Below are 288,358 nucleotides of genomic sequence, written 5' to 3' on the forward strand. Positions count from 1 at the left end.
ATTTTTTTTGCAGAGTTGACTCCTCAGCTGAAAACTGTTCATTCCACTTGCCTGGACGAGTGCAACTCTAACAACCTCAACATCTCTCCAGTGACTCCTGCTCATTTAAACAGATGCACTGTAGAGAGCATCCTATCTGAATGCATCATTGCTTCCTTTGGCAACTTCTCTGGCCGAGACCACAAGAAGTAGCAGAGAAGTGTGAACACAGCCCAGTCTATCACGCAGACCAGCTTTCGCTCCATTGACTCTGTCATTAGTTCGTGTGGCCACAGGGAAGCAGGCAACATAAAAAAAACCCTCCCACCCTTGATATCCTCTCTACGACCATAAGATATCGGAGCAGAATTAGGTCATTTGGCCCATTGAGTCTGCTCCACCATTTCATTATGGCTGATCCATTTTCTCCTCTCTGTCTCAAATACACCCAATTACTTGGCCTCCACAGCTGCTTGTGGTAATGAATTCCACAGGTTCACGAGTCTCTGGCTAAAGAAAGTTCTCCTCATCTCCATTCTAAAAGAATGCCACTCTATTCTGAGGCTGAGTCCTCTGGTCTCAGACTCCTCCACCATAGGAAACATCCTCTCCACACCCACTCTATCCCGACCTTTCAACATTCAATAGGTTTCTATTCTCTTCTGATACCTCCCATTGGACAATTTGAGAACATGTAGCACCAGGTTCAAGGACAGCTTCTATCCTTCAGTTATAACTGGGGCTCTGGTACAAAAAAGACTCAAGATTCAAGAGTCAAGTTTATTTATCATGTGCATATCAAAGCATAATGTGCAATGCACCATTTGCGCTAACAACCCACATACCCAAGGATGTGCTGGGAGCAGCCCACAAGTGTTGCCTCATGTTCCAGCACCAACATAGGATGCCTACAATGCTCGGCAGACAACACAGAACACAATAAGCAACAAAACAACACCCACACGTGTACACAATTCTCCTACCCCAGGACTGGGTCCGAATCTCCAGTTCCAGTGGACTCAGACTCGGGCCCAGGCCTGCAGACACCAGGCTTTGACCGCCTCGTGGACTTGTAAAGATTCGCAGGCTCAGCTCCGGCCAATGGGCCTCGATGTCCGGATTTCTGATTCAATCCTCAGGCCTTAATCCTCGGTATTGATCCCAGGACACGCCGATCACTAGGCCTCAAACTCTGCCAATTCAATCTTAAAAGATAAACTCTTAATCTCTCAGTCTACCTCATCATAACCCTGTAGGAATTTGCTGTGGTGTGTTGCATGACATTCAACAATTATAAAGAACCAAGAATTAAATAAGAGATGGTTAGAATTTAAAGTATAGATATTGAATAAAATGTGCATAAATACATAAATACCAGCATGTATTTAGAATGTAAAGAGCATTATGAAGTGTTTACAGTGCAGTGACTGGGGTATTAAATAGAGGGGATGTGATGGCTAACTAGAATGGTTGATCAGATTAACTGCCTTTTAAAATGGCATGAAGATTTGTTTTAATAGTCCTGTAGTGCTTTCCAAAAGGGAGTAGGGTGGATAATGACCATAATGATCCTTCCTGCCCACTTTGTCCTGGAAACATACAAGTCCTGCAGTGATGGTAGATTGTAGCCAATGACCTGACAGTTCACTGAAATTTTTGTATATTGTAAGAGGATGCTGCACCAAACCAGACAGTGATGGCTGATGTGAGGATGCTCTCTATGATGGCATTGTAGAATTGTACCAGGACGTTCTAGGGAAGATGGAAATTTTGCTGTTGTGTGCTGGGCAGCAGGCTGAGGGTAGCAGACACCAACAGAATCAACAAACTCATTCGTAAGGCCAGTGATGTTGTGGGGATGGAACTGGACTCTCTGACGGTGGTGTCTGAAAAGAGGATGCTGTCTAAGTTGCATGCCATCTTGGACAATGTCTCCCATCCACTACATAATGTATTGGTTGGACACAGGAGTACATTCAGCCAGAGACTCATTCCACCGAGATGCAACACAGAGCGTCATAGGAAGTCATTCCTGCCTGTGACCATCAAACTTTACAACTCCTCCCTTGGAGGGTCAGACACCCTGAGCCAATAGGCTGGTCCTGGACTTATTTTCTGGCATAATTTACATATGACTATTTAATTATTTATGGTTTTACTACTATTTAATTACTTATGGTGCAACTGTAACGAAAACCAATTTCCCCCGGGATCAATAAAGTATGACTATGACTATGACTATGACTATCTTGTACACCTTGATCAAGTCACTTGCCATCCTCCCTCACTCCTAAGAGAAAAGTCTGGGCTCACACAACCTATCCTCATAATCCTTTATGCTCTCTAAGCCCTTTTGTTATTCTTCCAATATTCACATTCGCTCCCGCTGGATTCTATCGCTCACCTACACATTAGTGGCAATTTACTGTAGTCTATTAACCTATTGGCAGTTCAGACCATTCTATCACTATTTATGGTGCAACTGTAACGAAAACCAGTTTCCCCCAGGATCAATAAAGCATGACCATGAAATTTACCGATAACCGCAAAAAGTACACTCATTGTTGAGCAAAAGGACATGCCAGGAGCAACAGCAAACTGATCAATAGTCTCCAAGTCCCTGTCTTCAACACCACCCTATGCAACTGGATCCTCGATTTCCTCACTTGCAGACTTGTTAGAATGGACTGGCAAAAACTCCTCCACAATCACCATCAGCACACGTGCACCACAGGACTGTGTGCGTGGCCACCTGCTCCACAACCTTTATACTTATGACTGTGTGGCTAAGTACAGCTCAGTCATCCAGTCCATGGTCTCATCCCACTACTGCCATCGGAAAGAAGCCTTTAGGTCCCACACCACCAGGCTTAGGAACAGTTATTACCCTTCAACCATCAGGCTCCTGAACCAGTGTGGATAACTTCACTCACCTCAACTCCGAACTGATTCCACAACCTACAGACTCACTTTCAAGAACTCTAGAACTTATGCTCTCAGTATTACAGTATTTATTTATTTATTTATTTGCACAGATTCTTTTCTTTTCAACATTGGTTGTTTGTTAGTCTTTGTGTGTAACTTTTCAGTGGTTCTATCATGTTTCTCTGTTCCACTCTGAATACCTGCAAGAAAATACAATAAATCTCAAGGTAGTACCATCATTATGTGCTGAGTCGTATGATGTAGGTGATCATTGGCAACGTTTTCTAAAGAAGTGGTTTCCTATTGCCTTCTTCTGCGTAGTGTCTTTTCAAGCAACACACACAAATGCTGGAAGAACTCATCAAGCCAGGCAGCATCTATGGAAAAGAGTAAACAGTTGACTTTTTGGGCTGAGACCCTTCATCAGACTCTTTTCATTGTCTTTACAAGAAGGGGTGACCCCAGCTATTATCAATCCTCTTCAGTGGTCGCATAACCGGAACTTGTGATGTGCACTGGCTGCTCAAACGACCATCCACCACCAGCTCTCATGGCTTCACGTGATCCTGATTAAGGGGCTAAGCAGGTGCTACACCTTGCCCAAGGGTGACCTGCAGGCTAGTGGAGGGAAGGAGAGCCTTACATCTCCTTTGGTCGCGATGTATTACTCCACCCTGCCACCCTCAGGGTAGTATATGGCGACATATACGTACTTTGATAATAAATAAGCTCTGAACTTTGAACTTCGGAGATGTGTGTCTTTTTTTCTGAGGGAAATGCCTGTTTAACGTTCAGTAGTGCCTGGCTGCCTTGAGATGTCAGTTGTCCCCGAGTGGCCATTGCTACTTGCTCTCAGTATAAATATTCCCATTGTTATCGTGTCAGAGTTATAAAACAGTTGAGCTTTTCCAATTCAGAACATCATTAGCAAGAGACCCTGTGTTACGAGTGTGTTGTATAATTTAACACCAGCAGGTCTCCACAAAAGCATGAAAGCTGATTATGAGCAGATTACGATGAGTTTGATCAAAGCTGCTTGGAAAGGAGAATTGATTTCCTTTAGTCCTTATGCAACGTGCCACCTCTGACAGTCACTTTTGTTCTTTAACACCACCTGAATTAAACTTTTTGAGCTGTGCTGTATTTTTCTGCATGGCTTCACCATGTTAATTAGTGTGCCTGGTTTACAAAAGTGAATTTTTGCTGGGTTGGGCATGCAGGTCTTGTTATGAGAATTTTTTCCTTGCTTGCAATCTAATATCAGGGGTTTTCAAATGGAAAACAGAATCATTGATTGCCTGAACATTTAATGAGTTGTAACAGAACATGGTTAGAAACCCAATTCCAATCACTCGATGTACTGTCATAAACCATCCATTTTAAAGTTGTCTTTCTAATAAAAAATCCTTCCATCTATAACACAAAGCATTACCGCCTGGTACGGGAACACTAATGCCTTTGAATGGAAAATCTTACAAAAGGTAGTGGATTTGGCCCAGTACATCACAGTTAAAGCCATCCCAGCCATTGAGCACATCTGCGTGAAACGCTGTCATAGGAAAGCAGCCTCCATCAACAAAGATCCTCACCACCCAGACCATGTTCTTTTCTCGCTGCTGCCATCAGGTAGGAGGTACAAGAGCCTTAGGATTTGTGTCACCAGGTTCAAGAGCAATTACTACCCCTCAACCATCAGGCTCTTGGGGGAAAAAAAGAGGATAATTTCACTCATCTATTCAGATGTACCCACAACCAATTATCTCATTTTAAGGACTCTTTATCTTCTTATCCCAAGTTCATGTTATTTAATGCCATTTATTTATATTTCCATTTCCACAGTTTGTTACCTTCTATGCTCTTGCTCTTTCATTGTTTCTTTTTACAGTTACTGTTCCGTAGATTTGCTGAGTATTCCCACAGGAAAAAGAATCTCAGGGTTGCATGTTGTGACATGTATGCACTCTGACAATAAATCTGACTTTGAGTTGCTTTGAATAAAGTGTAGGCAGCTGATGACTTTCTTCGTGTTCATCAGTTGATGATGTTGTGGTTCAGTAGGTATCTGAGCCTTGTATCTGAGCCAGAAGCCTGTCGATCAGACTTCCTGCTTCCCCAACACCACCTGCCCCTCCATATATCTTTGTATCATCTGCAAACCTTGCCACAAAGCCATCAATTCCATCATCCAAGACATTGACATGAGTGTGAAAAGAAACGGTCCCGTCATCGACACCTGCGGAACACCACTAGACATTGACAGCCAACCCGAAAAGGCCCCCTTTATTCACACTCTTTGCCTCCTGTCAGTCAATCCCCTCCATTCTAGTATCCTTTATTTGTAGTAACCATGGGCTCTTATCTTGTATAGCGGCTTCCTGGAGCAGCGCAGTGGCGTGGTGGTTAGCACAACACCTTATAGCACCAGTGACCTGGGTTCAGTTCCCACTACTGCCTGTAAGGAGTTTGTACGTTCTCCCCATGGCCACGTGGATTTCCTTTGGGTGCTCTGGTTTCCTCCCACAGTCCAAAGACATACCGGTTGATAGGTTAATTGGACATTGTAAATTGTCTCATGATTAGGCTGGGGTTAAATCGGGAGACTTCTTGACAGTGAGGTTTGAAGGGCCGGAAGGGCCTATTCCACATTGTATCTCAATAAATAAATAAACATATGACATCTTGTCAAATACCTTCTGAAAAGTAAACAACATTCACTGAGTCTCCTTTGTCTACTCTGCTTGTTATTACTTCAAAGAATTCCAACAAATTTATCAGATTTCTCTTAAGGAAATCATGCCAACTTCCACCTATTTATCATGTACCCTCAAGTACCTCGAAAACACATTCTTAATAATGGGATTTAACGCCATACCAATCACTGAAGTTAGGCTAACCGACCTATAATTTTCACTGCCTCCCTCACTTCTTAAACGGTGGAGAGATACTTGCAATTCTCCAATCTTCTGGAACCATTCCAGAATTGAGTGATTCTTAAAAGATCACTTCTAATGCCTCCACGATCTCTTCAGCTACGTCTTTCAGAACCCTGGGGTGTAGTCCATCTGGTCCAGGTGACTTACCTACCTTCAGACCTTTCAGCTTCCCAGGCACCAGGTCTCTCCAGTGGTCAAAATCCCACTGGAGAGACCTGGTAGAGGCGAAGAGACAATGTCTCTGGATATTGGATTAGATGTGAAACCAAGGTAAAAATTGGTAAATGTGTTTATTATTGGCCCATGTACCATGAAAACCCTGCTTTCCATGCTGTCCATTCAGATTATTTCATCACGTCAGTGCACTGAGATAGGACAAGGGAAAACAATAATAAAATCAGAATGAAGTGTTACAGTTGCAGAGGAAATGCAGTGAAGATAGGCCATAGTTGGATGCATCAGCAAGGGAGATGAGGCTGAGTACAGGGCTACGGTTGGAAACTTTGTCACATGGTGTGAGCAGAATTATCTGCAGCTTAATGTGAAAAAACTAAGGAGCTGGTGGTAGACCTGAGGAGAGCTAAGGTACTGGTGACCCCTGTTTCCATCCAGGGGGTCAGTGTGGACATGATGGAGGATTACAAATACCTGGGGATATGAATTGACAATAAACTGGACTGCTCAAAGAACACTGAGGCTGTCTACAAGAAGGGTCAGAGCCGTCTCTATTTCCTGAGGAGACTGAGGTCCTTTAACATCTGTCGGACGATGCTGAGGATGTTCTACGAGTCTGTGGTGGCCAGTGCTATCATGGTTGCTGTTGTGTGCTGGGGCAGCAGGCTGAGGGTAGCAGACACCAACAGAATCAACAAACTCATTTGTAAGTCCAGTGATGTTGTGGGGATGGAACTGGACTCTCTCACGGTGGTGTCTGAAAAGAGGATGCTGTCTAAGTTTCATGCCATCTTGGAAAATGTCTCCTATCCACTACATAATGTACTGGGTGGGCACAGGAGTATATTCAGCCAGAGACTCATTCCACCCAGATGCAACACAGAGCGTCATAGGAAGTCATTCCTGCCTGTGGCCATCAAACTTTACAACCCCTCCCTTGGAGGGTCAGACATCCTGAGCCAATAGGCTGGTCCTGGACTTATTTCATAATTTACTGGCATAATTAACATATTACTATTTAACTATTTATGGTTCTATTACTATTTATTATTTATGGTGCCACTGTAACGAAAACCAGTTTCCCCCGGGATCAATAAAGTATGACTATGACTATGACTAATAAGGAGGAAGAATGAGAAATCAGGAGTTCTTTATTATATAAGAAGTCTATTCAAGAGTTTTATAACCTGTGGGATAGAAGCTGTCCTCGAGCCCAGCATCATTTAATGATTTGGGTTGTTGATATTCTTGTTGTCATTTGCATAACTAATTTTTTTGCGCAGGAGGAGTTAAGGGTTTGATGTTCTTGTTGCTTTGTGGTTTTTTCTTGCGCTGGTGGGGGGAGTGTTGATTTTTTTTGGAACAGCTTCCATGGTTTTCTTTGTTTCGTGGCTGTCTGGAGAAGACAGATCTCAGAGTTGTATACAGCGTACATATTTCAATAATAAATGCACCTTCATCCTGTTCTGTATGAACAGGATGCAAGGCAAATTTTTCACTGTGTCTTGTTACATGTAACAATAATAAACCAATATCAGTGGAGCTGATTACAAAATTCTTCCATGGGACAACGTGAAGTTCTGAAATGCAATACATTTCATCTCTTCATTGCTATTTGGATGTTAGGGATGGTGGTGCAATAGTTACATTAGTGGACAAGATCAGATTTCTAGACACTTGTTATATAAACATGAGTTCAAATCCCACCATGGCTATTGACAATATAATTCAGCAAACCAAAGAAATGTGGAGCTAAAGCTGGCCCCAGGAGCAGTAACTATGAGCAAATGCATTATAGTCGAATGGGCCTCTTGTACGATAACATAGACTGTAGGCCTCATTATCTATCTTGTAATGGTCTTGCATCTTATTGTAACCGTATTTCTATTCTGCATATGATTATTGTTTTCCGTTCTACTGCCTCGATGCACCAAAGTGATAAAATGGTTTGCATGGATGGCATGCAAAAGAAAGTTTTCCACTGTACTTTGTTGCTGTTGTTTCTTTTGGTGCCTTGTGGCGCATCAGGTGGGGTTTTCCCATGTCCATAGCATTTGACTGTTTTTTTTTACGAGGCTGAGTTGCTAGCTCGACATTCAACCCAGTACAGATGGAAAGTGTGAAAGGAGCTGGCCAGATTCGAACTCAGGGACCATTTGCCTTGAGGTCCAGTGCTGATATCACTACACCACTGGCCTGCTACCTCAGTACATGTCATAACAATAACGAGTTCCCAGATTACTGAACTCAATGCACAGGAATACTGTGAGGGCACTGTGAACACACAAACTCACCACCATTTTTGAATGGGCATTACTTCGAGCCTTACGAGAATTGCCAATGATGTTCACTGAATATTGGATTGTTCCATTATATATAAATAAATTATTAGTATACACAAGGTACAGTTGACGTTTCCGGCCGAGACCCTTCGTCAGGACTAACTGAAGGAAGAGTGAGTAAGGGATTTGAAAGTTGGAGGGGGAGGGGGAGATCCAAAATGATAGGAGAAGACAGGAGGGGGAGGGATGGAGCCAAGAGCTGGACAGGTGATTGGCAAAAGGGATATGAGAGGATCATGGGACAGGAGGCCCAGGGAGAAGGAAAAGGGAGAGGGGGAGAAAAAACCCAGAGGATGGGCAAGGGGTACAGTCAGAGGGACAGAGGGAGAAAAAGGAGAGAGAGAGAGAAAGAATGTGTGTATATAAATAAATAACGGATGGGGTACGGGGGTGGGGGCATTAGCAGAAGTTAGAGAAGTTAATGTTTATGCCATCAGGTTGGAGGCTACCCAGACGGAATATAAGGTGTTGTTCCTCCAACCTGAGTGTGGCTTCATCTTTACAGTAGAGGAGGCCGTGGATAGACATGTCAGAATGGGAATGGGATGTGGAATTAAAATGTGTGGTCACTGGGAGATCCTGCTTTCTCTGGCGGACAGAGCATAGGTGTTCAGCAAAACGATCTCCTTCTGTGTCGTGTCTCGCCAATATACGGAAGGCCACATCGGGAGCACCAGACGCAGTATATCACCCCAGCCGACTCACAGGTGAAGTGTCGCCTCACCTGGAAGGACTGTCTGGGGCCCTGAATGGTGGTAAGGGAGGAAGTGTAAGGGCATGTGTAGCACTTGTTCCGCTTACACGGATAAGTGCCAGGAGGGAGATCAGTGGGGAGGGATGAGGGGGACGAATGGACAAGGGAGTTCGCATAGGGAGCGATCCCTGTGGAAAGCGGGGGGGGGGGGGAAGGGAAAGATGTGCTTAGTGGTGGGATCCCATTGGAGGTGGCGGAAGTTACAGAGAATAATATGTTGGACCCGGAGGCTGGTGGGGTGGTAGGTGAGGACCAGGGGAACCCTATTCCTAGTGGGGTGGCGGGAGGATGGAGTGAGAGCAGATGTGCGTGAAATGGAGGAGATACGTTTGAGAGCAGAGTTGATGGTGGAGGAAGGGAAGCCCCTTTCTTTTAAAAAGGAGGACATCTCCCTCGTCCTGGAATGAAAAGCCTCATCCTGATTATTAGTATAAATAACTTCTTTCTCATTGAATCTCTTTGTTGGGCAATTAATATTCGACATATGAAATTTTGGTTACTTGACCAAGATACACCATCCATTCCTAAATGGGTAGTATTGGAATTACAATCTGCTCAGGGCTCTGCACTTGGCTCTATTTTAGGTTCCTCTCTTCCTTTTGATTTGAAACGCTTCAAACTGGTCTCTAACCCGATAATTAAATATACCTTGCGTATTTGGTTTCAATTCAGAAAATTTTTTGGCTAGCAATTTGGGCTAGCAATCCCTATTTTAGGTAACATATTTTTTCCTCCCTCTTTCACGGATTGTGCATTTCAAATTTGGAAGACTAAGGGTATTTCATGGTTTTTGGATTTATTCTTAGATGGTTCCCTTATGTCTTTTGAACAATTATCTAATAAATATAATTTACCAAGAATACATTTTCTTAGATATCTTCAAGTTAGAAATTTCCTAAGTACTATACTTTCTTCCTTTCCAATGCTCCCTCCTACAAATATTTTAGATACTATAATTAACCTTAATCCATGTCAGAAAGGTGCAACGGCTATTATTTATAATATTATTATGAAACTTAGGAAAGCTCCATTTGATAAGATTAGGTCAGATTGGGAACAAAAATTGGGTTCTATTATTTCCGTGGATGACTGGGGGCAGATTTTACAATTAGTTAATATTTCCTCTATCTATGCTAAACATTCCCTATTTCAATTTAAAGTTGTTCATAGAGCACATATGTCCAAAGATAAATTAGCTCGCTTTTATTCTCATATTAATCCTTTTTGTGATAGATGTCCGGGGCAGATACCCTCTTTAACTCATATGTTTTGGTCTTGTCCTACTCTGGAAATTTTTTGGAGAGACATTTTTAATATTATCTCAAAGGTATTGAATATAGATATCTCTCCTCATCCTATTACTGCTATCTTTGGATTACCTAAAATTTCCAGTAATCTTTCCCCTTCAGCCCGTAGAATGATTGCATTTCTTACTTTAATGGCGAAAAGATGTATTTTACAACATTGGAAAGAGCCTAATGCTCCAACTATTTTTTTTTTTGGTTTTCCCAGACGATATTATGCTTAAATTTGGAGAAAATTAGAAGTAATCTTTATGATTTCTCACTTAAATTTGAACAGACCTGGAGATCTTTTATTCAATATTTTCATTTAATGTAATTTTTTTCTCTTTTGTTCCATATTTATATTCCCTTCTTGCCTTTTTTTAACTTTTTAATGGAGGTCAGGTTTGAGGACGTGATTTTAAGTTCTTTAACTCTACCTGTTTCCAAATTAGCCCATTGCTTTGCTTTGCTTTTAGTTTAGTTGCACGGTGGGTTTTTTTTTGGGGTCTTTTTTTGGGGGTTTTTTCCTTTTCTCTATTGATATATATATATATATAGAAATTAGTATACTATTATTTTACCATATTATTTTATGTTTAAATTGCACTGTTTGTATCAATTTTTTCTTCTGTATTAATATCTCCTGTAATTTCTAACAGTGTATTAGTGCCTTTATGGTTTACCCTTTGTATACTTATTCAATAAAAAGATTTAAAAAGAATTTCTTTGTAAAGACTTCCATTTGGTCACTATTCAATCATCTGTGTTTTGGGAAACAAGCCCAGCTGTGTGGGTGGGTACGATTTCCCCATTGTACAGAAAGAACAATCTAATATTTGACGAGCATCAGAAGACAAGAATGAGCACTTAAACTCTGCAGGGATATGTGTTTAAGTCTCAAAGTTTAAAAAAAAGCCTCTTACTAACGTCTCCACTAATACGTCTATTTTCATTTAGTAGTGGAACCCTTATTTATTTATTTAGAGATATACCACAGTTGGAACAGACCCTTCCAGCCCTTCAAGCTGCACCACCCAGAAACCCACCGATTTAACCCCAGCCTAGTCGCAGGACGGTCTACAAAGATCGATTAACCTACTGACCGGTACAATTTTGGACCGTGGGAAGGAACCAGAGCAGATGAAGGAAACCCAGGTGTTCACTGGGAGGACGTACAGTCTCCTTACAGACATAATTCAAGATTGAACTCCGTACTCCAAAGACCCGAGCTGTTTTTGCATCGCGTGAACTGCTACGCTACTCTGGCGCCTTCATGATAAACAGACAATTTCCTGGGGGAATTATTGTATGTTTCTCTAAGCATTTTACTCATAAGTACTCAGTGGGTGTCGTGACGCATGCAAGCCACATACAATTGGGATATCTGAAGATGCTTAATGTCAGTTGCCGCAGATCTCTACTTCAACACAAAAGCCGCTTTAAAATCTGAACGATTTGGTTCTTTTCTTTCCTTGAAAAGTATCAGATTGAATTAATGAAATACACTGAGACCAGACAAAACGTCAGGATAGTTTACATCATGTTTCAGGGATTACAATTGGGGCATTCTTGTTTGCCATGAATAACGTAGTCTCTGTTGTAAACCCATCAGAGCCAGAATCAGGTTTAATATCACTGGCATATGTCGTGAAATTTGTTGTTATGCAGCAGCAACACATTGCAATACATAATAAGTAAAACTATAAATTACAATAAGTATATAAAAAGAAATTCAATTAATTAAGTGGTGCACCATCCTCTCCAAAAGAAAGTGAAGTCTATATTATGCATCTATCACAAATGCTTATGAGCTTCCCTCTTCAACCAATGGAAGTGAGCAATCATTTCACCTGTAGAGGCTTCACCAATTTTGGATGGTCACAGGGCCACAGCAACTCATTACCTTTGTGTTACTAATTCATACTGATGTCTGATGCTACCCTGCTTTGATCATCCCTAACCATCACTTAAACAATGGAGCCTATTTTGCAGATCTATGATTTCCTCCCTAAACCTTTCTCCCTCTTTCCCCCTTTCTCTCTCTCCCTCTTCTCTTCACATCTCTCCCTCCTCCTCTCTTTCTCTCTCTATCCTTGCTTCTCTCACTCCCTTTTTCTCACCCACCATCCCTCTCTCTCTTTCTTTATCCTTTCTTTTCTCTCCCTATTCTTTCCCCACCCGCTCTCCCCTCTTTCTCACTGCCTCCCTCCCTCTCTCTTTCTTCCTCTCTCCCTTTGTGCTTCCTCTTTAACCACTGACCATGCAATAAAGGCAGGAAATGCTAGAAAAACTCAGCAGGCCGGGCAGCAGCTGTGAAAAGAGGAACAGTTAATGTTATGGGTCGATGAACCTTTATCAGAACTTTCTGACCATGCTTTGTGTCACCTACCTTACACCAGTTAATTTTTGATCTCGGTGTAACAAAGGTGAACTTTGTTTGATAGTTGAGGCAGTTTTGGACACTGTTCGAACTAAATGTGCTTGGTTCATCAGTTTTTTAACTTTGGGAGGAAGGTATTCATGAAAGGGGCATCCTGAGGGTATGTGTTTGTGTTCCACACGTGTGTGGCTGGTTAGAGAGTGTCTGCATGCAGGGACACCTACATAACTCCTCCGATATCTTCCTTTCATGGTTTTTGATAGCCAATGGACAACTGGAACTCACGATCTTTGTATTGATTATTCGGATACATGACCTTGGTATACTGATAACTGCTGTTACCCTGTCACACAACAACCCCACCTTCCCCGTCATGCACATCCTCCATTATACACAATCCCCATTACACACACCCTTCATCATGAACACCCTGATCACTATCACCCCGTTACATATTCTCCCTCGTCATGCACACCCCTCTCTTGTCACAACACAGCAGCATCTCACAGTATTGAACCTTAAGCAGTTCAAATATTGAAAGCAGCTACATTTTGAAATAATTGATCACATGATGGTAAAGCTGTTGGATTACATGGACATTAGGGGAGGGGGTATGTCAGTGGGATGGACTGTGTGGCCTCCACTGCATTAGTAAAGTTCAAAGTTCAAAGGAAATTTATTATCAAAGTACGTACATGTCACCACGTACTACCCAGAGATTCATTTTCTTGCAGACATTCACAGTAGATACAAAGAAATACAACAAAATCAATGAAAAACTACACACAAACTCTGACAAACAACTAATGTGCACAAGAAGACAAACTGTGCAAATGAAAAATATAATTAATGATACTAATAATGAATAAATAATTTATAATTCTGAGAACAAGCTCGAGAGCGAGTTCACTTTCTTGTCAAAGTACGTGTATGTCCAAATAATACGGGCATGATTGGCTGAAGATAGGGAGCTTGTTGCTTCAAGGATGGCAATGAGTGGGTCTGGTTCCCACCGCTTCCCAAAAGCCTCAGAGAAACAGTGAAAAATACTTTTCCAGTCTGCATAAAGCTTACAATATGACCAGAATGAATGTGACAAATTACTGTTCACAGATTTACATCTATTACAAACTGGTGAAACATCAGGGTAGAAACTGTGCAACTTTTTTTGGAATAATGGAGTCTATGTGTTGTTTTAAAGTGTGTAAATTTGCGTCTGACGTTTTTTTGGAATGGTGATTGCCAAGAAGTTAATCCTGAAAATATGGAAAATGGACTCTGCCTACGTACGATCTGTGGATGAGAGAACTGGCAAATACTCTACATTTGGAGAGACTGATGTAATGAGGATGGAGGGGACATCTTTGAAAGGATATGGGACCCTGTATTGGACTTTCTTACAGGCTGAGGACTGAGGTTTTTTGGTGCGGTGCACCTCTGCTGTGTATGTTTACTTTTGCCTTTATACTTTTCTCCCTTTTGCTGATCAATATTTAATTTGATTTTGTTATGGTTGTGGTTTTTGTGGATGTGCTGTATTTTTTTGTGTTTTTTTGTTTGTAAAAATAAAATTTAAAAATTTTTTAAAGTATGTATATTTCACCATATATACAACCTTGAGGTACATTTTCTTGCAGGCATTTACAGGAAAATAAAGAAATACAATAGAATTTATGAGGAACACACACAAACTGCTGGAGGAACTCAGCAGGTCAGGCAGTATCTATGGAGGGGAATAAATCGTCGGCGTTTCAGGCTGAGGCCTTCGTGTGTCGTGATGAAGAGCCTGAGCCCAAAATGTCACGTGTTTATTTCCCACCATAAATGCTGCCTGGCCTGCTGAGTTCCTCCAGCATTTTGTGTGTGTTACTCTGGATTTCTAGCATCTGAAGAGTATCTTGTGTTTATAGAATTTGTGAACAACACACCCAAAATGCTGGAGGAACTCAGCAGGTCAGGCAGCATCTTTGGAAATGAATAAACAGTCAGCATTTCAGGCCGAAACCCTTCTCCAGGACTGAAAAGGAAGGGGGAAGATGCCAGAATAAAAAGGTGGTGGGGGGAAGGAGGGTAGCCAGAAGGTGATAGGTGAAGCCAAGTGGGTGGGAAAGGTAAAGGGCTGGAGATGAAGGAATTTGATAGGAGAGGAGACTGGACCATAGCAGGAAGGAAAGGAAGGGACCCAGAGGTAAATGATAGGCCATTGAGAAGAGGTAAGGGGCTCAAGTGGGGAACAGAAGGGTGGGGTGGGGTGGGGGATTTTTTTTAACTGGAAGAAGAAATCGATATTCATTCCATCAGGTCGGGGGCTGACAGAATTTATGAATTGTTTATTCTTTTCCATAGATGTTAAGTTCCTCCAGCACTTTATGTGTATTTTTACATCAAAATAAATGTTACGGATAATAAAAAATACAAGAGTAAACCTTTCAATGCCTTTTCATTCACAGCCAATGCTTTCAGTTCAGTCCGTTACATCCTCCACACCAATGGGACTGTTGCCACTCAAGTGGCCCTCTGCCCTTTGTGTATTCCCTGACAGACATAGCCACTTTAAGAGAAAGTTATAGTTTACACTAACTTTGTTTTCAATTAACTCAACTCTCATCACAAGTCACCTTTAACTTGTAACTAATTAATCCTCAATGAAGGATACTGAGTTTAAATCGTTTTTAAATCGCACATTTTTAAGTGAAGATGTCTGTGAAACACAGGGGTATATTCTTAAATGTTTCAGTCAGATGTAGCAATCTTTTTTGCTCTGCAGCTTTGGGTCACTAATGCATGGCTAATGCGACGGGAGACAGGGGTGTAGAAGGCAGCGTATTACTGAGATTACTGGGGTGCACTGGTGCCGTAAACCGTGTTAATCATTACGAGCTGAAAGTAAATGTAGCGAGGTACTTCGTTTGCAGCCTTACTGAATGGGAAAGTGAGCAAAGTGCTCACTGTAGCACATTCTTCATGGTCCAGCTGATAGAATCAGAATCATACAGAAGAGAAACAGGCCATTCAGCCCATCTGCTCACTGCCAACCATGATTCCCACCAAAGCTGATCCTGTTTGAACATGTTCACAGATTCAAAGTACATTTCTTGTCAAAGTATGTATGCAATATACAACCCTCAGATTTGTCTTCCCACAGACAGCCACGAAACAAAGGCACGTCATGGAACCCGTTCAAAGAAAACATCAAACTCCCAACACACAAAAAAAGAACAAATCGAGCAAACATCAAAAAAACGAGTGAAAAGCACAGAATATTAATGATCAAACTGCAGGGTCCTAGAAACAGTCTAGGAGCGTTCAGTTTAGTTCAGTTCAGATCAACTTAGCACTGCGTCTTTTGTTGAATGCAGGCCGCAGAGCAAAATCACCCAACGTAGCAATTAAAAAAAGAGTCAATACACCTTTGGAGGAACACAGATTTTCTCGTGTTCGTGATTAAAAAAACAAGTAGTGACCAGAAACTAGACACACATCATAACATGAACTACAGAGTCCAGATCACAAACCGTATCGATCAAACCTTGCCCCAAGGACCCAAGACTTGGGCACCTTCCTCTGTCAGCAGCGAGCGAGGGGGAGGGGGAGGAGAGAGGGAGAGAGAGAGAGAGAGAGAGAGAGAGATATCAAATGCAGGCCGATGGCACTGAACACCCATTCACTTTCCACTCTCATCCTCATTGACTTCAATCTTGCTCAACACTTCAATCAGTGTGATCGGCCAGAAATGGAGTTGGTCATGGGCTCGTGCCCCGTCTCCAGGCTGCACACTCTACTCCAAACCTCCCTTGGAGACAGCAAAGCGCCAGATCGCTCAATTTGCCTGAAACACACCATCAAAATGTAAATCACAGGTTCTAATCGTAGCAGAATCATGTTCAATAGGTTTCAATGGCAACTCTTTTGCTTGCGTCTTCGGAAACAGCTCTATTTCTATCTTTGATATCTCTATTTTTTTCCTTTTGAAGGTTCTTTTGAAGACCCTGACTTGGAGTTACACCCTGACTTCGGTTCTTTGTGGGAATGGGACCTGTGTTCAGGGCCTCATGACCAGCCACTTTTTGATATCCCAAGGACGCGGCCTGGAAGGCGAGTGTGCCTTCAGGGTCCCAGATTTTCGTGGTTCTGGAGACGGGCTGCTTCTAAGCCGGTGCCTCTGACTGAGGCGTCGCAGGAGAACATGGAACATTGGGAGCAGTGGGTTAGCTGCCGTGGGTCGTGTATCCAGAGAGCTGCGCCTTTCTGAGGTCAACTCTCTGGGCGTAGAGCTCGGAAAAAGAGACAACAGATTTTTAACATCGTAAATCAGTGAGTTGTTTCGGTATGTCTCCCCTCGCGCTGTGAAACGGGGACACCTCTTTTTCCCTTATTAGGGAGGGAGGGAGAGAGAACCTGTGGTATGTCGAATTATCAGGTGAACGAGTAGTCTTTGGGGTACTGCAAGTCTGTGTCTTTATTGCTGCATTGCTGCACGCTTGAGTGCTCAGTGGAGGGCGCTGATGCTTTTTTGCTGGTGGGGAAGAGGGGTTCGAGGCCTTGCTGTTGCTTGTGCGTGGGAAGGGGGATTTGGGGTTCTAATGTTTAACTGTCGTTCTTTCTTTGGGGCACTCCTCAGTTTTCATGGATGTTTGTGAAGAAAAAGAATTTCAGGATGCATATATTGTATACATTTCTCTGAGATTAAATGTATCTGTTGAAACCTATTGAATGAACAGTCAAGTTTTGGGCCGAGATGCTTCATCAGGACTAAACAGCTAAATGACTTCCCTTTCCTAGTCACCCACTCCCCCACAAACATAGAGACAGAACTCTAACCCCAGGACAGGCCACCTCTGGGCATCCAGTCCTTGGCCCCGGACTCTCTGAATTGCACACCTCGGGCCTCCAGCCTCCAGTCCCTAGCCCAGGCTCGCAGACTTGATCCTCTGACCTCTATCCCTTGATTTGCTGACTTCGGTCTTTGACCTTCTGGGTTTTCGCCCTCCAGATTCACCGAGATCTGGCTTTGCCCTCCAGACTTCACTGATCTCCAGGAATTGACCGCAGGTCTCGTCGGACACATGGTTGATATTTGGGCAGCAACCTACTTGACTTCTAGGATTGCTGACCTTCCACCCACATCCCTGTAAACCTTTCCCATCCATGCATGTGCCTAAGTGTATTTTAAATGTTGTTAATATACCTGCCTCAGCCACTTCCTCTGACAGCTGGTTTTATAGACAGACCACACTCTGGGTGAAAATGTTTTAAGTCATAGAGCACCACGGAAACAGGCCCTTTGGTCCATCTAGTCCATGCTGAAATATTATTTTGTCTAGTTCCATTGACCCACACCTGGGCCATAGCCCTCTATACCCTTCATGTTCAAGTACTTACCCAAACCTCCCTTAAATAATGCAATCGAACCCACATCCACCACTTCCACCGGCAGCTTGTTCCACACTCTCACCACCCTCTGAGTGAAGAACTTAGCCCTCAGATACCCCTTAAATAGTTCACCTTTCACCCTTAACCCATGACCTCGAGTTGTAGTCTCCCCCAACCTCAGTGGAAAAAGTCCTGCTTGCATTTATCCTATCTATACCCCTCATAATTTTGTATACCTCTATCAAATCTCCCCTCATTCTCCTGTGGTCCGGCGAAATATATGTACGTTTGAAAATAAATAAGTAGTGCAAAAAAAAAGCAAGGCTGTGAAAGGTGCCAGAAAAATGCAGGCTTTTCATTTACTTTGCCTGTGCTATTGCTGCCTACCAGATTGGTGTTGCAAGCAGATTGAAGATGGATGAGTGTCGGAAAGATGCTGTGGTGTTCATGGATACCTCCAGGCCCAGTCCAGTTGTTCTGTTGCAGTGGACATCATAGCCAACAACTACTGGGGAGTTAATTCTGACAGTACTGCACTGATTTCATTTTCCTATGTCAGCTGTGGATTGGTATGTAATGCTCTCATTTCTGAGTCATAGGTCGCAGGTTTGAAACTCCTTATAACACACAAAGACATAAGACAGAAGAGCAAAATTAGGCCATTTGCCCCATCGAGTCTGTTCTGCCATTCCATCACAGCTGATTTATTGTCCCTCTCAATCCCATTCTCCTGCTGTCTCCCATAACCTTTGATGCCCTCACTAATCAAGAACCTATTAACCTCCACTTTAAATATACTGAATGACTTGACCTCCACAGACACCTTGGCAATGGATTCCACAAATTAATGGCTAAAGGAATTTCTCCTCATCTCTATTCTAAAGGAACGTTCTTGTATTCTGGGACTGTGCCCTCTGCTCCTCGACTCCCTCACTCTTGGAAACACCCTCTCTACATCCACTCTGTCTAACCCTTTCAATATTCGGTAGGTTTCAATGATATTCTCCCTTCATTCTGCTGTGAATAAAGGTCCAGAGCCATCAAATGCTCCTTATACGTTAACCCTTTCATTCCCAGAGACCTTCGCCGGAACCTCCTCTGGATCCTCTTCAATGCCAGCACACAGTTTCTTAGATAACTAGCCCTAAACTGCTCACAACACTCCAAGCGCGTGTTCTCCAGTGCCTTATAAAGCCTCAGATCTACATCCTTGCTTTTATATTCAAGTCATTTCACAATGACTGCTCAAGTTCCACAGTGACTCCTGCTCACATCTCCTGCCAACTATAGCTTGGCAGAGGGTGGTCTGTTTCGTCGAACCCTGGCCTGGCAAAAGTTGGTACACCTTTTGGAGAGGAGGCAGAGAGAAGACCAGTGCTACAAAACAAACATACTCTGTTACCAAGATTTTTTCCAATTTGGATATATTTATCTGTAGTTTATGGAAAACAGGCTTAGATGAAGCCCAAGCACACTCCCTGGCAAAGCAGCTGAGTGTTTAGTAGCATCCAGCCATACCTACAGAGTGCCGAGAGTTTCTGATGGCAATATCAGAAAGCTGGCAGAGGCTAACATGGGAACACTAACTATGTTTATTGATGGACGCATTGAAGCAAAGAAACAGATTGATTAAAAATGCTAGCTCCATTGATTTTTATATATTTTAAGTAGGAATGCATTTTGAAAGCTTTCAAGCATGGCCTGTTTTACTAAGCTTTTTGGAGATCCCGTTTTATTTCTAATTTATTATCAGAATCTAGCTGATTATCCTTGTGTTAAATAGCCACTGCGTTTCTTTCAGTGTGAAAGTTCTTCACAGATTGTAAGGGCTTTAGGATCTGAAAGGTGATGAGATGCAACTCTTTTATTTTATTTATTTATTGTATTTAGAGATACAGTGTGGAAAAGAATCTTCCAGCCTGACAAACTGCTCCGGCCTGCAACACAGCTCTGCGCTGAACTGTGCTGAACTATGGTACGGGACTCTCTTTGCAGACTTCAGTTCAGAACACTGTTTGTTTGCGGTTATTGTTATTCTTCAACTGTTTTTTTTCTCCCTTTGCACATTGGGCGTTCGGCGGTCTTTTTTTAATGGATTCTTTTGGGTTTCTTTGTTTCGTGGCTGCCCGTTAAAAGACAAATCTCAAGGCTGTTAAAATGGCGCTAAACAGCAACTCCTTTGTTTGCATCTTCGGAAACAGCTCTATTTCCATCTTTAATATCTCTTTTTTTTCCCTTTCAGGGTTCTTTTGAAGACCCTGACCTGGAGTTACACGCTGACTTCAGTTCATTGCGGGAATGGGATCGGTTCTCGGGGTTTCAGGACTGGCTGTTGTTTGGCACGGCAAGGATTCGGCCTGAGAGTCCGGCTTGAATTCGGAAGCCGAATATCTCGGGGCTCGGGAGACGGGCGGATTGAGGGTCGGTGTCACGGCAGGAGACCTGTGTGTTGTCGGGGGAGTTGGGATATCTGCTGTGGGCCCAAAGACCCGGGATCTTTGCGACCTTCGGGCACAGAGCTCGAAAAAAGCGACGTAACGGACTTTTAACATCGTAAACCAGCGAGTTGTTTGTTCTGTCTCCCCGCTTGCTGGGGAAAGAAACGGAGACACCTCCCTATCTCTTACTAGGGAGAAAGAAAACCTGTAGTATGTCAAATGCTTGATGAAACGCGAAGACTTTGGGGTAACTGCAAGTCTGTATTTTTGCTATTGCTTTGCTTACGTTTGAGAGCTTGGTGATGGTACCAATGTTTGCTTTTTTTTCCAGTGGGGGAGAGGGGATTGCTGCTCGCTACTGTTTACATGTGGGAGGGAGGGGAGCTGGGGAGGACTTTGGGGTTCTTATGTTTATCTGTTGCTCATTCTTTGGTGCATTCATTCAGTTTTCGTGGTTGTTTGCGAGGAAAAAGCATTTCAGGGTGTATATTTTATACATTTCTCTGACATTAAATTGGACCTTTGAACCTTTGTATAATGCATGCATATTTTGATAATAAATGCACTTTGAACCTTGAACTTTGAACTCACCTGTTTTACCCTAGCCTAATCACAGGACAATTTGCAATGACCAATTAACCCACTAACTGGAACATCTTTGGAATGTTGAAGGAAACCGGAGCGCCCGGAGAAAATCCATGCATTCCACAGGGAGGACATACAAACGTCTTCCAGATGGCATTGGGATTGGACTCCCAACTCCGTTGCGCTGAGCTATAATAGCATAGTGTTATCTGTTATGCTACCGTGGGACCACAAAAAGGTTTCAATTTCTCTTTCTCTCTCAGTTTATGATTAATTCTATTTTTCCTTTCAATCTCCCTCATATATCTTTATGTTTCTTTTTCCAGATTTTCTCTGTCTTCTCTTTTCCTAACTGCCTATTTCTCTGTAATCTTTTCTCTTCCTTTCTTTCTCTTTTTATATTTAAGCCATAAGATTCCACAGATTCACCATCCACTGGCAGAAGAAATTCCTCCACATCTTTGTTCTAAAGGGACATTCCTGTATTCTGAGGCTGTGCCCTCTGGTCCTAGACTCCCCCACTGTAGGAAATGTCCTATCTACATCCACTCTGTCTAAGCCTGTCAATATTCAGAAGGTTTCAATGAGATTCCTCCCTCATTCTCCTAAACTCCAGTGAGTACAGGCCCAAAGCCATCAAACGCCCCTCCTACTTTAACCCTTGCATTCCCAGGACCATTTTTGTGAACCTTTTCTGGACCCTCTCTAATTCTAGCACATCCTTTCTTAGTGGTTAGCACAGTACTTTACAGCATCAGCGACCCGGGTTCAATTCCCCCGTTGCCTGTAAGGAGTTTGTACGTTCTCTCCATGACCATGTGGGTTTCCGCCGGGTGCTCCAGTTTCCTCCCACAGTCCAAAGACATATCAATAGGTAGGTTAATTGGTCAGTGTAAATTGTCCCTTATGTAAATTAGGGGGTTGCTGGACGGTGTGGCTCGAAGGGCTGATAGGGCCTGTATCAAGTTGTATCTCAATAAATTAAATAAACATACAAAGAGCACAAAACTAATCACAATACTCCAATATAGTCTCACCAGTGCCTTATAAAGCTTCAGGAATACAACCTTGCTTTTCTATTCTAGTCTTTTTGAAATTAATGCTAATGTTGCATTTGTTTCCCTTATTACAGTTCCACTGTTTCAATTTTTCTCTTTCTTTTCATATTTTTTTCTCATACTTCCTCTTCATATATAAAGCAGCTATTCATCCCTCTCATCCTGGGCAGGCCCTCAGAGCAATCCCATCAGTCCCATTCCACCAATCATTTCCCGGAAGTCTCTCTCACCTGACCAGGGATTCCTCCCCATTCGCCTGCCTTCTTCCCTGGGGGCAATTAACAAATAACTGATCAGCCTGCCAGTCCGTCTTCGGGATGTTGGAGGAAATCAGAGTGTCTGGAGGAAATGTGTGGTCACAAGAAGAACGTGCAAACTCCACACAGACAGCACCCAAGGTCAGGGTCAAATCAAGCCACTGCAGCTATCAGCAGCACCAACTTTTCCCTCCCATTTCTTTAACTTTATTTCCTCTATTTTTCTCATTTTCTCAGAGCGCGCGCGGCCACTCCGGTGAATGATATTTGTTATGTGTCAAGTGGAGTACCGTGCACAATTCTGATTTGATGGAGACAGACGTGACAGTACGGAGGAACAGCTGGAGAAACTTCTGAAATGCCCGCTTCGCTGCCGCTGCTACTGTGTGGTCCGGAATCTCCAGAGGAGAAGGCCCCGAATCCTTAGCTTTGCTTGTTTCGGCGGCTGGGGCGAGGTCAAAGGCGCTCGGGAGGCTGTATCGGAGGGGCTGGTCGGAGGCTCGAACTTTTCGGACGGATGGACTCAGTGTCGGCTGTGGTCGGGTGCTTCCAATGCATCGGCAATTGTCAGTGCCTGGAGGTTTATGGCAGGGAGTTTCTCCATTTTGCCGCCTGTTATCGGGGACTTGGGAATCGATCGGGACTTTGAGACTTTTTTTTACCGTGCCCATGGTCTGCTCTTTATCAAATTATGGTATTGCTTTGCACTGCTGTAACTATATGTAATAATTATGTGGTTCTGTCAGTGTTAGTCTTTGGTTTGTCCTGTTTTTCTGTGATATTACTCTGGAGGAACATTATATCATTTCTTAATGTATGCATGCATTTCTAAATGACAATAAACGAGGACTGAGTGTTCTCATAATCTAATTTGTTTTCCAGTTTATTCCATCGGAGCTGGTCTCATGAGCCGCCTTGTTAATGGCGCCAGCGCAAGCGGACTGGTAGACGTACAGGAGCGAGATGGATCAGCTGGTTGAGTGGAGTCTCAGCAGCAACCTCACTCTTAATGTCATTAAGACCAAAGAATTGACTGTGGACTTAGGAGGGGTAAGACGAGGGAACACGCATCATAGGGGGATCAGAAGTGGAAAGGGAGAGCAAGTTCTAACACCCAGGTGCCAGCATCTCTGAGGCCCAACACATTGATGCAATTACAAAGAAGGCACAACAGCAGATATTTTTCATTGAACTCTTGAGGAAAATTGGTATGTCACCGAAGATATTTGGAAATTTCTGCGGATGGAGGGCATTCTAAATGGCTGCACCACCATGTGGTGTGGAGGGACCACTGCACAGGATTAAGATAAACTGAAGAAAGTGGTAATCTCAGTCAGCTCCATCATGGGCACTCGCCTCCCCAGCATCCAGGACATCTTCAGGGAGCGATGCCACAAAAAGGCAGCGTCCATCCTTATGGACCCCATCACCAGGACATGCCCTCTTCTCATTGCTACATCAGGTAGGAGGTACAGGAGCCTGAAGGCACACACTCAGCAATTCAGGAACAGTTTCTTCCCTTCCGCCATCAGAGTTCTGAATGAACATTGAACCCATGAACACTGTCTCACTACTTTATTTTTCTGTTTTTGCACTATTTATTTAACTTAAAAATATATATATATCTTACTGTAACTTACAGTTTTTATAATTATGTATTGTATTGTACTGCTGCCACAAAACAACAAATTTCATGACACATGCCGGTGATATTAAACCTGATTCTGATTCTGATTATTGGCATTTTCATTCTACTTTTCTTACTCACGCTTTCTCTGTCAGTCTTCCTCTATTTATTTCTTTCTCTTTATCTGTTTGTTTCTCTTCACTTGTTTCTTTTTTCCTTCTTTTCTCGCTCTCTCACTCCATCTCGCTCCACCCTCACCATTCCCACCATCCTTTGGTCCCGCGTTTACAAACTCACTGTCTGCTCCACATTCACAAATACAGTACTGTTTAAAAACTCTTAGGCACCCTAGCTATTTATATGTACGTATATATGCCTAAAACCTTTGTACAGTGCTGGTAATGTAGCAGTTAATGTAACACCATTACAGAGCCAGCGACTCGGGTTCAATACCGGCCACTTCCTGTACCTTTTCTCCGTGACCATGTGGGTTCCCTCTACGTGCTCCAGTTTCCTCCCACATTCCAAGGACATACTGGTTGGTAGGTTAATTTGTTACATGCGTGTAAATGGGTGGCACAGGCTTGTTGGACCAGAAGGGCCTGTTACCATGCTGTATCTGTAAATAAATAAAAATAATATATGCAAATTGGATTGACGTAGATGTCAAAAAGGTTGGTTTGGGCAGAGTGAGCTGAAGGGCTTGTTTCTGTGCTCTACAGTCTAAACTCAGTTACCATTTTATTAGGTACACCTGTCTGCTCGTTAATGCAAATATATAATCAACCAATTATGTGGCAGCAACTCAATGCAGGAAAGCACACAGACATGGTCAAGAGGTTCAGTTATTGTTCAAAACAAACATCAGCATGGGGAAGAAATGTGATCTAAGTGACTTTGACTAGTTGTTGGTGCCAGATGGGGTGGTTCGAGTATCTCAGAAATTGCCGATCTTCCTGGAATTTTCACACACAACAGTCTCTAGAGTTTACAGAGAATAGTGTGAAAAGCAAAAAACATACAGTAAGCGGCAGTTCTGCGGGCGAAGACTCCTTGTTAATGAGAGAGGTCAAAGGAGAATGGCCAAACTGGTTCAAGATGACAGGAAGGTGACAGTAACTCAAATAATCACACGTGACAACAGTAGTGTGCAGAAGAGCATCTCTGAATGCACAACACATCAAATCTTGAAGTGTATGGACTACCGTAGCAGAAGACCATGAACACATACAGGAGGTGCCTAATAAAGTGGCCACTGAGTGCATATGGATGGAAGTATGGAAATCGTAAACCCAAACCCCAGGCAGGTTTGTATGTCCTGATGAAGGGTCCTGGCCCAAAACATCGGCTGTTTACATAGGTGCTGCCTGGCCAGCTGTCTATGTTGCTTTTGTTTCCAGCATCTGCGAACTTTCTTGTGATTTTGAGACTTATATATTACTTCAGGGACACAGTAAAGATTCTAGATTGTGTTCTGAATTGGCCTAGCCAGCCACTGACTTAAATGCTATTTAGAGACAGGTGATAAATGCAGGCCTTACCATTGACGGCCACATCTGAGCACGAGCAGAGTGAATCAGTTGCAAATTACAACCCATGTATTATGGTGCAGAAGCCTCTCACGTCACCATCAAGAATGCTGAGGAGGTTATTCAAAATCAAACAGTATCATCATCATCATCATCATCATCATCATCGTCATGGATGGAAGTAAGGAAGGAAGAGGATGCTGTCTAAGTTGCATGCCATCTTGGACAATGTCTCCCATCCACTACATAATGTACTGGGTGGGCACAGGAGTACATTCAGCCAGAGACTCATTCCACCGAGATGCAACACAGAGCGTCATAGGAAGTCATTCCTGCCTGTGGCCATCAATCTTTACAACTCCTCCCTTGGAGGGTCAGACACCCTGAGCCGATAGGCTGGTCCTGGACTTATTTCATAATTTACATTACTATTTAACTATTTATGGTGCTATTACTATTTATTATTTATGGTGCAACTGTAACGAAAACCAATTTCCCCCGGGATCAATAAAGTATGACTATGACTATCATCATTATGTGCCATGTTGTTTGACGTGGGTGATCATGATCTTTCATTAACCATGATTGTTCTTGGCAAATTTTTCTACAGAAGTGGTTTTCCTCCTTCTGGGCAGTGTCTTTACAAGACGGGTGACCCCAGCCATTATCAATTCTCTTCAGAGATTGTCTGCCTGGCATCAGTGGTGGCAAAACCAGGACTTGTGATGTGCACCGCCTGCTCCCGTGGCTTCACAGGATCCTGATCAGGAGGCTAAGCAGGTGCTACACCTTGCCCGATGGCGACTTGCAGGCTAGCAGAGGGAAGGAGCGCATTACGCCTCCTCTGGTAGAGATGTATCTCTACCCCTTCACCCAATCAAACAACACAACATTTAAACGAACCCCTTTTAAGTCTTGATACAGTCGATGTGTGTGATTGCAGCTCTCAAGGTCAAACCATTGCTGTAGCTGCTTAAAAATTTAAGAGATAATCCCACCATCTACACCCACTGAGCTCTCAGAAGAGAAAAAACAGCCAAAAGTACAAATGAAATGTATCCCTTGGTTTGAGGTTTATTTGCAAGCTGCCTTAAAACCTGAGGCAAATGTGTTTTTTTTAAAATTGTTAATTGCTGTGTAACTAAAACCCACAAGAACCACTCTATTTCTCTGTAAAGGAAAATAGCCCATTTCCTTTCTTGATCCTTTGCCAAGGTTACTTACACAAGAAGTGGTTTATTCTGGGTTTTGACTTGGTTCCAGATGAGGGTTGACTGGGCGGTTTGTTTGGAACTTGCGCTGTTAACGTTACATAAGTCACTGATTCATCATCTTGTGAAAATAAGGAATCATCATTTTTATTTCTCTCTTTCCTCCTTTTAAGTCTCAAGTGGTTCTGCACCTAATCCGATCAGGAATGTGTGAGGCGTGGTGATTTATGACCGGGTTTATGCGATTATAACTCGGTCGATTGTTAAATAGCAGGTGTTGGTGCAACAACTGGTAATTCATTTAAATTGCTGAATTTAATTATCTCCTTGTTGTTTGCTGCCATTGAAAATGGAGGGTAAATATCACAGGATGGAACGTGGGGAGAGAGGGGAGCCTTGCTTCAAGGGGTCGGGGGCATATTCTGTTTGCTCTGCGAATCCTCTTCATGGTCAGACGATACTTTAAAATCTTATCCTCACTTTCAAACCTCTCTGTGGGCTCACTCCTCACTATCATTCTAATCCCTAAAAGCTCTAAAAGTCTCTGCACTCTGCTCATTTATACCTCTTATCCTCTTCTTAAGAATGATCCTGGGACTGAGAGGGTTAACAGTGTTTGGTGACTCTGGGCCTGTACTCATTGGAGTTTAGAAGGATGAGGGGGGCTCTCATTGAAACTTATCAAATATTGAAAGACCTAGACAGAGTTGGCAGAGAGAGGATGTTTCCTATAGTGGGGGAGCCTGGGACCAGAGGACGCAGCCTCAGATTAGAAGATAAGGAGGAATTTCTTTAGCCAGAGAGTGGTGACTCTGTGGAATTAATTGCCACAGATAGCTGCAGAGGTCAAAACATTGGGTATATTTAAAGTGGAGGTTCATGTGTTCTTAATTAGTAAGGTTATGGGGAAAATTAGGGTTTAGAAGGATAATAAATCAGCCATGATGGAAAGGCAGTACAAACTTGATGGGCCGAATGGCCTAATTCTGTCCCTATGTCCTATGCTTTTCTGTGTTTTTATTAGGGCAGTATGGCAGCGGTTAGCGCAACACTATTCCTGCACCAGCCACTGGAAGAGTGCTGGACCGCGGAAAGCTGACAGTGGCTGCAGCGTAGCAAATCGTGCGATGCTTAAAAGTGTCAGCAGTCAACAATCGGAGTTCAGTTCCTACTTCACCTGTAAAGAGTTTGTACGTACGTCCTCCCATGTCCGCACGGGTTTGCATCAGGTGCTCCGGTTTCCTTCCACAGTCCAGAGACGCACAGGTTAGTGGGTGTAACTGGGTGGCATGGGCTCGCTGGGTTAAAAAGGACCTGTTACCGTGAAATCCCCTCCCTAAATCTCCTTAATTCCCATCCCCATTTCCATTCCGACATCAGGCCATTGCCTCTTCTGTGTCATGATGAGGCCACTCTCAGGGTGGAGGAGTAACACCTTATATTCCACCTCAGTAGTCCCCAACCTGATGGTATTAAATATCGATTTCTCATTCCACTAATTTTTTCCCCTCCCTCTTCTCTCTTCTCTCATTCCCCACTCTGGCCCCTGCTCCTTCCCTTTCTCCTATGGCCCACTCTCTTCTCCTATCAGAATTCTTCTCTCCAGCCTTTTACCTTTCCCACCCACCTGCCTTCACCTATCAACTTCTAGCTACCCTCCTTTCCCCCCCCCCACCTTTTTTATTCCGATGCCTTCCCCCTTCCTTTCCAATCCTGATGAAGGGTCTCGGCCCAAAACGTTGACTGCTTGTCCACTTCCATGGGTGCTGAATGACCAGCTGAGTTCCTCCAGCACTCTGTGCTGGATCTCAATCCTTCTGGTTTCTGGCTACAGCTCACTGGTAGTTCAAAATCAAAATCACTTTTTTTGAAGTGAATTGTGGTAAACTACCAACGCAAACAATGAAAAAGCGAGTGGAGGCAAAGCAAGTTCGTAGGGTGTCCCCTGGTGGTGTGCTGCAACATTGAGATGCACTTGGTGTTGGAGCCACGCTGGTTGGAGGAAACGATTCGGAGGGGAGAAGACGGGATGGAGGAGTTCCGATGCCCATCCAAATAACTCGGGTACGAGGGTGGATCGCTCCAAGCAATGAGCCAATTTGGAGAGGACGAGAATGACTTCTTCAGCAGTGAAATCCAGGTCTGAAGCAAATCAATGGGCAGCATGTTCAAGGCCCGGAGCAATTCACCGCAGCAAGGCCAGGTCCTAATGCGAGGTACAATCCACTGGTTGAACAATCTAAATGCCGGCCCATATAGACTGGAAAGGTAGGGTGCCGGAAAGTTTGGACCACCCTGGGTGCCAAGCCTATTTGGAGAGGTCGAGAACAGCTCCTTCGGCAGAGAAATCTAGGCCCAGAGCAAACTGCCGGCCGCAGGGATGGGTCCTTGCGTGAAGTTCAGATAATTTAAACGCTAGACCAGGTAGTCTGGGGGCTTCTCTCTCCACTGCACTAAGGCTGTGAGATTGCCCATGGCTGCTGTGCTTTGTGTCTGTGAACTTTACGGCGATTTGCCCCAGTAATACAATGAGCTGAATACTGAGGCTTCGGGCCTACTCCGGACTGCTCTGGGGATTTGGATCTGAGGGCTCCGTTTGGTTTGGAATGCTTTGTTGTTGTTCGTTTCCGTTGTTTATATGATTTGTTTTGTGTTTGTTTTTTCTTTCTCTTTCTCTGAAACTTTGAATTTTGTGTGTATTGCCTTAAATCTCTGCATCTTTCTACTCTCCTTCAGAGCTATCCCTTAACTACATCGGTGAGAAAGTATGATTATCAATTGGTTAATGAATTTAAGAAGACTCTGTAAATAATGAAGATTCAAGTTCCTGCAGATGCTGGAATCTCCCCTTTATTCTTCAGTCCCCCATACACTCCATCTGCCCATCACCCACACGCACTTTACCAACTGGTCCCTGCCTAAGTCACTCCCGTCTGTCCTCCCCATCCTCCCTCCCTTTATTCCATCTTCCAAAGTTCAAAAATTTCTAAGTTCAAAGTAAATTTACTGTCAAAGTGCATATATGCCACTATTTACAACCCTGAGAATCATTTTCTTTCAGGCATTCTCAGTAAATAGAAAGAAACACAATAGAATCAATGAATAATCACACACAGCAGAGACAGACAAACAACCAATGTGCAAAAGACAACAAACTGTAAAAATACAAAAACTAATAAAAACAATAAATAAAAGAGCAATAAATATCAAAAACACGAATGGTAGAGTCCTTAAAAGTGAATGATTCCATAGGTGGAAAGAGTCCACTTTCCTCTCCTATCAGATTCCATCACTGCAGCCCTTTTTCATTTCTACCTGTCACCTCCCAGCTTCTGATGGTAGTTCCACCCTTCCCTCCTCCATCTGCTATTCACTGCCCCTCCACCTGGATCCACCTATCACCTCTAAACTCTCGCTCCACCCCTTCCCTCTAGCTCTTTACACTTGCCATCTCCATTCCAGCTTTCAATCCAGATGAAAGGTCTTGACCTGAAATGTCGACTGGAGATGCAGCCTGACCTGCTGATTTCCTCCGGTGTTTTGTGTGTGAAGTCAAGTTTTCATAAGATCATAAGAAACTGGAGCAGAATAAGGGCGTTTGGGTCATCAAGTCTGCTCTGCCATTCCAATTTGGCTGATTTATTTTCCTTCTCAACCCCATTCTCCTGCCTTCTGCCTGTAGCCTTTGATACCCTTAGTATCCTTGCTGTGGTTTTGTTGCCGTTGCTGTCGTTACATTCTGAGTTACTCTGCCGAGCATCGTGGGCATGCTATATTGGCACTGGAATGTGTGGCGACACTCGCAGGCTGCCCCCAGCACATCCTTAGGTTGTGTCGGTTGTTAATAGCAACAATGCATTTCACTGCATGTTTTGATGTACATGTGATAAATAAAAGTAATTTGAATCTGAATCCTTGTGTTTGCTTCTAGTGCCACCCAAGCTGTTGGTCAGCTTCCAATAACTTGGTGATGGTATCCAAGCCACCTCCTCCCCTGGGTTCTTGTGGCTATGGTACCAAGCTAATCAGAGCATGGCTGTGTGGCATTGCCCACACGGTGCTGGTGAGCAAACAGTCCAGTGGCAGGCTTCAGATTCAACCCACCAAGGTACGCAAGGATGGACAGAGTTTACTGTGCATTGGGAAGCTGTTTACAGACCTGATAGAAACCTAGGGGCAGCTATGAAAGACTGCTGTGTTCATCCAGGCCAGCCTGACACATAAATAATGTTTTGTTGCTCATGATTGTTAACGACCTGGCCAACCTTGATGGTGGACAAGTTCACACACCGATATAGAACACAGTACTTCACAGCACCATATAGGCCCCTTGGCTCACAATGTTGTGCCAGTCTTGTAACTTACTCTAAGATCAACCTAAACCCTCCCTCCTACACAGCCCTCCATTTTACTTTCAACCATGTGCTTATCTAAGAGTTTCTTAAATGCCCCTAATGTATTTGCCTCTACCACTGCCCCAGCAGCAGGTTCCACGAAGATTTCGGAAAACAATTATAGAACTCATCTAATGTTGCTTTCACAACCATTTTTAACAGACCATTTAATCCATTCTAAAATAAATAAGGTTAGTGTATTCTAACTCAGACTCAGACATACTGTATCCAAACTCCTCACTGCCTCAGTAACGCAGCCTGCGTAACCAACCCGGACATTCTCTCTTCTCTCTCCTGAAAGCACGTACTGCCAGGCTTAAGGACAGATTCTACCCCACGTTCAACAGACTCTTGAATTTGGAGTATTGCATGCATTTCTGGTCACCTACCTACAGGAAAGGTGTCAATAAGTTTGAAAGAGTGCAGAGAGAATCTACAAGTATGTTGCCAGGGCTTGAGGACCTGGGTTACAGGGAAAGGTTGAACAGGTTAGGTCTTCATTCCCCAGAGTACAGGACAATGAGTGGAGATTTGACAGAGGTATACAAATTATGAGGGGTAAAGACAGGGTAAAAGCAGGCAGACTTTTTCCACTGGGGTTGAGTGAGACAGAACTAGGATTAAGGGTGAAAGATGAAAAGCTTTATGGGGAATATGAGGGGAAGCTTCTTCACTCTGAAGGTGGTGAGACTGTGGAAGGAACTGTCAGTGCAAGTTCAATTTCAACATTTAAGAGTATTTTGGATAGGTACATGGACAGTAGGGTTATGGGTGCTATCGTCTGGGTGCAGATCGATGGGTCTAGGCAGATTGATAGCTTGGCATGGACTAGATGGGCTGAAGGGCCAGTTTCTGTGCTGTCTGATGCTCTGATCTCCTGTACGATAAGTTGGACTCTTAGTGTTACAATATACCTGTTTATGATCTTGCACTTTATCGTTTACCCACAGTGCACTTTTTCAGCAGCTTTTACACTTCATTCTGCATTGTTATTGTTTTACATTATTCCATCTCAATGCTCTGTGTAATGATTTGATCTGTACGAACTGTATACAAGATAAACTTTTCACTGCATGTGACAATAATAAACCAATGTTGTGATTGACTAAAACTGAGCCCGTGGAATCTGTAACTGGGAAATATGTCTTTATTCACACAGTGAACTTCCAGGAGAGAGAGAGAGAGCCCAGGAGAATCCGAGAGAATCTCACTCTCTAAACAGGATATTTTATATTTCTTCAACACAAAATTTGCAATAAACAATTAAAATACAAATTAAAAATTGCTGAGGAATTGCTCGGGTTTTCCAGCATCTGTGGAATCTGGAAATCCAAGCAATACACACACAAAATGTTGGAGGAACTCAGCAGGTCAGGCAGCATCTATGGAAAAAAAGTGCAGTTGACGTTTCGGCCCGAGACCCTTCGGCAGGGTTGGTCTGTTGAAGGGTCTCAGCCTAAAATGTCGACTATACATTTTTTCATAGATGCCTGGCCTGCAGAGTTCCTCCAGCATTTTGTGTGTGTTATCTGCAGAACCTCTTCTGTTTATAATAAACAATTAACTATTTTTTCATCTGTTATAATCATTTACTTAGCATCAACACTTGTAACAGTCAGATAAACTTACAGATTTACATATTTACAAAGGCAGCACATCCCATTTAGTGAAGCCCCTGAATTACTGGTGTCTGTTCCAAAAACCAAACACCCAAAATATATCCCCTTTGTTAGAGTGTTGAGAGATGGCTTCATGAATATACAATTAACCAGAATGTTTCAGTGAAAAAACAGGTCTGTCCTGAACTGTGGATTAACTGACAGAGAAGCATCTTTAACAATAGCCGGAACATTCTATGTTTTCCCCTGTGCAGTTTCAATGGGACAGAATTTAAATGTCCCACACCCAGTGACTGGTTTCACTAGCCACAAAGTTAAATGGTGTATAGATTTTATTTCCTGAAGACTGGTTCTCATTTTAGTAAGTTCACATTGATGCTGTCCATAATTCCATCACTCCAGAATAGCGCCAGCGTACAACAGTCCCTTGGTCGACACCTTCCAGATAGCCCACGAAAATATCTATTTTACTTCTTTTATGTTTTTCACCTTAAATGGGTTTCTGGAATTGTTAGAGCTTACAATTAACAATCTGGAGATCGACTGAGTGATCCAGCGCTTCGCTGTCTTCTAGAAGATTCCAGGAAGCGAATGCGTACTCAAGACGGCCTCGAGGCAAAGAAACTTTGAAACAGGGTGCGAACAGATGTTCCACTCCATTTCACTGGTTAAAGCGTCCATTAATCGCCGATTAAAGCATCGAGGAAGATTGAGACATCAAGGTGAATGCAGAAGGTGAGCGTCTGCCTTCCTTTCGATCGCTGCCGGAGAAGGAATCTGTGAGCGGCTATCGCTGTGGCAGGCGGGTAGGCCTCTCTGCATTCACGTGGTGTCTCTCTCTTTCACTAATGAAGGAGGACGTTACCATGGATCTGCATTATAGATTGGACTATTGCATTTTCCGACTGTAGACTTTCACAGACTTGTAGTTTTTATTATCTGTGTTTTTCGCTCACTCCTTTCCGCTTTGTCATGCGGGGGTGGGGGGTGCAGTTTGAAGGTTGATGTTTTTGTTATGTTCTGTTAGGTTTTTGATGTTTCTCTCTGAACAGCTTTCATGTTCATTCTTTGTTTCATGGCTATCTGGAGAAGACGAATCTCAGAGTTAGATATGGAAACATACTTTGATAATAATAAATGAACCTTTTTTATTCTTAATAACCATTACAGAATGGCCTAATTCTGCTCCAATGTCTTATGGTCTAATACCAATATTAACTGACCTTTAGCATTCATTTTAAGAGTATTAGAACATAAAAGCAAGGACGCAATGCTGAGGATTTATAAAGCATTGGCCGAAATGCATTTGGAGTATTGTGAGCAGTTCTGGGCCCCTCATCTAAGAAAGGGACGTCACCAACCAAGAAAATCGGCAGATGCTGGAAATCCAAAGCAATATTGGAGGAACTCAGCAGGTCAAGCAACAACTATGGAAAAGAGTAAGCAGGCGATGATTCAGGCCAAGACCCTTCATCAGGATGTGCTGGCCTCCGGAGAGGGTTCAGAGGAGGTTCAGGAGAATGATCCCGGGAGTGCAAGGGGTAATATGTGAGGAGCATTTGACGACCCTAGGCCTGTGCTCAGTGGAGTTTAGAAGAATGAAGTGGGGGGGGGGGGAATCTCATAGAAACCTTCTGAATATTGAAAGGCCTGGATAGAGTGGATGGTGGAGAGGATGTTTCCAGTAGTGGGAGAGTCCAGGACCAGACCGCAAATCAGGATGCTCTTCACTGACTACAGCAAAGGATGGTGCAAGAGTGAAACAGGCCTTCCACCAGAAGTGGTAGATGTGGGTTCAACGGTAACACTTGAGAGGTTTGGGTAAGTACATGAATGAGAGAGGTATGAACAGCAGATAGATGGGACTAAGCAGCAGGACAGGCTGGTGTGGACTAGGTGGGCCCAAAGGCCTCTTTCAGTGCTCTAGTGCACAATCACTTTATGTATTCAATTCAAAGGGTTTCCTTCAGACACATTTTTTTTTAATGGATTTGGAGTATTATGTGCAGTTTTGGTCACCTACCTACACAAAAGATGTAAATAATGTTGAAAGAGAACAGAGAAAATCTACAAGGATGTTGCCGGGTCTGGGGGGATATGAGTCATAAGGAAAGATTAAATAGGTTTGAACTTTATTCCTTGGAATGTAGAAGATTGAGAGGAGATTTGATAGAGGTATACAAAATAATGAGGGCTACAGACAGGGTAATTGCAGGCAGGCTTCTCCGCTGAGGTTGGCTGGGACTACAATCAGAGGTCATGGGTTAAGGGTGAAAGGTGAAAAGTTTAAGGGGAGCAAGAGAGGAAACTCCTTCACTCAGAGGGTCATGAGTGTGTGGAATGAGCTGCCAGTGCAAGTGGTCCATGCAAGCTCGATTTCTACTGTTAAGAGAAGTTTGGATAGGTACATATATGGAAGGGGTATGGAGGGCTACGGTCCCTCTGCAGGTCGATGGGACGAGGCAGTTTAAATAGCTCAGTATGGACTCGATGGGTCAAAAGGCCTATTTCTGTGCCGTCTTTTTCTATGACTCTGATCATACCACAAAGTGAAAGAAGGAAATATTAGAGCTAGCTGGGGTGACCAGAATCTTGGTCAGAAAACTGCTCATTTAGAAAGATGATTAATTTTTGACTACAGCTCAGCAGGCAATACTATCATCCCCTCAAAACTAATCAATAAGCCTCAAGACCTTGACCTCAATACCTCCTTGTGCAAAATGATCCTCGATTTCCCCCCTTGCAGACCCGAGTCAGTTTGGATTGGCAACAACATCTCTTCCACAATCTCCATCAGCACAGGTACACGACGAGGCTGTGCTAAGCCCTGTGTTCTGTTCGCTTTACACTAATGACCTATGTGGCTAAGCACAGCTCCAATGCCATACTCAGGTTTGCTGATGATACCACCATCATAGGCCAAATCAAAGGTGGTGATGAACCGGTATATAGGAAGGAGATTGAAAGTTTGGCTGAGTGGTGTCATAACAACAACCTCTCACTCAATGTCAACAAAACCAAAGAGCTGATTATTGGTTTCAGAAGGAGGAAACCAGAGGTCCATGAGCCAGAACTCATTAGAAAAACAGACGTGGAGAGGATCAGAGGCTTTAATTTCCTTGGTATTATTATTTCGGAGGATCTGTCCTGGGCCCAGCAGGTAAGTACAATTGCAAGGAAAGACCATAAGACATCGGAGCAGAATTAGGCCATCTAACCCATCGAGTCTGCTCCGCCATTCAATCATGGCTGATCCTTTTTTTTCCTTCTCCTCAACCCCGGTTACCGGCCTTCTTGCCGTAACCTTTGATGCCATGTCCAATCAAGAACCTACCAATCTTTGCCTTAAATACACCCAATGACCTGGCCTCCACAGCTGTATGTGGCAACAAATTCCACAAATTCACCACCCTTTGGATAAAGAAATTTCTCCACATCTCTGTTTTGAAAGGGCGCCCCTCTATCGTAAGGTTGTGCCCTCTTGTCCTGGACTCCCCCACCATGAGAAACATTTACTCTGTCTAGGCCTTTCAACATTTGAAAGGTTTCAATGAGATCTCCCCCCATCGTTCTGAATTCCAGCGAGTACAGACCCAGAGGCATTAAATGTTCCTCGTATGATAACCCTTTCCTTCCTGGAATCATCCTTGTGAAACTCTTCTGGACCCTCTCCAATGCCAGCACACCTTTTCTAAGGCGAGGGCCCAAAAACTGTTCACAATATAAGGTGAGGCCTCACCAGTGCTTTATAAAGCCTCAGCATCACATCCTTGCTCTTGTATTCTAGACCTCTTGAAATGATTGCTAACATTGCAACTGCCTTCCTCACCACCGACTCAACCTGCATGTTAACCTTCAGGGTGTTCTGCACAAGGACACCCAAGTCCCTCTGCATCTCAGATTCCTGGATTTTCTCCCCATTAAGAAAATAGTCTGCACATTTATTTCTACTACCAAAGTGCATTTTCCAGCATTGTATTTCATTTGCCACTTTCTTGCCCATTCTCCTAATCTGTCTAAGTCCTTCTGCATCCTACCTGATTCCTCAACACTACCTGCTCCTCCACCAATCTTCGTATCGTCTTCAAACTTGGCAACAAATCCATCAATTCCATCATCTAAATCATCTATGTACAGCATAGAAAGAAGTGGTCCCAACACCGACCCCTGCGGAACACCGCTAGTCACTGGCAGCCAACCAGAAAAGGATCCGTTTATTCCCACTCACTGCCTTCTACCAATCACTGCATCCATTTCTCTTCCCTCACACACTGCAACATCAGACATGGCAACGCCTCTACTTCCTCAGGGGTTTGCAAAGATTTGACATGACAACTAAAATATGATCAATTTCTGTAGATGTGCAGTGGAGACTGGCTGCATCACAGCTTGGTTTGCTAATTCCCTTCAATGGAAAAGCCTGCAAAAAGTGGTGGATACAGCCCAGTCGATAACAAGTAAAGCCCTCCCCACCAATGAGCACATCTAGAAGAAGCACTTCAGCAGGAAAGCAGCATCCATCGTCAGGGACCCCCATTGAAACAGGCCACGCTCTCTTCTCACTGCTGCCACCAGGAAGGAGATACAGGAGCCTCAGGTCCCACACCAACAGTTACCATCCCTCAAACATTAGCTTCTTGAACCAAAGGTGATAACCACACAACTTCACTCACCCCATCACAGAAATGCTCCCACAGCCTATGGACTCACTTTCAAGGACTCTTTAACTTATGGTCTCAATATACTTTTTTTCCCTCAGTTTTTGTTTTTGCACAACTTGTCTCTTGCACGCTGGTGTACGTCCATTTTCCTGGGTACAATCTTTCAGTGTTTCAATTCTATTTATTTGAATTTACAGTCATTGCCCACCAGAAAATGAATCTCAGGGTTGTAGATGGTGACGTATATGTACTTTGACAATTACTTTGAACTTTGAACACAGGTGGAATGGAAGGACATCCCTTTAGTACAGAGAAGAGGAGGAATTTCTTTGGCCCGAGGGTGGTGAATCTGTGGAATTCGTTGCCACTGACAGCTGTGGAGCCCAGGTCCTTGGGTCTATTTAAAGCAGACGCTGGTAGGTTCTTATTTAGTACGGTGTCAAAGGTTATGGGGAGAAGACATAAGAATGGTGTTGAGAGGGATAATAAACCAACCATGATCAGGTAGACTCGCTGGGCCAAATGGCCAAATTCTGCTCTAGGTTCGTCTATGGTGCCCGGTGCTCCTGAGGTGGCCTCCCCTGCATCAGTGAGACCCGTCGTAAATTGGAGAACTGCTTCATCCAGCACCTCTGCCCCATCTGCCAAAAGCAGAACCTCCCGGTGGCCAAATGTTTTAATTCCAATTCCCATCCTGTCGGTCCATGGTCCCTCTTGTGCCATGATGAGGCCACCCTCAGTGTGGAGGAGCAACATCTTATATTCCATTTGGATAGTTTCCAACATGATGGCATGAATATCGATTTCTCTTTCCTGTTAAAAAAAATTCCTTCCTGCTTCCCTCTTCTATTCCCCACTCTGGTTTCTTATCTCTTCTCAACTGCCTCTCACTTTCCCCTGGGTCCCCTCCTCCTTCCCTTTCCCCTAAGATTCTCTCTGCTCTCCTATCAGATTCCTTCCTCTCCAGCCCTTTACCTTTTGCACTCACCTAGCTTCACCTATCATCTTCTAGCTATACTCCTTCCCCCTTGCCCCACCTTTTTATTCTGGCATCTTCCCCCATCCTTTACAGTCCTGGAGAAGGGTCTCTTCCCGAAACATCGACTGTTCATTAATTTCCATAGGTGCTGCCTGACCTGCTGGGTTCCTCCGGCATTTTGCGTGTGTTACTAATTCTGCTCCTATGTCTTATGGTCTTAAAATTACTGTTTGCAAACCTGCTTCACGGCAGCAGCACACACCTACACTTTGTTTTAGCAAAACGCTTCATCCTTTGGACAGCAGAGGAGTAGCTGGCAATCGTGTTGTCACAGCTGTCCCTGCCAATCCAGGTGCCTTAACCTGTTTGCATATCCTGCAGCAAAATCCATACCCTACAGAGTTGAGGGATTGGCTTCAACCACCATCAAAGGTTATGTAAATCTGGCCACATTCTTTAGAAGCTGTTTGTTCGTAGGCCGTTGACTTAGCTAACAGCAGTTAGTATTTTTTCCCCAAAGGCCTTGTTTGCGCAGAATTAGATCTGTTTGCTGAACCACCGGAAGAATCCAATAGTGCAGTAGACTTTCCAAACAGTGGGGAACATCCTCCAATCAATAGTCCCTATCACAGTACTGATAAGTACAGAAAATTGTGCCAAGTCTAATATTTACCCAGCCTGCTATTGGGCACTTGTGGGCTGAAACAGTAAAACATTTGGCTTGTGGACTCAAGGGTATAAAGGTTGTTCCAATTTAATACCTTACTTAGAACAAACAAGGCAAGTAAACATTCTAACTGATGAAATGTGTAATAGCAAACAGTTGACTTGTTTCTGTAACTTTATTGAAGGTCATTTAGCACAGAGAGCCTGGGCCGCTTCTGTTAATGTGTGTGGGTCGGCTGTAATGCCTATAAACACTTGACAAAGATACCGCACAATGGCAGTGAGGAGGCAGATCCTGCTCTTCGAACTTCGGCCCCGAGTGCCTGGAACTTACTGACGTTGGCAACTCTCGCAGACGGTTGCAACGGGGTAAGGAAATGGTGGGTGGGGAGGGGAAGGGGGTGGTGGGCAGAATGCTTTCTAGGCACAAGAGATTCCGCATACGATGGAAACTCAGAGCGACAGGGGGCCAGGCAGCATCCACGGGAACGAATACAGTCGACGTTTCCAGTCGAGGCCCTTCATCAGGACTGGAAAGGAAGGGGGAAGAAGCCAGGAGGTGGGGGAGGGGAAGGTGCACAAGGTCGAAGGTGATGGCTGAAGTCAGGTGGGTGGGGAGGTGATGGTCACATTGGGTAGGCGATAGGTGAGACCAGTTGAGGGGGAAGGTGGATGGCTGGGGGAGGTGGGGGGATGAAGTGAAAAGGCAGGCGATGATAGGTGGTAGATGTAAAGGGCTGCAGAAGAAGGAATCTGATCGGAGAGGTGAGTGGACTGTGGGAGAAAGGGAAGGAGGAGGGGGACCAGTGGGAGGTGACGGGCAGGTGAAGAGAAGTCATGAAGGTGTGGGAGGTAACCAGAATGGGAATGGTTGCAAAGAAAAATAATTTCAGGATGTATATTTTATACATTTCTCTGACATTAAAAGTACCTTTGAGTGGAAAAGGAGAGAGTGAGAAAGAAAGAGAGAGAGAGAGAGAGAGACATGGATCATTAGAGGTGCAGAGGGAGAGAGGGTCAGTAAATTTAAATTTACTGGTGTTAACAGATCAGAGAATATGTCCTGGGACCAGCACGTCAGAGCCGTTACAGAGAAGGCATGACAGAGCCTCAGTGTTCTTAGATGTTTGCATAGGTTTGGACAGAAGTTTGTCACCAAAAGATTTGACAAACTTCTATAGATGCGTGGTGGAAAATATCCTGACTGGTTGCATCATGGCCTGATATGGAAACACCAATGCCCAGGAACCGGTTAAGGGAAATGGTAGATGCAGCTGAGTCCATCACAGGCAAATCCCTCCCTACCATTGATCACATTTACATAAGTGTTACCACAAGAAAGCAGCATCTGTCATCAAAGACTCCCCCCCCCCACCCACCCAGGCCATGCTCTCTTCTCACTACTACCATCGGGCAAGAGGTACAGGAGCCTTAGGTCCCACACCACCAGGTTCAGAAACAGTTATTACCCTACAGCCATCAGCCTTCTGAACTGGTGTGGTTAAATTATAGTCATAGAGACGTAGAAAAATATGGCACAGAAAGAGTCCATTCGGCCCATCTAGTCTGTGCCAAAACATTTAAACCACCTGGTCCCTTTGACCTGCACCCAGACCTTCACCAGGTGAATTCTACTCACCACAACTCTGAACTGATTCCACAACCTACAGACTCACTTTGAAGGATTCTTTACAACTCGTGTTCTGGTTGATTACTTACCAGTCTTTGTTTATACATAGTTTTTCATATATTTTATTTTTTTTACCTTTTCTGTTAATTCCTGCAAGAAAATTAATCTCAATGTAGCATATGGTGATATATACATACTTGGATAATAATTCTAGAATATAGAAAGATAGAACATAGCACAGTACAGGCCCTTCGGCCCACAATGTTCTGCTGATCTTTTTACCTATTCTATCATCAATTTAATCTTTCCCACTGGCATAGCCTCCATTTTCCATTCATCCACATGCCTATCTAAGAGTTTCATAAACATTCCTAATTTATCTGCCTCTACCATCACCCTTGGCAGTGCATTCCAGGCACCCACCACTCTCTGTGTAAAAGACGTACCTCTGGGATCTCCCCCCATTACTTTCCACCAATCACCCCAAACTTATCCCCCGCCCCCTTGCATTAGCTATTTCTACCTTGGGAAAATAAAATCTCTGACTATGTCTCTACCTATGCCTCTTATCATCTTATACACCTCTCTCAGGTCACCTCTCATCCTCCTTCACTCCAAAGAGAAAAGTTGAGTGAACTCGGCCATCAAACTTTACAACTCCTCCCTTGGAGGGTCAGACACCCTGAGCCAATAGGCTGGTCCTGGACTTATTTCCGGGCATAACTTACATATTCCTATTTAACTATTTATGGTTTTATTACTATTTAATTATTTATGGTGCAACTGTAACAAAAACCAAATTCCCCCGGGATCAATAAAGTATGACTATGACTATGACTATTAATCTCGGTCAGCCTACTTTATCCTTTTATAATCTTATACACATCTGTCAACTCAACTCTCATCGTCCTTCACTCCAAAGGGAAATGCCTAACTTGCTCATCTTCGTAAGACATGCTCACTAATCATGGCAGCATCCTGGTAAACCTCCTCTGCACCCTCTCTAATTCTTCTGACAATGAGGCAACCAGAACTGAACGCAATATTACAAGGGTAGTCTAACCAGAGTTTTAGAGAACTGCAACATTACGTGGTGTCTCTTGAACTCAGTCTCCCAACTAATGGAGGCCAAAACACCATACACCCTCTTAACCACCCAATCAATTAAATAATTAAAGGCATTCGTTAGTCTTGCGAGACCACGGATCTGCGCCTGGAAAGTCTTCACTCTCCAGGGCGCAGGCCTGGGCAAGGTTGTATGGAAGACCAGCAGTTGCCCATGCTGCAAGTCTCCCCTCTCCGCGACACCAATGTTGTCCAAGGGAAGGGCATTAGGACCCATACAGCTTGGCACCAGTGTCATCGCAGAGCAATGTGTGATTAAGTGCCTTGCTCAAGGACACAACACGTTGCCTCGGCTGGGACTCGAACTCACGACCTTCAGATCGCTGGTCCAATGCCTTAACCACTTGGCCACATCCCCACCCAATCACGTCACAATAATAAACCAATGCCAATGCCAGCAGAATGAGCCAGTACTTCTGGGAGAGCCGCAAATGCCTCACAATAAACAACAGGAACAATCGTTGGTGATGGATTGGGCACGTGATGAGATGAGAGGACAACTCCATTATCAAGATTACACTTCGTTGGACCAGCGAATGGAGGAGAAAATGCGGGAGACCAAAGACAATTGAGGCAGAAGTGAGGACCCTGAACCACACCTAGGGCACAATAGAGAAGATGACCAAGGACAGACAGAGCTGGAGGACCTTCATTGCTGCAGCGTAATGGGCCGTAAGTAACAGTGGGAACCATGTTCAAAGTTCAAAGTAAAGTTATTATCAAAGTCTGTAGATGTCACCATATACAACACTGAGGTTTGTTTTTCTTGCAGGCATTCACAATAGAACAAAATACTTCAGAATCAGTGAAAAACTACACACAAAGATTGACAAATCAACCAATGTGCAAACAAAGACATTCTGTGCAAATACCAAAAAAAAACAAATAAATAATACTCTTGGCAGCGTGGAAGATCAGAGTGGGGTCCAAGTCCATAGGACACTCAAAGCTGCTGTGCAGGTTGACTCTGTGGTTAAGAAAGCATACAGTGCCTTGGCCTTCATCAATCGTGGGATTGAGTTTAGGAGTCGAGAGGTAATGTTGCAGCTATATACGACCCTGGTCAGACCCCACTTGGAGTACAGTGCTCAGTTCTGGTCGCCTCACTATAGGAAGGATGTGGAAACCATAGAAAGGGTGCAGAGGAGATTTACAAGGATGTTGTCTGGATTGGGGAGCATGCTTTATGAGAACAGGTTGAGTGAACTGGGCCTTTTTTCCTTGGAGCGACAGAGGATGAGAGCTGACCTGATAGAGGTGTATAAGATGATGAGAGGCATTGATCATGTGGATAGTCAGAGGTTTTTTCCCAGGGGTTGAAATGGCTAACACGAGAGGGCGCAGTTTTAAGGTGCTTGGGAGTACGTACAGAGGAGATGTCAGGGGTAAGTTTTTTATGCAGAGAGTGGTGAGTGCGTGGAATGGGCTGCAGGCGACTGTAGTGGAGGCGGATACGATAGGGTCTTTTAAGAGACTCCTGGACAGGTACATGAAGCTTAGAAAAATAGAAGGCGATGGGTAAGCCTAGCTAACTTCTAAGGTAGGGACATGTTTGGCACAACTTTGTGGGCAGAAGGGCCTGTATTGTGCTGTAGGTTATATTTCTATGTTTCTATAATAATAATAATAATAATAATAGTAATAAATGAATAGTAAGTAAATAATACTGCAAATAGGAGTCGTAGAGTATTTGAAAGTGAGTCTGTAGGTTGTGGAATCAGTTCGGTGTTGAGGTCAATGAAGTTTTCCACTCTGGTTCAGGAGCCTGATGGTTGAGGGGTAATAACTGTTCCTGAACCTGGTGGTGTGGGACCTGATGGTTGAGCAGTAATAACTGTTCCTGAACCTGGTGGTGTGGGACCTGATGGTTGAGGGGTAATAACTGTTCCTGAACCTGGTGGTGTGGGACCTGATGGTTGAGGGGTAATAACTGTTCCTGAACCTGGTGGTGTGGGACCTGATGGTTGAGGGGTAATAACTGTTCCTGAACCTGGTGGTGTGGGACCTGATGGTTGAGGGGTAATAACTGTTCCTGAACCTGGTGGTGTGGGACCTGATGGTTGAGGGGTAATAACTGTTCCTGAACCTGGTGGTGTGGGACCTGATGGTTGAGGGGTAATAACTGTTCCTGAACCTGGTGGTGTGGGACCTGATGGTTGAGGGGTAATAACTGTTCCTGAACCTGGTGGTGTGGGACCTGATGGCTGAGGGGTAATAACTGTTCCTGAACCTGGTGGTGTGGGACCTGATGGTTGTAGGGTAATAACTGTTCCTGAACCTGGTGGTGTGGGACCTGATGGTTGAGGGGTAATAACTGTTCCTGAACCTGGTGGTGTGGGACCTGATGGTTGAGGGGTAATAACTGTTCCTGAACCTGGTGGTGTGGGACCTGATGGCTGAGGGGTAATAACTGTTCCTGAACCTGATGGTGTGGGACCTAAGGCTTCTGTACCTCCTGCCCGATGGCAGTAGTGAAGATAGAGCATGGCCTGGTTGGTGAGGGCCCTGGATGATGGATACTATTTTCTTGTGGCAGCGTTCCCTGTAGGTGTGCTCAACAGTGAAGAGGGCTTAGCCTGTGATGGACTGGGCTGTATCCACTACTTTTTATTTGCCGTTCTGTTCTTTGACAAAGGTGCTTCCATACCAGGCCATGATGCAACCCGCTAGCTCATCCCCCATCTGATCAACGTTCGCGTTTCCACCATTTGTAGCTGACTTCTGTCAGGCTGTTGAAGAAAGGGATGTGACCTTTGTGTTTGCGCTGAATTAATCAAAGGCATCTGTTGGTATATTTGCAAACCAAATGACAGCAGCTCTTGAACATTTTGTACCTAGATAGGCAAATCCATTAGCAAACAGACCTGGGTGCCAATGCATAGCATTAGGTTTTGGTTAAGGCATGAACTTCGGTCAGGAGAATGGAAGGAAGTCATAAACAGAAGAGATTCTACAGATGCTGGAAATCCAGAGCAACACTGACAAAATGCTGGAGGGAATCAAGAGGTCAGGCAGCATCTATAGAGAGGGATAAACACACTAGTGAAGAAGCATTCTTATTGATGGATTCAGATATAACTGACAATGTAAAGACATAACGTCTTACAGACAAAACATTTAAGAGCCTCTTAGATAGACGCATACTTTTTGTCTTCTTCTTCCTTCCTATCAGAATTAGAATCAAAATCAGATTAATATCAATAGCATACAGTACTGTGCAGAAGTCTTAGGCACCCTAGCTATATACATAAAAGGGCCTAGGACTTTTACACCGTACTGTGTGTTGTGAAATTTGCTGTTTTGTGGCAGCAGTATGTTACATTACAAAGTAATAAAAACTGTGAATCACAATAATAAGTGCGTTTATAAAACTTAAATTAAATAACTAGCGCAAAAAGAGAGGGAAAAATAGCGAGGTAGTGTTCATGAGTTCATTGTCCATTCAGAATTCTGATAATGGAGGGGAAGAAGCTGTTCCTGAAACATTGGGTGTGTGTCTTCAGTCTCGCGACCCTCCTCCTTGATGTTGTCACTGAGAAGAGGACATGTCCTGGGTGATGGGGATCCTTAACGATGGATGCTGCCTTTTGGAGGCACCACCTCTTGAAGCTGGCCTCGTTGCCCACGATGGAGCTGACTGAGTTTACAACTCTCAACAGCTTTTTCTGATCCCGTGCGATGGCCCCTCCATGCCAGACGGTGATGCAGCCAGTCCTAATGAAGGGTCTTGGCCTGGAATGACGACTGTATTTTCCTCTTCATCAATGCTACCTGACCTGCTAAGTTCCTCCAGCATTTACTGGAGGGAAGTTACTGTCTCTCCTTCAAATCATTTTAGGCTCCACACGTCTGAGATAGCCAACGTGAACCGTTTAACTAGACACTGTGCCCATCTGAGATAGCAAATGTGACTCTGGTTTAACTAAAGGGCAGCATTTAAGGAGGAAAATGGACTGTTGATTCTGTTTTAACCACAGAGGATATCTGTGGTGGAAATGCACTGTCTATTCTGGTTTAACTTGAGTGATGGAGGGGCATCTGTGGAGGAATGGACCATCAATTCTGGTTTAATTTGAGGGAGGGAATATCCATGGAGGAAATAGACCGTCGGTGTTTTAGCTTGGAACCTTTTATTGGGATTGGTGCCTTCTCCTGAGTGCTGATGCCAGGTCTCTGTCCATTTCCCTCTGTAGATGACACTCTGTGTTTTGTGTGTTGCACAGACTGTCCACAGCTGCTGTCTCCCTTTTGTCTGTGCTCATTGACATCAATCGCTGATTTAAATATGTCAATCCTTTACTTGGTCTGAGCCCACCCTCGCCTGCAATCTCTGCTTGGAGAGTTTTTTTTTACCTTTTTAGCATAACCACTCCAATTAGATAGATATGATTAATGCAGGCAGGCTTTTTCCACTGAGGCTGGGTGAGCCTAGAATGAGAGGTTAAGGATGAAAGGTGAAATATTTAAAGAGAACATGAGTGGGACTTTTTTCACTCCGAGGGTGCTGAGAGTGTGGAACGAGCTGCCGGCACCAGTGGTGGTTGCGATTTTGTTTGCAACATTCAAGAGAAGTATGGGTAAGTATGTGGACAGGAGGACTATGAAAGAGGAGGACTATGAAGAGGACTATGTAGAGAAAATACTCTGCAGATGTTGGGTTCAAAGCAACACTCACAACACGCTGGAGGAACTCAGCAGGTTGGGCAGCATCCGTGGAAACGATCAGTCAACGTTTCGGGCCGGAACCCTTCGACAGGACTGAAGATGGAAGGGGCAGAGGCCCTATAAAGAAGGTGGGGTGAGGGTGGGAAGGAGAAGGCTGGTAGGTTCCAGGTGAAAAACCAGTAAGGGGAAAGATAAAGGGGTAGGGGAGGGGAAGCAGGGAGGGAATAGGCAGGAAAGGTGAAGAAGGAATAGATAGTCTCCAGCCCCTTGGTATGAACATAGAATTCTCCAACTTCCGGTAATTCCCTACCCCTCCCTTCCCCTATCCCTATTTCACTCTGCCCCCTCCCCCAGCTGCCTACTACCTCCCTCATGGTTCCACCTCCTTCTACTACCCATTGTGTTTTCCCCTATTCCTTCTTCACCTTTCCTGCCTATCACCTCCCTGCCTCCCCTCCCCAACCCCTTTATCTTTCCCCTTACTGGTTTTTCACCTGGAACCTACCAGCCTCCTCCTTCCCACCCTCTCCCCACCTTATTATAGGGCCTCTGCCCCTTCCCTCTACAGTCCTGACAAAGGGTTCCGGCCCGAAACATTGACTGATCGTTTCCACGGATGCTGCCCAACCTGCTGAGTTCCTCCAGCGTGTTGTGAGTGTTGCTTTGGACTATGAAGAGCTTTGGTCCAGATGCAGGTTAATGGAACTAAGCAGAATAACAGTTTGGAATGTACTAGATGGGCTGAATGGCCTGTTTCTGCCAGCTTGCTCCTGTCTACATCAATGGTGTTGAGGTTAAGAGGGTTGACAGCTTCAAATTCCTAGGTGTGAAGATCACCCATAGCCTGTCCTGGTCTAACCATGTTGATGTTATGGCCAAGGTAGCTCACCAATACCTCTACTTCCTCAGGACTCAGCACAGGAACCAGCCTCCCCTCTATAGATTCTTTCTATATTTCTTACTGCCTCTTTAAAGAACCATCATAATCAAAAACTCCACCCAACCTCGGTTCCCTCTTCTCCCTTCTCCCATCAGGTGAAAGATACAAAAGCCTGAAAGCACGCACCACCAAGTTCAAGGACAGTTTCTATCCCACTGTTATCAGACTTGTCCAGATCTCTTGTACAATAAGATCGACTCTTGGCCTGACAATCTACGATCTGGCACTTCATCGTCTACCTGCACCACACGTTTTCGGTAGCTTTTACACTTTACACTTTATTCTGCATTGTTATCGTTTTACCTCATTCTACCTCAATACACCGTGTGATCATTTATCTGTATGAACAAAATGCAAGACAGGCTTTTCTCTGCATCTTCGTACACGTGACAATAAATAAACCAATTCCAAACCTGCATTTGAGGGATCTGAAATCCAAATTACACCCGGAGTAAACTGATTTTTCTTTTATCCTTTTTTTTTGTGCGGGACTTAAAGAAAACAATCTGCAAAAAGCCGAGCTCAGCCGCAGATCCAATTAATCACCATGGTGACTTTCAGCTGGGGCTTTCTGAGGAAGGCCAAGCCACCTCCCTGGCCTTAAAGGATGGGAGGGTAATAATAGGCATGGTTTTGTAAGCTTTTAGGTCACCGAAAGGATATAATTCAGTCAGAAACTCAGAAGAGTGAACACACTAGTAAAACCAGTAAGTGCTTTTCAAGTCGTTTTCAGTCATTTAAAATCGGGGTCACACACAGGTGGAGGATCATGCATTTATTCAGTGATATTTATGATGCATTGGGAGCGGTTTGTTGAATCTACAATCCGTGGCTATTTTATTGGTGCCTCCTATACTTAATAGAGCGGCCGCTGAGAATTTGTTCGTTGCCTTCTGCTGCTGCAGGATTGGCTGATTAGATATTTGCATTAATGACCTAATAGGTGATACATGCAGGTGTACCTAATAAAGTGGCCACTGTGTTTACTTTAAAATGATTTCTGCTTTAATAGCAGTAAATCTCTGGCTGAGTATGAAGGATTCCGCACAAATTTACATCTGTGAAATGTCCACAGACCTCTGCGCAATCAAGTCATTTCTGGTAATGGACTATTTGCTGGAGATCTCGTGATTTACCCAAAGCTTATACTTTTAGCCAATTTCTCCAAAGAGGAGTTGATTTCCAGTCTCACAATTTTGCCTTTAAGTTTCTTGCTTGTTGGACCTCCTCTCTCATTCTCCCACTTCCTCTAGAGGGGATGTTTCCTGTGTGGGGGAGTCTAAGACCAGAGAGCTCTACCTCAGAATAGAAGGACATCTCTTGAGAACGGAGATGAGGAGAAATTACTTTAGCCAGTGGGTGGTGAAACTGTGGAGCTTATTGCCACAGGGAGCTGTGGAGGCCAGGAAACTGGGACTATTTAAAGTGGAAGTTGATGTGTTCTTGATTAGTCAGGGTGTCAAAGGTTACCAGGAGAAAGCTGAAGAATGGGGTAAATGGAGATAATAAATCAGCCTTAATTGAACGGCAGAACAGAGTTGTTGGGCTGAATGGCCTAATTCTGCTCTTATGTCTTACGGTCTTCTTCATTCTTGTGCTCTTTCAGATGCTCATCTGCCACCTCTATCTCAAGCTGGACCAAGTCTGACTCATGTTCACCTCTCAGTCCCATTGTCCTGCTTTCTCCCTGTAACCTTTGATATCATTCTATTCTGAGATTGTGCCCTCTGGTCTTAGACACCCCGTCTATTGGAAACATCCTCTGCATTTCCACTCTATCTAGGCCTTTCAATATTTAGCAGCTCTCAATGAGCTCAACCCCTAGTCTTTCAAACTCTCCACTGTAAAGGAGGCCATGAGTGGTTCTCAGCAAGTCAACATCCTGCCTTATAAAAACCTTGACTACACCATAAAGGCCTACTGATCACAGGCAAATGATGTAGGACAGTGATCCCCAACCACCGGGCCGCAAAGCATGTGCTACCGGGCCGCGAGGAAATGATATGTCAGCTGCATCTTTCCTCATTCCCTGTCACGCACTGTTGAACTTGAACATAGGGTTGCCAACTGTCCCGTATTTGCTGGGACATCCCGTATATTGGGCTAAATTGGTTTGTCCCATATTTCCCTCGCTAAGGTAGAGCGTTCCTATGAAACCTTTTGTACCAAAATGGCGTAAAGCACAGAAGCAATTACCATTAATTTATATGGGGAAAATTTTTGAGCATTCCCAGACCCAAAAAAATAACCTAACAAATCATACCAAATAACACATAAAACTGAAAATAAATAACACTAACGTATAGTAAAAGCAGGAATGATATGATAAATACACAGCCTATATAAAGTAGAAATAATGTATGTACAGTATAGTCGGGAAGATGAAGGCAAAACCAATTTGCGGGGAAAAAATCAGCACGTACGCGCATGCGCACACAGGTGCCCACACAAGGCTTCACGGTCATGGTAATCTTTCTTGGGGTAAAGTGTCCCGGGATTTGACTGGTACTTTTGTCCCTTATTTGGGAGTGGGAAAGTTGGCAACCCTAATGTTGAGGTGAGTTTACACTCCACCACCACCCCCCCACCGGGTTGGCCGGTCCGTAGGACTATTGTCAATATTAAATCGGTCCGCGGTGCAAAAAAAAAGGTTGGGGACCCCTGATGTAGGACACGTAGGGTGATGGTTATTCCGATGAGGGAGCATTGAATAATCTGCTGGAGGAACTCAGTGAGTCATAGAGTCGTAGTGCGCGACAGCACAGAAACAACTCATCTAGTCTGTGCTGTACCTAGTCCCATCGACTTGCACCTGGACCATAGCCTTCCATACCCTACTCATCCGTGTATCCATCCAAACTTCTCTGAACTGTTGCAGTCGAGCCCACATCCAACACTCCCGCCAGCAGCTCGTTCCACACTCGCTTCACCCTCTCAGTGAAGATCTCCCTCGAGTTCCCCTTGAACATTCCACCTTTTACCCTTCACCCATGACCTTTAGTTCTTGTCCCAGCCAACCTCAGAGGAAAAAGCCTGCTCACATTTACCCTATCTATACACAAAACAGTACATCGCCTCTTATAATTTTGTACACCTCTGTCAAATCTCCCCTTATTCTCTGATGTTCAAAGGAATAAAGTTCTAAATTATTCAACCTTTCTTAATAACTCAGATCCTCAAGTTCCAGCAACGTCCTTGTAAATTTTCTCTGTCGAGCAGCACCCATGGAGGGGAAAGGAACTCTTGTCATTTCAGGCTGAAACCTTGCATCAGGATCAGAATCATTGCAAACACCCGTACAGATGCTGCTCGACCCATTGAGACCCTCCATCAGATTGTCTGTGGCTCCAGGCTCCAGTGCCTGTGCTCTCTCGTGTCTCTAATGACAGACTTCAGAAGTGTTCACTGAGAGTTGTTTAACTGAACTTCAATTACTCTTCACAGCAATGAGCAGGAAACGTTGCTGATTGAACACCATGTGAGAGGTTGTGACACTATAATTACAGAGTGCTCCTGGATGATATTTCTTCCAGTCTAAGCAACAGGACAACCCATGCAGGCGACTGTGTTGTTAGCGAACACAGTTATCACCTCTGTAGGAGGAAGGAAGCGTGAAGGTTCATTTCACCGCAGCAATCTCAGCGACACCAACATTCCCATGAGCTATTAATGCTAGTGTGTCCATTCATTACGTGCCGTGTCCTGTGATGTGGGTGATCGGGGTCTTTCCATGGCTATGACAGGTCTTAGCAAATTTCTCTTCAGAAATGGTTTGCCATTGCCTTTTTCTGAGCAGTGTCTTTACAAGACGGGTGACCCCAGCCATCATCGATACTCTTCAGAGATTATCTGCCTGGTGCTAATGGTCGCATAACCAGGACTTGTGATCTGCACCGGCTGCTCACACGTCCATCCACCACCTGCTCCTGTGACTTCATGTGACCCTGATCGGGGGGCTAGGCAGGTGCTACACCTTGCCCGAGAGTGACCTGAAGGCTAGAGGAGGGAAGGAGTGCCTTACACCTCCTTTGGTGGAGACGTATCTCCACCCCACCACCTAATGCTAGAGCAACACACACAGAATGCTGGAGGAACTCAGCTAGTCAGGCAGCATCTACGGAGAGGAATAAGAATCGATGCTTCAGACTGAGACCCTTCATCAGGACTGGAAAGGGAAGGGGGCAGAAGCTAGGATAAGAAGGTGGGGGGTGGGGGAGGGCAAAGAGTAGAAGCTGATGGGTGATAGCTGAGACCAGATGAGGGGGAAGTTGGGTGGGGGAGGAGGAGATGAAGTAAGAAGCTGGGAGGGGATAGGAGGAAGAGGTAATGGACTGAAGAAGAAAGAATCTGATAGGAGAGAATGGTAGACCATGGAATTGTCTTCCTTTTTTTTTACTGTCCTTATGAAATGTCTCAGCCCAAAACATTCCCAATATATTCCCCTCCACAGATGCTGCCCGATCTGGTGAGTTACTGCAGCATGTTGTGTGTGTTGCTCTAGATTTCCAGCTTCCGCAGAATCTGGAAGTAGAATTCTACTTCCCATTCCCGTTCCGACATGCCAGTCCATGGCCTTCACTGCTGCCACGATGAGGCCTCACTCAGGTTGGAGGAGCACCACCTTATATCCCATCTGGCTAGCCTCCAACCTGATGGCATGAGCATCGACTTCTGAAATTTCTGGTAACGCCCCCCCGCCTTCATCATTCCCCATTCCTGTTTCCCTCTCTCACCTTATCTCCTTACCTGCCCATCATCCCTCTCTGGTGCACCTCCTCCTTCCCTTTCCATGGTCTTCTACCCTCTCCTTTCAGATTCTCCCTTCTCTAGTCCTTTACCTCTTTCACCAATCGACTTCCCAGCTCTTTACTTCACCCCCTCCCCTTCTCCTGGTTTCACCTAGCACTTGCCACCTTGTACTTCTTTCTTGCTCCGACTTCTCCCCTTCCATTTCATTCCTGATGAAGGGCCTTGGCCTGAAACGTCAACTGTTCACTCTTTTCCATAAATACTGTCTGGCCTGCTAAGTTCTCTCAGCGTTTTGTGTGTGTTGCTTTGGATTTTCAGCATCTGCAGATTTTCTTGTGTTTGTGATCTGCAGAATCTCTTGTGTTTACAACTTTTAAAAGACCACTTGCAAGGTCATGGTACAGACTGAGTGCTTGGAAATAGGATTGGTCTAGAAATGTATTGAAGGCTAGCATGGCCCAGTTGGGCAGAAGGGCCTCTTTCTGTGCTGTATTAAGTTTCACAAAGACTTACTAAACATTCAATGTTTACGCATGGACTTGATGTTAATGTTTAACATTACTTGTTAACCACTTGTTAAGCAGCAATTAACTTGCAACACACCAGCACTTCCAATAACCGTTAACCTAGTTAGTGGATGATTGATTAAATAGAATCCCAACTCTGTGTAGAGTGAGGGTGAGGGTGAGTCTACTTATTCTAGTGGTTGTGTCAAAAAAAATCTAGAAGCAAGAATTTTATTGGAATGTTTAGTTCAGTCCTAGTCTTCTCATTTTGGGAAGGATGTGGAAGCTCTAGAGGGGTTGTAGAGGAGATCTACAAGAATGCTTCCCTGTTTAGAAAATATAAGTAATAATAATAAAAAATTACTTAATAGATATAACCATTCCAAACACACATAACACACAGAAATCACTAAGTGAAAAGCACCATAAACATGCTGAATTGAAAGAGGAAATTGAAAGACTGTAGAACATGAACAGGGTGCACATTGTCCCAATAGTAATATCTACAACTGGTATCATCCCAAAGCCACTACACAATAGCATTAAACAATTAGGCCTGCATATCAATATTTATGTATACCTCCCGGAAAGCCACAATACTAAATACCACTAGGATAGTCTGAATGTTCCTAGCAATTGAGAAATGAGTGTTCTTGGTTCTGCCCATACCTCAGGTATTACCAACTTGAGCTGAGAAAAAAATGCAATAATAATCATAATTCTAATAACTAGTTGAGGGTGGCGAAGTCATCCACACTGGTCCAGGATCCCAGTGGTTGAGGGGTAATATCTGTTCTTGAACCTGGTGATGTGGTACCTCCTTCTTGACAGCATAATCAAGAAGGGAGCATGGCCTGGACGGTGGAGATCCTTCTTGATGTTGCTACTTTCTTGTGACAGTGCTCCTTGTAGATGAGCTCAATGGTGGGGAGGGCTTTGCCTGTGATGGACTGGGCTGTATCCATTACTTTTGGTAGGGTTTTCTGTTGGAAGGAGAGGTTGGTGTGGGCCTTGGATGGAAGCCTGTAGGTTGTCCTGGGTGGTGAAGGTTGTAGGTTTGGGAGCTGCTATCACACTGCCCGGGTGAGTAAGTGTAGTGTGTTTTGTAGATGGTGCACACAGAAGCCTCTATTCACCAGCTGTGGAGTGAATCAATGTTTAATGTTTGTCCTGAGTGATATTTAATGCTTTTTAGAGTTATATTAATCCAGACAAGTGGAGAGTATTCCCCCACATTTTACTATGCAAAATAACACACACACAATGCTGGAGAAACTCAACAAGTCCGGCAGCATCCACGGAGAGGAATAAACAATCGATGTTTCGGGCTGAGACCCTCGAGCAAGGGTTGCAAGGCATCAGACTGCCAGACCCTACAGAAGATAATAAAAAATACTGAGATTCTGACCGGGATCTCCCTCCCCCCATATTTGTGACACTTACTGGGAGCATTGTATACGAAGGGCCCGAGGCATTGTTGAGGATCCCTACCACCCATCCCACAATCTCCTTGACTCACCACCATCAGGAGGAAGACACAGGAGCACCAGGACTCGGACTGCCAGACTGGGTAACAGCTTCTTCTCTCGGGCTGTGAGACTAATTGTACTCTGCCACCATCAAGGTCTCGTCACTATGGCGGTGAGTTGCTTATTGTTTACTGTTTATCTGTGCTACGCACTTCACATGCATTTTATTACTATATTTTATTCACTTATTTGTGGTAATATTTTGTTTTATGTGCTGTGTGTGATATATATATTGCGGGTGCTCCATGGTCCAGGAGAACATTGTTTCATTTGGTTGTATACATGTGCAGTCAGATGACAATAAACTTGAACTTGCACTTGAACCTCATCAGGACTGTCTCTGCTGGATCTCGAGTTTATGATTTACTATGCAAACACTTGAAATGCTTTATGAGTGTCAAAAGGTGACTTCTGACCTGAGAGAACTGACTGGGCCTTAGTTTTTTTTTATATATATGTGTATTTTTCCTGTGTTGGAATCGGTCCCAACACAGACCCTTGTGGAACGCCACTAGTCACTGGCAGCCAGTCAGAAAAGGCTCCCTTTATTCCCACTATTTGCCTCCTGCCAATCAGCCACTGCTTTATCCATGTTAGAATCTTTCCTGTAATACCATGGGCTCATAGCTTGTTCAGAAGCCTCATGTGTGGTGCCTTGTCAAAAGCCTTCTGAAAATACAAGTACACAACATCAACCAATTCTCCTTTGTCTATGCTGCTTGTTATTTCTTCAAAGAATTCCAACAGATTTATCAGGCAAGATTTTCTCTTGAGGAAACCATGCTGACTACAGCCTATTTTATCATGTGCCTCTAAGTATCTGAGACCTCATCCTTAATAATTGACTTCAACATCTTCCCAACCACTGATGTCAAACTAACTAGTCTGGTTTCCTTTCTTCTGCCTCTCTCCCTTCTTGAAGAGTGGAGTGACATTTGCAATTTTCCCATCTTCTGGAACCATTCCAGAATCCAGTGATTCTTGAAAATTCATTACTAATGCCTCCACAATCTCTTCAGCCACCACTGTCAGAACGCTGAGGTATACATCATCTGGTCCAGGTGACGTATCTACCTTCAACCTTTCAGTTTCCCAAGAACCTTCTTTCTGATTATGGTAATTTCACACACTTCATGCCCCCAACACCTGAAACTTCCACCATACTGCTGGTGTCTTCCACAGTGAAGACTGATGTAAAAGACTTATGGCGCTGGTCCGCTATTTTGTTGTCCCCCATTACTTCCTCCCCCGCAGTCTAATATCCACTCTCCTCTCTCTTTTATACTTTATGTATCTGAAGAAACTTTTGGTATCCTCTTAAATATTATTGGCTAGCTTACGTTTGATTCCATCTTTACCTACATAATGATTTTTCAGTTGGTTTTTAAAAGCTTCCCAATCCTTTAACTTCCCACTAATTTTTGCGCTATTATATGACCTCTCTTTGACTTTTATGTTGGCTTTGACTTCTCTTCTTAGCCATGGTTGTGCTATCTTTCCTTTAGAATACTTCTTCCCCTTTGGGATGGATATATCCTATGCCTTCCAAATTGCTTCCAGAAATTTCAGCCATTGCTGCTCTGCCGTCATCCCTGCCAGTGTTCTTTTGCAATCAATTCTGGCCAACTCCTCTCTCATGCCTCTGTAATTCCCTTTACTCTGCTGTAATGCTAATACATTTGACTTTAGCTCTCCTTCTCAAATTTCATGGTAAATTTGATCACACTATTATCACTTGCCCCTAAGAGTTCTTTTACTTTAAGGTCTCTAATCAATCCTGGTTCATTGCACAATGCCCAAATCCAGAGTAGTTGATCCTCTAGTGGGCTCAATCATGAGCCACTCTAAAAAGCCATCTCATAGGCATTCTAGAAGATCCCCCTCTTTGAATTCTGCCCCAACCGGAGACATATCTTTTTCTCTTATTAGGGAGAGAGAGAACCTGTGGTATGTCAAATACCGGGTGAATGCGTAGTTTTTGGAGTACTGCAAGTCTGTGTCTTTGCTATTGCTTTGCTGCACACTTGAGTGCTCAGTGACAGGTGGGAGGAGGACCGTTGCTTTGCTGCCGTTTACATGCAGGAGGGAGGGGGAGCTGGGGGGACTTTGGAGATCTAACATTTAACAGTCATTCATCTTTGGGGCACTCCTCCGTTTTTGTGGATGGTCGTGAAGAAAAAGCATTTCAGGATGTATATTGTATACATTTCTCTAACATTAAATGTACCTTTGAAACCTTTAAAACCTGATTTTTCCGATCTACCTGCATAATGAAATGCCTCAAGAGCTCTTGTAATTCCTACCATCAGGAAGGAGGTACAGAAGCCTGAAGGCACACACTCAACGATTCAGGATCAGCTTCTTCCCCTCTGCCATCCGATTTCTAAATAGACATTAAATCCTTGAACACTACCTCACCACTTCTTTATTTCTGTTTTTGCACTAATTATTTAATTTAACTATTATATATATACTTATTGTAATTCACAGACTTTTTTCTCTATATTATCATGTACTGCATTGAACTGCTGCCACAAAGTTATCAAATTTCACAACAAACGCCAGTGATATTATACCTGATTTTGATTCTAATCCAGATCCAGAGGGGAATGCCTGTTCTTTAAGGAGGTATTCTTTAAGATCATAAGGGTGGAAGAAAGGAAGGAAAAAGAGGAGAAGCAAGAGATCTGGAATGTGACTAGAAAAGGCTGAGATGGTCAAAGCTCAGCCAAATGGGACTAGCTCAGATGGGCTGAATAGCCTGCTTCTGTGCTATTGGACTCCATGAGAGAAAGCTCAACTGAGGCAGTTAACTTCATGGGCAGATCCAGTGAGGGCAGTCAGGGTCTTTACAGTGATGTGACCAGGTATCTGGGGAGGAATACTCTTCACAAACACACTTCACACACGGTCTCCCCAGAACGTGTAATTTACTCGAATTTGTGCCTTTACACTGCCATCACCTCAAGCGGGCACCAGGGGGTGCTGCTGCCTGCCAGATGAGTATATAACTTTCCCACCCGCTCCCCCCACCTCAGGCAGGGGTCCTGATCTCCACTGGAAAATCTCCTCCCAACACTTGACAGGAAAGTCACTGGAAGTCACTCTAGAGTGCCTGTTTTTTACAGAATCGGGAAAAAGTCCAATTCAACAAAGCAGCATCCATCAATAAAGACCCCCACTACCGAGTCTCTTCTCACTACTACTATTGGGCAGGAGGTACTGGATCCCTAGGTCCCACACCACCAGGTTCAGAAATGGTTATTACCCTACAACCATTAGGCAGGGAGAAGTACTGAGAACAGTAGTTCCCATAGTGGTGTAGCTGGTAGAACCACGGCTTTTCAACACCAGGGACGCAAGTTCAAATCTGAGCTCCAGTGCTCTCTGTGTGGAGTTTGCCGGTTCTCCCTGTGACCATGTGGGATCCCCTGGTTTCTTCCCACTCCAAAAATAAGTGGGTTGGTAGGTTGATTGTCCCCTGTAACTGACCCTAGTGTGTAGATGAGATGCTGAACCTGGGACTGGGATAGGTGTGGTATCTCAATGCAAGGAGAGTCAAATGGGTTGGGTAGCATTTGGTGTAAAAATTAGATAAGCACAACGGGCTGAAGGGCTGGTCTTTTTGTTTCCAGCCAGAAGATATGACCAGAATTCTCAGTTCAGATGCTGATGTCTCTGATCCCTGCTCCAATCACCCCAACTGGTGGAGACTACTTTTCAGTGAAGTTCACCACTCCAGCAGATATACTCTTCTAGTTGCCAGATAGACACCTAGGTAGCTGGGCAGAATCCACAGAGAGTAGTGGATATGGCTCAGTCCATCTCAGGAAAAGCCCTTCCCTCCACTGAGCACATCTACAAGGAGCATTGCCACAGGGAAGCAGCGTCCATCATTTAGGACTTCCACCATTCGGGCCCTGGTGTCTTCTCACTGCTGCCATTGGGCAGGAGGTACAGGAGCCTTAGGTCCCACATCACCAGGTTCAGGAACAGTTATTACCCTTCAACCACCAGAATGGCGAAGCCTGCTGAGAAGGCAGTATACATGTGTACAATTGAATGACAATACTGTAAACTGGACTTGAACTTGATTTCTCTGTTCCAGTGTGAATGCCTACAAGAAAATGAATCTCAGAGTAGTATATGCAGTTTGATAATAAATTTACTTTCAACTTTGAAATACTTTGATTTGACACACTGCACTTCACAGTCAAAGCATTGGAGGACTTTGGAAGTGCACCCATTACTGGAATGCAAGGAATACGGCAAACAACTTGTGCATCTCACACAAAATGCTGGAGGAACTCAGCAAGTCAGGCAGCATCTACGGAGGCGAATAAACAGTCGACATTTCAAGCCAGGACCCTTCATCAGGACTCTATGTTCTGAGTTTTAACAATATCTCTTGAGGGTTAATCCAAGGATGTTGGATATATGAAATAGGTGTGCACCCACGGGCCAGTGTCTGAGTAATGGAGGTCAGGGCTCAAAACGTATGTAAGAGAGTGGCCCACCTACTGCTGACTCATGTAAAGGAAGCTTGGGGCAGGGAAGCTTGTTAGTAATGTTTAATGGAATGTATTTATAAACCACAAGGTTTGCTTGCTTCCCGGTAAGATTTGTCATCTACCGTGCTGATCTGGTCCTCAGTCTTCTACCTGCATTGAGACCCCAGAAAGGTTATGACAAGGAATGAGGCCATTCGGCCATAATTCTAAACTATCTCTACGAAAGGGCAATCCAGCTGGGTCCCGCCTCCCCGCTTCTCGCCACAGCCCTGTTAATGTATCTACTTCTTTTGTAGATACAACATGCAACAGACCCTTCCAGCCCAATCAGCCACAGCGCCCAGCAATCCCCGATTTAACCCGAGCCTAATCGCAGGACAATTTATAATAGACAATTAATCTGCTAATCTGTTCTGGAATATCGGAGGAAACCGGATCACGCGGAGAAAACCTCACGAGAAGGACGCACTTTACAAATTTCTTATAGACCACGCCAGAATTGAACTTTGAAATCCGACGCACCGAGCTGTAACCACTACACTACTGTGGCGCCTCTTTCCCTGCTTGTGTGGAGATCTGGCTGAGACCATACAGAGGAAGAGTCCACAAATGAAGGAATTATGGGTGAAGATGTGACACAGTGGCTGCTTGCGTCCGTGGTAACGTGTCCCAAAGCTCTTCCACAATATAACAATGCCACAGAAACTCAAAACTCTACCATTGAAGTGGGTTTTAGGCAGAATTTTAAAGGGGGAAAAGTGGTGTGGAGGTTTACCTTGAGCTTAGACTAAGGTACAGCTGCCAGTGGTGGAGAGATTAAATTTCGGTACTAACAGGAGGCTAGAATTAGAAAATTGTTCCAAAGGTAACTTTAAGGAGTCCTCATTGTCTACACACGAAATTCTCCAGATGCTGGAAATCCAGAGCATCACACACAAAATGTTGGAGGAACTCAGCGGGTCAGGCAGCATCTCTGAAAATGAATAAACAGTTGGCATTTCGAGCCGAGGCCCTTCATCAGGACTAGACCTGCTGAATTCCTCCAGCATTTTGTATGTGTCCCTATTCTCTGTAGGGCTTATTTGTGAATCACTTGAAGGGAGGCTGAAGGTCCTATATGAACGCTCATGCTTCTTTTCCTGGGGCAAGAGAAGGCTGCAGAAGTTTGGAAGCCAAGTCTGTGGACAGATTCAAAATGACTGACCCTGAATCTTGTTGCTGTGTTGATGAAGGAAAGCACTCGGCCATGGATGGTGCATCTGATTTGGAGAGTAACTTGGAGCAGGAGATCCTGGGGTCCACGTGCATAGATCCCTCTAAGTTGCCCCACAGGTTGATCTTTTGTTTAAGGTGGAGTATGGTGTGTTGGCCTTCATTAGTCGAGGAATTGAGTTCAAGAGCAATGAGGTAATGTTGTTGATCTATAAAACACTGGTTAGACCACATATTGTGTTCAGTTCTGGTGCCCTCACTACAAGAAAGGTGTGGAAGCTTTAGAGAGAATGCAGAGGAGATTTAGTAGGGTGCTGCCTGGGATTAGAGAGCATGTCACACAAAATGCTGCAGGAACTCAGCAGGCCAGGCAGCATCTAAGGGTCTTGGCCCGAAACGTCGACTGTACTTTTCTCCGTAGATGCTGCCTGGCTTGCTGAGTTCACCAGCATTTCGTGTGTTGTTTGGATTTCCAGCATCTGCAGGTTCTCTCTTGTTCGAGAGCATGTTTTATGGGGACAGGTTGAGTGAGCTCGGGTTTTTCTCTTTGGAGTGAAGGAGGATGAGAAGTGACTTGATAGAAGTGTATAAACTGATAAGAGGCATAGATAGAGTGGACAGCCAGGGTGGCAATGGCTAATACGAGAGGACATAATTTTAAGGTAATTCGAGGAGGGAGGATGTTAGAGGTAGGCTTTTAACACAGCGAGTGGTGCCCTGCCAGGTCAGGGGTGGTGGTAGATGTAGATTAATTAGGGACAATTAAAAGATTTATAAACAGGCACATGGATGAAGCAAAAATGGAGGATTCTATGGGAAGGAAAGGTTAGATTGATCTTGGAGTAGGTTAAAAGCACTGGGACAACATTGTGGCCTCTGGAGTCTGTCGTGTGCTGTAATGTTCTATATTTGGTGTTAATTGGCGGGGTGAGAACCCAGGACTAGTTGATGGGAATGTGGGGGAGAGTGGGTTAACAGGAAACATGATGGGAAATGGGATTCCCCTGAGAACCGACATGGGCAATGGGCCAAGCTGGCCTCCTGCTATGTAAGGAAGAAATAGACTGTGGATTCTTCCTTATGGACATTCCCAACAGATTAAACCTCTTGAAAATTCAAAAGTTCAAAGTAAATTTCTGAGCAAAGTGAGCACACTCAGTACCCACTTTGTTAGATACCTCCTGTACCTAATGAAGTGATCCCTGAGCGTATGCTTGTGATTTTCTGCTGCTGTAGCCCATCCATTTCAAGGTTCGATATGTTGTGAGTTCAGAGATGCTCTTCTGCGTACGATTGTTGTAACGTGTGGTTATTTGAGTTACCGTCACCTTCCTGTCAGTGTGAACCAGTCTGGTCATTCTTCCCTGACCTCTCTCATTTGGAAGGCATTCTCGCCCACAGAACTACCACTCACTTGATGCTTTTTTTGTTTTTTGCACCGTTCTCTGTGAACTCCAGAGACTATCGTGTATGAAAATCAGCAGTTTCTGAGATACTCATACCACCCTATCTGGCACCAACAAGCAGTCCATGATCAAAGTCACTTAGACCACATTTCTTCCCCATTCTGATGTTTGGTCTGATGGACAACTGTCTGCATGCTTTTTTGGCATTGAGTTGCTGCCACATGATTGGCTGATTAGATATTTGCATTAACGTGCTGGTGAACAGGTGTACCTAATAAAGTGGCCACTGACCATATATGCCACCATATATTGTACTACCATGAGATTCATTTTCTTGCAGGCATTCACAGTAGTACAAAGAAACACGATAGAATCAATGGAAGATTGGCAAACTGTGCAAAAAATGATAAATAAATATATAGCCTAAATAACTAACAAATAAATAAACAATATTGAGAACATGAGATGTAGGGAACTTGCATTGGTTTGGAATTATTTCAGAAATGAGGAGATTGAAGTTATCCATGCTGGTTTAGGGGTGTGACGGTTGAGGGGTAATAACTGTTCCTGAACCTGGTGGTGTGGGACCTGATGGTTGCAGGGTAATAACTGTTCCTGAACCTGGTGGTGTGGGACCTGATGGTTGAGGGGTAATAACTGTTCCTGAACCTGGTGGTGTAGAACCTGATGGCTGAGGGGTAATAACTGTTCCTGAACCTGGTGGTGTAGAACCTGATGGTTGAGGGGTAATAACTGTTCCTGAACCTGGTGATGTGGGACCTGATGGTTGAGGGGTCATAACTGTTCCTGAACCTGGTGGTGTGAGACCTGATGGTTGTGGGGTAATATCTGTTCCTGAACCTGGTGGTGTGAGACCTGATGGTTGTGGGGTAATAACTGTTCCTGAACCTGGTGATGTGGGACCTGATGGTTGAAGGGTAATAACTGTTCCTGAACCTGGTGATGTGGGACGTGATGGTAGTAGGGTAATAACTGTTCCTGAACCTGGTGGTGTGGGACCTGATGGTTGTGGGGTAATAACTGTTCCTGAACCTGGTGGTGTTGCACCTGATAGTTGAGGGGTAATAACTGTTCCTGAACCTGGTGGTGTGGGACCTGATGGTTGAGGGGTAATAACTGTTCCTGAACCTGGTGGTGTGGGACCTGATGGTTGAGGGGTAATAACTGTTCCTGAACCTGGTGGTGTGGGACCTGATGGTTGAGGGGTAATAACTGTTCCTGAACCTGGTGGTGTTGCACCTGATGGTTGAGGGGTCATAACTGTTCCTGAACCTGGTGGTGTGGGACCTGATGGTTGAGAGGTAATAACTGTTCCTGAACATGGTGGCGTGGGTCCTGAAGCTCCTGTACCTCCTTCTTGATGGCAGCAGTGAGAAGAGAGCATGGCCTAGATGATGGATGCTACCTTCCTGCGACAGTGCTCCGTGTTGATGGGCTCAGTAGTGGGGAGGGCTTTCCCCGTGATGGACTGGGCTGCATCCACTACTTATTGCAGGCTTTCCCATTCTTGGTGCGTTGGTGTTTTCAAACCAGCCTGTGATACAACCAATAAGGGCACTATCCTCTGCGCATCTCTGTGCATATTTTGGATGACATGCCTAGTCTGCGCAAACTTTTAAAAATGTGCATCCGCGGTCATGCCTTCTTTGTAATGGCCCTTACGTGCTGGTCCCAGGACTGATCCTCTGCGATGATATCGGCAAGGAATTCAGAGTTACTGACCCTCTCCGCCTCCCTCTTGTCAGGAAGAGATAGGTTTACGTAAAGGCTCCACTGCTGAGCCCAGAGGCACAGAGTGGGAAGTTATTTGTCAAACTGTCTTTGATTCATGTTTTAAATGATTCATCATCGTGATAATCAGTGAGTTAAGGGATGATGCAACGTTTCAAAGTGATTTGTGTCACCGTGCGAATCGAAAACAAATTATTGAAGGAGCTTGTCTGAACACTGTCCCTCCCACTCAATGATCGCAGCCTTTCATCATTCCACCCGACACATCCTGTGTTTAGGAGCTCCAAAGGCTGCAGGAAATGGCAATCAAGTGAAAATCAGAAGAACTGCACTTGCTGGGAACCCAACATGAAAACACAAAATGCTGGAAACACTCAGCAGGTCAGGCCACATCTGTGGGGAGAGAAACCAAGTCAACATTGCAGGTCGGAGACGGTTCATCACAGCATTCCACTCAGTCTCTTTCCCACAGATGTGGCCTGACCTGCTCAGTATCTCCAACAGTGTCTGCTTTTATTTAAGAAAATGACAGGCAGGGGTCCAAATGCAGAAAACAGCCTGCCCTACTTTCTGCCCCAGTCCCCACTTCGCTCTCCGCCTCACTCCCTGTCCCACTCTCTGGCTGACTCAGCCCCATTCTCTCCCCAACTCTCTGCTTCACCTTCTGACCCACTCCCTCCCTTACTCTCCCCCTAGTCTCCCCCCTCACTTTCTTCCCCACACTCTCCCCCATTCTCTCCCTCACTCTCTGTCCTATTCTCTTCTCCACTCTCCCTCATTCTCTCCCTCACTCTCTGTCCTATTCTCCTCCCCACTCTCTCTCTCACTCTCTGTCCCATTCTCTTCTCTTCACTCTCTCCCTCACTCTCTCCCCCACTCTCTCTCTCACTCTCGGTCCCATTCTCTTCTCCACTCTCTCCCTCACTCTCTGTCCCACTCTCTCCCTCACTCTCTCTCTCACTCTCTGTCCCACTCTCTCCCTCACTCTCTGTCCCACTCTCTCCCTCACTCTCTGTCCCATTCTCTTCTCCACTCTCTCCCTCACTCTCTGCCCCACCCTCTCCCTCACTCTCTCCCTCACTCTCTGCCCCACGCTCTGACTCTCTCGCTGTCTCTTTCTGTATACCTGAAATGGAAATTTGTCCTTACACGATTCATCAATCGATACAAAAAGCATCTCAGATACAAAAATAAAAATCACTCCTCATGGAATTTATGGAGGAGAAAAATACATAAATATATGCAAAATATGAACGAAAATACATTTTGTCAAGGGTTTGTGTTACAGAAAATCACGACATAAACTGTTTTCTGGTCGCTTGTAGTCCCTAACACAGATGTTATGTACTCTTTTCACCATATGTCGATTTCACTCTCTGACAATTTGTGTTTTTTCTTCTTCTCTCTCACACAGTTTTCCTCTTTGTCCTTCTTTTGCTCTCACACTCGCTCTCTCATTGCGTCTCACACTCATCCTCTCATGATTCACTCTCTCTGTCTGGCTTTTCCTGAATCTTATCCACCAACAAGTTGGCTGCCTGTTTCTGTCTGACTGTCTTTCTGTGAATCTCTCTCTCTCCCATTTTCTGTCTCCTGCTCTCTGTCTGTGTTCTCTCTCCCCCCGGAATCATCTACTCCCTTCCCCCCAGGAATTGAGTGTTTTGTCCATAATAGTAACAGCACTTTAATTTAAAATTGTAGATAGTATTGTAAATCTCTGATCACTGTATGTATTTTGTGAGTGACCTAGCTTCACCTAATCACTTTATAGCTTGCCTTCCTCCCTCTTCCCCCCACCCCCCCGCTTTCTTTTATTTTGGCTTCCTACCCCATTCCTTTCCAGTGCTGATGAAGGGTCTTGGTCCAAAACGCTGTTTATTCCCCGCCTTAGATGCTGTCTGACCTGTTGAGTTCTTCCAGTAATTTGTGTGTGTTACTCTGAATAAACTTTTGGTAGTTTTGAACAAAACACGCTTTCCTCCACTGGTTTTAAATCAGTGCGTGAGGAAGGGGCAAATCCCGCATGGTGCCTGTGGTGTGGTGAAGGGAGAAATTAGAGCTCTTTAAGATGGGTGGAAAACGATGACACGAGACCTTCTCTTTATTGATGCATAGTAAAACTCGGGCAATACAACGAGGGAGGAGCGTTAAAGTGGCTGGTGTAAATCAGCTCCTTTCATGCCTGCCTTTTGTGCCAAGCTGACAGGAGCCCCCTTGGAGATGTGCGAGCCGAGACCAAAAAAAAGGAGTCTGGGTTGGGACCCCTCCGAGTTCAGCGCGACTCCGCCCGAGAGGACACCCCGTCCCTCCGGGTGGGGAGAGGCCCGTGTCGGGGAGGGGTGGGGGGCGAGACCGAGGATGCGGGAGCCCGAAGCGGTGGGGTGGGAGGGGAGGGGAGGGGAGGGGGAGAGATGGGGAGCCGCTGGCCTGAGCAGCCCCAAGGAGGAGGGGAAGAGCCGCAGCCGTAGACTGGAGCTCATCGCCGCACGTTTCCAGGCAGCCGTGGATTACCCGATACAGGGAAACTCGCACTGGGGTCACGGAAAGCACTTGATAAGCAGCTTAGCCATACTGATGTCATCTGCATGAGAGGCCAGCTGGTGCGAAAACCCGGCACAGAGGCCCCGTTCTCCCTGGAATAGACTCAACCCGCGGTCCCTGGCCTCCTGCATTTTCCTGAAGCTCCTTCCTCTGGGTGTCTCTGTTGTGCTAAATATTCTCCCCGGTGTGACACCGGCTTGGGCTTCAAGATCCGTGGTGGGAACATCACCAATAGCCTGCCCTGCTCCAACCACATTGATGTCAGGCCCAAGAAAGCTCCTCTACTTCCTCAGGATGCTAAAGAAATTCAGCATGTTCCCCCGTGGACTCTTAACAGTTTTTATTGATTGATCACATAAAACATAATGTCTGGTTGGATATGAGGAAATCTGCAGATGCTGGAATTTCAAGCAACACACATTAAAAAATGCTGGTGAACGCAGCAGGCCAGGCAGCATCTATAGGAAGAGGTACAGTCGACGTTTCGGGCCGAGACCCTTTTGTCAGGACTAACTGAAAGAAGAGATAGTAAGAGATTTGAGGCCTCCCCCTTCCACTTTCAAATCTCTAACTGTCTCAGTTAGTCCTGACGAAGGGTCTCGGCCCGAAACGTCGACTCTACCTCTTCCTAGAGATGCTGCCTGGCCTGCTGTGTTCACCAGCAACTTTACGTGTGATGTCTGGGCAGATAATGACTTCAAAAATTCAAAGTAAATTTATGATCAAAGTATATGTCACCATATGCTACCTTGAGATTAATTCTCCTGCAGGTTTTCACAGTAGGCTGAATCGAGGCAGTGGAATCCAGGCCCCAGACCTGATTGAGGGGATAGAACACAATACTTGGACATTGATTTAAGTGCTGGGCCAGACTGAAAAGGTCAGGACGTTGGGGCCCGAGTTGAGAGATGGGCCGGTTCAGATCTCTGCTCTTTGAATCAGTTCTGCACCGAACTGTGCTGAACTACAGGACTCTCTTTGTGGACTTCAGAACATTAGTTGCTTATGGTTATTGTTTGCTAGATGCATTTCTTTTTCTCTCTGCACGTTGGGCGTTCAATGCTCTTTTGTATGGGCAGTTGTGTTCTTTTTTTCTCCCTCTGAACGTTGGGGTGTGACGGTCTTTTTTTTTAATATGGGTTCTTTTGGGTTTCTTTGTTTCGAAGCTGCCTGTTAGAAGACAAATCTCAAGGTTGTATAATGTATACACACTTTGATAATAAATGTACTTCGGACTCTGAATGAGAACAGGGAAATACAATAGAATCAATGAAAAGCTTCACACCAAATGCTGGCAAACAACCAATGTGGAAAGGGTGATACACTGTGAAAGCAAATACCTGCCGAGAACATGAGTTGTACAGTCCTTGAAAGTGAGTCTGTAGGTTGTGGTATCAGTTCAGTGTTGAGGTGAGTGAAGTTACCTCGCTGGATCAGGAGCCTGATGGTCGGAAGGTAACAACTGTCCCTAAACCTGGTGGTGCGAGTCCTTAGGCTCCTGCGTCTCCTTCCTGATGGCAGCAGTGAGAAGAGAGCATGGCCTGGATGGTGGGGGCCCTTGATGATGGATGCTGATTTCTTGTGGCAGGGAACAAATGGGATCCACTCCAATTTGTCCACTGGCACAACAAGTCTACTGCAGATGCTATTTCACTGGCTCCTCACTCAGCCCTGAAACATCTGGACAGCAAAGGCCCACATATCAGACTACTCTTTATCAACTACAGCTCAGCATTCAATACCATCATCCCCTCAAAACTAATCAATAAGCTTCAAGACCCAGGCCTCAATACCTCCTTGTGCAACTGGATCCTTACAGACCCCTGTCAGTTCAGATTGGCAACATCATCTCCTCCACAATCTCCATCAACACAGGTGCAGTAAAAGGCTGTGTGCTTAGCCCCCTGCTCTACTTGCTTTTACTTGTGACTGTGTAGTTCAGCACAGCTCCAATGCCATTCAAGTTTGCTGATGACACTACGATCAAAGGTGGTGATGAATCGGCAATAGGAGGGAGATTGAGAATCTGGCTGAGTAGTGGCATAACGACAACTCTCTCACTCTCTGTCATGAAGACCAAGTTGCTGATTGTGGTCTTCAGGAGCAGAAAACTGGAGGTCTGTGAGCCAATCCTCATCAGAGGATCAGAGATGGGGAGGGTCAGCAACTTTCAACTCCTAGGACAAAGGAGATATCCTTTTTTTAAAAAAAGGGGCTTCCCTTCCTCCACCATCAACTCTGCTCTCAAACACATCTCTCCCATTTCACGCACATCTGCTCTCACTCCATCCTCCCACCACCCCACTAGGAATAGGGTTCCTCTTGTCTTCACCTACCACCCCACCAGCCTCCAGGTCCAACATATAATTCTCCATAACTTCTGCCACCTCCAATGGGATCCCACCACTAAGCACATCTTCCCCCCCCCCCCCCGGCTTTCCACAGGGATCGCTCCCTACGTGACTCCCTTGTCCATTAGTCCCGTCTATCTCTTCCCACCGATCTCCCTCCTGGCACTTATCCTTGTAAGCGGAACAAGTGCTACACATGCCCTTACACTTCCTCCCTCACCACCATTCAGGGCCCCAGACAGTCCTTCCAGGTGAGGCGACACTTCACCTGTGAGTCGGCTGGGGTGATATACTGTGCTCGGTGCTCCCGATGCGGCCTTCTATATATTGGTGAGACCCAACACAGGCTGGGAGACCATTTCGCTGAACACCTACGCTCCGTCCGCCAGAGAAAGCTGGATCTCCCAGTAGCCACACATTTTAATTCCATGCCTCATCCCCATTCTGATATGTCTACCCACGGCCTCCCCTACAGTAAAGATGAAACCACACTCAGGTTGGAGGGACAACACCTTATATCCCGTCTGGGTAGCCTCCAACCTGATGGCATGAACATTGACTTTTCTAACTTCTGTAAATGCGTTAATATTATTATTTCTCTCTCCTTCCCTCTCGTTATAACTCCTTGCCCATCCTCTGGGCTTTCCTCCCCCATTCTTTCTCCCTAGGCCTCCCGTCCCATGATCCTCTCCCTTCTCCAGCCTTGTATGCCTTTTGCCAATTAACTGTCCAGCTCTTAGCTCCATCCCTCCCCCTCCTGTCTTCTCCTATCATTTTGGATCTCCTCCTCCCCCTCCCACTTCCAAATCTTTTTCTATCTCTTCTTTCAGTTAGTCCTGACAAAGGGTCTTGGCCCGAAACGTCGACTGTACCTTTTCCTAGAGATGCTACCTGGCCTGCTGTGTTCACCAGCATTTTTTATATGTGTTGCTTAAACTCCTAGGTGTTATTATTTCGGAGACACTGTCACGTGCCCAGCACACAATTACAAAGAAAGCATGGCAGTGCCTCTACTTAGGGGTTTGCCAAGATTCACCATGACATCTAAAACTTTTGACAACCTTCTATAGATGTGTGGTGGAGAGTATGTTGACAGTTGCAACACAGCCTGACGTGGAAATGATGCCCTTGAATGGAAAATCCTGCAAGTAATGAATAAGGCCCAGTCCATCATGGGTAAAGCCCTCCCCACATTGAACACTTTTACATGGAGCACTGTTGCAGGAAAGCAGCATCCATTATCAGGAACCCCCACCACCCAGGTCATGCTGTCTTCTCACTGTTGCCATCAAAAAGAATGTACAGGAGCCTCAGGACTCATACCACCAAAATCAGGAACAGTTACTATCCCTCAACCATCAGGCTCTTGAACCAATGGGGATAGCTTCACTCAACTTCACTCACCCCATCACTGAACTGTTCCCACAACCTATGGACTCACTTTCAAGGACTCTTCATCTTATGTGCTTGATATTTTTTGCTTCTTTATTATTTTTATTATCTCCTTTTTTTCTTTCATTTTGTATTTGCACAGTTCATTGTCTTTTGCACATTGGTTTTCCCCCCTGTTGGTGCAGTCTTTCGTTGATTCTGTTACGGTTATTGGATTTATTGAGTATGCCCGCAAAAAAATGAATCACGGGGTTGTATATGGTGACATATACGTGCTTTGATAATAAATTCACTTTGAACTTTGAACTTTTGAACCTTGACCTGTATGAACAATATCCAGGACAAGCTTTTCACTGTATCTTGATACATGTGACAATAATAACCAATACCAATATGTAACCTAGAGCAGCATAATATTCCCAGTCAGACCCAGAATCTGGTTTATTATCACTGATATACAGTATGTCATGAAATGTGCTTTTTTTGTGGCAAGACTTAAAATTACATTACAGAAATAAATGAATAAATAGTGTGAAGGATGAATAGTGAGGCAGTGTTCATGGACCGTTCAGAAACCTAGATGGCGGAGGGGAAGAAGCTGTTCTTAAATCATTGTGTGTGTGCCTTCAGGCTCCTGTACCCTCCCTGATGGTAGTAATGAAAAGACGGCATGTCCCGGATGTTGAGATTTCCTCCGTCCTCTGGCCTCCCACCTCCCACATGCCAGCGACATCTGGATCCGACGCAAGATGGTGCCAGCAAAAAATGCGACCCATGGTGACGTCCTACAGACAATATGCAAACCTATTTCTTTTCCTTCTTCTCCTTTCAAATATGACTCTACTACTAAGCTGCGTGCGACTGGAACCTGTAGTTCGTATTCTGATGGTGTGTTTTTGGACTGAATGAGCAATCTGGTGCTTTGCTGTCTCCGAGGGAATTTGGTGAGGTTTGGAGGTAAGCCCGTGATTGATTCCATTGCCTCAGTCCGACTGAGGCATCGAGCAAGGTTGAGCGAGTGTTTGGCACCGCCTGCCTGCGTTTGACTGGTCTTCCTCTCCCTCTCGCTAGCTGCTGCAGGAGGAAAGGTCTTGGGTTCCATGTTGCAAGGGTTGAACGGCGAGGCTGTGGACTCGCTTTGGGGGACTTTGAGGTTCGTGGTGCATGTGTTTCTGGATTCTGGTCACTCTTTTTTTGTGCTGCTTTTGAGTGGTTTGTTCGGGACAATCGACATGGATGGAGCGCTTCAGCAAAGAACGGCTCTGTGTGCAGCCTACAGTGGGCTAGCAATGCTGAACTTAACTAAACTGAATACCACTGTACCTACTCCTGGTTTGAGGTTTAATATTCTTTGTGATGTCCACCCACTTTTTGCCTTTTGCATAATTTGTTCTTTTTTTGCATGTTGGTGTTTCATGTTTTCTTGAATGGATTCCGCGGCGTTTCTTTCTCGTGGCTGCCTGAAGGAGGATGGATCTAATTCTGTATACATACTTAGATAATAAAAGTACTTTTAATCTTTGAAATGACTGCGGTAAATACCCCTGGTGTGTGGGTGAGTGCTGGAATTTCAGGAGAACAAAATGGGTCCAATGTAAATGGACGCTTGATTGTCTGCATGGACTCAATGGGCCGAAGGGCCTGTTCCTGTCCTGTGCTATAATGACTTAATTTGGGTGGCACCATAGCATAGCGGTTTGCACAATCTCTTCATAGCCAATTGGGGTTTGATTCCGGCTGCTGTCTGTAAGGAGTTCATACCTTTTCCCCACGACCGCATGTGTTTCCTCCAGGTGCTCTGGTTTCCTCCCACATTCCAAAGACGCACGGGTTAGGGTTAGTGAGTTTGGGCATGCTTTGTTGGCGCCAGAAGCATGGCAACACTAGTGGGCTAATCTTTTGACGTAACCAACGTATTTTACAGTGTGTTTCAATGTTTCGATGTACATGTGACAAATAAAACTAATCTTTAAATCTATGAAGTGGTGCTTGACAGTCTTGATGCAGCCCGAACACTTCCATGTCCTCTCTTAGAAAATGGTAGCTGCCTTTAACTTCCCAACTAACCCATAATATGCCAGGAAGACCCCAGTAATAGACAAAGCTTCGCTTCAAACACTGCTCTATTGAAGGCATGTAATAACAAAGGAGTGTGTATATTGCCCCAAAAGGCTGTGCCTCGAGTCAACGATACGAGAGAAACAGTAACATCTGACACGTAGCAAATATTTGTCTTTTACTTGTTCACATCATGAGGGAGGAAAGGAGATTAGAAGAGCTTAAACTGAAGCCTCGTATCAACAGCTGAGAGAATGACGAGAGATTTATTCTCACTGTCTTTCCAGTCACCATTTTGAATGATCGATTAGACCTTCCCCATTGGCTGATGTGGATTTAACACAGTGACAAAAGGCAAAGTAAATATCCCACCAGCTCGCAGTTGAACTTCCACTTTTTATTCTGCCTTGTCTCTTTTCTCCGTTCTTCACAGCCCCACTAGCCCATGGATGATCTGACACTGAAGATCAACACGGCGGCATAGCAGTTAACACAACGCCGTTTCAGTTTGGGGCATCGGGGTTCGGATTCCAGTTCCGCCACTGTCTGTAAAAAGTTTGTACTTCCTTCACGTGAGTGCGCGGGTTTCCGCCATGTGCTCCGGTTTCCTCCCACGTTCCAAAAATGTACGGGTTAGTGCGTTAATTTGCCCATTGTAAATCGTCCTGTGATTAAGCTAGGTTAAGTAGGTGGGTTACTAGGCAGTGCGACTTGTTGGGCACCATAGAAACCATAGAAACTACAGCACAGAAACAGGCCCTTTGGCCCTTCTTGGCTGTGCTGAACCATTTTCTGCCTAGTCCCACTGACCTGCACACGGACCATATCCCTCCATACACCTCCCATCCATGTATCTGTCCAATTTATTCTTAAATGTTAAAAAAGAACCCGCATTTACCACCTCGTCTGACAGCTCATTCCATACTCCCACCACTCTCTGTGTGAAGAAGCCCCCCCCTAATGTTCCCTTTAAACTTTTCCCCCCTCACCCTTAACCCATGTCCTCTGGTTTTTTTCTCCCCTTGCCTCAGTGGAAAAAGCCTGCTTGCATTCACTCTGTCTATACCCATCATAATTTTATATACCTCTATCAAATCATCCCTCATTCTTCTACGCTCCAGGGAATAAAGTCCTAACCTATTCAACCTTTCTCTGTAACTGAGTTTCTCAAGTCCCGGCAGCATCCTTGTAAACCTTCTCTGCACTCTTTCAACCTTATTTATATCCTTCCTGTAATTTGGTGACCAAAACTAAACACAATACTCCAGATTCGGCCTCACCAATGCCTTATACAATCTCATCATAATATTCCAGCTCTTATACTCAATACTTTGATTAATAAAGGCCAATGTACCAAAAGCTCTCTTTACGACCCTATCTACCTGTGACGACACTTTTAGGGAATTTTGTATCTGTATTCCCAGATCCCTCTGTTCCACTGCACTCCTCAGTGCCTTACCATTAACCCTGTATGTTCTACGTTGCTTTGTCCTTCCACTTGACCAGATTTTCATTCTCCCCCCTATATGCTGATTCATCACCACCTTTGATTCAGCCGACGACAGTGGTGTTGTCCGTTGACTTAATTAGGGTGTTGTACTCTGCTTAGACTCGCAGCCATAAGTGTAAAGTGAGTAGCTCGGGGGCCTCAGCACACAGCAGAACAGAAAGCACCTGTGCTGCTGAAGATTGTGGAGGAGATGCTGTTGCCAATCCAAACTGAATGGGGTCTGCAAGTGAGCAAATCCAGGATCCAATTGCACAAAGAGGTATTGAGGCCAAGGTCTTGAAACTTTTTGGTTAGTTTTGAGAGGATGATAGTATTGAATGCCAAGGTGTAGTCAATAAAGATGTATGAATCATTGCTGTCCAGATGTTCCAGGGTTGATTGAAAAGCCAACGAGACCTGGCTCATCCAGGGCTTCCAGTTGAGGAAGTGTCTGAATGAATTTGTGGGGACACACTTGCCTACAACTGGTTTCTATGAAGTCTGTGACAACCATGGCAGATGCATTCAGATCCACAGATGAGTCCTTGAACACAGCACAGTCCACTGACTCGAAGGAATCCTGTAGCCACTCCTCTGCCTCCCACAACTACCTTTTCATTGTGCTAATCTCTGGAGTCTTACTCTTTAACTCCTGCCCGTATGCAGTGGGGAGAAGGGCAGCCAAGTGATCAGATTTCCTGAAATGCAGTCTGAGCGTGGAGCAGTAGATGTTCCTTATCTTAGTATAACAGTGGTCTAGTGTGTTAGGACCTCTGGTGCTACAGGTTATATGCTGATGGTAATGAAATATCTTTATTGTCATTGCATAGTGCAATCTGTCATGCAACAATACAGCGACAATGAGTTTGCAACTCTGTACTCAATGCTATAAAACAAATAAAATAAATAAACAATAAATAAAATCAAGTAACCAGCCAGTACAAGCAATGCCCAGCAGTACAAAAGCACAACTCAGATGCATGACAGCCATAAAACCGGTATTAAAGTAGCAATATAACAAATTTATGGATGATGCTTGATTGATTGGTTCAGAGCAATAATAGCTCTGGGGGAAAAGCTATTTTTGGGCAGGGCTTATAATTGGGCAGGGTTTTCTTCCAACAAGCCTGGTGGAAGTCTCTGACTATGATATGAAATGCATCAGGATGGACTGTCCATGGATCTCCCACCCGGCACTTATTCCTGTAAGCGTAAGTGCTACACCTGTCCCTACACCTCCTCTCTTGCCACCATTCGGGCCCCAAATAGTCCTTCCAGGTGAGGCAACACTTCACTTGTGAGTCTGTTGGGGTCATCTATTGCATCCGGTGCTCCCGGTGCGGCCTCCTCTGCATCAGTGAAACCCGACGCAGACTGGGGGATCACTTCGTCAAGCACCTCTGCTCCGTCCACCACAACAGACAGGATCTCCCAGTAGCCACCCACTTTAACTCTGCTTCCCATTCCCATTCAGATATGTCCATACATGGCCTCCTCTACAGCCGGGATGAGGCTAAACTCAGGTTGGAGGAGCAACACCTCATACACCATCTAGGTTGTCTCCAGCCCCTTGGTATGAATGTAGAATTCTCCAACTTCTGGTAATTCCCTCCCCCTCCCTTCCTCTATCCCTATTTCACTCTGCCCCCTCCCCCAACTGCCTATCACCTCCCTCATGATTCCGCCTCCTTCTACTACCCATTGTGTTTTCCCCTATTCCTTCTTCACCTTTCCTGCCTGTCCCCTCCCTGCTTCCCCTCCCCCACCCCTTTATCTTTCCCCTTACTGGTTTTTCACCTGGAACCGACCAGCCTTCTCCTTTCCACCCTCCCCCCACCTTCTTTATAGGGCCTCTGCCCCTTCCCTCTACAGTCCTGATGAAGGGTTCCGGCCCGAAACGTTGACTGATCGTTTCCACGGATGCTGCCCAACCTGCTGAGTTCCTCCAGCGTGTTGTGAGTGTTGCTTTGACCCCAGCATCTGCAGAGTATTTTGTGTTTTCGATGGGCTGTTCCTTTTTTCACAACACTCGGTACTATATGCCAGTGATTACAAACCTGATCCTGATTCTGATTCATACCGAGTGATCACAGCCGGATAAAGTAGACTGCTTCAATAGAAGCCTCCATCAATAAAAAGCCAGGCAAACATTTGCCCTTTCATGAGCAGAACACAAAGACACTTAGCTACACAAATAGCAACCCTGTCTCCGTTCCGTCCAGTTCCACACCGCCTCCCACTTTCACCGCTGTCTTCTGCTGCCTTCAAGGCTAATATTGACATGTCCTTTTACATACTACACAATCCTAGTTCGTCTGTTTACAGTTGTATTTAACCAGCATTAGAACAACATTTGCAGTTATCAGCCCATATAACAGCAACCATTCAGTGTTAGTGTGTTTTATGACCGCCACTCTATCTCTGAGTTTACTGCTGAGAAGCATAGTGCTTCTAAGTGATACTCCTGCTCATATTAAAATGTAATCTGTCACCGTGTGATTACAAGCCTGTATATTGCCTCTGTATCTAGTGTACACATTCATTCCCCCTTCACAATAGGTAGTTACCTAAACACAGGAAATCTTTCGGCAAACATTGCTCCGTGTATCATGGTAAACAAGTGGAGGGGGAGGGAAATCTCCAGGCCATAAACCACTGTTCATTAGCCCTTGGGCTGCTGGGGTGAGTGTCTCCTACAAGTCTGTTAGAGGGTGGTGAAGCTGCCCAGGTGCAGGATGGGAGACCAAAAGAAGCTTTTGTTTCCCAGGTCTGTGGGTGCTGGATCTCCAGAGCAGGAATGCGAGCAAACCTTGGAGGAAAATCAGAGGGGGCTTTCAGTAAGCTGAGAGCTGGGGCCAATATCCAGAGGTCAGTGCAATCTGGAGACCAAGCCAAAGGTCAAAGACCAGAGGTCAGCAAGTCCAGAGGTAGAAAGCCTGAAATCTGAGCACCGGTCCGGAGATAGAAGCCCAAAGGTTGGGTACCGAAGTCTGCAAGACCGGAGGTAGAAGCCTGAAGGTCAAAGCCCCTGAGTTGGTTTGTCCAGAGGTCAGATGTCTATGAGTCTAGGACAGGGACTGGAGGTTGGAGACCCGATGTGAGTCTGGGGCCAAGGACTGGAGGCCCTGAGGTAGCCTGTCCTACAATTGGATGTCCGTTTGTGTGTGTGAGTGGGTGGGAGGATTGGAATGTTGTTGTTGTTTGTGTTCTGCTGAACATTGTGGGCACGCTATGTTGGCGCTACTTGCCCTTTTTCAAAGTTTCGGACGATAAACTAAATTTAACTTCCACATAGTAAAGAATATTTTTTAACGTATTAAAGAGCTTTCATCTTTAACAGTGAAATACATCATTTGTGTCAATGACCAACACAGTGCAAGGATGTGCTGGGGATAACCTGCAAGTGTCACCATGCTTTTAGTGCCAACATAGTGTGCCCACTAACTTCCTAACCCTAACCATGTGTATTTGAAATGTGTGTGGAAACCAGAACACCCAGAGGCAATCCACACAGTCACAGGGAGAACATACATGCTCCTTACAGACAGAGGCAGGAATAGAACCTCGATCAGTGATCACTGACATGGTAAAATGTTTGGCTAACCACCATCGGTGGTGTGCAAGTGGAACAGGTCAAAAGCTTTAAGTTCCTCAGGGTCAATATCACAAATGACCTGACTTGGTCCAACCAAGCAGAGTCCACTGCCAAGAAGGCCCACCAGCACCCTTACTTCCTGAGAAAACTAAAAAAATTTGGCCTCAAATAAAACCCTCACTAATTTTTATAGGTGCACCGTAGAAAGCATTCTTCTAGGGTGCATCACAACCTGGTATGGAAGTTGTCCTGTCCAAGACCGAAAGAAGCTGCAAAAGATCGTGAACACGGCGCAGCACATCACACAAACCAATCTTCCGTCCTTGGACTCACTTTACACCGCACGCTGTTGGAGCAGTGCTGCCAGGATAATCAAGGACACGACACACCCAGCCAACACACTTTTCATCCCTCTTCCCTCTGGGAGAAGGCTCAGGAGCTTGAAGACTCATACTGCCAGATTTGGGAACAGCTTCTTTCCATCTGTGATAAGACTGCTGAACAGATCCTGACCCGGATCTGGGCCGTACCCTCCAAATATCCGGACCTGCCTCTCGGTTTTTTGGCACTACCTTACTTTCCATTTTTCTATTTTCTATTTATGATTTATAAAGTATGCTAGTGCGCCACACCCACCTCATATTTGCCTGGGTTGCATTCCATCTACCTTTTCTTTGCCCATCCTACCAGCTAATCAAGTTGTTCTCTACCTGGTCATTCCTCGCTTCTCTGGGTACAAGTTAATCCTGCCCCCCCCACCAAAGAACCTTTTCAAATAATTTCACCACCGTTGACACTGGACTCAATTGCCTTCCATTTCTTGACTGACTCCTGTTGCCCTTCTAGATAGAGATGCCACAGTTTTTGTCCTCCAGTGATATGGGAGATTTGAACACTTCTGTCAAAGCCCCAGTGATCTCCTTCCTTCCCTCCTAAAGAAGCCTGGATACATGTCATCAGAGTTTGGGGGTCTATCTGTCTCTACTCCCACTAAGACACGAATGCAACGAGATGTCCTGATGAAGGGTCCCAGCCCATAACGTCAACTGTTCCCTCATTCTCATAGATGCTGCCCAACCTGCTGAGTTCCCTCACCATTATGTGTGTGTATGTGTGTGCTGCTCTGGATTTCCAATATCTGCTGATCCACTTGTGTTTAGGACACTAATGTTTCCTCCTCAAATGGGAATTTGTTCTGAAATTCCACCTTTCAGTCCCTGAATTCTCCACCTGATATTCTCCTCTTTAGTTCAGATGAAAAGCTTTCATGGTGGGGGATGTCCTCTTACACAGAGAGCGATCGGGTGTCTCCTACTGCTACTGGAGGCAAATATGATAAAGGTGTTTAGGAGGTTCTGAAAGCAGCATATAAATGTGCAGAGAATGGAGGGATGTGGTTATCCTGTAGGTAGAAGGAATTTGTGTAGTTAAGCATTTAATTTCTAGTTTAAGTTGTTCAGCACAGTGTTATGGGTGAAAGGGCCTGCCCCTGTGCTGTATTGTTGTATGTTGTATTTTCTATCTACGTTAAATCATGAGCCCTGTGGCATCTGCGGCTTGCCGTAAAACATGGAGCTCTTAGGGTTCTTGAGCTCCAGTTAATCATTATCATAACTGGAGTTCTTAAACCCAGTGTTTTTGGTTTAATCCGGTCAAATTAATTGTGACTGGCATGGGATTCCCACATTCTGTGATTATTTAAAGAGGACTCTCGTTCAATGCCTTAGCGGAGTCATTGTGTTGGAGGAAGTGAATTGTCTTGCAGTGTCACTCGGTGGCTTCTCCAAGAGTCTGCTGGTATTCCTACGTTTAACCTATTGTTTCCGTTTCCTCATGGGGAATCTGTCCCGTTCTGCTCCTGGATCAAGACGTGAGCCTGACGCACCGCGCTTCCCGGCTTGAGTCATTGCCAGCACATCCTGTGACTGACAGCCTGCCTTAGCTGGATCCAGCCCATCATCCGAGAGCATACCGTAACATTAAAACCTCACCTACATCCTTGGCCTCCATGAAAAGATTGCCACATTGCAACATAGTCATAAGGTTGTAGAATCATACAGTACAGAAACAGGCCCTTCAGCCCAGCTAGTCCATGCTGATCAAGGTCCCTCCTACAAGCTAATGCCATTTGCCTGTGTTTGGTTCATAACCTTCTGAACCTTTCCAATCCACGTATAAGCTCAGTGGCCACTCCTGTACCTAACAAAGTGGCCACCGAGTGTATGTTCATGGTCTTCTGCTGCTGTAGCCCGTCCACATCAAGGTTTAACGTGTTGTGTGTTCAGAGATGCTCTTCTGCGCACCACGCAGTTATTTAAGTCACTGTTGCCTTCCTGTCAGCTTGAACCACTCTGGCCATTCTCCTCTGACCTCTCATTAACAAGGCATTTTCGCCCACAGAACTGCTTCCCACTGGACGTTATTTGGTTTTTTTTGCACCATTCTCTGTAAACTTTAGAGACTATTGTGGATGAAAATCCCAGGAGGTCAGCAGTTTCTGAGATACTCTGGCACCAACAATCATTCCACGGTCAAGGTCACTTAGATCACATTTCTTTCCCATTCTGATGTTTGGACTGAACAACAATGAATCTTGTGACCATGTCTGCATGCCTTTATACATTGAGCTGTTGCCACATGATTGGCTGATTAGATATTTGCTGATATATGTAAATATTAGGAGTAAAGAGTCAACATTGAGGTCCAAGGCCATTCATCAGTCCCAGCCCAAAAATCAACTGATTAATCCTTTACATAGATGCTGCCTGACCTGCTGAGTTCCCTCAGCATTTTGTTTGCGTTACGCTGGATTTCCAACATTTGCAGAATCGCTTGTGTCCATCCTTTGCACCTCCGTTTTCTGAATTCTCTCCCCATTTAGAGAATAGTCTTCTCCATTATTCCTTCTTCTAAAGTTCATGACCATTCACTTTGCTACACAGCAGGTAAAATTCTCCAGATAAACCACTACAAATTACCAAGGTGATTCTGTCACTGTCAGCCAAGACTATGACCTTCACCAACTCAACAGACAAAAACAACAACCATCGTGTGGAGATGCCACCCATTCTAACCTCTGCTTCAAGCCGGAGACCGTTCTGCGTTGGAAGTACATCTCCTTCACTAGGTCTAAATCCAGGAAATCCCTCCCTAACGGCATCTTCACCAGAAAGAAAGCAGCTCTGAGAAAAGTTCAAATTTAATTGTCGTTCATCTACCCCCATGAATACAGACAAACAAAATGACGTTCCTCCGGGGCCAAGGTACAAAACACGGTACCAACAGTCACACATAGCACAAAGCACGTAGTCATAGTCATACTTTATTAATCCCGGGGGAAATTGGTTTTCGTTACAATTGCTACATAAATAATAAATAGTAATAGAATCATAAATAGTTAAATAGTAATATGTAAATTATGCCAGTAAATTATGAAATAAGTCCAGGACCAGCCTATTGCCTCAGGATGTCTGACCCTCCAAGGGAGGAGTTGTAAAGTTTGATGGCCACAGGCAGGAATGACTTCCTATGACGCTCAGTGCTGCATCTCGGTGGAATGAGTCTCTGGCTGAATGTACTCCTGTGCCCACCCAGTACATCCTGTAGTGGATGGGAGACTTTGACCAAGATGACATGCAACTTGGACAGCATCCTCTTTTCAGACACCACAGTAGGAGAGTCCAGTTCCATCCCCACAACATCACTGACCTTACAAATGAGTTTGTTGATTCTGTTGGTGTCTGCCACCCTCAGCCTGCTGCCCCAGCACACAACAGCAAACATGATAGCACTGGCCACCACAGATTCGTAGAACATCCTCAGCATCGTCTGGCAGATGTTAAAGGACCTCAGTCTCCTCAGGAAATAGAGACAGCTCTGACCCTTCTTGTAGACAGCCTCAGTGTTCTTTGACCAGTCCAGTTTATTGTCAATTCATATCCCCAGGTATTTGTAATCCTCCACCATGTCCACACTGACCCCCTGGATGGAAACAGGGGTCACCGGTACCTTAGCTCTCCTCAGGTCTACCACCAGCTCCTTAGTCTTTTTCACATTAAGCTGCAGATAATTCTGCTCACACCATGTGACAAAGTTTCATACCGTAGCCCTGTACTCAGCCTCATCTCCCTTGCTGATGCATCCAACTATGGCAGAGTCATCAGAAAACTTCTGAAGATGACAAGACTCTGTGTCATCTTGAACAGTTGAAGTCCGAGGTGAAACTGGTGAAGAGAAAGGGAAACAAGACAGTCCCCTGTGGAGCCCCAGTGCTGCTGATCACTCTGTCGGACACACAGTGTTGCAAGCACACGTACTGTGGTCTGCCACATACTGTGGCACACTATAGTTATGATAGCAGAAAAACAATCACAAGAAAATAACATAGCCCAAATCCCTTAGTAGCACGGCCTGTAGATTGATGGAGCATGGGATGGTGTCCTGGAGCCATGTTTCTGCAAGAACAAGTACACAGCAGTTCCTCATCAGCCACAGATGAAGGCAATCCAGTTTGTCTTCCACCGAGCAAACACTGGAGTGCAGCACCAACGGGAGGGGCCTGACACCAACTCAGTAGGGGTATCAATGTGCCACCTACCCCCCCTCGTGACCTCTGCTCTCTCCTTCACCGCCTCCAGCGTCTCTTTTCCTGAGCGACTGCAGCAGGCGACACTGCAGCACGAGAGCCTGGTTCACACGACAACTGAGCAAGCGCAGCCTTCGGTCTTGCCAAGGAACCAGTGAACCGGACTTGCTGTTCTCTGCATTGCCAAAGTCCAACGGGGTCTTGTGATCACAAGCAAAACATCCAAGACAAAAAGTTGCCACATCATCACCTCCTCAAGGACAGCTGGGACAGGCAATAAGTATTGGACTTGGCAGCAACACCCAGATCCTGAAAATTAATTTCATAAAAAACACATTATGCTCCAAGTGACTAATGGAAATGAAAACTTAAAATTTACACATGAGATTCCTCCTTCTGCTATTTAATATTTAAATTTAATGAGGTAATGCCTCTGTTAAAAGGCCAATGTCATTAAATGGTCGTTATTTTTCTCAGTAATGTCTGACCTACATTTCTCTTCAGATCCTGTTAAATGCATTTAAATTAATTATTCTAATGATTAAAAAGATTTGGAGTGCGCGATTTGTGATTTTCAGGGTAGGCATGTTACAGTCAAACATTGCAATTTTTGCAATGTATTTATTGCAGGGCACATGGAAGTGTAGCAGTTAGCACAATGCTATTACAGCTCGGGGCGTTGGGTTCCCAGTTCGGTTCCAACTGCTGTCTGTAAAGACTGTGTACGTTCACCATATGAACCTGTAGGTTTCCTTTGTGTGCTCCGGTTTCAGTCTAAAGATGGACCGGTTGGTAGGTTAACTGGTCATGGTAAATTGTCCCACGATTACTTAATGCCCATTACCCCGCTGGCACTAGGGGCAGCAATGAATGTCCTCCATCTCTGGCAGTGTTCAGGGCTTCCTTCATCATGTCAGTAGCTTCCCCTTGGTTTTTACTACTGTCAGCTATGCAAGTCCCAGGTGGAGACTCAGGAATACCATCGCACTCAGATGTAGAAGAATTCTTCATTGCTGTTTCTGTAACAATTTTGTTTTACCAGTCAGGGTTTTCAGAGGACTGGTGGACCACTCTTGGTCTGGCCTCTACCCTTTGACCTATTTGTCATGAGTGATCCTACTACAATGCCCTGACTCCAGCCAACATAGCTCTCTGGGACAGTGAGGCATGCGAGCCTCCAAAACAAATGACAAATTTGTGGTCTATTTGAAAGTGTCCCATGATTAGGCAAGGGTTAATTAGGTGGGTTGCTGGGCAGCACAGTTTGTTGAGCTAGAAGGGACTACTGCAGGCTGAATCTCTAAATAAAAATAAAAATAAAAATAAATAAATAAAATGATAAAATTGGGTGGCAGGGTGAAGATTCGTCTCTACCAAAGGAGGTGTGAGGTGCTCCTTCCCTCCACTAGCCTGCGGGTCACCCTTGGACAAGGTGTAGCACCTGCTTAGCCTCCCACCTGATCAGGGTCATGTGAAGCCATGGGAACAGGTGGTAGATGGTCGTATGAGCAGCTGATGCATATCACAAGACCTGGCTATGTGATGACTGTCACCAGGCAGACAATCTCTGAAGAGTATTGATAATGGCTGGGGTTGCCGGTCTTGTAAAGTCACTGCCCAGAAGAAGGCAATGGTAAACCACTTCTGTAGAAAAAATTGCCAAAAACGTTCATGGCCATGGGACTGCCAGTCTCCCCTTTCACTGTCAAGATGGCTGATATCTCTCTGTCCCTTGTTAGTGAGAGGGAGAGCCTGTGGCATGTCAAACTGTTGGGTACACAGTAGTTTTTGTTGACTGCAGATCACGGTCTCTCCTTGGGTTGCTTTGCTGTTGCTCAGTGGCTGGTGGGTGCTGACACTTTTTTCTGAAACGGGCAGGGGGAGGGGGGATGTTGATACTTCCTGGTCCTTGCGGAGGGAGGGGGGAGGTTGATACTAGCTGATCCTTGCGGAGGGAGGGGGAGGGGGCTTTGGGGTTCTGTTGTTCTTCTGTTGTCCATATTTTTGGGGTTCTTCAGTTTTTCTTGGATGTCTGCGAAGACAAGTGTTTCAGGTTGTATACTGTATACATTCTCTGAAAATAAATGGAATCATTTGATCACCTACGTCATACACAGGGCACATAATGATGACATTTTCCCATGACCGGAGCAGGCGGCCACCCTGGATGAGGCCTGCTCTCGATGCAACCAACATAGCAGCCTTTCAAACCAACAAGATGTGATGGGGAGATTCATTTACTTTCCTCTTAAATTCTGGTAGATTCTGTTTCTGGTAAAACTTCTCTGAACTGCGACCGTAATATCATAGAACTAATTGTGTGCTTTGGATTGTCCTGCTCTTACAAGAAGTGCTACAGAAAGGTGCTGGGGTATGTTACCAACACTCGTGCTCATGGAAACTCTGGGGTAATGGGCAGAAAGGGAAGAGAATCAAAAATTAAAAGACAAAATGAAACATTTTTATCAAAGCACGTACATGTCACCATATACTATGCTGAGATTCATTATACAGGAAAATAAATACAATAGAATTTACGAAAACTATACATAAACAAAGAGTGCCAAGCAACCAGCGTGCAAAAGAAGAGAAACTGGAAATAAAAATAATACTGAAACTATCAGTTGTAGAGTTGAAAAGGTGTCTGTGGGTTGTGGAATCAGTTCAGTGTTATGGTGATTGAAGTTATTCCTGCCATTTCATGAGCCTAAAAGTTGTAGGGTAAGAACATGGAACATTGCAGCTGAGGAACAGGCCCTACAGCCCACAACGTTGTGCCGAACCAGCTAAAAAGCAAATCAAAAACACCCACAGACACTAATCCTTCCTACCTACACCATGTCCATATCCCTCCATCTTCCTTACATCCACGTGCCTATCCAAACGCCTCTTAAAAGCCTCTGATGTATTTGCCTTTACCACCATACCAGACAGCGCATTCCAACATCTATGACTCTCTGAGTAAAAAAATTTACCCCTCACATCCTCTTGCGAGCCTACCCCCACCCCCCTCACCTTCAATGCATGCTCTCTGATATTAGAAATTTCTACCCTGGCAAGCAGATACGCCCTGTCCACTCTATCGATGCCTCTTTTATACTTGTAAACCTCTGTTAGATCTCCCCTCAGCCTCCGACGCTCCAGAGAAAACAACCCAAGTTTATCCAGCCTCTCGTGATAGCACATGCCCTCCAAACCAGAGAGCATCCTGGAAAACCTCTTCTATATCTTCTTCAAAGCCTCAACATCCTTCCTATAGTTGGGCGACCAGAACTGTGTGCAATACTCCAAAAGTGGCCTAACCAGAGTTTTATAAAGTCGTAACATAACCTCTTGACTTTTGAGCTCAGTCCCTTGACTAATAAAAGTAAGCGCTCCATTAACCTTCTTAACCACCCTATCAACTGTGTAGCCACTTCTAAGGAGCTATGAACCTGAATCCCAGATCCCACTGCTCAACAACACTGTTCAGAATCTTGCCCTTAACAGTGTACTGTTCCTTGCATTTTCCCTACCAAGATGCAACACCTCACATTTACCTGAGTTAAGCTCCATCTGCCTGTCCCCGAAGCTGGTGGTGTGGGACCAAAGGCTCCTGTACCTCCTATCAGATGGTAGTAGTGAGAACGGTTCATGGCCTGGATGGTGGGGTTCTTTGATGACGGATGCTACTTTCCTGAGGCAGCGCTCCTTGTAGATGTGTTCAATGGTGGGGGGGGCTTTGCCTGTGATGGACAGAGCTGTATCTTGAGAAAACAAACCCTGTGCCAATCACCTAGCCAGAGGCCTGGGAATATGAGAAAGTTGATATGATTGCACTGACTCTCACCAATCACATTCGAAGCCGTTGGCTAATTAGTCATTTGAGCTTGCAAGTGGGGAGAGAGATGAGACAGGTCTTTAAGTGCCGTCAAGCCAAGTACACAGGAGGTTTCTTTAATTGTAGGAATGATTTACCTTCAAGAACTACCTACAGTCTGTACAATTATATTGATAATATGTAGAAGCTTTGAAAAGTAATTGGTCTAGTGGGTATATTTAGCTGACTTTGAACTAATTGGCGTAAATTGTTAATGCGTTTTTTGTGCTGTTGCTGTTGTTTGGACAAAATTTGCATTTTCCTTAGAAACATCATCCTAGACCTGTTCGGTTGAAATGTTAAATTGACTAGCGTGAGACGGGTGGCACAGAGCCAGGCCATTCGTCCCATCTGATCTGTGCTGCCCTTTCTACTCATCTCAGCCTTTTCTCTCCCCTGTTGCCATGTCTTGTTATTTTTTTTCTCCCTCTCACGTTTATTCCACTTCCTTGTCTGTGACACCCACTTCAACACTCGTATGGTAGCTTCAGAATTCTCATTGTTCTCTGGGTGAAGAACGTTCTCTTGACCTCTTTATGAGGTTGATGGTAGTTGGTAAAATTTCACCTTCCCTAGAACATCCTGGTGCAATTCTACACTGCCGTCAGAGAGAGCATCTTCATATCAACCATCGCTGTCTGGTTTGGTGCAGCATCCCCTCAAAATATACACAAACTACAATCAACTGTCAGATCAGCAGAAAGTGTCACTGGCTGCAGTCTACTGGAGGACCTGTGTGTGTCCAGGACAAAGAAACGAGCAGGAAAATCATTATGGACACGACCCACCCTGCAAACTACACTTTCCAAAAGTTCCTCCTGGAAAGCACTATAGGGCTATTAAAACAAAAACTTCATGTCATCTTAAAACTTTCTTCCCCCGAGCAGTTCATCTGATCAACCATTCTAGTTAGCTCCCTTCACCCTCCTCTGTGTATTACCTTCATCAATGCACAGTAAACATTTTAAACCACTTTTTATAATGCTGTTTACATTGTAAATACACATTGATATTTATGTATTCATACACATTTTATTTCACATTCATAGGTTGTATGGGGTGTCAGGGAGGGGTAGCACCTCTGGTGGGCGAACATGTTGCATCCTTTTCAAGGCGGTTTGTCCACCTTTGGTCCCCATCTGGCACTCAGCTCTCACCTGTGGCTCCCCGTAGCTGTTTGCATGCGACAGCGACCACACTCCGGGCAATGGCTTCGACAAGCCGGCTAAACCAGGTGAGGGTAGCCGACGGGTCTCAAACCCTTGGTGAGATAGGGAGTTGTCTATCCCAGCATGTGAAGACAGGCTCCGGCGGATTGAGCGGACGAGACCAATGGAAGGTCCAACGGTCAAGAAGGCAGTCTCTGCAAGCGTCGTGGAACATGTAGAGCAGGAGAAGACACAGAAGACGTCCTGGTCATCTACTGCGCCTAGTTCCATCTCCAGCTGTCTCGACTCTGTCTTGCCATCGGATCCAGATGGGAATTGGGAAGAGAGTGTGAGGCTGTCGCTGCGCAACTCTCCCTCACTTAAATCCAAATCACGCGCTAGTCTCGACACCATCATTACGGTGTCGAGGTCCTCATCGACGTACGATGGACAAACAACCATTTCGCATTCATACTTTAACCTCTATTTTTTATTCTTTATTCTTTAGAATTGTTGGAAGCTGTTTTTTGTTGCATGTTACACCCTAACCAACACACCACAGCAAATTCCTAATACATGTAAATGAAGTTGACACTTGATGATCTTATTTTATTTAGAGAAACAGTAAGGAACAGACCCTTCCGGCCAACAAGCCGTGCTTCCCTGCAACCCACCTGTTTGCAAAGACCAATTAAACTGCTGACTGGTACGTCGTAGGACTGTGGGAGGAAACCAGAGCACCCGGAAGAATTTACTTATTCATTTATTTTGAGATACAGTGTGGAGTAGTCCCTTCGCACAGCAACCCACCAATTTAACCTTAGCTTAATCACGGGACAATTTACAATGACCAATTAATCTAGCAACTGTTACGTTTTTGGACTGAGAGAGGAAACCGGAGCACCCGGAGGAAACCCACAGGGAGAACGTATTTACAGGCATCGTCGGGATTCGAACCCTGGTCACCTGAGCTGTGCTAACCACTGCACTATTGTGCCACCCAAGGTGATTCGTGGGGAGGTCATGGGTCACAAACAAGAGAATATCTGCAGGTGCTGGAAATCAAAGTAATGCACACAAAATGTTGGAGGAAATCAGCAGGTCAGGCAGCGTCTATGGAAAAGAGTAAACTGTTGAGGTTTCAGGCCAAGACCTTTCAACGAGATTGGAAAAAACGATGAGAAGTCTAAGTAAGAAGGTGGGGGAGGAGAGGAAGTTGGGCAGGTAAGAGAGGGAAATGGGAATGGGGAAGGAGAGGGAGGGAGAAATAATTCATCTGGATAGCCTCCGACCTGTTGGTACGAACATCGATTTCTTGAACTTCCGGTAATTCCCCCTCCCCCCCCCCGCCACTTCTCTTCCAGCATTCCCCATTCCCATTCCCCTTTCTCACCTTATCTACTTACCAGTAGATAAATGAAGTTGAGTAAAATTATTCCCTTTGGTTCAAGAGCCTGATGGTTGATGCTAACTGATCCTGAACCTCATGGTGTGAATCCTGAGGCTCCTGTACCTTCTTCCTGATGGCAGCTGCAAGAAAAGAGCATAGCCTGGGTGCTTCGAGTCCCTGATGATGGATGTTGCTTTCCTACAATAGGATTCTGTGTCGATATTCTCAATGGTGGGGAGGGCTTTACTCGTGATGGACACTACATTTTGTAGGGTTTTCTGTTGACGTATTGGTGTTTCCATACCAGGCTCTGATGCAACCAGTAAACTTGATAAGATGTTCTCACCGTTAAAAGGGACAGTTGTTCAGGACCTACGTAACCCCTACTAGCCATCAGTGCTATTGTCCTACTGAGATCTCATAGAGTAATCACTGAATGGAAAAAGGCCCTTCAGCCCACTTGGTTAATGCTGACCACTGCAATTGCACCCATCTCAACCACTTCCTCTGGCAGCTCATTCCAGGTACTCACTATCCTCTGTGTAGAGAGGTTACCTTTCAGGTCCCTTTTAAATCTCTCCCCCAATCCTGGGGAAAAGACAATGACCGTCCACCTTATCCATACCCCACATGATTTTATAAACCTCGATCAGGTCATTGCTCATTCCTCCTGTGCTCGAAGGAGTGAAGATCCAGTATGCCCGACCTCTCTCTATGACTCAGGCTTGCTGTCAGAATCAGGTTTATTATCACTGACATCTGTCGTGTCATTTGTTGTTTTATGGCAGCTGGACAGTGCAATACATAAAATATACCATAAATTATAATAAGAAATATATATGAAAATGGAAATAAGTTTTATACTTTTTTACTTTATACTTTATTGTCACCAAACAATTGATACTAGAGCATACAATCATCACAGCGATATTTAATTCTGCTCTTCATGCTCCCTGGAGTACAAATCGATAGTAAATATTAAAAATTTAAATTATAAATCATAAATAGAAAATAGAAAAGGAAAAGTAAGGTAGTGCAAAAAAGCAGAGAGGCAGGTCTGGATATTTGGAGGGTATGGCCCAGATCCGGGTCAGGATCCGTTCAGCAGTCTTATCACAGTTGGAAAGAAACTATTCCCAAATCTGGCTGTACGAGTCTTCAAGCTCCTGAGCCTTCTCCTGGAGGGAAGAGGGACGAAATGTGTGTTGGCTGGGTGGGTCGTGTCCTTGATTATCCTGGCAGCACTGCTCCGACAGTGTGCAGTGTAAAGTGAGTCCAAGGGCGGAAGATTGGTTTGTGTGATGTGCTGCGCCGTGTTCATGATCTTCTGCAGCTTCTTCCGGTCTTGGACAGGACAACTTCCATACCAGGTTGTGATGCACCCCAGAAGAATGCTTTCTATGGTGCATCTATAAAAATTAGTGAGGGTTTTAGGGGACAGGCCAAATTTCCTTAGCTTCTTCAGGAAGTAAAGCTGCTGGTGGGCCTTCTTGGCAGTGGACTCTGCTTGGTTGGACCAAGTCAGGTCATTTGTGATATTGACCCCGAGGAACTTAGAGCTTTTGACCTGTTCCACCTGCGCACCACCGATGTAAATGGGGTCGTGCGGTCCGCTACTCCTTCTGAAGTCAACAACCAATTCCTTCGTCTTGCTGACGTTTAGGGATAGCTTATTGTCTTCTTGCCATGCCACCAGGTTCTTAATTTCCTCCCTGTACTCAAACTCACCATTACCTGAGATACGGCCTACAATTGTGGCGTCATCAGCAAACTTATATATTGAATTCGATGGAAACTTGGCTACACAATCATGGGTGTACAGTGAGTACAGCAGGGGGCTGAGTACACAGCCTTGTGGGGCACCGGTGCTCAGAGTGATTGTAGAGGAGAGCTTGTCCCCTATTTTTACAGCCTGGGTCCTGTCTGTGAGGAAGTAAGTTGTGCAAAAGAGAATAAAAAAAGTGAGGCAGTGTTCATGGGTTCATTGTCCATTCAGAAATCTGATGGCAAAGGAGAAGAAGCTTCTCCTAAAATGCTGAGTATGTGTCTTCAGGTTCCTGTACCTCATTCCCTGATAGTAGTAGTTAGAAGAAGGTATGTCTTTGGTGGTGGGGATCCTTAACGATGGATGCTGCATTTTTGAGGCATTGCCATGTGAAGATGTCCTTGATGCTGGGGAGGCTGGTACTCATGATAGTGCTGGCTGAGTTTACAACCCTCTGCAGATTTCTCCAATCCTATCCAGGAGGCATCCTCGTAAAATATCTCAAAGTAATGAAGACTCAAAAGACTCCAGATTCTGGAACCTGGAGCAACAAGGTAAATGCTGGAAGAACTCAATAAGTCAAGCAGCATCTGTGGAGGTAAATGGACAGTCCCTCTCTATGATTTCTGCCACTTTCCTGTTTTTTGATCATTTTGATCATGTTCGTACTCAGATTCACTCCCACAGCCATCCACCACCTGCTGCCCTTTGTTGACTCCAGTTATCTCCTCCCAGACTCTGGCTGTCTCCAGCCTCCACTCTTCTATCTGCCACTGGCAAGCAATTGGGTAGATGCATGTGAAGAGGAAATACAAGCAGAAGCAGACAGAAAAAGCTGGAACACTCAGCAGATCTGGAAAGAAAAGCAGTTAAAATTTGAGGTCAAGAACCCTTCAGCCAGAACTGAGGACGTTCCAACAATGTTTCCCAGATGTGACCAAGGGTCCTGGACCTCAAATGTTCACTCTACTTGTCCCACCACAGATGATGTTTGACCTAAAGAGTGTTTCCAGATTTTCTGGTTTGACTCCAGATGTCTATGTGTGTTTGATTTTCACTAACTGCATGGCCTATGACATAATTAATGCTCAAAATACTCTCCCTGTGTCCCATTAAACTGGAACAGGTTAATTGCACATTCCCTGTACCGCTCTTCAGAAGGATTGAATTTAGCCCCCATTATCTCTAGCCCCACACTTTCAAACTTCTGGGAATGTATGACTGTCCCAACAGCAACAACAAACCCACCCTCACTGCAGACCCCAGCAACAACTGCACATTCACCAAACTCCATTCCTGCTCTCCTGGAATCTCCAGAACAAATCTGACGCCAAACCAGGGAATATGCAGATCCCCGGAGGTAGGATACAGTCCTGGTCCTACTCCGTGATGTCCTCAGGCATCTTTCCCTCTTTTGGGACAAGGGAAGTGATTTACGTCAGAGAGCGTTTAGGGTGTTTAACCCAGTCTTACAAATGCACTTTTGTCCCTTGGCATCAGGAGCTCTGGAATTTATTTTCTCAAGTGCTGCCAAGTAACCATATTGTTTGGAGAATCCAGTTTGTCATATCTGATGAAGTCACTCCTTCTCTGGCCCCATTGAATTTGCTGAAGTTTCTAGGCTCCATAGCAATGCAAGGAAGCCTCCATTCTACTCTGTGAGAAAGTTTACTTTTCACTCCAAAGTAAATTTATTATCACATGCATGTCACCATTTGATATTTGTTTTCTTACAGGTATTTACAGGAAAATGAAGAAATACAATAGAATTAATGAAAAATTATACATGACAGAGACTGACAAATTCAAAGCACAAAAGAGAACAAATTATACCAATAATAAATAAATAAATAAACTGAGAACATGAGCTGTGGGATCCTTGGAAGTGAATCTATAGGTCACGGAATCAGTTCAGAGTTGGGGTGATTGGAGATATTCACACTGGTTCAGGAGCCTGTTGGTTGTACGATAGTAACACACACAGAAAGCTGGAGGAACTCAGCAGGCCAGGCAGCATCTATGGAAAAGAGTACAGTCGACGTTTCAGGCCGAGATGCTGCCTGGCCTGCTGAGTTCTTCCAGCAATTTTGTGTGTGTGTGTGTGTTGCTTGAATTTCCAGCATCTGCAGATTTTCTCTTATTTGGTTGTACGGTAGTAACTGTTCCTGAACCTGCTGGTGGGGAGACCAAAAAAAAGTTAGCCGCGAATGACATCAGGCTAGAACCATCTAATTTTGGCATATCTTGAAAGTGTTGCAGGGGCCCTGATGATAGGAAGTTGAAAGACTCTGATTAGTGTAATCACTCCATCACCTATGCCACACATTCAATGATAGGAAATGCTGATTTGGTCATTATGTGCTTATCAGTTTCACGGTCCATTTTCAACGTGAAATTGATTTTACCTTACCCATGCCTTATCCAAGAAGCATCTAGGAATGTGACTGTGAATACATAATTGACCTTGCTACAGCAACAGACTGCCATACTGAATGACTGGGGCATAGTTTGATGCAAGATCAAGGCTTTGCTTTAACTTCTATAGAAAGTAATGGATACAGCCCAGTTCATCACAGGCAAAGCCCTCCCTACCGTTGAGCTCATCTTCTACAAGGAGCACTGCCACAAGAAAGCAGCCTCCATCACCAATGACCCCCACTGTCTAGGCCATGCTCTCTTCTCACCAATACCAAGGGGCAGGAGTAACAGAAGCCTTAGATCCCACAGCAGGTTTCTCCCCCCTTTCTTTCTAGTCCTGATCGAGGGTCTCAGCCAAAATGTTGACTGTTTATCCCTTTCTGTAGATGCTGCCTGACCTGCTGAGTTGTGTGTGTTGCTTTATGTCCCATACCACAAGGTATAGAAACATACCCTACAACCATCAGGCTCCCGAACCAGCTTGGATAACTTCATTCACCTCAACACTGAAATGACTCCACAACCTCTAGACTCACCTCCAAGGACTCCACAACTCATGTTCTCAGTATTATTTATTTACTTCTTTATTTTCTTTTATTTACATAATTTGTCTTCTTTTGGCATTGGTTGTTATTGTTTATGAATAAATTTTCAGAAATTCTATTGTATTTCTTTATTTTTTCTGCAAATGCCTGCAAGAAAATGAATCTCAATGTATTATATGGTGACATATGTACTTTGATAATACATTTACTTTGAACTTTGAACTTTGTATTCTGAAATTTAATGCTTGTTAAATGGGAGCAACAGCTCTCCGTCCAGGTTCAGGCAGGAGAAGGCGGAGGTGGAGATCGCAGACAAGATACAATCCCAGATAACATACCGCAACAGCGGTGCGCTCAAAGAAAGAATTGGCTCCAGGCTTGTTACGTGAACTGTATTTGAACACAAGATAGAACAAAGCGACCTGCTTATTTCACAAGAGTGGATACCTGAGAGGCCGTGCAATGGTTTTCAGACACTGTGATAATGAATAGAAGAAGCAGAATATTTTAAGAGCTCTCAGGAGAGGCTGGTGCCTGCACAGTTGAAGTTGTCTGCGGTAGGCGCAGAACATGCTCAACTCCAGGACAGAAGGATGTGATTACCAGTCCCAGATCCAAAGGTTTCAGCTCAAGTTCCTTAGTGACACCAATCAGTAAAACACTAATTACTACATTTTAGCAACACTACAGACACTTTGATTACTTTACACTGAAATGGACTTTTTTGAAGCCTACTGAATATTGGTATTCTGATGAAGAGTGTCCACCCAAAACATCGAGTGTTTATTATCCCTTCCATGGGTGCTGCCTGATCTGCTGAGTTCCTCCAGAATTTTGTATGTGTTAAGCTGGATTTCCAGTATATGAAGAATCTGTTATGTTTTGAACTTTTTTTTGGTTCTAATTGTGTTCTTTCTGGTAAAAAAAAAACTGGTGTATGGTGTATAGTAGTATACTGTAATAGCATTGGGAGCAGTTTGTATAATAGTACCTGAGCAGTTTTGGTCCCCATAGCTAAAAAAGGATGCGCTGGCTGAGACTGGAGGGGGTTCATGAAAACGATCCTAGGAATGAAAAGGCTAACGTGTGAGAATCGTTTGATGACTCTGCACCTGTCTTTACTGGAGTTTAGAAGAATGGAGTGGATCTCGTTGAAACCTGTTGAGTAGGAAACTGATTGCATTGAAACCTCTTCTCATTGCTGCCATCAAGGAGGAGGTACGTGAGCCTGAAGGCACACACTCAATGATTCAGGAATGAGTTCTTCCCTTCTTCCATCAGATTTCCGAACGAGCAATAAACCCATGAGCACTACCTCAGTCTTTTCCTCTCATTTTGCTCTACTTACTTAACTTAATTTTCTTATATTCTTCTTATGGTAATTTATATTTTTTATAATTATATATTGCAATGTACTGCTGCCACAAAACAACGAATTTTACCACATATGCCTGTGATATTAAATCTGATTCTAACCATGAAAGGCTAGACATGGAGAGGATATTTCCAGTAGTGAGAGAGTCTCGGACCACAGGGCACAGCCTCAGAATAGAAGGACGTCCCTCTACAACTGAGATAAGGAGGAATTTCTTTAGCCAGAGGGTGGTGAATTTGTGGAATTCATTGCCACAGTAACAGAGGCCTATTAATTTGGTACATTTAAAGCGAAGGTCAATAGATTCTTGATTATACACAATAGACAATAGACAATAGGTGCAGGAGTAGGCCATTCGGCCCTTCGAGAAAGGACTGCCATTCACTGTGATCATGGCTGATCATCCACAATCAGTAATCAGTATCCAGATCCTGCCTTATCCCCATAACCTTTGATTAGTAAGGTCATCAAAGGTTTTTCAGAATCAGAATCAGGTTTAGTCTCACCGGCATATCTCATGAAACTTGTTGTCTTTGCAGCAACAGTACAAAGTAATATATAATAATAGAAAAAAAACATGAATCACAGTAAGTATATATACTGTATATATTAAATTGTTAAATAAGTAGTGCAAAAATAGAAATAAAAATGTAGTGAGATAGTGTTCACGGGTTCAATGTACTTTCAGAAATTGGATGGCTGAAAGTGAGAAGCTGTTCCTGAATTGTTACAGTTGTGGAGAAAAGGGAGATTAATGGGGTTGAGAGGGATAATAAATCAGCCATGATCAAATGGCGCAGCAGGCCCAATGGGCCAAATGGCCTAATTCTGCTCTGATAGTCTACAGTTTGTTTAATTTATCTTTTTATCTTATCTGATGCTGTGAGGTTGCTGCAAGTTTTTCATCTCACCTCTGCACAGGACAACAAACTCAACTTTGACATCGCCACTCCCTATGCTTTCAGGAAATGTATAGGAGGCTTGACCCAAAGCAGAGCAGTGGAGACGATTCAGCGATAACCGAGAATTTTAATATTGAACTGCAGAAATAACAAGCCATGAGGGGCCACAAAATGAGAGAGAACAGATACTTAACTCGATAAAGCAATAAAGTTAGAATAGAAGTTTGTTAGCTGGGTGGAGACTGTGCCTGCCTGTGCAGGCCGACAAATACAAAGCGGATGGTGTGGAACTCAGATGTACTTTCTGTCACTGATAACTGGTTGAAGTGAGGACCCTGTCTGCACTGTCAGTGATTGTGAAAGACCCCACAACACCATTCTAAAAGGAACTGGGGCTTCTTCACTTGTGGCCTGGATACCTTTTGTTCTTTACCCAACCTCACAGGGAGTGATCATTTGGCTACTATCACAATTCTGCTTGTGGTAGCTTTGTGTACAGAAAAAAAATGTCCTTATCGTCTACATTAAAATAGCAAACATGCTTCATTGTAAACTATTGAGAGGTCCTATGTATGTTCATGGTCTTCTGCTGCTGTACCCCATCCCCTTGACACATTCTACTTTCAAAGATGCTCTTCTGCACACCACCGTTATAACATGTGGTTGTCGCCTTCCTGTCAGCTTGAACCAGTCTGGCCAACTCCTCTGACCTCTCTCATTAACAAAGCGTTTTCACCCACAAAACTGCCGCTCACTAGATTTTTTTTTTGTCCTCTGTAAACCCCAGACACTTGTGTTTGAAAAACAAGGAGTTCAGCAAGTTTCTGAGATACTCAAACCACCCCATCTGGCACCAACAATCATTCCATGGTCAAAATCACTTAGATCACATTTCTTCTCCATTCTGATGTTTGGCCTGAACAACAACTGGCCACGTCTGCATGAATGTAAAAGGAAGTTCTTAACAAGCTCACGATTTCCAGCCATTCTCCAATTGACAATTGGTTTATCATTGTCACATGTGCTGAGTTAAAATGAAAAGCTTTTGTTTACACAAGACCATCAGACATCGGAGCAGAATTAGGCCATTCGACCCATTGAGTCTCTTCTGCCCCTTGACCATGGCTGATTTATTTGCTCCCTCAAGAGGAGTGTGATACAGGCCTTTTGGTCCAATGGGCTTCACCATGCAGCCGCCCACCTACTCAGCCCTGCCTATTCACAGGATGATTTACAATGACCGATTAACCTACTAACTGAGACGTCTTTGGAATGTGGGAGGAAACCGGAGAATCCAGAGGAAGCTCACACAGTCACAGGGAGGACACACAAGCTCCTTACAGAGAGAGCCGGAATTGAACTTCAAACTCTAATGCTGTAATGGTGCCGTGCTAACCACTACGCTACCCTGATGCCCGTTGAATCTGACAGAAGAGGAAAGGTGGGGCATGGAATAAAGCGAGGGAGGTAGTGCAAGGAATTGGTGGGAGGAGTTTGTGGGTGATAGATGATCAGTAGATGGTGATGGTATGGGTGATGGGGTTTGTAGAATTCCAGTAGTTTCATCGTTATTAATCCTAGCACTTTAATTACAATTTTTGTCAGCAATTGTAGAGGATGGGAGGATGTTTTACACAAAAACAGAGCAGCAGAGATGATTTTAGCTGTAAGTGATACTTTACCAATAAACTGCAAAATAGCAAACCACCGGGGGCCACAAAACAAGAGAGAACAGATACTTAATATGACAAGGCAATAAGGACACTGAAGGCTACAAACAACTGGTTGAGGCCGGCTGGTTCAATGAGTGAACAAGGACTGTGAATGAGAGCTGGGTTTAAATAGGCTGCAGGTGATCAGTTGGAAATGAGTGCCAGGTGACTCCAGTTAGCTGGGTGGAGACTGGGAGGTGCCTGCCTATGCAGGCCTGATGGATTTACTTAATTATGTGAGCTTAAACTTTCTGCTGCTGCAGTGAGATTTGAACTCATGTCTTGGGATCAATGTCTCAGTCCCCTGGACACGGGTTCAGTAACTTAACCTCTTTGGCCAAGTTTTTGGTCACCTAATAACTCCTTGTATAACTCAGTGTCAGATTTTGTCTGATAATTGCTTCTGCAAAAGGGCTGAGACTCTTGCTCTGCTAAAGGAAGACAACCTTTACACTTCTCCTGGCGTTTCTTCAGTCCGCGTGTTTGGATGAATGCTCTCACACAACAGGAGCAGGCAGGAGGTGGGGAGATCAGCTGAAGTTTACAGTCAATGGGTTTTCTCTCTCTGTCTCTCATCTGCCCGGGCTCACTTTAACAAGGCTGAGGAAACGAAACAGATCAAATTATCAGCTGCCACATTTTATTTAGCTGGTGGAATGGGAAACTGCTTACTTACTTACTGTCCATTATGCCACTGGCGTTTAGGGCAGTAGTGAAGGTCCTCCATCTTTGTCTGTCCATACCTTCGCACACAGATATAGAAAGACTCTTCACTGCTGTTTCTGTTCCGGTCAAGATGGCACCAGCGAACAACGCTTCCTTGGGCTATGTCTTCCAGATAGTCCACAAAACTGTTTATTTTACTTCTTCAATGTCCTCTTTTTATTTAAAATGTACTTCTGGTACTGTTAGAGCCCGTGATTTACAATTTAAAGATTGACTGGGTGACCTAGAGCTTTAATGTCTCCAAGAAAATTCCAGGAGACAAGCGGTCTCGAGTTGAAGAGGCTTAGAGATGGGGTGCAAGGCCATGATTGACTCCATTTCCCACCGATTAAAGTGTCGAGGAAGATTGAAACAATAAGGCGAATGTGGAAGGCGAGTGAAGGTTCAGGGCGACCACCTGTCTCTCGTTGGCTGCTGTCGGAGAAGGTGTCTGTGTGTGATGGATCTCGCGCTCCTGCTCCTGAGGGAAGGCCTCTGCGTCTGAGTCCTCTCTGTTAACCTTGATATTGTTGGAGGATGTTACCAAAGTTCTGTGATTTGTGGTCTGATCTGTGGTTCAAATTTGGTCTCTTTCAATTTTATATTTTTACATTCTGTGTTTTCACCTGTGCTTTATTGTTGCAGGTTTTTTTGTGCAAGGGAAGGTTTGGGATTTGGGTTTGTTGCAGTTTGCATGATGTGTTTTTTTTGTGTGAGAAGGGTTAATATTCCTGCTGCTGTTTGCACTACATTATTTTTCACTTGGCGGAGGGTGGTTGATGTTCGCGTGATTTGTTTTATGTGTGGGGGAGGTGTTGATGTTCTTGTTGCTATTTGCGATATGTTTTTTGGTATGTATCGGGGGGTGACTTAATGATTTTCTTTGAACGACATCCACAACCTTCTTTGTTTCATGGCTGTCTGGAATCTCAGAGTTCTGTACTGCATACATACTTTAATAATAAATGTACCTTTGAACCTGTGATATTTCTTTTGACCAGTCAGTTATGAACCCTCAGCTGAACCCCATTTGCAAGGAGGGAGCCTCACTTGCCTCCGTCTTCTCAGGAAGTGGAGATGCTGCTGTGCTTTCTTGACAAAAGAGATGGTGTAGAGGGACCAGGTGAGATCATCCATTATGTGCACTCCCAGAAACTTGGTGCTTCCAACTCCACTCGCAGAGGAGTCGTGTCTATGCAATGAGAAGAGGTCAGCCTGCACCCTCCTAAGGTTAACAAGCGTCTCTTCGGTCTTGTCCATGATGAGACTCAAGTTGCCGTACTCGCACCGTTTTATCAGCTGCTCTACCTCCTCTCTGTACACCGTCTCATCGTCGCTGATGATGAGGACGACCACTGCCGTGCCATCAGATGATTCGGTTTGAACTGGATCCAGCTGTGCAGTCAGGCATTTGCAGAGGGCTGAGCCTGGAGCAGGTACTCAGCGTGATGAAGCGAGAGATGCTCCTGCCAACACGGACTGACTCTGGCCTTTCAGTCAAGAAGTCCAGGATCCAGTTACAGAGAGCGGCGTCAAACCCCAGAGAGGACATTTTACCCTCCAGCTTCTGAGGGATAATCGTATCAAATGCTGAGCTGAAGTCAACGAATAGCATCCTGGCATATGAGGCGCCATTTTCCAGGTGGGACGGGACGGAGTGAAGAGAAGAGAACATGGCATCATCAGGTGGGCCGATTTGAGCGATAAGTGAACAGGATGTAGCAGGAAGATAGAATTTAATGTGATCCATAACCAGCTGCTCAAAGCACTTCATTATTGTTCAGGTCGGTGCTACTGGATGGTAGTCATTGAGACAGGTTATTGTGGCCCTCTTGAGCACTTAGACACTTGGGTGGCTGTTTTGAGGCCTGAGGGGAAAGTGGATTATTCTGGAGAGGTTTTGAAAATGCTTGTTGGAGCCTCAGTTAACTGGGCAGCATAGTCCCTCAGCACCCAACCAGGTACAGTATGTTATCAGGCCCTATCAGTCTCTGCCTTAAACATACCCAGTTACTGAATCAAACTGAATTGAACTGACTTTATTTCTCACATCCTTCACATATATGAAGAGGAAAAAAATTTTACATTATGTCTTCATCAGAATGTGCAATGTGCAATTTATAGTAATTTGTAATAAATAGTATGTACAACAGGACAGTCAGTATAACATAGAAATACAATTGAAAATCAGCATGAATGAATCAGCCTGATGGCCTGGTGGAAGAAGCTGTCCCGGAGCCTGTTGGTCCTGGCTTTAATGTAGCAGCTGGAAGAATTTGTGGTTGGGGTGACTCGGGTCCCCAGTGATCCTTCAGGCGCTTTTTACACACCTATTTCTGTATATGTCCTTCATAGTGGAAAGTTAACATCTACAGATGCGCTGGGCTATCCGTACCTCTCTCTGCAGAGTCCTGCGATTGAGGGAAGTACAGTTCCCATATCAGGTAATGATGCAGCCAGTCAGGATGCTCTCAATTATGCCCCTGCAGAAAGTTCTTAGGATTTGGGGACTCATGCCAAACTTCTTCAACCGTCTGAGGTGAAAGACGCTGTTGTGCTTTTTTCACCATACATCCAGTATGTACAGACCACGTGAGGTCCTCGGTGATGTGGATACCGAGGAACTTAAAGCTGTTCACTCTCTCAACCCCGGATCCATCGATGTCAATAGGGGTTAGTGTGTCTACCTGGCCTCCACTGCCATATAGTATGTGGCAATGAATTCCACAGATTCAGTTCCTCCTCATTTCTGTTCTAAAGTGAAATCACTTTATTCTGGAGCTGTGCCCTTGGATCCCAGACTCCCCTAGTTTTAGGAAGATAGATAAAGTATGTGGTGATTACTTTTTTATTTCTCCATGGTTGGAGTGTGAAAACCAACAGAGCAAAGGTTTAAGGTAAGAGCTGGCAAGTTTAGATGAGATCTGAGGAGGAATTTTTTCACTCAGAGGGTAGTTAGAGTTTGTATGCACTTGCCAAAGGGGATGGTGGTAGCAAAGGTTCTCACACACCTGAGAAGCATCTGGGCTAGTACTTGCAAAGGTATAGAAAGCTATATTAAGATTCAGATTCATTTATTTATCGCACGTGCATTGAACATGAAGTGAAATTTGTTGTTTGTGTTGACAACCAACCTAGGGACGTGCTGGAGACAGCACGAAAGTGTTACCACTCTTTCCAGCACCAATAGGCTAAGGAGCTAATACAGGTGAATGTGAGTGACGCAGGTAGGTATAGAACTGTGCAAAAGCCTAGGCACATATATATAGCTAGGGTGCCTAAGATGTTTGCACAGGACTGTGGTAGAGTCATAGAGTCATAGAAAAGTACAGCACAGAAACAGGCCCTTTGGTCCACCTAGTCTGTGCTGAACCATTTAAACTGCCTAATCCCATTGGCCAGCACAGGGACCATAGCCCTCCATCCCCTACTATCCACGTACCTATCCAAACTTCTCTTAAACTTTGAAATTGAGCTCACACGCACCACTTGTGTTGTTGGCAGCTCAGGACCCTCTGAGTGAAGAGGTTTCCCCACATGTTCCCCTTAAACTTTTCACCTTTCACCCTTAACCTATGATCTCTGGTTGTACTCCCATCCAATCTCAGTGGAAAAAACCTGCTTTCTTTTATCCTATCTATACCCCACATGATTTTGTATGCCTCTATCAAATCTCCTCTCAAGTTTCTATCTTCCAAGGAATAAAGTCCTTACCTATTCAGTCTTTCCATAAACAGTGACTCGAGCCTTCTAGACCCAGAAACATACATGTAAATTTTCTTTGCATTCTTTCAACCTTATTTCCATCTTTCCTGTTGGTAGATGACCTAAAGTGCACCAAATTAGGCCTCACCAACGTCTTATACAACTTCAACATAACATCCCAACTCCTGTACTCAATACTTTGATTAATGAAAACCAATGTGCTTTCTTTACGACCCTATCAACCTGTGACACCGCTTTCAATGAATTATGGACCTGCATTCCCAGATCCCTTTGATCTACCACACTCCTCAGTACCCTACTGTTCACTGTGTAAGACCTACCTGGTTGGTCCTTCCAACTTTTATCTATTGTACTGTACTGCTGTCATAAAAAAAACTAATTTCATGACATTTGTGAATGATGATAAACCTGATTCCGATATGGGTCACTATTGTGGGCTGAGAGTGGGAAAGGGGAATCATTATTGGGAAAAGTGGAAGGGAGAGGGGAGGGAACGGGAAGCACCAGAGAGGCATTCCGTAATGATCAATAAACCAGTTGTTTGGGATCAAATGACTTCCCCTGGTGTCTCAGGGCAGGGGGTGGCATGGGTGCCACCTTGTCCCACATCCCACCCGCAGTGCTCCACCCTCACCATTCCCAACATCCTTTCCTCCCGCCAGATTTACAAGCTTGCTCTCCACCCTACGTTGACAAATACAGTCCTGTGCAATGAGTAGAATGGACATTATGGGCTGAATGGCCATGCTACTTGATGGCTGGAATTTAAGTTAGTAACACCCATCCTCCAGTGTTTAACACACCCAGACATACGTGGTATGAATGGCCAGCCAAGCAGTAAAGTTGCAGCGATTTGAACTGTCACCTGTGGAACGCAACGAGATTGAAAAATGTGAAGAAATTTCCAACAGCTTATTTATAGAATGAGATAGCCCAGAGCAAGTACTTGAAAATATCCCGAGCTAGGGTTCAGCTGACAACATAATCTTGGATCTTTTCACTGTCCGAGGCTCTGTTACCATTGAAGTTCTGAGGGATGGAATCACGTGGCATTTCTTCAGTGTCACTTTATATATTTATTTACTAGGGGGAGTGTCACACTGACACCCGTGGCTGGACTGCTTGGCAACGAGTGTTATGTTTCCTGTTCACGAGCACATAGCTAGCAAGGCCGGGTTTTAACATTCAGTCCTGGGTGATGGGGAGACATTGTCTTGACCCACTACAACCTTTTGGGTGGAGCTTCTTCCCCAGTGCTGCTGATAGGAGTCCCAGGATTCTGACCATGGAGAGGTCACCGTGGTGTGGATGGTTCCCGTCTTCCCCGGGCTGTCGTTTCTGATTGTGGGAGGGCTTTGGATTCCACCCCAACCGGTTTTCTCCTCCCAGGGAAGAAGCCTTTCTGACATTTATTGCCATGGAGAGTCACAGAACATGGGAACAGACTCTTAGGATCAGCAAGTCTTCACTGACCATCAAACAACATTTGCACCAGGGGTTCTCATTTCTGTTGTATTGGTACTGTGTTGAACATTGTGGCATATTACGTGTGGCAACATCTATGGGCTGTCCCCGGCACTTCCTTAGGTGTGTTGGTTTTTAACACAAGCACACAAATGACACATCTCACTGTACATTTTGATGTTTACATGATAAGTAAATCCGAATCTCAAGGTAGTGTACATTCATGATCTTAAGCTGCTGTAGCCCATCCACTTTAAGGTTTGAAGTGTTGTGCGTTCAGAGATGCTCTTCTGCACACTACTATTGTAATGTGGGATTATTTGAGTTACTGTCACCTTCCTGTCAGCTTGAACCAGTCTGGCCATTCTCCTCTGACCTCTCTCATTAACAAGGCATTTTCACCCACAGAACTGCTGCTCACTGGATTTTTTTTGTTCTTGCACCATATACAGGGGTATTCATTTTAACAACTAGCAGAAACACTGTCAATAAGATCTTTGATCTCCTCTGGGTTTTATCATTTTCACTCTCATTCATTTGTACTCTCACAATAGGCAGGCCTGAAGCAGGTAATGAGGGATCTCATTGAAACCTATTGAATATTGAGAGGCCTAGGTAGAGTGGAGGCGGAGAGGGTGTTTCCTATAGTGGGGGAATTTAGGACCAGCGGGCACAACCTCAGAATAGAGGGACATCTATTTAGAATAGAGATGAGGAGAAATTTCTTTAGCCAGAGGCTGGTGAATCTGTGGAAGTCATTGCCACAGAGGCTGTGGAGGCCAAGTCATTGAGTGTATTTAAATCGGAGGCTGAGAGATTCTTGATAATTCGGCATGAAAGGTTAGGGGAGAAGGCAGGAGAATTGAGTTGAAGGGAAATGGATCAGCCATGATCAAATGGTGGAGCAGAGCCAATGGGCCAAATGGCCTAATTCTGCTCCCGTGTCTTATGCTCTAGTAAATGTGGGGCAATGAGTGCCTGTCACAACCACAGACTCTGCCGTAGGATCTGCACACCCGCGCAGGCAGCGGCAGAATAGGTTCTACATGCTCATTTATTAGTTATTGAGATACAGTGCAGAACCAGCCCTTCCGGCCCTTCCAAACCTTCCAAGCCTTCCAACTCTTCCAACCGTTCCAACTCTTCCAACTCTTCCAACCGTTCCAACCGTTCCAACCGTTCCAACCTTTCCAACCGTTCCAACCGTTCCAACTGTTCCAACCGTTCCAACTGTTCCAACTCTTCCAACTCTTCCAACTGTTCCAACTGTTCCAACTGTTCCAATTGTTCCAACTGTTCCAACTGTTCCAACCCTTTCAGCCCTTCCACCACAATGCTCAGCAATCCCCTGATTTAACCCGAGCCTTATCATGGGACAATTCACAATGACCAGTTAACCTATCAACCAGTACGTCTTTGGACAGTGGGAGGAAACTGGAGAACCCGGAGGAAACTGATGCAGTCACATTCACAGGAAGAACATACAAACTTCTTACAGGCAGGGGCGGGAATTTAACCCGGGTCACTGGTACTGTAAAACATTGTGCTAACCACTATTTTACTGAGCAAGCATTATAGTGTTTCATTGTGGTAGTATTTGGCTCCATTCTTTTCATTCCAGTCTTGTCTAGACTCAACCAAAAGCAGAGCATTTTCAACACTCCTTGCCTACCATTGTCCTGGTTCCGGGAAAGAAGACTACTGTTTAGACTGAAGTTAAGGAGCGGTATTTATTAAAGACTATAGGATACAGGAGCAGAATTAGGCCAGTTAGCCCATCGAGTCTGCTCTGCCATTTAACACGGCTGATCCTATCGTCCTCTCAGCCCCAATCTCCTCCTTCTCCCCATGTCCCTTCATGCCACAACCGATCAAGGATCAATCAACCTCTGCCTTAAATATACATAAAGACTTGACCTCCACAGCTGCCTGTGGCAAAGAATTCCACAGAACTCTAACTTCCCACTAATTTTTGCTCTATTATATACCCTCTCGTTAGCTTTTATGTTGGCTTTGACTTCTCTTGTTAGCCACTGTTGTGTCATCTTGCCTTTAGAATACTCCTTTCTCTTTGGGATGTATATATCCTGTGCCTTCCGAATTGCTTCCAGAAATTCCAGCCATTGCTGCTCTGCCATTATCCCTGCCAGTGTTCTTTTCCCATCAGTTCCGGGCAACTCCTTTCTCATGCCTCTGTAATTCCCTGTACTCCACTGTAATACTGATACATCTGACTTTAGCTCCCCCTTCTCAAATTTTAGGGTGAATTTGATCATATTATGATCACTTACCCCTAAGAGTTCTTTTACCTTAAGCTCTCTAAACAATTCTGGTTCATTGCACAACACCCAATCCAGAATAGCTGATCCTCTAGTGGGCTCAACCACGAGCCGCTCTAAAAAGCCATCTCGTAGGCACTCTGGAAAAATCCCCCTCCTATAATCCAGCACCAACCTGATTTTCCCAATCTACCTGCATATTGATATCCCCCATGACTATTCTAACATTGCCCTTTTGGCAGGCATTATTTTATCTCCCTTTGTAATTTATAGGCCACATCCTTACTACTGTTTGAGGGACTGTATACAACTCCCATCAGAGTCTTTTTACCCTTGCAGTTTCTTAGCTCGATCCACAATGTCACCTCTTTCTAATGATTTGATTTCATTTTTTACCAACAGAGCATCGCTGCCCCACTGCCTTCCTGCTTATCCTTTCAATACAATATATATCCTTGGACATTAAGCTCTGGGAGACCGTTTCGCTGAACACCTACGCTCTGTCCGCCAGAGAAAGCAGGATCTCCCAGTGACCACACATTTCAATTCCACGTCCCATTCCCTTTCTGATATGTCTATCCACAGCCTCCTGTACTGTCAAGATGAAGCCACACTCAGGTTGGAGGAACAACACCTTATATTCCGTCTGGGTAGCCTCCAACCTGATGGCATGAACATTGACTTCTCTAACTTCCATTAATGCCCCACCTCCCCTTCGTAACCCATTCCTTATTTATTTATTTCTCTCTCTCTCTCTCTCTCTCTCTCTCTCTCTCTCTCTCTCTCTCTCCTCTGTCCCTGTCACTATACTCCTTGCTCATCCTCTGGGCTTCCTCCCTCCCCCTTGTCTTTCTCCCTGGGCCTCCTGTCCCATGATCCTCTCGTATCCCTTTTGCCAATCACCTGTCCAGCTCTTGGCTCCATCCCTCCCCCTCCTGTCTTCTCCTATCATTTCGGATCTCCCCCTCCCCCTCCCACTTTCAAATCTCTTACTAGCTCTTCCTTCAGTTAGTCCTGACGAAGGGTCCCGGCCCGAAATGTCGACTGTACCTCCTCCTAGAGATGCTGTCTGGCCTGCTGTGTTCACCAGCAATTTTTATGTGTGAAGCTCTGAGCTATAATCTTCCAGCCATGATTCAGTTGCGCCTACATCATACCTGCCAACCTGCAACTGTGCTGCAAGCTTGTCTACCTCATTCCGTATGCTGCGCACATTCAGATACAACACCTCCAGTCCTGTGTTCACCCTTTTCGATTTTGTCCACCTTTTATGTTGTAACTCATCCTGTTGACTGCAATTTTACCCTATCAGCAGCCCCTGCTCATTGCACACTGGTAATACACTGCTACTGCCAATCTGATGTGTCAACAGCAGTTTAGTATGAAAGTTCTAGTTAATGGCATAGTGTTTATTGTTTTTTCCTTTATTTCTGCACAGTTACTATTGAATGTCAGTGAACTGTTGATTGGCTTCAGCTCTGTCTTGGCACTCAGGCCTTCCCGCACATTCTTGTCAATGTCTGACTGTTCATGATTGGCAAGCAGTTAATTGAACAGGGCACCACCGCTGTAATGCCAGCCGATGGTGTAGGTGGATTCATACCAGACTTCAAGGTGAGTGGCCCCGGCTTCGAATCCAGCTGGCTCCCTACACGCTTTCCACCCATGCTGGGTCTGGGTTGGGCGTCGAGACAAATGCTAAGGAAACAGCAAAGGTTACCGGCTGCTGTGGCACAAGGGCGCAGGGAGGGACGACAACAACCGCCGTGAAGTCACGGTGGAAGATCACGCAGAAGTTCAGTATCCAGAGGGACATCACCTTCCACCAGAATTTCAGCTTGTTTCTTCCTTCTACAATGACACAGTGCGAAAGTTTCAATTACTGGGAACAGCTGCCGAGGTCGACCTACCGCCTGGGCAGATCTCCGTGTCTTGTTACAGCGGCACTGTTCAGTAATCCTTTCCTGAGAGTGGTCCAGGGCCACAGGCTATGTTTAACCTCAATCGGAGTGCTCCTCTCTGACAGGGGGACGGCGGCTGCTGTTGAAACGGAGTGGACTGAGGGCCGGCGTGAGGGTTTAGAGTCGATGTAAGGGTTGGGCACCTTTCCAGGGGTCTGAACAGCCAAGCCTCTGGCACAGTAGGAATTCACAACACAGCAATCTGCAAGATGTTACGCGAGCTCAAGTCTCCAAGTGGAGAATGCCAGCTGGCTTATCCCAGCCTAGGAGGATTAGGATCTCTGTAACACATTTGCAACCTCAGGGCAACTCGAGCCCCTTCACAGCCAAAGGTGTCTGATGTGCTATTACTGTGACACCGGTTCACCAAAGGCTGCAGACTCAGCCCGCTCCACCACGGCCACAAGGCTTTCCACGATCAAGGACATCTTTACGAAGGGGGCATTCAGCACGAAGGATCTTCACAACACGGGCGATGCCTCTTCTAATTACTACTGTTGGGGGACAGCATGCTCAATGATTCAGGAACAGCCTCCTCCTCTCCATCATTAGGTTCTGAACGACCCAGGAACTCTATCTCACTGTCCCCCTTTTGCACTTTTGATCGATTCATTCATCTATCTATTATCTAACTATCCACAGTATGTATCTATCTATCTGTCTGTCGTCCACCTTTTTATTTATTTGGTTTCAAGATTCAAGATTGCTTAACATCATTTCCAGTACAAGAGCATAAAGGAAAACAAAATAATTGTTACTTCAAATCCGACGCAACGTCCACATACTGAATGGATGGTCCCTACCCACTATTCGTGGGGAACGGTTATTGCCGGTGTTATGGGCTTTTAGACCTACTCCCTAGGTGGGGAATGGTTACTGCCGGTGGAAGGGGCTAGTAGACCTACTCTCTCCCTATGGGGAATCGTAATTTCCGGTGGAATGGGATGTCAAATTTGTCTTGATTTTTTTCCTTTTAAGGATTGGCGTTGGATTGTTCTTAATGGAGATTGTGAGCTTAAGTCAGACCATATGTCATGCACCATGACTAAGATAAGATAAAGAACACAATAATAATAAAAACACAATAGATACTGCGTAAATACATAGGATAGCTTATATACAGAGATTGATTGTATGCCCATAAAGTGACGCTAGGTACAAGAGGGTCCACCGATAAGGTGACTGACAGGAAATGATAAAGTAGTGGTGGTTGGGGGACGTGGAGGGCTGGGTCAGTGGGTGGAGGCATTGATCAGACTTAATGCTTGAGGAAAGTAACTGTTTTTGATTCTGGTGGTCCTGGCGTGAACACTACGCCAACTCCGCCATGTTGGGAGTGGGACAAACAGTACATGGGTTAATCTGGTTATTTATTTATTTATCTATCTATTATCCAGCTATTTATTTGTTTGTTTTTTTATCTGCCTATTTATTTATTTATACTTAATTTTGAAGTGATTTTTATGTTTTGCACTGGACTGCTGCCCCAAAGCAACACATGGATTATTATCTGGGCATCTTTGACAATGCAGCACTCCTCTGGGAATGTCAGTCCGCAGCCCCGTGAGACTCTGCAGTGACCGCTTTTCGCCTTTGCTCCTTCAGCGCAAGGATGGCATTGGAAAGACTTTGTCAGATGTCCACATGGCTGTTGTCTGCCAGATGGACTAGGGTTAAAATATGGCCCAGTGAAATTCCAAAGAGGGAGAAGGGTGTGATCTTTAACGACCCAGTTTTCACAGTTCGTAAATCAGGGAATGACATCAACAACTAGCGCAGTAAAATATCCCAGGACCCATTTATATCTCAACCAACACCTAACATCAAATAATCTGGTCATTATCACATCGCTGTTTATGGAAACTTCCTGTGTTTCACATTAGTTTCTCTACTACCAACTTTCTAGGTTTTAAGTTAGAGTTCGACCACAGTGGGGAAGTGAGGTGAAGTGAGGCAAAGGGGTTAATTAACACTGATAGTCTTTGTTCAGCGTTTGTAGTTAAAGTGAAATATGAGGTTGTGTAGGGGCTGGTGCAGTAAACAGAAACTTCTAAGCAACGTCACAAGACTGTGAAATCTCGTCCTTACAGTATTCCATGATTATAAACGTTAGCTTTATTTGTCACATCCTGCGGTTTCCGTCATTCGCATTAATGTCTGACACGATCAGGGGATGTGCCGGGAGCAGGCTGCAAGCACTGTTCCCTCTATGTTGCGTAGCTGCTCAGCGCACAAAGCCTTCGTTCCACTCAGCTGGAATTTTCTTTTGCAAAACATTTTATTAAAGTGCCGCGCAGTTTTCCTGCTCATATAAATATTTCCTGCTCGGAATAATGGCTGGTTTGTGCAGCTGTAAAAAAAATTAGAGACCATTGACCACAAGTGTTGCCATGTTTCCAGTACCAACTTACTAACCCTAACCTGTACGTATTTGGACTGTGGGAGGAAACCATAGCGCCCAGAGGAAATCTCACTGTCATGGGGGGAACGTACAAACTCCTTATAGACAGCGACAAGAATCAAACCCAATCAGTGATCACCGGCACAGTAAAGCATCGTGCTAGCCGTGACTCTACTGTGCCAACCTGGTGATTTAAAACAGAGGTGTGTAGGAACTTCACAAATAAGGTGGTGAATCCCTGCCCCAGAGCATTTTGGAGATTAAATTAGATTAGATTAGATTATGAGGACACGCAGTTCTCTTTTATTGTCATTTAGTAATGCATGCATTAAGAAATGATACAATATTCCTCCGGTGTGATATCACAGAAACACAGGACAGACCAAGACTGAAAAACTAACAAAAAACACATAATTATAACATATAGTTACAACAGTGCAACAATACCATAACTTGATGAAGAACAGGCACAGTTAAAAAAAAGTTCAAAGTCTCTTTAAAGTCCCACATCTCACGCAGACGGGAGAAGGAAGAAAACTCTCCCTGCCATGCCCGACCACAGTCCGACTCTGAGTCGTCTGAAAACTTCGAGCTCCGATCAGCCCTCCAACACCGAGTACCGAGCACCATCTCTGCTGAACGCTTCGACCTCAGCCTCGGTCGCCAGCAGCAGGCAAAGCCGGGGATTTTGGGGCCTTCTCTCGGGAGATTCTCGATCGTACAGTAGCAGCGGCAACGGACCGGGCATTTCAGAAGTTTCTCCAGATGTTCCTCTGCTTCTAGCGTCTGTCTCCATCAAATCAGAATTGTGCACGGCATCCTACTTACAAATACAATACCAATGATGGAGATGGCATCATTGAGTGAAGATAGGTAAGCTTAAACGTTTGGGAATGGAGTGCTCTGAGGGACAAGCTCAGGAGAGGAGATGAGGCCATGATTGGACTGAATGGCAGGACAGGCTTGTGGGGCCTTGTGGCACTTCTGCACTGTCTGCCAAAGGCGGCACTTTTTAATTCCAGTTGCCATTTCCGTCCTGACGTGTTGATCCATGGCCTCCTTTTGTGCCAGGAGGAACCACCCTCAGGGAGAAGGAGCAACACCTTATATTCCGTCTGCGTATCTGCCAACCTGGTCAACAAATTTCCCCCTCTCCTCTATTCCCCACTCTGACCTTCTACTTCTTCTCACCTGCGTATTACATCCTCCTTCCCTTTCTCCTATGATCCACTCTCCTCTCCTATCAGATTCGTTCTTCAACTGCCCTTGAATTTTCCCACCCACCTGGCTTCACCTATCATCTTCAGCCAATCTCTTTCCTCCCCCCCCCCACCATTTTATTCTGGTTTCTTCCCTGTTCCTTTCCAGTCCTGGTGAAGGGTCTCAGCCTGAAACGTCAACTGTTTATCCCCCTCCATAGATGCTGCCTGGCCTGCTGAGTTCCTCCAGTATTTTGTGTGTGTTACTCTGCATTTCCAGCAACTGCAGAATCTCTCATGCTTATGAATGACTATTCCTTCTCCTACTTTCTTGCATTTAGTGCTCTGGAATATCCTGGGATAGTGAAGGGGCGATAGAGGAGAAGATATTTCTTTAGTTATCTCTGGAGTATAGGAGGCTGTGGTGTGACCATAGAGAGTTTTGCAGCGTAACAAGGGAATGTAGATAAGATGGATAGTCACTGTCTTTTCCCCCAGAGTAGAGGTGTCTGAAACCAGAGAACCAGAGGACACTTTCAAAAGGCAATGCCTTAAGAAGGTGACATCCATCATTAAGGACTCCCATCACCCAGGACATGCCCTCTTCTCATTGCCACCATCAATGAGAAGGTACAGGAACCTGAAGACACACACTCAACATTTCAAGAACAGATTCTTCCCCTCCGCCATCAAATTTCTGAATGGACAATGAACCCATGAACACTACCTCTCTATTTTTTATCTCTCTCATTGCATTACTTACCTAATTTAATTTTTAATATGGAGCATACTTTTTATTGTAATTTGTAATTTTTTTATTCTTATGCATTGCAATGTATCACTGCCACAAAGCAACAGATTTCATGACATGTACCAGTGTAACACCCTGGGAAAGGTTTCATTGCTAAAGTAATGTGGAAGCAGTGTTTTGGGTTATGGTTAGAGATAACAGATGCTTTGGAATGTGAGATGAGCCCTTTGTTCAGCAGGAGATGAATAGAGAAGACGCTGGAGAGAACCGGCTGTAGGATTCTACCCAGTGGAGACCGTGATTCAATGGAGCAAGGTGCCAAGATTGACTGAGAATCAGTGAATATGAATTTTGGGAAGAGTTGAGCTCCAACTTGTGCACATTTGACTGTTTAATTATGATCGACCCTTCTTGTTTTTTTTCTTTCTTTTCTTTACCAACCTTTTAGTTAAAATTCATAAATATAATTCCTTTAATCGTGTGCAATGTGCTGTCTGTTATTTCTTGGCACTGAGTTGTAGCAGGGTAGCAATTTACACAGCGTCTACGCAAACCAGGGTTTGGGGTGGGAGATCCATCTCAATCTTACGGGTTTGGTGGGATGGAATGTGTCTTCCCTACACTTACGCAGCCAAGGAAATCAATAGGGTTTCACCAGTGATATTAAACTTGATTCTGATTCTGATTCGGATTCTGACATAGGTTCAAGGTAAGAGAGGAAAGATTTAAGAGAGACCCAATGGGCAACTTTTTAATACAGCTGGTATTGTATTTAAGGAACAAGCTGGATATGGTCATAGAGGATTTTGGGTGTCTGCTGGGTATATGAGTTCGTTCAGCATCTTATGCATATTGCTCTGGATTTCCAGCATCTGCAGAATCTCTTGTGTGAAAGGTGTAAAGAGATCCTTTCAGAGGCACATAAATTCTTTTCCATATATGCTGCCTGACCTGCAGAGTTCCTCCAGGATTTCATGTGTGTGGCTCTGGATTTCCAGAATTTGCAGAACCTCTTGTGTTTAAAGTGTAGAGAGATTTCTTCAGGGGGACTTAGAATTTTTTTCCATAATTATTGCCTGACCTGCTGAGTTCCTCTAGTATTTTGGCACGTTGTTCTGAATTTCCAGTATCTGCAGAATTTCTCATGCTTGTCAACAATTTTCATGTCACCATAAACCTGATTCATGATTTTGATGTCTTGCATTCAGTGGATTGTTTCTACGAATGGAAGTACTCCTCCCAATGGAATGTCAACTCTTTATTCCTTTCCATAGACGCTGCCTGACCCGCAGAGTTCATCCAGCATTTTGTGCGTTCTACTCTGGATTCCCAGCATCTGAAGAATCTCTTGTGCTTAAGGTGAGATTTCTTCAGAAGGAAGGTTACAAACCTCTGGCACTTTCTAACTTCAGAAAGTTCTGGATGTTCAGCTATTGAGTAAAGTCAAGACCGTGTTTGATAACTTTCTGGGATGTTGAGGGATTCATGAACTCAGGGTACTGGGGGAGAGTGGGATGAGGTGCAGGATCAGTCAGGAACTTGGTAGATCATCTGAGGGTGTTCCAGCTCATAATGTTTTGTTCTTAGGCAACTCATCGACTGAAGTAGTATAGTGTGTTCATTGTGCACTTGGTTGTACTTAAACTAGTCCAGTTGCTCTTTAATCCGCAGGGTTACTCATTCAACAAGTGTGGTGTTCTGTGGGAAAACATCATTTTTTTTTTGTAGGGTGGAGTTGATGAACATTAATGGAACAATTACTTTAGCATCCACTGCAGTTCTTGTGGCTTTCCACTGAGTGCATGGTCCCATTGTCTGTGCAATGAGCCCATTTATAGCTTGTTTAAGATCTCAGTCTTGGGTGGAACCAGAGACTGGGAATCAACAATGTCCATTCATGGGAGGTCTTTCCTGACTTGCTGGAGGTATGACTGAGAGTATGTTCCCACTACATATTGGGGCTCCATTTTCTTCTCTTCATGTGATTTTGACTCTTCTCTGGAGCATGGACTCTGTCTCTTCCAGTAGTATGCTGGTATACTCTCCAATACTCCAGCTCCACTACAGTTAACAAGTTCAATACCACCCAGGACAGAGCAGCCCACTTGACTGGCAGCCCCAGTGCCAACCTCAAGATGAACCCTCGCTGCCAAAGTCCAAGTCAAAGTTAAGTTTATTGTTACAAACACAAGAGATTCTGCATGTATTGGAAAACTTGAGCAACCTACACAGAATACTGGAGGAACTCAGCAGGTCAGGCAGCATCTATGCAGTGGAATAAACAGTCGATATTTTGAGCCAAGATCCTTCATCTGGAAAGGAAGGGGCAGATTCTTCTTTTGAAGAAACATTGACTGGTTCTTCCCCTCCATTGATGTTACCTGACTTGATCTGAGTTACTCCAGTGTCTCGGCCCGAAACGTCGACTGTATCTCTTCCTAGAGATGCTGCCTGGCCTGCTGCGTTCACCAGCAACTTTGATGTGTGTTGCTTGAATTTCCAGCAACTGCAGATTTCCTCGTGTTTGCGTTTTCAAATTTACTCCAGTGTTTTCTATGTGTTGCTTCTTGTCATTTGCACAAGTCCATGTCTGCACAGGTGCAGTGGAAAACTTACCTGCAGCAGCACCACGGGCACACCGCATCAGATAAGAAGCATTCGCAAGAAACGAAGCATCAATTACACATAAATTACACACACTTTTTGCAAGAAAGAACAAAGTTAGGGAAAAAAAGCAAAACCCGTTTTAGTGTAGCGTGATCAAATTGTTCATAGTGTGATAACTGTAGTGATTAGGGTTGGGCAGGTTGTTTCAAGAACAAAATGTTTGAAGGGAAGTTGCTGTTCTTGAACCTGGTGGTGAGGAACTTCAGGGCTTCTGTACTCCCTGCCCAGTGGTAGCTGTGTGACAATGGCATGGCCTGGATGGTGTGGATCTTTGATGACGGACGTTGCCTCCTTGCGGCCGCAGCTTCCATGGATAATACTGATGGTGGGGAGGGATGTGCCCGTGATGTATTGGAATGAGCCCACAGCTCACTGCAGCTTCTTACATTCCTGCAAATTCATGCTGTCGTACCAGACCATTATGCAACCAGTCAGGATATTTTCAAAAGTGCATCTATAGAAGGAGGGAGAGGATTTAGATGAGGATTGTGTTGGATACCATTCTCACAGGGGTTTGGACATAATTTCACAAGACCATAAGACAGGGGAGCAGAATTCGGCCATTTCACCAAATGAGTCTGTTTCACCTTTCCGTCGTGGTTGATTTTGATATCCCTCGCAACCCCATTCTCTGGAGGAGAGGGACATAGGGCTGGATATTGCTTCATGATCATGGTACGGAGCTGGGTAAGAATTGTTGGGAAAACGTTACCTCTTATGCAAATTCTCACCAAGTTGTCCTGACAACGCCACCATTTTCAGATTTGTGCTGGTTACTTGCAATGTATTGCAGATGTCTTCTGACATAATCCAACAACAAGAGGTCCATACCCCTAATCAGCACTGATTAAACTTCTAAAGGCAAAGTGAGGAGAATGGCAGGAGTCCAAATGGTGCAAGTTCACTTGGATCCAGGGAAAGCCAATTGTTTCAGTGAGCTCTGCTATCTGATGTTCGCCTCATAATTTCCTTATGAACTTTGGTAAAGAGTAGAGCTTGAATTTAACTTCGGTCCCAGGCTGCTAAATAGTCCCTTGCGTGAAAGTCTAAAATATTTTGCAAGGCTCACACAAATTCAGGCCCAGTATCTAGAAAATCAGAGCCTGAGATATAATCAGCTAATGAAAATGCTGCAGGAATCTCAGCAGAAATCCTGGAACCATTTTAGGAAAAGTTGGGTTTGGAGCTTGCAAGTTGAATGACCTTTGTCTTCCGAACCTCGTTGCGTAATCCATTATTAAATGTGGAATTTCAGAGAACTTGGAAGTACAGGGTGAAGTCAGCACGTAGTTGTTTAAAGGGGTATGTTGTGTGACAAATCTGTTAGAATTCTTTGAGGACATAGCAAGCAAGTTAGGCAAAGGAGGGTCAGTGAGCATTATACGCTTCAGATTTATTTCTCCCACGTACATCGAAACACACGGTGTAATGTGTTGTTTGCGTTCACAACCAAACGCTGGGGGCAGCCTGCAAGTTTTGCCGCACGTTCATGTACCAAAATAGCCTGCCCACAATGCTCGGCAGAACAACACAGAACGCAACAAGCAACTAAACAACAACATCAAAACAAGCCCCTTCCCTGCCTTCCCACCCCCACACACATATGGACAGTCCTCCAGTTTCAGGATGGGCCTCCAGTCTCCAGGCTTTGACTTCTGATCTTTGCTATCAACACTGGACTAGCCGATGAACGGACCCCAAAGTCCAGCCTCGAATGCCGGCCACACTGACTGGCTGTCTCTTGTACCTACTCGTGTCTCCTGCACAAACAGACCCCAGGGCCCACCATCTGGGACAGCCCAACACCTGCAGATGTCCTTCATTACCCATCCATGTCGCTGGCCTTCAAGTGTAGAGAGGAGGCCTAAACTCCAGATGTCCTTCATCACCCATCAGAAGGTCTTCAACAAGGTGCTGCACACAAAAGCTGCTAAACAAGGCAAGAGCCCATGGTGTTTGAGGCAAAGTATTAGCATAGATAGAGGAATGACTGACCGGCAGCAGTCAGAGAGTGGGAGTAAAGGGGTCCTATTCAGGATAGCTGTTGATGACTAGTGGAGTTCCATAGTGGTCAGTGTTGGGACACAGTTTTTCACTTTATACGTTACAGATTCAGATCAAGGAACTAACTCAAGGCTTTATGGCCAAGCTTGTAGATAATACAAAGGTAGGTGGAGGAATAGGGAATCTGCTGTGGGACTTGGACAGGTTGGGAGCCTGGGCAAAGAAGTGGCAAATGGAATACTGCATAGGAAAATGTGGCATTATGCACTTTTAGAAAGGATAGAGTTGTAGACAACTTTCTAAATGGGAAGAAACTTCAGAATTCAGAAGTGTAAGGGACCTTGGGAGTTCTAATGGATTCCCTTAAGACTCCTAGTGGGTCAAAATCCTGGAACTCTTGTGGAAAAGTGACACAGGTCGAAGAAGGTATCTGATCACCACCTTCTCCAGGGCAGTTAAGATTGAGCGACAGAAATTGCCCTTGCCAGTAACACGGTGACACTAAGGATGGGTGGCACCATGGCACAGTGGTCAACGCAGGGCTTTACAGCGCCAGTGATCACTGCGCTGGGTTCAATTCCTGCCGCTGCCTATAAGGAGTTTGTATGCTCTCCCTGTGATTGCATGGGTTTCCCCTGGGTGCTCCAGTTTTCTCCCACATTCCAAAAACTCATGGATGAGGTTTAGTAAGTCGTGGACATGCTATGTTGGTGCCAAAATCGTGGTGGCATTTGCAGGCTGCCCCAGCACAGCTTCGGACCATGTTGGCCGTTGATGCAAACGACACATTTCACTGTATTTTTCAATATTTCGATGTACGTACGACAAATAAAACAAATCTTTAATCTGAATAACCAAATATCAAGGGATCTTAATGAAGGAAAAATCCTTACCACATTTGATGTGAGGCAACAGGAGCATTGACAGAATGTATTTGGAACGATGTGTCTCAGACTTGGAGCTGAGGTTAGAGATTCAGGACTGAGATCAGGAGAAATTTCACTCATTGTGTTGTTTGAGGAGAAACCTTTTAACTCAGTGCATTGTGGAATTCTTTACCCAAGAGCACTGAATCAGAATCAGATTTAATATCACCCGCACATGTTGTGAAATTTGTTGTTTTGCAGCAACAGTACAATGCAACATATAGTAATAAAAACTGTAAATTGCAATACGAAGTATATGTATACTTCAGCACCAACATAGCATGCTCACAACTTACTAAACCTCATCCATGCGTCTTTATATATATATATATGAAGTTGTCCTGTCCAAGACCAAAAGAAGCTGCAGAAGATGGTGAAAACGGCCCAGCACATCACACAAACCAATCTTCCGTCCTTGGACTCACTTTACACCGCACGCTGTCGGAGCAGTGCTGCCAGGATAATCAAGGACACGACCCACCCATCCAACACACTTTTCATCCCTCTTCCCTCCGGGAGAAGGCTCAGGAGCTTGAAGACTCGTATGGCCAGATTTGGGAACAGCTTTTTTCCAACTGTGATAAGACTGCTGAACGGGTCCTGACCCGGATCTGGGCCGTACCCTCCAAATATCCGGACCTGCCTCTCGTTTTTTTGCACTACCTTACTTTCCATTTTTCTATTTTCTATTTATGATTTATAATTTAAAATTTTAATATTTACTATCGATTTGTAATCCAGGGAGCGGGAAGCGCAGAATCAAATATCGCTGTGATGATTGTACGTTCTAGTATCAATTGTTTGGCAACAATAAAGTATAAGTATATAAAAATAAATAAGTAATGCAAAAAGAGACGGAATAAAGAAAAATTACTGAGGTAGTGTTCATGGGTTTATCACCCATTCAGAAATCTAATGGTGGAGGGGAAGAAACTTTCTGAAGCTTTGAGCGAGAGCATTCAGGTTCCTGGGTGGCAGCAATGAGAAGAGGGATGTCCTGGGTGATGAGGGTCCTTAATAATGGATGCTGCCTTTTTGAGGCAACACCTTTTGAAGGTGTCCTGGATGCTGGGGAGGCTGGAGCTCATGATGGAGCTGGCTGAGTTTACAACTTTCCGCAGCTTGTTCCAATCCTAAGCAGTGGAACCCCACCCTCCCGCCCCATACCAGATGGTGGAGACTAAGCTTATTCAAAGCATCTAGCAGTCATCAGAGGACACAAGAGACTGTGGCGGCTGGAGCACACATGATGCTGGAGGAACTTAGCAGTTCAGGCAGCATCTGTGGGGGGATGTGGGCAGTCAGTGTTTCATGCAGAGACCCTTCAGAGATAGATAGATGGATGGACATACTTTATTGATCCCGAGGGAAATTAGGTTTCGTTATAGTTGCACCAACCAAGAACAGAGTACAAACATAGCAATACAAAACCACAAACAATCAAATAATAAATGTAAACCATGCCAGATGGAAATAAGTCCAGGACCAACACTTTGGCCCAGGGTGTCCGACCCTCCAAGGGAGGAGCTGCAAAGTTTGATGACCACAGGCAGGAATGACTTCCCATGACGCTCAGTGCTGCATCCCGGTGGAATGAGTCTCTGGCTGAATGTACTCCTGTGCCCAACGGTGTAAATGATGTTACACGCCGACGTCGGGTTGGCAGAGGGAGGGATGTACACAACAACCACAATTGCATGTGAGAGTTCCCTTGGCAAATAGTATGGCTGGAGCCCAACAGCAAAAAGTTTAATATACAGGCTACAAACACGTTCCTTGATCGTAATATGACCAGGATTGCATCATCTGTTGTTAACCAGAACAGCAAGCCCCCCTCCTTTACGCTTACTGCTCTCAATGCACTTCCGGTCAGCCCGAACAGTCTGGAAGCCCTTTATGGAAATGTTTTGGTCGGGTATGAACTCGTGCAGCCACATTTCAGTAAAACATATAACACTGTACTCCCGAAATATTCTCTGACTCCTGGCTAGCGGCGTCAACTCGTCCATTTTATTACCCAGCGATCTCACATTGCCCATAATGAGAGAGGGGCGACACGGCTTACAACTCTTCTTCTCCATAAGCCTCTGTTGTCTCGACCCGGTCCTCTTCCATCTGGACTGAAAGAGAGTGGGGAAGGAGCTAGTATAAAAAGGTGGAGGGACAAGGTGGAGCGAGAGCTGGCTAGTGACAGGTGGATCCAGGTGAGGAGGAGTGATAGGCAGATGGAGGAGGGGAGAGTAGAAACAGTAATGTGACAGGTCGAGGGAACAAAGAGCTGCAGAGGATGGAATCTGATCGGAGAGCAGGGTGGATCCATGGAATAAAGGAAGGAAAGTGATCAGAGCAGACAGGAATTATGAGGAGTATAGAAAAGGTAAATGCAAGCAGGCATTTCCCCCTCAAGTTGGGCAAGACTAGAACTCGAGGTCATGGGTTAAGGGTGAAAGGTGAAATGCTTAAGGGGAACCTGAAGGGGATCTCCTTCACTCAGTGGGTGGTGAGAGTGTGGAATGAGCTGCCAATGCAAGTGGAGGAAGTGGGTTCAGATTCAACATTTAAGAGGATCTTAAATAAGTACATAGATGCGAGGGGTATGGAGGGCTATTGTCTGGGTGCAGCTTGATGGGACTGGACAGCAAAATAGCTTGACATAGACTGGATGGGCTGAAAGGCCAGTATCTGTGCTTTAGATTAGATTATGAGGACACGCAGTCCTCTTTTATTGTCATTTAGTAATGCATGCGTTAAGAAATGATACAATGTTCCTCCAGAATGATATCACAGAAACACAAGATAGACCAAGACTGAAAAACTGACAAAGACCACATAATTATAACATATAGTTACAACAGTGCAAACAATACCATAATTTGTTAAAGAACAGACCATGGGCACGGTAAAAAAAGTCTCAAAGTCTCTCGAAAGTCCCAACATCTCACGCAGACAGTAGAAGGGAGAAAACTCTCCCTGCCATGAGCTTCCAGCGCCGCAAACTTGCCGATGCAGCACCCTGGAAGCACCCGACCACAGTCCGACTCTCAGGCCATCCGAAAACTTCGAGCCTCCGACCAGCCCTCCGACACCGAGCACCGAGCACCATCTCTGCCGAGCGCTTCGACCCCAGTCCCGGCCGCCAGCAATAGGCAAAGCTGAGGATTTGGGGCCTTCCCCTCCGGAGATTCTCGATCGCACAGTAGCAGCGGCAGCAAACCGGGCATTTCAGAAGTTTCTCCAGATGTTCCTCCGTGCTTCTCACGTCCATCTCCATCAAATCAGAATGTTGCACGGCCCCTATTTAACAAATAGGATATCATTTCACCGGAGAGGCCGCGCGTGCTGAATAGTGGGGACGGTGTGTAAGTGAAGATATGGCATGACATCTAAAACTTTAACTAACTTCTGTAGATGTGTGGTGGAGAGTATATTGACAGATTGCATCACTGCCTGATGTGGAAACACCAATGCCCTTGAATGGAAAATCTTACAAAGAGTAGTGAATACAGCTCAGTCCACCATAGGTAAAGCCCTCCCACCATTGAACACATCTACATGGAGTGTGTCACAGGAAGGCAGCATCCATCAGCAGGGACCCCCACCACCCTGCTCATGCTCTCTGCCATCAGAAAGGAGGTACTGAAACTTCAGAACCAAGTTCAGGAACAGTTATTACCCCTCAACTATCAGGCTCTTGAACCAGAGGGGATAACTTCACTTGCCCCATCATTGAAATGTTCCCATGGACTCACTCTTAAGGACTCTTCATCTCATGCTCACAATATTAATTGTTTATTTATTAATTATCATCATTCATTTCTTTTTGTACTTGCACACTGGTTGAACTCCAAAGTCGGGGCTGGAGAGAGTGGTGGGGGAACGGGTACACCAGGAGGACAGAGAAAAGGGGAATACCATCAGGTTGTCCATCACTCAGGTGGAATGTGAGATGCTATCAGCCTCTGACGCAGAGTTCCGACTGAAACATCGACAGTTTCTTACACCCCTAAAGATGCTGCTCGACCTGGTGAGAGCCACCTCACCTCCCCAGCAGACTCGTTGTTGCCTCAGGTTCCAGCATCTGCAGTTTCTTATGTCTCCACCCGTCTGCGTCACTGGAAACGAGGGCAGTGCAGAAGAGTGGCAATGATGCAAAAGGTCCGAAAGGATCCTACTGAGTGGCAGGACAGTAGCAACAAGCTGAATGGCCCATCTCTACTTCCACCTGCAATTACCATAGAGATTTTTCTTGAAAATTAGCTTCATTCAGCACATGTACTTCAAACATAGAGTGAAATGTGTCGTTTATGTCAAAGACCAACTTAGTCCAAAGATATACTGAGGGGCAGCCCGCAGGTGCCACCATGCTTCTGGCACCAATATAACACACCCAAACTCTCACAGCATGCCCTAGCCCGTATGTCCTTGCGATGTGGGGGCAAGCCAGAGCACTTGGAGGAAATCCACGTGGTTATGGAGAGGATGCACAAGGTCTTTACAGAGAGCGGCAGGAATGGAACCGGGATAACTGATGCTGCAATAGCATTACACGAAGCACTAGGCCACCGTGCTGCCTGATCAGCACATTTCAGCCCCTGTGGGCTGTAAATCCCCCAGCTGTACCCATGAATACTGCATGCTCCTTCTCCAGGAGTGCGTGGGCATGGACATATCCCTGAAGAACTGTGTTTAAATGTACGGTCCTTTCCAGATTGTAAGGCCACTGCACCCAGAGGAAACCCACGCGGTCACAGGGAGGACTTGCAGACTCCTATCGGGAACTGAACCTGGGTCATTGGCGACGTGACAGTGTAACGCTAACTGCTGCATTAACGTACCACCACAGCTGTCGCCAGCTTAATAAGTTATGGGAATGCTATGTTGGCGTTGGAAGCATGGCGACATGTACGGGTTGCCCCCCAGCACATCCTTGAACTGTGCTGGTCGTTGACAAGTAGGCTGCTGTTCCAGTATAATGTTCATCATCAGCAACTGTTGATAAATAGACCACACCAATTATTGTTCAACACGCATTTATTTCACAGTGTTTAATCTTGCTTTCTTCTATCAAATTGAAGTTTTATTTGCCTGCGCTGTTTGTTCAGCTGGTTTATTTATTCATTTTCTTGTTCTTATGAAGTGATAGACTGGATTACCAAGTGATCCTGTCACCTGAGCCCGTGTTTGTTCTGTTCTGTCTGTGTAAGTAAGTCAGGCGAGAACTTAGCTGAGCAGTGGGGTGGGAGGCATTACCTGCCTGAACAGGAATCAGTGTATGAGACCTTAAACCACTGCAGCCATGACGTAGTCATAGACAGCGGTGAATTTTGGTAGTTTACAGACGTTTCATCACCAGTCGAGGAGACATCCTCAGTGCGCAGTTATTGGTGCTTCTCTCTCTGGGAGTGCTCAATTTATATCAATAAGGCAAGTGAACGAGGGCCTAAAGAACACAGGCACTCCCAGAGAGAAACACAACACCTACCCGCTGAAGGCATCACCTCGACCGGTCTGCAAGCTAATTGCCAAGTTCGGTGAGCACTACAACGATGGAGGGATTTCTGGTTTGAGTTGGTACTATTGAAATCAGGCGACAGTTTACTGGTAGTTGAAAAGGCAAGAAATACAATGAAAGTCATTATTAATTCATACCTTATCTGAGGTAAATTGTGGCAAAATAACACAGCAAACAATGAAGAGGCGAGCGAAGGCGAAGTGGACTCGAGGGATGAGCCATGTTGGTGCGATGCAAAGTTGGAGCATAAAGTGTCAGAGTCGTTGGCGATGGTGTCAGGAATAGAGTTGGAGTAAGCAAGCAAGCAAGTTTGTTTGTGTAGCATTTTTCAAACACAAGGCGATTCGAAGTGAATTACATAGAACAACTTATAAAAATCAAACATCAATTTTCACACAATCTGTAAGAAAATAAAATCACACAAAAACTAGATATGATAAATAGAAGTTACAGTGCAGGAAATTCTTAATAAAAGCTACAGCGAAAAGAAAAGTTTTAAGCCTCGATTTAATAGAGCTTAAAGTTGGAGCAGACTTCAGATCCTCTGGGAGGTTATTCCAGATATGTGGAGCAGAGTAACTAAAAACTGCTTCACCATGTTTAGTTTTGACCCTGGGGACGGTAAACAGACCCGCCCAAGATGACCTGAGAGCTCGGGCAGGTTCATAATGCAGCAGAAGATCGGAGATGTATTTTGGCTGGAGACCATTCAGTGCTTTATAAACCAGCAGTAATTTTTTAAAGTCAATCCTCTTATGGACAAGAAGCCAGTGTAGTGATCTGAGAACTGGAGTGATATGTTCTATTTTCTTGGTCTTAGTAAGGACTCTAGCTGCAGTGTTCTGAATGAGCTGCAGCTGTCTGAGGGCTTTTTTACAAATGGCATTACGGTAGTCAAGCCTACAAAAAATAAATGCATGGTCTAGTTTTTTTAGATCTTGCTCAGGCAATACGGAGGGGGGTTGAGGTGGTGGAGTTTTGGTTCTTGTCCACTTGACTAAGCATGACGTTGGATCGCTCGAAACTCCGAGCCAATTTGGAAAGGTTGAGAACAACTTTAGGCTGTGCGGTGACGCGTAGGCCCAGAGCATGTCGCTGCAGGGGGGCCTGGGTCCTAGTGTGCAGCACAACCCAGTTTTTGACAATTTCAATGCTAGACCAGATAGACTGGAAAGGTGGGGTGTGGTGATCAGAGGCAAGGGTCAGGCTGATTCTACTCACTGTCCCGTGACACTCACTGCTCTCTCTGAGGCTGCCACGTACTGCGTGTCTGCGAGCTTTGCGGCGATTTGTCCTGCTATATGATGAACTGAGACCGTGACTTTGTGCCTATTCTGGCTGCCCCAGGATTTGGGTCTACGGACTCAATTTGGTTCGGAATGCTGTTCCTTGCTTCTATTGTTTGCATGATTTGTGTTTTTTCCCCTCTCTTTCTCTGCATAGAACATAGAACATAGACAACCTACAGCACAATACAGGCCCTTCAGCCCACAAAGCTGTTCTGAACATGTCCTTACCTTAGAACATAGACATAGACATACTTTATTGATCCCGAGGGAAATTGAGTTTCGTTACAGCTGCACCAACCAAGAATAGAGCATAAATATAGCAATACAAAAACCACGAACAATCAAACAACAATATGCAAACTATGTCAGATGGAAATAAGTCCAGGACCAGCCTTTTGGCTCAGGGTGTCTGACCCTCCACGGGAGGAGCTGCAAAGTTCTATGGCCACAGGCAGGAACGACCTCCCATGACGCCCAGTGTTGTATCTCAGTGGAATATGGCCGGAGTCCAACAGCAAAAAGTTCAATATCCGGGCTACAAACACGTTCCTTGATCGTAATATGACCAGGATTGCACCTAGAAATTACCTAGGGTTACCCATAGCCCTCTATTTTTCTAAGCTCCTGTCCAGGAGTCTCTTAAAAGTTCTATCATATCCGCCTCCATCACCATCGCCAGCAGCCCATTCCACGCACTCACCACTCTCTGCGTAAAAAAACTTACCCCTGACATCTCCTCTGTATCTACTCCCAAGCACCTTAAAACTGTGCCCTCTTATGTTAGCCATTTCAGCCCTGAGAAAAAGCCTCTGACTATCCACACGATCAATGCCTCTCATCATCTTATACACCTTGGGCATATTGGGTGTTTTTTTTAAAATTGGGTTCTTTCAGGTTTCTTGTTTTGTGGCTGCCTGTAAGCAGATGAATCTCAAGGTTGTATAATTTATACATTCTTTGATAATAAATGTACTTTGAACCTGATAGAGTCATAGAGCACTACAACACTCAAACAGGCCGTTCAGTCTGGGTTGAACTGTTACTCTGCCTGCACCTAGATCGTAACCCTCCAAACCCCTTCCACCACGTACTTATCCAAACTTCCCTTAAATGTTGCAGTCAAAGCCACATCAACCACTTCCACTGGCAACTCGTTCCACCTCCCTCCACTCTGAGTGAAGTGTGGATGCATCTGTCAAGAGTCACTAGATTTTGAAACAGTTCCAGAGGACTGGAAAATTACAAACATCACTCCACTCCTTAAGAAGGGAGGGAGGCAGAAGAAAGGAAATTATGCGCCATTTAGCCTGACTTCAGTGGTTGGGAAGATGTTAAGGATGGGGTTTCGGGGTACTTGGGGGCACGTGATAAAGTAAGCCAAAGTCAGCGTGGTTCTTTTGAGGAAATAACAGGTGGGATAGATAAGAGAGTGTCAGTGGATGTTGTTTACATGGATTTTCAGAAGGCTTTTGACAAGGTGCCACACATGAGGCTGCTTAACAAGATAAGAGCCCAAACAACAGGAATTCTGCAGATGCTGGAAATTCAAGCAACACACATCAAAGTTGCTGGTGAACGCAGCAGGCCAGGCAGCATCTGTAGGAAGAGGTGCAGTCGACGTTTCAGGCCGAGACCCTTCGTCAGGACTAACTGAAGGAAGAGTGAGTAAGGGATTTGAAAGTTGGAGGGGGAGGGGGAGATCCAAAATGATAGGAGAAGACAGGAGGGGGAGGGATAGAGCCGAGAGCTGGACAGGTGATTGGCAAAAGGGATATGAGAGGATCATGGGACAGGAGGTCCGGGAAGAAGGACAAGGGGGGGGGGACTCAGAGGATGGGCAAGGGGTATATTCAGAGGGACAGAGGGAGAAAAAGGAGAGTGAGAGAAAGAATGTGTGCATAAAAATAAGTAACAGATGGGGTACGAGGGGGAGGTGGGGCCTTAGCGGAAGTTAGAGAAGTTGATGTTCATGCCATCAGGTTGGAGGCTACCCAGACGGAATATAAGGTGTTGTTCCTCCAACCTGAGTGTGGCTTCATCTTTACAGTAGAGGAGGCCGTGGATAGACATGTCAGAATGGGAATGGGATGTGGAATTAAAATGTGTGGCCACTGGGAGATCCTGCTTTCTCTGGCGGACAGAGCGTAGATGTTCAGCAAAGCGGTCTCCCAGTCTGCGTCGGGTCTCGCCAATAAGAGCCCATGGTGTTACAGGAAAGATACTACCATAGACAGAAGATTGGCTGACTGGCAGGGGGAAAAGAGTTGGAATAGATGGGGCCCATTTTGGTTGCCTGCTGGTGACTAGTGGTGTTCCGCTGTGGTCGATACTGGAACTTTTTTTTCACATTATGTGTCAATGATTTGGATGACAGAATTGATGGCTTCATGGCCAAGTTTGCCGATGATATAAGGATAGGTACAGGGGCAGGTAGTGTTAAGGAAACAGGGCAGCCTGCAGAAAGAGTCAGACAGGTTTGGAGAATGGACAAAGAAGTGGCAGATGGAACATAGTGTAGGGAAGTGTATGGTCATGCACTTTAGTCAAAGGAATAAAGGAATAGACTATCTCCTAAATGGGGAGAAAGCTCAAAAATCAGAGGTGTAAAGGTACTTGGGAGCCCTTGTGCAGGATTCCCTAACGATTAATTTACAGTTTGACGTCAGTGGTAAGGAAGGCAAATGTAATGTTAGCATTTATTTTGAGAGGACTAGAATATAAGAGCAAGGACATAATGCTGAGGCTTTATAAAGCATTGGTTAGACCATGCTTGGAGTATTGTGAAGAGTTTTGGGCTCTTTATCTGAGAAACATGTGCTGGCATTGGAGGGGGTCCAGAAAAGATTCAAGGGAATGAAAGAGCTAATACATGTGGAGTGCTTGATGGTTTTGGGGTGTACTCACTGGAGTTTAGAAGAATAAAGGGGGACCTCATTGAAATCTATTTAATATTGAAAGGTCCAGATAGAGTGCATGTGGAGAGGATATGTCTGATAGAGGGAGAGTCTAGAACCAGAGGGAACAGTCTCAGAATGGAGGGCTGAAAAGGAATTCTTTAGCCAGAGGGTGGTGTAACCGTGGAATTCATTGCCATGCAACACACATCAAAGTTGCTGGTGAACGCAGCATGCCAGACAGCATCTGCAGGAAGAGGTACAGTCGACGTTTCAGGCCGAGACCCTTCGTCAGGACTAACTGAAGGAAGAGTACAACAGAATTTTTTGAAAAACTTCAGTTACCTCAGTCTCTTCCTTCAGTTAGTCCTGACGAAGGGTCTCGGCCTGAAACGTCGACTGTACCTCTTCCTAGAGATGCTGACTGGCCTGCTGTGTTCACCAGCAACTTTGATGTGTGTTGCTTGAAATTCCAGCATCTGCAGAATTCTACGTGTTTGCGTTTTTAAATTCATCGCCATAATGGCTGTGGAGGTCAAGTCGTTGAGTGTATTTTAAGCAGAGGTTGGTAGTTTCTACGTTAGTAAGGGCATGAAAGGTTACAGGGAGAAGGCAGGAGAATGGTTTGGGAGGGATAATAAAGCAGCAATGATGAAATGGCGGAGCAGACTCGGTGGGCCAAATAGCCTAATTCTGTGTCTTATGGTCTTAAAAATTTCACCTTTCACCCTTAACCTATGATCTCGTTGGAAGTCTCATCTAACGTCAGTGTAGAAAGCCCGCTTGCATTTACCTTATCAATACGCCTCATAATGTTGGTGCCAGGCAAATAATCTCTTCCTCAATGCCAACAAGACAAAGGAGATAGTCATTGACTTTGGAGAACTCGCACCACTCTCACTTCTTTTTATATCGGTGGCACAGCAGTGGAAATTGGGAGCAATTTCAAATTCCTGGGAGGGGACACCTCACACAACCTCTCAGGTCCCAGAACACATTCTACACAATCAGGAAAGCTCACCAATGCCTCTACTTTCTAAGGAGTGTGAACAGAGCTGGACAATGTACATCTATACTCTCGTCATTCTACAGTTGCACGGTAGAGAGCATCATAACGAGCTGTATCACTGCACGGTACGGAAACAGCATTGCCATGGACAGGAGGGCTCTGCAACGGGTAGTCTAAACTGCCCAATGCATCACCGGCAGCAGCCGATCCACCATAAAGAACATGTGTACAGAAAGGTGCCAGAAAGGGGCCAGTACTGTAACATCATGAAGGATCCCACGCACGCTGCTAATGGACTGTTTGTCCCATTCCAATCAGGGAAGAGGCTACGTAGCATCCACGTCAGGGCCACCAGACTCAAGTAGTAAGGCTGGTCAGCACCTCCACCCACTAACCAACCCCACCACACCCCCAGCCACCGCTACTTTATCATTTCCTGTCAGAGTCACATTATGCACAGACATTCCACTGCCTAGTGTCAATTTACGGACATACAATCGATCTATGTATACAAGACCGTATTTAGACTATAAGACCATAAGATATAGAAGCAGAATTAGGCCATTTGACCCATCGAGTCTGCTCCACCATTTCATCATGACTGATCTATTTTTCTTCTCAGCTTCAATCTCCAGCCTTCTCCCCGTATCCCTTCATGTCTAGAACAATCTAGAATCTATTAACCTCCGCCTTAAATAATTATTGCTTTTTTTATTATTGTGTTCTTTATCTTATTGTATTTTTTTGTGTTGAGTCAGATCTGGAGTAACAATTGTTTTGTTCTCCTTTACACTTGTGTACTGGGCATGACGTTAAACAATCTTGAATCTCTGTCAAATCTCCCATCATTTCCTACATTCCAGGGAATAAAGTCCTAACTTGTTTACATTTTCTCTACAATTCAGGTCCTCAAGTCCCGGAAGCACCTTGTGAATTTTCCTGAACTCTTTCAGACTCACAGACCACGGGCCTGTTTCTACTCTGTACTTGGAATGATCAGAACAGACCGCGCGGGGTTGACGAAAAGGGAGTTGCGATCTGGAATGCAATGCTCAGCAGATTCAGCGGGAACTTCCCACAGGGATTTGGGTAAACACTTGGAAACAAAAAATGCAGGGCTGTGAGGAAAAGAGGAGGGAGAGGAAGGATGGAATGGAGATCCAGAACAGGTGGGACGGGCTGAATGGCCTCCTCTTGAGCTGCAACCATTCCGTTATCGATCTTAGCTAAAAACCAGATTTTCTCCTGGGGATGAAGCAACCTGAATCATTAAATCTTTTCATCTGGTAATGTTGGCAGCATTCACCACTACTCCGAACTGATTCTACAATCCACAGATTCAGTTTCCAAGGACTCTTTATAAATCATGTTCTCAGTATTATTTTTATTTGCACAGTTTGTCTTCTTATGCACGTAGGTTGTTTGTCAGTCTTTGTCTGTTTATGTATAGTTTTTCAAAAAATTCTATTGTACTTCTTTTCCTGCAAAAGACTGCATGAAAATGAATCTCAAGGTAGTATATGGTAGCATACACTGAATATCTACTTTGATTATAAATTTACTTTGATCTTTGAGAGAGATTCAGTGCCGGCAGAAGTTTCTGCAACATTCAAGCAGTGACATAAATGCAAACTGTCAGTCAGTATTGGTTCTGGTTTATTTCTGAGAAACAGTGAAGAGCAGGTCTTGCTTACTGTTCATACAGATCAAATCATTACACAGTGCACCGAGGTAGAATAAGGTGAAATAATACCAATTTAGAATAAACACTACTCCAAAGGTGCAGTGCAGCGATGAAGTGCAAGGTCATAACGAGGTAGGTATTGAGGCCGAGAGCCTGGTTTAAGATGGCGCTGGTGTTGCCCAGGTGAGTAGAGGCAAGGTGATGTGAGCGGAGGTGAGGCAGAGTCAAGACAAGTGGAGGTGGAGGTGGGCTTGAAGCAGAGCCGAGGCATCCCTGAGAGCCAGGAAAGACCCAACGTCTGATCGATTTAAGTGCCGGGCCGAATTGGAAAGTTGGGTATGAGCCAGATTGTGGCGACGGGGCCCGGGGCCCAGAGCCGTTCGAGAGCGAGAAACCATCTGATGCTTGGACAATTTAAGCGCCGGGCCGGATTGAGAAGGTCAGGGTGTCGGGACCAGAGGCGAGGGCTGGGTTGATTCTGTTTACTGCTCCACAATGTTAACTCAGCTCTGCAGTGGACTGTGCCTCCCCTCAATGGACTCGGTGGCCTCTTCCAGCTGCAGTGCTGTCTGGCTTTGCATCTTGATCTTCTTTTAATGGGTTCTTTTTTGGTTTCTTTGTTTTATGGCTGCCTGTAAGAGGACAAATCTCAAGGGTGTATAATGTATATATACCTTAATAATTAATGTCCTTTGAACTTCTTATCGTACAAGAAGAGTTTGATAACAGTGGGATAGAAGCTGTCCTTGAGCATGGTGACAGGAGCTTTCAGGCTTTAGTATCTTCTACCCGATGGAAGAATGTCCAGGGAGGGTGGGGTCTTTGATTAGGCTGGCTGCTTTACTGGGGCAGTGAGAAGTACAGACAGAGTCCATGGAGGGGAAACAGATTACCAAGATGTACTGAGCCGTGTCCACAGTACAACTACGTAAAGTGAAATTGAAGAGAATTTTGTAGGGGAAGTGTACGTTGTGCGATGAATGTGTTAAGGGGATTAAACAGCAGAGTGCTTAAGATTTGGACTTGAAGTTACAATGTACAGCGATGGTTCAGACACTTAGATTGTTTGTGAAGTTGGGCATGGAGAGGCCTGCTGACGAGGACGACCTTTGAGCCTGGGGGTTAATCGGGTAGCCGTGGAGGATGGCAAGAGACCATCTATAAATCTCAAACACAATCTGTAAATTTGCCAATGACTCAGCTGTTGTTGCCAGCATCTTAAGTGGTGACGAGGAGGCGTACAGGAGTGAAATAGATCAGCTGGTTGAGTGGTGTCGCATCAACCTCAGTATGTCCAAGGAACTGTTTGTGGACTTCAGGAAGGGGAAGTCAGGAGAATGCATAACAATCCTCACAGAGGACTGCTCGCTGAGGGATCAGCAAGGGAAAGAATGAACAGCTTCAAGCTCCTCCATGCCAATATCTCTGTGGATCTACCCTGAGCCCAGTATATTGATGCAATTACAAAGAAGGCACACTGGCAGCTATATTTCATGAGGAATATGAGGAGATATGGTATGTCACCAAAGACTCTAGAAAATTGCTATGGATGTACTGTGGAGAACATTCTGACTGGCTGCACCACCTGGTATGGAGGGGCCAGTTACAGGACTGAAAAAGCTGCTGAAGGTTATAAATTTGGCCAGCTCTTTCATGGCCATGACCCTTCCACATCTTCAAAAAGCCGTGCCCAAGTAGGCATGATCCACGATGAAATGCCCTCACCATCCAGGACATGCCCTCTTCTTATTGCTAACATCAGGGAAATAGAGCCTGAAGCCACAGACACAGTGTTTTATGAATAGCATCTACCCCTTCACCATCAAATTTCTGAATGGACCATGAACACGACCTCACTTTTTGCTTTCTCCTTGCACTATTTATTTTCTTATTGTGATTTTTGTAGTAGTTTTTTACATCTTGCATCATACTCTGATGCATCGTACCTCTCTGATTGGACAGGCTAGATGCAGGAAGATTATTACCGATGTTGGGGAAGTCCAGAACGAGGGGTCATGGTTTGAGGATAGAGGCGAAGCCTTTTAGGACTGAGATTAGGAAAAACTTCTTCACACAGAGAGTGGTGAATCTGTGGAATTCTCTGCCACAGGAAACAGTTGAGGCCAGTTCATTGGCTATATTTAAGAGGGAGTTAGATATGGCCCTTGTGGCTACGGGGATCAGGGGGTATGGAGGGAAGGCTGGTGCAGGGTTCTGAGTTGGATGATCAGCCATGATCATAATAAATGGCGGTGCAGGCTCGAAGGGCCGAATGGCCTACTCCTGCACCTATTTTCTATGTTTCTATGTTTCTATGTAAAACAGCATATTTCATGGTATTCACTCAGAGGCCTCCTGTACCCAATGAAGAGGTCACTGAGTGTATGTTCATGGCCTTCTGCTGCTGTAGCCCACCCACTTCAAGGTTCAATGTGTTGTGCGTTCAGAGATGCTCTTCTGCATATCACTGCTGTAACTTGAGGTTATTTGAGTTACTGTCACCTTCCTGTCGGCTTGAACCAGTCTGGCTATTTTCCTCTGACCTCTCTTATTAGCAAGATATTTTTGCCCACAGAATTGCAGCTCACTGGATGTCTTTTGTTTTTCCCATCACTCTCTGTAAACTCCAGAGAACATGTTGTGCATGAAAATCCCAGGAGATCAGCAGTTTCTAAGATACTCAAACCACTACATCTGGCACCAGCAATCATTCCACAGTCAGAGTTACTTAGATCACATTTCTTCCCATTCTGATGTTTGGTCTGAATGACAGCTGAACCTCTTGACCATGTCTGCATGCTTTTGTGCATTAGGTTGCTGCCACACGATTGGCTGATTAGATAGCTGCATCAACGAGCAGGTGTACAGGTGTACCTGATAAAGTGGACACTGAGTGTATGCCAGTGACACTATATGCGATTCTGATCCTGAGCCATTTACCACTGGGAGGATGGACAGGGAAGGTAAAATAAACCATTGCAAAGTACAACTAGAATGAAAGAGACGACAGAAATCCTAAGCAACATACACAAGTGAATAAGTAATCAATGGTTTGGGCTGAGACCCTTCATTGGGATGATGATGGATCTCGGCCCAAAACATCGACTGTTTAATCACTTCCATAGACCTCCTGAGTTCCTCCAGCACTTGTGTGTGTCACTCTGGATTTCCAGCATCTGCAGAATCTCTTGTGATATGGAAATTCTAAGGCATTTTCTGCAATAGGTTCTCATTTGTCTGCTTGGTCTATCAGGGCAAAAGCGGACACCAGGACACAGCAATCAGACAGAGGCACTGAAAGTGTTAAATAGATCAGGTGAAGAAATGAGGAAAAACTGTTTCTTCTGTCGAATAAAGGACACTGAACCATAACTTTCAAATTGGAACCAGGCAGGGTGTGTGGAGAGGGACATGCACCACCTCACAACAATTAATCATTTGGGACATCTGTGTACGAATGTGTGTGTGTGTGTGTGTGTCTGTCTGTCTGTCTGTAGTTAATGGGTCACAGTATCACACAGCACGGAAACAGGCCTTTAACCCACTGACTCCAGGTTACCATCAAGGACCTATCCACACTAATTCTACACTAATCCCATTTTCTTTCTCCCCAATGCGATAAGTAGATTTAAATTATAAACACAAGAGATATTCCATTTTGGTAGTTTCCAACCTGACAGCATGAACACAATTTGTACAACTTCCAGTAATTTTTTCATCCTCTCTCTCCTCTCTTCTCCATTCTTCATTCTGGCCTCCCTCTCACCCTTTCTCTTCTCCTCATCTGCCTGTCACCGCCCTCTGGCGCCCCTCCTCCTTCCCTTTCTCCCATGGCCCACTCTCCTCTCCTGTCAGATTCCTCCTTCTTCAGCCCATGACCTCCCAACTTTGGTCTCACTTTCGGTGACTCTGCTGTTCATGTTTTCTGTATCATTTGTTTACGTTTTACTGTTTGCACGATTTGTTCTTTTTCGCACATTGGATGCTTGGATACCTTTACTGTGTGTTTTCATTAAGTGGGGACAATCGTGTTTCTTCGCTTTGTGGCTGCCTGCAAGAAGATGAATCTCAAGGTTTTATACTGTATGCATACTTTGATAATAAATATACTTTGAACTTTGGGGACATTTAAGAAACCCAGATTTAGGCACATGGATGATAGAAAAATTTAGGACTATTAAGGAAGGATGGGTTAGGTTGATCTTAGAGTAGGTTATAAAGTTGGCTGGCTCTATATTGTGGGCCAAAGGGCCTGTTGTGTACTGTGTTCTAAGTATCTGCCCTCTAACCTTCCCTGACGGTCAAAGAGTTAGTTGCCTCTACTTCCCCACAACCTCTGTCTCTTCAGCAGAACAGAATCCAGCTCCGCACACCCTTGAACATCTTTCATGATTCAGCCTCCATCGTTCCACCAGGGAGAGTATTCCAAAGATTCACCACTCTCAGGACTGAGGAAGGGTCTTGACCCAAAACGTTGACTCTTTACTCCCTTCCATAGGTGCTGCCTGACCTGCTGAGTTCCCCCAGCATTTTGTGTGTGTTAACCTAGATCAGGGGTTCCCAAGCCTTTTTTTTATGCCATGGACCTGCTACCATTAACGGAGGACCCGTGGGCCCCAGGTTGGGAACCCCTGACCTAGATGTATGCAGTCTTTTTGGATCCACCTTAGGACGGCCGTGCTAGTCAGCCAGACTCAGATCTTCACCGGGGGGAGATGCTGTTCTCCACAGTGAGGGAGCATGTGCTAAAACGCCCTCAGAAATGTTACTTGGCTGATGCCGTTAATGCCTAAAGCTCCAGCTTCATCTACAATTTTTGTTCTAAGGTTTAGACCTCTACATTCCTTAAGGGGATTGTGACAGCATGAAGTATACACAAGGGTGAGAAGATAAATTAAAAGCAGCAACCTAACCGGAAAGATAAATAGCTGCTGTTGTTTACCTTCTACACTCATTCCTTTATTACTAAGCAAAGCTCAGAGCAGCAGCCCTGAGGCTATCCATCTTTTATTGGACCTCATCATTTACAAGAACACTTCCGTACTCTCTCCAGCTGCGCCTTCTTCCAAAAATATAGGCACATTCACCTTTTTAGGCCTTTCTCCCCCCTGAAAGGCAAGGATAATCCAAAGAAACACATGCAAGATAATGGAGGAAGAGCATCTACAGAATTTATCGTGTTAAGGATAACACCAGACAACAAAGTCTTTTGAATGCATTGCTTCCTCAGAATTTTTTTTTCACTATGATAGACCGCTTGAAGCTGAACCCAAATATAATTTCAGACTACTTCTATCACACAGCATTTTGGAGAAACAAGAAATGAACTTTTATTGACTTTGAAGCAACACACACAAAATACTGGAGGAACTCAGCAGGCCAAGCAGCATTTATGGAAAAGAGTAAACAGTCAACATTTTGGGCCGAGACCCTTCATCGGGACTGAAGATGGAAGATCCAGCATCTGCAGATTTTCTTGTCTTTGCTTTATTGAATATATTGCATTTAGTTGCATAGCAGTGCTGATGCTTTGCAATAGTTCAACTAAGCTAAAAATGTTTTGTTGATTTTCATTTGTACTCAGTGTATGAGGCTTCTCACTAGAGTGTCCAACAGTAATCAGCCAGCATTCATGGTTTCCAGTTGCCCTGACACTGTTTTTCCATGACTGCAATGTCCTGGTGAAACCGTTCGCCATGCTCGTCATGTTGTCAACCAGCTACTTGTGGCTTTCATGATCAACAATACAAAATCCATAAGATGCACCCAAAAGTCCGGTATAATCCAAATATTGTAAGGTGATGAATGTACCAAGATGATCTTCGCCCATTTAGTCAATGCACTGTCAATGTGAAAAACAAGATTATTCAAGGTACATAAAAATGTGGCACGCAATCCAAACAAATATGTAACCATACACCCTGGAGTTCTGACTTGTTCATGTATACCAGGCAAGATACATTAGCAAGATTCCGAGCAACACCAAAAACTCCCCTTTGTTCAAGTGCTTGGTTGGGCTGCAGTTCAATAAGCCGAATGTTCTAGCAAGCTTCTGCCATTCAAAGGATGCACAGGAGATTCTGAAGATGCTGGAGATCTTGAGCAACACGCACGCACAAAATGCTGGAGGAACTCAGCAGGTCAGGCAGCATCTATGGAGGGGGAATAAAGAGTCGACCTTTTGGGCTGAGACCCTTCATCAGAATCAGGTTTAATATCGCCGGCGTACGTTGTGAAGTCTGTTGTTTTGCAACAGCACTATATTGCAATACATAATAATAAAAATTAAATTACAGTAGGAAGTTAAATTAAATAAGCAGTCCAAAAATGTTGTGAGGTAGAGTTCATGTCCATTCGGAAATCAGATGACAGAAGGGAAGAAGCTATTCCCGAATTGTGTGTCTTCAGGCTCCTGTACCTCCTTCCTGATGGTAGCAATGAGAAGAGGGCATGACCTGGGGAGACGGGGGTCCTTAATGATGGACGCTGCCTTCCTGAGGCATCGCTCCTTGAAGGTGTCCAGGAGGCTAGTGCCCATGATGGAGCTGACTGAGCTTACAACTTTCTGCAGCTTGTGTTGATCCTGCGCAGTGCCTACCCACCACTCCCATACCAGACGGTGATGCAGCCAATTAGAATGCTCTCCATGGCGTATCTGTAGAAAAAAAGAGAGGAAGGGGGAAGCAGCCAGAATAATAAGGTGGGGGGGGAGAGGAGGAGTACAAACTAGTTTTAAAGACTCTACAACAATAGCGAGGTGACCTACAGGAAAGAAGTCATCTCTCTGACACAGTGGGGTCAAGAAAACCACATCTCCCTCAATGTCACAAATAAAAGGAGCTGGTTGTGGATTACAGGAGGAATGGAGACGGGCTAACCCCTATTGACATCAATAGATCTGGGGTTGAGAGGGTGAACAGCTTTAAGTTCCTCGGCATCCACATCACCAAGAACCTCACGTGGTCTGCACACACCAGCTGTGTGGTGAAAAAGGCACAACAGCACCTCTTTCACCTCAGACAGTTGAGGAAGTTTGGTATAGGCCCCCAAAACCTAAGTACTTTCTGCAGGGGCACAATTGAGAGCATCCCGACTGGCTGCATCACTGTCTGGTATGGGAACTGTACTTCCCTTAATCGCAGGATTCTGCAGAGAGTGGTGTGGACAGCCCAGTGCATCTGTAGTTGTGAACTTCCCAAGATTCAGGACATTTACAAGGACAGGTGTGTAAAAAGGGCCCGTAGGATCATTGGGGACCCGAGTCACCCCAACCACAATCTATTCCAGCTGCCACCATCCGGGAAAAGTTACAGCAGCATAAAAGCCAGGACCAACAAGTTCTGGAACAGCTTCTTCCACCAGGCCATCAGACTGATGAACTCACACTGATTTGAGTGTACTCTATATTATATTGACTGTTCTATTTATTATAAATTATTATAAATTACTACGATTGCACGTGGCACATTTAGATGGAGACGTAACATAGAGATTTTTATTCCTCATGTATGTGAAAGGATGTAAAAAATAAAGTCAATTCAATTCAAAACTCATCTTCTCAGTATTATTTGTTTATTTGCAGTATTTATTTTTATTGCATAGTTTGTCTTCTCTTGCACGTTGCTTGTTTGTCGGTTTTTGTGTATAGTTTCTCTTTGATTCTATAGTATTTTTTTCTGTTCTACCGCTAATGTCTGCAAGAAAATGAATCTCAGGATAGTATGTGGTGATATCCAGTATACAAACGTTGATAATAATTTTACTTTCAACTTTGAACTGGCGGGTGATGTATGAATCCAAGTGATGGGATGGGTGGGGGAGGGTGGGTGAAGTGAGAAGCTGGAAGGTGATAGGAGGAAAAGGTAACGGACTGAAGATTCACTCTACTTCAGCTCTTTACCTCTTCCACCTACCCTCTCCACAGATTTTTCAGAGAAACTGTGGAAAAGTTCTTCCCCTTTGAACAGTGGTCGAAACAGTTGGCATTCATTTCTAGAGGAATAGAGTATAGCAGCAGGGATGTGATGTTGAGGCTCTATAAGGCGCTGGTGAGACCTCACTTGGAGTACTGTGGGCAGTTTTGGTCTCCTTATTTAAGAAAGGATGTGCTGACATTGGAGAGGGTACAGAGAAGATTCACTAGAATGATTCCGGGAATGAGAGGGTTAACATATGAGGAACGTTTGTCCGCTCTTGGACTGTATTCCCTGGAGTTTAGAAGAATGAGGGGAGACCTCATAGAAACATTTCGAATGTTGAAAGGCATGGACAGAGTGGATGTGGCAAAGTTGTTTCCCATGATGGGGGAGTCTAGTACGAGAGGGCATGACTTAAGGATTGAAGGGCGCCCATTCAGAGCAGAAATGCGAAGAAATTTTTTTAGTCAGAGGGTGGTAAATCTATGGAATTTGTTGCCACGGGCAGCAGTGGACGCCAAGTCATTGGGTGTATTTAAGGCAGAGATTGATAGGTATCTGAGTAACCAGGGCATCAAAGGTTATGGTGAGAAGGCAGGGGAGTGGGACTAAATGGGAGAATGGATCAGCTCATGATAAAATGGTGGATCAGACTCGATGGGCCGAATGGCCGACCTCTGGCTCCTTTGTCTTATGGTCTTATGGAAACCCTACAAAAAAAATTGTAGATGAAAGTGCAGTTCTAGGCATTAACAGCAGCATCCAAGCAATATTGCAAAGTACAATGTTCAAAGTTCAAAGTAAGCTTATTATCAAATTATAAATATGTCACCCTATACAACCCTGAGATTTGTCTACTTGCAAGAGATGCACAGTAAATACTAGAGACACAATAGAATCAGTGAAAGACCGCACTCAACAACGTGGACAAACAGGCAATGCGCAGAGGATAACAAACTGCCCAGACATGAAAGAGAGAAAAATAATAATAATAAATAAACAATAAATATTGAGACATGAGATGAAGAGTGTTGAGAGTAAGCCCATGAAACCTCCAGTGCCTGGCAGCTATCCCTACTCATAGGGAAGGCCTCAGGAGTACACCACAAGAGAAACATCTAGGGCTGGAGTCCCTGAGGTAGTCCTATGTTGAGTTCAACGCTGACTGGCAACTCCAGCTGGTGCCAAACTGTATCCGCCTCTCATGTTCCTTTGGATTCATCATCTGCGTGGACAGGGGGAGCCTGCTGTAGGGGCAACAGCTTGCTCTGCATATCGCACTGCCCTGGCTTGCGTATCACGTAGACCGCTGGGACGCAACGTCCATGGGCGACCCCGACCAGCGGAAGGGCCTCAACGTGTGATCTGCTGAGTATCGTGGAAGCGTTACGTTGGCGCTGGAACGTGTGGTGACTCTTGAGTCTGCCGCCAGCACATCCTTGGATGCCAGTACGGAGGTGTTATGGGAGATGGAGAAAGTCTGAAGGAAATTTGCAAGGCAAGTTTGTTTTGACACAGGGGGGTGGGGGGTTCCTGGAATGGGCTGCAGAGGAGGTGATAGAAGCAAATGTGATAGGAAAGTTTTAAAGGCATTTGGGCAGACACATGGGTAGGCAGGGAATGGAGGGATATGGACCACGCTCTGGCAGATAGATTAGTTAGATTAGCACGGAGGGCTATGGTCCCAGTGCAGGTCGATGGGAGTAGGCAGTTTAAATGGTTTGGCATGGACTAGATGGGCCGAAGGGCTTGGTTCTGCGCTGTAGTTTTCTGTGACTGTATGACTTTATGACATCATGGTCAGGATAGCCATGGTGGGCCGAAAGGCCTGTTCCCATGCTGGCCTGATCTATATGCTATTTGGAATGTAATTACTATTTGGTGACATGGTGGCGCGGCGGTGGGCAAACTGGTTTACAGCACCCTGCGATCGGAAGATCGGGATTCGATTCTCACCCACTGTCTGCAAGGGGTTTTTACATTCCCCGTGGGTTTCCACTGGGTGCTCTGGTTTCCTCCCACATTCCAAAGATGTACAGCTTAGAGTTGGTGAGTTGTGGACGTGCTAAGTTGGTGCTGGAAGCACTGGCGACACTTGCGGGCTGCCCCCAGCACCTCCCCGGGCTGTGTTAGTCTTTGACACAAACTACACATTTCCCTGTATGTTCCAATGTACGTGTGACAAATAACGCTATTCTTTAATTTCATTATGATCTTGCACTTTATCATTTACCCACACCACACCTTTTTCAGTAGCTTTTACACTTCATTCTACATTGTTGTTGTTTCGTCTTGTTCTATTGCAATGCACCGTGTAATGATTTGATCTGTATGATCAGTAGGCAAGACAAGCTTTTCACTGTGTACGTGTGACAATAATCAACCAGTTCCAATTCAAACGGTGATGGTTGTCTGTTGTGTCTGACAATGACAGGAGACTTGTGCAGGAAAGTTTTTAAAGTGGAAAAACCATTGCACTGGGGCAGTTCTGCTCGCTTGACCTCAGAAGTCACAAACTGTGGTGTTCCTTGATTGGATGACCGTGACGTCCTTTGTGTCTCGTCATGCTCTTTGCTCTCCACGGAGCATTGCTGGACGATCCCGGCTGTTGTTTCCCTCTGGAGATCTCATCCGCCCAGTCTGCCAGAGCTGACTTTTGCATGCTAGGACAGACATGCCCCTACCTCACCGGGATGTGACGCCTGCAGGACACCCTCGCCTGGTTTAGCCACCTGTCGAAGCAGTGTACCGGGGTGTGGCTCCTGTCACATGCAGACAGCTACTTGGAGCCACAGGTGAGATACCAGTGCAAATACAGGCTGGCTTGGTCTTGTGAAGTGCAGCTTGTGAAGGGACAACTAGTGCGTATGTCATTAAAGAGTTAATGCTAACGGTCTCAGTGAAAAGGTTAGTACAAATGATCTGTGAAACTGAACCGGGTTAATGAAAACCAAATTAATTGGGGTTACAGCCAAAGCAATGCCCCACTGAATAATTAAACAGTGAAACAGGAGGACTGAACGTGTTGTTGATGCAATGCGGCTAATTACACAACATAGTCTTCAAGAAATGTGCCCAAACAGAAAGTGATCATCATTGGAGCTGCAGTAGGTGTGACAAACTTTGGTGTTTAATTAAATTGGGTCTATGGTGTATTCTTAAAATAGTTTTCCTTTGAAAATGCAGAGCTCAGCTTACACTGTTGTTAGGGACTGTATCTACCGTAGCTTGGAATAGAATAGAACCTTATTGCCATTGCTCAAGACAACGAGATTGCGGTGCTACTCCAGTCCATGCAGAACAGATATTTACAAAGCATGTGGGATAGCTTAATTTTAAAAAAAACACCCAGGCTCACTTCAAACAAGAGAAAATGTGCAGATGCTAGAAATCTGAGCAACAGACACAAAATGCTGAATGGAAAAGGGTACAGTCAATGTTTCAGGTCTTTTTTCCATGGATGCTGAGTTCCTCCAGCATTTTGTGTGTGTTACACAGGCTCACTTGTTCCTTTACACAAGAGATTCTGCAGACACTAGAAGTGACACACTTATATAACATGCTGGAGGAACTCAACAGGTCATGCAGCATCCATGGAGGGAGATGAACAGTCAATGTTTCCGGCCTCATTCCTTCATCAGGACACTCGTTGCTTTGATGTTTTCAGCAATAACCACTTCATTTTTCCCCTTTGAACTTTATTTTTCTTTTTCAATATTTTTATTAATTTTCTACATAGGACAATACAGAGTTCAAGAAAAAAGAAATATATCAAATACATTATACTGAATTGTACATACAAACTCCTTACTCTATATTCATACAAATTGATTAATTCATAATATTGAAATATAGTAAATTTATTATATGGAAAAACATTTATTATATGGAAAAAAATGAACTTTATTTTTAACATAATTCTTTCCCTCCTCCGTATGCCCTGGAGGTAATGTGTTGAGGCAGCAGCTTGCATTAACAATTAGTATTCATGGGACTCACTCAGTCTTCATCATGTCTTGAGTGAGACTGATGACTTTCCGAATCAGGATCAGAATCAAGTTTTATATCACTGGCCCTTGTCACAAAATTGGTTGTTTTGCAGCAGTGCTACATTGCAATACACAATGATAAAAACTGTAAATTACAATAAGAAGTATATAAAAAAATTAAATTGAATAAGTAGTGCAAAGAAGAGAGGAAAAAAATACCGAGGTAGTGTTCACGCGAATCTGATGGCAGAGGGGGAGAAGTTGTTCCTGAAATGTTGAGTGTGTGTCTTCAGATTCTTGTCCCTCCTCTCTGTAGGAGAGCACCTCTGATGTTGGCATGAGACTGAAATGTGAGAGGGGAAAAGATTTCAAAGAGCCCCGAGGGGTAACTTCTTCATGCAGAGGTGTGTATTTGGAATACGTGGCCACCTCACATCAGCCATCACTGCCTGGGTTGGTGCAGCACCCTCCCACAGTGTACAAAAACTGTAGTGAACTGTCAGGACAGCGGAAAAGGTCATCGGCTGCAGTCTACCGTCACTGCAGCACTTGTATGTGTCCAGGACAAAGAAACCGGTAGGAGAGATCACTGGGGACACTATCCAGCCTGTAAACTGTGTCATAGGGCTAGTAAAATAAAAACTTCACACCATCTCAAAAGTTAATTCCACACGACAGTTAATCATTCTCGTTAGCCACCCTCTGTCTAATACCTCAGTCACTGCACAGTAAACACTTCAAACCACCTTTTATAAAGCTGGACATTGTAAATACAGGCTGGTATTTATGTATTTATGCACATTTTATTCTATATCCATACTTCAACCTCTAACTTTATTTTTTATTTAATTCTTTATTTTTATAATTGTTGGATGTTGTTTTTTGTTACATGTTGCACCCTGACCAACACAGCACACCAAATTCCTAATACATGTAAATGCATATGGTAAGTAAAGTTGAACCTTGATGCTTGAAAACAAACATTTAAAAGACACTTCGATGAAAGCATGGATAGGAATCTTCAGAACAGCGGGTTCTTTTTTAACATTTAAGAATAAATTGGACAGATACATGGATGGGAGGTGTATGGAGGGATATGGTCTGTGTGCAGGTCGGTGGGACTAGGCAGAAAATGGTTCGGCACAGCCAAGAAGGGCCAAAGGGCCTGTTTCTGTGCTGTAGTTTCTATGGTTCTATGGTTCTAACAGGGGTTCCCATTCTGGGGCCCATGGACCCCTCGCTTAATGGCATTGGTTTATGGCATAACAGAGATTGGGAATCGCTGCTTTAAAGGGATATGGTCCAATGCGGGTAAATGGGACTAGCTTAGATAGGCATTTTGGTCAGCATGTATGAATTGGGCCGAAGGGCCTGTGGCCTTACTGTATAAATCTGCGACTTTATGACTCAAAATCCGTACAGAACAGCAGAGCAGGAGAAGTGCATAAAGGCCCTTCAGGCAGTTCCATCTTTAAATGTGATCACGACTGATCATCCGTCTCAATACCACGTCCCTGTTCATACTGCGTTATGTTGTAGAGAATTCAACAGCTTCTGTGTTTTCCTTTCTCGGTCCTAAATGTCTTAATCTCAACCCTGTACTCTGAGACTGTGACCTCACACTCTAGCACCACCTTGGCCAAGGTAAAGGCCTGGGCAAGGTTGTATGAAAAACCAGCAGTTGCCCATGCTGCAAGTCTCCCCTCTCCACGCCACCGATGTTGTCCAAGGGAAGGGCATTAGGACCCATACAGCTTGGCACCAGTGTCATCACAGAGCAATGTGTGGTTAACTGCCTTGCTCAAGGACACCACACGCTGCGTCAGCTGGGGCTCGGACTCACAACCTTCAGATCTCTAGTCGAATGCCTTAACCACTTGGCCACGTGCCCACACAACACAAGGAGATAATGTTGCCCAGATCTTGGAGCTTCGCTTTGAGGGGTTGATAGTGTTGAATACAGAGCTGTAGTCAACGATAGGCATCCTGACATGTACAGCTTTACTGTCCAGATGTTCCAGGAGTGAGTGAAGAACCAATGAACTGGTATCTGCTGGTGACCCATAGTGATGGTAGGCAAGCTGGAGCAGATCCAAATCGCTCCCGGGGCAGGAGTTGATGTGCTTCATCACTGAACTCTGAAGATTCTTCACCGCAGTGGAAGTAACTGCTACTGGACAATGGTCACTGAGGCAGCTCACCACATTCGGGTACAGCTGAGGCCTGCTTAAAGCGGGTGGGCACCCCAGACTGCTGAAGTGAGAGGTTAGAGATATCAGTGATCAGCACAGGTCTTCAGTACTTGGCCAGGTACCAGCTCTGGGCCAGATGCTTTCCATGTGTTCACCTTCATGAAGGATGCTCTCATGCTGGCCCCTGCGGGCCCCTTGGTTAATAACAGGGTCTATGGCACGAACGATTTGGGAACCCCTGCTCTGTGTCTGACTGTGGGGGAGGCCAAGTGAAGATGCAGTATTGAGCGACGGCAGTACAGTTGACGTAGATGGGTCTGTAGACTCCCCGCCCCGCAGCTGAGAACATCAATCTCACTCGGCAATGCATCCCCCCCCAGCCATTAGCAATCGGTGAGTTAGTAACAACTGATGATTAGAAATAAATAAGTCAGTGAAAAAAAAGAAAAATTGACGGGAGATTAAGCTTTATTTGTCACATTACATCGAAACATACAGTGAAATGCGCCTGTTGTGTCATCATTTGCAAAGTACTGGGAGCAGCCCACGTGTGTCGCCATGCCGACATAGCACGCCCACAACTCACGAACCCTAGCCCGTATGTCTTTAGAATGTGGGAGGAAACCAGAGCACCCGGAGGAAATCCAGACGGTCACGGGGAGAACGTATGAACTCCTCACAGCCAGTGGCGGGATTTCATCACCGATCTGTTGCTCTGTAAAGTGTTACGCTTACTGCTACACTACCATGGCAGTTAGTGGGACTGATTCTTTGCAGCGTATTGCTTTTTAAAGAGACACTGACAGGGAAAATCACTTTTTAAGCATCCCAGGAGAATTCATTACCACAGAGTATTACCAGGCTCTCGTAGGCTGAGTATATTTCTTGCAGCTTGAGATTAATCCACCAAGGAAAATCAAGGCTTGCCTTCCCTGTAGCAGCTCTCACAACCTCAGGGCGTCCAGGAGCAGATGCCAATCAAAGAGGAGACGCCTGAAGAGGGTCACTGTTGTTGGCAGGAAATGTGGCAATCAATTTTCACAGCTGTAACTCCTATAAAGAGCATGTTATCTGTGTTAGTGATGTCACTGCTGTGATAGAAATATGAAAAATGTAAACGTGAAGAATCGGAGTCGTTTATTTTAAGGCCATAAGGCACAGGAGCAGAATTAGGCCATTCGTCCCTTTCACTTCTGCTCCACCATTTGACCATAGCTGATTTATTTAACTTGCCGGCCTCCTGTCTGTGACCTGAAGGATTATAGTCTTGGGTCCCATGCTGCCAGGTTCTAAGCAGTTGTTGCCCTGCAGCCGTTGGACTTCAGGACCAGCATCACTTGCCTCAGTGCCGAACTGGCTCCCTGGCCGTGGCCTGCAGCCTCTGGGCTCCCGAGCCGGCATCACTTGCCTCAGTGCCGAACTGGCTCCCTGGCTGTGGCCTGCAGCCTCTGGGCTCCCGAGCCGGCATCACTCGCCTCAGTGCCGAACTGGCTCCCTGGCCGTGGCCTACAGCCACTGGGCTTCTGGACTGTCTTTACGCACCTCAGCGCTGAACTGGGTCTGTGGCTATGGGCTCACTTTCGGGGACTCTGTGGTTCATGTTCTGTGAATTATTTGTTTTTAATGATTGCACAATTTACTTTTTTTCTCGCATTATGGATATTTGTTCTTTGCTGTGTGGGGCTTTTTTTGAGGACTCTGTTGTGTATCTTTGTTTTGTGGCTGCCTGCAAGAAGATGAAGCACAACTTTGTATATGATAACATACTTTCATAATAAATTTACTTTGAACTTTGAACTTAACCTTTGTTACCCTTAACATAGACGAATATCATGAAATTTGTTGTTTTGTGGCATCGGTACAGTGCAAGACATAAAAATTACTGTGAGTTACAAATAAAAACATTATAAAAAATGAAGAAATCAATATTGAGGTAGTTTTCATGGAGTGCTCAGAAATCTGAAGGCACAAGGGAAGCAGCTGCTCCTGAATTGACCCCTCAAACGCGTACTGGGCTTGCTTATTTATTTCATTTAGTGAGATGCAGTGTGGTCCTTTTTGCACTTTGAGTCATGCCAACCAGCAATCCCAAATTTAACCATAGCCTAATCATTGGACAATTTACAATTACCAATGAACCTACCAACTGGTACATCTTTGAACATACAAACTCCTATCAGTGGGAATCGAACCCCGGTAATGTAAACTGTTCAAAGGTTTCAAAGGTACATTTAATGTCAGAGAAATGTATACAACATACATCCTGAAATTCTTTTTCTTCGCAAACATCCACAAAAACAGAGTGCCCCAAAGAATGAATGACAGTTAAATGTTAGAACCCAAAGTCCCCTCTCCAGCTTTCCCTACTCACATATAAGCAGCAGCAAAGCTATGATTCCCCCCCCCACCAGGAAAAAAAGCATCGGCACCCCCCCCCACCGAGCACTCAAGCGTGCAGCAAAGCATCAATAAAGACACGGACATGCAGTACCCCAAAGACTACTCGTTCACACAGTATTCGATATACCACAGGCTCTCTCTCTCCCTAATAAGGGAAAAACAGGTGTCCCTGTTTCACAGTGAGAGGGGAGACATAACAAACAACTTGTCGATTTATGATGTTACAAGTCAGTTGCGTTGCTTCTTCCAATCTCTGTGCCCAAAGAACTCGGGTCTCTGGCCACACAGCCAGCAGCCAGCGCACTGCTTTCAATCTTCCGTCTCCCACGACACACCAATTTCCTGCAGCAGCACCAGCCTTGAGTCTGCCCGCCTCCAGAGCCAAGAAATCCTGGAGGCCTGAAGGCCTTCTAGGCCGCGACTTTGGCATATTGAATAGCAACCAGTCGTGAGGCCTTGAGAGTGAGTCTCATTCTCGTAAAGAACCGAAGTCAGTGTGTAACTCCAGGTCAGGGTCTTCAAAAGAACCCTGAAAGGGAAAATAGAGGTATTAAAGATGGATGCAAGCAAAGGAGTTATCGTTAGGCGCCATTGTTTTCCTAAGTGTTGTGCTAACCACTACACTACCATGTCACCCAATGGCTGATCTGAAACCCCAACTAATCTTTCATGCATTTACGCTAACATTAGCAAGCCTCCTCAACCTTCATGCTCCTTTTATTTGCCTCCCCCATGAGTTGTCATACCTGCATTCTGGTCTCCAGTGTTTCATACGGTTACCTCTGCAGGAGTCTCTGTATTCTCCTTCCATTCAAACACCTATCATCTACACTCCCCACTGACTTCACAAAATAAATAAAATAATCAAATGCCCTCTCAATCACTCTTCTCCACTCTTCCATCATTAGTGTTGTGTAATTATTTCAGTAATATTGTAAATATATTCTTTGATTAAGCACTTCTCGCTGTTTATGCAATGCATTGCTGATTATATATAAAAGTATGTAAATGGCATACGTCATCATGCTGCCACATCATGTACATGCACGCCTTGCTTAAAGTAAAAACAAAATAAGACTCGTATCTCTTGGCTCCTCTGTTTACATTTCAATTAGTTTTATGTTTTGGAGTTACAAAACGTAACAGTCAGAAGATGGAAAAGCTTGAAAACACCAGGCTCAAGGACAGCTCCTATCTATTCTACAGTTATAAGACTAGAACAGATCTCTTATAGAGTGAAGATGAACTCCTAAACTCTCAATCTCCTACATCATGGTCGTTAGATCTTATGTGTCCACCAGCACTGCACTTTCTCTGTAATTGTAACACTAGATTCTGCATTTTACCTCTGTGTTACCTCCATGTACTTCTGTTTTGAACGTTTCATCTGTATGGATGACATGCAAAATCAGACGTGAATTCCACTGGCAAAGCCAGCATGTATTTGCCGTTCCTCATTGTGATGGTGAATCGTCTTTATAACCCCCTGTGGTCCCTCTGGTGTGGCTACACCCACTGTGGTGTTTCAAAGGGAGTTTCAGCATTTAGACACTGTGATTATGAAGGAATGTTGATGTACTTCTCAGTCAGAATAAAATATATACTTAGTACCCACTTTATTAGGTACCTTCCGTTCATGGTCTTCTGCTGCTGTAGCCCGTCCACTTCAAGGTTCAATGTGCTGTGCATGCAGAGAAGCTCTTCTACACACCACTGTTGTGACACGTGGTTATTTGAGTTACTGTCGCCTTCCTGTCAGTTTGAATAAGTTCGGCCATTCTCCTCTGACCTCTCTCATTAACAAGGAGTTTTCACCCACAGAGCTGCCACTCACTGGATGTTTTTTGTTTCTCGCACCATTCTCGGCAAACTCTAGAGACTGTTGTGTATGAAAATCCCAGGGAATCAGCAGTTTCTGAGATACTCAAACCACCCGTCTGGCACCAACAGCAGTCAATGTCACTTAGATCACGTTTCTTCCCCATTCTGATGTGTGGTCTGAACATCAACCGAACCTCTTGACCATGTCTGCATGCTTTTATGCATTGAGTTGCTGTCACATATTTGCATTAACGAGCAGGAGCACAGGTGTACCTAATAAAGTGGCCACTGACTGTAGCTCTTTTTATCTCCTCAAGGGCTCTGTGGTGTTCAGGCAAGGTTAATCATCAAGTCGTAGAGTCATACAGTTTGGAAACAGGTCCTTCGGCTCCGCTGGTCACTGCCGGCCAAGATGCCCATCTCAGGTATTCTGTGACCCACGGGTTTCTACAGGGATAGAATAAAGTGGAATTAATGTTTTAGATTGAAGACCTCTGTCAGAATAAATGCTGTCTGACCCTGCTGTGTGGTTCCAGCAGTCTCTAGTTTTAATTCAGATTGACAGCGTCTGCAGTCTTTTGATTCGAACCAAGGCTGGTATTGGTTTACTCTTCTCACACGTACTGAGATAAAGTAAAAAGCTTGTCTTGCGTACTGTTCGTCAGGGTCAGCTCATTGCACAGTGTGCTGAGGTAGAACGGAATTTAGAATAAAGTGCAACGGCTACAGAGAAAGTACAGTGAAGACGGATGATAAGGAGCAAGATCATAACATGGTAGACTGTGACGTCAGGAGTCCATCCGTACCGGACAATCATTCAATGGGTAGAAGCTGCTTTAAGCCTGGTGGTGTGTGCTTTCAGGTCCAGTGGGAGGGGTGAAATACAAAAGCATGAAAGCACAGAACACCAGCTTCTGGGGTGGGTGGAGTCTTTGATTGTGTTGACCGATTTGCTGAGGCAGTGAGAAGCATAGACTGAGTCCATAGAGGGGAGGCTGGTCTCCACGATGGGCTGAGCTGTGTCCACAACTCTCTGCAGCTTCTTACAGTCTGAGGCTGACTTGTTGCCGTGGAACGCTGTGATGCGTCTGGAGAGGATGGGAGAGGCCTCTGAACCTGGTGGTACATGCTTCCAGATTTTTTTATCTTCTGCTTGACGGGAGAGGGGAAAAGAGAGAATGCCTGGGGTAGGCGGGTCTTTGATTATGTTGGCTGCTTTACTGAGGCAGCGCGGTATAGACTGTCTATCAAAATACTGCAGAGAGACCATAAGACCATAAGACAAAGGAGCAGAAGTCAGCCATTCAGCCCATCGAGTCTGCTCTGCCATTTTATCATGAGCTGATCCATTCTCCCATTTAGTCCCACTCCCCCGCCTTCTCACCATAACCTTGGATGCCCTGGCTACTCAGATACCTATCAATCTCAGCCTTAAATACACCTAATGACTTGGCCTCCACTGCCACCTGTGGCAACAAATTCCATAGATAGGTGAACCAGTGGAATTCATTGTCATGGATGCTGTGGAGCCCAAGTCATTGAGTAGATTTAAAGCAAAGATTTAAGTAGGTTCTTGGATAGTCAAGGTGTCAGAGGTTACAGGGAGAAGGAGGACGCATGGGGTTAAGAGGGATAATAAATCAGCCATGATGGAATGGCGGAGCACACTTGATGGACTGAATGGCCAAATTCTGCTCCTATATCATATGGTCTTACACCCAGTGTTGAAGTGCTCTTAGTTATCTGGTATTTAACACTCAACACACACTCTGCAGTCAGTCCACAGTCAAACATTCCTCCAAGACAGCAGTACGTGCTCTAACATTACAGTGAAATACACTCAGTGGCCACTTTATCATGCATCTCCTGTGCCTAATAAAGTGGCCAACGAGTCTACGTTCATGGTCTTCTGCTGCTGTAGCCCATCCAATTCAAGGTTCAATGTGTTGTGTATTCAGAGATGCTCTTCTACACACCATCATTGTAACATGTGGTTATTTGAATTACTGTCATCTTGACCCAGTCTGACCATTCTCCTCTGACCTCTCTCATTAACAAGGCATTTTCGCCCACAGGACTGACCGCTCACTGGATATTTTTTTTTTGTTTTTGCACCATTCTCTGTAAACTCTAGAGACTGCTGTGCGTGAAAATCCCAGGAAAGCAGCAGTTTCTGAGATACTCAAACCACCCCATCTGGCACCAACACAGTCACTCAGATCACATTTCTTCCCCACTTTGATGATCGGTCGGCTGAACAACGACTGAACCTCCTGACCATATCAGCACGCTGTTACGCATTGAGCTGCTGCCACATGATTGGCTGATTCGAAGGTTCTTTATTTAGAGATTTCTCTTTTCTTTCAGACTAAGTTGCTCAGAGAATTTTTAAACGGATCACAATAGAAAGATATGCAAATTGTTTGAGAGGTACCTAACTGATGAACTATTACTTGGATAATATCTCGTTCCAAGTGGACTCAGCTCAACACATCACGGCCATTTCACTCACGTACTGCCTCGAGAAGGCCTCGCCCATCATCAAAGATCCCCACCTTCTGAGACATGGCACCTTTTTGCAGCTACCGTCAGGCAGGAGGTACAGAAACTTACACAAAACGCTGGAGGAACCCAGCAAGTCAGGCAGCGTCTGTGGAGAGGAATAAAGTGTCGACGTTTCGGGCTGACACCCTTCATCAGGACTTGGAACCAGAATAAGAAGGTGGGGCTGGGGAAGGAGTACAGACGAGCAGGTGGCGGGGAAGATCAGGTGAGTGGGAAGCTGGGTGGATGGCTGGTAGAGGTAAGGAGGAGGAGGAGTCAGATAGGAGAGGAAAGTGGACCAGGGTAGAAATGGAAGGAGGAGAGGCACCAGAGGGAGGTGATAGGTAGATGAGGAGAAGGGAAGGGATAAAAGGGAAGTCAGATTAAGGAATGGAAAAAAAAAGAGAAGGGGGTGGAGGAGGGGAGAAAGTCAGAGAAGTCAGTCTTCATGCTGTCAGATTGGAGGCTACCTAGGTGGAATATGAGATGTACACGAACAATGGGAGTGAGGCAGTCCAGGATAATCCAGACACCAACGGCAACATAACTGTGCTAAAGCAATGATTCATACCTACCCCTTCCAAACAAACATTCCTTATGTGGCCTTGTTGGGTCTGTACTTTGTTTCAGCAAGATTTCTGGCCAAAATTCTATCCCAGATTCTCCACAGTTTTATAAAATATTTAGTCTTTTTGTTCCTTATAAACTGATTCAATTTCTAAGATGTCAAACAGCTGCCAAGTTTTTATTTAAATGCTTCTTCAATTTGTTAATGTCTTAAATGAATTCTGTGCCTGCCAACAGTGCTGGTTGGCATTGATTTCCTGATGTGGAGTGGCTGGGGTAAAATGATAGCTACATTTTATACTTTCCTTCTCAATTTATTTATTTTCCTGTTTCTCATGAACTCCTGAACAAGCACTCAGCTCTGGCACACATTAACGATCTTATTGATTCGCTTTACCAAGGATTCTTTGCTATTAACTTTCCTTGTATCTTTATATTTCAGCAAAGGTTGACAGACACAAGTGGAGCACACAGTATGGAGAGAGCAGAACGTTGTTAAAGAGAGCCGCTGCTGGGGATAGTTCAAAGTTCAAAAGTAAATTTATTATGGAAGTACGTACATCTCGTCATTTATTACCCTGACATTCATTTTCCTGCAGGCATTCACAGTGCTCTTCATAATAGAAAAAACTACATACAATCAAAGACGGACTAACAGTCAAGGCATCCATTAGTCTTGCAAGACCATGGATCTGCGCCTGGGAAGTCTTCGCTCTCCAGGTCGCAGGCCTGGGCAAGGTTGTATGGAAGACCAGCAGTTGCCCATGCTGCAAGTCTCCCCTCTCCACGACACCAACCTTGTCCAAGGGAAGGGCATTAGGACCCATACAGCTTGGCACCAGTGTCGTAGCAGAGCAATGTGTGATTAAGTATAACACATTGCCTTGGCTGGGGCTCGAACTCACGACCTTCAGATCACTAGTCCAATGCCTTAACCACTTGGCCACGCGACGGACTAAGAACCAGTGTACAAAAGACAACGAATTGTGCAAATGCAAAAAGAAAAACAAAATAATAATAATACTTAAATAAATAATAAATATTGAGAACATGAGTTGTAGAGTCCTTCAAATTGAGTCCCTAGGTTGTGGGAACAGTTTGGTGACGAGTCAGGTGAAATTATTCCCACTGGTTCGAGAGTCTGATGGTTGACGTGCATTAACTGTTCCGGAACCTGGCGATGAGCCCTGAGGTTACTGTGATGCTATTACATCTTGGGGCATCAGTGTTCAGATACCATCTGTAAGGAGATTGTACGATATCCCTGTGACCTTGTGGGTTTCCTCCGGGTGCTCCAGTTTCCTCCCACAGTCCAAAGACATAGGATTTAGTAGGTTAATTGGTCATTGTAAATTGTTCTGTGATTAAACTAGAGTTAAATAGGTGGGTTGCTGGGTGGTGAAGAGCTGGCAAGTGCCTGTTCTGTGTTGTATCTTTAAATAAAATAAATAAATACTACAGACAAGGGATATAGATAGGGTAAATGCAAGCAGGCTTTTTACCCTGAGGTTGGGTGGGACTACACTGGAGGTCATGGGTTAAGGGTGAAAGGTGAAATGCTTAAGGGGAACGTGAGGGGAAATTTCTTTACTCGGAGGCCGTGACAGTGTGGAATGAGCTGCCAGTGCAAGTGGTGCATGCAAGCTCGATTTCAATGTTTAAGAGAAGTTTAGATAGTTACACGGATAGAAGGGGTATGGAGAGCTATGGTCTGGGTGCGGGTAGATGGGAGTAAACAGTATGGATGGTTCAGCACAGACAAGATGGGCCAAAGGGCCTGTTACTGTGCCATACTCTTTGATGACTCTATGACTCTACACACAAAGATGGACAAGCAACCAAAGTGCAAAAGACAACGAGGAGGAGGGAGGAGAAGATGGCGGTGCGATGCAGCACGCGCGGCCGTTCCAAATGATATCATATGTGTTAACTAGGATGCCGTGCACAATCCTGATTTGATGGAGACAGGCGTGAGAAGCACGGAAGAACATCTGGAGAAACTTCTGAAATGCCCGCTTCACTGCCGCTGCTACTGTGCGATTGAGAATCTCCGGAGGGGAAGGCCCCAAATCCTCGGCTTTGCCTATTGCCGGGGCTGGGGTCGAAGCACTCGGCAGAGATGGTGCTCGGTGCTCGGTGCTCGGTGTCAGAGAGCTGGTCGGAGGCTCAGAGTTTTCGGATGGTCTCGGAGTCGGACTGTGGTCGGATGCTTCCGGGATGCTGCATCGGCAAGTTGGCAGTGCTGGAGGTTCACCGTCTGCGTGAGATAACGGGACTTTCGAGAGACTTTGAGACTTTTTTTTACTGTGCCCATGATCTGTTCTTTATCAAATTACGGTATTGCTTTGCACTGTTGTAACTATATGTTATAACTAAGTGGTTTTTGTCAGTTTTTCAGTCGGTTTGTCTTGTATTTCTGAGATATCATTCTGGAGAAACATTGTATCATTTCTTAATGCATGCATTACTAAATGACAATAAAAGAGGACTGCGTGTCCTCTAATCTAAAAAAGGTGATAAACTGAGCAAAGATGTACAAAAAGGAAATAATAATAATAAATAAGTAAGTAAGTTATTTATAATACTGAGAACATGAGCTGTGGAATCTGTAACTTGTGGAGTCAGTTGAGTGAAGTTACCCACACCGTGATGGTTGAAGGGTGATAGCCATGGTGGAAGTGGACAGAGTGCTGGTGTTTAAGAGGCATTTAGGCAGGCATACTAACGTGCAGAGAATGGAGGAATATGGACTACATGCAGGCAGGTAGACTTGTTTTACTGTGGCATCATGGTCAACACACCAACTTTTATCGACGACCATAAAAAGCATTCAGTCTGGATATGTAACAGCTTGGTACAAGTTTCAAAGTTCAAAGTAAATTTATTATCAAAGTAACTATATGGCACCCATATACCACACAGAGATTCACTTTCTTGCTCTGCATGAGACCACAAGAAATGGCAGAGAGCTGTGGACATCTCTCTCACAGGAGCCAGCCTCCCCTCCACGGACTCTGTCTATACCTCGCTACCTCGGTAACACAGCCAGCATAATCAAAGAGCCCACCCGTCCTGGATAGTCAAAGCAACACGCACAATATGCTGGAGGAACGCAGCAGGTCAGGCAGCATCCAGGGAGAGCAATCGACATTTCAGGCCGAGACTCTTCTTCAGAACGGGACAGCAAAGGTCGGGAAGACGGAATAACAGGTGGGGTGGGGAGGGGGAGGACTACAAGATGACGGGCGATAGTTGAAGGCAGGTAAGGGGGAGGTGGGAGAGGGGATGAAGTAAGAAGCTGAGATGTCATAGGTGGAAGAGGTGAAGGGCTGGAGAAGCAGGAATCTGATAGGAGAGGAAAGTGGACCATGGGAGAAAGGGAAGGAGGAGGGGCACCAGAGGGAGGTGATGGGCAGGAGAGGAGTAGAAAAGGGGTAAGAGGGGAGTCAGAATGGAGAATGGATAAAGAGAGAAGGAGGAGGAGAAAATACTGGTGGTTAGAGGAATCGATGATCATGCCCTCTGCAGTTTTTTTTTGATGCAGTTGATCAGAATTTAGTGTTTAAGCAATTGCCTGAATGCTGTAACGGAACTCTGCGAAAGGGCCCCCCTTGTCAGCTGCAGGCTCACTACACTGAAAAGAATTCCCAACACGGAATGGCTTTCGGCAATCCAAGTGCCATGTTCAACTTGGTGGAAGTGATGAAAGGTAGTGTGAATGACACCAGCCCCAGGTAAAGCATGTTGACTCTCATCACGTAAACCCAAGCGCAGAATGAATTGCAATGTTTGGTTGCTATGCCAGACCAGGGGACCATGCCAAAGAAAAATCACTTTTATTTCTTAGGTTCTCTGCATCTTGCAGTCTTGTTCCTGAATCTCTGTTCCAGCCTCTCCTCTTATGGTGTTTATTTCTCCTCCCTCCCACCGAGGGTGGGAAATGGACCAAACGAAATGTGGAATCCATTAAATCACTGGACATTTACTAAAGACTGCAGGGAATTGGAGACTGCAGCTGACTCATTAACCACTTCTCAGCCTTCTGCACTGGGCCTCGCACTTTCAAGACTGCTCAGTTGCTGAAGACTCCTTGGCAGCCCCAGGGAAGATGTTGACATCCCTGTTAGTTTTGTTTCCTTCACCTTGTAATAGGCTGAGTTTTCAAATCAGTACAACTTGTTAACAGGCTATTAGTGGCACAGTGGGACTTATTTCCCTGAACACCAGGTTTCCTGCATGGCTGATAAAATCACACCAACGTTCCTCACAAATCCTGGCCTTCACCTTCTTTTCTCTTTTTTTGTTCTCAATGTTTCATTCCCTCTTCTTCTCTCTATCTTTTTGTTTATTTATCACTCTTGTTCTTTTTCTTTCCCTATATTCTTCACTTTCTCAATTTTCTAGGAACAGCATCTTCCCCTCTGCCATCAGGTTTCTGAAGGGTCCATGAACCCAAGCTCTTTTCTTGCATTACTAATTTATGATACATATACACATACATATATTCAGTGACCACTTCATTCGGGTCACCTGTACAATGGCTTGTTAATGCAAATATCTAATCGGCCAATCACATTACAGCAACTCAACCCATAAAAGCATGATGATGATAATGATAATAATAATAATAATAATAATTACTTTATTGATCCGATTGGGCAATAAACGTCGTCAAGAGGTTCAGCTGTCGTTCAGACCAAACATCAGAATGAAGAAGAAATGTGATCTAAGTGACTTTGACCGTGGAACGATTGTTGGTGCCAGACAGGGTGGTTTGAGTATCTCAGAAACTGCTGATCTTCCTGGGATTTTTCACACACAACAGTCTCTAGAGTTTACACAGAATGGTGTTGAAAATAAACATCCAGTACGTGGCAGATTTCTAGGCGAAAGGGCCTTGCTAATGAGAGAGGTCAGAGGAGAATGGCCGGACTGGTTCAAGCTGACAGGAAGGTGACAGTAACTCCATGAACCAAACGTTGCAACAGTTGTGTGCAGAAGAGCATCTCTGAATGCACAATATGTTGAGCTTTGAAGTAGAGGGGCTACAGCCATTTTATTAGGTACAGGAGGTTTATTTATTTATACAGAGATAAGCGTGGAATAGGCCCTTCTGGCCCTTCAAACCATGCTGGCCCAGCAACCCACGACCCCAATTAACCCTAAACTAATCACAGGACAATTTACAATAGCACAGTATACAGTATGTCTTTGGACTGTGGGAGGAAACCAGATCACCTGGACAGGAGCCATGCGTTCCACATGGAGGATGTACAGAGACTCCTTACAGAATGGTGCCGGAATTGAGCTCCGAGATCTGGATTGCCCCAAGCTGTTATAGTGTCGCAATAGCCACTACGCTGCCGTGGGATCCCACCCATCCATCCAGCATCCTCTTTGACTTTCTACCATCAGGCAGGAGACTCTGATGCATAAAGACAAGCACGGTCAGGATGGGAAACAGTTTCTTCCCTCGGGCTATGAGGCTTCTGAATTCCCTGCCGCATCGCATTTGAAGTGTCATCAGTTAACCTGTTCTGTACCTGACAATATTTACTTTACGCACTTCACTTTGTGTTGGCGCATGGCCAGATATTTAAGGTGTTCGTCTAGTGATCTGAAGGTTGCTAGCTCGAGCCTTGGCCGAGGCAGCGTGTTGTGTCCCTGAGCAAGGCACTTAACCACACATTGCTCTGTGACGACACTGGTGCCAAGCTGTATGGGTCCGAATGCCCTTCCCTTGGGCAACATTGGTGTTGTGGAGAGGGAGACTTGCAGCATGGGCAACTGCTGGTCTTCCATACAACCTTGAAGTGAAGACTTTCCAGGCGCAGATCCATGGTCTCACAAGACTAACGGATGCCTTTTATTTATTTTATTTAGAGATGACATTTACATTTATTGGTGACATTTACAGGGATTATTGAATATAAAGAATATAAAGGGCACAAAGCATCTTTGAGGATCCCACAATCTCCTTGACCTGCAACCATCAAGGAAGGAGGTTCAGGAGCATCAAGACCAGGACTGCCAGACAACATTACAGCTTCTTCCCCCAGGCTGTGGAACTAATGCCAGACAATGGTTTCATCATGAAAACAGAGATCACGTAAATTTTGAATTATATTTAATTAACTTAATTGTGGTAATATTTTATGTGCTGTGTGTGATATATGTATTGTGAGTGCACCGTAGACTGGAGGAACATTGTTTTGTTTAGTTGTATATGTACAGTCAGATGACAATAAACTTGAACTTCATTGTAACTTAAATAATGGAGGTGGTTGAAGGTACCTCCACTCCCTTACCAGATAAAACAAACTTAATCAAACCATAGAACATAGGAAGTTAAGAGGCTCAATCTTCAAAAGATTTGAGTCTCTGAACTGGTGCTTTCTTTGTTTTGTTCAGTTTAACTGATGTAGAACACCATTTAACCATCAAGGTGTGGGTGGCAGGCTGTCATTTTGTACGGGAAAAAAAAGGTGGCTTAAGAACTTGATGTTAATCCAGTTTAGTTTAACATCAGAATGGTGGAAGAACAGAGAGGTCTTGGAGTCCAAGGCCATCGATCCTTCAAAGCTGCTACACAACTTGCTAGAGTGGTTAAGTAGGCGTTTGTGTGTTGGATTAATCAGGGGATTGAGTTCAAGAGCTGTGAGGTAACGCTGCAGCTCTACAAAATGCTGGTGAGAGCACATTGGAGTATTCAATTCTGGCCACTTCATTATGTAGCATATTTATTTACTTATGTAGAGACACCCACAGCTCCAATCTGCTAATTAAATTTGCCGACGACACCACATTGATTGGCTTAAATAAATAGGAATAACTAATGAAAGCATGAATTAACAAGATAAAGAGTCCTTAAAGTGAAATCATTGGTTGTGGGAACACCGGAAATAGATGAGTGTAATTATCCACCTTTGTTCAAGAGTCTGATGGTTGAGGGGTAGCAACTGTGCTTGAACCAGGTGGTGTGAGTCCTGAGGCACTTTACCTTCTGCCTGATGGCAGCAGTGAGAAAAGAGCATGGCCTGGACGGTGAGGATCCTGCTTTCCTATGGCAATGTTTCATGTAGGTGTGCTCAATGGTTGGGAGGGCTTTACCTGTGATATACTGGGCCTCTCAGAGGCATTGTTGTTCCCATACCAGGCCTTAATGCAGCCAGTCAGTACACTTTCCACCACACATCTACAGAAGTTTGTCAAAGTTTTTGATGACATGCCGAATCTCTGCAGAGGCGCTGTCATACTTTCTTTGCAATTACATTTACATGGTGGGTGTTGGCGCGTGGCCAAGTGGTTAAGGCGTCGGTCTAGTGATCTGAAGGTCACTAGTTCGAGCCTCAGCTGAGGCAGCGTGTTGTGTCCTTGAGCAAGGCACTTAACCACACATTGCTCTGTGACGACACCGGTGCCAAGCTGTATCAACCCTAATGCCTTTCCCTTGGACAACATCGGTGGCGTGGAGAGGGGAGACTTGCAGCATGGGCAACCACCAGTCTTCCATATAACCTTGCCCAGGCCTGCGCCCTGGAAACCTTCCAAGGCGCAAATCCATGGTCTGACGAGACTAACGGATGCCTATATAAAATACTTGGTTTATTTACATATAATTCATCTGTAGGTTTTATCCTTACTTTCATAAGTTATATGTGTGTTATGTATACTACAGTGCTTTACACCCTGATCTGGAGAATCATTTCATTTGACAGCATGCATACATAAAATTAAATGATGGTAAACTTGACTTGACTTGACTCTATCTATCTGTGTGCCTCTCTCCCTCCCTCTTTCTATACATCTATCTCTCTCTAACTCACTGCGTGACTCACTCCTCACGGTAGGAGGAGAAGATGGCGGTGGGACGCAGCTCGCAGCAGCCACTCCGGTGGTGATGTCTGTTGTTTGTAAAGTAGGGTGCCGTGCACAATCCTGATTTGATGGAGACGGACGTGAGAGCACGGAGGAACATCTGGTGAAACTTCTGAAATGCCTGCTTCGCTGCTGCTGCTACTGTGTGATCCAGAATCTCCGGAGGGGAAGGCTCCGAGTCCTCGGCTTTGCTTGTTGCTTGGCAGCCGGGGCGGGGTCAAAGCACTAGGCAAAGGATGGTGCTCGGTGCTCAGTATTTGAGGGCTGGTCAGAGGCTCGAAGTTTTCGGACGGACTCAGAGTCCGTCGCGGTCGGGTGCTTCCAATGGTGTTGCATCGGCAAGTTTGCGGCGCTTGGAGGTTCATGGCAGGGAGAGTTTCTCCCTTCTACCGTCTGTGTGAGGTGATGAGGCTATCGGGACTTTGAGACTTTTTTTTACCGTGCCCATGGTCTGCTCTTTATCAAATTACGGTATTGCTTTGCACTGTTGTAACTATATGTTATAATTATGTGGTTTTGTCAGTTTTAGTCTTGGTTTGTCCTGTGTTTCTTGTGATATCATTCTGGAGGAACATTGTATCATTTTTTAACGCATGCATTTCTAAATGACAATAAACGAGGACTGAGTGTCCTCATAATCTAATCTAATCTAAACTCTCCCTTTTTATCTCTCCATCTCTTTCTCTTCATCGGATGAAACACATTTTAGCTGTTACATGTTAAATCTTTGCAGTTCCCTAACTGAAAACCTTTCTTCTGACCTCATGCACTCTTCCAGCCCATTGTTTTATTTGTCCTTCGCCCTCTACAGCAACCCTGGAACTGACACTATTAGTTCCATTAATCATTTTAGACATTTCAGTTTTGGTTGCCAAAGCACACATATATGTTAATCATCACATTGCAGAAGTAAAGCTTGCAAAGATGAAAGCAGGAAAGATATGGAGGCTTGACAGAGGATGCAGAAGGGGCAGCCGCAAGTGCGGCCACACACTCTGTGACAACATCGCATGTCCAAAATGTTCAGCAGAACAACCCAGAAGCAACAAAACAACAACAGCAAAAACAAGCTGCATTCCTTCCCCCACCCACCCACACGCAGACACAGTCCTTTAACCCCAGGGCAGGCCTCCAGTCTTTAGTGGACTCTAACTCGGGCCTGCGGACACCAGGCTTCGATCTCCCCACTGAGCTCACAAAGACTTGCAGACTTGGCTCTGGGCCACCAGCCTGGACTTCTGGATGCGGGCCAGTCCGTCTCAGAGAAAGCCCTCCCCGTCACTGAGTTCATCTACAAGGAGCACTGCTGCAAGAAAGCAGCATCCATCATTAAAGACCCCCACCATCCAGGCCAGGCTCTCTTCTCACTGCAGCCATACAGGAGCCATACACCACCAGGTCCCACACCACCAGGTTCAGAAACAGTTATTATTCCTCAAACATCAGGTCCCACACCACCAGGTTCAGAAACAGTTATTACCCCTCAACCATCAGGTCCCACACCACCAGGTTCAGGAACAGTTATTACCCTACAACCATCAGGTCCCACACCACCAGGTTCAGGAACAGTTATTACCCTACAACCATCAGGTCCCACACCACCAGGGTCAGGAACAGTTATTACCCCTCAACCATCAGGTCCCACACCACCAGGTTCAGGAACAGTTATTACCCCTCAACCATCAGGTTCCACACCACCAGGGTCAGGAACAGTTATTACCCCTCAACCATCAGGTCCCACACCACCAGGTTCAGGAACAGTTATTACCCCTCAACCATCAGGTCCCACACCACCAGGTTCAGGAACAGTTATTACTCTTCAACCATCAGACTCCTGAAACAGTGTGGATTACTTCACTCACGTCAACACTGAACTGATTCCATAACCTACAGACTCAGTTTCAATGTCTCTACAACTCGTGTTCTCAGCAATATTTATCTATCTATTATTATTTTTATGTACTTGTGCAGTTTTTCTTCTGCATATTGATTGTTTGTCAGTCTCAGTGTGTCATATTTTATTGATTCTAATGTATTTCTTTGTTCTACTGTGAATGCCCAGAAGGAAATGAATCAGGGCGAAGTATCTGGTGGCATATACAGTACATATTTTGATAATAAACTAACTTTGAATTTTGAGGCAGTATATTTTGTTCATGCTTTCCCTTCTCATATGGTTGGTCTCAATTGTTGATTAGTTGCACTCCTGTGAAGGTCCTTGGATTCACTAACGCCGCTATAAAAATGCTCTAGATTGTTGCTGAGGGAATGCACCCAACACGACAGAGTGTAATTGCACTACAGCAGATTAAAGACTCTAACAATGCCACACTGAGAGGTGATTCATGTTTCACACTCATGCAATTTCATTAAAATGGAAAGAACTGTCACTTGAATTGGAAAGGAAAGTTTATCTAATGGCAAAGATTAAAAGGCAATTTTAACAAATAACATCTAACTCTCCCCCGCCCCCAGTACATAATGAGCCTGTTGTGTAAACAATACAAGGTTCTTAAATCCAATATCGTGTTTCAGCTGTTTTCTAATACAGATTCTGCTATAATGAGGTGACCAGATCAGAACACGGTATTTACTTCGAACACAAGAGATTCTGCAGATGCTGGAAACCCAGAGCAACACACTGCGAATGCTGGAGAAACTCAGCAGGTCAGGCAGCATCTATGGAAATGAATAAATAGTCGACGTTTTGGGCTGAGATCCCTCATCAGCACTGGAGAGAAAGGAAGCCAGAATAATAAAATGGGGGGAGAGGAAGACATACAAGCTAGAATGTGATAGATGAAGCCAGGTGAGTGGAGGGGCGTGAATTAAGAAGCTGGGAAATGATAGGCAGAAAATGTGAAAGACTAGAGGAGATATGAGAGGAGAGTGGATCATGGGAGAAAGGGAAGGAGGAGGGCTACCGGGGACAGGTGAGGAGAAGAGGTAACAGGGGAGCCATAGTGTGGAGTTGAGGAAAAGGGAAGGAGGAGAGAGAAAAATTACAGGAAGTTGGGGAAATTAACGCTCATGCCAACAGGTTGGAGGCTACCCAGACATAATATGAGGTGTTGCTCCTCTGACCTGGGAGCTGCCTCATCATGGCAGAAGAGGAGGCCATGGACTAATACATCTGAATGGGAATGGGGATAGGAATTACAATGGTCGGCCGCTGGAAAGTCCTGCTTCTTGCAGATGGAGCGAAGGTGCTCAGCAAAGCAGAGCCCAATCTAGGTCACCTCCCGCCAATGTCGAGGAGGCTGCTTCGGGAGCGCCGGGCACAGGATCCCAGCAGGTTCACAGGTGAAGTGGTGCCTCACCCGGAAGGAGTGTTTGGGCCCTGAGTAGAGGTGAGGGAGGAGGTGAATGGGCAGGTATAGCGTTTAAGTAACTTGCAGCAATACGTGCCAGGAGGGAGATTAGTGGGAGGGACGTATGAGCAAGAAAATCACAGAGGGAACGATCCCTGCAGGAAATGGGGGTCAGGTAAAGATACAGTATATTTGGTGGTGGATTGGTAGATTTTCATTGATTCTATTGTACTTTTTGTTCTACTGCAAATGTTTGCAAGAAAATTAATCTCAGGATAATATCTGGTGACTTAAATGTAGATTGACAATAAATTTACTGTGCTTTGAATTTTGAACTTTTACGCCATGGACATTTCAAGTTGACTCCAAAATTTGTTATCCAGCCAACATCTTTGTAAGTTGATTCGCCAGTCCTCTGATTTGAACTGAATTCTGATGCTGGCTGCTTGGAGGCTTGAGTTAATTGTTCCCTGTTTCACTCTGGCAGACATTATCGTTCAGTTGGAAGTGTCCTGGGACAAATGGTGCAAGTGTGGGAAGGGACGTTCTGTCCAGCTGCATCTCCGCCACTGGTTCCAAAGTCTCACTTTCACCGGCGGGGTGGGGGGGGGTATTGCTGGAATGTTTTACTGTTGGATAGCTGTAAAATGGCTCCTTAGGGTTGTTATAGCCGGGGGTGGTAATGAGGACAAGCTCCCACTACATATTAAATGCTCCCAATGGCCTATGTCTCAAATTTGCCTCTGACGACTGTCTTCACATGTAGTTTAGCTACTAAGCCCAGAGGAACCATTTCTACTGACATGAGAAGGGGCAAAGGTGGGTTACTGGTGCCTTAAAAATGTTTGCTTTAGGCAGATAAGGCTCGGCAGCTCATCTAGGAGAAAGAAGACTCTGATCTCAAACCTCTGTTGCCTTGCGACTGTACCCACTCATGGGGAGGCTTCAGGAGTAAGCCCTGAGGAAGCTGGAGTCTCATGTCGAGTTCAATGCCGACTGGCAACTCCTGCGACTCTGCTTCTGCCAAAGTGCATCGCTCTCTACTGTTTCTTTGGATTCATCAGCTGTGTGGAGAGGGAGTTCCTGCTACGTGGGCAGCAGATTGCTCTCCATATCATACTGCCCTGGTTTGCATACCAGCTTGCGTGCCACGTAGACAGATAGGACACAACATTCATGGTTGACTGGACCAGTGGAAGACCTCATGAGTTGGAACATGTTAATCATTATTTACTTGGAACAAAAGCCTTAGAAAATTATACTTGTTGAAAACCAGACTAGCATTCACTAAATAGGTTTTCAAACTCCTGATTATAGTTTATTTTATCAATGTTATTTAGCTTATTTAAAGATAAAACGTGGAACAGGCTCACCCGACCGAACAAGCTGCACCATCCGGCAACCCACTTATTTATCCTGAGCTTAATCACGGGACAATGTAAAATGGCCAATTAACCTTCTAAACGGTTTGTTAGTTTGGACTGTAGAAGGGAATCAGAGGACCTGGAGGAAAACCTCTGTCATGAGCCCTGGCGTGCCACTGTGGTGTGCCTTTGAGTGTTGGGCTTCCAGGTTTTTCAAGCACCTGTATTTACTAATTGTAATTATTAAGATCAGGCAGCATCTATAGGAAGAGGTACAGTCGAAGGGTCTGGGCCCGAAACGTCGACTGTACCTCTTCCTATAGATGCTGCCTGGCCTCAGCATTTTTGTGTGTGTGTGTTGCTTAATTAAGCCCCTGGTGCTTTCTGTTTAATCTTGTCAAGTTAATTGTGACTGGCACGGGTTTTCCGCTTTCTATGAGTATTTAATGTGGACTCCCACTAAGTGCTGTTTGCAGAGTCCTTTGTTTGTGGAGAATGATTTGTCTCATGGTATTGCTCCAATGGTCTGTTGGAATTCCCATGCATAACTTGTCCCTACATTGTTTCTGTCTCGACATTGGAGTCTGTAGTTCCTCCATACCTGGGTTCAGTCATTGCCAGCACTCACGGTCACAGAAAGAACATACAAACTCCTTATAGACAGCGCTGGATCTGAACTCCGAACCCCAATGCCCCATGCTGCAATAGCATCACGCTACCATATCAACCTTAACTGTCACTGTGACCTGTCAACTAATGACCTCAGCAACAGAATAAAAGAGCATCATAATATGTTTATTTTAATTATGTAAATTTCTATCAGTCATAGATGTGTAGAACAACCTCAGCAACAGAAATTTCCTTGCAATCTTACAAGTTCTTTGTAATGTTTGAGAGATGCCCCAGTGTTTATGGCTACCATTAACTGGTCACTTGTCTCTTGTGCCGAATTGTAAGGTCTTGGCTCCATTCAGATCCATTCTTGATCTCATTTTTCTCTTCAGATTTGAAGGCAGACTTCAGGATTAATGACAGCGTTCTTCGCAGTGTGGAGGAACCATGGGATCTTGGGGTCCACGTCCACAGATCCCTCAAAGTTGCTGTGCAGTTTGAAAGGGTGGTCAAGAAGGCATATGGTGTGTTGGCCTTCCTTAGTCAGAGGGATTTTTTCCAATAGCCACAAGATAATGTCGCAGCTCTATAGAACTCTGGTTAGACCATACTTAGAGTCTTGTGGAAAAGAGTAAACAGTCGTGATGAAGGGTCTTGGCCTGAAATGTCAACTATTTACTCTTTTCCATCGATACTGCCTGGCCTCCTGAGTTCCTCCAGCGTTTTGGGTGTGCCACTCTGGATTTCCGTCATCTGCAGATTTTCTCATGTGTTCAATTCTGGTCACTTCACTGTAGGAAGGATGAGGAAGCTTTAGAGAGGGTGCGGAGGAGATTCACCGGGATGCTGCCTGGACTAGAGAGCATTTCCTATGAGGATGGGTTGAGCGAGCTAGGACTTTTCTCCACCGAGTGAAGGGTGATGAGAGGTGACTTGATAGAGATGTACAAGATAACAAGAGGCGTAAGTAGAGTGGAGAGCCAGAGACTTTTCTTCCAGGGCAGAAACAGCTAACACGTGGGTGCATAACTTTAAGGTGATTGGAGGAAAGTGTGGGTGGGGAATATTGGGGTAGATGTTTAACACAGAGGGTGGTATGTGCGTGGAATGCACCACTGGAGATGTTGGAACATCTAAGAGTCTCTTAGGTGATAGAAAAATTAATGGTAATGTGGGAGGGAATGCTTATATTGATCTTGGTGTAGGTTAAAGGGTTAGCACAACATTATGGGCCAAAAGGCCTTTACTGTGTTATTTTATGCTTTATGATGCATGTTCTCTCCTCCCCTCCTGTTCAGCAGAAGATACAAAGGCCTGAAAGCACGTACCTCATAGCTCGTGCAACTTCTATCCCACTGTTATAAGCCTAGCATACTGTCCCCTGGTACAATAAGACGGACTCGTGACCTCACATTCTACCTCGTTATGTCCTTGAATCTTATTGGCTGTCTGCACTGCACTTTCTCTTTAACTTTACACTTTTTTCTGCATTGTTATTAATTGGCCTTGCACTACCTGACGTGATGAAATGATCGGTATCAATGCATGCTGAACAAAGTGTTTCACTGTATCTCAGTGCATGTGACAATAATAAACAGTTTTACCAATTTAAATCCATTCCTGGACAGATGTCTCTCTGATCTCCTCCACCCAATCTGCTGGAAGAACCCAGATAGAGAAGGAATTATTCATGTTTCAGTTCAAAACCCTACATCAGGAAACAAATCAAGTTCAGCGGCTCCTCTACCTTCTAGAAATTAATAAGTAATGGGAGCCTACCAGCCAGGCCATGCTCCTCTCTCGCTACTATCTTTGAGCAGGAGGTACAAAAGCCTTATTTCCCACACCACTAGGTTTAGGAACATTTAATACCCTACATCTATCAGGCTCCTGAAGCAGGTGTGGATAGCTTCACTCACCTCAATTCTGAACTGATCCCATGACCTACAGGCTCTCTTTCAGGGGATCCAGATGGGAATTGGGAAGAGAGTGTGAGGCTGACGCTGCGCAACTCTCCCTCACTTAAATCCGAACCACGCGCTAGTCTCGACACCATCATAATGGCGTCGAGGTCCTCATTGACGTTGATGATGGACGAACACTATATTTTCCTTTGCACAATTTCTTTTTTTGCACATGGGTTGATTGTCAGCTGTTGTTTATTGATAGTTTTTCATAAATTCTATTATTTTTTTTAGTTTTCCTGTAAGCACCTGCAAGAAAACAACTTAATTCTGCTCCTATGACATATAGTCTTTTAATCTAATTCTATTGTCAAGTATATGTGATTTGATGCTATGCTGATAACATTAAAATATAAATGAATTTTAAAAAATGTTTTTCTTCTTACTGCCTGTAACGCCGCTGGTGTTTAGACTCTCCATCTCAGGCAGCGTTCAGGGCTTCCTTCCTTGTGACAATAGCTTCCTCTCGGTTTTCACTCCTGTCAGTCATGCAAGTCCCGGCTGGAGACTCGGGTATACCATCGCACTCAGATGTAGAAGGATTCTTCATTGCTGTTTCTGTAACAATTTTGTTTTACCAGTCAAGGTTGTTAGCCCCGAGCTTGAACCCCCAACCCTGAAGGACCGGTGGACCACTCTTAGTCTGACCTCTACCCTTTGACCTATTTGGCACGGGTGACCCTACCAAGAGTCAAAGCATAAAGTCGTGACTCCAGGCAACACAGCTCTCTGGGTCATTGAGGCACACAAACCTCCCAACCACAACAGGGTTGTGGTTATCTTGGAGGTTTTAAAGAAAAAATACTAATGTTAAAATGTTCATGTTAACAATAACATTCCAATCTTATCTAGGTCTCTCCATAATTTTAAACACTTCCATAAGTTGACCCCTCATTCTCTGACATTCCAAGGAATAATGACTTAACTTGGCCAACCTCTCCCTATAACTCAAGCTTCTCCGCTTCTCGGGGGAAAGATCTAAAAAGCACCCGAGGGGCAATTCCTTCGCGCCAAGAGTGGTCAGTCTATGGAACGAGTTTAGAGGGAAATGGGTCAGATGCAGGTAAACAGAACGAGCTTGGGTTGGCACAAAGTGGGGTGAGCATGGACTAGCTGGCCCAAAGGATCTGTTTCTGTGCTGCGTTACACTGTGACTCCGTAGAACAGAAGAGAACAGAAGTTTATTGCCATACTACCCAAATGTAGCAGAATCAGGACTTCGGTGAATGAATTGGAATTGGCTTATTATTCTCGCATGTACAATGATACAGTGATACAGGCTGTGAAGTGCGATCAAGGCAAGTTGGGAGTGAGAAGATACGTAAGTAGGTAGGTAGATAAACAGACAGATAGACAGGTAGATAGATAGAAATATAGGTTGGTAGATAGATGGATATATAGATAAATAAATAGTTTTTAAAAATAGATAAGTGAATAGCAATGTAACTAGCGATAGGTGGTCATGGTTCATTGCCCATTGAGAAATCTAGTGGCCGAGGGGAAGGAGTTGCTCCTAAATCGTTGAGTGTGTATCTTCAGGCTCCTGGACCTTCTCCCTGATGGTAACAATGAGAGGAGGGCCTGCCCACGGTGGGGAGGGTTTTTCATGATAGATGCCACCTTCTTGATGGTGGGGAGGATAGTGCCCGAGATGGAGCTGCTGAGTTCCTCCTGCATTTTGTGTGTGTGTTGGCATTTCCATAAAGACACCCACATGGTGACGGAGGATAGTCTGGGGGTGGGGCTGTGAAGTGCGACAGAGACACTTTCGGAGTGAGAAGTCACCAGCCTTGTGTTACGGTTGTTCCTCGCCATACTGAGGTACCTCTGCGTGACATCAGCACATCTTCAAAGCCCTCTGCTAAGCAAGTAGCCACCAAATGGGGGAAAGCAGAGTTGACAGGTGTTGGTTTATCATTGTCTCGTGTAGCACAGCGGGAGTGCCACGCTGTCGGTTAGCAGCTTTGAAGATGAACCGCCATGTCAGGAGTGGCTCCTGAGGGGTTGTTGTAATAGTGGAATTGGTTTATTATTGTCATATGTACCGAGACAACAGTGAAAAGCTTGTCTTGCATCTTGTTCATACAGATCAAATCATTACACAGTGCATTGAGTTAGAATAAGATAAAATAATCACAATGCAGAATAAAGTGTAACAGCTACGGAGAAAGTGCAGTGCAGGTAAAACTAGAATGTAAGATCATAGTGAGGTAGATTGTGAGGCCAAGAATCTATCTTATCATACAAGAGGTCCATTGACGAGTTTGATAACGGTGGGGTAGGAGCTGCTCTTGAGCCTGGTAGTAGGTGCTTTCTGGTTTTTGTATCTTCTGCCCGATGGGAGTCGGGGAGAAGGGAGAATGTCCGGAGTCGGTTGGGTCTTTGATTATGCTGGTTGTTTTACTGAGGCAGTGAGAAGCATAGAGTCGTTGGAGGGGAGGCTGGTTCCTGTGATGTGCTGAGCTGTGTCCACAACTCTCGCAGTTTCTTGTGGTCACAGACAGAGCAGTTGCCACACGAAGCCGTGATGCATGCAGACGGAATGCGTCCGGTGGTCTGTATGGAGAATGGAATCATATCTCTGTGCGTTGCTCCCTCATCATTGGGGTCTCTACACTGAAGAGGATTGCCAGTTGAGGAGTGACTGTAGGGGGTGCTTTGGGGGGGGGGGGTGCTGGGAGTGGGTGGTCACTGGTGCTGGTCCTGAAGTCAGCTTGCACGGACCATCGTGTGGCCACTGGACGCAGAACAACAGGTCTCTGAGGATGATGGGGTGGGTGAGGGAGCTGGAGATACAGAAGTGAGGACGAAGCAACTGATGAATAAAACACTCGGGAGCTGTGTGTGTGTGTGTGTGTGTGTGTCTGCTTTCATGTTGCAGCACTGAGTGATGAAGCCCCTCTTTTTCAGACACAGGAATTAAATTAGACACTTTGATTTCTCAGTGGCTTTGCAAGAGTCTGGCTTATCTTTGTTCAAAGGGTCGATATTTTATTTAATTGGGAGGGCAGAGGGATGGAGATGGGTGTTAAGTCTAATAATGTAATGTCTGAAATCTTTTCTCTTTTCATTCCCAGCAGCACCACGCTTTCTACCCACCTCTCATGGTTAGTCCCTCCCTCCTGAACTCTCTCTCTCTCTCTCTCTCTCTCTCTCTCTCTCTCTCTGTCTCTCTCCCATCCTCTCTTTCTCTGCCATCTCTCCAGCATGCTACCCATGTGATTCACTGCTTCTGTGTTCCAGACCAGCGTCCAAACACTACTGGCCACAGAGGAGAGGCTTCTGGGGGGAGGGGGAGATCCCTTGGCAAACGCTCTTGTCCACATCCCTCCCCAGTGCCAACCCCCGTTGGGTTTAGACTGATCCACTGTTTCCATCAAGCAAAGAGGAGCTCTGAAGGAATCCCTTCGAGCTGCACCACCAAGAAACCCCTGATTTAACCCTAGCCCAATCGCAGGATAATTTACAATGACCAATTAACCTACTGACGGGTACAAACTAACACACAAAATGGTGGAGGAACTCAGCAGGTCAGGCAGCATCTATGGAAGTGAATAAACAGTCAACGTTTCAGGCCGAGACCCTTCATCAGGACCGGTAAGGGATAGGGAAGATGCCAGGATAAGTAAGTGTGGGAGGGGAAGGAGGATGGCTAGAAGGTGATAGGTGAAGCCAGGTGGGTGGGAAAGGTAAGGGGCTGGAGAGGAAGGAATCAGATCGGAGAGGAGAGTGGACCATAGGAGAAAGGGAAGCGAACCAGTGGGAGGTGATAGGCAGGTGAGGACAAGGGGGAAGAGGCCAGAGTGGGAATAGAAGAAGAGAGATGGTAGATGAGAAATGGAAAAAAAACGGAGAAAAAATTTCCGGAAGGAAAAGCGGAAGTCGATGTTGTATAAGGATTATTTGTTTTTAGGTCAGCTCATTCATTTGGCTGCTCTGCAGTGTAACAGAGGGTCTGGAACAGCCTGAGACAAGGAGGTTGATCTCATTGGCTGGCGTTCCCTCTGTCATCTGGCGCATGCCTGGAAAACGGGATGTGGGATGGAATGCCATATCCCATCAAACAAGCCATGCACTTTTACTGGCCCGTAGCCGTACTTGAATACACTGTGTGTGGAAATGTTGGCCAAGAGGCAGAAGTGTTTTGATGGGTGAGGAAAACCAAATGACTCAAAGCACTGAGAAATCTAGCTCAGTGTGTTCTCCCTCAATGTGAAACTCCCCTGTTGTGAGCCTGTGGGCAACGCAGCTTTGTCAGTCGATCGGAGCTGCAGGCTTCTCAGGTCTGCTTTGATATGGATGAAAGATCATGGCTGGCCCTGATCCCACCATCCTCCCTCCTCTGAATAACACGGAGCCTTAATCTGTGTTTCTGTTCTTCGAGGAGGGAAGCGCCGCTACCATCGCTGCCAAAAACTCAGCAGCAAGCGGCAAATCTTCCATGAAATTCATTCACTCTGACTGAAGACATAACACAAGGTGAGAATCAACCATTCAGCCAGCACAACCCTAATCAATACCCCAATAAGGCAATGAGTCCTGATGAAGGGTCTCAGCCTGGAATGTAGAAATTTGATTCCTCTCCATAGATGCTGCCTGACCAGCTGAACTCTCATGGCATTTTGTGTGTGTTGCTCTGGATTCCCAGCATCTTCAGAATCTCTTGTGTTTACGGCAGTACTCTGACTACTTTCATACAATAAACATTTTTGTTCTGTTCTAAATGTGTTCATTATCTATAATTGTGTGTAATTTAGTTTAAGCAACACACACACACACACACACACACACACACAAAATGTTGGAGGAATTCAGCAGGTCAGGCAGCATCTTTGGAAATGAATAAACAGTTTGACATTTCAGGCCGAGACCCTTCGTCAGGACCGTGCAAAATCACCAACCTTCGTGTCACCTGCATACTTATGAACCTGCCCTTCCACTTCTCATCGATGTCACAGCAGTGAGTCGATTGCCTTAGAGCGTGTGTAGAGCAGATTATTTAAGTGAACAAATTGAATACTATTTACTTAAGGACTGCTGCAGGAACTCCGCAGTTCGGGCAGGGACAGGAATGAACAATCGATGTTTTGGGCCGAGACTCTTCATCATAACTGAAGGGTTTTGGCCCGAAAATTCATGAGTCATGATGAAAGCTCTCAGCCCAATACGTTGACAGTTTATTACTCTCCATCAACGCTACCTGACCTGCTGAGTTCCTCTGGCACTTTGTGCATGTTGCTCAAGATTTCCATCATCTGCAGAATCTGTTGTGTTTATAATTTATGATTAATTTATGTTTTCTTGTGAATAGTGTGTATCTGATACTGTGTGCCTGTGACTCTGCTGCAGGTAAGTTTTCCGTTGCATGGACTTGTGCAGATGACAATAAACTTGACATTGACTTGGCTTGCTCCCACACCAGACTGATCACAGAGTCACCAAGTCACAGAATCATACAACACAGAAATAGGTCTTTCAGCTCATACAGTCGATGCCAAACTAACCAACAGACAACCTAATAACCTCAACAAACTTACTTACTAAATTGAGCCCATCACCCCGACCGGGGCATAGGCCACCAACAGTAGCTCGCCAGAGCCATCTGTCTGCGCCAGTCTTTCAGTTGTCCGCAGGTGTGGCCAGTCTTTGAAGGTACTTCCTCTCCAGGTATGATGTCTTTGGAGCTTCTGTTGCAGCTTCTGTAGCTCTGGGTTTCTAACGGGATGCGGTGGCTAATCTCATGCCCAACCTTCATCATTGTGCAGCTGGGCTGCAGTTTCCACGGCAAAGTTAAATTCAACAAAATATTAGATTAAATTTCTTTGGCCAAAGTCCAGTGAGGAAATGAAACTCATTCCCCAGGCAGCTGCTGAGGCAAACAGGACCGGTCCTGTTGATCATCCAGGCTGCCATCTCTTCTTGCAGCTGCCACCGGACAAGAGGTACTGGAGTCTTAAGGCTCACACCACCAGATTCAGGAACACTTATTACCCTTCATCCGTCGGGCTGCTAAACCGTGATAGATAACTTCACTCACCTCAACACTGAACTGATTCCACAAGCTAAGGACTCACTTTCGAGCTCTCTACAACTGGTGTTGTCAGTAGGTATGCATGCATTTATTTGCACGGTTTTTCTACTCTTTCACCTTGGTTAATTGTCAGTCCTTGTTAGCTTTTCATTGATTCTATTGTATTAATCTACTCTACTGTGAATGTCTGCAAGAAAATTAATCTCTGAGTCGTATATGATGACATACACATACTTCGATAATTAATTTACTTTGAACTTTGATCCTTGAATCTGGCAACAGGTACAAAGGGTGTTGAAGGAGGCAGATGGTGTCCTTGCCTTCATTTTCCAAGGGATTGTGGATAGGAATTTTGTACAGAGTATTGGTTAAGCTACACTTGGAAAATCATGTGCCGTTCTGGTTGCTATAGGGAGGATGTGATTAAACTAAAGACGGTGCAGAGAAGATTCACAAGTATGTTACCAGGACTGCAGGGCCTGGGGAGAGACTGAACAGGCTGGGACTTTTCCGTGGGCTGGGAGTCTAAACGTAACGGTGCCATGGTAGTGTGGCAGTTAGCATAATGTTATTACAGCTTGGGGCATTCCGGAGTTCGGAGATCAATCCCAGCGCTGCCTTTAAGGAGTTAGCATGTTCTCCCTGTGAAGTGTGTGGGTTTCCTCCAGGTGCCCTGGTTTCCTCCCACAGTCCAAAGACGTACCAGTAGGTATATTAATTGCTGATTGTAAATGGTCATGTGATTAGACAAGTGTGAGGAGGGTTGATGATCAGTGTGGCTCGTTAGGCAGGAAGGGCCTGTTCCACATTGTTGTGACGGGATCCTGAATTATCCCTATGAACTGTGCTTTTAAAAGAGAGAGAGAGAGAGGTGACCAACACAGACACCTTGTTATTAAGAGAGAGAGAGGTGAAGACTGCTTGGGGATGGTGTTATGGTTTCTCTGCAGTGTGTTTCCACTTTTGCAAGGACACTTCCAGCTTCTGTGTTCTTACAGAGAGAGGAGGGAGGAGCTACTTGGACAGTTGGCGTTCAGCACAACAGTATTTAAACCAGCGTAACTGCTTGTTTCAGGAGGACATGCAGATGCACTAGGGTGTGGTGAAGTTACCAGTACCCTGTCCAGGTGCCCACGAGTGTGGGACTGACAATCGATTACGAGGTATCAATCTGTGATTATTTGTGCGTGAAAGAGCGACCTTGTGGAGTCTACTAGTGTGTCTAACCCTTGCCTGGGTTGGTAGACTATCACTCGAAGACGGTGCTCTTAAGTTGGTCAAGTTTGGCTAACTTGGAAGTTTCGGAGGACAACGGGAAGATCGACGGCATCAGCTCACCTGAAGAACAAAACACCTCTCTCTCTCCATCACTACTCAACTCAATACCACGAACTGAACTGAATTTTACTCATCATCATAAGACTGTATCCATTTACCCCTGGGCTTGAGGAAGCTTGGTTTCTATATTTCCACACTTATATACATATAATCATTGCTAACCTGTTTGACATATCTGATTTTATATTACTGTATTGTGTAGTTACTAATAAATACCATTAGTTCATAGTAATACTGGACTCCAAAGTGTTTTCCATTTCTGCTGGATCTTTAACCCGTTACAGGGTATGTGACATTGTATCTCTAAATAGATGGTACAAGTTTAATGTAAGAGGGGAAAGATTTAATTGGGATCTGTGGAACAGGCTTTGCTGCACAGATTTTTATTCCAGATTTCCAGATTCTGCATCGTTTTTGCTTTGAAAAGGAATCACTTAATCTGTTACTTCCTACAGATTTATTTCACAACCTAGTCAGAGGAAATGAAACAAATTCCTTTTGTTACCCATTCATGTGACAAATACAGTCAAATAGATGGAGAGTGGGCAGAAAATGTTTGGCAGTAAGTTAGCTGAGCTATCCGGATAATATAAACTGGAGGAGGCATACATTTATGAACAGGGTCTGCAATAATTTAACTCAGTCAAAAATTTAATTCTTTTACATTCCCTTAGAACAGAGATGAGGAGGAATTAGTAAATGTATTTAATTATGCATTTAGGTATACAGTCTGGGATCTGACCTTCCACCCCTTTGAGCCACGCTTCCCAGTAACCCCTGAGAGCCCCCGATGTGACCCTGACCTAATCACAGGATAACTTACAATGACCAAATAACCTGCCAATGGGTACGTCTTTGAGTTGTGGAAGGAGACTGGAGAATCCGGAGAAAGCCCACACAGTTCACGGGGAGGACGCACAGAGGCTCTTTGCAGAGGATGGCAGGGTTGAACTCTGAACTCCCATGCCACGAGCTGTAACTGCGTTGCGCCAACGGCTGTGCAACATGCTGGTGTTTTACTTGTTCAATCGCTTTGGAGTGCCAGTGAGTAAAATCAATGGACCAAGCACCTTGAAATGTCTCGATGACCTTAATGGGATATGAAGCTGCACCTTTCTGCCTTGCCTCCTGTCGAAGTCTGTCGGAATGTTTTGTGGGCAGGACTTCAGGAGTTCACCAGATGAGACCAACGCACCTTTGCGGACTTGCTAAACCAGTGACAACTGAACCCAGACCAGATCAGTGGAGCAGCAGCTACAGGTTACGATGCCACTAGGTTGGAGTGGGTCCAGAAAAGGGTCACAGGGATGTTGCCAGGACTCAGGTGACTGTGTTGTGGAGAGTGGTTGAGCAGATTGGGACTTTAGTCATCCGAGAGAATAGGAAAATGAAGATTGATCAGAATAAGAATCAGGTTAATCATCACTGATAAATGTTGGGAAATGTGTTGTTTTGGGGCAGCGACCTGAAGGTTGTGAGTTCGAGCCCCAGCCGAGGAAGCGTGTTGTGTCCTTGAGCAAGGCACTTAACCACACAGTGCTCTGCGACGACACTGGTGCCAAGCTGTATGGGTCCTAATGCCCTTCCCTTGGACAACATCGGTGGTGTGGAGAGGGGAGACTTGCAGCATGGGCAACTGCTGGTCTTCCATACAACCTTGCCCAGGCCTGCGCCCTGGAGAGTGAAGACTTTCCAGGCGCAGATCCATGGTCTCGCAAGACTAACGGATGCCTTTACAGTAAAATACTTAAAATAATTTACTTTAAATTACAATAAGGAATATACTGTACTTAGGCACATGTGTATAGCTGGGGTGTCTAAGACTTTTGCACAGTATTGCAGTAATTTTAAGTATTGCACTGTTCTGCTGCCACAAAAAAAACACATTTCATGACATACTGTATGTGAGTGCTGATATGGGTCTCCATTGTGGACTGAGAGTGGGAAGGGGGCAGGGAGAGGGGAATCATGGTTGGGAAAAGGGGAAGAGGGAGGGGAGGAGGCAGGAAGCACCAGAGAGACATTCTGTCATGAACAATAAACCAACTGTTTCGAATCAAATTACCTTGCCTGGTACCTCAGGGCTGGGTGTGTCTGCACCCTCACCACCCTCTACACCTGGCACCTGTTCCACCCCCCCACAGCGCTCCACCCTTGCCATTCCCAACATTCTTTGCTCCCACCGGATTTACACATTCGCTCTCTGCTCCACGTTGACAAATACACTACTGTGTAGAAGCCTGAGGCTCCTATCTATCTATACGTGTGTCTGAGACTTTTGCAGAGCACTGTGAATTGTACGAGGGAGGAATGTGGTGTGGGCCACCCAGTGCGCAGAGTCACGAGACTGCCCCACCTCTCAGCTTGTGCTGAGGAATGTGTGACCACAGCGAGTCCAAAGGGTGGGCAGTGTGGGGCAGCCTGCCAACTCACAGACTTCCCGGTGGAAGGAATTGGTCTCGGGACACCAACGTGAAACGCATCGCACACAAAATGCTGGAGGAGCTTAAGAGGTCAGGTAGCATCTATGGAGGGAAGTGAACAGTCTACATTTCATGGAGACCCTTCATCGGGCCGTACATGTACTCTAGCTATATGCATTTGTACCGAAGACTTTTGCACAGTGCTGTAAATAAATAAGTGGTGTAAAAAGAGGGTAAAATAGAGAGGTATATAAAATCATAAGGGGCATGGATAGGGTAAATGCGCTCAATCTTTTTTCTCAGGGTTAGGAAAGCAAGAACCAGAAGGCATTGTGTTAAAGGGAGAGGCGAGAGACTGAGCAGGAATTTGAGGGGCCATTTTTTTGCACCCCAGTGGTGGTCCCTATATGGAATGAGCTTCCAGAAGAAGAGGGTGGAGAAAGTAGAATAACAATATTTAAAAGATGCGTGGATGACAGGCTTCGAGGGAGGAACACACCAAATGCTGGAGGAATCCGTCGGATCGGGCACCATCTATGGAGGGAAATGGACGGTCGATGTTTCTCCTCATTTGGACTGGTCACTTTGACACGTTGTTACTCTGGTAATGTATCAGAAGCAGCAAATAATCTCTACATAGCAGCCATCCCACCTCTCCCGGAAGTTCCGGGAGTCTCCTGCAAATTAATAGTGGCTCCCTGATGCCCACAAATTATATACAATGTCCCAGAAATTGATTTTTTTGAGAGTGAGCGTGAGAGAACGTGCGAGAAAGAGTGAGCGAGAGAGCGCGAGCAAGAAAGCAAGCGCGAGAGACCGAACGCGAGTGAGCGACCAAGAGCAAGTGTTCCAAAACGAGAAAATATGAAACGTACGTCACCCCAGACTACACTAAAGTGTACCCCTGCCTAATAGGGGTCAAAAATAATGACAATGTTGCTCGCTGCACTGTTTGCAACAGTGACTTTTCTCTTGCCCATGGTGGGTTAAGACTGTAAAAGACATGTTGAGGTGAGTTTAACAGGTGTCATTCGTTCATTAGCATAGCTAACGTTATTTAAACTAGCTGGCTAGCTGCTAAGGAGCTACTCTATTGCAGACATCCCACCTCTCCCAGAAGTCTCCCGCAAATTGATGATGCTACCTCCCTGAAATGAGTTTTTGCAGGGTGGGATGTCTGACATAGCAAGATCCCCAAGTAGCCAAAAGAATGAAAACAATTGCAGGGCAGGACAACAGATGTATTATTCTTGATAAAATAGAGAGCAGAGAACACAGGACACTACAGCACAGTACAGGCCCTTCGGCCCACAATGTTGTGCCAATCTTTTAACCTACTCTAAGATCAATCTAACCCTTCCCTCCTACATAACCCCCCCATTTTTCTATCATCTATGTATCTATCTAAGAGTTTCTTAAATGCCCCTAAGGTATCTGCCTCTACCATCATTCCTGGCAGCACGTTCCACACACCCACCACTCTCGGTGTAAGGAACTTGGTTTAATGTTTCGACTGAAAGTCAGGACATGCGAGAGAAACACACTGGAATATAAACCTAAACTAGCATTCCTTGCCGGTTTTGAACCCACAATCTTAAGGGTGAGAGTCTTAGTCACTGTGATACAGGCTGACAGTAACGTGGGAGTGCTGCCCACAATTCTGACTCTGCAGTGAGATGTTATTCTGCCAAGCAACACACATCAAAATTGCTTTCAAATCTCTTACTAACTCTTCCCTCAGTTAGTCCTGACGAAGGGTCTCGGCCTGAAACGTCGACTGTACTTCTTCCTAGAGATGCTGCCTGGCCTGCTGCTTTCACCAGCAACTTTGATGTGTGTTGCTTGAATTTCCGGCATCTGCAGAATTCCTGTTGTTTGTTATTCTGTCAATATCTACACGGCTCAGAGCCTTTTTCAGGACAATCAGAGCACAGTGCTGGTGTATAATGGACGTGATCTTGTGGTGAGTAACCTCACCTCAGATTAAACGTTGCCATTTTAAACCATATGCAGATCACTCATCTTTAAGTCAGCGTGACACAGCCACCTCTCAGTCACCCCTCCCACCCATTGCTCCTGAATGCCACAGAGTGTCTCACGGCTCACAGTTAATAGCCCACTGCCACAGCGTGATGGAAGGCAACCGCACTCAATATGAGTCTCCGCAGAAAGTTCTTAATGCTTAAGAAGGTTCCTAATGACAAGCAAGTTAAGACGGTGTACGGTGTGTTGGCCTTCATTAGTAGAGGGATTGAATTCAGGAGCCGTCAGCTCTATAAAACCCTGGTTAGATCACACTTGGAATATTGTTCTGGTTGCCTCATTACAGGACGGATGTGGAAGCTTTAGAGGAAGTGCGGAGGTGTTTTAGCAGGATGCTGCCTGCACTGGAGGGCATGTCTTGTTCACAGAATGTGGGAGGTTGCAGCCCCTATTTGAGTTTCTCGAGGGGCTGCAGATGAGGTTCTGGCTGCACTTTAGCCTCGCGATCCTCGTATACAGACACCCAGTTCGGAAGGGGGCGGGCGTGAGGAGGATCTCCCGGTGGGCTTTCTCCTGGGCCTGGGCCAAGATGGCCATTCACGGGGCTAGGCGGCGGAAAGTGGAGGGAACTGCCTGGGCCGACAGCCTGCCTTTTTTCCGAGGATACTTTCATGCCCGGCTCTCCTTGGCGATAGAGCACACGGTCGCAATGAGTACATTGGGAGATGTCCCCCGCCAGAGTATTGACTATTTTATAGTCAGCAGTAATCATATTTTAATCAGAGTATACTTACTGTCTTGTAAATATTGAAGGTCTGTATCTTGTGTATATGTGCTGTAAATAAACTTTTATAGTTTTGTTAAAAAAAGTAGGGTGAGCGAGTTAGGTTCTTTATCTTTAAAGCAAAGGAGGATGAAAGATGATAGAGTTCGACAAGATGATAAGAAGCATAGATCGGGTGGATAGCCAGGGCCTTTTTCCCAGGGGGGAGATGGCTAATTCAAAGGGGCATAATTATAAAATGCAGGGAAATATAGGAGGAATGTCAGAGGTAAGATCTTTACACACAGGGTGGTGGGTGTGTGGAACGCCCAGTCAGAGGTAGTGCTAGAGGCAGATACATTAGGGACATTTAAGAAACTCTAAGATAGAAAAATGGAGGGTTATGTAGGAAGGAAGGGTTAGATTTAATTTATTTATTGTATTTTACTTATTGGGATACAGCATGGAATAGACCCTTCCATGCCACCCGCAACTGCAAATTCGACCTCAGTCTAATCACGAGACAATTTACCAACCAACTGGTACACCTTTAGACTGTGGGAGGAAACCAGAGCACCCAGAGAAAACCCACGCATTCCACATGGAGGACACACAGACTCCTTATGGATGATGTCAGAATTGAAATCCAAACTCCGATTCCTCAAGTTGTAATATGGTTGCACTAATGCTACGCTACCACAGATAGATCTTGGAGTAGGTTAAAAGGTCAGCACATCGTCGTGGGCCAAAGGCGGTGTACTGCACTGTCCTATGTTCTATATTCTATGTTCTAACAACAGAGATGACCCGGCTCCAGGACGTTCTTTTCTGGCTGAACAGTTCCAGAAAACAGAGCAGACTTCTCAGCTGTCTGCTACAGCAGTTGGCCAGTGGCCTGTGAATAAATTCCTGGCACGCTCCAACGCCAGCTTGGATTGTTTGGGCTTGGCTTTTCCTTTGGTCCCTGCAATTATCACTCTACTAGATTAGAAGGTCCACAAGGAATCTACTTCACATCATTGAAGTCACAATATGTTCCAATGCACTGTCTGTTTCCTCACTGAAGGATATGTTTTGAGCTGCGTGTAGCAGTGCCTGGCTCTTGCACTCTGATGTGAGCGCTGTTATTAATGCCTTGTCATTCCCATTCTGACATTTCAGTCCACGGCCTCCTCTACTGCCACGATAAGGTCACTCTCAGGTTGGAAGAGCAGCACCCTCATATTCTGTCTGATTAGTCTCCAACCTGATGGCATGAACATCGATTTCTCCAACTTCCCCTAATTTCTCCCCTTCCCCCTTCTCTCTTTCTCAAATTCCCATTGTGGTTCCCCTCTCAGCCCTTCTCTTCTCCTCACTGTCCCATCATTTCCCTCTGTTTCCTGTCCTCCTTCCCTTTCTCACATAGCCCACTGTCCTCTCCTGTCAGGTTCCTTCAGCCCTTTACATTTTCCACCTATCACCTCCCAGCTTCTCACTTCAACTCTCCTCCTCTTCACCTATCACCTGCCAGCTTCTCACTTCAACTCTCCTCCTCTTCACCTATCACCTGCCAGCTTCTCACTTCAACTCCCCTCCTCTTCACCTATCACCTGCCAGCTTCTCACTTCAACTCCCCTCCTCTTCACCTATCACCTGCCAGCTTCTCACTTCAACTCCCCTCCTCTGCACCTATCACCTGCCAGCTTCTCACTTCAACTCCCCTCCTCTTCACCTATCACCTGCCAGCTTCTCACTTCAACTCCCCTCCTCTGCACCTATCACCTGCCAGCTTGTACTCCTCCCCCTCCCTCCACCGTCCTGTTCTGGTTTCTGTCTCCTTCCTTTCCAGTCCTGATGAAGACACCCGGCTCAAAACGTCAACAGTTTATTTCTCTCCATTGATGCTGCCTGACCTGCTGAGTTCCTCCAGCGTTTTGCATGTGTGTTGCTCTGGATTTCTAGCATCTGCAGAATCTCTTGTGTCTATACATTGCTGTAAATGTCACTTTTATTTTAATACCTTGCACTGGAGTTGCTGTATTGATCTACTTATTCCACTGATGGATTGACAGAACTTCAGAATTTAATCTCCTTTCCAAATTGTTAATTTTATTTTACAAGAGACAAATTCTTCTCTGGTATTGCTTCCAGTAATCCTGGAGCCAACCCGCTTAACAGACTATGTTATATTCCCTTGTAGGAGTCAGGAAGTTATGTTGCAACTGCATAAAACTTTGGTTAGGCTACACTTGGAGTACACAGAATCTAGGACATAGAACATTACAGCACAGTACAGGCCCTTCGTGCCACAAAGTTGTGTCAGCCTTTTAACCTACTCCAAGATCAATCTAACCCTTCCCTTCTATATGGCCTCTATTTTGCTTTCATCCATGTGCCAATCTAAAGGTTTCTTAAATGTCCCTAATATGCACAATATTTTCATGGCTGTTTTTCTCATCAGCAATAAGGAATTGTTTCTTGTGTTATCAGTCCTCTCCCATTACCCTGACAGAGTGTTCCACAATTCTCTGTGTCAAAAACTTACCTCTCCTTATTATTATGTGCTGTGTCACATGACATAGACAACTGTGGTCTTATCCATGACCATAATTGTTCTTGGCAAATTGTTCTATAAAAGTGCTTAACCATTGCCTTCCTTGGGCAGTGTCTTTACAAGACGGGTGACCCCAGCCGTTATCAATACTCTTCCGAGATTGTCTGCCTGGCATCAGCGGTCGCATAGCCAGGACTTGTGATATGCACCAGCTGCTCAGACTAGGTCCTTCAAGTTGCACAGCTAGTAAGCAACAGAGTTAACCTCACAAAATCATGGGACAATTTACAATGGCCGATTAGCCTACTAACCAGTAAGTCTTTGGAATGTGGGAGGAAACCGGAACACCCGGAGGAAACCCTTGCATTCCTCTGGGAGGATATACAAAGTCTTTACAGAGGATACTAGGATTGAATTCTGAATTCCGTTGCCCCTTTGTGATCCAGAGGTTCTCTGAAAGTCAAGAATGAGGCATTAAGCTAATTAAAATGTTACATGAACGAAGAAAAGACAAAGGAAAAGCAATTGTGGCCATCTCATACACAAGCTAGAGATAACCAAAAATTCCATTGATAACAATTAACTTGTAAAATAGACAGTTTCAAGTGGTGTGACACCTGCCGCAGAAAACTAAGAAGTTTCTAGAAAAATACAGAAGCAGCTGTATCATAGTTACTGGAAGAATCACTGAACAACTACATGCATGTACAGTAGATGATTATAAGGAAGTACATGCAGCACTGTGTAAAAGTCTTAGGCAAGCTTTTTTTTATATGATTTCAGTTGGTATGGCCTCTGCAGAGCCCCGATGTCAACATCATCGGGGCTGTTTGGGATTATCTGGAGAGCCAGAAGCAAGCAGGACAGCTGAGGTCCGTAGAAGAACTGTGGCAATTTCTCCAAGATGCTTGGAACAACCTACCAGCCGATTTTCTTAATAAAACAGCATGAGAGTGTGCCTCAGAAAATCAGTACAGTTTTAAAGGCAAACGGTGGTCACACCAAATATTGATTTGATTATTTTGTTTTACAGCTTACTGATCTTCATAGTAAATTATTTGATATTTATAAACTTTTCATTTCAATATTTTGAAAGCATCTTTACTTTACAGATGTTTTAACATGTGTCTAAGACTTTTGGACTGTACTGTAATAAAACAAGCTAGTGCTGTTTTCTCTAAGGTTGACGGGAGGCCTGGTACAAATATATAATATTATGAGAGGAATATATTGCATAGACAGTCAGGATCTTTGGACCAGGGTAGAAATGTCCAATACGGGGAGCAGTATACTGTCGCTTATTAACCAATCAAACTGCACGTCAGGGGGATGTGGAGGAAATCCACATGGTCAAAGGGAGAACGTGCAAGCTCGACACAGACAGTACTGGATATCAGAATTGAACCAGCTGTCCCATTGTACCACTCCCTATTCTCTGTTTGTTAACTATCTCTCAACTTTAACCGGTATATTAACCCTCGTTCCATTTGTCCTAACCTTGCTCTTCCGCCTCCTGAGTGGAATCATATTGGTAAGTCCAAGGGGTGGAACACACGCCTGGAAGCCTCTGTTCAGCTGATCACCAGCCCTGTGACACCTTCCGTCCCCCTCTAGACAGCTCACGGAGTTGAACTAGGATTCAGACATTCACAGGTGTCTTGGCTTTCACAGCAGGAAGGTTGGAGTGCCAGACTACAGATGTCTTACAGCCAGTATTCAGCCTCCACATGACTTTATCGAGACGATTCTTGAAACGTTTCTGGAAATTGCCAGCTCCTAAAAAGCTGTTGCTGGGCAACATTCTACTTTGAAAACAGCACCAGACTAATAACATGGCAGACAGCCAACAAGCCCATTGATCTCAATAGGAAGAGATTTCTGTCAACAGTAGGGTAAATACATGGCAATTTACTTTTGATGTGATTTAATTGATTTAAGTTGCCTTTAATTGTCTTTTAATAATTTTTGCAGATTTTAGGAGTCTTTTTCAACACATTTTTGAGGGTTTTAGAATATTTATCAATGTCTAAAACAGTACTCAGCCTCAGAAGTGGTGGAAGGTTGACCAATTGCCCGGGTATCTGTGGCTGGGATGTAGAGGAAACCTATGGGGAGGAGGTGGGGGGTGTTTGGGGAAGGTGGAAGCAATGGGGGTTGCGGGCCCGCGGAGACAACCGGGGAGTGATGGGCCATGGAGGCAACTGGGGGTCCCTGGGGATGGGTGCCCCTTTCCAGTGACAATGCTCTATAGCTCAACGACTGGGAATAGTTTTTCATTATCGTTACTATATTTCTTATCGTTTTATCGTTATTGTATTTCTTTGTTCTACTGTGAATGCCTGCAGGAAAATGAATCTCAGGGTTGTACATGGTGGCATATACGTACTTCGATAATAAATTTACCTTGAACGTTGAGTTCCTCCAGCAGTCCCTTTGTTGCTCCACATTCCAGCACCTGCAGTCTCTTGTGTCACACGCTATCTTCGCTCCAAGCAACACTCACAACACGCTGGAGGAACTCAGCAGGTCGGGCAGCATCCGTGGACACGATCAGTCGACGTTTCAGGCCGGAACCCTTCGTCAGGACTGTAGAGGGAAGGGGCAGAGACCCTATAAAGAAGGTGGGGGGAGGGTGGGAAGGAGAAGGCTGGTAGGTTCCAGGTGAAAAACCAGTGAGGGGAAACACAAAGGAGTGGGGGAGGGGAAGCAGGGAGGGGATAGGCAGGAAAGGTGAAGAAGGAATAGGGGAAAACTCAATGGGTAGTAGAAGGAGGCGGAACCATGAGGGAGGTGATAGGCAGCTGAGAGAGGGGGCAGAGTGACATAGGGATAGAGGAAGGGAGGGGGAGGGAATTACCAGAAGTTGGAGAATTCTATGTTCATACCAAGGGGCTGGAGACTACCTAGATGGTATATGAGGTGCTCCTCCAACCTGAGTTTAGCCTCATCATGGCAGTAGAGGAGGCCATGTATGGACATATCTGAATAGGAGTGGGAAGCAGAGTTGAAGTGGGTGGCTACTGGGAGATCCTGTCTGTGTGGCGGACGGAGTGGTCCAGCTGCCAACTCAGCCAAGCCTTCATTTCAACAAGGAACCAGCAAAGTGCAGCTCATAGAATTAAATAGTTTTCTCCAAAATGCCCTGTGTAGTTATTCCATTAATAATTGGTCATGGGATTCAGAGGTTAAAACCACTTTGTTTTCTTTCACTGTTAGATCTGGATTGTGGTTGAGAGTGATGGAAACTTATCTTCAGAACATAGCACAGAGGTTAGTATTTATGCAATTGTGCAGCCAAGATGTGTGGTGGAATTGAATCACCAAGCACTCAAACCCACCCAAACCCTCTTCAATTTCCTTTCCTTTGGAATTTTTATGGTCTTACCACAGACAATGGTTTGAGTTTAGAATAAGTTTATAAAAGACCTCAAAGCCTTTTGCTCAGCAGTAGATTAGGCAGTGAACCACTTTTTCAATGATCATAAACACGAGAGATTCTGCAGATGCTGGAAAACCAGAGCAACACACACACAAAACGCTGGAGAAATCCAGCAGGTCAGACAGCATCTATGATGGGGACTAAACAGTTGACGTATTGGGCCAAGACCTTTCATCAGGACACATGAAGTTTCAGGCCGAGACCTTTCAGTCCGGAACGTCGACTGTTCATTTGTCTCCATAGATACCTATCTATGAAAGGCCTAGATAGAGTGGATGTGGAGAGGATGTTTCCTATAGTGGATGAGTCTAGGGCCATAGGGCACAGCCTCAGGAAAGAGGGACATTGCTTTAGAATGGAGATGAGGAAGAATTTCTTTAGCCAGAGAATGGTGTATCTGTGGAATTCATTGTTACTGTGGAGTCCAAGTCATTGGGTATATTTAAGGGGGAGGTTGATAGGTTCTTGATTAATCAGGTCGTGAAAGATTATGGGGAGATGGCCGGATATTGGGGTTGAGAGAGAAAATAAATCAGCCAATGATGGAATGGTGGAGCAGACTTGATGGGGCAATTCTGCTCCTTTATCTAATGGTGTTATGTTGTTTGACCTACGGAGTTCCTAAAGCCTTTTGTGTATCTTGCACATTATGTAATTGGTATTGATTTTGTTGACTTAAATTGTCTAAGGCTACCTATTATATCCCATTAACCGAGGGGTCTGTGGATCCCAGGTTGGGAACACCTGAGGGTGATAGTCATACAATGTCTGAGATAGTTGAAGGGAAGGGGTTTATGGTTTACTATTGCCATACTATGAACTTAACTTACTGCCCTTTACGCCGCTGTCATTTAGGAGCAATGAATGTCCTCCATCTCTGGCAGTGTTCAGGGCTTCCTTCATCGTGTCAGTAGCTTCCTCTCAGTTTTCACTACTGTCAGTCATGTAAGTCCCGGGTGGAGACTCAGGAATACCATCACACTCAGATGTAGAAAGAATCTTCATTGCTGTTTCCATAACAGTTTTGTTTGACCATTCAGGGTTGTTAGCCCTGAGCTGAACCCCTGAACCTGGAGGACCGATGGACCACTCTTAGTCTGGCCTCTGCCCTTTGACCTGTTTAGCATGGGTTGACCCTCCCAAAGCATAACACTCTGACTCCAGTCAACATCGTTCACTGGGTCACTGAGGCATGTAAGCCTCCAAACCCTACGAAAAGGGTGTGGTCCTCTTGGAGGCACATGTACCAAGATACGGTGCGAAGCTTGGGCCCGCAAGAATATAAAGGAGGATAGTAAAAGCTTCTTTAGGTATGTGAAAAGGGAAAAAATAGTTAAGACCAAAATTGGGCCCTTGAAGACAGAAACAGATGAATTTATTATGGGGAACAAGGAAATGGCAGGTGAGTTGAACAGGTACTTTGGATCTGTCTTCACTAGGGAAGACACAAATAATCTCCCAGATATAATGGTGGCCAAGGGACCTAGGGTAATGGATGAACTGAAGGAAATTTATATTAGGCAAGAAATGGTGTTGGATAGACTGTTGGGTCTGAAGGCTGATAAGTCCCCGGGACCTGATGGTCTGCATCCCAGGGTACTTAAGGAGGTGGCTTTAGAAATCGTGGACGCATTGGTAATCATTTTCCAATGTTCTATAGATTCAAGATCAGTTCCTGTGGATTGGAGGGTGGCTAATATTGTCCCTCACTTCAAGAAGGGAGGAAGAGAGAAAACAGAACTATAGACCGGTTAGCCTGACGTCGGTGGTGGGAAAGATGCTGGAGTCAATTATAAAAGATGAAATTATGACACATCTGGATAGCAGTAACAGGATCGGTCCAAGTCAACATGGATTTATGAAGGGGAAATCGTTCTTGACTAATCTTCTGGAATTTTTTGAAGACGTAACTATGAAAATGGACAAGGGAGAGCCAGTGGATGTAGTGTACCTGGACTTTCAGAAAGCCTTTGATAAAGTCCCACATAGGAGATTAGTGGGCAAAATTAGGGCACATGGTATTGGGGGCAGAGTACTGACATGGATTGAAAATTGGCTGGCTGACAGAAAACAAACAGTAGCGATTAACGGCTCCCTTTCGGAATGGCAGGCGGTGACCAGTGGGGTACTGCAGGGTTTAGTGCTGGGACCACAGCTGTTTATGATATATATTAATGATTTAGATGAGGGAATTAAAAGTAACATTAGCAAATTTTCAGATGACACAAAGCTGGGCGGCAGTGTGAAATGTGAGGAGGATGTTATGAGAATGCAGGGTGACTTGAACAGGCTGAGTGGGCAGATGCATGGCAGATGCAGTTTAATGTGGATAAATGTGAGGTTATCCAGTTTGGTGGTAAGAACAGGAAGGTAGATTATTATCTAAATGGAGTCAAGTTAGGAAAAGGGGAAGTACAACGAGATGCAGGTGTTCTTGTACATCAGCCACTGAAAGCAAGCATGCAAGTACAGCAGGCAGTGAAGAAAGCTAATGGCATGCTGGCCTTCATAACAAGGGGAATTGAGTATAAGAGCAAAGAGGTCCTTCCGCAGTTGTACAGGGCCCTGGTGAGACCACACCTGGAGTACTGTGTGCAGTTTTGGTCTCCAAATTTGAGGAAGAACATTCTTGCTATTGAGAGAGTGCAGCGTAGGTTAATTCCCGGGATGGCGGGACTGTCATATGTTGAAAGATTGGAGCAACTGGGCTTGTATACTCTGGAATTTAGAAGGCTGAGAGGGGATTTTATTGAAACATATAAGATTATTAAGGGATTGGACACGCTGGAGGCAGGAAGCATGTTCCCGCTGATGGGTGAGTCCAGAACCAGAGGCCACAGTTTAAGAATTAGGGGTAGGCCATTTGGAACGGAGTTGAGAAAAAAACTTTTTCACCCAGAGAGTGGTGAATATATGGAATGCTCTGCCCCAGAAGGCTGTGGAGGCCAAGTCTCTGGATGCTTTGAAGAAAGAGATGGATAGAGCTCTTAAAGATAGCGGAATCAAAGGTTATGGGGATAAGGCAGGAACTGGATACTGATTGTGGATGATCAGCCATGATCACAGTGAATGGCGGTGCTGGCTTGAAGGGCTGAATGGCCTACTCCTGCACCTATTGTCTGTTGTCTATTGTCTATTGCATACTGTTCATACAGATCAGATCGTTACACAGTGCATTGAGCCAGAATAAGGTAAAGCAATAACCATGCAGAATGACGTGTAGATGTTACTGAAAAAGTGTCAATGATAAAGTGCAAGATTATAACAATCTTTGTAATGAAGGTAACTAAGTTGTGTATTGGCATTAAAATGTAGGATTTGGCTACTCAGCCAATTTGTTCTTTGCTGTTCCCCACTTAGTCCCTCTCACTCGCAATCACCTCACACAATCACCACATCCTTAACCACTTCTTTCATGTTGCACCATCATCACCATCATCATCACCATTATGTGCCGTGTTGTCTGACGTGGGCGATCATGGTCTTTCATCTGCCTTTAATCTGAAAAATTGTAATAAGCGCTTCAAAACTCTTGCCTGTCCATCCTTCGATGTAACTCACGAATACTATGAACGGTCAACCGCGACCTTTTCTTCCGGCAATTTTTCCTGTCACTGCAAGATATTCAAGCTTCTCTTTCTTCAGTATATATCCCAGAAATCCCAGCTGCTGTTCCTGATTGATGACATTATTCCAGCTATTTGCAACACTTCTGCGTTTGTTACTCTGTCCTTACATGATATTTCTGCAGCTTTGAGTCTTCCCTTGGTTTGCTTTGATATTGTCCAACGAGCACCTCCGCTCTGTCCGCCAAAACAGACAGGATCTCCCAGTAGCCACCCACTTCAACTCTGCTTCCCACTCCCATTCAGATATGTCCATACATGGCCTCTACTGCCATGATGAGGCTAAACTCAGGTTGGAGGAGCAACACCTCATATACCGTCTAGGTAGCCTCCAGCCCCTTGGTATGAACATAGAATTCTCCAACTTCTGGTAATTCCCTCCCCCTCCCTTCCTCTATCCCTATGTCACTCTGCCCCCTCTCCCAGCTGCCTATCACCTCCCTCATGGTTCCGCCTCCTTCTACAACCCATTGTGTTTTCCCCTATTCCTTCTTCACCTTTCCTGCCTATCACCTCCCTGCTTCCCCTCCTCCACCCCTTTATCTTTCCCCTTACTGGTTTTTCACCTGGAACCTACCAGCCTTCTCCTTCCCACCCTCCCAACCTTCTTTATAGGGCCTCTGCCCCTTCCCTCTTCAGTCCTGACGAAGGGTTCCAGGCTGAAACGTTGACTCATCATTTCCACGGACGCTGCCCGACCTGCTGAGTTCCTCCAGCGTGTTGTGAGTGTTGATTCACTTCTATGTTAGTGTGGAATGAACATAGCAGCACAACACTCTGTTTCATGTCCATAGAAATGATGTTATTCTTTAATATTGTGCTCAAATGCTCAAATGCGCATTTAACAATACCAATCCTTCTTCTAATTTTAACTTCAGCCCTACCGTCAGATGTTATTGTGCTCCCTAAGTAATTGAACTTCCATGCTTGCTTGATTGTTTCGTTGCTCACTTTCAGTTTGTGTTTTTCTATTTCTTGCGCCTTTGTGACGATCATACATTCAGTCTTCTTGCAGTTAATGGGCAATCCTCTCTTTGCATTTTCTTCAATGTAGTATTTCTTGGAGCTTCTCTTTAGAAGTAGCTATCAGCACTGTCTGGGTATCATTGGTTGATCAAATTGTACCCACCGAAAATCACGCCTGGAATACTATTAACTTCACTTAGAATCTTCTCGCTATGCAGTTTGAATAGGTCGGGTGAGAGCACACAACCCTGTCAGACTCCCTTCTTAATCAGGACAAAGTCATTTTAGATTAGATTATTAGATTATGAGGACACGCAGTCCTCTTTTATTGTCATTTAGTAATGAATGCATTAAGAAATGATAGAATATTCCTCCGGTGTGATATCACAGAAACACAGGACAGACCAAGACTGAAAAACTAACAAAAACCACATAATTATAACATATAGTTACAACTTGGGCACGTGGCCAAGTGGTTAAGGCATTGGACTAGCGACCTGAAGGTCGTGAGTTCGAGCCCCAGCTGAGGCAATGTATCGTGTCCTTGAGCTCAGCGACGACACTGGTGCCAAGCTGTATGGGTTCTAATGCCCTTCCCTTGGACAATATTGGTGTCGTGGAGAGGAGAGACAAAGCATGGGCAACTGCTGGTCTTCCATACAACCTTGAGAGTGAAGACTTTCCAGACGCAGATCCATGGTCTCGCAAGACTAACGGATGCCTTTACTTTGGTTACAACAGTGCAACAATACCATAACTTGATGAAGAACAGGCCATGGTACAGCAAAAAAGTTCAAAGTCTCTCAAAAGTCCCACATCTCACGCAGACGGGAAAAGGAAGAAAACTCTCCCTGCCATGCCCGACCACAGTCCGACTCTGAGTCGTCTGAAAACTTCGAGCTCCGATCAGCCCTCCGACACTGAGTACTGAGAACCATTTCTGCCGAATGCTTCGACCCCAGCCTCGGTAGCCAGCAGCAGGCAAAGCTGGGGATTTTGGGGCCTTCCCTCCGGAGATTCTCGATCGCACAGTAGCAGCGGCAGCGAACTGGGCATTTCAGAAATTTCTCCAGGTGTTCCTCTGTGCTTCTCACGTCTGTCTCCATTAAATCAGAATTGTCCACGGCCCCTATTTAACAGATATGATATCATTTCACCGGAGAGCTGTGCACGCTGCGTCGCGTTGCCAACTTCTCCTCCCGCCTCCCATTTGTCTCATTTTCGATGCTCATGCCTGCTCTTTGTGCCCAATACAAATTCCTGATGATTCTGATATCTATCCTATCAACGTCTATGTGCTGAAGGATTTTTATAAGCTCTTCATGTCTTTGGTGTAATCAATGAAACATAGGTATAGGTCTTTCTGGCATGCTCACAAATCATTCGAAGGATGAAGATGCAATTTCACCTTCCATTATTTTCAACAAAGCGCAATCTCTGGTTTCATGGTTTTTCTTGAACTCATTGTCATGATTCATAACAAGACTTTCACCACATGGCTCTTCAAACTCATTGTGCTGTGTAACTCCCATTCAACTGCTCCAGTTTTTTTCAGCAATACAGTAAATAATAACTTGCGTATTTGTACAACTGTTGCAATCGTACAAATTGGCTGCACTTGGAGTTCTATCAACATGTGCATAACACTCCATATCTATACATGTAAACAAGTGTAAATATCTGGCATAAAGATTGTTAGGGCATTTTTGGGGTTAGGACATCTGGCAAAATATTAACTACTATCTTCAGCAACTAACTTCAGCCACCAATCTTCAGATCTGAATATAGATTGTAGATTAAATTTAAAATGCGGCTCTGGACAAGGGGTTCCTAAGATCTGTGAACCAGAGATGTTGATTTAGCATTCATTTTGTGTGTCTGTAGTGTGGATGTGAAGAAGGAGGCGTGAAAGTTATATATAATTCAAAGAAAGCATTGTAGATACATTGTAAATATAGAATTGTCCTTTGATCTTTAGCATATAAAATGTCATGTGCTGTTGTGTTGAGCAGGCCTCTTCTTCCAAAAGGGTCTCAACATGATGCCTGCTGTTTCTCATTTTGTCAAAAAAAGACTACTTTATATTCATCAGCCACGTCTCTCTGGTGACTTTATTCATGCAACAACAAAGGTAAGCTTGAACATAATATTCTCTTCGAAGTATGTCCAAGAGATGTTTATTAATACCACCAAAAACTTTAAACTCTCAGATTTTGCTGTTTCAAGGGCATATAAAGAGTGGGTGGAGGTCGACGTCTTTCCTCTGTGTGTTGTGAATCTGAAAGGAAGCTGCCAGCATGCAGGTGTCAATATCGCTGAAGAGATATCCTGAGTCCACCATATTGAAGCAGTTACAAAAATGACATGACCAAAGGAGCTCTATTTTGTAACCCTCAGCTATATTGGCTCGTATTTATCTAGGGGAAATCCCGCCCGCCACCCGCCTGGTCTCCCGGTTGTGTTGGTTGCTATACAACTGCCACCGAATTCAGCTTCAAACATCAATCATCAGCCAGCACACACTGTGCGTTTTACCAATTACACTTTATAGATATTACTAAGTCTATGAAATTAATATGTTCAATACAAAAAAAAGGAATGGAAAAGGCGCCAGATTTATCAAAGTTCAATTTCTTCGTGCACATGTTGGAGCTCAGGAACCTCTTCGGGACCCCTCTGATCCCGGCGACTCGCAGCTCGGGAAAACCCGGAGTGATCGAACTGAGCCTTCCTGTACATCCGTCGTCCTCACGGTCTCTCCTCCGACTCCCCGCCAAAAGTCCCTGGTTCCCAGTCATATGAGACAGCATATCACCCCAAGAAAGAATAACATGAACACCCATTGGCTGATAGTACCTCTGCTATCTGTATTAACCCAAGCAAATTTCTAGCTAGAGACTTCCTCAACATTTAACATAACATAGAAGCCATTTTAATTCACATACGCAGCAGTTTAAAAGATTAACATAAGAAAGAAGCCATTTTAATTTTAACATAAGAAAGAAGAAACCCCCATACAATTTCATTAGGAGTTTGAGGAGATTTGGTATGTCACCAAAGACACTCGCAAATTTCCACAGGTGAACCATGGAGAGCATTATAACCGTCCGGTATGGAGGGGCTGCTACAGAAAGCTGTAAACTCAGCCACCTCCACCATGGGCACTAGTCTCCCCAGCATCCAGGACACCTCCAAAAGGCAATGCCTCAAAAGGGCGGCATCCATCATTAAGGATCTCCATCACCCAGGACATGCCCTCCTCTCATTGCTACCATAAGGGAGGAGGTGCAGGAGCCGGAAGGCACACACTCAACGTTTCAGGAACAACATTTTCCTTCTGCCATCAGACACCTTCTATAGTAATTTGAAGTTTTATTACGTATTGCAACGTATTGCTGCTGCCAAGAAACAAATTTCAAGACATATGTTAGTGATATTAAGCCTGACTCTGATTCTCACTCTGACATGGTACTTAGACAAATAGAACTACACCTCTAGAGGCTGCCAAGCTCTCAAACCCAGCAGCACCAGAACAGCAAACCTGCTCAAACCCTTCTGATCTAATTGTTGCTACCTTACGGGCAGGTCACAACCTCAAACATTGACACTGTTTCTCTTCTCTCCTCAGGTGGAGCCTGACTTGTTAAGTATGTGCAGCAGTTTCTGATTTACTTTGGTGCAGGCATCATGGCTGAAGGAACGGTTTCCTTGTTGCGTTGGTCTCTGCTCGGAAAAATGCCGGAGGAACTCGGCATGTCAGGCAGCATCTATGGAAATGAACGAACAGTTGACATTGCAGGCCAAGACCCTTCATCAGGACTGGAAAGGAAGTGGGGAGATACCAGAGTGAAAAGGTGGTGGGAGGGGAAGGAGGATATCTAGAAGGTGATAGGTGAAACCAGGTGGGTGGGAAAGGTAAAGGGCTGGAGAAGAAGGAATCTGATAGGAGAGGAGAGTGGACAATAGGAGAAAGGGAAAAAGGAGAGGCATTGGGGGCACCATGTCTCTACTGCTCACCAACTCTTCATTCATATGCTCGATACCACAGCCACATGTCCTTCTGAAGGGTCTCGGCCCGAAACATCAACTGTACTTTTGCCTGGCCTACTGAGTTCCTCCAGCATTTTGTGTGTGTCGTTTGGACTTCCAGCATCTGCAGATTTTCTCTTGTTTATGCCCTTCCTGGGAACTTGTTTTTGCCGGCTGTCCTACCAAATTCCTCCTTCTTGCATGGACAGAGTGGATGTGGCAAAGTTGTTTCCCATGATGGGGGAGTCTAGTACAAGAGGGCATAACTTAAGGATTGAAGGGCGCCCATTCAGAACAGAAATGCAAAGAAATTTTTTTAGTCAGAGGGTGGTGAATCTATGGAATTTGTTGCGATGGGCAGCAGTGGAGGCCAAGTCACTGGGTGTATTTAAGGCAGAGATTGATAGGTATCTGAGTAGCCAGGGCATCAAAGGTTGTGATGAGAAGGCGGGGGAGTGGGACTGAATGGGAGAATGGATCAGCTCATGATAAAATGGCGGAGCAGACTCGATGGGCTGAATGGCCGACTTCTGCTCCTTTGTCTTATGGTCTTATGGTCTTCAGCTTTCACCTCCCAGCTTCTCCCTGCCCCCACCTTCTCATCCACCTTCCCACCAGCTTCTGCTCCTTCCCCTCTTCCCTCTTTCTTATTCTGGCTTCTTGTTTCCTTTTCAGTCCTGCTGAAGGAGCTTAGCCCAAAACACGGTCTGTTTATTCCTTCGTGTAGATACTGCCTGACTGCTGAGTTTCTCCAGCATGTTACGTATGATTAGATTCAACTTCATTGTCATTGTGCCGAGTACAGATACAAAGCCAATGAAATGCACTTAGCATCTGACCGGAAATGCAAAGAATAGTGTTATTTACAAAATAACTGCGAATAAAGAGTAAGTGCTACAGCAGCAGTCCCCAACCACCGGGCCGCGGACCAGTACCGGGCCGCAGAGCATGTGCTACTGGGCTGCAAGGAAACGATGTGAATCAGCTGCACCTTTCCTCATTCCCTGTCACGCACTGTTGAACTTGAACATAGGGTTGCCAACTGTCCCGTATTTGCCGGGACGTCCCATATATTGGACTAAATTAGTTTGTCCCATACGGGACCGCCCTTGTCCCGTATTTCCCCCACTAAGGTAGAGCGTTGCTAGGAAACCTTTCATGCCAAAATGGTGTAAAGCGAAGAAGCAATTACCATTAATTTATATGGGAAAAATTTGTGAGCGTTCCCAGACCCAAAAAATAACCTACCAAATCATACCAAATAACACATAAAACTGAAAATAACACTAACATATAGTAAAAGCAGGAATGATATGATAAATACACAGCCTATATAAAGTAGAAATAATGTACGTACAGTATAGTCGGGAAGATTAAGCCAAAACTGATATGTGGGGGAGAAAAATCGGCACGTACGCGCGTGCACACACAGGTTCCCGCGCAAGGCTTCATGGTCATGGTAGTCTTTCTCAGGGTAAACACAAGCGTCCCGGGATTTGACTGCTACTTTTGTACCTTATTTGGGAGTGAGAAAGTTGGCAACCTTAACTGTAAAAGACATGTTGAGGTGAGTTTAACCCTACTTGAACGCCCCCCCCCCCCCCCCCGGTCGGCCGGTCTGCAAGAATGTTGTCAATATTAAACCGGTCTGCGGTGCAAAAAAGGTTGGGGACCCCTGCGCTACAGCGTACAATACAGATGCAATACTGCTTAGCGCTGTGATGAGAGGTTCAGCAGGGTCACAGCCTCAGGGAAGAAGCTCTTCCTGTGCCTGCTGGTGCGGGAGCGGAGGCTCCTGTAGCACCTACCGGATGGAAGGAGAGTAAAAAGACCATGGTTAGGGGGAAATGCATCCTTGATAATGCTTTTCACCCTGCCCAGGCAGCGTTTATGGTAGATGTTCTCAATGGTGGGTAATTGGGTGCCGATAATTCAATATGACCTTTGGTACTGTGTTTTTCACCATGCCCCGGGAGTAACACTGTTTCGTATTCATGTACGGTTGAATGACAATTAAACTTGAACTTGAACTTACCATACGTACATTGGCATGCTCTGCCTGGATTGGATACAACCCTGTGCAAAAGTCTTCGGCACACATATATAGCTAGGGTACCTAAGACTTTTGCACAGTACTATAGTAATTTTATGTATTGCACTTTACTACTATGACAAAAAAAATTCATGACATATGTGAGTGATGATAAACATACTTCCTTCATAAGGAGAACCACTATAAACAAACGGACAGAGTGGCCATTGGATTGCCCTCGCTGGTCCAGCTATTGCTAATTCCTCCATGGAGGACTTTGAGGAGAGGGCTCTGAGTTCATCGCCCTTACGCCCCAGATGCTTCTTCAGGTACGTCAATGACACCTTCGTAGTGTGGCCTCATGGACGCCAGGCACTCCAACAGTTCCATGGACCATCTGAACAGCATACATTCAAACATTCAAATTACGATGGAAATGGACAAGAATGGTTGCCTCCCATTCCTGGACATTCTAATATGACAGAAACCAGACAGTAACCTCAGTCATGGCGTCTATTGGAAACCCACTCGCATGGACTCATACCTCAACAGTATCAACCACCATCATACCTCCCAACGTACAGCGGTCATTTCTACTTTGATTAACTGTGCGAAAACTATTTTGGACCCAGTAAGTCTCCATGAAGAAATAAGATGATTACACACAATGTTCCTACAGAATGGCAACAAGGTGAAGGAAATCAATCGAGCCCTTAAGAGGGGCGATTGAAAAACCAGGAAATCTAACAATGAGGAGGAACCCACCGCTACCACCTGTCTTCCCTATATTTCCACCGTTTCTGGAAGGATTTCCAGGATCCTGAAGAAATACCAGATTAATACCATCCTCACACCCATAAGGAAGTTCAAATCACAGCTTATGCAGGTGAAAGATGACCTGGGACTCTATTGGCTGGCACTTACAGGATTCTCTGTGAATACGGAGTAGCATATATAGGCCAGATGGGACACACAGTGCAAACCCGCATCAAAGAGCACAGGAGGTGTATCCGTTTGGGTCACCTGGAGAAATCAGCAGTAGCTGAACACTGCATTCGCAATGGCCATAGGATTGACTCCGGATGGCACAAAACTACTGTGCAATGCCAGTGGCTTTTGGGACCATCTGGTGAGGAAAGACATTGAAATAACACTAAAGGAAAAGAATTTTAACAAAGGTGAAGGTCTTGCTCTAAGTAAGAATTGGAATTTGATTATAAACTAGGTGGGACGGTGGAAACCTGATTGGATGAGGACTAACCAATCAGTAGGGATGGATGGCAGGGGTATAAGCACCACTGGACTAAGCTCGCCCAGTCATCATCCCTGATGAAGATGGCAGAGTTTGTCATCAAAATGTTGGTTAAAATCAATACCTGTACGCAGCTGGAAACTAAGAGGTGTTTATTTGATGGTAAACCTGATTCTGATATGGGTCTCTGTTGTGGACAGAGAGTGAGAAGGGGGCAGGGAGAGGGGAATCATGGTTGGGACAAGGGGAAGGGAGAGAGGAAGGAGCAGGAAGCTCCAGAAAGACATTCTGTGCGCTTGGAATCAACTGACCTTGCCTGGTGTCCCAAGGCTGGGGTGTGTCTGCACCCACGTCACCCCCTGCCCCTGGCACTCTTTCTCTGCCACTTGTCCCACACCCTTCCTGCGGTGCTCTACTTCCACAATCCCAAATCCTCTTCTCCCACCAGATTTACAAACTGGCTCTCCGCTCCACGATGCCAAATACAGTACTGTGAAAATGTCTTAATCACCTTGGCTATATATATATATGTGCTTAAGACCTTTGCTCAGCAGTGCACAAACAAACAAAAGTTACTGGAGACATGAGAGACTGCAGCATTGGAGAATGAGGAGAGATTTGATAGAGATACACAAAATTATGAGGGGTATAAATAGGGTAAATGCAAACAGGCTTTTCCCCAGTGAAGTTGGATGAGACTGGAACTAGAGGTCATAGGTTAAGGGTGAAAGGTGAAATGTTTAAGGGGAACTTGAGGATGGTGTGAGTGTGGAATGAGCTGCCAGTGGAAGTGGTGAATAAAGGTTTGATTAGATTAGATTAGATTATGAGGACACTCAGTCCTCGTTTATTATCATTTAGAAATGCATGCATTAAAAAATCATACAATGTTCCTCCAGAATGATATCACAAAAAAACAGGGCAAACCAAAGACTAACACTGACAAAACCACATAAATTATAACATGTAGTCACAGCAGTGCAAAGCAATACCATAATTTGATAAAGAGCAGACCACGGACACGGTAAAAAAAAGTCTCAAAGTTCCGATCGACTCCCAATAGTCCCTGATTGCAGGCGGCAAAAGGGAGAAACTCTCCCTGCCATAAACCTCCAGGCGCCGACAACTGCCAATGCATTTGAAGCACCCGACCACAGCCGACTCTGAGTCTGTCTGAAAACTTCGAGCCTCCAACCAGCCCCTCCGATACAATCTCCCGTGCGCCATCCTCTGCCGAGCGCTTCGACTTCGCCCCGGCCGCCGAGCAACAAGCAAAGCCGAGGACTCGGGGCCTTCCCCTCCGAAGATTCCAGATCACACAGTAGCAGCAGCAGCGAAGCAGGCATTTCAGAGGCTTCTCCCGATGTTCCTCCGTGCTCTCACGTCTGTCTCCATCAAATCAGGATAGTGCACGGCGCCCTACTTGAATTGTTACAGATATCATTCACCAGAGTGGCGGCTGCATGCTGAGTCACAACGCCATCTTCTCCTCCTTGCAATATTTAACAGAAGTTTGGATAAGTACATGGATGGGAAAGATATGGAGGGCTATGGACCAGGTGAGGGTTGATGGGTCTAGGTAGATTGATAGTTCATCCTGGATTAGATGGGCTGAAAGGCCTGTCTCTCTACAACAACAGACACTGGAACCTGGAGCAACATGCAGTCTGCTTCAGCAACTCAGTAGGTCCAGCAGCATTTGTAGGGGGCGGGTAGCGGGGAGGACTTGTCAATATTTTGGTTTGAAGCCCTGCTTCAGGACTTCACTCTGATTCCTGCTCTCCTTTCCCTGATCCTGTTGCTTCGATCACTTTTCCTGCAGGGATTGTTGGGGCAAGTCATGACTCTCCTTCCCACGACAAACGCCTGACCTGCTAAAATCAGCTCATCCTAGACCTGGAGAGTGCAAGAACAGAGCGCGCAGCCTCAGGAAACAAGAACATCCCTTTAGAACGAAGATGGGAAGGAATTTCCTTAGTCAGAGGGTGTAATTCATTGCCACGGACGGCTGTGGAGCCCAGGTCATTGGGTATTTTCGTGCCACTGTCTGAATGGAGACTGAATGTTCTCCCCATGATCGTGTGGGTTTCCTCCGAATGCTCTGGTTTCCTCCCACAAACCAAAGATGTACCAAATGGTCACTGTAAATTGTCCCATGATTAGGCTAGGGTTAAATCGGGGATTGCTGGGCGGTGTGGCTTGAGGGGCTAGAAGGGCCTATCCCACGCTGTATAAATAAATGTTTTATGTGGAAATTGATAGGTTCTTGATTAGTAAGGGCTGTCAATGATTACAGGGAGAAAGCAGGAGAATGGGGTTGAGAGGCAAAATAAATCAACCATGATGGAATAGCAGAACAGATTTGATGGGCCAAATAGCTTAATCTGTGTCCTATACTTTATAGTCTTATGGTCTGCAAATTAGAATCATTGAGTCATAGTGTACTACAGCACATAAACAGGCCCCTTGGCCTATCTAGACAATGCTGAACCGGTATTCTGCCTCGTCCCATCAACCCGCACCTGGGTCAGAGCTCTCCATTCTCCTCCCATCCATATATTTCACTTAAATTTTGCAATCAAGCCGGCATCCACCACCTCCTCCGGCAGCTTGTTCCACACTCACACCACCCTCCGAGTGAAGATGTTCCTCCTCAGATTCCCCTTCAACATTTCACCTTTCACCATTAACCTATGACCCCTAGTTCTAGGCTCACTCAAACTCCGTGGAAAAAGCCTGCTTGCATTTGCCCTGTCTATATTCCTCACAATTTTGTATACCTCTATCTTCCTTTAACATCACTGAGGCCACAACTGTTAATGGGGAGGAATAAAAGACTTTGGCTTGCTTTTGGCATTTTGTACACTCCCGCCATCTCCTTTCCAACAGAGCAGAAGCTCCTATTGTTTTCACAGTATGTGCTTTGCAAGTTCAGACAAAACTAATTCTTCAGCATAATAGTCAGAACAATTGCACCTTTGACAGAAAAATATTCAGACTATCCCACAATAGGAAACATCCACCCCAAAAGTTGATGGTTACTGTGGCATGATAATGTCCTTTGAGTGGCTGCCTAGTAACTACTGCTTATTCCATCAACATTAGTACTGGCTTTTAGAAACTGGCACAACTAGATCCATCTGACACATTGCTCTTTTACAGAACTGTGTAAAAGTCTAAGACACATATTTATAGTTAGAGTGCACAGTACTGTAGTAATTTTATGTATTGCACTGTACTGCTGCTGCAAAAATAAACAAATTTCAAGACATATGTGAGTGATAAATCTGATTCTGATATGGGTCTCTGTTGTGGACTGAGAGTGGGAAGGGGGCAGGGAGAGGGGAATCATGGCTGGGAAAAGGGGAAGGGAGAGGGGAGGGAGTGGGAAGCACCTGAGAGGCATTCTGTCATGATCAATAAACCAATTCTTGGAATGAAGTGACCTTGCCTGGTGTCTCAGGGCTGGCTGTGTCTGCACCCTCACCACCCTCCCCTCCTGACACTCCTTCTCTGCCACCTGCCCCACACCCCTCCCAAGGTGCCCCACCCTCGCCATTCCCAACATTCTTTGCTCCCACCAGATTTACACACTCGCTCTCCACTCCATGTTGACAAGTACACTACTGTGTAGAAGTCTGAGGCTCCTATCTATCTATACATGTGTCTGAGACTTTTGCAGAGCACTGTGAATTGTACGAGGGAGGAATGTGGTGTGGGCCACCCAGTGCGCAGAGTCACGGGACTGCCCCACCTCTCAGCTTGTGCTGAGGAATGTGCGACCATAACAAGTACCAAAGGGTGGGCAGTGTGGGGCAGCCTGCCAACTCACAGACTTCCCGGTGGAAGGAATTGCTCTCGGGACACCAATGTGAAACGCATCGCACACAAAATGCTGGAGGAGCTTAAGAGGTCAGGCAGCATCTATGGAGGGAAGTGAACAGTCTACATTTCATGCCGAGACCCTTCATCGGGACTTTTTCTGATAAAACCACAAGACCGTGAGACATGGGAACAGAATGGAATCATGACTGATTTATTTTCCCTCTCAACCCTATTCTCCTGCCTCCTCTCCAGTATTTGACACCCTTACTAATCAGGAACCTATCAACCTCTGCTTTAAATATACCCAATGACCTGGCCTCCACAGCTGCCCGTGGCAAAGAATTCCACAGATTCACCACCCTCTGGCTAAATAAATTCCACCTCATTATTTAGGGACCTTTTTTTTGTATTCTGAGTCTGTGCACTAGATTCACCCACTATAGGAAAATATCCTCACCATTTCCCCTCCAACTTGGCCTTTCAATAATCGGTAGGTTTCAGTGATATCTCCCCCCCCCCCCACCATTCTTCAAATCTCCAGCGAGTACAGGAGCCATCACACACTCCTCAGACGTTAACCTGCCCTGCACCTCCTCCCCCACCAACATTCAGGGCCCCAAACAGTCCTTCCAGGTGAGGCAACACTTCACCTGCGAGTCTCTTTGGATGTATCTAGTGTTCCCGGTGCGGCCTCCACTCCATCAGTGAGACCCCACACACATACTGGGAAGCCATTTTGTCGAGCACCTTCGCTCTGACCACTGCAAATGGCAGGATCACCCAGTGGCCACTCATTTCAATTCGACTTCCCGTCCTGTCAGGACTTCCCCCTGCTGCCATGATGAGGCCAAACTGAGGTAGGAGGAGCAACACCTTATATTCCGTCCAGGTAGCCTCTGCCCCGATGGCTTAAACATCAATTTCTCCAATTTCTGATCATTTCTAACCTCTCCCACCTTCTCCATTTTTCCAATCCCATTCTGGTTACCCTCTCAGCTCTTCGCTTCTCTTCACCCTTCTGTCACCTGCCTCTGGTTCGCCACCTTCTTCCCTTTCTCCCATGGTCTATCCTCCTCTCCTATCAGATTCCTTCTTCTTCAGCCTTTTACCTCTCCCACCTATCACTTCCCAGCTTCTTACTTCATCCTCCACCTTCCCCTCCCCTCACCTGACCTCACCTATCTCCTGCCAGCTTGTCATCAACCCCCACCTATTTATTCCAGCTTCTGCCCCCTTCCTTTCCAGTCCTGATGAATGGCTTCCCTCACCCCTAGCTCAATTCCTCAAGTGTTTTGTATGAGTTGTGGTAAAACAACAGATAGTATTCCTCTATTGACTAATGAGGGCGGCAACAGGGATTTTATTTTTTGCGATACAGTGAGGAGTAGGCCCTTCTGGCCTTCGAGCTGCGTGGCCCAGCAACCCACCAATTTATCCCTAGCCTAATCACGGGGCAATTTACAACATCCTACTAACCAACCAACCAGTACATCTTTGGACTGTGGGAGGAAACCAGAGCACCCGGAGGAAACCCACTCAGTCACAGGGAGAACGTACAAACTCCTTACCGGGAGCGGTGGGAATTGAACCCGGGTCACCTGTACTGTAGAGCGTTGTGCTAGCCGCTACACTACTGTACTACCCTAAATCACCAGCTAATCTACATTAGTAATAGTAATTATTAAAATGATTAATTCCTGAGGATTAAATATTAAAACTGGCTGCACTGAGGCTCTTTTATGTTGGTAAGTGGTTTGCTTTCTTTTGGTAAGGCTTAATTTTTGCCTCACTTTGGAAGGCCTGTAACCATACAGGGTATCGTGGGGTGCAGCCCCAGACAGACATCCCCCTTCTCCTACTCAGCTGCTACTCGAGTGTTCCCCTGAAGTTGAAAGACTATTTTAATTTGTGCAGCTTTTTATTGCTGCCCTCGCCGCCCTCGCCACCATCCATCCGCACCGTCCTCTGGAGATGACGGTTTTATTGCCTTGAACCTGTCATGCAGCCGAGCTCAATTTGACCAGTCGGCATTCATCTCTCTCCCAGTGAATGATGCTTCAATAGCTACACAACTGGACCCATGACAGCCAAGGAAAAGCAGTCTAAAAGAATGTAAAATCCTAAATCGTATTTCTAGTAATGACACCCTGGGGGAGAGAGAATTCCTGCAATTTGACTTTAGTCTGGCTCTTGAGAGAATGAATCTTTCCTACCATCTCCTTTAGACCAAATATTATATCAGCCTCTCCATATTTCTGCCACAATACAAGCCTTGTAGCAAGCAAAAGACTATAGGACATAGGAGCAGAATTAGGCCACTTGGCCCATCGAGTCTGTTCCGCCACTCCATCATGGTTGGTTTGTTATCCCTCCCAACCCCATTCTCCTGCTTTTTCACTGTAACCTTTGCTGCCCTTACTAATCAAGTCTCTGCTTTAATCTCTATCAATCTCTGCTTTAATGACTTGCGCTCCACAGCCATCTGTGGCAATGAATTCCACAGATTCTCCACCTTTTGGCTGAAGATATTATCTCTGTTCTAAATGGATGTCCCTCTATTCTAAGACTGTCCTCTCTAGTCCTAGACTCCCCAACTATAGAAAACATCCTCTCCATGTCACCCTACCTAGGCCTTTCAATATTCAACAGGTTTCAATGAGATTCATTGTCAATTTTCTAAACTCCAGCAGGTACAGACCCAGAGCCATCAAACACTCTTCATACATTAACCCTTTCATTCTTGGAATCATTCTTGTGAACCTCCTCTGGACCTTCTCCAATACTAGCACATCCCTTTTCCAATAAGGGGCCCAAAATTGCTCACAATACTCCAAGTGTGGCCTGACCCAACGCCTTATAAAGCCTCAGTAATGCTTGTTGACCAATGATCACTGCGTGCCTACTTACACCCTCGCTATTGACTTCCAGTATTATGCATATGAGATAGATTCAGACAAAAAGAGGTACAACTATGGAAATATTACCAGTCATTAATTAACTTTGCGAATATGAACTACTGCATGGTTATCACCTACGGCTGGATCTCTGCTTGGCCATAATAGTTCAAAGTTCAAGTTCAAAGTTCATCCTCCGCTCTGGTCATAAGGCTGGGTTTGAAATATACTCCTCTGCTGCACCCATTCCAGCTACAGTCAGGTGTACTGTTAAGCTACAGGAAAGTTGCTATCAGGTAGATACTCAACATAATCCCAAGATTTATCTGTCACATGTACATCAAAACATGCAGTGAAACAGGTCATTTGTGTCAAATTAAATCAGTGAGTGTTTTTCAGGGGACAGTCCGCATGCTTCCAGTGCCAGCATAATGTACTCACAACTTACCAACGTTAATCGTATGTTTGGAACTTGGGAAGAACGTGGGTGGAAACCAGAGCAATCAGAAGGAAACTCATACAGTCACAGGGAGAATATACAAACTCTCTGCAGACGTTGGTGGGAATTGAACCCCAATCAGCAATCGCTGGTGCTGTAGAGTGACTATATCTCATTAGGTGCTTGAGGAGATAAGGTCTGTCACCAAACGTTCTATAGTAAATTTCTACAGATATCACATGGAGAGCATTCTAACCGGTTCCATCACCATCTGGCACAGAGGGGCCACTGCACAGGATCAAAAAAAGCTACAGCGGGTTGTCAATTCGACCAGGTCCATTATGAGCTCCACCTTCCCCACAGCTGAGGACAAGTTCAAAAGGCAATGCCTCAAAAAGGCAGCGTCCGTCATTAGGAAACCCCAGAACCCAGGACATGCCCTCTTCTCATTGCTACCACTGGGGAGGAGGTACAGGAGCCTGAAGACACTCACTCAAAGTTTTAGAAACTGCTTCTTTTCCTGCACTAAGGGCCTGAAAACACATACCAATATCAAAAACAGATTCTACCCAGCTGGTGAAAAACTATTGAATGGTTCCCCAGTACGATAAGACAGACTCTTGACCTCGCAATCCTTATTGTCTACCTGCACTGCACTTTCTCTGTGGCTATTACACTTTACTCTGCATTCTGTTGCTGTTCTCCCGTGTTCTAGCTCAATGTACAGTGTAATGATCTGATCTGTATGAACAGTATGCAAGACAACTTTTTCATTGTATCACAGTGCACGCAGCAATAATAAACCCAGTCCAATTCCATTTCCAGGGAATGTTGCGTCTCGATAGATCCGTTTCTGTATTTCATTTTGTTTGTAATTATTACAGAGATGTAAATCATGTTGGGGGGTGGTGGGGGGCTGGAAAGAAGCAACCTTAATAATATGTGGGATGTTTATTGTCAATTCTGTATTTCGCCACCTTCCCGTTAGCAGCCAGCATGTCAAGCACGTCGCATGGCTTCTGTGATGTCACCTATGAGCTGGACTGGTATCCAGGCAACCAGAATTGCTGCTCAGCCTGTCAGAATAGGCCCATTTAGCTCCGGTAGCAGAGCAGTCTTAAAACATGAGTAACAGTTTGATTGGGTTAGATGTTCAACTGCAACTCAATTAGCGTCACTCACACACCAAGCAGGAGGCTCTGGTGATATCTCTCTTACAATATTAGGAGGCATCTGTGCAACCAACCCTGATAATTAAGATCTCCTCTTGATACGATGGCAGAAATATATTGTAGACTGAAGGGTTGAGGTTTTAATGGGTCGCCTGTTTCATTTCCTGCTTGTCACACAAAGCACCGCAATAAAAGGGTTCTGTTATGTTTGGCAATCATTTTAGCGCTGTTAACGTCAGTCTGTCAGACAGGGCTGCTGGAAACTTCAACAGGGGAAAAAAAATATTTGTTCCTTCAAGTGAATTAAAAGAGTGTACGTGGAGATGTTGTTCTCCCGGTTCTGATGTTCAATGCTTGCAGGATTGCTTTGATTCCCTCCAAAACATCCTCTAGCTCAGCTACTTATATATCCCCCTCTTCTAGCCACTGCCTCCTCCTCCTACGGCCCTTGCCTCCCTCTTCTATAGCCTCTGCCTCCCCCTCTTACTGCCCCTTCCTCCCCTCTCCTACTGCCCCTGCCTCCCTCTCCTACTGCCCCTTCCTCCCCTCTCCTACTGCCCCTTCCTCCCCTCTCCTACTGCCCTGTCTCCCTCTCCTACTGCCCCTTCCTCCCCTCTCCTACTGCCCCGCCTCCCTCTCCTACTGCCCCGCCTCCCTCTCCTGCTGCCCCTGCCTCCCCCTCCTGCATTTCCCTCCTACAGCTTCCACCCGGCATTTATCCCTGCAAAGGGCTAACATGCTACGCCTGCCCATTCGCCTCCTCCCTCACCTCCATTCAGGGCTGCAAACAGTCCTTCCAGGTGTGGCAACGCTTCACCTGTGAATCTGTTGGGGCCGTCCATTGTGACCGGTGCCCTCGATGCGGTCTCCTCTACATTGGTGAGTTCCATCTTAATCTGAGGGACCACTTCGTCGAGCACCTCCACTCCGCCTGCTAAAAGTGGAACTTCCCGGAGGCCAAACATTTTAATTCTGACAATAATCTATCAATTCCAATACCAATTCCACTATTACAACGACCCCTCAGGAGCCAGCCTGAGTGGTTCATCCTCAGTGCTGTTCCTCAACAGCGTGGCATTCCCGCTGTGCTACACGAGACAATGATAAACCAACACCTGTCAACTCTGCTTTCCCCCATTTGGTGGCTACTTGCTTAGCAGAGGGCTTTGAAGATGTGCTGATGTCACGCAGAGGTACCTCAGTATGGCGAGGAACAACCGTAACACAGGCTGGTGACTTCTCACTCCGAAAGTGTCTCTGTCGCACTTCACAGCCCCACCCCCAGACTATCCTCCGTCACCATGTGGGTGTCTTTATGGAAATGCCAACACACACACAAAATGCAGGAGGAACTCAGCAGCTCCATCATGGGCACTATCCTCCCCACCATCAGGAAGGTGGCATCTATCATGAAAAACCCTCCCCACCGTGGGCAGGCCCTCCTCTCATTGTTACCATCAGGGAGAAGATCCAGGAGCCTGAAGATACACACTCAACGATTTAGGAGCAGCTCCTTCCCTTTGGCCACTAGATTTCTCAATGGGCAATGAACCCATGACCACCATCTCGCTAGTTACATTGCTATTCATTTATCTATTTTTAAAAACTATTTATTTATCTATATATCCATCTATCTACCAACCTATCTTTCTATCTATCTACCTGTCTATCTATTTACATATTTATTTATTTACTCTGATTATAATTTATACTTTGTATTAGTATTTATTGCACTGTAACGCTGCTGCAAATGAACAACTTTTACAACCCATGCCAGTGATAACAACCCTGATTCCGATTCGGGCCAGGCAGCATCTATGGAGGGGAATAGACAGTCGATGTTTTGGGCCGAGGCATAAGGCGTCAGGTCTCTCCCGAAATGTCGACTGCCGGGTCCCCTCCGTAGCTGCTGCCTAACCCGCTGAGTTCTTTTCTGTGTGTTTCTCAATATTTCCAGCATCCGCAGAACGCCTTGCGTCTCCGTTTTTGAGAAGTGTGGACACTGGCCACCCCTGCTATGTTTATGGCTTCAATGTGATGACTGGGGGGATTTTAAGAGTCTGGACTAAGAATAGGTTTATTGCTGAGAGCCACTAAATACAATTACTAATATCAACACTGTCAATGTGACTGGTGCATTTGCCAAAAGGTTTCTCTATTTATACATATGCTGCCTAATGGAATGTTAATTGATGTGCAGCAGCTTCTAAGCAGGTGGTGACCTTTTATCTTCAAGTGATGTAAACTGAAACTTGCTTTAATCCTTCCTGGGATTATGGTAATGAAGGGTCGTGACCTTTCCCTTATCCGCCTGGGTGAAGCCGTCACCATCTCTGGCGGATAGAGATTCGGCTGCTGGCCCCGCCCCAGGACCCCGATCCGAGCTGAGGTCTGTTCACACTTGGCTCCAGTGCAGGATCACCTGCAACCAGCTTCTGTCAAGGAGACCACCAAACCAGGAGAGATAGGGGCAGAATTAGGCTGCCTGGCCCATCGAGTCTGCTCTGCTATGTGAAAATGGCTAGATGCATCACTGCCTGGTATGAGAACTGTACCTCCCTCAATCACAGGACTCCGTGGAGAGTGGTGCGGACGGCCCAGCACATCTGTAGATGTGAACTTCCCACTATGCAGGACATTTACAAAGACATATGTGTAAAAAGGGCCCGAAGGATCATTGGGGACCCAAATCACCCCAACCACAAACTGTTCCAGCTGCTACCATCCGGGAAACAGTACCGTAGTATAAAAGCCAGGACCAACAGGCTCCGGGACAGCTTCTTCCACCAGGCCGTCAGACTGATTAACTCATGCTGATACAATTGTATTTCTATGTTATATTGACTGTCCTGTTGTACATGGTATTTATTACAAATCACTGTAAATTGCACATTGCACATTTAGACGGAGACGTAACGTAAAAGATTTTTACTCCTCATGTTTATGAAGGATGTAAGTGATAAAGTCAATTCAATTCATTTTGCCTCTCAGTCCTATTCTCCTGCCTTCTCCCTATAACCTCTGATGCCCTTATTAATCAAGAATTTATCAACCTCCACTTTAAATATACCCACTGACTTGGCCTCCACAGCCGTCTGTGGCATTGAATTCCACAGACTCACCAACCTCTGGCTGAAGGAATTCCTTCTAATCTCCATTCCAAATAGACGTTCCTCTATTTTGAGGTTGTGCCCTCTGGTCCTAGACTCCTCCACATCGGAGCAGACTCAATGGGCTGAATGGCCTCATTCAGATTCCATGTGTTATGGTATATGAAACATCCTCTCCATGAGCACCCTATCTAGCCTGTCAATATTCGGCAGGTTTCAATAAGATTGCCGCATTCTTCTAACCTCCAGTGAGTACCTTCAGAGCTACCAAATGCTCCTCACATATTAATCTTTTCTTTCCGAAGATCATTTGTGTCAACTTCCTCGGGACTCTCTCCAATGCCGGCACATCCTTCCTTAGAGATGGGGCCCAAAACTGCTCACAATACTCCAAGTATGGTCAGACCAGTATCTCAAAATAACACCTCAAATCTAGTAGAGTGGCCTCGGTTTTGAAGCCCTCACCCTCAGTTCCTCGGCTGCCTCGGCTGCCGTGCCAGTGGATTATTTTGGCATGCCCCTGTGGACCCTCACCGGTTTTGGCAGCATCCTGTCCAAATGAGGCATGGAGTTTTTGTTCGGCGCCCACAAGAAAATGCTGATTGTAAAAGTGGCCAAGTCCATTCATGTAAAGACAGCATTCCCTCCCTGTACTCCTCACTATTACAGAAGGGCAAAGATCCCTCCCATTCTCCTTTACCACTTCCCATCATACAAAAATTTGAGAACATGTACCACCAGTCTCTATCCCGTCCTTATCAGATTCTTGAACCATACCCTTGAGTGATGAGATCCGCTCTTGGCTTCACAATCTGCCTTGTCGTGGCCTTGAACCTTAGCTGTCTACCTGCACTGCACTTGCTCTGTAACTGTAACACAATATTCTGCGTCCTGTTGCTGTTCTACCCTTGACCTACTGTACCTCAGTGGCAGCTGCCTACCCGTCATCAAGGACGTACGGAGCAATGCAAAAGCTTAGGCACACATGGGCCGGCTGATGGCGCAATGACATCAGCGCTGGACTCCGGAACGAAGGTTCCTGGGTTCGAATCCAGTCGGGGCCACTCCCGAGTACACTTTCCATCCGTGCCGGGTTGAGTATCGAGATCGCAACTCGGATAAGGGAAAAATACTGCGAACTGTCTGTGTGAGGAGTGGCGCGCCACACAGTCTCTCTCTCTCGCTCCGCGCCTTGTAAAGGCACGAAAAAGACATCGTCCCACCAACATCGCACACGCACGCACACGCAGACGCCAAAAAAAAAGAGCAAGATTAGGCACATATAGAAGTCTCTTTGAGGGACGCCTACCTGAAGAAGTTTCTCTTCGACAGGAGTTCAGTGAGATTGTTTCTCACTGTTGCCCCTCAGTGATCTATACTGCCCTCTGACTCTTCGACCATGTACTCACCCAGACCCTCTTTCCAGCCAGACCCCTTCCCCTCCTCCCACCTTTTTATTCTGGCATCTTCCCCCTACGTTTCCAGTCCTGAAGGCGTTGACTATTTGTTCATTCCCATAGATACTGCCTGACTTGCTGAGTTCCTCCAGCATTTTGTGTGTGTTGCTTTGGATTTCCAGCATTTCCAGATTTTCTTGTGATTATATATAGCTAGGGTGCCTAAAACTTTGGCCCAGTACTATATTTGTACTGAGAGTGAGTTGTAAATCTGGCAGGGGCGTAGGATGATGGGAATGGTGAGGGTGGTGCCACAGGAGGGGTGCGGAACAGGTAGCAGAGGAGTGCCAGGAGTGGAGGGTGGTGTGGGTGCAGACACACCCCGCCCTGAGACACCAGGCAAGGTCATTGATTCCAAACAATTGGTTTATTGATCATGACAGGATGACTCTCAAATGCTTCCCGCTCCCTCCCCTCTCTCTTCCCTTTTCCCAACCATGATTCCCCTCTCCCTGCCCCCTTCCCACTCTCAGTCCACAATAGAGACCCAGATCAGAATCAGGTTTATTATCACCCACATATGGCATGAAATTTGTTTCTTTTTTCGCGGCAGCAGTACAGTGCAATACATAAAATTACTGCATAAATAGTGATAAGACTTTTGCATGGTACTGTATAGAAAGGTGCTGGATAAAGGCCAGTATCACCACACAGGATCCCACCCACCCTGCTCATGGACTGTCTGTCCCACTCCCATCCGGGAGGAGGCTATGTAGCATCCACACCAGGACCACCAGACTCAAAAATAAGCAGTAAGGCTGATCAACACCTCCACCCACTAACTCCACCACTACTTTATTAATTCCTGTCAGTGACCTTATGTCCAGCCTTGTATCATTTCATGGATGTGCAATCCATCTGTGTATAAAGCTAAATTACATAAATAATTTATATTTATTGTGTGGTTATTATTATTATTATTGTGTTCTTTTTCTTTTGTGTTTTATTTGTGCTGGTCAGATCCAGAGTAACAGTTATTTTGTTTTCATTACACTTGAGTACAGGAAATGACATTAAACAGCTTGAGTGTATGAGTGTTATGCAATGATCAAAATGGATGGCATCGAAAGTAATGCCATTCTCTCTCTGACCATCTCCCATCAGGCAGAAGATACAAAAGCCACCTCTCAGGCTCAAGGACAGCTTCTATGCCATGTTGATCAGACCAGTCAGATGCTAAAGGCTGAACTCTCGAACTCCTGATCTCCCAGTCCACCTCCTCATGATCTTTGCACCTCATTTGTCTACATACACCGAGTTTTTCTGTACCTATATGTTATGCGTTCTGTTTTCTTTTTCCCATTTTGTTGTACTTAAAGAGACCTAATTTAGAGTTACAGCACGGGAACAGGCCCATTGGCCCAATGACACCTAATTCCATCCATGTGACCTATTAACAATAGACAATAGACAATAGGTGCAGGAGTAGGCCATTCAGCCCTTCCAGCCAGCACCACCATTCACTGTGATCATGGCTGATCATCCACAATCAGTACCCTTTTCCTGCCTTCTCTCCATATCCCTTCACTCCGCTATCTTTAAGAGCTCTATCTAACTCTGTCTTGAAAGAATCCAGAGAATTGGCCTCCACTGCCTTCTGAGGCAGAGCATTCCACAGAACCACAACCCTCTGTGTGAAAAAGCTTTTCCTCAACTCCGTTCTAAATTGTCTACCCCTTATTCTTAAACTGTGGCCTCTGGTTCTGGACTCTCCCAACATTGGGAATATGTTTCCTGCCTCTAGCATGTCCAATCCCTTAATAATCTTAGATGTTTCAATCAGATCCCCTCTCATCCTTCTAAATTCCAGTGTATACCACCCCAATCGCTCCAATCTTTCAACATATGACAGTCCCTCCATCCTGGGAATTAACCTCGTGAACCTACGCTGCACGCCCTCAATAGCTAGAATGTCCTTCCTCAAATTTGGAGACCAAAACTGCACACAGTACTCCAGGTGTGGTCTCACCAGAGCCCTGTACAGCTGCAGAAGGACCTCTTTGCTCCTATACTCAATTCCCCTTGTTACGAAGGCCAACATCCCATTAGCTTTCTTCACTGCCTGCTGTACCTGCATGCTTACTTTCAGTGACTGATGAACAAGGACACTCAGATCTCGTTGTACTTCCCTTTTTCCTAACTTGACACCATTCCGATAGTAATTTGCCTTCCTGTTCTTGCCACCAAAGTGGATAACCTCACATTTATCCACATCAAACCGCATCTGCCATGCATCCGCCCACTCACCCAACCTGTCCAAGTCACCCGGTATTCTCATAACATGCTCCTCACATTTCACACTGCCACCCAGCTTTGTGTCATCTGCAAATTTGCTAATGTTACTTTTAATCCCTTCATCTAAATCATTAATGTATATTGTAAATAGCTGCGGTCCCAGCACTGAGCCTTGCGGTACTCCACTAGTCACTGCCTGCCATTCTGAAAAGGACCCGTTAATCCCTACTCTTTGTTTCCTGTCTGCTAACCAATTTTCTATCCAAGTCAGTACCCTACCCCCAATATCATTTGCTCTAATTTTCCCCACTAACCTCCTATGTGGGACCTTATCAAATGCTTTCTGAAAGTCCAGGCACACTACATTACACTACACTACACTACACTACATTACGCTACACTACACTACATTAACCTACCAACCTGTACGTTTTTGGACTGTGGGAGGAAACCAGAGCACCCGGAGGAAATCCATGTGGTCGCAGGGATAATATGCAAACTCCTTGGTGGGAACTGTAAGCAGGTTGCTGGTACTGTAAAGGTGTTACACTAATCCTACACTGCTGTATGGTACGACCTGTCTGAATGGCAGCGTGAAAATGTTTTTCACTATATCTTAGTGCAATAGAATTAGAATTTTTTTATTTCTTATATCTATCTCACAACATGAGGGAGTAAAAATCTTTATGTTGGGTCTCTGTCGCTATGTACAAGCATTAAAGAAGGGAAATGTGGGAGGATACAGCCCAAACACTGAGATTGTATGCATAATTGTTTTGTATACAGTCAGATACACAATCAGATCAATGTGTATTGATCAGTCTGATTGCCTGGTGAAAGAAGCTGTCCTGTAGCCTGTTGGTCCTGCCGTTAATGCCCTGGTACTGTTTGCCAGACGGAAGCAGCTGAAACAGTTTGTGGTTGTGGTGGCTGGAGTCCTTGATGATCCCCTGGGCCATTTTTACACACTTGCTGCTGTAAATGTCCTGAATAGAGGATAAATGTCCTGAATTGACAGATGCACTGGGCTGCCCGCACCTGTGATTGAGGGAAGTAAAGTTCCCATACCAGGCAGTGACACAGCCAGTCAGGATGCTCTCGATGGTGCCCCTGCAGGAAGTCCTGAGGACTTGGACTTAGAAAACCAATGTCCAATTTCCAAATCCAACACTACTCACTATCTTGCCCAGCAGGGCACCCAAATCAGTGGTGTTATGAACAGCGAGGAATCTTGTCTCGGACTGCAGCGGGATACAGAAAAAATGGAAATCTGTGTGGAGCACTGGCAAATGGAATTTAATCCTAACCAGCGTGAGCAGTTGTATTTTGAGAAGTCAAGTACAGGTAGAGCATATACAGTATATGGCTGATGAACAAAGAGACCTGCATGTTCAGCTCCATAGTTCCCTCAAAGTGACGACACAGGTCAATAAGGGGGTTTAGAAGGCATATGGCAAGCTAGCCTTTGTAGGCCAGGTCATAGAGTATAAAAGTTAGACATTATGTGGGAACTGGTTTTATGCTGAAACTGGTAAGACTGCGCTTGGAATATTGTGTGCAGTTCAGGTCACCAGACCAGAGTAAAAGAAAGAAACTGCAGAGAGTTGTGGACACAGCCGAACACATCACGGAAACAAGCCTCCCCTCTATGGTCTTTGTCTCCACTTCTCACTGTCTCAATAAAACAGCCAGCATTATCAAATCATCATCATCTTCATTATGCTCTATGTCTTTTGACGTGGGCGATCATGGTCTCATGACCATGATTGTTCTTGGCAAATTTTTCTGCAGAAGTGGCTTCATCTGACCAGTGTCTTTACAAGACGGGTGACCCCAGCCGTTATCAGTACTCTTCAGAGGTTGTCTGTCTGGTGTCAAGGGTCACATAACCAGGACTTGTGATATGCACTGGCTGCTCATATGATGATCCAGCACCTGCTCCCATGGCTTTGTGTGACCCTGATCAGGGGACTAAGCAGGTGCTACACCTTGCCCAAGGGTGACCCGCAGGCTAGCGGAGGGAAGGAGCACCTCACACCTCCACCTCACCACCCAGAACATAATCAAAACCCTATTTATTCCCTCTTGTTCCTTATCCCTTCAGGCAGAAGATACAAAAGCCTGAAAGCACATTCCAGGCTCAAGGACAGCTTCTATCGTGCTGTTATCAGACACTTGAACGGAGCTCTTGTATAAGAGGATGGACTCTTGACCTCATAATCTACCTCATTAAGATCTTGCATTACATTGGAGAGGCACTTAGTCAGCTACTTAAATCAGCAAGTTATAGACGGACAGAGTCATAATGCAGGAAAGCAGGGTTAGTGCAGAGAGGCAGAAGGCCTTCTCTGAATTAGTAAGCCAGAGAGCTTGTTTCTGTGCTGTGCCACACAGATCATTCTCACTGGTTGCATTAGCGTCTGGTATGGAGGCGCCATCACTCAGGGCTGGGAAAAGCTGCAGAAAGCTGTAAACTGAGCCAGCATCCCCAGCATCTAAGAAATCGTCAAGGACCCCCACCACCTTCTCATTGCTTCCATCAGGGAGGAGGTACAGGAGCCTGAAGATATACACATGCAACGATTCAGGAACAACTTCTTCCCCTCTGCCACCTGATTTCCGAATGGGCTTTGAATCCATGAACACTACCTCACTACTTTTTTGTTCTCTTTTCCCTCTACTTATTTAATAAAACCTTTGTATATAAGAGAGTAAATCCTCGCAAGGCCGAAGGTCCCGATGGAGTACCTGGTCTGGCTCTGAAAACCAGTGCCAACCAACTGGCGGGAATATTCAAGGACATTTTCAACCTCTCACTGCTACGGGCAGAAGCTCCCACTTGCTTCAAAAAGGCAACAATTATACCAGTGCCTAAAAAGAATAACATGAGCTGCCTTAATGACTATCGCCCAGTAGCACTCACATCGACAGTGATGAAATGCTTTGAGAGGTTGGTCATGACTGGACTGAACTCCTGCCTCAGCAAGGGCCTGGACCCATTGCAATTTGCCTTTTGCCACAATAGGTCAACAGCAGATGCAATCTCAAATACTCTTCACACAGCTTTAGACCACCTGGACAACATAAACACCTACGTCAGGATGCTGTTCATCGACTATAGCTCAGCATTTAATACCATCATTCCCACAATCCTGATAGAAACATAGAAAATAGATGCAGGAGTAGGCCATTCGGCCCTTCGAGCCTGCACCGCCATTTATTATGATCATGACTGATCATCCAACTCAGAACCCTGCCCCAGCCTTCCCTCCATACCCCCTGATCCCCGCAGCCACAAGGGCCATATCTAACTCCCTCTTAAATATAGCCAATGAACTGGCCTCAACTGTTTCCTGTGGCAGAGAATTCCACAGATTCACCACTCTCTGTGTGAAGAAGTTTTTCCTAATCTCAGTCCTAAAAGGCTTCCCCTCTATCCTCAAACTGTGACCCCTCGTTCTGGACTTCCCCAACATCGGGAACAATCTTCCTGCATCTAGCCTGTCCAATCCCTTTAGGATCTTATACGTTTCAATCAGATCCCCCCTCAATCTTCTAAGTTCCAACGAGTACAAGCCCAGTTCATCCAGTCTTTCTTCATATGAAAGTCCTGCCATCCCAGGAATCAATCTGGTGAACCTTCTTTGTACTCCCTCTATGGCAAAGTTGTCTTTCCTCAGATTAGGGGACCAAAACTGCACACAATACTCCAGGTGTGGTCTCACCAAGGCCTTGTACAACTGCAGTAGTACCTCCCTGCTCCTGTACTCGAATCCTCTCGCTATAAATGCCAGCATACCATTCGCCTTTTTCACCGCCTGCTGTACCTGCATGCCCACTTTCAATGACTGGCGTATAATGACACCCAGGTCTCGTTGCACCTCCCCTTTTCCTAATCGGCCACCATTCAGATAATAATCTGTTTTCCTATTTGCCTGGGCCTCTGTACCTCCCTCTGAAATTGCGTCCTTGACTTCCTAACCAGAAGAACACAATCTGTGCGGATTGGTGATAATATCTCCTCCTCCCTGACGATCAACACTGGTGCACCTCAAGGATGTGTGCTTAGCCCACTGCTCTACTCTCTCTATACCCATGACTGTGTGGCTAGGCATAGCTCAAACACCATCTATAAATTTGCTGATGATACAACCATTTTTGGTAGAATCTCGGATGGTGATGAGAAGGCGTACAGGAGTGAGATATGCCAACTAGTGGAATGGTGTCGCAGCAACAACCTGGCACTCAACGTCAGTAAGACGAAAGAGCTGATTGTGGACTTCAGGAAGGGAAAGACGAAGGAACAGAGGGATCAGAAGTGGAGAGAGTGAGCAGTTTCAAATTCCTGGGTGTCAAGATCTCTGAGGTTCTAATCTGGTCCCAACATTTTGATGCAGTTATAAAGACGGCAAGACAGCAACTGTACTTCATTAGGAGTTTGAAGAGATTTGGTATGTCAACAAGTACACTCAAAAACTTCTATAGAGGTACCATAGAGAGCATTCTGACAGGCTGCATCACTGTCTGGTATGGAAGGGCTACTGCACAGGACCGAAAGAAGCCACAGAGGGTTGTAAATTTAGTTGGCTCCATCTTGGGTACTAATCTACAAAGCACCCGGGACATCTTCAAAGAGCGGTGTCTCAGAAAGGCAGCACCCATTATTAAGGACCTTCAGCACCCAGGGCATGCCCTTTTCTCACTGTTACCATCAGGTAGGAGGTACAGAAGCCTGAAGGCACACACTCAGCGATTCAGGAACAGCTTCTTCCCCTCTGCCATCCAATTCCTAAATGGACATTGAACCCTTGAACACTGCCTCACTTTTTTAACATATATTATTTCTGTTTTTGCCCGATTTTTAATCTATTCAATGTAAGTATATTGTAATTGATTTACTTATTTATCCTTCTATATTATGTACTGCATTGAACTGCTGCTGCTAAGTTAACAAATTTTACGACACATGCCAATGATAATAAACCTGATTCTGACATGTACTTACTGTAAGCAACAGTTTTTAGTACTCTGTATTGCAGTGTACTGCTGCCACATAACAAGAAATTTTACGACATGTGCCTGTGATATCAAACCCGATTCTGAAAATAACTGAATGAATGTAACTTGTGAAAGACACCAGTGATTCTGCAGACGCTGGAAATCCGGAACAATACACACAAAATGCTGGAGGAGCTCAGCAGGTCAAGCAGCATCTATGGAGACGTTTCGGGCCAAGACCCCACATCAGGCCTCCTTGTTACAGGGGCTGCACTCCATCATGGTACCGTAGCAGTTAGTGCGAGACTATTGTAGCTTGGGGTGCCGGGGCTCGGAGTTCAACTCTGACGCCGACTGTAAGAAGTTTGTTCGTTCCCCCTGTGACCCTGTGGGTTTCCTCCGGGTGCTCTGGTTTCTTCCCACATGCCAAAGACGTACTGTTTAGTAGGTTAATTGGTCATTGTAAATAGTCCTGTGAGTAGGCTAGGGTTAAATTGATGGGGTACTGGGTGATGCTGCCTCATTGGGACATGGAGCCTGTCCTGTGCTGCATCTCGAAATAGGTATAAATCTAACTTGGGAAAGAATTGTATTGGATTAGGGAGTTTCAGCTGTTACGCCGGAATTAATGACCTTTCAGATAAATGTAATTGATCAAACTTCAGGCATTGAGCCAGCCTACGGCAGAGCCTTGTAGTAAGCAGGAGATTTGATTCTTGAACCAGTTGGTGTGTGGTTATGTCTGTATCATCCTGTCACTGCGAAAGTAGATATCCTGAGTAACACAGCAGGGTGCATCTAACACAAGGAGTATGCCGTCTCGTAACTATCAGGCTGTTTGAGATAAACTTCAGTTTTCACTTGGAGCTACTTGTAACCTTTCAACACCAGAGTGACAACGATGAAGCAGTCATGTGAATGACACAACCCAGTGAGATCACAGCCAGACTCAAGTGTCAAGTAACGTCCCACTATCATAATCTGTGGCAAAGGCTCTCAGCTTGGATTTTCTGACCCGCCAGGTCACAGCAAACCTCTGCACCCCTCAGGTAATGGTGCGCAAAGCCATCAAACAATCAGACATAGGAGCAGAATTAGGCCATTCAGTCCATCGAGTCTGCTCCACTGTTCCTCTATGGCTGATTTATTTTCCCTCTCAACTCTATTGTCCTGTCTGCTCCCCGTAGGGTTTAACACCCTGACTGATCTCACACACACAGATATACACACACACACACTCGCAGACACGCACACAAACACACACACTCACACACACACTCTCTCTCTCACACACACACAGACACGCACACAAACACACATTCTCACACACACATACACACCATACAAACACACTATATACATACACACCATACACACACACACACACACACACACACACACACACACACACACACACACACATACACACACATACACATGCACTCTCACCCACATTCACACATACTCTGTCACACAACACACCAGACAGACATACTCTCTCACACAAATGCACACACGCTATATGTCGGGCAGTGCAGCGCGGCAGATTTAAAAGGGCAGACATCCTGCTTTGGGTTTGATTCGAAGAAGCAGTCTGAGAGTCTGAGTGGGAGTGCCGAGAAAGATATTTTTGAAAGTTTAGTTTTTTTTTCTCCAAAGGCTTTCTGAGAGGCGGGACTGCGCAGGCGTGTGACGTCGGGCTGTGCAGCGCGGCAGATTTAAAAGGAACAAAGCCTCATAGAGCGGGCAGCGTAGTTTGCGGGTGGCGGAGTGAGCCGGGAGCAGAGTGAAGACCAAAGGGCTTCGGCTCAACGGGCTTAGGCGGAAGCGGGCGAGGCGAGGAAGGTTTGACAGTCATTTTCTGCTGTTATTTGAGGAGAGGGGCATTATGACTGTGAGGGCAGTTTGCTGTTCTCGGTGTCGGATGTGGGAGGCCCTGGAGTCTCCAAGCCTCCCGGACGTCTACATCTGCGCCAAGTGCATCGAGATGCAGCTCCTAAGGGACCGCGTTATGGAACTGGAGCTGCAGCTCGATGACCTTCGTCTGGTCAGGGAGAGTGAGGAGGTGATAGAGAGGAGTGGAAGGCAGGTGGTCACGCCGGGGCCACGGGAGGCAGACAAGTGGGTCACGGTTAGGAGGGGGAAGGGGAAAAGTCAGGTGATGGGGAGTACCCCGGTGACTGTGCCCCTTAACAACAGGTACTCCTGTTTGAGTACTGTTGGGGGGGACAGCTTACCCGGGGGAAGCGACAGTGGCCGTGCCTCTGGCACAGAGTCTGGCCCTGTAGCTCAGAAGGGTAGGACAAGGAAGAGGAGGGCAGTTGTGATAGGGGACTCGATAGTAAGGGGGTCAGATAGGCGATTCTGTGGACGCAGTCCAGAGACCCGGATGGTAGTTTGCCTCCCTGGTGCCAGGGTCCGGGATATTTCTGATCGTGTCCAAGATATCCTGAAGTGGGAGGGTGAGGAGCCAGAGGTTGTGGTACATATAGGTACCAATGACATAGGTAGGAAAAGGGATGAGGTCCTGAAAGGAGAATATAGGGAGCTAGGAAGGGAGTTGAGAAAAAGGACCGCAAAGGTAGTAATCTCGGGATTACTACCTGTGCCACGCGACAGTGAGAGTAGGAATGCGATGAGGTGGAGGATAAATGCCTGGCTGAGGGATTGGAGCAGGGGGCAGGGATTCAAGTTTTTGGATCATTGGGACCTCTTTTGGCGCAGGCGTGACCTGTATAAAAAGGACGGGTTACACCTGAATCCTAGGGGGACCAATATCCTGGCAGGGAGATTAGCGGGGGCTACTGAGGTGACTTTAAACTAGAATGGTTGGGGGGTGGGAATCAAATTAAAGAGACTAGGCGTGAGGAGGTTAGTTCACAACAGAGGGATGGGAACCAGTGCAGAAAGACAGAGGGGTGTAAAGTGAGGGTAGATGCAAAAAGTACAAAGGAGAAAAATAAAAGTGGCAGGCCGACAAATCCAGGGCAAGCATTAAAAAGAGCCACTTTTCAACATAATTGTATAAGGGCTATGAGAGTTGTAAAAGAGCGCCTGAAGGCTTTATGTGTCAATGCAAGGAGCATTCGTAATAAGGTGGATGAATTGAAAGTGCAGATTGTTATTAATGATTATGATATAGTTGGGATCACAGAGACATGGCTCCAGGGTGACCAGGGATGGGAGCTCAACGTTCAGGGATATTCAATATTCAGGAGGGATAGACATGAAGGAAGGGGAGGTGGGGTGGCGTTGCTGGTTAAAGAAGAGATTAACGCAATAGAAAGGAAAGACATAAGCCGTGAAGATGTGGAATCGATATGGGTAGAGCTGCGTAACACTAAGGGGCAGAAGACGCTGGTGGGACTTGTGTACAGGCCACCTAACAGTAGTAGTGAGGTCGGAGACGGTATTAAACAGGAAATTAGAAATGTGTGCAATAAAGGAACAGCAGTTATAATGGGTGACTTCAATCTACATGTAGACTGGGTGAACCAAATTGGTAAAGGTGCTGAGGAAGAGGATTTCTTGGAATGTATGCGGGATGGTTTTTTGAACCAACATGTCGAGGAACCAACTAGAGAGCAGGCTATTCTGGACTGGGTTTTGAGCAATGAGGAAGGGTTAATTAGCAATCTTGTCGTGAGAGGCCCCTTGGGTAAGAGTGACCATAATATGGTGGAATTCTTCATTAAGATGGAGAGTGACATAGTTAATTCAGAAACAAAGGTTCTGAACTTGAAGAGGGGTAACTTTGAAGGTATGAGACGTGAATTAGCTAAGATAGACTGGCAAATGACACTTAAAGGATTGACGGTGGATATGCAATGGCAAGCATTTAAAGGTTGCATGGATGAACTACAACAATTGTTTATCCCAGGTTGGCAAAAGAATAAATCAAGGAAGGTAGTGCACCCGTGGCTGACAAGAGAAATTAGGGATAGTATCAATTCCAAAGAAGAAGCATACAAATTAGCCAGAGAAAGTGGCTCACCTGAGGACTGGGAGAAATTCAGAGTTCAGCAGAGGAGGACAAAGGGCTTAATTAGGAAGGGGAAAAAAGATTATGAGAGAAAACTGGCAGGGAACATAAAAACGGACTGTAAAAGCTTTTATAGATATGTAAAAATGAAAAGACTGGTAAAGACAAATGTAGGTCCCCTGCAGACAGAAGCAGGTGAATTGATTATGGGGAGCAAGGACATGGCAGACCAATTGAATAATTACTTTGGTTCTGTCTTCACTAAGGAGGACATAAATAATCTTCCAGAAATAGTAAGGGACAGAGGGTCCTGTGAGATGGAGGAACTGAGCAAAATACATGTTAGTAGGGAAGTGGTGTTAGGTAAATTGAAGGGATTAAAAGCAGATAAATCCCCAGGGCCAGATGGTCTGCATCCTGGAGTGCTTAAGGAAGTAGCCCAAGAAATAGTGGATGCATTAGTGATAATTTTTCAAAACTCGTTAGATTCTGGACTAGTTCCTGAGGATTGGAGGGTGGCTAATGTAACCCCACTTTTTAAAAAAGGAGGGAGAGAGAAACCGGGGAATTATAGACCGGTTAGCCTAACGTCGGTGGCGGGGAAACTGCTGGAGTCAGTTATCAAGGATGTGATAACAGCACATTTGGAAAGCGGTGAAATGATCGGACAAAGTCAGCATGGATTTGTGAAAGGAAAATCATGTCTGACGAGTCTCATAGAATTTTTTGAGGATGTAACTGGTAGAGTGGATAGGGGAGAACCAGTGGATGTGGTATATTTGGATTTTCAAAAGGCTTTTGACAAGGTCCCACACAGGAGATTAGTGTGCAAACTTAAAGCACACGGTATTGGGGGTAAGGTATTGGTGTGGGTGGAGAATTGGTTAGCAGACAGGAAGCAAAGAGTGGGAATAAACAGGACCTTTTCAGAATGGCAGGCGGTGACTAGTGGGGTACCGCAAGGCTCAGTGCTGGGACCCCAGTTGTTTACAATATATATTAATGACTTGGATGAGGGAATTAAATGCAGCATCTCCAAGTTTGTGGATGACACGAAGCTGGGCGGCAGTGTTAGCTGTGAGGAGGATGCTAAGAGGATGCAGGGTGACTTGGATAGGTTGGGTGAGTGGGCAAATTCATGGCAGATGCAATTTAATGTGGATAAATGTGAAGTTATCCACTTTGGTGGCAAAAATAGGAAAACAGATTATTATCTGAATAGTGGCCGATTAGGAAAAGGGGAGGTGCAACGAGACCTGGGTGTCATTATACACCAGTCATTGAAAGTGGGCATGCAGGTACAGCAGGCGGTGAAAAAGGCGAATGGTATGCTGGCATTTATAGCGAGAGGATTCGAGTACAGGAGCAGGGAGGTACTCCTGCAGTTGTACAAGGCCTTGGTGAGACCACTGCTGGAGTATTGTGTGCAGTTTTGGTCCCCTAATCTGAGGAAAGACATCTTTGCCATAGAGGGAGTACAAAGAAGGTTCACCAGATTGATTCCTGGGATGGCAGGACTTTCATATGAAGAAAGACTGGATGAACTGGGCTTGTACTCGTTGGAATTTAGAAGATTGAGGGGGGATCTGATTGAAATGTATAAGATCCTAAAGGGATTGGACAGGCTAGATGCAGGAAGATTGTTCCCGATGTTGGGGAAGTCCAGAACGAGGGGTCACAGTTTGAGGATAGAGGGGAAGCCTTTTAGGACCGAGATTAGGAAAAACTTCTTCACACAGAGAGTGGTGAATCTGTGGAATTCTCTGCCACAGGAAACAGTTGAGGCCAGTTCATTGGCTATATTTAAGAGGGAGTTAGATATGGCCCTTGTGGCTACGGGGATCAGGGGGTATGGAGGGAAGGCTGGGGCGGGGTTCTGAGTTGGATGATCAGCCATGATCATAATAAATGGCGGTGCAGGCTCGAAGGGCTGAATGGCCTACTCCTGCACCTATTTTCTATGTTTCTATACACATACACACATATTTACAAACACACACACACACACACACACACACACACACCCTGGAGACAGGAGTGTCACACACACACACACACACACATGTCGTCTCTCTCACACACACCATACACACATACACATGCACTCTCACCCACATTCACACATACTCTGTCACACAAATGCACATACGCTATACACACACACACACACACACACACACACGCACACGCCCTGGAGACAGGAGTGTAACTGGAATCTCTGAGAGGAAGGTGCATGAATTTTCATTGGGATGGCTTTTGAGGGAACTGGAGCAATGTGGGGTTGAGCTACAATTAGGGCAAGGTAGAATGAATCTGAGGGGCTGAGTGGCCCACTGTCTTTTGCATGGAACAATACTCCCTGACGTCAACCTCTGCTGAATGAATGAAAAAACCAGGAAATAACTCTCAAGAGAGAAAGAGAGCTGCTCTGTGTTTAAATCATGTAATATAAATTCCCCTCTTCCTGCAAAAATAACAGCCATTTTCTAAATGGTTTCCAAAAGGGATTTAGAGAGGATGCAAAATGCCTAGAAGGAGCATTGAGTGCTCAAATTTCAGCTAAAGTGGCCCGGTGCACTTGTTCAACCATACCCGGTGTAATTTGTTCTCTCTCTCCAACATGAAATAAATGGATTTAAAAGCATCAGAATGAATGGGGAAGAGCTCCAGAGTCGAATGAATTGCCCAAGCAGAGCAGGGAGAGAGCCTGTAAACAGCTCAGCGCCGTAACTGCACCGTAATTAAGGCCGCAGAACGCGGGCTCAGACTGGCATGGTAATAATACCTGGAGTGGGCTACTGAGCTCTTCCACACATTTCTGACCGTTTTTCAGAGGGGGTGCTGCGCTACCACCAGTTGAATCAATTACTGAGGATCCCGGAATCAGATTCAGGTTTATTATCACTGATATATGTTGTGAAATGTGTTGTTTTGCAGCCAGCAGTACAGTGCCATACGTAAAAAATACGATAAATTACAGTAAGAAGTGCCCCCCCCCCCCCCCCGGTGAGATAGGTACATACCGACCTGGCATGTGAAGTCAGCTCTGGCGAACTGGGCAGATAAGATCTACAGTGAGATCCAACGGCCAGGGAGGTGGTACTGCAACACTCCGAGGAGAGAGAAGGGCGTGACGAGGCACGGTCGGTCATCCACCGCAACCAAGAAAGACCCCAGTTTGTGGCGTTGTGGGGCCTGTTCGCACCACTGGACTCAGATCTCTGAGGTTGAGAGAGTGGGACTGCTCCAGTGCGACGGCTTTTCCACTGTAAAAGTCTCCCGCATGGGTTTCCTGTCATCGTCGGCCACAACAGACGAGCACCACGACCACCATCTATACTGTATATAGAGAGAGAGCAAAAACACCAAGGTAGTGTTCGTTGGCTGCAGACTACCATCACTGCAGGATTTGTATAAGGACAGGGAAATCCATTGTGGACTATAACCCACCCAGCAAATTACCGTCCAGATACAGCAGGTTATAAGACCATCGGACACAGGAGCAGAACTGGGCCGTTTGGCAAATCAAGTCTGCACCACTATCCCACCATGCCTGGTTTTGTTATCTCTCACAACCCCGTTCTCCTGCCTTCTCCCCGTTACCTTTATGTGACCATAAGGCAAAGGAGCAGAACTACATTCCATACGTAAGCACATCAGGGTAATACAAAAGTAAACTTGAGAGCAGAATCTAGACTCAGTTGCAGAGAAAGTGCAGTATACGTAGACTGTAAAGTGTGAGGGCCTCGATGAGGTAGAATGAGAGATCAAAACTTCATTCTTTGCTTATGAGAGATTCATTCAAGAGTCTAAGAACAATGGGATAGAAGCTGTCCTCGTGTCTGTTGATGGTGCATGATCCTGCCTCATAGGAGGGGTAAGATGAGGGAATGATTCAGTTGGGAGGGTTTCGTATGTTGGCTGCTTTGCACTCTCCCTCCCACCCACCCACAGACAGGGAGAGGCCTCCAACTCCAGCACAGGCCTCCAACTCCAGCACGGGCCTCCAACTCCAGTAGGGGCCTCCAACTCCAGCAGGGGCCTCCAACTCCAGCACAGGCCTCCAGCTCCAGCAGGGGCCTCTAACTCCAGCACGGGCCTCCAACTCCAGCATGGGCCTCCAACTCCAGCCTCCGGTCTCCAGGCCTCAGCTGTCGGGCTTCGTTTCAGGACTTCTGACAGAGTTTACACCCCTCTGGACTTTCTTCAGAACATGTGGAAGAGACAATGGAAACCCCATCTCTGTTTCCAATTCCAACTTCTTTGCTGAAATGTATCCAGTTGGGCACAGAAGCTTGCCGAACGAGTGAAAGATGAAAGAAAACTGACCAATCAGTATGTCCTCGTGGGGCACCAATGAAATCACTTCGTTTCTGAGGCATAAGGCACACATGCTCCTTCTCCAATAAGCTTACCAATCGAGAAAGCTGATGAATACAGGATATTTCCAAATATTAGTGGGCCCCACGCAGCACAGCGGTTAAAATGGTGCTGTTACAGCTCTGGGTGTCGGAGTTCATGAGTCCAATCCCGATGTCCTGTCCAGAGTTTGTGCCATACATCCTCCCCATGGAATGCCTGGTTCACCGCCGGGTGCTCCGGATTCCACTCACACTCCAAACAGTATTGGTTAGTTGGTTCGGTAAGTCATTGTGAACTGTCCTGTGATTAGGTTAGGGTTAAATCAGATTTATCGGGTGTGCTGTGTGGCGTGGCTCGAAGTGCCAGAAAGGCCTATTCTGCACAACATCTCGAAATAAATAAAATACCATAAATATCACAGTCTTCCATCACAATGTCGACGTTCTACCTGAAGCAGGGAGATTGCCGGTGGGAGGTGGTGGGATTCATTGAGACACTAATATTATGGTTGGGGGGGTGGGTTGGAGAGATAACTTGTCAGGTGTGTGGGGGAGATTGTTTGGAGGGGGGTGGGAGGGAGATTGGAGATTGGAGGGGTGTATGGGGTAGATTGGAGATTGTTTGGAGGGGTGTATGGGGTAGAGAGGAGATTGTTTGGAGGGGTGAGTGAGGGAGATTGGAGATTGTTTGGAGAGGTGTGTGGGAGAGATTGGAGATTGTTTGGAGGGGTGTATGGGGTGGATTGGAGATTATTTGGAGGGGTGTATGGGGTAGATTGGAGATCGTTTGGAGAGGTGTGTGGGGGAGATTGGAGATTGTTTGCAGAGGAGTGTGGGGGAGATTGGAGATTGTTTGGAGGTGTGAGTGAGGGAAATTGGAGATTGTTTGGAGGAGTGTGTGGGGTAGATTGGAGATTGTTTGGAGGGGTGAGTGAGGGAGATTGGAGATTGTTTGGTGGGGTTGTGTGGGGGAGATTGTTTGGAGGAGTGTGGGGGGGAGATTGGAGATTGTTTGGAGGGGTGAGTGAGGGACATTGTTTGGAGGGGTGTGTGGGGGAGATTGTTTAGAGGAGTGCATGGGGGAGATTGGAGATTGTTGGAGGGGTGAGTGAGAGAGATTGGAGATTGTTGGAGGGATGTGTGAGGGAGATTGTTTGGAGGAGTGTGTGGGGTAGATTGGAGATTGGAGATTGGAGGGGTGAGTGGGGCAGATTGGAGATTGTTTGGAGGGGTGTGTTGGGAAGATTGGAGATTATTTGGAGGAGTGAGTGGGAGAGATTGGAGAGTTTTTGGAGGGGTATGTGAGGGAGATTGTTTGGAGGGGTGTGTGGGAGAGATTGGAGATTGTTTGGAGGAGTGTGTGGGGGAGATTGGAGATTGTTTGGAGGGGTGTGTGGGGGAGATTGGAGATTGTTTGGAGGGGTGAGTGAGGGAGATTGGAGAGTTTTTGGAGGGGTATGTGAGGGAGATTGTTTGGAGGGGTGTGTGGGAGAGATTGGAGATTGTTTGGAGCAGTGTGTGGGGGAGATTGGAGATTGTTTGGAAGGGTGAATGGGAGAGATTGTTTGGAGTGCTGTGTGAGGGAAGCTGTTTTTTTTAGTGTTCGTAGTTTACGTGTTTCCCTTGAAGTAGTATTTGCTGCATTTAATACTGTGGAATGGTGTTTGAGGTTCGCTCAGTGATTAGAGACAAGTGTTTCATAAAGTTGAACTAAAACAGAGACAGCTGTTTAAGTGTTTAATGTTACAGTGCTGGAGAGCCATTGGCAATGTGAAGCACTTGGGAAAGCTTTATAGTACTTGTTGGCCTTTAAACTGTTTTAAGAACGCGGATTTTATTTGGAAACGAATCACACACACACACACACACACACACACACACAGATGCCCTACTAGTATTTTCAGTACTTTTTGACATTTTCCTTTCTTGGTTTTTTTTAGCTCCATCATGGGCACTAGCCTCCCCAGCCTGCGGGATATTTTCAAGATGCAATCCCATAAGGCAGCATCTATCATTAAGGACCCCCCTCACTCAGGATGTGCCTTTGCATTGCCACCATCAGGGAGGAGCTACAGGAGCCTGAAGACACACACTCAATGTTTCAGGAACAGCTTCTTCCCTTCTGCCAACAGATTTCTGAATGGACGTTGAATCCATAAACACAACCTCACTACTTTTACACCACTTCTTTAATTTAACTTTTTAAACACTTATATACTTCTTACTGTAATTTACAGTTGTTGTTATTGTATTGCACTGTACTGCTGCTGTAAAACAACAAATTCCATGACATGTGCCAGTGATATTTAACCTGATTCTGATTCTAATTTGACGTAAAACACTCTCAGATCATCTTCCTAACCTTCAGCAGGAGCCTTAAGAAGGATGAGAAAACATAGGAACTTTGACAGAGAGAGCTTGAGGAACTTCCTCTGAAGCTCTGTACTGAAGCCAAGAATTTCATTTCACGTCTCTATCTATAGTAACCAAACAGTCTGTCTTGTAATGGGCTTGTCCTAGCCCAAGAACATGTTGTTCCTTTGTAAAGAATTATAGTGACTTCATGCACGTCACATGCAGAGAAAATTGTTCCCAGGAGTGATGAAGATATCTGAAAAGGGCACCTTCCTAAACTAACATTTGTAGAGAGGATTTCATTGTACTGACCTCTCATCCAACCCTACTGATACATTTTACATAATCTAATAAGGGGTGGACAGGAGATTGTATTGTCACTGGAAACCATCATCAAGGACCACCACCACCCAGGCCATGCTCTCTCCTTGCTCCTACCATCAGGAAGCAGCTACAAGAACATCAGGACTTTCACCACCAGATTCAGCAACAGTTATTACCCCTCAATCATTAAGCTCATGAACCAGAGGGGATAACTTCATTTGTTCCATCAATGAACTGTTCCCACGACCACACGAGGAATTCTGCAGATGCTGGAAATTCGAGCAACACACATCAAAGTTGCTGGTGAACGCAGCAGGCCAGGCAGCATCTCTAGGAAGAGGTACACTCGACGTTTCGGGCCGAGACCCTTCGTCAGGACTAACTGAAGGAAGAGCTAGTAAGAGATTTCAAAGTGGGAGGGGGAGGGGGAAGATCCAAAATGATAGGAGAAGACAGGAGGGGGAGGGATGGAGCCAAGAGCTGGACAGTTGATTGGCAAAAGGGATATGAGAGGATCATGGGACAGGAGGTCTAGGGAGAAGGAAAAGGGGGTGGGGGGGAACCAGAGGATGGACAAGGGGTATACTCAGAGGGACAGAGGGAGAAAAAGGAGAGAGAGAGAAAGAATGTGTGTATATAAATAAATAACAGATGGGGTACGAGGGGGAGGTGGGGCATTAGCGGAAGTTTGAGAAGTCAATGTTCATGCCGTCAGGTTGGAGGCTACCCAGACGGAATATAAGATGTTGTTCCTCCAACCTGAGTGTGGCTTCATCTTGACAGTAAAGGAGGCCGTGGATAGACATATCAGAATGGGAATGGGAAGTGGTATTAAAATGTGTGGCCACTGGGAGATCCTGCTTTCTTTGGCGGACAGAGCGTAGGTGTTCAGCAAAACGATCTCCTAGTCTGCGTTGGGTCTCGCCAATATATAGAAGGCCACATCGGGAGAACTGGACGCAGTATATCACCCCAGTTGACTCACAGGTGAAGTGTTGCCTCACCTGGAAGGACTGTCTGGGGCCCTGAATGGTAGTGAGAGAGGAAGTGTAAGGGCATGTGTAGCAACACACATCAAAGTTGCTGGTGAACGCAGCAGGCCAGGCAGCATCTCTAGGAAGAGGTACAGTCGACATTTCAGGCCGAGACCCTTCATCAGGATGAAGGGTCTCGGCCTGAAACGTTGACTGTACCTCTTCCTAGAGATGCTGCCTGGCCTGCTGCGTTCACCAGCAACTTTGATGTGTGTCACTTGAATTTCCAGCATCTGCAGAATTCCTGTTGTGGGCATGTGTAGCACTTGTTCCGTTTACAAGGATAAGTGCCAGGAGGGAGATCAGTGGGGAGGGATGGGGGGGACGAATGGACAAGGGAGTTGCGTAGGGAGCAATCCCTGCGGAATGCAGACGGGGGGGGGAGGGAAAGATGTGCTTAGTGGTGGGATCCCGTTGGAGGTGGCGGAAGTTACGGAGAATTATATGTTGGACCCAGAGGCTGGCGGGATGGTAGGTGAGGACAAGGGGAACCGTATTCCTAGTGGTGTGGCGGGACGATGGGGTGAGAGCAGATGTGCATGAAATGGGAGAGATGCGTTTGAGAGCAGAGTTGGTGGTGGGGGAAGGGAAGCCCCTTTCTTTAAAAAAGGAGGACGTCTCCCTCGTCCTGGAATGAAAAGCCTCATCCTGAGAGCAGATGCAGCAGAGATGGAGGAATTGCGAGAAGGGGATGGCATTTTTGCAAGAGACAGGGTGAGAAGAGGAATAGTCCAGATAGCTGTGAGAGTCAGTAGGCTTATAGTAGACATCAGTAGATAAGCTGTCTCCAGAGATAGAGACAGAAAGATCTAGAAAGGGGAGAGAGGTGTTGGAAATGGACTAGGTAAACTTGAGGGCAGGGTGAAAGTTGAATTTGAGGGCAGGGTGAAGGTTAATCTATGACCTATGGATTCACTTTCAAGGACTCTTCATATCATATTTTTGTTTATTGAATTATAATTATTATTTTTTCTTTCTTTTTGTATTTGCACAGTATGTTGTCTTTTGTACACTGGTGGTCTATCCGCCCTGGTGAGTGCAGTCTTTCATTGATTCTATTGTCTTTCTTGTACTTACCTGCAAGAGTGAATCTCAAGGTTCTATTTGGTGACATTTATGTACTTTGATAATAAGTTTACTTTGAACTTTGTATCATTTAATCTCCACTTTGAGGATCCTCACACTCTCATCGGCCATGGGTTGAATATTCAGGGACAGTCAGTATTGGAAAGTGGAGTTCATTATCACGGCGACCATTTCAGAGACGAGGTAGTGCAAGAGGTGGTTCATGGTGTTCCATTGCTGTGGTAGAGTTAGGGTGGTTCAAATCAGTTCAGGAATCTGATGGTTGTAGGAAAGTAGCTATTCCTCAACCTGGTGGTGTGGGTCTTCAAGGCTTCAGTACCTCCTTCCAAAGGTAATAAAGAGAAGATGGCATGGCCTGAATGGTGGGGATCCTTGATAATAGATGTTCCCTTCCTGAGGCAATGCCTCTGTAGATACTACCAATTTCCCCGCAGATACAACCAATTTCACTTAAACTAATATTGATTGTCCATTAGATGGCAAGTCCTCGGAGAACTGAAAGCAAACCAAAGTTCGAAGTTGAAAGCAAGTTTATTTTCAAAGTACATATATGTCACCATATACAAGCCTGAGATTCGTTCTCTTGCAGGCATTCACAGTAGGACAAAGAAATATAATATAATCAATGAGAAACTGCACACCAACACTGAATAATAAATAAATAAATATTGCGGAGAACATGAGTTGTAGAGACCTTGAGAGTGAGTCCACAGATTGTGAATTGAGATGAGTAAAGTTATCCACGCTGGTTCAGGAGCCTGACGGTTGAAGGGTAGTAACTGTTCCTGAACCTGGTGTTGTGGGACCTGATGGTTGTAGGGTAATAACTGTTCCTGAACCTGGTGGTGTGGGACCTGATGGTTGTAGGGTAATATCTGTTCCTGAACCTGGTGTTGTGGGACCTGATGGTCGAGGGGTAATAACTGTTCCTGAACCTGGTGGTTTGGGTCCTGATGGTTGAGGGGTAATAACTGTTCCTGAACCTGGTGGTTTGGGTCCTGATGGTTGAGGGGTAATAACTGTTCATGAACCTGGTGGTGTGGGACCTGATGGTTGAGGGGTAATAACTGTTCCTGAACCTGGTGGTGCGGGACCCAAGACTCCTGTACCTCCTTCCTGATGGCCAGTCACAGCCTGCCAAGAGTTAATCAAATCACTGGAAGAAGGCATCAATCTTCAAAGTTCAAAGTAAATTTTATTATCAGAGTACATTTATGTCACCACATACAACCCTAAGATTCATTTTCCTGAAGGCATACTCGCAGATCTATAGAATAGTAACGAGAACACGATCAGTGATAGATCAAGTAGAGTACAGAAGGCAACAAACTGAGCAACTGCAAATATAAATAAATAGCAATAAATAACGAGAACATGAAATAACAAGAGTCCTTAAAGTGATTGCGGAACATCTCAGTGGACGGGTAAGTGAGTGAAAGTCATCACATTTGTTCAAGAGCCTGATGGTGTGAGTCCTGAGGCTCTTGTACCTTCTACCTGATGGCAGCAGCGAGAAAAGAGCGTGGCCTGGGTGGTGAGGATCTTTGAAGATGGATGCTGCTTTCCTACGACAGTGTTTCATGTGGACGTGCTCACTGCTACCTTCCGGCAAGCCGCAGTAGCGTAGTGGTTAGCACGATGCTATTATCTCGTGGGGCATTCTGAAGTTCTAGGTTCAATTCAGGCGCCATGCTGTAAGGAGTCACTGTACATCCTCCTTGCCGAATGTGTGGGTTCTCCCTGGGTGATCCAGTTTCCTCCCACAGTCAAAATATGTACCAGGTAGGTTAATTGGTCATTGTAAATTGTCCCGTGATGGGGTTAGGGTTAAACAGAGTCGTGGCGTTGCTGGAACCTTACAGACGGTGCCGGAATTGAACTCGAAACTCCGGAATGCCCTGTGATGTAATAGCGCTGCATTTCCGGAAACTTGGGTTGTTTTCTCTGGAGCGTCGGAGGCTGAGGAGAGAACTGATGGAGGTTTACCAGATTATGAGAGGCATAGATAGAGTGGACAGAGAGTATCTGTTTCCCAGGGTTGAAATGTCTAAAACCAGAGGGCATGCATTGAAGGTGAGGGGGAAGAAGGTTCAAGGGGGATTTTTTTTACTCAAAAAAATCATGGATGTCTGGAATGCACTGCCTGGCATGGTGGTAGAGGCTTCTAAGAGATGTTTGGATAGGCACGTGGACGTGAAGAAAATGAAGGGACATGGATCCGGTAGGGGAGGAGAAGATGGTGGCGCGACGCAGCGCGTGCGGCTGCTCTGAAATGATATCGTATTTGTTAAATAGGGGCCATGCACAATTCTGATTTGATGGAGACAGACGTGAGTAGCACGGAGGAACATCTGGAGAAACTTCTGAAATGCCTGTTTCACTGCCGCTGCTACTGTGCGATCGAGAATCTCCGGAGGGGAAGGCCCCAAATCCTCGGCTTTGCCTATTGCCTGTTGCCAGGGACGGGGTCGAAGCGCTCAGCAGAGATGGTGCTCGGTGCTCGGTGTCGGAGGGCTGGTCGGAGGCTCGGAGTTTTCGGACGGACTCAAGAGTCGGCTGTGATCAGGTGTTTCCAGGATGCTGCATCGGCAAGTTTGCGGCGCTGGAAGCTCATGGCAGGGAGAGTTTTCTTCCTTCTCTCGTCTGCGTGAGATGTTGGGACTTTCGAGAGACTTTGAGACTTTTTTTTACTGTGCCCATGGTCCATTCTTTATCAAATTACGGTATTGCTTTGCACTGTTGTAACTATATGTTATAATTATGTGGTTTTTGTCAGTTTTTTTAGTCTTGGTCTGTCTTGTGTTTCTGTGATATCATTCTGGAGGAACATTGTATCATTTCTTAATGCATGCGTTACTAAATGACAATAAAAGAGGACTGCGTGTCCTCATAATCTAATCTAATGGTATCGGAGGAGGGATTGGTGTTTGGGTGTTTTTGATTTGCTTTTTAGCTGGTTCAGCATAGCCCTGTGGGCCAGACGGCCTGTTCCTGTGCTGTAGTCTTCTATGTTCTATGTTCTGTATGCACAGCATACAGGAAAAAGCTTTTCACTCTACCTCAGTACGCGTGATAATAATAAACTAACTGACCAATCGGGTGCAAACTTTGTTCCAGACCCTATGACGTCATTGACCCTTGACTGCCTTCTCAGTCTAGGGGCGGTTGGGGATGGTCAATTAATGCTGGCTTAGTCAGCAGTGTTCATACCTTGAGAATGAATGGATTTAAGGAGGATCTCAGGGTGCTTATTTTCAGCCTGAGGCAGAGGTAAGTGCTATGTAAATACCTTCCATTTAAATAGTCCAAAAGGGTCTTCACACAAGTGGCTGGCTTTGTCGTGTGACAAAACTTTCCGAAGCGATCACTCTGGTTACTCATTTCCACGCCTCGTGCCCCATCAGGCAGTAACCTTGTTGTTTCTTCTGCAGTTTTGTCTGTATTTTATGAGGCCGATTTGCTGGCTCGACGCTCAACCCAGCAAGGATGCAAAGGTCCAAGGAGCCAGCTGGATTCGAACCCAGGACCACTTGCTTCAAAGTCCAGTACGAATGCATCACCAGCCAGCATTTGTATTTCTGTATTCTCCTGTATGTAAATGCCTGCAAGACAATGAATTTCAGGGTTGTGTATGGTGACATATCTGTACTTTAATAATAAATTTACTTTAGACTTTGATTAAGCAGCTGTACCCTTACTACAGTGATGCTGCACTGGCTTTGCTTCAGAGTTATAAAGATTCACAATCTTTCAGCTTAGAAAGAGTATCTATATTTGTTTCTCCAAATGCACTAATTTTAAGATTTGAAGCAAGTTAGTTTATAAATATTCCCTAATGTTGATCTGAACAATGTAAAACAAATAAGATCGCAATTATGCTGAAATGTTTTCATTACTCTAGCCCAGTCTAGTGCTAGTTATTACTTGAAGTAGGTAATTGTGTCAGTGATTCTTAATGAACTATTTCAGCTGAGTAGGTTTAAACAATGCAAGCAGAACACATCATGCCATTCCAGAGCATCAGAGATATCTGAATGCTTGCCAATATGATTCATATCCAACACAGTGTATTCTGGTTAATTGGGGCAGCCACTTATTTGGGACAACTCTTAGGAACAAAAACTAATCGAGAAAATAGCCAGGATTCCCTTTGTTTATATGGGATACTATGCTGCTTAATTGGGGCAGGAGACCTGTTGCCAAACAGTTTCTAACTAGCGTCAGCCACGTGCACATCTTGTGGCCATTAGACATTACGCCGTGCTTAGAATGGTTTTTAAATAGTGGCACTTGTGTGCTTGTGTTCAAAAAGCAGTGATTTTTGTCACTGATAGTTGGCTATCTCAGAGGATCTGTCCTAGATCCATCATAGAAATGTAATTGCAAAGAAAGCATGAACGCGCCTCTACTTCCTCAGGAGTCTGCAGATATTTGGCATGTCATCAAAAACCTTGGCAAACTTCTGTTGATGTGTGCTGACTGGCTGCATTATGGCCTGGTATGAGAGCACCAAACACAAAATACGCTGCAGATGCTGGGGTCAAAGCAACACTCACAACATGCTGGAGGAACTCAGCAGGTCGGGCAGCATCCGTGGAAAAGATCGGTCGACGTATCCACGGATGCTGCCCGACCTGCTGAGTTCCTCCTGCGTGTTGTGAGTGTTGATGAGAACACCAATGTCTTTAAGCAGAAAATACTACAAAAAGTAGTGGACTTAGCCCAGTACATTATGGGTAAAACACTCTTAACCATTGTGCACATCTATATGAAACATTGCATACACCAGCAGCATCCATCATCAAAGCTCCTCACCACCCAGGTCAGGCTCTTTTCTCACTGCTGCCATCAGAAAGAAGGTCCAGGAGCCTCAGGACTCGTACCACCAGGTTCCAGAATAGTTACTACCCCTCAACCATTAGGCTCTTGAACAAAAGGATATAACTTTTAAGGACTCTTTTATCGTGTTACTTTACTTTATACTTTATTGTCGCCAAACAATTGATACTAGAATGTACAATCATCACAGCGATATTTGATTCTGCGCTTCCCGCTCCCTGGATTACAAATATTAAATATTAAAAATATTTAAATTAGTAAATATTAAAAATTTAAATTATAAATCATAAGTAGAAAATAGAAAAATGGAAAGTAAGGTAGTGCAAAAAAACCGAGAGGCAGGTCTGGATATTTGGAGGGTACGGCCCAGATCCGGGTCAGGATCCGTTCAGCAGTCTTATCACAGTTGGAAAGAAGCTGTTCCCAAATCTGGCTGTACAAGTCTTCAAGCTCCTGAGCCTTCTCCCGGAGGGAAGAGGGACGAAAAGTGTGTTGGCTGGTGGGTCGTGTCCTTGATTATCCTGGCAGAACTGCTCCGACAGCGTGCGGTGTAAAGTGAGTCCAAGGACGGAAGATTGGTTTGTGTGATGTGCTGCACCATGTTCACGGTCTTCTGCAGCTTCTTTCGGTCTTGGACAGGACAACTTCCATACCAGGTTGTGATGCATCCGAGAAGAATGTTTTCTACAGTGCACCTATAAAAATTAGTGAGGGTTTTAGGGGATAGGCCAAATTTCTTTAGTTTTTTCAGGAAGTAAAGCTGCTGGTGGGCCTTCTTGGCAGTGAACTCTGCTTGGTTGGACCAAGTCAGGTCATTTGTGATATTGACCCCGAGGAACTTAAAGCTTTTGACCTGTTCCACTTGCGCACCACCGATGTAAATTGGGTCGTGTGGTCCTTTCTGAAGTCAACAACCAATTCCTTCATCTTGCTGACGTTGAGGGATAGGCTATTGTCTTCGCACCATGCCACCAGGTTCTTAATTTCCTCTCTGTACTCAAACTCATCATTACTCAAGATACAGCCTACAATTGTGGTGTCATCAGCAAACTTATATATTGAGTTTGATGGAAACTTGGCTACACAATCATGGGTGCACAGTGAGTACAGCAGGGGGCTGAGTACACAGCCTTGTGGGGCACCCGTGCTCAGAGTGTAGAGGAGAGCTTGTCCCCTATTTTTACAGCCTGGGTCCTGTCTGTGAGGAAGTTGAAGATCCAGCTGCATATCTGAGTGATAAGGCCCAGGTTCCGGAGCTTAGGAATCAGTTTATTTGGAATGATGGTATTAAAGGCAGAGCTGTAGTCAATGAAAAGGAGCCTTACGTACGCATCTTATTTCATGCTTATTATATATTGCTATTTATTTCTATCCGTATTTGGCACAATTTGTTGTCCATTCATCCTGTTTACGGTTCTGTTCTTTAGATTTGATAAGTATGCCCGCAAGAAAAAGAATTTCAGAGTTATATGTGGTGACATGTGTGTTCTCTGATAATAAACGTAACTTTGAATTTTGGTAATTAATAAACAGTAGGACAATTCAGAACTGTTTTGCTCACTGCAGTTTCAAGCATTCAGGATTAGAGATGCCAGAAGCAGCCAGGAGTGAAAAGGAAACAATTTCCCTATTTCAACAAGTTAGTAACTATGAAAATTTTGAAGGTATCGACAATCATCTTGAATGTTACAATGAAAAAGAAGATTTGGAAGATGCAATCGTTGAGAGTACTGTTTGAAATCAGTCCATTACCTTTACTAGGTGTCTGCACTGATTTTGTTTATTTACAATCAATCAAAAGAGCAAACGTACACTGAATGAATTCTTCCTTCAGTAACTATTAGGAACTGATACACAGTTTTATAGTACAGTAGTAGTGTTGATGGTGTTCTAACTTCACTCACAAATTTCTACAGATGTACCCTGGAGAGCATTCTAACTGTCTGATAGGGGGAGGAGGCAATGCTGAGGATCAAAATAAGCTGCAGAAAGTTGTAACTGCAGCCATTTCCATCACAGACACTCGCCTCCCCAGCATCCAGAACATCTTCAAGGAGCAATGCCTCAAAAAGGTGTCATCCATCATTAAGGACCCCCGTCACCCAGGGCATACCCTCTTCTCATTGCTACCATCAGGAGAGAGGTACAGAAGCTTAAAGGCACACGCTCAGAGATTCAGGAACAGCTTCTTCCCCTCTGTCATTAAATTTCTGAATGGACATTGAACCCATGAACACTACCTCACCACTTTTTTTTTCCTTTTTTAAAAAAAATATTTAATTTAACTTTAAAATATTTCAATACTTACTGTAATTTACATTTCTATTATTATGTATTGTACTGCAGCCGAGTAACAAATTTCATGACATCTGCCGGTGATATTAAATCAGACTTTGATTCAGATTTGTCCTGAATTTCATTAAAATACATAATTTGTTACTCAGTTAAATGGCAGTTTTCCTTTTTACACCTTTTTAACTATTTCTATGAAACTTCGGCTAATTGGGGTAGCCGCTTAAATGGGCCAAAGTGTACTGGTCCTGGTGTGTCCCAATTAACCAGAATCCACTGTATCTGGTTTTCTGTAGCATCTTTGCACAAAAAGGGGAACCAGTATCCTTGTGGGCAGGCTTGCCAGCGCGGCTGGGGAGAGATAAAAATAACTTGGCAGGGGGATGGGAACCAGAGTGATAGGGCTGAGGATAGGGATGTTGGTTTGCAAGCAGAGGAAGTGTGTAGCGAGACTGCCAGGAAGGACAGGCAGATGACAGGGCAAAATTGCAGTCAATGGGATGAGTTGAAGTATAACATGGGAGGAAAATTGAAAAGAAGTGATGAATATAGCCCTGAAGGTGTTATATTTGAATGCACGTAGTATACGGAATAAGATAACAGATTTTGTAACGGAGTTAGAGATTGGCAAGTATGATGTTGTGGGCATCACTGAGACGTGGCTAAAAGAAGATTATAGTTGGAAGCTTAACGTCCAAGGATACACATTGTATCGAAAGGACAGGCAGGTAGGCAGATGGCTCTGCCGATATAAACTGTGATCAATTCCTTAGAAAGAGAAGACATAGGATCGGAAAATGTAGAACTGCTGTGGGTGGAGTTAAGGAAGTGCATAGGTAAAAAGGACCCTGATTGGAGTTAAATACAGACCTCTGAACATTAGCCAGGATATGGCTACAAATTACAATGGGAGATTGAAAAGGCATTCAAAAGAGCAATGTTATGACAGTCATGTGAGATTTCAATGTGAGGGTAGAATGGGAAAATCAGGTTGGTGTTGGATCCCAGGAGAGGGAATTTTTAGAATGCCTGCAAGATGGATCTTTGGAGCAGCTTGTAGTTGAGCTCACTAAGGGAAAGGCAATTCTGCATTGGGTGTTATGTAATGACCCAGATTTGATTTGGCAGCTTTAGGTAAAGGAACCTCAGGAGGCAGTGATCATAATATGCTGGAATTCACCCTGCAGTTTGAGAGGGAGAAGCTAAAGTCAGATTCATCAGTGTTACAGTGGAGTAAAGAGAATTACAGAGGCATGAGAGTGGAGATGGCCAAAATTGATTGGAAGGGGACACCAGCAGGGAAGACAGCAAAACAGCGAGGGCTGAAGTTTCTGGGAGCAACTCAGAAGCTGCAAGATATGTACATACCAAAGATGAAAAAACATTCTAAAAGGATGATGAGGCAACCATGGCTGACAAGGGAAGTCAAAGACAGCAGAAAAGCAAAAGAGAGGGCATATAATATATCAAAAATTAGTGGGAAGTTAGAGGATTAGGAAGCTTTGAAAAAACCAAGAGGAAGCAAGTAAAAAAACCATAAGGAGAAAAGAAATAAAATATGAAGGTAAGCTAGCCAAGAATATGAAAGAGGATACCAAAAGTTTTTTTTTCGCATATACAGTATTAAGAGTATAAGAGGGGTGAGAGTGACATTTCTAACTGCTGGAAGTGATGGGAGACAAGGAAATGGTGGATGAACTGAATAAGTATTTTGCATCAGTCTTCTCCAGTCAGATTTCTTCTTCTTCAGCCCTTTCCCTCTTCCACCTATCACCTCCCAGCTTCATACTGCCTCCCTCCCCCACCCACCTTTCCCCCTCACCTAGTTTCACCAATCACCTGCCAGCTTGTTTCCTTCCCCCTCCCCCTTTCCTTTCCAGTTCTGATCTCTGTCTTGCCCTGAAACGTCAACTGTTTATTCTCCTCCATAGATGCTACCTAACCTGCTGTGTGTGTTGCTCTGGATTTCCAGCGCCTACAAAACCTCTTGTGTTTATGACTTGAGGAAAGAGTCGATTTAATAATTTAATAACTCAGTATAATAACTTAGCGGAAAGGCAGAGGAAGTCTGACAGAGCAGAACCACACTGGAGCATTGACCTAACCCAACGTGCACAGGTTTCTGGATGCAGACAAGGTGCGGTTAACAAGGATTAGTGTAGAGGGACAAAAAAAGTCAGCATAGACGTGATGGGCTGAAGGGCGTGTTGCTCTGCTGTACGACCCTGGCCCATTTTTTATATACTGATAGCCCCATGAACTCTCCAGGGTCCTATCACACATTAGGGGCAATCTAATGGGTGGCAGTGTGCAGATACATCTCTACCAAAGGAGGTGTAAGGTGCTCCTTCCCTCCTCTAGCCTGCAGGTTACCCTTGGGCAAGGTGCAGCACCTGATTAGCCCCCGAGCAGGGTCATGTGAAGCTATCGGAGCAGGTGGTGGATGGTCATACGAGCAGCCGGTGCAGATCACAAGTCCTGGTTACGTGACCACTGACACCAGGCAGACAATCTCTGAAGAGTATTGATAATGGCTGGGGGAAATTTCTGAAATGCCTGGTTTGCTGCTGTTGTTACTGTGCAATCGAGAATCTCCAAAGGGTAGGCCCCAAAATCCCCGGCTTTGCCTGCTGCTGGCGACCGAGGCTGGGGTCGAAACATTCGGACAGAGATGGTACTCGGTACTTGGTGTCGGAGGGCTGATCGGAGCTCAAAGTTTTCGGACGACTCAGAGTCGGACTGTGGTCGGGCATGGCAGGGAGAGTTTTCTTCCTTCTCCCGTCTGCGTGAGATGTGGGACATTTGAGAGACTTTGAACTTTTTACTGTGCTCATGGACTTCTTCATCAAGTTATGGTATTGTTGCACTGTTGTAACTATATGTTATAATTATGTGGTTTTGTTAGTTTTTTTCAGTCTTGGTCTGTCCTGTGTTTTGTGATATCACACCGGAGGAAATATTGTATCATTTCTTAATGCATGCATTACTAAATGACAATAAAAGAGGACTGCGTGTCCTCATAACCTATTCTAATCTAATTCATTTTTATCCATTTCAACAAGCATATCCCACCATTTATTACTTTATTTATTTAGAGATTCTTTGTTTCATCGGCTACCAGCCAGAAGTCGCTCAGATTCACCAGCACCATCTTAAATTGGAACTCTGCTTTCCAAAAACTTCTATATATTTGCTCTAATAGGGTGCCATGGTGATATAGCGGTCAGCATAACGTTATTACAGCACCCTTCCAACCAAACGAACCCACACTTGCACGACCAGTTAGCTTACTAACCCGAACAGCTTTGGAATGTGGAAGAAAGCCAGAGAACCTGAAGGAAACGTGGAGAATGTACAAATTCCTTACAGACAGCAATGGGAATTGAAGGTGAGTCAATGGCGCTGGAATAACGTTACGCTAACTGCAATTCTACCATACCGCCCTAGATAAGCAAAATTACAGAAGTTTCTGGAAAGCAAGGTTTCAGTTTAAGACGGCACTGGTGAATCTCAGCGACTTCTGACTGGTGGCCAATTGAAGCAAAGGAAACAGCTAAACACCTTGTTAATCACTCTTCTTCTGGCAAACGATCATCGCAAGCTTCACCCCTCAGTCTCGGAGGCTGGTGGCAGAACCAAGGTGAGGCGGGGCAGCAGGCCCGTCACAAAGAGCGAGGAAGGTCCGAGGTTTGATCGATCTAAGTGCCCGCCCAAACTGGAAGGGTTGGCTCCAGGCCAAGTCGAGACGGCAGGGTCCAGGGTCCAGAGCATATCGAAGCAACAGAAGCCAACGTTTGGACGACAACTCAGGCGCCAGGCCAGATTGAAAAGGTCAGGGTGTCGGGGCCGGAGGCAAGGGACGGATCATTTCAGCTCGCTGCTCCGCTCTGCACTGAACTAAGGGTGTGGGGATGGACTCTGCAGACTTTGGTTCAGAACAATATTTGCTTGCGTTTATTGTTCACATGATTTGTTTTTTTTCTCTCTGCACATTTGGTATTTGACAGTCTTTTTTTAATGGGTTCTTTTGGGTTTCTTTGTTTTGTGGCTGCCTGTTAGGAGACAAATCTCAAGGTTGTATAATGTATACGTACTTTGAACTTTGATTAAATAATAAAATGCTGAAAATACAGGTAGCATCAAGGGAATAAGTCAGTCCATGGCCTCTGCTTGTGTCACGATGAGGCCACACTCGGGATGGAGGAGCAACACCTTATATTTTGTCTGTGTAGCCTCCAACCTGTTGGTATGAACATCAAATTCTTCTTCTGTGGTAAAAAAAATTCCCTCCCCCTTCCCTCACCATCTATTCCCCCTCCAGTCTCTTACCTCTTCTCACCTATCACCTTGTCCTTCCTTTTCTGCTATGGTCCACTCTCCTCTCCTATCAGATCTCTTCCTCTCCAGCCCTTTACCTTTCCCACTCACTTGGCTTCACCTATCACCCTCTAGCTATCCTCCTCCCCCCCACCACCACCTTTTTATTCTGGCATCTTCCCCCTTCCTCTCCAGTCCTGAAGGAGGGTCTCAGCCTGAAACATTGACTGTTTACCCTTTTCTGTAGATGCTGCCAGACCCGCTAAGTTCCCCCAGCATTTTGTGTGTGTTGCTTTGGATTTCCGGAATCTGCAGACTTTCCTGTGTTTATGTCATGGGTACAAGAATAATGTTAATTATTTCAGATTTCTTCTACAAGTGCTTCTATTCCTTTACACCTCATGTACCTGAGTGCTACTTATCTCAGCCACTCTATGTTAGACCCCAAAACCATAGATATATATAGGCAGAATTAGTCCATTCGGCCCATCAAGTTTGCTCCACCATTCCATCACAATTTATTGTCCCTCTCAACCAATATTCCCAATATTTTGTAATGACCAGTGTGCACAAAAAATGATGTGCTATGCAAGTTTTTGCCCAGTGACAACATGTGTGCACTGAATTTTATATATAGAGGTATTCATTTTAACAGCTAGCAAAATACTGTCAATAAGAACTTAAGAGCTTTTATACACCACCAATACTTGATTTGCTTGCTAAATGACACTTCAAAAAGTCAAGTTTCCAAATATCACTCCACTTCTTCCCACTTGCAAATTCGCCGTCGAGGTAGAGGGTGACAAACTTTTGTGCGCTAGTAGCAAAAGACGTGTGTGCACACACACCTTAAAGTGAATATTGCTCTCAACCCCATTCTCCTGCCTTTTCTCCATAACTTTTGACACCCTGACTAACCTACTCCTCAGCTTTTTCTCTGCAGGTTTCGGCCTGAAACGTCGACTGCACCCTTTTCCTAGATGCTGTCCGGCTGACTGAGTTCCTCCAGCATTTTGTGTGTGTTGCTCAGATTTCCAGCATCTGCAGATTTTCTCCTGTTTGTAATCGAGAACCTATTACCCTCCGCATTTAATATACCCAATGACTTGGCCAGTCATCTGTGGCAATGAATTCCACAGATTCACCATCCTCTGGCTAAAGGAATTCCTCATGATCTCTGTTCTAAAGGGATGTCCTTGAATTCTGAAGCTGTGTCCCCTTGTCCTAGACTCTGTCACTATTAGAGACATCCTCCAACCTTGTAGCCAGTTTCACATTCTAGCCACTTCCTGTATTCTTATGTTGAATAATCGTGTACACCGGCAGCCTGTGATCAATGCACTGTGAGATCCAGTCTTCATCCCAAACCCTTTGAAAGAGAATACAGGACTAAGGAGCATGGGCAATTGTTATTGCAAGCACAGAGTGTTTGTATACCAGTGGGAGATAACCATTTAACTCTAATTGCTACAAAATACATCTTATCAGATTAAATTCCATTTTAATTGATTGTGGTGCCTCCGACTGAAGAATTTATGCTCAGTGTCATACCACGTTGCAGCAACTAAATCAAAGGAATTCAAGTATCAAACAACAACTTTATTCGCCATATACATTCACTCAGAGGGTGGTGCAGGTGTGGAACGAGCTGCTGGTGGAGGTGGTGGGTGCTGGCTCGATCGCAGCTTTGGAAAGGTTTGGATAAGTACATGGATGGGAGGGGTATGGAGGTCTGTGGCCCAAATGCAGGTCAATGGGACTAGGCAAGATAACAGTCCAGCACAGGAACAGATGGGCCAAAGGGACTACTGTTCTGTAGCGCTCTTTGACTCTCATGGGCATGGTTGGAATACACAAAAAGCTGGAGGAATTCAATGGGTCAGGCAGCTTCTGAGTAGTAGAGGTACTGAGTGATTTCAGGAGGTTACAACAGCCACAGCACAAACACACAATGGCCCCTCAATACGATGGCATGCTTCCACAGCGAGGTGTCCACCACAGCCGGCCTTGAGGGGAATACCTTGACGGAATGCTTGCCACAGCGGCACGGTGATTAACGGGACGCTATTACATCATAGGGCGTTGGAGTTTGGAGTTAAATTCTGGCACTGCCAGTATTTGTATTGTTCTCCTCATGGCTGTGTGGGTTTCCTCTGGGTGCTTCAGTTTCCTCCCACAGTCCAAAGGCATTCCAGTAAGTTAATTGTTCATTGTAAATAGTCCTGCGAGTAGGCCAGGGTTAAGTAGGTGGGTTAGCTCTGCCATGGATGGTCCCAAGACCAGCCGCAAAAGGAGGAGGGTTGGGCATAGGGCTAGCAACCTCATCTTTCGGGAGGAGAAGATGGCAGCGCGCCGCGCGTGCGCAGCTCTCTGGTGAAAAATGATGTTGTATCTGTTAAATAGGGGCCGTGGACAATTCTGATTTGATGGAGAATGGACGTGAAAGCACAGAGCAATATCTGGAGAAATTTCTCAAACGCCCGTCCGCTGCTGTCATTACTGTGTGGTCGGGAATCTTTTGGAGGGTAGGCCTCAAATCCCCGGCCTTGCCTGCTTTTGGCGACCGAGAAGGAGGTCGAATCGTTCGGATAGAGATGGCGCACAGTACACGGTGTCAGAGAGCTGATTGAAGCTCGAAGTTTTCAGATGACTCAGAGTCGGATTGTGGTCGGCATGGCAGGGAGAGTTTTTCTTCCTTCTCCCGTCTGCGTGAGATGTGGGACATTTGAGAAACTTTGAACTTTACTGTGCTCACGGACTTCTTCATCAAGTTATGGTATTGTTGCACTGTTTGTAACTATATGTTATAATTATGTGTTTTGTCAGTTTTTTCAGTCTTGGTTTGTCCTGTGTTTTTGTGATATCACACCGGAGGAAATGATGTATCATTTCTTGATGCATGCATTACTAAATGACAATAAAAGAGGACTACGTGTCTTCATAATCATAATCCTGTAAAAACCCAGAGCTACAGACACACCATCAGCAGCTCCAAAGACCCCATCCCTGGGAAAGGAAGGTTCTTCAATGTGCAGGCAACTTGACGGACTGCCCCAGGACAGAAGACTCTGGCGAGCTGCTTTCAGCAACCTCTCTCCCACAAACATCAGCAGGAAATGTCCACATCACACGATTTGTACCAGCAGGCCAACCTCCAGAGCACCATTTAACATCAAAAGATGTAAGCGTTCTGCAGGTTGCTCAGGATTGGAAAATGGACGTGGACTTGGGGGAAAAAAAAGCTTGTGCTTCCCCCAGACATTGTGGCTACAACACTCCAGCTAGACATGGTCCTGTGGTCCACAACAGCCAAGCTGGCATATGTTGTGGAATTGACAGTACCATGGGAAGATGGTGTCGAAGAAGCTTATGAGAGGAAAAAGACCAAGTACTCTGAACTGGCAACTGAAGCTGCCCAGAATGGCTGGAAGACCAAGATTTTCCCTGTAGAAGTGGGATGCAGGGGATTCGTTGCTACGTCTATGACCAGTCTGTTGAGGAAACATAGAAACATAGAAAATAGGTGCAGGGGTAGGCCATTCAGCCCTTCGAGCCTGCACCGCCATTTATTATGATCATGGCTGATCATCCAACTCAGAACCCCGCCCCAGCCTTCCCTCCATACCCCTGATCCCCGTAGCCACAAGGGCCATATCTAACTCCCTCTTAAATATAGCCAATGTACTGGCCTCAACTGCTTCCTGTGGCAGAGAATTCCACAGATTCACCACTCTCTGAGTGAAGAAGTTTTTCCTAATCTCAGTCCTAAAAGGCTTCCCCTTTATCCTCAAACTGTGACCCCTTGTTCTGGACTTCCCCAACATCGGGAACAATCTTCCTGCATCTAGCCTGTCCAATCCCTTTAGGATTTTATACGTTTCAATCAGATCCCCCCTCAATCTTCTAAATTCCAACGAGTACAAGCCCAGTTCATCCAGTCTTTCTTCATATGAAAGTCCTGCCATCCCAGGAATCAATCTGGTGAACCTTCTTTGTACTCCCTCTATGGCAAGGATGTCTTTCCTCAGATTAGGGGACCAAAACTGCACACAATACTCCAGGTGTGGTCTCACCAAGGCCTTGTACAACTGCAGTAGTACCTCCCTGCTCCTGTACTCGAATCCTCTCGCTATAGATGCCAGCATACCATTTGCCTTTTTCACCACCTGCTGTACCTGCATGCCCACTTTCAATGACTGGTGTATAATGACACCCAGGTCTCGTTGCATCTCCCCTTTTCCCAATCGGCCACCATTCAGATAATAATCTGTTTTCCTATTTTTGCCACCAAAGTGGATAACTTCACATTTATCCACATTAAATTGCATCTGCCATGAATTTGCCCACTCACCCAACCTATCCAAGTCACTCTGCATCCCCTTAGCATCCTCCTCACAGCTAACACTGCCACCCAGCTTCGTGTCATCCGCAAACTTCGAGATGCTGCATTTAATTCCCTCATCCAAGTCATTAATATATAGTGTAAACAACTGGGGTCCCAGCACTGAGCCTTGCGGTACCCCACTAGTCACCGCCTGCCATTCTGAAAAGGTCTCGTTTATTCCCACTCTTTGTTTCCTGTCTGCTAACCAATTTTCCATCCACATCAATACCTTACCCCCAATACCATGTGCTTTAAGTTTGCACACTAATCTCCTGTGTGGGACCTTGTCAAAAGCCTTTTGAAAATCCAAATATACCACATCCACTGGTTCTCCCCTATCCACTCTACTAGTTACATCCTCAAAAAATTCTATGAGATTCGTCAGACATGATTTTCCTTTCACAAATCCATGTTGACTTTGTCCGATGATTTCACTGCTTTCCAAATGTGCTGTTATCACATCTTTGATAACTGACTCCAGCAGTTTCCCCACCACCGACGTTAGGCTAACCGGTCTATAATTCCCCGGTTTCTCTCTCCCTCCTTTTTTAAAAAGTGGGGTTACATTAGCCACCCTCCAATCCTCAGGAACTAGTCCAGAATCTAACAAGTTTTGAAAAATTGTCACTAATGCATCCACTATTTCTTGGGCTACTTCCTTAAGCACTCTAGGAAGATGGGGGTGAGGGGTCACTACCTCCAACAACCAATCAAGTCCTTGTCAAATGCAGCAGAAGAAAGCCGCAATTGGATTTGGATTAAAAGGAAAGACAACAACTGGGCTGCAAGATGACAACAGGAGGGTACAGAAATGAGGGGGGTGTATCTGGGATGCCAGGTAGCATCGTTGAGCCCTCTGGAGATGTCATGGGCTTATCAACGATACGTCAAAGAAGGAGGGTGCCCACCTGATGACGTACCTACCCTTCCTCCTTGTCACCACTCCAAGCCCCCTGCCAACATCGAGAGTGCCAATTTACCATAGGGATTGAAACATCAAGTCCTAGTAGCTCTACTGTAGGCTTGCTGAGTATCCCCGCAGGAAAATGAATCTCAGAGTTATATATGGTGACATATATGTTCTTTGATAACAACACTTACTCTGAAATTTGAAGTAACAGATGGATTGCTGGCTGGCGCGGTTCACTGGGTCGGGAAGGCCAGTTCCACACTTTATCTCTCAATAAAATAAAATGAAAATCACTATCTTCAGCAAAAGCTTACTTGAAGAGTTTAAAGGAACACCCACTTTCTCATCCGAGTAAGTCACCAGTTTAACCAAAACCCATCCCCATTAAATCGTAATGAGCAGTGAAATTCTTTTTAATCCCCATCTGCTGTTGTTTTGTTGAAATAATCTGCTGCAATCTAACGAGCAATTTTTCCATCGCTTTAATCCTAGCATTAGATTAGTTCCAAGATTTAGTATTCCTTAATTTTAATCATTCGATCCGAGCAGAGTTTATGATGCATGCATTACCCAGGCACGAGCCGCGTTGTAGTAATGAATCAAGCCTCACTATAAACCAAAAGCAATTAAATAAATCTAAATCTTGCTTAGTGATGCAAAAAGGAATTAAATATCACTGCTAAAATCAATTATAATGCTGTAATATTTAATTCAATTTCGGCCATGCAACATATATTTTTAGGCCTTACTGGGACTTTGTATCTGAATTGCACATTTGGCAGTAGTGTGTGTTCTTGGTAAATAGTCCCACTGGGAGAACTATTAGACTTCCTGTAATTTCAGGAATTGCATTTCCTGATTGCTAGAAAGCTCTATTGGAGACAATTTCTCACGTATTCGTCAATAGTGGAAATGTGGAGACCGGGGTAGTGATGATTGATATCCTTAATGGGTCTCCATAATTAAAGCAGGAAGTACTGTCCTGCGTATCAAACACTTATAAAGAATAATGACTAAATTAATAATAGTACTTGCATTTATGGAGCACTGTACCACATCAAAACATCTCAAGCAATTCACGCGCTGAATTAACTGGCATTCTGGTTACAACCATGGAACGGCATTTGTTGCTACACTGACTCAGTGGTCAACACCGTAGTTCCACAGTAATGTAGTGGTTATCACTGCGCTATTACAGCTCAGGGCGTTGGAGTTCAGAGTTCAGTACCGGTCTCCTCCTTTGTAAGGAGATTCTGCACGTCCTCCCCGTGGAATGTGGGTCCCCCCCCCCCCGGGTGCTCTGGTTTCCTCCCACAGTTCAAAGACGTACCGGTTAGTTAGTTAATTGGTGGTTGGAAATTGTCCCATGATTAGGTTAGGGCCAAATCGGGGTTGTCGGGCAGTGTGGTTTAAAGTTCAAAGCAATAACAAGAATGCAGAACAGTGTTACAGTTAAAGTAAATTTATAATTGAAGTACATAAATGTCACCATATACAAACCTGGGGTTCATTTTCTCGTAGTCATACTAAATAAATCTACAGAATAATAACCAGAATAGAATCAATGAAAGACTGCCCAACTTTAGCGTTCAACCAGAGCGTAGACTAAGCAAATACAAAAAGAAAGAAATAATAATAATAATTAATTGATTAGCAATAAAGATCAAGAAGAATAGGTAACTAAACTCTGTAGCCTTTTAAGTGGGATTCGGTTTGTTCTGATAGATGATTCAAGACCCTTTCGGGATAAGCATGAGTGCAGACGATGTTGGACTTTCAGTCAGGGACACTTAATACCTGAGGTGCTTCAAAATCAAACAAACACTTCATCAATAACTTGCTTCACGATAGGAGGGAGTTAAGAGTCATAGAGCATAAACACTACAGCACAGAAAGCAGCCCTTTGGCCCATCTAGTCCATGCCAAAATGTTATTCTACCTAGTCTCGTTGATCCACGCCAAAGGCCAGAGCAACTCTGTTCCTGTTTAAAACCGTTAAGGTTGAATGTTGGCACCTTTTAGCTTCCTCTGGTTAAGGCTTCAGATGTCAAAGATTCCACCACCACAGATAATCCCTCCGCACTTCTACACAGAGTCAGTACTGATGCACAACTGAAGCAGCCCTTTCGTATTTGTAACTCCACGAGAAACTCCTCGCAAGTTATACTGACAGGACCATCCACTCTGCAGCTTACTGTTTCACTCCTCAGTGGCAGCGCATCACTTCTCCTGAGCCTTTTAAAAAATAAAACAGTGCAGAACTTTTGCTTTTTTTTCTCTGAGAAACTCATTCATAAGTGAGATTGGAAAGAATTCCCACAAGAACAGCTGGAATATGTGATTTCTCAACCTTATCCTAATTTCTCCCCAACCCTCTTCTCTCTTTTTCCATTCCCCATTCTGACCCCCTCCCACCCTTTCCCTTCACCTCACCTTAAGCCTTAAGTTTCCCTCCTCCTTCCCTTTCTCCCGTGGTCCACTCTCCTCTCCTATCAGATTCCTTCTTCTTCTGCCCTTTCCACCTATCAATTCCCAGCTTCTTACTTCATGGCCCACCCACCTTCACCTCACCTGGTCTCACCTGTCACCTGCCGGCTTGTACTCCTTCCCCTCTCCCAACATTCCGCCTCCTTCCTTTCCAGTCTGATGAAGGGTCTCGGCCCAAAACGTTGACTGTTTATTCCCTCCATAGGTGCTGCCAGAGACGCTGATGCAAAGAATCTAAGGAGCGCAGTCACAAACAACAACAAAATGCTGGGGAAACTCAGTAGGTCAGGCAGCATCTGTGGAAGGGAATAAACCGTTGATGTTTGAGGCTGAGACCCCTCTGCAGGATTGGAAAGGCAATGGACGGAAGCCAGAATAAAAAAGGTCGATGGAAGAGGAGTACAAGCTGGCAGGTGATAGATGAGACCAGGTGAGGGGGTAGATAGGTGGATGGGGGAAGGGTATAATTGGTCCTGACGATGGGTCTCCTCCGGCATTTTATATTTGTTGCTCTGGTTTTCTAGTATCTATAGAATCTCTTGTGTTTACAGGTCACAAATTAAATTGGAAGGAATTCCCAGAAGACTAGCTGGGACACAAGACCGTAAGAGCATAAGATATAGGAGCAGAATTAGGCCATTTGGCCTATCAAGTCTGCTCAGCCATTTCATCAAGGCTGATCCAATTTCCCTCTCAGCCCCAATCTCCTGCCTTCTCCCTGTATCCCTTCATGTCCTAACCAATCAAGAATCTGTCAACCTCTGCCTTAAATATACATAAAGACTTGCTCTCCATACCTGCCCGAGGCAAAGAATTCCACAGATTCACCACTTTCTGGCTGAAGAAATTTCTCCTCATCTCCATTTTCAAAGGACACCCTCTATTCTGAGGCTGTGTCCTCTGGTTTTAGACTCTTCCATCATAGGAAACATCTTCTCCACATCCGTTCTGTCAAGGCCTTTCACCACTCGACAGGCTTCAATGATGTACCCTCATCCTTCTGAACTCCAGTGAACACAGGCCCAGGACCAGCAAACACTCCTCATATGAGAAGACTTTCAATCCCCGGATCATTTTCATAAACCTTTGAACCTTCTCCAATGTCAGCACACCCTTTCGTAGATAACGGGCCCAAAAACTGCTCACGATACTCCAAGTGGGGCCTCACCAGTGCTTTATAAAGCCTTGACAGTACATCCTTGCTTCTGTATTCTAGTCTTCTCAAAACGAACGCTAACATTGCATTTGCCTCTCTCTCCACCAAATGAACCTGCAAATTATCCTTGACGGAATCCTGAACCAGGTCCCCTTGCACCTCAGATTTTTGAATATTCTCATTTATAAAACAGTTTACGCTTTTACTCCTTCCACCAAAGTGAGAGGGGGGGAGAGGGGGGGGAGAGAGGGGGGGGAGAGGGGGGGGGGGGGGGGAGGGGGGGGGGGAGAGGGGGGGGGAGAGGGGGGGGGAGAGGGGGGGGGAGAGGGGGGGGAGAGAGGGGGGGAGAGAGGGGGGAGAGAGGGGGGAGAGAGGGGGAGAGAGGGGGGAGGGGGGGGAGAGGGGGGAGAGGGAGGGAGAGAGGGGGAGAGAGGGGGGAGAGAGGGGGAGAGAGGGGGGAGAGAGGGGGAGAGAGGGGGAGAGAGGGGGAGAGGGGGAGAGAGAGAGGGGAGAGGGGGGGAGGGGAGTTACCAGAAGTTTGAGAAATCTCAGTGTTCACGCGGTCAGGTTGGAGGTTACCCAGACGGAATACAAGGTGTTACTCCTTCACCCTTTTCCCCCACTTGTTTGTACATTCTCCCTGTATAAAGACGGACTGGTTAGCAGGTGAGTTGATCACCCGGGAGTAACGGGACGGCCCGGGTTCCTGAGGGCGGAAAGGCCCGTTACCGTGCTGTATCTCTGGAGGGAGAGACTCCGGTTGACCCGCTGAGTTTGTGCTTGTCGCTCTGAGAGCTGATAGATCTGCCGAAATGAGAAGAGTGCAGGTTATCCAGTGTTAAGTTGGAGCGGCACTCCCCGCACGTTACGGTCCAAAATAAATTTTATTTTTGCTTGCAGGTGTCTATTCAGCTGTTAATGGCAACTGCCTGTTTTGATTGCTGTATCTCTCTGGCCCTGTGTAACGTTACCACTCTACCCTGGCTAATTAACACATTCAGATGGGTGACAACAAACAATAAACAAAGCGTGCAGTTCAGAAGTGTGTATGATTACAACTGTTAGTAGGCTAATTAGATGCAAATTCTTGCATTAGCGATGGTGTCTATTACATTAACAATGCACTTGCCATCATAAAACTGCAGTTAAATTAATGTTAAATACATGCAAATTTCTGATTTTTCAAAACAGCATCTTATTACATTAATGATATGTTGCTGTCACAATACTGGCGACAAATTAATTATAATTATCATTTGGTAATGTGCCTGTGCTTTAGTCAATTACTGATTTGAAATCCGACGTATTTAATTTCTTTCTGGTGCCGAGCCTCACTGTGGAGAAATGCGAAGTGTTGGAATCATTTCAGGAACTGGAAAGTGATTCATTTCAGACTTCTGTCTCGAGGAAGAGGGAGGGGGGAAGAGCACAGATTCCCGCATTTTAATTAGCTTTTAATTGTCGTGCCGCAGGCAATTCAAGCAAATTTATTGTTGAGTGGGACTTGCCAGGAACGTACGTGTGGCAATTATACGCTCACCGCTAAAGGAGTTGGCCTTTCTGCTCATCTGGTTCATGCTAGCGTTTACACTCGTACCTTACCTTACTCGTGGGTTCGGCTTGACCTGCCTGGAAGGCACACAAACAAACTTTTCACTGGGGACACAAAATACTGTGCGGACGCTGGAATCTGCAGAAGGAGCTGGAAGACATCAGTGTGTCAGGCAGCATCTATGGAGGGAAATGGGCAGCTCAGGATTCTTCATCTAGACCAGGGGTTCCCAACCTCCAACACCATGGACCCTTTGCTTACTGATATTGGTCATTCTTATGCCATGGATCATACCATTAAGAAAGGGATCCATGACCTGGTCTGGAACCCCTGATCTTGACTCGAATTAAGATTTTGTACAATAAATATCAAAGTTCAGAATTCAAGTTAATCTTATTATCAAAGTACATATATGCCACCAAACTCTACCCCAATATTCATTTTCTTATGGACATTTGCGGTAGAACAAAGAAATACAATAGAATCAATGAAAAGCTGCACACTAACACTGACAAACAACCAATGTGCAAAATAGACAAACTGCAAATACACAAAATAATAATACTGAGAACATGAGTTTCCGTCCATGGGTTGTGTTCAGCGATCAGTTCAGAGTTGAGGTGAGTGAAGTTATCCATGCTGGTTCAGGAGCCCGATGGTTCAGGGGTAATAACTGTTCCTGAACCTGGTGGTGTGGGACCTGATGGTTGAGGGGTAATAACTGTTCCTGAACTTGGTGGTGTGGGACCTGATGGTTGAGGGGTAATAACTGTTCCTGAACCTGGTTGTGTGGGACCTGATGGTTGAGGAGTAATAACTGTTCCTGAACCTGGTGGTGTGGGACCTGACGGTTGTGGGATAATAACTGTTCCTGAACCTGGTGGTGTGGGACCTGATGGTTGAGGGGTAATAACTGTTCCCGAACCTGGTGGTGTGGGACCTGATGGTTGAGGGGTAATAACTGTTCCTGAACCTGGTGGTGTGGGACCTGATGGTTGTAGGGTAATAACTGTTCCTGAACCTGGTGGTGTGGGACCTGATGGTTGTAGGGTAATAACTGTTCCTGAACCTGGTGGTGTGGGACCTGATGGTTGAGGGGTAATAACTGTTCCTGAACCTGGTGGTGTGGGACCTGATGGTTGAGGGGTAATAACTGTTCCCGAACCTGGTGGTGTGGGACCTGATGGTTGTAGGGTAATAACTGTTCCTGAACCTGGTGGTGTGGGACCTGATGGTTGAGGGGTAATAACTGTTCCTGAACCTGGTGGTGAGGGACCTGATGGTTGAGGGATAATAACTGTTCCTGAACCTGGTGGTGAGGGACCTGATGGTTGAGGGATAATAACTGTTCCTGAACCTGGTGGTGTGGGACCTCTTTCCTGATGGTAGCAACAAGAAAAGTGCCTGGCCTAGATGGTGGGGGTCCTTCATGATGGATGCTGCTTTCTTGTAGCAGTGCTCCTTGAGATGTGATCATCTGTACACCCATCGTGGCCCCTGCACCTTATTGTTGTCCTGCGCTGTAACTACAATTTGCCGTTTAAAGGTGTTGGTGTTTCCATACCAGGCTGTGATGCAGCCTGTGGACTTGCCACAACCTATGGACTCACTTTCATCTCATGTTCTCGATATTTATTGCTTATTTATTGTTATTATTCCTTTCTTTTTGTATTTGCACAGTTTGCTGACTTCTGCATTCTGGTTGAATGCCCCAGTTGACTGTCCTTCATTGATTCTGTTATGGTTATTATTCAATAGATTTATTGAGTATGCCCACAAGAAAATGAATCTCAGGGTTGTATATGGTGACGTCTATGAACTTTGATTATAAATTTCCTTTAACTGTAACACAACGTTCAGCATTCTTGTTATTGCTTTTCTTTTTGTACTGAAGTCATTGGCTTTATTTGTCCCATGTACAGCGAAATGCGTTGTTTTCTGAATGAAGAGCATGCTGAGCACCCTTGGCCTGTCTTCTGTAAAGTTTAAGGAGCAAGAGGAGTCTCTTTGCCATTGAGGACATCAAGAGGAAGTGTTTCAAGAAGCTGACATCCATCATTAACGAGCCTCTCCATCATCTGGGGCATCCCCTCTTCTCATTGTTACAATCATGGAGGAGGTGCAGGAGCCTGAAGACCCACACTCCTCCACCATCAGAGTTCTGAACCCATGAACACTACCTCATTATTCATCTTTCATATTATTCATTTTTATAACTTGTAGTAACTGACATGCACCCTAATGCTGTCTCAAAGCAACAGATTTCATGACATATGTCAGCAATAACAACCCTGATTCTGATTCAGTGTTTCTTTTTAATCTTGCACCGAGACAGGGAGGTTGTTCCCCTAGCTGAGGAGTGGAGACAAGGGACCACAGTCTCAGAGGGCGGGTCGTATTGAGATTAGCAGAAGGTGGTGACTCTTTGAGGTCTCTACACTATTGAGTTACTCACACAGTTCATTCCGAACAGGGGAAGTGTGTGAGGCCGTTACATGAACAACACAAAACACTGGAGATTCTGCAGACGCTGAAAATCCAGAGTAACGCAGACAAAATGCTGGAGGAACTCAGCAGTCAGGCAGCATCTGTGGAAGTTAATAGATAGTCGACATTCTGGATCGAGACCCTTCATCAGGACTGAGAAGGAAGGGGGGGAAGATGCCAGAATAAAAGGGGGGGGGAGAGGCAGGTGGAGGGAAAGGAAGATAGCTGGAAGGTGACAGGTGAGGCCAGGTGGGTGGGAAAGGTTAAAGGGCTGGAGAAGAAGGAATCTGATAGGAGAGGAGAGTGGACCATGGGAGAAATTGAAGGAGACAGGGCACCAGGGGGAGGTGATTGGCAGGTGATGCGAAGAGGTAAGAGGCCAGAGAAAAGGGAAGAGGGAAGAGAAAAAAAAGAAAAAAAATACAATATTTAAAAGACACTTGGACAGGTAAATGGATGAGAAATGTTTAGAGCAGGGGTTCCCAACCTGGGGTCCATGGACTCCTTGGTTAATGGTAGGGGTCCGGAGCACAAAAAAGATTGGGAGCCCTTGGTTTAGAGGGATATAGGCCTAAGGCAGGGATATGGTACTAGTTTAGCTAGGTACCATGTTAAGCATGAACCAGATGGGCCGAAGGGCCTGTTTTTGTGCTCTAAGGCTCTATGACTCCATCATTCAAGATACCAGGGAATTACAGGGTTAATCCAAGGAAGTGACCCTGAACTGACATGGTGGACATGCTATGTTGGTGCTGAAATGTGAGGCGACAATTGCGGGCGGCCCCCAGCACGCCCTCAGGTGTGTTGGTTGTTAACACAAACACACATTTCACTTCATGTTTCAATGCAGATCTGACAAACAAACATGAATTTTGAATCCTGAAAAAGCAGATTAAACCTGGTTTTAATGAGGGACAGAACACACTCGAAGGGCCAAACGGCTTCCAGCTGCTCCTGTTTCCTGTGCTCTTTTATTCCTTCCCATGTCAATTGAGCAGCCAAGGGGCAGATGTGCAAGGACACCTGCAGACCCCGCGTACACTGTACGGGAGGCTGCCTGTGGACGGGTCTCCGGGAGCTCTGCGGCACAGGCGTAATTTATTTTCTGCCTGCCTGCCCCTTTCTGCCTCCCTCTACGCCGAGAGAGAGTCCATAGCCTAGAGAGCTGGGCTTTGAAATAACGAGTGCCCATGGACGACGCTGACAGGTGCACTGAAGCAGGACAGGAGGGCCGGGCTGCTCACTCTCGCTCTCTCTGTTCTAATTGCATCACCAAGTGCCCGTCGCTTGGCTCAAGGTATCTCCATTAATGAGCTAACCCTGGGAAAGGAAAGGTGATTACATTTCTGGCTGGATCAGCTGTGCTGTGATGCATCAGCAGACTGTTAGCTGTGCCAGGAACGCTGGGATTATCTTGCTGGACAAGTAGATGTTCATTGCTAGTGCTAAACTCAATTGATCCTGAATAATAAATTTGGGCATGTGACTAATTAACTCTTCCCTTGGAGAGAGGCAGATGGGCTGGTTGGTAAACAGCAGCTGAGACAGCAAGCTCCCAAATGGCCCTGTGACAGATCTTGTTTATCTGCAGTTGGATAATACCCAAGCCGAAAGCTGGCAACACTGGTGCCAAGCGGTCCCTGTGCTCCCTGACCTTTCCCAATCGGATGTAAGCTGAGATTTACCATTGCTTGGGAGTGACATTTTCCATTAAAATAAATAAAAGGATTTACTTCTTCTTCACCACGCTTGAGGTTAGCGCTTCAAAGAGAGGAAAATATGCCTTTCTCTGGTCCTGAAGAAGGGGATCGACCTGAAAAGTTGACTCTTTATTTATTTCCATAGATGCTGCCTGACCTGCTGAATTCCTCCAGTATTTTGTGTGTGTGTGTGTGTTTATTTCTCTGGATTTCCAGCAAGTGTAGAATCTCTTTGAGCTTATTGTCACGTACACAAGGTACGGGTACAGTGTAAACTTGCAACAAATCGCAGGCACTTGGGTGGAGACAGAAACAGAATCAGGTTTATGATCACCATTTTCTACAACAACAACACACACACACACACATGTTATAAATAAAATTATACAAGACAGCAGCGGTGAGCGCAACGCTTTACAGTGCAGGCGACGTGGGTTCAACTCCCGGCACTGCCGTAAGGAGTTTGTATGTTCTCCCTGTGACCGCCTGGGTTTCCTCTGGGTGCTCCGGTTTCCTCCCGTGGTCCAAAGACACACTGCTCAGTAGGTTAATTGGTCATTGTAAATTGTCCTTTAGTTAGGCTAGGGTTAAACCGGGAGTTGCTGGGTGGCGCTGTTCAAAGGGCCAGAAGGGCCTATTCCATGCTGTTTTTCAATAAAATATTTCAAACCTTCCCACTGCTGTCTGTCGGGAGTTTCCTTCATGACGGAACGGGTTTCCTCCAGGTGCTCGGGTTTCCTCCTTCATTCCAAAGACGTGCGCATTAAGGTTAGTGATTTGTGGGCGTGCTCTGTTGGCGCGGGAAGGGCAACGCCACTTGCGGGCACGTGCTGGTCGCTGACGCAGACGATGCATCTCACGGTATGCTTGAAGTACACGTGACAAATACAGCTGGCCTTTACGCGAACAGTCGCAGTGAGGCACGGCGACATCACAGGCACGGACGTACAGACGGAATCAGAATGAGAATCAGGTTTATTACCATTGTCTTATGCGACAACACAGACAGAATGTGTTACACACAAATTGTACAAGGTAGTGAAGGAAACAGAATGTCCCCACCGCCCTCCCGGGCAGCGAAGCCCTTCTGAAGTGCGGTCTCGGTTAATGTGGTACGGCGTCTGCCTCTTGGGCAAGGTGGCTCTCAGCTCCAGGCAGACGCAAGTCTGGTTCTCGCCTGAGGGAAACCAGTCACTATCCAGGCACCCTGGGGGAGCAGCGTCTGGGTGTGTGAGAAAAGCCTGGTCTCTGCCTGGATCTCACGCTGTCAGTAGATGGAGCTCTCGGCAAGTGGCCGGGTAATCGGGGTGGTGAATCAGCGATCAGAATGGAATGAGAGTAGAAACAACCCCAAGCCTAAATAAAAGACCATAAGACATAGAAGTGGAATTAGGCCATTTGGCCCATTGAGTCTGTACTGCCATTCCATCATGGCTGACTTATTATCCCTCTTGACCCGATTCTCCTTCCTTCTCCCTGTAACATTTGATGACGCCCTTAATAATCAAGGCCCTATCAACCTCTGCTTTAAGTATATCCAATGACTTGGCCTCCACAGCAATCAGTGACAATGAATTCCACAGATACACCACCTTCTGATCTTCCTCTAAAATGAGGTCCTTCTATTCTGAGGCTGAGCCCTCTGGTCCTCGACTCCCCGACTATAGGAAACATCTTCACCACGTTCACGCCATCCAGGCTTTCAATATTCGCAAACAACAGGAATTCTGCAGATGCTGGAAATTCAAGTAACACACATCAAAGTTGCTGGTGAACACAGCAGGCCAAGCAGCATCTGTAGGAAGAGGTACAGTCGACGTTTCAGGCCAAGACCCTTCGTCAGGACTAACTGAAGGAAGAGTGAGTAAGGGATTTGAAAGTTGGAGGGGGAGGGGGAGATCCAAAATGATAGGAGAAGACAGGAGGGGGAGGGATGGAGCCAAGAGCTGGACAGGTGATAGGCAAAAGGGGATACGAGAGGATCATGGGACAGGAGGTCCGGGAAGAAAGACAAGTGGGGGGGGACCCAGAGGATGGGCAAGAGGTATATTCAGAGGGACAGAGGGAGAAAAAGGAGAGTGAGAGAAAGAATGTGTGCATAAAAATAAGTAACAGATGGGGTACGAGGGGGAGGTGGGGCCTTAGCGGAAGTTAGAGAAGTCGATGTTCATGCCATCAGGTTGGAGGCTACCCAGACGGAATATAAGGTGAGCCTCTGTCTCTGGAGACAGCTTATCCACTGATGTCTACTATAAGCCTACTGACTCTCACAGCTATCTGGACTATTCCTCTTCTCACCCTGTCTCTTGCAAAAACCCATCCCCTTCTCGCAATTCCTCCGTCTCCGCCGCATCTGCTCTCAGGATGAGGCTTTTCATTCTAGGACGAGGGAGATGTCTTCCTTTTTTAAAGAAAGGGGCTTCCCTTCCTCCACTATCAACTCTGCTCTTAAACGCATCTCCCCCATTTCACGTACATCTGCTCTCACTCCATCCTCCCGCCACCCCACTAGGAATAGGGTTCCCCTGGTCCTCACCTACCACTCCACCAGCCTCCGGGTCCAACATATTATTCTCCGTAACTTCCGCCACCTCCAACGGGATCCCACCACAAAGCACATCTTTCCCTCCCCCCCCTGCATTCCGCAGGGATCGGTCCCTACACAACTCCCTTGTCCATTCGTCCCCCCTATCCCTCCCCACTGATCTCCCTCCTGGCACTTATCCGTGTAAGCGGAACAAGTGCTACACATGCCCTTACACTTCCTCCCTTACCACCATTCAGGGCCCCAAACAGTCCTTCCAGGTGAGGCAACACTTCACCTGTGAGTCGACTGGGGTGATATACTGCGTCCAGTGCTCCCGATGTGGCCTTTTATTTATTGGCGAGACCCGACGCAGACTGGGAGACCGCTTTGCTGAACATCTACGCTCTGTCCGCCAGAGAAAGCAGGATCTCCCAGTGGCCACACATTTTAATTCCACATCCCATTCCCATTCTGACATATCTATCCACAGCCTCCTCTACTGTAAAGATGAAGCTACACTCAGGTTGGAGGAACAACACCTTATATTCCGTCTGGGTAACCTCCAACCTGATTGCATGAACATCAACTTCTCTAACTTCCGTTAATGCCCCACCTCCCCCTCGTACCCCATCTGTTACTTATTTTTATGCACACATTCTTTCTCTCACTCTCCTTTTTCTCCCTCTGTCCCTCTGAATATACCTCTTGCCCATCCTCTGGGTCCCCCCCCCACTTGTCTTTCTTCCCGGACCTCCTGTCCCATGATCCTCTCGTATCCCCTTTTGCCTATCACCTGTCCAGCTCTTGGCTCTATCCCTCCCCCTCCTGTCTTCTCCTGTCATTTTGGATCTCCCCCTCCCCCTCCAACTTTCAAATCCCTTACTCACTCTTCCTTCAGTTAGTCCTGACGAAGGGTCTCGGCCTGAAACGTCGACTGTACCTCTTCCTACAGATGCTGCTTGGCCTGCTGCGTTCACCAGCAACTTTGATGTGTGTTGCTTTCAATATTCGATAGGTTTCAATGAGATCCTCCCAGCCCCGCCATTCTAAACTTCAGCAAGCACAGCCTCAGAGCCATCAAATGCCCCTCTCTTTAATACATTAACCCTTTTATTCCCAGAATCATTCTCATGAATCTCCTCTGGACCCTCTACACTGCCCGTACATCCTTTCTTAGACAAGAGACACAAAACTGCTGACAATATTCAAACTGCAATCTGACCAATGCCTTATAAAGCCTCAGCTTATAAACCGGCAGAACAAACCATCTTGAAGCTGTAGTCCACAGGGTGATGTGGACTACAGCCCCAGCGGCCTCAATGACTACAGACCGGTGGCACTGACCTCCCACATCATGAAGACCCTGGAGAGGTGGTAGACCTGAGGAGAGCTAAGGTACTGGTGACCCCTGTTTCCATCCAGGGGGTCAGTGTGGACATGGTGGAGGATTACAAGTACCTGGGGATATGAATTGACAATAAACTGGACTGGTCAAAGAACACTGAGGCTGTCTACAAGAAGGGTCAGAGCCGTCTCTATTTCCTGAGGAGACTGAGGTCCTTTAACATCTGCCGGACAATGCTGAGGATGTTCTACGAGTCTGTGGTGGCCAGTGCTATCATGTTTGCTGTTGTGTGCTGGGGCAGCAGGCTGAGGGTAGCAGACACCAACAGAATCAACAAACTCATTCGTAAGGCCAGTGATGTTGTGGGGATGGAACTGGACTCTCTCACGGTGGTGTCTGAAAAGAGGATGCTGTCTAAGTTGCATGTCATCTTGGTCAATGTCTCCCATCCACTACATAATGTACTGGTTGGGCACAGGAGTACATTCAGCCAGAGACTCATTCCACCGAGATGCGACACAGAGCATCATAGGAAGTCATTCCTGCCTGTGGCCATCAAACTTTACAACTCCTCCCTTGGAGGGTCAGACACCCTGAGCCAATAGGCTGGTCCTGGACTTACTTCATAATTTACTGGCATAATTTACATATTACTATTTAGCTATTTATGGTTCTATTACTATTTATTATTTATGGTGCAACTGTCACGAAAACCAATTTCACCCGGGATCAATAAAGTATGACCATGACTAATGGGGCAATGGGGCGGCAGAGTGTGGAGGATAAGATTTGGTTGCATGGGTTAGACAGGATTGAAGTGGGGTGGGAGGATTAGGAGAATGGTTACAATGTGTAGTTGAGCTGGGGATAGGAGCGAGGTCATGATCTAACATGGTAAGGTTCAGTTAGGGTAGGGTCACGGCTAGGATGGTGGCAGGGAGCGGGCAGGGTGGTGAGGTAGGAGGAGTAGGAATGTTTACAGGGATGTGGTGCTCAGGCAGAGGTTGAAGTGTGAGGACAGAACAATTTATTCCCACTTCCAGAGCGATGGTGGGACAACGGAGAACATTGGGGTATTACCTTAATTTCTGTTCACTTCATTATAGGAAGGCGGTGGCACGTGGCCAAGTGATTAAGGCGTCGGTCTAGTGATCTGAAGGTCGCTAGTTCGAGCCTTGGCTGAGGCAGCGTGTTGTGTCCTTGAGCAAGGCACTTAACCACACATTGCTCTGCGATGACACCGGTGCCAAGCTGTATGGGTCCTAGTGCCCTTCCCTTGGACAACATCGGTGGTGTGGAGAGGGGAGACTTGCAGCATGGGCAACTGCCAGTCTTCCATACAACCTTGCCCAGGCCTGCGCCCTGGAAACCTTCCAAGGTGCAAATCCATGGACTCACGAGACTAATGGATGCCTATATTATAGGAAGGATATGGAAGCTTTCGAGAGGGTGCAGAAGAGATTTACCAGGGTGCTGCCTGGATTAGAAAGCATTGCTTATGAGAATAAGTTGAGTGAGTTAGGGCTTTTCCCTTTGGAGTGAAAGAAGAAAAGAAGTGTCTTGATAGAGGTGTGCAAGATGATAAGAGGTATAGATAGAGTGGAAAACCAAAGACTTTTTCCCAGGACAATAATGGCTAATAAGAAGGGGTCTAATTTTCAGGGGATCTGAGTAATGTAGGGGGGTGATGTCAGAGGTATGTTTTATACACAGAGAGTGGTGGATGTGCAGAAAGCCTTGCCAGAGGTGGAGGAAGAGGCAGGTACATTAGGGGTGTTTAAAAAACTCTTCGATAGGTTCATGGATGATAGTAAATAAGGGCTATGTAGGAGGAAAGGGTTAGATTGATCGTAGAGTAGGTTATAAGATTGCGACAACATCATGAGCCAAAGGGGCTGTACTGTGCTGTAATGTTTTATGTTTTGCGTTCACTGTTCCATTAGGAGATCTCTGATGTGGAGGCAAAACAGCGTATGGTATTAGGCACCGTTTTAACGTAGCAGTTAGCGTGACGCTATTACAGCTTGGGGCCTCAGCATTCAGAGTTCATTGCCAACGTCATTTCCTGTATGGGGTCAGCCCTCCCCGTGAAATGCGAGGGTTTTCTCTGGGTGCTCTGGTTTCCTCTTCAGTCCAAATGTGTACCTTGTAGGTTAACAGGTCATTGTAAATTGTCCTGTGATTAGGCTCAGGTTAAATCGGGGGTTGCTGGGTGGTGCTGCTCGGAGGTCTGGATGGAAATATTCTGTGCTACATCTCAATAAATAAAATAAAATGAAATAATATAAAATAAAATAAAATACCCTGCGGTCATCCCGGAAACAGAGAGACACAAGAGGTTGTAAATGCCGGAACATGGAGCAACATACAACCTGCTGGAGTAACTCATGAAACATCGACAGTTCCAGTCCTCCCACAGATGCAGCTTGACCCACTGGGTTCCCCTACCAAACCGTTGCTCACTTAGGAAACAAACTGGTCTGCCGTCTCCTTCTGGTCGCCACCGAGGCTGACAACATCAAAAGGCGCTGCCTTAAGAAGGCGGCATCCCTCACGTTTGGGACGGGTTCTTCTCGCTGGTACCATCAGGGAGGAGGTACCGGAGCCTGAAGACACTCACTCAAAAATTCAGGACCAGCTCCTTCTCCTCTGCCATCAGGATCCCAATCAATCCATGAACCCATGAACGCTACCCTACTATTCCTCTTTCGCATAATTTATTAATTTATTCATCTATTTATCTATTGACTGATTATTAATTGATCACAACATATTAATGTTTATGTCTTGCACTGTACTGTTGCCACCATACAACAAATTTCATGACATATGTCAGTGATAGTAAGTCAGCGAGTGTACTCACGGCACTTGGACGGTAGAAGAAGGGTTCTGGGGAATGGGCAGGGAAGTGGAGTTACACTCACTGGTCAAGCGTCCTATTCGACTGTGATGTGAGGAATCTCCAGCAGAGCATCTGGGTACCAGGCAGAAGATGACTGTCCTCTGGACAACTCCATCCTGTGCCTCAGCAAGGAGACAGTGTCTTCCAAAGTAGAAAAAAAATGCTCTCAATAGTCGGTATCAATTGGGCAAGGAAGAGGTTAATCCAAAACAGAAAAATAATAAACAATAGGGAAATAAGGAGAAAAGGGAAGAGGAACAATGGAACTTCATCCACTGTCATTAGAGCTAATTGGAGGCTCGATTATCATGTGTCCAATATTTATTTCATTGGCTTCAGTGCTTAACTTCGGTGATGAATATCTGTTATCTGTCAAGTAGGGGACCATGCACAATTCTGATTTGATGGAGACGGACGTGAGAGTACGGAGGAACATGTACAAAACTTCTGAAATGCCCGCTTCACTGCCGCTGCTACTGTGTGGTAACCGGAATCTCCGGAGCTGAAGGCCATGAAATCCTTGGCTTTGTGTGTTTCAGCGGCCGGGGAGAGGTCGAAGGCGCTCGGCAGAGGATGGCGCTCGGGAGGCTGTATCGGAGAGGCTGGTCGGAAGCTTGAATTTTTCGGGGAGATGGACTCAGTGTTGGCTGTGGTCGGCTGCTTCCAAGGCATCGTCAGTTGTCAGTCCCTGGAGGTTTATGGCAGGGAGTTTCTCCCTTTTGCTGCCTGCTATCGGGGACTCGGGAGTCAATCGACTCGGGACTTTGAGACTTTTTTTTACTGTGCCCATAGTCTGTTCTTTATCAAATTATGGTATTGCTTTGCACTGCTGTAACTATATGTTATAATTACGTGGTTCTATCAGTGTTAGTCTTTGGTCTGTCTTGTTTTCTGTGATATCATTCCAGAGAAACATTGTATCATTTCTTAATGCATGTATGCATTTCTAAATGACAATAAAAGAGGACTGAGTGTTCTCATAATCTAAATAGATGTTAAAAATTAAAGTCTTTTTAAAGATTTTTAAAGATTAGCTTTATTTGTCACGTGTACATTGAAACATGCAGTGAAAGGTGTTGTTAGATTCAAATCAAATCGATGAGTATGCACTGGGGGCTGCCCACAAGTGTTGTCACGCTTCCAGCAACAACATAACATACCCACGGCCTACTCACCCCAACCATAACCGCACATCTCCGGAAAGTGGGAGGAAAGCAGAGCACCTGGAGGAAACCTGCGTGGTCTTTGGGTGAGTGTACGAACTCCTTACAGTGACGGGAATCGAACCCCAATCTTCCTACTGACACTATAGAGCACTGAGCTAACCAATCGGCTACTGCACCACCCCTTACGACCAGAGACTCCTGAAAACTTCTAATGACTAAGAATTGCCAGGTTTGGCTCTGCTATGGTGAAATCAGAAGTCTACTAAAAGGGAAATAACATCAGTCCATTGCCATTAGAGTCTGTGATTTTGCGAAGTTGCACATTAGGAATCTCACAGCCGAACCTGGGCGATACACTGTGGTTATGGTGGTGAAGGTGTAGAGGGATTTACTGCGGTTGGCTCAGGGGCACCTACCTTCAGTTATGATTAGAGATAACAGAAGCTGAGGTTGTCTCTTTAGAAAACTGATCTTTAGTAGATGGACGCTCAGCACCTTTAATCGGCACCTCCTGGACCTAATAAAATAACCGCAGAGTGTATGTTCATGATCTTCTGCTGCTGTAGCCCACACACTTCAATGCTCAATGTGTTGTGTGTTCAGAGATGCTCTTCCTCACACCACTGTTGTAATGTGTGGTTATTTGATTTACTGTCACATTGCTGTCAACTTGAACCAGTCTGGTCATTCTTCTCTGACCTCTCTCATTAATAAGGCATTTTCACCCACAGTACTGCCGCTCACTGTATATAATTCTGCTTTTTTACACTATTCTCTGTAAACTCTAGAGACTGTTGTGTGTGAAAATCCCAGGAGATCTGCAGTTTCTGAGATACTCAAACCACCCCGTCTGGCACCAACAATCATTCCACGGTCAAGGTCACTTAGATGACATTTCTTCCCCCATTCTGATGTTTGTCTGAACAACAACTGAACCTCTTGACCATGTCTGCATGCTTTTATGCATTGAGTTGCTCTCACATGACTGGCTGATTAGATATTTGCATTAATGTCCAGATGTACCTAATAAGGTGACCACTGAGGGAATGAATAAATGTTAACAGAGCAAACACTGGGGATTCTGCAGATGCTGGAAATCTTGGACAACACACAAAATGCTGAGGAACTCAGCAAGTCAGGCAGCATCTATGGAGGTGAATCAGCAGTCGACATTTTGCATCAAGGCTGAGGAAGGGTTTTGGCCTGGAATGCGACCATGCATTCCCCTCCATAGATGCAAACAAGGTTCAATCATTTTTATGTCAGTAAGCAGGACAGTAACCAGAGATTAAAAATTTTTGGAACCTTATTGAAATTTCACTTTTTCATGATGTGAGTTTCACTGGCAATGCCAGCGATTAATGTCCATCCTGAAACACCCTTGAGAAAGTGGGAGCAGGGTGAGCTGACCATCTGTTGTCCTCTGGAAAAGGTGCTTCCATGGTACTATTGAAGAGAAAGCTGGAGGATTTACATCTACAGTGCTTTCCGCTCCCTCCCCTCTCTCTTCACCCTTTTCCAACATGATTCCCCTCTCCCTGCCCGCTTCCCACTCGCATTCCTCAATAGAGACCCATATCAGAATCAGCTTTATTATCACTCACATATGTCAGGACATTTTTTTTGTGTGGCAGCAGTACAGTGCAATACATAAAATTACTACAGTACTGTGCAAATGTTTTAAGCACCCTAGCTATATTCTGTATATGTGCCTAAGAGTTTTGCTCAACACTGTATTTCCAAGCGTGACTTGAGCTGTTGTTCCGTGTCCTTCTTGGTGGTAGACGTTTCAGGTTACAGGAGATGCTATCTCAGTAACTTAGAAGAACAACTCCCAACGTTTTCATGAACAGTAAACTCTCAAGTCATGGCTGACTGAAGTAGTGAATGCTTAGGGCAATGGGTGCCGTACCAGTCAAGCCAGCTGCTTTGTCGTGAATGGTCCTGTGCTCTTCTGCAGGATTCCCAAAAGGTTCACTTGCAGGTTTAGCTGGTGGCAAGGAAGGCAAACACAATGTTAGCATTCATGTCAGGAGGGCTAGAAGATAAAAGAAAACATTTTGATCAGACCGCAATGCAATTATTGTGAGCAGTTTTGGGTCCAATATCTAAGACATTGGAGAAGATCCAAAGGAGGTTTGCAAGAATGATCGCAGGTATGAAAGGACTACCTGTGGGGAACATTTGGTGGCTCCGGGCCTGTACTTGGCTGGGGAGAGATCTTATAGAAACTTATTGTTTATTGAACGGCCTAGATAGAGTGGAAGTTGAGAGGAGGAGGAGAAGGTGGCGGTGCGACGGCAGCACGCGCAGCCTCTCCGGTGATTGATATCTGTAATCTGTCAAGTAGGGGACCGTACACAATTCTGATTTGATGGAGATGAACGTGAGAGTACGGAGGAACATCTGGGAAACTTCTGAAATGCCCACTTCACTGACGCTGCTACTGTGTGGTAACCGGAATCTCCAGAGTAGAAGGCCCCGAATCCTTGGCTTTGCTTGTTTCAGCGGCTGGGGCAAGGTCGATGGCGCTCAGGAGGCTGTATCAGAGGGGCTGGTCGGAGGCTCGAAGTTTTCGGACGGACAGACTCAGTGTCGGCTGTGGTCGGCTGCTTCCAAGGCATCGGCAAGTTGACGGTGCCTGGAGGTTTATGGCAGGGAGTTTCTCCCTTTTGTCGCCTGCTATCGAGGACTCGGGAGTCGATCGGGACTTTGAGACTTTTTTTTACTGTGCCCATGTTCTGTACTTTATCAAATTATGGTATTGCTTTGCACTGCTGTAACTATATGTTATAATTATGTGGCTCTGTCAGTGTTAGTCTTTGGTTTGTCCTGTTTTCTGTGATATCACTCTGGAGAAACATTGTATCATTTCTTAATGCATGTATGCATTTCTAAATGACAATAGAAGAGGACTGAGTGTTCTCATAAGCTAAAAAAAATAAAATAAATAAATCGTGGGGAGCCTAGGACCAGAGAACGCAGCCTCAGAATAAAGGGACCTCCCTTTGAAACAGATATGAGGAGAAATTTCTTTAACCAGAGGGAAATGAATCTGTGGAATTCATTGCTGTGGAAGCCGAGTCATTAGGTATATTTAAAGTGGAGGTTGTTGGGTTCTTGATTAGTGAAAGTATCGAAGATTTCAGGAAGAAGGCAAGAAAGTGGGGGTAAGAAACACAGAGTGTGTGTCTTCAGGCTCCTGTTCCTCCTCTCTGATGGTAGCAATGAGAAGAGAACATGTCCTGGTTGGGTGAGCTTCCTTAATGATGGATGCTGCCTCTTTGAGGCGTCGCCTTTTGAAGGTGCCCTCGATGGTGAGGAGGCGAGTACCCCTGGTGGAGCTGGCTGAGGTTGCAACATTCTGCAGCCTGTTCTGATCCTGTGCAGTGGCCCCTCCACACCAGACAGCGATGCAACCAGTTAGAATGCCCTCTTTTCCATCCTAATGGCCAAGGTGGCAGGCCTCCTTGATGATACAGTTAGGCTTCCTGATTGTCTGCCTGCACTGCACTTTCTCTTTAGTATATTACTCTGCAATCTGTTATTGTTTTCCCTTGTACGACCTCGATGTACTAACGTCATGAAATGATCTGTATGGATGGCATGCAAATTATGTTTTTCACTGTACCTCGGTACATGGAACTATAATTAAGCAAATTGTCATTTTGCCATGAAGATGGATGTGATGGAAGTGATGAGCTTGTGATGGAATGGGCAGTGTTTATCACTCTCTGCACGTTCTGTCTGTCCAGAGCAGAACAATTGCCATACCAGGCTGCAACAGAACCTGACAAGACACTTTCTATAGCGTAGTGGCTGGCATAACACTTTGAAGGTGCATTTGTTATCAAAGAATGTATACAATATACAACCTGAAATTCATCTTCCTCACAGACAGTCACGAAACAAAGAGGAACCATGGAACCAACCCGTTCAAAGAAAATCATCAAACCTCAAACCCCCTTTCACCTGCACGCGCAAAAATAAATCACGCATGCGGCAACAAAACAAAAAGATCGAAAACACAGAACGTAAAACAGAAAATCAAAAGGCATATTTTGTTACAGTTCGGCTCAGCGTCCATTATCTGCAGGCCACCCTGATTTAAAACTTGCCCAAAAGTAGTAACAGAAAAAAAAGTGGCCAGAACTAGAACTAGAAATAGGAAACTTTGTAAAAACTGAGTTAGAGTTCAAATCTACAATCCACGTTGATTAAATGTTGCTCCCGCCTCATCTGCCAACACCATCGAGGGAGGGAGAGATCGATTGAACACAAGTACCTGCCCTCAGGAGCAGCGAGTGAGAGACGGCCACACACAGATACCTTCTCCGGCAGCAACGAGCAAGAGGCTGGTAGGCGGTGCTGAATAGTCGCTTGCCTTCCGCACCCACCTCAATGATTTCAATCTTCCTCAGTACTTTAGTCGATGGAATCTCATGTGCATAGGGTGGTGAAGAAAGCTTTTGGTATGCCGGCCTTTATTAATCAGAGCATTGAGTATAGGAGTTGGGATGTAATGTTGAAATTGTATAAGGCATTTGTAAGGCCAAATTTGGAGTATTGTGTACAGTTCTGTCACCGAATTATAGGAAAGATGTCAATAAAATTGAGAGAGTACAGAGGAGGTTTACTAAAATGTTGCCTGGGTTTCATCTCCTAAGTTACTGAGAAAGGTTGAACAAGTTGTGTCTTTATTCTTTGGAGCGTAGAAGGTTGAGGGGGGACTTGATAGAGGTGTTTAAAATTATGAGGGGGATTGATAGAGTTGACATGGATAGGCTTTTTCCATTGAGAATGGGGGAGATTCAAACAAGAGGACATGAGTTGAGAGTTAAAGGGCAAAAGTTTAGGGGTAACATGAGGGGGAACTTCTTTACTCAGAGAGTGGTAGATGTTTGGAACGAGCTTCCAGCAGAAGTGGTTGAGGCAGGTTTGATGTTGTCATTTAAAGTTAAATTGGATAGATATATGGACAGGAAAGGAATGGAGGGTTATGGGCTGAGTGCAGGTCAGTGGGATTAGGTGAGAGTAAGCGTTCGGCACGGACTGGAAGGGCCGAGATGGCCTGTTTCTGTGCTGTAATTGTTATATGGTTATATGGTGAAATCTGTAAGAGAAGGAATCGGTCGTGGACCTGCGCCCCATCTCCGGGCTTTCTGGCCTCCACGTCGCACAATCTGGCTGCAGCCTCTTCAAGCACTCTTAGAGACAGCAAAGCATCAGATGGCCCAATCCGCCCGAAATCACCCCGCTAGAAAGCAGGTAACAGGCTCTAACAGTAGCGGAACCATCTCTGAAATAAAAAGCAGTGAAAGGAGTTGCTTCATTAACCATTGTGCGGATGCCACCTTCAATAGCGTTGTTCGCTGGCGCCATCTTCTTCCAGATACAGCGCCAGCTTTAGGATCAGGGTTCAATTCCTGCCGCTGTCTGTAAGGAGTTTGTACGTTCTCCTCGCGAACACGTGGGTTTCCTCCGGGTGCTCCAGTTTCCTCCCAGATTCCAAAAGGTGCACGGGTTAGGGTTAGTAAGTTGTGAGCATGCTATGTTATTTCTGGAACCGTGGCAGCCCCCCACCCAGAACATCTTGGATTGTGTCGGTCGTTGATGCAAACAACACATTTCACTGTATGTTCCGATGCACATGTGACAAGTAAAGCCAATCTTTAATAAGGAAATTCAGGGCTAATGAACTGGAGTAGAGACCTGATATCTCTTGTTTAGGCGGAAATGGTCCTGCCTCACTTCATGTGGCTGGCCCCAGTTTAATGCATTTCTAACAGCAGTGTTCTCCTCCAAATGAAGTTTTCAAAGCTTCCAAATGGCCGATCTGGTTGCGACTGTAACTGAAAGAATACAGATGCTGTTTCTGCTGCAGAGTATTAGCCATTAATTCTGTTTGTGTTTTTTATTATGGAGTTTCTCTGCAACTGCAAAGTAAAGGTGACCTGTACATCCAGCAGTTAGATCAAAAGCACATTAAAAATTAGTCGGAGCTGTTAGCACGGAATAGTTGACCAGATGGTTCAGCACTGAAGTGTTTTCTGAAGTGCAATTTTTCACGCTTGGGAACCTCTCACTGATGTGTTCATCAACCACACTCCACTCCAGGGTCCTAGGGCTCCGCTGTCATCCCATTCCGCACCACTAGTTCCAGAATGCCACGGCAGATGTAATGTGACAACACTTCCTCATCAGGCCAAGGTTGACTTTCAGCGACAGCCGCTTGAAGCAATTGTTCCTGCTTGTGGCGTTGGGTTTCTGCCTGACTACTGGCTGGAGTTAACGCTGGGCCTCATTCAGTTGGAACTGCCCTGGCTTCTGGAGAACCTCACCCCACTTTCCCAACAAGCCCACTAAACGTGACACACTTAGAGGTTACCATCACCACCCAACCCCAATTTCCTCTGGAGAACATAAAACATTACAACATAGTAGGGGCACTGGCCCACGATATTGTGCCAACATTTTAATCTACTCCAAGTTCAATCTAACACCCCTCTAATTTTCTTTCATCCATGTGAATATCTCAGTCTCTTAAATGTCCCTAATGAAATGCCCTCAACCACCATCCCAGGCACAAGGAGAAGGGGATACTGAGCGGGATTCAAGAGTGGGAAAACAAGAGGCTGGAGGAACAGGGAAGTAGACAGTCAACGTCTTGGAATGTCGATTGGACGATGAAGACCCTGCATTGGGATTGAAAGGTAGAGGGGAGCCAGTGTAAAAAAGGGGGTGGAGCAAGAGCTGGGAAATGATTGGTGGATCCAGATGATAGGCAGATGGAAAGGGACAGTGGAGATAGCCACAGAAGCTGGGAGGTGTTAGGGCCAGAGATGATGGAATAAGATAGGAAAGGAAGGTGGATTGTGGATCGAAATAAGGGAGGTGGGGAGGCCAGATGGGAACAGAGGGAGGAGGGCTCCTCAACCTCAATCGCCGAGGCGAAGAAGGGCAGCAGCTGGATGAGATTACCTGAACATTCTCCTCAAGGCCATGCACCAACTGACCCAGAAATATTTGGGACGGCAGGGCAGTGTGGTGGTTAGGAACGCTTTACAGTACCAGCAACCCCAGTTCAATTCCTGACGCTGTCGGTGAGGAGTTTGTATGTTCTCCCCGTGACCACATGGGTTTCTCCCGGGTGCCCCGGTTTCCACCCACAGCCCAAACAAAGACATACTAGTTGGTAGGTTAATTGTTCATTGTAAATTGTCCCGTGATTAGGCTAGGATTAAATCGAGGGATTGCTGGGCAGTGTGGCTCAAAGAGCCAGAAGGGCCTACTGCACACTTTATCTCAATAATTCAAATATATATATCTTGTTTTTCCTGCATTGTCACTGAGTTCAAATGCTGGAGCCCCCCCCCCCCCAACAGAACTGTTTAAGCACCTTCAGCAGAGGGACTGAAGTGGTTTCGGAAAGTTGTTCACCACCTCCTTCTCCAATGGCAGCTTGGGGTGGGTAATAGCCGTTGGCCTTAGTGTAAATGAGTTAAACAATAACTTCAGCACCAACTGCAAACCCAATCCCAGAGACAGACTCAAAAGGAAGATTGAACTGTAGGTCAAAGATGAGTTCATTTTCCCACTGAACAAGTCCGTGTCTGCACAGGTGCAATGCAAAACTTACTTGTAGCAGCATCACAGGCACGCAGGATCAGATAAGCAGGTTCCTCAAGAGAAAAACATAAATATAAACACAATTGTTACAAAAAGGAACACAATGAGAGCCAAATAAGCCAATTCTAAAGTGGTATAAATGTTTCTAAACTATATTGATTAGGGTTTTGCCAGTTCTTTCAAGAATCAAATGGTCGAAGGCAAGAGCTGTTCTTGAACTTGGTGGAGTGGGACGTCAGGCTCCTGTACCTCCTGCCCGACGGTAGCTGTGAGAAGGTGGCATGGGCCAGATGGTGGGGATCTTTGATGATGGATGTTGCATTCGTGAGGCAGCCCCTCCCATAGAGATGGCTAATCCTATGAAACTGCTAATGAAGTTTCAATGGCAAATTATGCATCTGATCTGCAGAGCAGCTAAACGGACGGATGTGTGGCTTTTCATATTATCGCCACCTCCCGTGAGCCCAATTTCACCGAGATGATCTGTTTGAGATTTCTTTTAGATACTTCTATAGTTTCTATATTGTTGGGCCCCTAGTTCCCAGTGGAGCAAAGACCTTCCATCTCTATCGTCCAAAGTTTGAGTTCATCAATGCTTCTACAATCCATTGTACCCACTGTACAGGGGATTGGCCTATACAGCTTCACCAGAGCCCTGTTGGCCTTACCCGTTTCCACCTCTCACGACAGGGACAGAGGGTCAGATGTTGAAAAACATAGTTTCTATAGAAAAATTCGAATTATTTTGGTCCTAATTATCAAACCACCCATAACATTGGAATGGCCTGCAAGTCAGGATGTTCTGCTGACTGACAACATGGCTCCAGCTTCCAGTGGATGGCCAAATTAATGAGAACTGCCCAAACCCTCTCTAAGGAGCAGTTGTGGAGGGACGAAAATCAAATAACAATTGGGAGGGAGGGAACATCGACTCAGACCATGAGAGGCCTGCTTCGGGCATTTTCATGCTTTACAAGGCGCAGATTGGAAGTCTGTGTGGGGCACCACTCCTCGCACAGACACTAGAGTAATGTGTGATTAAGTGCCTTGCTCAAAGACACAAACACGCTGCCACAGCTGAGGCTCAAACTAGTGACCTTGAGGTAACTAGACGAACGCCTTAACCACTTGACCACGTGCCAAAAATAACAATTGAATACATCAAAACCACAGCCTGCACAGGTTTTAAGTATAAAGTGGGGCCTTATAGGGTGCCACGGTAGGGTAGTGGTAAGCTTGATGCTATCGTGGCTCCGGGCGTCAGAACTTGGAGTTCAATTCTGGCACCTTCTGTAAGGAGTCTCTGTCTGTCCTCCCCCTGGAATGTATCGGTTTTCTCCAGGTCCTCTAGTTTCCCCCACAGTCCTAAAACATACTGGGTAGGTAGGCTGGTCATTCTAACCCTTCCCTTGATTAGTTAAGGGGTGCTGGGCAATGTGGCTCAAAGGCCCAGAAGGGCCTACACCACACTGCATCGCAAAGTAAATAAAACAAGTAGCAAAGCCCACAGAATGCTGGAGGAACTCGGAGGGCCAGGCAGCATCGATGCAGAGGAATAAACGGTCAACATTTCGGCCCAAGATCTTCATCAGCACAAGAAAGGAAGAATGCAGGTGCCAAAATAAAAAGGTGGGAGGGGAAGGAGGATAGCTAGACAGTGATAGGTGAAGCCAGGAGGGCGGGGAAGGTAAAGGGCTGGACAGGAAGAAATCTGATAGGACAGGAGAGTGGACACTAGGAGAAAGGTAAGGAGGAGGGGACCCAGGGGGAGGTGATAGGTAGGTGAGAATAGGTAAGAGGCCAGAGTGGGGAATAGAAGAAGAGGGGGGAGAATTTTTTTTACCAGAAGGAGAAATCAATGTTTATGCCATCGGGTAGGAGGCTACACAGACAGAATACAGACCCAATTACCCTCAGGATCAATAAAGTACATCTATCTATCTATCCATAATGCGTTGCTCCTCCACCTGTTGGTGGCCTCATCGTGGAGCAGAGGTGCTTGACGAAGCAGTTCCCCAATTTACGGCGGGTCTCACCAATGTAGAGGAGGCCACACCAGGAGCACTGGGCACAATAGACAAGACCAGCAGATTCACAGGTGAGGTGTTGCCTCACCTGGAAGGACTGTTTCGGGCCCTGAATGGAGGTGAGGGAGGAGGTGAATGGGCAGGTGTAGCACTGAGGCTGCTTGCAGGGATAAATGCCAGGAGGGAGATTAGTGGAGAGGGATGAGTGGACAAGGGAATCACAAAGGGAGCAATCTCTGTGGAAAGCATAGAGTAGGGGTAGGGGGAGGTAAAGATATGTTTGGTGGTAGGATCCCTTTGGAGATGGCGGAAGTTGTGGAGTATGATGTGGAGGTTCATGGGGACTAAAGGAACTCTATCCCTGTTAAGGCGGCAGGAAGATGGGGTGAGTATGGATTTCTGGGAAATGGAGGAGACACCGGTGCTCTGGAAATGGATTTAAACAGGATATAAAATAAATATGTTGGAGGCTACTTTGTTCAATGTCTCTGTTTCCAGAGACGAGTCTCCTAGTTGTCTACTGCTGAAGTAATCCTCTAGATTCATTGCTTTCCCCATGAACACAACCTCATTATTCTTTCAGAGTGCAATATTTACTTATTTTTGTAATTACAGTGGATTCCAGTTAATTGGGACATATCAGGACCAGTTCATTTTGAATCAATGAAGCGACTGCCCCGATTAAGCAATGTTTCATGAAAATAGTTTAAAAGATCGAAAAATGACAAACTGAGTAACAAGTTACATATTTAAATGAAATACAGAACAAATTAGGACAGTACCAATACCACTGCAGCAAAATGAAACAGTGTAATAGTTCCTAATACTTATCAACAGAGGAATTCATCCGCATCATATTCTTTTGACTGTAAATGAGGAAAATCAGTACAGGTACCTGGTGCAGATAATGAACTGCCTTCATAGAGTGCTGTTGATGATAGAATCCTCCAAATCTTCATTTTCATTGTAACATTCAAGATGATTGTCGATACTTTCAAATTCTTTGTAATTTTTTTTGCACTATTTGTCTTCTTTTGGACATTGGTCATTTGTCAGTCTTTGTTTATATATAATTTTTCATAAATTCTATGGTAACACTTACAATAGAAGAAGAAGAAAGCCCTTAACTCCGAGTGGAGTCATTGGGATGCCATCATGATGGTGTTTTGTTAGCGGGCTTTCTTATTTTTATGAGGCCGAGTTGCTAGCTCGATGCTCAACCCAGTACGGATGGAAAGCGTGCAAGGGAGCCGGCTGGATTCGAACTCGAGAGCCTTCGCTCCGAAGTCCAGCGCTGACGCCACTTACATACCTTGATAATAAATTTCACTTTGACATGAGATAAGAAGAATAACAGTTTGTATTTATCCCAAGATGTTTCACAGGATTGTTGTCAAACTAAAATGTCACTCTTACACCTTTCACCGGCGAACAAAAGCCAACATTTATCAGGAGACTTGGTATGGTTGGTTAATTGGATCAGAGGATGACAGAAATATTCCCACTGGATGCCAAGTACTGTTTTCTGTTTACAAGGTGAGCTTTTTAACTAGACTCTATGGACTACCTGTTGAGTACGACAACTGTTGTTGGTTGTTGGTCCTGAGTAAACATTTTCCCCTCATTGGCTGACACCGTGAGTTCAATAGCCGCTGTGATATATACAGTATTCAGGTACAGGAGTGGAACCCAATCTGGTCTTCTGCTGCTGTAGTCCATCCACTTCAAGGTTTGTCGTGCTGCGCATTCGGAGTTGCTCTTCCGCACACCACTGTCATGGTTATTTGAGTTTCTGCCACCCTTGACCAGTTTGGCCATTCTCCTCTGACCTCTCTCATTAAGGCATCCGTTAGTCTTGCGAGACCATGGATCTGCGCCTGGAAAGTCTTCACTCTCCAGGGCGCAGGCCTGGGCAAGGTTGTATGGAAGACAGGCAGTTGCCCATGCTGCAAGTCTCCCCTCTCCTCAACACCGATATTGTCCAAGGGAAGGGCAAGGGCCAATACAGCTTGGCACCGGTGTCGTCGCAGACCACCGTGTGGTTAAGTGCCTTGCTCAAGGACACAACACGCTGCCTCGGCTGGGGCTCGAACTCACGACCTTCAGGTCACTGGTCCAATGCCTTAACCACTTGGCCACGTGCCCTCTCTCATTAACAAAGCATTTTCACCCACAGAACTGCCGCTCATCATTGAATTTTTCTTCTTGCACCATTCTCTGTAACACTAGAGACAGTCATGCATGCAAATCCCAGAAGATCAGCAGTTTCTGAGTTACTCAAACCACTCTATCCAGCACCAGCAATCGTTCCACAGTCAAAGTTATTTGGATCCCATTTCTTCCCCATGCTGAAGTTGGGTCTGAAGAACAAATGAACGTCTTGACCCTGCCTGCATTGAATTGCTGCTTAAATATTTGCATCAATGAGCAGGTGTACAGGCATACTTAATAAAATGACCATTGAGTATATGGTGCTGATGAGCAGAGTCCAGCTGAAACTATTCCTGTCCAAAGAAGATTTACAAGACATCTCTCGAAGGGCTTTACCCTATGATTGACTTCAATTAAGCTTCCAGAGGAAGGAGCAAAAAAACCATAGAAGCAGTAATAAGAAAATGAAACTGTTGACAGATATCAAGCAATATCAATCAACTCGCAATTTTAAGTGTACCCAGACACAAAAGATAGATAGATAGACATACTTTATTGATCCCGAGGGAAATTGGGTTTTGTTACAGTTGCACCAACCAAGAATAGAGTATAAATATAGCAATATAAAACCATAAATGATTAAATAATAATATGTAAATTATGCCAGATGGAAATAAGTCCAGGACCAGCCTATTGGCTCAGGGTGTCTGACCCTCCAAGGGAGGAGTTGTAAAGTTTGATGGCCACAGGCAGGAATGACTTCCTATGACGCTCTGTGTTGTACCTCGGTGGAATGAGTCTCTGGCTGAATGTACTCCTGTGCCCACCCAATACATTATGTAGTGGATGAGAGACATTGTCCAAGATGGCATGCAACTTGGACAGCATCCTCTTTTCAGACACCACCGTCAGAGAGTCCAGTTCCATCCCCACGACATCACTGGCCTTACGAATGAGTTTGTTCATTCTACAAAAAGAAGTGGATACAGCCTAGTCCATCACAAGCAAAGCTCTCGCCGTCATTGAGCACATCTATAAGAAGCAGTGCCACTAAAAAGCAACATCCACCATCAAGGACCCCCACCATCCAGACCATGCCCTCTTTCCACTGTTGCCATCGGGAAGGAGGTACAGAAGCCTCAGGTCAGATACCACCAGGTTCAGGAACCAGTGTGATAACTTCTCTCACCTCAGCTCTAAACTGATTTCACAAACTATAGACTCACTTTCAACGACTCTACGACTCATTCTCAGTATTATTCATTTATATTTTTGTTTATTATCAGAACTATTTGTCTCCTTTTGCACTTTGGATATTTGTCACTTTGTTATGTATAGTTTTGGCAGATGGGTGGAGCTGAGAAACAGGAAAGGTATGGCCACATTAGTGGAATTGTATTACAGACCACCCAATAGTCAACGAGACTTGGAAGAGCAAATCTGCAGAGAGATAGCAGGCAACTGCAGGAAACATAAAGTTGTGGTGGTGGGGGATTTTAATTTTCCATACATTGATTGGGACTCCCGTACTGTTAGGGGTCTAGATGGTTTAGAGTTTGTAAAATGTGTTCAGGAAAGTTTTCTAAATCAGTTTATAGAGGGACCAACTAGAGGGGATGCAATATTGAATCTCCTGTTAGGAAACGAATTAGGGCAAGTGACAGAAGTCTGTGTAGGGGAGCACTTTGGTTCCAGTGATCATAACGCCATTAGTTTCAATTTGATCATGGACAAGGATAGATCTGGTCCTAGGGTTGAGGTTCTGAACTGGAAGAAGGCCAAATTTGAAGAAATGAGAAAGGATCTAAAAAGCGTGGATTGGGACAGGTTGTTCTCTGGCAAAGATGTGATTGGTAGGTGGGAAGCCTTCAAAGGGGAAATTTTGAGAGTGCAGAGTTTGTATGTTCCTGTCAGGATTAAAGGCAAATTGAATAGGAATAAGGAACCTTGGTTCTCAAGGGATATTGCAACTCTGATAAAGAAGAAGAGGGAGTTGTATGAAATGTATAGGAAACAGGGGGTAAATCAGGTGCTTGAGGAGTATAAGAAGTGCAAGAAAATACTTAAGAAAGAAATCAGGAGGGCAAAAAGAAGACATGAGGTTGCCTTGGCAGTCAAAGTGAAGGATAATCCAAAGAGCTTTTACAAGTATATTAAGAGCAAAAGGATTGTAAGGGATAGAATTGGTCCTCTTGAAGATCAGAGTGGTCGGTTTTGTGCGGAACCAAAGGAAGTGGGGGAGATCTTAAATAGGTTTTTTGCGTCTGTATTTACTAAGGAAGCTGGCATGAAATCTATGGAATTGAGGGAATCAAGTAGTGAGACCATGGAAACTGTACAGATTGAAAAGGAGGAGGTGCTTGCTGTCTTGAGGAAAATTAAAGTGGATAAATCCCCGGGACCTGACAGAGTGTTCCCTCGCACCTTGAAGGAGACTAGTGTTGAAATTGCGGGGGCCCTGGCAGAAATATTTAAAATGTCGCTGTCTACGGGTGAAGTGCTGGAGGATTGGAGAGTGGCTCATGTTGTTCAGTTGTTTAAAAAAGGATCGAAAAGTAATCCGGGAAATTATAGGCCGGTGAGTTTAATGTCAGTAGTAGGTAAGTTATTGGAGGGAGTACTAAGAGACAGAAACTACAAGCATTTGGATAGACAGGGGCTTATTAGGGAGAGTCAACATGGCTTTGTGCATGGTAGGTCATGTTTGACCAATCTATTGGAGTTTTTCGAGGAGGTTACCAGGAAAGTGGATGAAGGGAAGGCAGTGGATATTGTCTACATGGACTTCAGTAAGGCCTTTGACAAGGTCCCACATGGGAGGTTAGTTAGGAAAATTCAGTCGCTAGGTATACATGGAGAGGTGGTAAATTGGATTAGACATTGGCTCGATGGAAGAAGCCAGAGAGTGGTGGTAGAGAATTGCTTCTCTGAGTGGAGGCCTGTGACTAGTGGTGTGCCACAGGGATCAGTGCTGGGTCCATTGTTAATTGTCATCTATATCAATGATCTGGATGATAATGTGGTAAATTGGATCAGCAAGTTTGCTGATGATACAAAGATTGGAGGTGTAGTAGACAGTGAGGAAGGTTTTCAGAGCCTGCAGAGGGACTTGGACCAGCTGGAAAAATGGGCTGAAAAATGGCAGATGGAGTTTAATACTGACAAGTGTGAGGTATTGCACGTTGGAAGGACAAACCAAGGTAGAACATACAGGGTTAATGGTAAGGCACTGAGGAGTGCAGTGGAACAGAGGGATCTGGGAATACAGATACAAAATTCCCTAAAAGTGTCGTCACAGGTAGATAGGGTCGTAAAGAGAGCTTTTGGTACATTGGCCTTTATTAATCGAAGTATTGAGTATAAGAGCTGGAATGTTATGATGAGGATGTATAAGGCATTGGTGAGGCCGAATCTGGAGTATTGTGTTCAGTTTTGGTCACCAAATTACAGGAAGGATATAAATAAGGTTGAAAGAGTGCAGAGAAGGTTTACAAGGATGTTGCCGGGACTTGAGAAACTCAGTTACAGAGAAAGGTTGAATAGGTTAGGACTTTATTCCCTGGAGCGTAGAAGAATGAGGGGAGATTTGATAGAGGTATATAAAATAATGATGGGTATAGATAGAGTGAATGCAAGCAGGCTTTTTCCACTGAGGCAAGGGGAGAAAAAAACCAGAGGACATGGGTTAAGCGTGAGGGGGGAAAAGTTTAAAGGGAACATTAGGGGGGGCTTCTTCACACAGAGAGTGATAGGAGTATGGAATGAGCTGCCAGACGAGGTGGTAAATGCGGGTTCTTTTTTAACATTTAAGAATAAATTGGACAGATACATGGATGGGAGGTGTATGGAGGGATATGGTCCGTGTGCAGGTCAGTGGGACTAGGCAGAAAATGGTTCGCACAGCCAAGAAGGGCCAAAGGGCCTGTTTCTGTGCTGTAGTTTCTATGGTTCTATTGTTCTAAATTTTTTTAGTCAGAGGGTGGTGAATCTATGGAATTTGTTGCCACGGGCAGCAGTGGAGGCCAAGTCATTGGGTGTATTTAAGGCAGAGATTGATAGGTATCTGAGTAGCCAGGGCATCAAAGGTTATGGTGAGAAGGCAGGGGAGTGGGACTAAATAGGAGAAAATGGATCAGCTCATGATAAAATGGCGGGGCAGACTCGATGGGCCAAATGGCCTACTTCTGCTCCTTTGTCTTATGGTCTTATGGTCTTATGGTCTTATGGAGTTCAACCCAGATAAGTGTGAGGTGGTTTATTTTGGTAGGTCAAATATGATGGCTGGATATAGTATTAATGGTAAGACTCTTGGCAGTGTGGAGGATCAGAGGGATCTTGGGGTCCGAGTCCATAGGACACTCAAAGCTGTTGCGCAGGTTGACTCTGTGGTTAAGAAGGCATATGGTCCATTGGCCTTCATCAATTGTAGGATGTGGGATTGAGTTTAGGAGTCGAGAGGTAATGTTGCAGCTATATAGGACCCTGGCCAGATCCCACTTGGAGTACAGTGCTCAGTTCTGGTTGCCTCCCTATAGGAAGGATGTGGAAACCATAGAAAGGGTGCAGAGATTTACAAGGATGTTGCCTGGATTGGGGAGCATGCCTTATGAGAATAGGATGAGTGAACTTGACCTTTTTTCCTTAGAGCGACGGAGGATGAGAGGTGACCTGATAGAGGTGTATAAGATGATGAGAGGCATTGATCGTGTGGATAGTCAGAGGCTTTTCCCCAAGGCTGAAATGGGTAGCACGAGAGGGCATAGTTTTAAGGTGCTTGTATTAGGTACAGAGGAGATGTCAGGGGTAAGTTTTTTACACAGAGACTGGTGAGTGTGTGGAATGGGCTGCTGGTGACGGTGGTGGAGGAGTATACGATAGGGTCTTTTAAGAGACTCCTGGACAGGTACATGAAGGTTAGAAAAATAGAGGGTTATGGGTAACCCTAGGTAATTTCTCAGATAAGGACATGTTCGGCACAGCTTTGTGGGCTGAAGGACCTGTATTGTGTTGTAGGTTTTCTATGTTTCTATGTCTATAAAGTTGTGTATATCTTTATTTTTCTGTAAATGCCTCCAAGAAAATGAATCTCAAAGTAGTATACGGTGACATATTAAGTTAGACCATAAGACTATAAGACATAGGAGCAGAAGTAGACCATTTGAGCTATGAAGTCTGCTCCACCATTTCATCACGACTGATTTATCATCACTCTCAACCCCATTTTCTGCCTTATCCTCATATCCTTTGACGCTCTTACTAATCAAGAACCTATCAACCTCCACATTAAATATACCCAATGACTTGCCCTCCGCAGCCTCCTGTGGCAATGAATTCCACAGATTCACCACCCTCTGGCTAAAGAAATTCCTCCTCATCTCTGTCTGAAGTGACGTCCTTCTACTCTGAGTCTGCACCCTCTGATCCAAGACTTCCACACTATGGGAAACATCCTCTGCACATATCATCTCTCTCTAGGCCTTTCAATATTTGATAGGTTGCAAAGAGATTCCCCCTCGTTCTTCTAAACTCCAGTGAGCACAGGGCCAGAGCCATCAAACGCACTCCATATGTTAATTTCTGTTGAACTTTGAATTTTGACACTGTATGGATGCCTGTAATACAGAGGTGAGAACCCTTGCTGATTCACAGAGGGAGAAACTCCAGCAAATGAATCACTTCAAGCTTTAGGTAAACACTATTAGATTCAGTGTCACTAAATATTTTGGAGTGATTGTGTGCATAATTATTTGCATAATACATAAGGATAATCATAACCTGCTCTCACAACAAAATTGAAGAGGAAAGATGTCATTTAATTTCACCCTGACTGTGAAAAACGAGAGCTTTTTAAATTGTAGGATTATGCAAATGCACACTTAGTAATTATCCAAGTTAGCATTAGCCCAGTGGTCTGAATTGCTTTAGATGACCTTGTGATTACTGTGCGAGGAAAAGAGATTAGCTGGATGGATTACTGTTGGCTTTTGTTATTCCCTTTCCAATTGTCTCTGGTCCTCAAAGTGTTGGTTGGTTCAAGATGTAGTACCTTGCCCAATTAGCATCTAGAATCCAAATCTAAATCAGGTTTATTATCATGGACAAATGTCTGCAATTTGTTGTTCTGCGGCAGCAGTACAGTCTAATACACCCAGCACAAAATATAAAAATTAAATAAATTGAGCGAAAAGTGAAGTAGTGTTCGTGGGTTCGTGGCCTGTTAAGTAATCTGATGGCAGAGGGGAAGAAGCTGTTCCTAAAACTGTTGAGTGTGGGTCCTCAGGCTATCAGTGTGTGTCCTCCCTGAACGTAGTCATGAGAAGGAGACATGTCCTAGATGGTGAGGGTTCCTTCATGATGGATGCCACCTTCTTCAGGCAGCATGCATTGAAGATGTCCCTGATGGTGGAGAGGCTATTGCCCGTGGTGGAGCTGGCTGAGTTTACAACCCTCTGCAGAATTTTTTCTGATCCTCTGCATTGATGGTGATGCAACCAGTTAGAATGCTCTCCACCGTACATCCGTACAAATTTACTACTGATTTTGGTGGCATTCCAAATCTCCTCAAGCTTCTAATGAACTGTAGCCACTGTCATGCCTTCTTTGTAGCTGCCTCGATACGTTGGGCCCAGGATAGATCCTCAGAGATGGTGACACCCAGGAACTTGAAGTCGCTGACCCTTTCCACTGCTGCTCCTTGACAAGGACTGGTGTGTGTTCCCTCAACTTGCCCTTCCTGAAGTCTACAGCCAATTCCTTGGTCTTACTGACATTGAGCGCATTATTCATCTTTTAACCCAAGTCAGGAGAAATTTGGGAGATCAGCTCAAGAAGTATCACTTTGATTTTTAACATTGACGATTTGTTTCTTAAGTATCAGAGGAGAGCACATGTCAGTCCTCACTGAGGAGTCAGTGGTGGGAAGGACGAGCAGCTTCAAGTTCTTGGGCAACACCACATTAACGCAAGAATGAAGAGGGCATGCCAGAGGCTATACTTCATTAGGAGTTTGAGGAAATTTGGTATGTCACCAAAGACACTCAGTGACGAGGTGCAGATATATGGTGGAGAGCATTCTAACTGATTTCATCACAGCCTGGTATGGAAGATTCAAGGCACAAGAGGGTTGTAGACTCAGCTAGACCGTCATGGGCTCAAGCCACCTCACTATTGGGGATGTCTTCAAGAGCCGGTGCCTCAAGAAGGCAGCATGCATGACGTAAGACCCTCAGCCATCTGGGACATGGCCTCTTCTCATTACTGCCATCAGAGAGAAGGTACAGGAGCCTGATCACAAGAGTGTAAACTCGACCAGCTCCACAGATGTACCATGGAGAACAGTCTGACTGGTTGCATCACAGGCTGGTATAGAGGCTCCAATGCACAGGAACACAAGAGATTGTAGACTCAGCCACACTCAACGTTTTAGGAACAGCTTCTTCCCTTCCACCATCAGATTTCTGAATTACTATGAACCCATGAACACTACCCGATTAATGCCTCCTCTTGCACTATTTATTCATTTTTTATCATTTATAACAATGTGTTTGCATTGTACTGCTGCCACAAAACAACAAACTTCACGTCAGGGAGGAGAAGATGGCAGTGCGACGCAGCGCGCGCGGCCACTCCGGTGACGAATATCTGTTATTTGTCAAGTAGAGTGCCATGCACAATCCTGATTTTATGGAGACAGACGTGAGAGCATGGAGGAACATCTGGTGAAACTTCTGAAATGCCTGTTCTGCTGCTGCTGCTACTGTGCGATCCGAAATCTCCGGAGGGGAAGGCCCCGAATCCTCGGCTTTGCTTGTTGCTCGGCGGCCGGGGCGGGGTCGAAGTGCTCGGCAGAGGATGGTGCTCAGTGCTCAGTGTCAGAGGGCTGGTTGGAGGCTCTAAGTTTTTGGACGGACTCAGAGTCCGCTGCGGTCGAGTGCTTCCAATGGTGCTGCAGCGGCAAGTTTGCAGTGCTGGAGGCTCATGGCGGGGAGAGTTTCTCCCTTCTACCGTCTGCGTGAGATGTTGGGGCTATCGGGACTTTGAGACTTTTTTTTACCATGCCCATGGTCTGCTCTTTATCAAATTACGGTATTGCTTTGCACTGTTGTAACTATATGTTATAATTATGTGGTTTTTGTCAGTTTTAGTCTTGGTCTGTCCTGTGTTTTTGTGACATCTTTCTGGAGGAACATTGTATCATTTTTAATGCATGCATTTCTAAATGACAATAAACGAGAACTGAGTGTCCTCATAATCTAAATCTAAATCATATAATACAGTCATAACAAACCTGGTTCTGATTCCGATTTTAACACAATAAAACTTCCCTAAGAGTGACCATCAATGAAAAACTGATAACTAGCCATGGAAGGAGATGTCACCAAAAGGTTAATCAAAGAGGTGGATGTTAATGAGGTACGGAGGCCAAAGGGTTAAGAGAGTGTCCAGCCAGAGGTTAAATGAGGTTGGATCATAGGGGAAAGACATGAAAATTCCCTGGGGTGTTTTTTGAACAACCTCCTAGAGTCCATAAAACACAGTGAACTCGTGGGCAATAACTAATCAGGAATAATCATGGAATTCTGCCTCTTTACTTCAAGGGTGGTAGAAGTATGAAATAGGGACGACTTAATACAGCTGTGTAATACACTGGCGAGGCCACATCTGGACTAACGTGAACAGTTTTAGTCTCCTCATTTAAGAAAGATATATCATCACTGCAGCCATTTCAAAGAAGTTTCATGAGGATGACTTTGGGAATGGAAGAGTTTGGGAAGAGCTTGAAGGGGATGGGTCTGTACTCACTGGAGTTTATCAAAGTACTTATGTCACCATATACAACCCTGGTTGAACATCCTAGCTGAGCGGTTTATCATTGATTCTGTAACGTTTATTATTCTATATAGTTATTGAGTATCCCCACAAGAAAATGAATATTGGGGTTGTATATGGTGACATGTATGTACTTTGATAATAAAATTTACTTTGAACTTTGATATGTCCTTGACGGCTGATAGGCTGGTGCCGGTGATGCATTAAGCAGTTTTGACTACCTGTTGTTGAGCCTTCCGTCCACTGCAGGTCGCCAACAGGTAGTAAGAGTGGGCTCCCTCACCTCCATCCCTCTGACTCTCAACACAGGAGCCCCTCATGGTTGTGTACTAAGCCCCCTCCTTTACTCCCTGTATACTCATGACTGTGTCACCACCCACAACTCCAATCTGCTAATTAAATTTGCCGATGACACTACATTGATTGGCTTAATCTCAAACAGTAACGAGGTGGCCTACAAGGAAGAAGTCATCTCTCTGACACAGTGGTGTCAAGAAAACAGCCTCTCCCTCAATGTCACAAAACCAAAGGAGTTGGTTGTCGATTACAGGAGAAATGGAGATGGGCTAACCCCTATTGACATCAATGGATCTGGGGTTGAGAGGGTGAACAGCTTTAAGTTCCTCGGCATCCACATCACCAAGAACCTCACGTACACACTAGCTCTTTCACCTCAGATGGTTGAAGAAGTTTGGTATGGGCCCCCAGATCCAAAGAACTTTCTACAGGGGCACAATTGAGGGCATCGTGACTGGCTGCATCACTGTCTGGTATGGGAACTGTACTTCCCTCAATCGCAGGATTCTGCAGAGAGTGGTGCGGACAGCCCAGTGCATCTGTAGTTGTGAACTTCCCACTATTCAGGACATTTACAAGGACAGGTGTGAGAAAAGGGCCCGAAGGATCATTGGGGACCTGAGTCACCCCAACCACAATCTATTCCAGCTGCTACCATGCTACCGCAGCATAAAAACCAGGACCAACAGGCTCCGGGACAGCTTCTTCCACCAGGCCATCAGAATGATGAACTCACGCTGATCTGAGCGTACTCTATATTATATTGACTGTTCTATTTATTATAAATTACAATGATTGTACATTTAGACGGAGACAGAATGTAATGATTTTTACTCCTCATGTATGTGAAGGCTGTAAGAAATAAAGTCAATTCAATTCAATATCGGATGAGAACTCAGTACAAAAGCAGGATAGAAACTGTCCTTGAGTCCAGAGGAACATGTTTTCAAGTTTTTGCACCTTCTGCCCAACAGGAGAGGGGAGAAAAGGGAATGACCGAGGTGGGGGTTGGGGGGGTGGACATGTCCTCGGGGGAGGGGTCCTCAGATGTGTGTTATTTTCTTGAAGCAGCAGAAAGAGCAGACAAAGTCAACAGTTGGAATTGGCTCTGATGGAGAATTATTAATCTCAAACATGTACTGTTTCTCTCCACCCAGACACTGCCTGACCTGCCTCTGATGAATCAGTAGTGGTAGTTCAACTGCTCGAGTCGAGTATGATCTTCTCCCGAGGGAGAACGCCTGTGCGTGACTTTGTTTAACACGGGGAGGCTGATGTACGGGTGGCCGCCACACCCTCCTTGACAGATCGAGGTCAGGGTTTAGTGGCATGGAATACAAGATGACTGGGAAAAAGCCTCCGACGATCCACACGATCAATGCCTCTCATCATCTTATACACCTCTATCAGGTCACCTCTCATCCTCCGTCGCTCCAAGGAGAAAAGGCCAAGTTCACTCAAACCATTCTCATAAGGCATGCTCCCCAATCCAGGAAACGTCTGTGTAAATCTCCTCTGCGCTGTATAGTATCCACGTCCTTCCTGTAGTGAGGTGACCAGAACTGAACACAGTACTCCAAGTGGAGTCTAACCAAGGTCTTTTATAACACTGATCTTCATACGAAGATCAAGAAGCAACAATTAGAACTGAACACGGAACAACAAACTGGTTCAAGATTGGGAAAGGAGTACATCAAGGCTGCATACTGTGACCCTTATTTAATCTATATGCTGAATACATCATGTGGAATGCCGGTCTAGAGGACTCATATGTTGGAATCAAAGTTGCGGAACGAAATATTAACAACCTCAGCTATGCAGATGATACTACAGTTATGCACCAGCAGCAATGGGTATGAAACTGAGTCAGGTTTTTATAAATAAACAACAAAATTTATTAACCTCTACTCAAAACATAGAAAAGTAAACGAACGACTAACTTAAACGAAAGTTAATGGTGTTATGCATCTAACATAGTTATCTAACAGTCGAACTTAAAGACAATTCTTAACAGATCTTATTTAAGTGCAGTCTTAAGGTGGTAGTTCAATAATTCCATATGATTCTGGAAACAATCAAGAGGAGCGAGTTCCCGAACCAGCGTTGAAACACTTCCCAAAGCATAGACAAAACTGCTGACGCAGCTCACAGCCGAGAAATGCTTTGTCCGAAGATATGACGCAGACTAAGATTTCTCAAAGTAACTGACCTTTCTTCGGAAGTGGTCACTACACAACTCCTCGAGACCATGCAGGGGTTAACCAACAGTGTGTGCCACAATGCCCGTATGGGCCGTACTAAATGTTAATCACGGAAAGCCGTTGAATTCTACCCAATTCCTTGTGTCCATCAAAGCTGGCGGATCTTCATTCTCACTCTCTCTTCTTCCACAATTACATAACCACCGACTGTGACATAACTACAAAACGAACTCCCAACAAAACGAACTATGCAACTTCTTCATCTGCTTCTTCTTCTTCTTGTTTTACGGCGGTCGGCACCCTGCTTAATGGTGCATTACCGCCATATTCTGCTCCAAAGTGTGCATAGACTTACATTCCAAATTCCGTCACCCAATCATACACACATATATACCCTAACCACATTTTATCCTCCCATCTATTCCTGCTTATTCATCATATCCTATAAAAAACCCTGTACCCCTTAAGAAAGCTAAAAATACCCTGACCTGTGCTCTCTCACCCATGCCCAGCAACCCTTTTAATGTGAATTCTTGCACCTCCAATTCCCTTAGATTGATTATCATCATCTCTCTCTGTATCCCATACTCCCTGCAACTCAGGACTACATGTTCTACTGACTCCTCTCCCTGATATTCCTCACACAATCCTGTCTGGTGTTTTCCTATCATTTTCAATGTTTTATTTAACGTACAGTGCCCCGGCCTTAACCTAGTCCACACAGTTTCCTCTCTTCTGTATCCACTACCTATCCCAGAATCTGCAACACTTTTTTGTATTTGATATAAATGCCTCCCTTTCCCCTCCCTGTCCCATCTTTCTTGCCACATTTGATTGATTTTTTCCCAGATTACACACTTAACCTCTGCTTTACTGATACCAATGTGCATTTCTATATTTCCTTTCTTTAACGCCCTCTTTGCCAACTCATCCACCCTCTCATTCTCCTTCACCACTACATGTGCTGTAACCCATAAAAATTTTACCTGACCTCCCTGATTTGCAATTCTTGTGACTGACTGAAGGACTTCATAAAGTACATCTTGCCAACAGTTTGAGTGAAAAGACCTTAAACTTGCTGGAACTGAGAATGAATCTGAGCATATCAGCACTTTGACTTGTCCAGCTTTCTCCACCCATCGCAACACAACCAACACTGCCAGCATCTCCACTGTATACACCCCTAATTTATTAGATGTTCTTCTGCTGATTCCAATTTCTTTTGCTGGTATAGCCACCCCAAACCCTGTCACTCCAGTTTCAGGTTCCTTCGCACCATCTGTATAAATCTGAGTATAATCACTATGTTTTTCCATCACATGACAGTTAAATGCACTTACCAAATCAGTTTTATATTTTCCTTTCCTTTTTACCTCTAACAAATGCCAGTCTATGTTAGGCCATACAAGCTTCCATGGAACTACAATTGGATAAACTACTGAAGGACTTATCCTTAGATCAAACACTCCACATTCTTTAGCAATATCATTCCCTACCCCACTAAAGTTTTTTTTTCCAAAAATACTTTATTCAGAAGTATTACAAAATAAAGTTATATACATATAAAAAAAACATTCGTTGACCCTGAGTCCTTATTCAATAAATAAAGTTATTTACAATAAAATTATGCATTGACTCTCTGTTCATATACAAATGGAAGACGTTTACAATAAATCGTTCATTTACTCTCAACCCTTGGTCAAGAGTTAAGACTTATTTACAATAAAATTATCAACTATAAAGGCAGGCGTTGGCTCTAATTCCTTCTCCAAATTAACAATTCCACCCACTCCTGTTTTATCTGTCCACACCGCTGATGAGGGTTATTCTCCTCCCCACCTGACCCCTCACACTCCCATGGGTGATGAACCTTAAACTAAAGTTATCCCTCCGAAACCTCCCATTTTCCCAGCACTCCTGCAACACTCCATTTGCAGGGTGTGGTTTTCCTTTTTATACTAGTTGGAACTCGCCATCATGTGATGTCACATCACTCCATTATCACAAGACCATTGCATCATTCCAATAGCATGAGACCATCACATCGTGCTCACAAGATACTCACGAGACAGGTAACACTACTCGAATGGCTGAAGGTTAGGAGGATCTGAGGAAGCTTCT

General features: G+C 45.2%; 1 protein-coding gene and 1 long non-coding RNA gene across 18 annotated transcripts; both read left to right on the forward strand.

The window, feature by feature from the left end:
* Positions 1 to 27,002: 27,002 nt before the first annotated feature.
* Positions 27,003 to 158,788, forward strand: LOC134355783 (uncharacterized). 17 transcript variants are annotated; one of them, XM_063066176.1, is made up of 7 exons: positions 27,003 to 27,143; positions 27,876 to 28,117; positions 37,807 to 37,941; positions 54,314 to 54,426; positions 128,013 to 128,196; positions 150,663 to 150,772; positions 152,047 to 152,690. In XM_063066176.1, the coding sequence occupies exons 2-7, from the start codon at positions 27,979 to 27,981 to the stop codon at positions 152,152 to 152,154; spliced, it is 789 nt and encodes a 262-aa protein (XP_062922246.1). In that variant the 5' UTR covers positions 27,003 to 27,143; positions 27,876 to 27,978; the 3' UTR covers positions 152,155 to 152,690. The 17 variants fall into 17 exon arrangements, 2 of the variants coding, with proteins under 2 accessions (XP_062922246.1, XP_062922247.1); XR_010020201.1 differs by lacking the exons at positions 27,003 to 27,143; positions 27,876 to 28,117; positions 37,807 to 37,941; positions 128,013 to 128,196; positions 152,047 to 152,690 and adding exons at positions 39,297 to 39,539; positions 112,081 to 112,165; positions 156,138 to 158,788; XR_010020199.1 differs by lacking the exons at positions 27,003 to 27,143; positions 27,876 to 28,117; positions 37,807 to 37,941; positions 128,013 to 128,196; positions 152,047 to 152,690 and adding exons at positions 39,297 to 39,539; positions 156,138 to 158,788.
* A 12,622-nt stretch (positions 158,789 to 171,410) lies between these two features.
* LOC134356011 (uncharacterized) lies at positions 171,411 to 252,938 on the forward strand. The gene is made up of 3 exons (XR_010020259.1): positions 171,411 to 171,456; positions 190,467 to 190,585; positions 252,899 to 252,938. It is a non-coding gene; the product is annotated as an uncharacterized LOC134356011 (long non-coding RNA).
* Positions 252,939 to 288,358: the final 35,420 nt, after the last annotated feature.

Source organism: Mobula hypostoma, chromosome 13 (assembly GCF_963921235.1).
Source record: "Mobula hypostoma chromosome 13, sMobHyp1.1, whole genome shotgun sequence".
In the NCBI taxonomy this organism is placed as follows: Eukaryota; Metazoa; Chordata; class Chondrichthyes; order Myliobatiformes; family Myliobatidae; genus Mobula; species Mobula hypostoma.

Excerpts from the sequence above, each read along its gene's own strand:
- LOC134355783 (XM_063066176.1), top strand. The coding sequence starts at position 27,979 with ATGCTTAAAAGTGTCAGCAGTCAACAATCGGAGTTCAGTTCCTACTTC. Across the intron at positions 28,118-37,806 it reads CACAGTCCAGAGACGCACAG|GTGGAATGGAAGGACATCCC; the intron begins GTTAGTGGGTGT and ends CTTTGAACACAG. Across the intron at positions 150,773-152,046 it reads AAAGTAAATTTATTATGGAA|ATGGACAAGCAACCAAAGTG; the intron begins GTACGTACATCT and ends CTACACACAAAG.